This window comes from Eubalaena glacialis, chromosome 15 (assembly GCF_028564815.1).
Source record: "Eubalaena glacialis isolate mEubGla1 chromosome 15, mEubGla1.1.hap2.+ XY, whole genome shotgun sequence".
In the NCBI taxonomy this organism is placed as follows: Eukaryota; Metazoa; Chordata; class Mammalia; order Artiodactyla; family Balaenidae; genus Eubalaena; species Eubalaena glacialis.
This window is the reverse complement of record NC_083730.1, coordinates 72,266,290-72,554,647: the sequence shown is the minus strand read 5'-3', so window position 1 is coordinate 72,554,647 and position 288,358 is coordinate 72,266,290. Positions and strand designations below refer to the sequence as shown.

At 39.6% G+C, this 288,358-nt stretch overlaps 2 protein-coding genes and 1 long non-coding RNA gene across 15 annotated transcripts; 1 reads left to right on the top strand and 2 right to left on the bottom strand.

Moving 5' to 3' along the window:
* Positions 1 to 13,768: 13,768 nt before the first annotated feature.
* On the bottom strand, positions 13,769 to 82,496 carry HORMAD2 (HORMA domain containing 2). The gene is made up of 11 exons (XM_061170020.1): positions 82,446 to 82,496; positions 78,295 to 78,436; positions 76,322 to 76,385; positions 75,750 to 75,786; positions 72,819 to 72,839; positions 72,063 to 72,089; positions 66,187 to 66,254; positions 63,891 to 63,899; positions 62,827 to 62,975; positions 62,394 to 62,647; positions 13,769 to 13,873 (listed from the first exon to the last, which is right to left on the bottom strand). Exons 1-11 carry the CDS (start codon positions 82,494 to 82,496, stop codon positions 13,769 to 13,771), a joined length of 927 nt encoding a protein of 308 aa, XP_061026003.1.
* Positions 82,497 to 88,290: 5,794 nt separating this feature from the next.
* LOC133075840 (uncharacterized) lies at positions 88,291 to 135,528 on the top strand. The gene is made up of 5 exons (XR_009697410.1): positions 88,291 to 88,558; positions 119,341 to 119,508; positions 123,436 to 123,552; positions 134,940 to 135,100; positions 135,280 to 135,528. It is a non-coding gene; the product is annotated as an uncharacterized LOC133075840 (long non-coding RNA).
* MTMR3 (myotubularin related protein 3) lies at positions 131,718 to 265,244 on the bottom strand. 13 transcript variants are annotated; one of them, XM_061170237.1, is made up of 21 exons: positions 265,060 to 265,244; positions 192,257 to 192,372; positions 182,277 to 182,362; positions 175,044 to 175,133; positions 174,499 to 174,615; positions 166,919 to 167,001; positions 164,737 to 164,903; positions 158,152 to 158,248; positions 155,504 to 155,617; positions 150,644 to 150,849; positions 149,989 to 150,120; positions 148,890 to 149,001; positions 145,683 to 145,878; positions 144,701 to 144,886; positions 141,906 to 142,076; positions 140,543 to 140,688; positions 138,361 to 139,774; positions 137,137 to 137,247; positions 136,575 to 136,663; positions 135,796 to 135,822; positions 131,718 to 133,925 (listed from the first exon to the last, which is right to left on the bottom strand). In XM_061170237.1, exons 3-21 carry the CDS (start codon positions 182,277 to 182,279, stop codon positions 133,754 to 133,756), a joined length of 3,633 nt encoding a protein of 1,210 aa, XP_061026220.1. In that variant the 5' UTR covers positions 182,280 to 182,362; positions 192,257 to 192,372; positions 265,060 to 265,244; the 3' UTR covers positions 131,718 to 133,753. The 13 variants fall into 13 exon arrangements, with proteins under 13 accessions (XP_061026220.1, XP_061026219.1, XP_061026221.1 ...); XM_061170236.1 differs by having other exon boundaries at positions 192,320 to 192,372; XM_061170238.1 differs by lacking the exon at positions 265,060 to 265,244 and adding an exon at positions 264,712 to 264,752 and having other exon boundaries at positions 192,320 to 192,372.
* Between the last annotated feature and the right edge of the window lie 23,114 nt (positions 265,245 to 288,358).

Here is a 288,358-nt window from a genome sequence, read left to right as displayed (position 1 = left end):
GATATTTGTATGAATATGCCATAGAAGTAGTAGTATTATTATTTTTTTGGCTGCGTTGGGTCGTTGTTGCTGTGCGCGGGCTTTCTCAAGTTGCGGTGAGCGGGGGCTACTCTTCGTTGCGGTGTGCGGGCTTCTCATTGCGGTGGCTTCTCTTGTTGCAGAGCACGGGCTCTAGGCTCGTGGGCTCAGTAGTTGTGGCTCACGGGCTCTAGAGTGCAGGCTCAGTAGTTGTGGCGCACGGGCTTAGTTGCTCCGCGGCATGTGGGATCTTCCCAGACCAGGGCTCGAACCCGTGTCCCCTGCATTGGCAGGCGGGTTCTTAACCACTGTGCCACCAGGGAAGCCCCGCCATAGAAGTATTAACACTAATTTATCTTGTAATAGTATTATCATATGAGCCCACCCCCCCTTTTTCATTTAGATTAAAAAATACTATATTCACTGGCTAGACTTAATATTCCAAAGTTACTCTTTTATTTGGGATAAGGCATTGAAGGCTGAGTGGATTTTGAGATGCAAAGAAAAGGGTGGGCATTTTGAAATGCAAATATTTTCAAATAAGAGTAACATACTTAAAATAATTGACCGCCTTATGTATTTCAGGAAAGGTGCCAGGGTGAATATTCACCCCTCTCTTGCTTGCCCAGCCCCAGAGAGTTGCGAGCAAGCAAGGGGTGGGCAGCCAGGCAGTTACAGTGTGCTCTAGGTGCCAGGATGAGAAGAAGGAGAGGACAGGGCCACAGGGGAAGGCATCTGACCCAACTCAGGAAGATTTCCTAGAGGAAATGATGCTTAAACTAAAGAATGAATAGAAATGAGGAGAGGCCACTGGGAGAGAGTGTTGTAGGCAAACAGCCTGCTCAGAGCCCTGGAGGAAGAGGAGAGCGTGGCACATGCCCGCCGGGCACTGAGCACCGGGATGCTGGTGAGGGGGGCAAGGGCTGAGCACGCAGGGCACACGGGCTGCGCTGGGGAGTCTGGACTTGACTCTGAGGCCCTGGGGAGCCGCTGGAGGTTTTAGGTAGGATAAATCTGTTCATACTCATTCTAGGGAAGGATTCTTTTAGCCAGGGTGGAGGGTGTGTGGTGGGGTCATGTCTGGTGGCAGAGAGACTGGTCAAAGGGCCGCTACTGTAAACTGGGTGAGAGAGGACGGTGCCCTGAGATTTGCTTTAGGAGAGAAAGAAGGGTTGAGGGGAAGAGAAGGAATTCAGTTGACTTACATGACATTCCGAATGATTTCACTTGATCCTCACTTGTAAAGAACTGTTATCTGCATTTTACAGGTGACATTCGTGGGTGGGTGCTGAGTTACTTGCCCAAACACACACAGCTAGCAAGTGGTCCCTGGGCGGTTTGGGGTGTTAGAATATTATACCATTGCCAGCGTGTAGTCTCTTAGCACAAATTGCCCCCCTTGTAGGGCTTGGAGAGATGAGATGCAGAGTAAGTGGGTTTAATTGTGGGAGAAAAGGTCTAGGTTCAAGGCCCAAGTGGTTACCCAGGAGGGCAGGCCTGCTGTGGTGTTGCCTCAGGGAGTCCTGGGAGAATGGGAGGCGGCCGGGGTCATAGGAGAGGAGCCTTCAGGATGGGGTAGAGGGTCACCAAGACCAGACGTTGACCGTTTAACAGAGTCATTTAACTGATCAGTGTGCCTTAGAGAAAGACAGCCTTCGACTGCAGTGAAGGCCCTATATTGAGCTGGACAAGGTGTGGACCAAGGAGATGGAGGGTGGGGGAGAGCAAGGCCAGCATGCACGTCTTGCAACCCTCAGACCCAGGTTCTACGTGAGTGGTGTGATCGGGGCAGTCGACACAACCTCTCCGGGCTGTGGGCAGTGGTCGTTACCCACCTCACGAGACAGATATGAAACTTCAAAGAAATGATATACGTTAGAGGCACTCTGTAAATCCTACGTAAAGGTGAGTTCTGTGTTGTCCTGCGTTGTGGTTATTGTCTGCTCAGGTCCTCTCCAGAGACAGGCTGTTAGTCTGGTCCTCACCACTCACTTCTCCCCAGATCAACCCCTCCCTTGAAGGAGGCTCTATGGGATCTGGGAGAAGTGGTGACCCTCCATCCCTAGCAGGTTGTTGGTTAGAAGAGCTGATTAGTTTAGTCCCAATGCCTTGTCATTCCCCCGGGATTAGAAAACTCAGACAGAAAGAAGTTTTCAAAACACTTGCAACGGAAAGAAAAACAGATTTGACCTTAGTTTTAGGGTCAAAGAAAAATTTCTTTTGATCCATCTGGCTGCCCGGTATTGCATCTTAAATTTCAGACAGCTCCTGCCTCAACAGCTCCAAGGGGACCTAGGACCAGTGACTATGGGTAAAAGGTAATTTAAAGGGAAGACGGGGCGGGGTGGGGGGTGGATTTAGGGGCTCAAGTTAGTGAGTTCCAGTTTCCAGAAAAAGCCAAGTTTGACTTAGCAGTCGAGATACTCACCTGATTTTCTGGTAGCACAACTCAAGTTAGAACAGTGGACAGGAAGCTTGGAAGAGTAACTCCGTTGTATGCAAACTCCAGAAGGTACTTATTGTGGAAATTTATGTGCATATGAAAGTAATTCCCAGAGAGGGCCCTCTGAAAAGCTTGGCCCTCGGCCCTGCTCTCCACTGCCTCACCTGCAAATGGGTAAAACAGCTCAAGGAAAGAGTGAGGATTGATGCAGCTGTGTTTCTAATGACTCGATGACTCGTTTTTTTCAGAAACAGGGGTCATTCTTTGACTTCCCCTTTTGTATATGGTTTTCTGTTTCTGCTGCTTTAATTAGTGCTAGAAATTCAATTAACAAGGAGGAAAAAAAAGAGAAACAGTCTTTTCAAGCCAATTTCCTTGTGCTCCCCAGAGGTTTTGAGGTTAGGTCGGCAGGCACATAGCTGTGCTGTTTACCTCCCTGGCTGTTGACGGGATGGCATGTGACTTGGCCCAAAGCTGTCACCAGTCATAGCAATGACCACTACTGTCTTGGCTTCAGAGACTGTTCTTCAGTGTCTTGGCGTATAATACCAGTTTTTAATAACAGTTTTGTTTACCAGGTAAATGGTTCTTTCGAACATTTATTATTATTTTTGCAACACCTGTCAAAGAGAAAGCAGCCCTGCCAGGGTGTGATTAGTGGCCACTGTGCTGTTTCAGGGACTTCAGGTTTCCTGTTGACTAGCCTACATTTTTCTTTGCACCCAGACTCACTCCCCCTGCCCCGCCCCTAAGGAAACTGAACAATATGAAGTGGACATAACATGAAATGCTTTGAAGGGGAAAAGTCACGCTATGTTTCTAGACACAACACATTTTTTCAGGTCACTTAAAAGAAACCAATCTGCGCCCATTTTCAGGGAAGCTCTTTGAGTTTAGGGAAATAAGGCCTCTAGTAAATCAGCAGCCCCCTACTCCACCCCACAAATCATAAATAAGTGCTTCCAAACTTGGCTGGGCTGTTATTTACAAAGTAGACTAAGACAATTGTTTGTGCAATCAAAGTAATATCTTTCTATGGAAGAATGTTCGTAAGGGATAGCTAATTGAAAGAGAGAGGGGGGTAGATCAGAAATTCCACTAAATTAAATGCTTTTGTACACACACACAAACATAAATACACATACACAAAGAAAATACACAAAAATGGGTAGTGGGACTATGGGTAATTTTTTTTCTTCTTTATGTTTTTCTTATTTTTCTAAACTTTTTACCATAAGCAGGTATTTATACTCATTGTACAGCATGGTTATTGAAAGCACAGACTTTGGAGCCAGGCTGCCTGGTTCAAGTCCTGGCCCTACCACTTCCTGTGGTGACATTAAGCAAATGACTTGATTTCTCTGTGCTTCATTTTCCTGATGTGTAAAATGGGGATAAGGATTGTACCTATTTCATTGGGTTGTTATAAGAATTAAAGAGTTTATGTGTGTAAAGTGCTTAGAAAATGTCTAGCACATGGTAAGCACTTTTGTTAAATGAAGAAAACAATAATTTTTAATTTACTCAAATCGTGGTTAATTTTCTCTGGAATGCTCTTGGCCATACTTCTATGGCATTCATATTTTATGATACGTGTTGCTGAAGAGAGGATACATACATCCCTATGCCCATGTTTTGTGCTCAACTAATGCAGTTAGGGTGGACGCATGGCATTTGTTGGGTGGCTAAAATTCTTAATTTGCCAGGTCATGACAAAGAGCAGGGCTTTCTCAAGGGTATACTGTGACCTCCCTCCACCCCCCACCCCCAATTTGGTCATAGCTGAATTACAGCAAGACTAATTCTCTTCTAAACCACAAGTTATACTATCACAGTCTGGTTGGTGACGTTCACAGAACTGGAAGGATCCTTGACCTTTGGTAAATTATGCCCCCTTGCCCAGGTTGAAATGCCCTGGATAAACCTGTGTGCAGTGATGCGTGCTTCACTTCCTCACGTAGGCCTGGGAGGAGAAGAGGGAAATGAGAGCCGGCTTTGTGGTAGATAGTCAAATAATTGTGAAATTGTTAATGAGTGATAGAAGGTGAAGGATCTAATGACGAGGCAGGATGAGCTCAGAAGGATCTTTTCCCAACGCTGTGAGAGTATCTACACAAAAGCAGGTCCATGAACATATACTTGATGTTGTCTTGCAGACCAAAGTACTGAGTGGTGGAGCTCGTTTTTCATTCCATAATTAAAAAAAAAAAAAAATGTGTTTGTGAGGTGTAGCCCAATAACTGACAGAAAGAAAGAAATGGAAAAAAAAATGCATAAAAGAGGGGATGCCTCCTGCTCGAGGGAGGGAGGACAGGATGGCACTGAAAACCATATAAAACCACGCTGATGCTGTTTCCTTTCAGCCAAGGGAAAAATATTCTAGAACAAGGAAACTCCAAATCTCTTGTTTACCCAGCTGTCTGTACAAAGTGAATTATTCATGATTAAATGTGAATAATAAACCTATGCAAATATTTGTTGTATTCTCAATTTTGAGGAGGTTGGGGGAGCAGCAGGAAATAAAATCACTTTAAAGAGATTTAGTTAACTATTTTCTTTAGAAATATATCAAGAATATAGATTTTGATTGTTATTTATATACAGCCTTCTCCAAAAAAAAAAAAAAAAGTTTTTTTCTTTAGGAGGTCATGTCCTATTGGAAATGACAGTCTAAAACTTTTCTCTTAGTTATTATGACTTTTATATAATTTCCTTAGAAACTAATTGTGAAAGTTCTTTTTTCTTTTTTCTGACTTTAGAGGGTTAAAAAGCTTACAGCAGAAGTTCTCTAATGGGAAACCTTAACTGACAAGTTTCCAAGTACCTGCTGCTTACTGTAAATTCTTACCTATAAATTTCAGTTATAAGTTTTTGATAAAGGGAATATTACAATAATACTGATACCTGGCAGTTTTAAGCCGTTTGTCTTTTGGTTGCAGAATTGGTTTAACAGTTTCCATCAGAACTGTTAGACTTTTAGCTAGAAGTAGGTTAGATTTTATGTCACTTGCCCATTCTAAGAAACGCTTAAAATCCAAACAATAGCAAGAGAGTGAAAGGTGTTTAATCATCTTGCAACCTCTAACTTTTCAAAGTCAGTTTACATAGTGTGTCACCACCATAGTCTCCTAAAGAGTTTATAGCATGTAAATGACTGTTCTATGTATACCGTAATTGTAAATGAGTTTCGTTAATAATAATAATTTTAAAAAACCTTTCCCCTGGGCCCCAACCTTAAGGCTGAGCTCATTCCAAGTGAAGCCCATGTTATAGCTGACCGTAGACTAGGTTCAGATAAGTTTCACTTTTGCTCAACAGTAACCTTAATGTCTGGAGGAGGGGCCAGAGGACTGGTATGGTCTCCCCTGGCTCCTGGGGATCAGGCTTTCTCTAGAACCAGTGGTGAATGGGCTGGGCCCCCAAGGGAGCTCTCCTTTCCTCCTCCAAACTACCCCAGAGCCCAGGCAGAGGGATTCCAGGCACAAGGCCAGATTTAACGTGGGCTGTCACCACCCCTTGCTTCTACCTTCTGGTTGTTAAAAACCCTAGGTGGGTCACCATCTGCATTTTGCAGCTAATGAAACAGAAGAAGAGAGGAGATAAATGACTTGTCCAGAAATAAAGGGAGAACCAAGATTAAGATTAAAACCCAGATTTTGCCAAATTGCTAGCCAGTTCTCCACATTACGCTACCCTCCTCAGTCTACCTAGAAACCAACAAATTGGTGGTTTATCAGTAACTAGCACAATCCCTAGCACTACAGTTAATCTTCTGCCATTATCTTTTTCTTCTGCTATTGTCATTTCTGGAGATTTGGACAGTGTAAAAACAGGCCATACAGAGGAATAAGAGACTAGAAAGTCATCTAATCTACTCCCCAGGCTTTAGGCAGCACTGCATTGAAACCAATCTAGACTTCCAGAAAGGATAATTCTACCACCTTCCCTTGAATTTGAGTGCCACATAATCCATCCTAAGTCCATTATCTTTTATTCTATGTTGACTGGAGAGAACTATTTTCTTATTAAAAAAAAAAAAAACCACATTAAAATTGCGTTTTAAGGTTAATTGGTAGTATTAATAAGTGGCAAACATAGGTCTCATGTAAGAGGCGGTAATAAAGAACTTGAAATTTTTGGAAAAATATGATCTATATTTAATAAAACCCCATCAGTGAGTGAAAATTGGTTTCATTGTTAACATTTTCACTATCCTGTTTCTCCTAGGGTCTGTAGTTACCTGAGCAAACTTGCCTCTCACTTTATACGAACTTGTCTCAGGATTTAGATCGGTGGTTTCTTTCTCAGGCTATTACAGCTGGGGAGCCATTTCATTACGCTGGGAAGTTTTCTGAACCTTCAATGTAATTAATTCCTTTAATAGGCTCCTCTTTAGGGAAGGCCCATTAGTAGACATCACCGTGAATTAACATCTTAGTCCAGGAGGAAAGCTCTTTGGAGGCAACAGCGAAACAGATAAATCTTTGTTGAGAGATGTGACCAGGGGACTTAACCACGTTCCTTGTGGTTTCAGAATGACATGCATATTCTGGGACCCATAGATAGGCAGAGATAGTTGTCTTCTCAGTAATACCCTGACCACACCAGTTCTTTACCATAAAGAGATAGTTCTGAATGTTGTAATTTCTTAGGAGAAAGCGGTGTGGCGGGTGTGCACATTGAAGGCCAGGGAATGAAACTCTGCCCGCTGACTGACTAATGCCCATGAAGAAAGGCTACCAGCCATTTAAAGCACACTTGAAGACTGCTGGACAAATCCATTCTATATTAACCTGCGAAGGATTCTTACCCCCCTCCCTTGCTCTGGTTAAATAGTAATGAAGTCTTTCTGTTGGAGTTTGAGTATTTTCTTGATTAGTTTCACATTGCTTTGGGTTCAAAATTCTGGCTCTACTAGCTGTGTGACCTTGGGCAAGTGATTTCACTTCTCTGTATCTTAGATGTCTCATCAGAAATCGAGATAACAGCAGGACCTGCCTCCTTTGGTGTGGAAAGGATTAAATGGATGAGCACAAGTGGGTGCTTAGTAGAACACCCAGCCCAGAGGAAGTGCCACTGATGTTGACTAATACTATGATTAGCTCTGCTGAGTGGAGGTCCCACCACACCACGTAGGCCTGAAACACAGAAGCTGAAAAACTCTGACAAAGCAGAGGAGTGGGTATGTGGGCCCAGGGAGGGGCACAGCTACAAAGGAACATGAAGGAACTTCTGGGGGTGACAGAAACGCTCTATATCTTGATTGTGGTGGCAGTTACCCTGGTGTAAAACTTAAAAAAAACCCACTCAAACAATTCTTTCCCTGATTACCCCCTTTAATATACTAGCCCAGGCTCTGATCACTTTACATATGGGTTGATGCAAGAGTTGCCTGGTTGATTTTCTGTCTCTGAGCTTTTTCTTCTCTAATTCCTCCTTAGTGCGCCCATGCTCACCCCCACTTCTGTGACCACATCAGTAAACGTACCTGGAACAGTGTATGTGGCTGTTTGTTTAAAAAGGAGGGAAAGAAACCAACGTGCGTATGCTAGTATGTTTACTTATTTATGCCTAAAATAGCTCTAGAAAGACATATGAGAAAGTGGTTACCTTAGTCACCTATGGGGAGGAAAACTGGGGACAGGGCGGGAGGGATGTGTTTCACTATATAGCCATTAGTTCCTTTTGAATTTTAAGTCATGTGAATGAAATTACCAAATCAAAAATAAATAAATAAAATGTAGGAAATAATAAGAACCCTGCCAAGTTCATCTATTCCTTCAACAAGTATTTACTGGGCATCCACCACTTGCCAGGCATGTATCAGGGTTAAGGTGTCCACGGCCGTGATTGAGTTTCATCAGCAGGATCCTTCATAAACTGTGCGTCACAGGCTCTGCCTGCTTGTTTAGCTTTAAAGCTTGCTTACAGGAGATAGACAGTGCACTGGTTAATTACAGTGGCCATGGCTGGCATATGATTTAGGAAAAAACAAGGTCAGGGTCAATTATGGTAGAAGGGACTTCCTTCCACATACTGAAAAGACGTAAAAAGCTGCAGAGTAACAAGGGTATCAGATAATACCTTGTAACTAACGTGTATTGAGCATTAACTCTCTTTGTGCCAGGCATTCTTCAAAGTGCTTTACCTATATTAACTCACTTATTTCTCACGATAACTCTGCGATAGAGACACTATTATGGACCGCATTTTGCAGATGGGGAAACTGAAGTACAGAGAGAGCAAAAAACTTGCCCAGAGTCACACAGCTAGTAAGTAGGATGACCAGGGTTTGAACCCAGGCAATGTCTAACTCCAGAACCCTCAGCTTTAACAACTTCACTCTATTGCCTTTTGGGAAAAGGATTTATAAAATGTTTCTTTGCTCCCAAAATATCTCTGTTGAAATTCTACCTTTAATAACAGTGTCATAGAATTTTACACCTAGAAGAGACCTCAATATTCATTTGATTCAATTCTTATCCATAGAGCAACATCCTGGACAACTCGGCTTGAACACCTCTAGTGATGGGGAACTCATTACAGTCAGAAGCAGTCATGGATAAAAAAGTCAAAGAATAGTGGTTACTTTTATGGGGAAGAGAGGAGTGCTAGAGGTACAAAGGCAATTTCTGAAATGCTGGCAATGATCTTTTTTTTTGGCCATGCGGCTTGTGGGGTCTTATTTCCCCGACCAGGGATTGAACCCGAGCCACAGCTGAAAGCGCCAAGTTCTAACCACTGGACCTCCAGGGAATTCAATGATCTATTTATTGAATGAGTGGTAGATACTCAGGTGTTTGCTCTGTGATAAATCATCAAACTGTAAAAATAAAAATAGAGATTAAAAAGAATTTTTAAAATTTTCCAAAAAAATCAAAATTCCATATAAAACTCATTCAAAAAAAAAAAAGAAGCAGTCATGGGCAGCTCTAATTGCTAACGAAAACATTAAAATCCATGTGCCAGGCACCTTGCATGGGGGAGAAAGTCTTCAATATGTTGAGCCCAAACCTTCCTCCCTGCCACTTCTTCCTCCTGGGTCTGTGTGTTCTGTCTTTGGAACAACACAGATTGTGTCTGTGGTTCCTGCATTTCCAGACAGCCTCACATATATTTGAAGACAGCTATGAAGTTCTGCTTAGACTTTCTTCTTCCCTGTTTATTCACTCTCTTCTCATATCTCATTCTCTATGTGAGATTCAGTTTTCTTATAAACAAGCTTTTGTTTTAAAGTGCAAATGTGGGAGGGCAGCGCATTAAGCTTAATCTGATGCTGCCCTTCCATCAAACTGTCTCAAGGGAAAGGAGTGGGGAGGGTGCTGAGAACAGAAGCAGTTGGGAGCGTGGTTCAGGTGCCAGCCCAGGCTTGGAGAGGGTGTTCATGCAGGATCTCGGGGTAGGCAAAAAGCAGCACAGGAACCCTGAGCTCCGGAGACTAAGGAAGGGGACGTGCCAAGAGCTAAAAAATAGCAAAAGTGATGAACACCTGTTGAGCACCGACTATATGCATGCTGGGCACTTAGCTTGAATTGCCTGGCTTAATCCTCACAACTGTGTCACTAGGTAGGTACCGCTATTATCCACATGTTATAGATTGAGTAATCCGAGGGCTAGAGCAGGGAAATAACCTGTCTAGAAAACGGCAGCCAGGTTCTGCAGCCAGCACCCTAGCCTTTTCCTTAACTACCTTGCTCACAGAAAGATGAAAACCTAAATTTGCCTCCTTACCCTAGAGCTGATTAGTAATTATCCAGATGGAATCCAGATGCCCCAGACTCCTCCAGCCTTCAGGAGTCCTGCGGTACCCAAGTAACAAACCCCACTCTTATACTAGGTCCCTAAGTATTTGAGTCCCCAAGGAATGGTCTGTGCGCCACCAGTCTGTCTTAGATGTTTTTGGCTCTCTGAATCTGCCTGCCTCACCACTCCTGCCACAGGGAAACCCTTGTACTGCTGAACCTCATGGCACAGTTGAGACCAGACGAGACTGTTTAGTGAGACTTGTTCCCAGGGTCCCCTACTGAGCAAATCTCACGGCAATTTCCAGCCAGGTTGCAGTGATCAGTTTATCCTCCACCTTCCCCACTGTGATTCCACCACCTCCAGAGTCAGTCTCAACAACTTCGACACTCCCAGAAGGTAGACCCTATTTGCAGAGATGTAGTCACCCAAGGGGAAGTGATGTGAGCTGATTAGCACCTCATGTCTCTCCATTTCTGGATAGGATCTTGGCTTTACCATTGCAAAACCAAAAGGCCCATTAATTAAGGCCCTCCTCCTCTACAGAAACTTGCAAACTGCATAGCAAGTCTCAGCCAGGGCCTCATTACACAAACACACAATCACATTGAAAATATTACCTTTTAAAAAATATATATAAACTAATAATTTCTAAAGAGGATACATTTGGGACAAAGGCATTTCCTCGCTTGTTCGGAATCTAGACTCATACCGTGGGAGGACCTTGCTTTAACTCTTACAAGCACAGTGTGTTAACTCTCATTTTATCACCTGGGTCTTCCTTCTGACCGATGATGATTACAACTGAGAATTATTTTTACTATAAGAATCTGTGGAAATCTCTCAAGATCCAGTACTGTTGGGTTTGAAACCATGAATTGACAATTTTAAGACACACTGAAAATTGGCTCTAATGGTTAGTGTTATTTTAAAAAACATATACACAACTTTGAACTTGTGTGAATGTAACTGACACTGATGAACATGTCCAGTCTCTTCCTGGTAGAGGTGAGCTGGAGAATGAAAGAACCCAGATACCATAGGGACCTACAAGAAGGGAAATGAAGGTGTGGTTTTGGTGCCTGGCTTCAAAGGCTAGTGGCAATCACGAACCTAACCTGTCTCTTTCCAGCTAGACCAATTTTCTGTAAAGACAGAAAAACCCCAGACAGCCAAACTTCCCCTGCAAAAATGTTAATTTAACAATGTCCCAGTTTCCAAGCTATCTGCAGCTGATTTTTATAAGCACACTGATAACCCAGGCACCAGCAGGGTGAGGGAATGGCTAGTGTGCCAAAGCTTAGGCTCCCCAGCTCGGGGTCTAAGTCTTCCTTCTTTTCTCTGAAGTTCCAGCTCCTTGATGAACTTGTGTTTACTCATTCCATTATTATTAAGGACAGAAATGAATAGACTAGAAAAGAGGTTCTTTTTTTTTTTTCCCCATCCCAATAAATCATCCAGTAAATAGCACTGAACAGCCTCCAATCTTGATAGCTGGTTGCACATATGAACTCTGCTGTGTAAAATCAGCTAGTTCACGTTTTCTTGGTTCTCAGATCCTCTTGATAGCAGATCTCTTTCTTTGTGTGCCCAGCCCAGGGCACAGGCCCAGCAACTTCTCTCTGCTGCCTCACACACACTGCATCAGACATACACATTCCACCTATTAGCATCCATTGCGGGAGGGGGGGTGTTAATAGAGATGGTAAACTCACTAAAAAAGTATCTAGACAGATTCAGATTCTAGACTTTGACTTAAAGGACCTGCCACCTTAGCCTAAGTTTATGAAAATTATAAATATCGATTGAGAGCTAAATTCCTCTTTTAAACAAAATGGTTCTTTCTGAGATCCAGATTGACTAATTACTCCCCACAACTAATTTGCTCTGAGAGTCAAAGCCTCCTAGAGTATTTATGAAGCTTCTTTGTGTTCAAACACTTGGGGGGCGGGTAGGATCACTGCCTCACAAGGCAGGCCGTTTCAAATTTTTGACAACCTGTGGAGTTACAAAGTTCCTCCTTATACTGAGTCCAAATGACCTCCTATAGCTTTCACCAATTTGGTCTTGGATCTACGCTCTGGAGAGACACAAAATAAACCTAATCCTTCTACTAGACAGCTAATCTCTTTATATGATTCTCTTAAAAGAAATTGTGGTGACTCAGGCTACAATTCTCTCAAGGATATAATAAACCCAATACCTTCCCCCTCCTCCTCCTCTTAGTGGCAGAGTGAGCTTATGTGAGTATACTTAACATGCTGGGAGAAGGGAAAATGCTACTCTCTGGCAGGCCCCAGTGCCACAGGCCAATTCAAGACCCCAGTTTGGAGGCTTCCTATGGGCAATCAGAAATGGATGAGAGTCTCACAAAAGGTAGTGCTGGACAGGCAGGATCCCTCAGATTTTTCTCTGTTATAACCCACAGCCTTCTGCTGGCTAAAGTGCATGTCTAGCCCCAGAGATTCTCCTTTTAGCCTGGATCAGGGGTCCTGGGTTCTCAACCTTTTGTGTGCATTAGAACCCAGGGAGTTTTCCATAGGGCCCACCCCTTGAGATTTTGATTAGCAGAAATGAGGCAGGCCTAGTAATCTGTATTTTAACAAGCACTCCAGGTACTGATGTCCTTTCTACACTGATCTGAATGAAGAAAAAAAAGATGAGCCAAAAAATACCTCGTATTTTGGCTTTATTTAACCAGAAAGCACACACACTTATAACATTTAACTTATTGGTTCTATCCATTTAAAAAAAATTATTAAATTTCATGTTATATAAATAATAAAAATAACACTCCATCATTTATTATTCATCTGATACTAATCATTAAGTCTATCAAAATTCTTCCAGAATAAGGAGAGGGCTAGTAGCATCATCTGCAGGTTACAGACTGATAAACTGAAGTTTTGGGGGAAGCATTTAACATGGGCCTTCAGAAGGGAGCCAGGCTCCTGCACTGCAGCCTAGTCCTGTCTCGGGCTGGCCAGCAGAACAGGGTGGAGGACCAGCTTTGAGGAACTCTACAGGGAGAGTACGTTTTGGTCCAACACTTAGCTGATCAACCTCGTGATTGAAGTTAACACAAAAATCACACCTGGATAAGCACCACCACACACATGCTATGCAATTTTGTGGGAATTTTAATAAAGCTAAAGAGGGATTCTAGCACACAGGTTACAACAAGTTGAAACGTTTCACAGTAGTCTAAGTACCTGGGAAGTTTAATTATGCAAAGAAAACCCTCTTTCCTTTGAGAACAACAGCTTATTTCTTTTCAAAATAGCTGCTGTGGTTCTTTTACAAATATAAAGGGTGTCTCATCTCTAACTTAGCCTTGAAGTAATGCTGTCCCAAAGCAGCCCTGGTGACCCTGTTTCCTTGTGGCAAAGTGAACCCATGTCCTACCCAGTAATTTAGCACTTAGTAAACTGACTCAAAAAGTTGAGCAACAAATTTAGTAAAAGGTTTTGGTGATAGGAACTTACTTTCCTACTAAGACACTTCATGCATATTTGTTGCAAAATAAACTTATTTTAGAATAAAAGTAGCAAAGGCATCTAACTTTCATTTTCTGTCAGGGATGAAGACTTTCATTGGTTCGCTGACCTTCCTCTTCTTCCTGGAGCTCTCAGAACTTTGCTGACTGTACACAAAATTCATTCTTTGAATCTGTGAGAATCACCAGAGAGAGGCACAATTCAGCAGAGATTTTGACGTCTGCACAAGGCATATACAAGACAGGTAGACCAAGCATTAATCCCTCTTGCTGCATAACCGATCTAAACCTGCTTTCCTGTGGGCTGGTTTAGCCCTGCACAGAGGCCCTGCTGCCAGTATCAGAGTCTGGAATTCAAAGTTTCAGGAGCTGAGGCCCCTGGAGGCGGCCAGTTTCAGAGACAGTTTCTTGGCTCTCTTTAGTGAATTCAGCACATCCAGCTCTTGAGAGAAGAGTTGTCAAGGTGTGGGGCCAACAAGGGGCAATTAAGGGTCAGGAGAGATCTAGGGCACTGACTGGTTTAGAGGCAAATAGAACTGAAGTCCCTTTTCAGTTAGCAGAAACATACAGCCTTATCTTTTTTTTTTTTTTTTAATCGTAAGTTCAGATTAATGAATTAGGAAGGACCATGGCCCTTCTTTCTGCTTGATGAGACTTATATGTTATTGATTAAAGACAAGTTGATTAGTGAATCATCATATACATATATTTCTCCATTGGGCTCAGCTTTGGTAAAGATTTTAGAATTTATATTTGCTTAACTGAGTGAACAACCAGATGTCAGACGATCCCTAATGCCTGGAATTCCAAGAAACACATGGAGGGCATTTTTATATTTTCCAGCCACTAGATGGGAGGAAAGGGTTTCCATGTTCTCTGTTCTTTCTTTGGAGGAAAATGGAATAAGATATATATTTTTAAGCAAGACTTAGAATATCTAGTAGAGGTTCCAACATTATTCTTTTTTTCTTTTGTTATAGATACAGGTTATTATTATTGACATGTTTTTACTACATAATAGTGGAAATGTCATTAAAGCATTTAAGTACCATTTAGAACCAAAGGTTGGGTCTACAAATGGCTAATTTAATCACTAACTTTTCGTTTTAGAAAGTAGTTGAATTTCTGATCTCAGAAACCACAAATTCCCTTTGGCTTAAACCAAGACATTGACTATACAGAGCAGTAAAACTCTGAGAATATAAGTAGAGCTGCTCTTCAAGTAACTGGTTTGCTTAGATATGCAAAGTTTGAAATGGTCTGCTCTAAAGGAAAGGAAATAGCAACATAAAAACCCAAAGCACAAAAACCAACTTCTTCATCTAGGAGATGAATTTGTTACAGTGTAGCTGTAAGAAAAAGTACTTGGTAAAATTCAGCTTTTTAAAAAATGTTGCTTGGGCATGCTTTCTATTCAAATGAAATTATCCTCACTTCTATCAAGTCTGGATACACTGGGATGAAAACAAGGTGGGTGTACAAGTTGGTCTGATGGTTTAATAGTTTTTTTCTCTTTTTCTTCTTTGCTCAAAAGTAAACCAGAGTTTTATTACAAGTTTCAGAGCTGTAATTTTATTACAGTGAGTTCATCAGAACATCTTTAATAATGTATACAATCTCAAGGCAACCAGTGAGGTCTGGGAAGTCTCACTGGTTTATAGAAAACTAGTGGGTTCGAAAGCAAGTGTGTGATCAGTCAGGGGACACTTCCTAACATAGATCAATAATAGTCCATATTCTGAACTATATAAACCAACAAATTTATCCATAGAAAGCAACATTTGAGAAACATTTTTCAGGTGTGTTCCAACTGGCTGAGTTTGCACCTTTGATGCCAAAGCCACCCAGGCAAGCATTCCCCTGGAGGTGTCCAAGTTAAAAACCTGGGAGTTGAGGGAGACCTTCAAGATGGCGGAGGAGTAAGACGTGGAGATCACCTTCCTCCCCACAAATACATCAGAAATACATCTACATGTGGAACAACTCCTACAGAACACCTACTGAACACTGGCAGAAGAACTCAGACTTCCCAAAAGGCAAGAAACTCTCCACGTACCTGGCCATGTGGCTGACAGGGTCTTGGTACTCCGGCCGGGTGTCAGGCCTGTGCCTCTGAGGTGGGAGAGCCGAGTTCAGGACATTGGTCCACCAGAGACCTCCCAGCTCCATGTAATATCAAACAGCAAAAGCTCTCCCAGAGATCTCCATCTCAATGCTAAGGCCCAGCTCCACTCAACAACCAGCAAGCTACAGTGCTGGATACCCTATGCCAAACAAGTAGCAAAACAGGAACACAACCCCACCCATTAGCAGAGAGGCTGCCTAAAATCATAATAAGGTCACAGACACCCCAAAACACACCACTGGATGCAGTCCTGCCCACCAGAAAGACAAGATCCAGCCTCATCCACCAGAACACAGGCACTAGTCCCCTCCACCAGGAAGCCTACACAACCCACTGAACCAACCTTAGCCACTGGGGGCAGACACCAAAAACAACAGGAACTACAAACCTGTAGCCTGCGAAAAGGAGACCCCAAACACAGTAAGTTAAGCAAAATGAGAAGACAGAGAAACACACAGCAGATGAAGGAGCAAGGTAAAACTGCAGAAATACAAAGAATCATGAGAGATTACTACAAGCAACTATATGCCAATAAAATGGACAACCTGGAAGAAATGGACAAATTCTTAGAAAAGCACAACCTTCCAAGACTGAACCAGGAAGAAACAGAAAATATAAACAGACCAATCACAAGCACTGAAATTGAGACTGTGATTGATTAAAAATCTTCCAACAAACAAAAGCCCAGGACTAGATGGCTTCACAGGCGAATTCTGTCAAACATTTAGAGAAGAGCTAACACCTATCCTTCTTAAACTCTTCCAAAATATAGCAGAGGGAGGAACACTCCCAAACTCATTCTACGAGGCCACCATCACCCTGATACCAAAACCAGACAAAGATGTCACAAAGAAAGAAAACTACAGGCCAATATCACTGATGAACATAGATGCAAAAATCCTCAACAAAACACTAGCAAACAGAATTCAACACACATTAAAAGGATCATACACCATGATCAAGTGGAGTTTATCCCAGGAATGCAAGGATTCTTCAATATACGCAAATCAATCAATGTGATACACCATATTAACAAACTGAAGGAGAAAAACCATATTATCATCTCAATAGATGCAGAAAAAGCTGTTGACAAAATTCAACACCGATTTATGATAAAAACCCTCCAGAAAGTAGGCATAGAGGGAAATTACCTCAACATAATAAAGGGCATATATGACAAACCCACAGCCAACATTGTTCTCAATGGTGAAAAACTGAAACCATTTCCTCTAAGATCAGGAACAAGACAAGGTTGTCCACTCTCACCACTATTATTCAACATAGTTTTGGAAGTTTTAGCCACAGCAATCAGAGAAGAAAAAGAAATAAAAGGAATCCAAATCGGAAAAGAAGTAAAACTGTCACTGTTTGCAGATGACATGATACAATACATAGAGAGTCCTAAAGATGCTACCAGAAAACTACTAGAGCTAATCAATGAATTTGGTAAAGTAGCAGGATACAAAATTAATGCACAGAAATCTCTTGCATTTCTATACACTAATGATGAAAAATCTGAAAGAGAAATTAAGGAAACACTCCCATTTACCATTGCAACAAAAAGAATAAAATACCTAGGAATAAACCTACCTAAGGAGACAAAAGACCTGTATGCAGAAAACTATAAGACACTGATGAAAGAAATTAAAGATGATACAAACAGATGGAGAGATATACCATGTTCTTGGATTGGACGAATCAACATTGTGAAAATGACTATACTACCCAAAGCAATCTACAGATTCAATGCAATCCCTATCAAACTACCAATGGCATTTTTCACAGAACTAGAACAAAAAATTTCACAATTTGTATGGAAACACAAAAGATCCCAAATAGCCAAAGCAACCTTGAGAAAGAAAAACAGAGCTGGAGGAATCAGACTCCCTGACCTCAGACTATGCTACAAAGCTACAGTAATCAAGACAATATGGTACTGGCACAAAAACAGAAATATAGATCAATGGAACAGGATAGAAAGCCCAGAGATAACCCCACGCACATATGGTCACCTTATCTTTGATAAAGGAGGCAAAAATATACAATGGAGAAAAGACAGCCTCTTCAATAAGTGGTGCTGGGAAAACTGGACAGCTACATGTAAAAGAATGAAATTAGAACACTCCCTAACACCATACACAAAAATAAACTCAAAATGGATTAAAGACCTAAATGTAAGGCCAGACACTATCAAACTCTTAGAGGAAAACATAGGCAGAACACTCTATGACATAAATCACAGCAAGATCCTTTTTGACCCACCTCCTAGAGAAATGGAAATAAAAACAAAAATAAACAAATGGGACCTAATGAAACTTAAAAGCTTTTGCAGAGCAAAGGAAACTATAAACAACACGAAAAGACAACCCTCAGAATGGGAGAAAATATTTGCAAATGAAGCAATGACAAAGGATTAATCTCCAAAATATACAAGCAGCTCATGCAGCTCAGTATCAAAAAAACAAACAACCCAATCCAAAAATGGGCAGAAGACCTAAACAGACATTTCTCCAAAGAAGATATACAGATTGCCAACAGACACATGAAAGGATGCTCAACATCACTAATCATTAGAGAAATGCAAATCAAAACTACAATGAGGTATCACCTCACACCGGTCAGAATAGCCATCATCAAAAAATCTACAAACAATAAATGCTGGAGAGGGTGTGGAGAAAAGGGAACCCTCTTGCACTGTTGGTGGGAATGTAAATTGATACAGCCACTATGGAGAACAGTATGCAGATTCCTCAGAAAACTAAAAAATAGAACTACCATACGACCCGGCAATCCTACTACTGGGCATATACCCTGAGAAAACCATAATTCAGAAAGAGTCATGTACCACAATATTCATTGCAGCTCTATTTACAATAGCCAGGACATGGAAGCAACATAAGTGTCCATCGACAGATGAATGGATAAAGAAGATGTGGCACATATATACAATGGAATATTACTCAGCCATAAAAAGAAATGAAATTGAGTTATTTGTAGTCAGGTGGATGGACCTAGAGAGTGTCATACAGAGTGAAGTAAGTCAGAAAGAGAAAAATAAATACCATATGCTAACACATATATATGGAATCTAAAAAAAAAAATGGTTCTGAAGAACCTACGGGCAGGACAGGAATAAAGACGCAGACATAGAGAATGGACTTGAGGACATGGGGAGGGGGAAGGGTAAGCTGGGACGAAGTGAGAGAGTGGCATGGACATATATACACTACCAAATGTAAAATAGATAGCTAGTGGGAAACAGCCACATAGCACAGGGAGATCAGCTTGGTACTTTGTGACCACCTAGAGGGGTGGGATACGGAGGGTGGGAGGGAGACGCAAGAGGGAGGAGATATGGGGATATATGTATATGTATAGCTGATTCACTTTGTTATAAAGCAGGAACTAACACACCATTGTAAAGCAATTATACTCCAATAAAGATGTTAAAAAAAAAAAAACAGAAACCTGGGAGTCGTCCATGGCTACTCCATCATCCTCACCCTAACATCTAACATCTAACTAATCACTAATTCCAGTTGATCCTACCTCCTTAATATCTTTCGAATCCATCCATTTTTATCTATTGCCACTGCCTCTGGTTTAGCCCAGGCCAATATCATCTCTCCCAATTACTGGGTCTCAGACTCCTGCTATTACTGCTTCTCCAATCCATTCTCCAGGCTGGAGCCTAATTAGTCTTTTATTAAATCTGACCACATCGCTCTACTGATTCGCCGTCCACCCATTAATGACTTCCCATTGTTCTCAGGATAAAGTCCAGACTCTTTATGGCCCTGGCCCATCTCTACAGTTTCATCTTGCTCCAGACTTCCTTGGCCACTTGCAGTTCTCAAATGGGCCCTGCTCACTCCCCTCTGGACTTTGCTTTTGGTGCCCACTCCCATGCTCTGCTTCTCCTTCATCACTGGGCGCAGGGTCTGCCCTGGAGTTTCTTCTGTCTCTTGGCCTCTCTGACACCCTGGCTGTGCTCTGTTCTTACCCTTTTTGTAACATTTACTACATGGTATTATCAGGCCTACTTATCAGTCTTCTCATCCAGAGTATAAACTCGTTGAGGTTAATGACAATATCTTAGTCATTTTTGTATTCCCAGTTTCTGGCATCTGGTAGGTGCTCTTAAATTATTGGCTGAATGAATGAATGTGCACTGTGCTGGGCACAAATACCATGTCTCTAGTAATATAAAAATGAATAAGACACAGTTGTTTTCAAGGATTGAGTCTTATAAGGGAGAGACATTAAGCACATGATTGCAATATAATGCAATACAACATAATAGACATTCCTTCATTCAACAATTATTAATGAGTGGCCTGCTCTGTGCATGGTATTGTTCTAGGTGCTTGGGGCACATTAGTGAAAAAACGAGATAAAAATTCCTGCCCTGTAGATTTTACAATCTGGCCATGTTACTTTTTGGCTTAATGATTTCCAGTGGCATCTCACTACTTTTAGGACAAAGTCCAAAGTTCCTGCCTTGGCTTTTCATACACCATCAGTGGTTCTTTACACTTCTAGGGAAGGAGAGGGGTCACAGATTGGCTATAAAACCCTGATGAAAGCTCTGCACTCATTCCTTAGAAAATTGCTCCCACTCCCACTCCCACACTCATCCACTGTGATGGGCCGTTTGAGGGGGCTCCTACCCCCCGAATACCTCCCAACTAGAGCCACACCCCCTCAGGGCCTGGCTGTGCCCAGCAGTACCAGCCTCATCTCCTCTCACTCTCTGCCCTCTCAGTTTTCTCATACCTTGCTTTGTCTTGATTCTGGACCTTTGCACATGATATTCCTTCTGTTGAAAAAGCTCTTTCCCCTACACCAGCCCTCTTTTTGCCTAACTAATTCCTACTCATTCTTCAGATCTCAGCTGAAAAATTATTTCCTTAAAGAAACTTTCCCTACCCCCATTCCAATTAAGTTAGGTACCCCAGTCATATGCTCTTAATAGAGTTCCAAGAGATCAGGGACATGCCTGTATTGGTCACGACTTACATTAGAAGGGGCTTAATACATTTTTTGCAATGAATGAATGAATGAATGAACCTGTCTTCAAAGAGCACTCTGCCTGCTGTATAGAAAGGTATTGGAGGCATCAAGTGGATGCAGGGTGATGAGTCATGCTACTGTAGTAGTCAGGTGATAACTTGGATACCAGTGCAGATGGAGAGAAGTCAAGAGTGAAATATTTAGAAGGTAGAGTCAGAAGGATGATCAACTGGATACAGTGGTAAAGGAGAGGTAGGTAGGTCAATAATGACTCCTAGTTTCTGGTTTAGCTAACTTCATGGATGGAGGGACTGTTTTCTCAGGTAGAGAACAATGAGAGTTTTGAACCTGCTGTGTTTGGAGTACCTGAGAAAACCCAAGTAGACATATTGAATCGGCAGCTATATGTGGAAATCTGGAGCTCAGGACAAAAGTCTGGGTTGGACACGTAAATTTAAGAGTCATCAGCATATGGAGGCTAATTAATGCCATGGGTGTGGAAGAGATTGCTTATTGAGAGATCAGAGCGTGAGAAGGGAAAGGGGCCAGGACGTAGCCGTAAGGAACTCCAACATTTAGAGATCAGGTGGAAGATGAGCCAACAAAGAAGGTTGAGAAAGAGAGAGAGAAAAGAAGTCTAGCAGACTGTCCTACAAAGAAAGCCAAGAGAAGAGAGTTTCAAGAAGAAGGAGTAGAGAAAATAAAAGAGGTGCGGGTGGTGGTCAGTAGTGTCAGGTGTTGCTGAGAGGTCAAGATAAGGACTGAAATATGCCTAATTGATTTAGCCACATGGAGGTTACTAGGGGCATTGGATTGTTCAGGGCACAAGTCACCTTGAAGTCGTTGAAGAATGCATAAAAAATTAAAGAAACTGAGACAGCAAGTATGCAAAGTTTTATAAAAATCAAGAGGGAGTGACCAGCTCAGCCTGGGGAATTTAGAGAAGGCTCCTTAGCAGAAGAGGGACGTTGAGCTGGGTCTTGAAGAATGAGTAGGAGTTCACCGCACTGGAGATGGGGCTGGGTAGGAGAGGTCCTTCTAGGTGGAAGGTTCATTCAGCATGTTTAAAGACACTAAGTCATAAAAAGACACGGAAGGTATATGGGACAGTGAGAAATGTCCCTTCATTAGATTGGCTCTTAGGGTGAGGTGTTATATATCCAAAACACTCCTGTTAAAAATGTAAATTCCCCTGAAATTATTACTCAATATGATGTTAGTGTAAATGAACTTATCAAATGGTCTCTGAGTGGCAGCCTGCTGAAAGCAGGGCCTCACAGGCTTTGGGAAGAAGACAGATAAGTATAAATACAGAAAAAGCAGTTCAGGGCAGTGTGCTTTGCTTGAGGAGGTAGATCTGTGTGGGGGACCAAGGGGTGGGCAGCCCCAGACACCCAGGAAATATCGTGAGTACTTTCTTTGCCTGGGGTGAGAGTGCAGTGAATTTTGCTTACTTCAAAATTGTCAGGTCAGGTATGGCAAAACGTTTTTCTTTAGAAAGAAGTTCCTAGATCAAGGAAATTTATGGTTCAGAGAGGGTCTGTGCCCCTATAAGTAAGTTATAGCAGTGATGTTAGTTTTGAATCCTTTCCCTTAACATTTATCTTTTTTGTATAATGAAAGGTAGACCAACAGCAATTATAAAATAAATGTTATTAGCATAAATGGACCTCGTGTTAACATTGTGATGAATGAGCAGTAAGAAACCAAATACCTAAAGAGAATGCTTACCTCCAACTCCAGTAGAGCTGTGAACTCTCTGATATGTTGGGAAGTGTCTCATGTTTTACTGAGATTTATGAAGAGTTTGCCCATTAACTTACTTTCTTGATTTTCTGTAGTTTATGCCCAGGGTTCTGGACCATGTTTATCTCTATTTGGGAGGTAAATATGTATTCTCCTTAGAGTCATAATCACATATTTCCATTAATCTCTAAAAGTTATTATATCGGTTCTGCCTTCCTCTATATTTTCTAAGGCATCATATGGCTTTAAAGTTCTATAATTAATTCATTTATTCAACAAGTGTTTTTGAGCATCTTCTCTGTGTCAGACATTGTGCTGAGCACTAAAGACACAAAGCTGATCAAGACATACTTCAAGTCCTTAAAGAGATTATGGTAGGGAAACAAACTGGCTACAGATGAAATGATAGAGTCACGTATAGGGTACAGTAAAGGTTCCAAAAAGATCTTATCAGCTCTTCCTGGGGAGGCCTGGCAAGGCTTCAAAGGGGATGTGAAACTTGAACTAAGTACTGCAAGATGAGCAGACATTCACCAGGCAAATGGCATTAGGGACTGATCTTGCAGAGAGAACATTCAAGACAAAAGCACAGGGACGGGGATATAAAGCAGAATACTCCTGGAGAATTGGAAATTGTTCAGTGGACTAACAGGAAGGGCATAGGGTGGTGAGCTGGGTCAGACAATGTCATTCTCCGAAGTTTGGACTTTGTACTATAGTGGAGTGCCGCTGAAGGGTTCTGGAGCAGATTTGTTTTAGAAAAGTCCCTATGGCAGCATTGTGAGGGGTGAGCTGGGGAGGAGTGTGACAAGAAGCAATGAGGCTACTTCAAGCAAGAACAAGAGTAGCAGTGAGGTTAGACAGGAGAGAGCTAATGCGGCAGAGGGCCGAGGAGAGAGAGAATGAAGGCCTGAACCTGAACCCTAACATATCTTTGCCATTCATTGTAATGGGCACAGAGGTGGCAAAAGAAAGAAAGGAGTAAAAAATGACAAGAATTACCCAGGTTTCTGGTAATGCCATTGACAAAGATGGGAAACAGAGGACGCTAAGGGGGTGGGTGGTAGAAACAAGGTGGGGAGGATGGATGGAGAAATAACTGACTCTGTTTTCAAGATTCTGAATTGGAGGTGAGATATCCAAATGACGATGTCCACCAGGGCACTGACTATGTGACCTGGAGCTCAGGATGGAGGACACTGCATCAGGAGCACGTGTAGAAAGTGTATTCACTTTGGATAAAAGATGGGCTATTACTTGAGGTCTGCAGGAGGGTGGTAAAAGTGGATATAGATACAGGTACATCTTTAAATAGGGGGGCAGGAAGTTGAATGATCTATACCTGATGGCCTTAATTATTTCTATGAAGTAGAGTTTAGGTCATCTGTTTAGAAAGGGAGTGAATTGTCATGGGTGGCACTTAAGACACTTATGTGATAAAAGTATGGACAATGGGAAAGGAGCCAATAATGGACTTTCAAAACTAATAGTTATTGCTTAGAATCCAGATAATTTTAAGATATATCACCTTCAAATTAAAATATTTAAGTTTGACATATTAAAATTTTTGCTCTTCTTTTTACAAACATTTGAAGGCTTACAACAGACTGTGCTAAGAACATCACAAATGTTATATCATTTATTCCTGCAATAACTATGTGGACAGGGAGGGGGTTTTTATTCCTCTTCTACAGATTTAGAAACTGAAGCTCAGAGAAGCGAAATGACTTGTCCAGTTCACACATTTAGTAAGTGGAAGTCTTGAACACAGGTCTTCTGACTTCAAATTTAGTGCTCCTTATAATTTGCTTTCAACCCAAACGGGAAAACAAAGGTAGGAAATTGCAGGAGAGGCTGTCAGAACTCTACGTAGGGTTCTTAGGCTTCTATCTGCGGTTGACCATTTTTGGGCATAGCCTACTGGGACCTCAAACTAAAGCCAAAACTGAGTTCATTGATTTTCCTTTGTAACCAATTTTTCCTCATGACTTTTCAATTTCTGTTAATCACCATTTCCCAGTCATCAAAGGTGGAAAACACAGTCACCCTAGATTCCTCTCTCATTTACTAATGCCTACACAGAGTTCTTGTAATGAGTAAATGAAATAGCACAGATAGAGCACCTGGTACATCTCATATGTGCGAGTCATTTAGTGACTGGTGGCTGTTATCATCTCTACTGCCACAGGTATCCCTACTCCAGCCAAACTGGATCCTTGTGGTTTGAAAGGCTGAAAAATGGGCCACCAAAAGATTGTGCATGTCCTAGTCCCTGGAGCCTGTGAATGTTACCTTATTTGGCAAAAAAGGCACAGGGTAGGGGGGTGCAGTCTTTGCAGATGTGATTAAGGATCTTGAGATGAAGAGATTATCCTGGATTATCCAGGCAGACCCTACATATAAGCACATATATTCTTATAAGAGGGAAGCAGAGGGAGATTCGAACACTGACAGAAGAGAAGACAGTGTGACCGCTGAGGCAGAAACTGGAGTGATGTGGCCACAAGCCAAGGAACGCCAGCAGCCACCAGATGCTGGAAGAAGCAAAGAACCGACTCTCCCCTAGAGCTTTTAGAGGGGGTATGGCTTGATTTCAGCCTAGTGACACTGATTTTGGACTTCCGGCCTCTAGTGAGAGAATACGTTCCTGATGTTTTAAGCCACTAAATTTGTGGTAATTTGTTACAGCAGCCCTAGGAAACTAATACAGTTATTCCCCAAACACACCTCATTCTTTTCCCTGTTCTCTATTTCCTCCACATTTCAGAATACAGAAATCTTCTATTACTTGCTCTCTTAAATTTTGAATAATTCCTTCAAGATCAATCTCTAAAAGTATTTCATCCACAGAGCCTTTCCTGTTTCTTTAATCTAATATGAGCTTTCTTTCTTGAGCGAATACCCACAGCCCATGTTTTGTAATTAAGTTTTCCTGACAGCATTAATATTTGTAAACAATTTGTCCTTTACCTGGGACAGGGTTTTCTGTTCTTTAGGAATTCATTTGTATTAATATTATGATCTTTAGACTCTCTGCAATGCTTTATGTGGTGTCTCACATCAGTAATTCTTTTGCTACCTACCTCTACTACCTACAAAAGTATTCAATTACATAGTTATTCACACAGCCTAAAGCTGCACTGTCTAATGTGGTAGCCATTAGCCATACATGACCATTTAAATTTAAATTAATCAAAATTAAATAAAATTTAGAATTCAGTTCCTCAGTTGCTTTAGTCACATTTCAAGTGTTCAAAAGTCATATGTGGGTGCTTTTTCAAGTGTTCAAAAGTCACATGTGGGTTCAAGTGCTGAATAAACAACCATATATCAGACATCACAGATATAGAACATTTTCATCATCACAGAAGCTCTACTGGACAGAACTGCTTTACAGAGGCAATCTATATAATGCAAGCAAACAAGTTTCCTAGGGACCATGGTGATAACAGGAATACAGAAATTAGAAATAAATTTTCCTCAAAATGCAAAGACTTGTTATTGTAAAAATGACACAATTTTCCCAAGATAATTTTATCAAACCAATGCAATCCCCATCAATATCCCAATAATATGTCTTTTGGAACTTATTAAGATGATTCTAGTAGTCGTCTAGAAGTGAAAATACACAGGAAAATCTCTCAAATACTGAAATAGAGGAACTATGAGGGGAAAAAGAGTTGCCCATCCAGACAGCAAAACATAAATGTAGAGTAATTAAAACACAATAGCAGTAATATAGGAATAGACATATGGATCAATACAGTAAAATAGAATAGCAAGTATAAAAACCTATATATCTATGGGTTTTTAATTTATGATAAAAGTGGCATTCAAATTAGCAGGGAAAGGGTAGACAATTCAAGTGGTACCAACACAATGGGAAAACTTTCTCACACCAGGAAAAAAAATACTCTAGCTAGCTTAGGGAGCCAAAAGTAAAAAGCAAAACTACTTCATTAGAAGAAAATGTAGAAAAACTTATCAGAAGAAAATATGGAAAACTTTGTTTACAGCTTTAGCACTGTAAAAACCTTCTTAAGCAAGTATGAAATGATGAAACCATGGAAAGTTACCCTGTGTTCCTAAATTGGAAGACATAATATTGTTAAGATGTCAATACTACCCGAAGCAATCTACAGATTCAATACAATCCCTGTCAAAATCCTAATGAAGTTTTTTTTTTGCAGAAATAGAAAAATCCGTTCTAAAATTCATATGAAATCTCACGGGACCCTGAATTGCCAAAACAACCTTGGAAGAGAAGAACAAAGTTGAAAGCCTCACACTTCCAGATTTCAAAATTTACAACAAAGCTACAGTGATCAAAATGTGGTACTGGCGTAAAGACAGACATGTAGACCAAGGAATAGCATAGAGAGCCCAGAAATAAACCCTCACCTATATGGTCAAATGAGTTTTTTCTTTTTAATGTTTCTCATAGAGTTTTTTAAAAAATAAATTTATTTTATTTATTTATTTTTGGCTGTGTTGGGTCTTCGTTGCTGCATGCGGGCTTTCTCTAGCTGCGGCAAGCGGGGGCTCCTCTTCGTTGCAGTGTGTGGGCTTCTCATTGCGGTGTCTTCTCTTGTTGCAGAGCATGGGCTCTAGGCACGCGGGCTTCAGTAGTTGTGGTGCGCGTTCAGTAGTTGTGGCTCGCGGGCTCTAGAGCACAGGTTCAGTAGTTGTGGCGCATGGGTTTAATTGCTCTGTGGCATGTGGGATCTTCCCGGACCAGGGCTCGAACCTGTCTCCCCTGCATTGGCATGCAGATTCTTAACCACTGCGCCACCAGGGAAGCCCAGGTCAAATGATTTTTGACAAGGATGTCAAGAGGATTCAATGTGGAAACTAAAGTCTTTTCAAAAAATGGTGTTGGGAAACCTGGATATCCACATGCAAAAGAATGAAGATGGACCCTTATACCACCTCAAAATGGATCAAAGACCAAAACATAAGAGCTAAAAACTATAAAACTCGTAGAAGAAAATGTAGGGGGGAGCCTCATGACATTGGATTGGGCAAGACTTTCTTGGATATAACACCAAAAACACAAGCAACAAAAGAAAAAATAGATAAATTTGACTTCATCAAAATTAAAAACTTTTGTGCATCAAAGGACACTACAAATGAGATGGAATAGACAATCCATAGAATAAGAGAAAATATTTGCAAATTGTATATCTTACAAGAGATTAATATCCAGAATATATAAAGTACTACAATTCAACAGCAACAAAACAAACAACCTGATTAAAAAGTGGGCAAAAGACCTCAATAGGCATTTCTCCAAAGAAGATACAGAAGTGGCCAACAACCAAATGAAAAGATTCTCAACATCACTAATCATTAGGGAAATGCAAATCAAAACCGCAGTGAAATAACACTTCACACCCATTAGGATGGCTATTAGTTAAAACAAACGAACAAACAAACAAAAAAACCCAGAAAATAACAAGTATTGGAGATGATGTGGAGAAACTGGAACCCTTGTGCATTGCTGGTGGGAATGTAAAATGGTGCAGCTGCTATGGAAAACAGTATGGCAGTTCCTCATAAAATTAAAAATAGAATTACCATATGATCCAACAATTTCACTTCTAGGTATATACCTGAAAGAACTGAAAGCATAAACTTGAACAGATATTTCTACACTCATGTTAATAGCAGCATAATTCACAATAGCCAAAAAGTGGAAGCAACCTAAATGTCCATAGATAGATGACTGGGTAAACAAAATGTGGTATATACATACAATGGAATATTATCTAGTCTTAAAAAGGAGGGAAATTCTGACACATGCTACAACATGGATGAACCTTGAAGACATTATGCTAAGTGGAATAAGCCAGTCACAAAAGAACAACTAGTGTATGATTCCACTTATATGAAGCACCTAGAGTAGTCAAATTCATAGAGACAGAAAGTAGAATGGTGGTTGCCAGGGGCTGAGGAGAGAGATGGGGAGTTACTGTTTAATTAGTATGGAATTTCAGTTTGGGAAGATGAAAAAAGTTCTGGAGATGCTTACACAACAGTGTGAATGCCACTGAACTGTACACTTAAAAAATAGTTAAAATGATAAATTTTCTGTTATATATATTTTACCTCAGTGAAAAATAAAAAGTGGCACGTGATTTAAAAAAAGATGAAACTGGAAGGAAAACGTCCTTTGAACAGGACAATCTGGAGGATTTACAAAAATTTCAAATGCACATCTATTCTAGTCATCTATTCTAGTCATCTATTCTAGAGAAAAGTCCCCATATGCACACAAAGAGTCATGTTCAAGGACATTCCCTGAAACAATGTTCCTAAGGAAAAGTGAAAACAACTTAAATGTTCCAGTTATAGCAGAAAATTGAAACAAACTAGAGCACTTTACTACTAAGGAATACTATGCAGTATTTAAAAAGAATGGGGTTAATCTAAATATACCAACAAGGAAAAATCTCTAAGACATATGTTAAGTGAAAAAAGCAAGTTTCAGGAAAAGATATTATCCCATTTATGCTTTTAAACTACCCACAAATAGGGACTTCCCTGGTGAGGCAGTGGTTAAGAATCCGCCTGCCAATGCAGGGGACACAGGTTAAAAGCCCTGGTCCGGGAAGATCCCACATGCCGCGGAGCAGCTAAGCCCATGCGCCACAACTACTGAGCCTGCGCTCTAGAGCCTGTGAGCCACAACTACTGAGTCCGCGTGCCACAACTACTGAAGCCTGTGTGCCTAGAGCCCGAGCTCCGCAGCAAGAGAAGCCTCCACAATGAGAAGCCCATGCTCTGCAAAGAAGAGTAGCCCCTGCTCACTGCAACTAGAGAAAGCCCGCTCACAGCAATGAAGACCCAACGCAGCCAAAAATAAATAAATTTTTAAAAATCCACAAATATATGCATATATGTGTGTATATATAATGCATGTATATATGTATGTATGTATACTATATATACATACATACCTATACATGTATATAGTGCTGTCCAATAGAAATAGAATGCACAATTATAAATAAAAATTTTTAGTAGGTACATTTTAAAAAGTAAAGGAAACAGATGAAATTAAATTTTAATAATTATTTAATCCAATATATCAAAAATATTATTTCAATATGTAATCAATATAAAAACTGAGATATTTTACATTTTTTATACTATGTCATTACAATTCAGTATGTATTCTACACTTATAGCACATCTCAACTCAAATTAGCCACATTTCAAGTAGTTAATAGCCACATATAGCTAGTGGCTACCATATTGGTCATTACATCTTGTGTGTGTGTGTGTGTATGTACGTGTGTTTTAAATACAAAATCAGTGGTATAGAATACCCTTATTGGTAGTGTTTGAATTATCTGTGAGAATGTATTCATGTAAAACTTATATAATTAAAGTTATATTAAAAATATAGTTCCGTATGAGTTTGCTTATTCTGTTAAAATTATATCTTTTATGAACTGATGTGTTTATAATCAACATGGTTTATCTCTTTGTTTTCCTTTATTTCAATGTGATGAAAGCTTTATTAAGAAACTATCTTAATTTGTTAACTGGAAAGTTAATAAAAGAACATTAAAAACTTTAAAGTTTGTTTGGCTTACGTTTTACAGTTATAAAATATTCTAAACTATAGTTAGATACTTTTCAATAGAAAAATGTCAGCTACTTTCCTACCTTCAAATGCCTGAGTAATTAACTATTAACTCTGTGGTAGCTAAAGGTAGACATATAAAACACATATAAACACACTCAAGCACATACTTGAAGTAATTATAAAAATGAAAAAGTTGTTTTTGGTTTGTGGCATGTAGGAGGAAACCTACAGGCAATGATATGATGATGTTATTAGATGTACTAAACTTGACATAGGTTTGCTGATTCTTCAAAAAAGAGATGAACAGATAATAGTTACAGAATTGGAAATGTGATACCCTGCTTCTCATAGACTTGCTATGTAGGTCATTTGCTTGAGTCTGAGTCTCTATAAAGTGCTTCAGCAGGTGTTGAAAGGAACATAGTATAACTGTAAGTACAGAAATGACTATAGAGATAGGCCCCATAAAATAGACAGAAAAAGACCACTCTGGTATGAAGACTGTCTGAGATGGAAGATCTCTATGGGTGTGACATCCAGACCTCGGGTCATAACTGCCTACTCTTGCTGGCAGGAAGGAGAGGGCAAAGCAGATGACACTTAAGAACTCTGGCATCCCCTGAACAGTACTTCCATACCAGGTGGAGGCAGAGTGACAAAGATACATTCACTAAGAAGTCAGATTTTCACTTTAAACTGGCCCTAAGTTCACTTGAAGAAAAAAAGAAAAAAAACTAAAAAGAAGTAGTTGAGCGTTTAGAGTGAGGGTAAGTTTTATACGAGGGACAGACACCTAACCTTAATTTTTATTTTACTTTTTCAGCCAACAGTGAAACATTTTCAAAGTTTTTAACAGAAAATGAAAATAATCATACCTCTCCTTCTGATCTACTTTTATTTTTTAATATATTTGAATCCTTTCCTATAATTAACAAAACTTTCCATTCAGTTCACATCTAGTTATTTAATTGCCTGGTTCCCTTTTCTTGATTTTATTTATCTATTTCAATAACTAATACAGTCACATAGTGTGAAATTCAAAATGTAAAATAAAGGTATACAGTGAGATTCTCCCTGCCACTCCAGAGCCACTCAATTCCCTGCCTAGAAGGCAACCACTGTTACCAGTTTCTTGTACATCCCTCCAGAAACTTCTGTTTTCATTTTGAAATCAACTGTACCACTAAAAAACTTAAACTGCTGTAAAATTCACAATATCATCCTCTTCAAATTGTTTTACTAAAGCTGGATCAGGCCTGGCCTGATGAGGAAGTGGAGGGTTGTGACCAAGTAACCGACCTATCTGCAGGGTCATTCCTGGTCTCATATCAGATGGAGGTGGGCTTTCTTCCCATTGTCTCCAGTTATCTTCCCCATCTGGAGACCACATGTTTTCCTCCTGACTAAAGGAAATGAAAGAGAACCAAACTGTAGAAGGGTAAAAATGAGGGTCAGGAAGGCAGATTCAAGGTCCCATGCTAAGTGCTGTGGTGGTGATGGGAACAGCAGGATGACACGGCAGGGATGGGCAGCAGAGTGTCTCAAGGTAGTGAGGAACACAGATGTAGAAACAGTGAACTCTAACCAACATCTAACACAGGTAAGAGGAAGTAAGGGCTAAATAAAGGTACAAGCAGGATGCTGTAGGAATGTAGAGGGAGAAGGCAAATGGGGGGAGGGACTTCAAAAATTAGCCCAGGGCTGGTTGAGCACGTGTGATGAGCTTCTTCTCAAAACAGCACATGTTTTTCCCTGACTCATGAAAACCTAGAGCTGGGAGAATGCCAGACCAGTGTGCTGAAGCTCAGTCAGTAGGGAAGTCTTTTAAAACCAATATGGAGGGACTTCCCTGGTGGCACAGTGGTTAAGAATCCACCTGCCAATGCAGGGGACACGGGTTTGAGCCCTGGTCCAGGAAGATCCCACATGCCACGGAGCAACTAAGCCCGTGCGCCACAACTACTGAGCCCGAGTGCCACAACTACTGAAGCCCGCGTGCCTAGAGCCCATGCTCCACAACAAGAGAAGCCACCGCAATGAGAAGCCCACGCACTGCAACAAAGAGCAGCCCCCGCTTGCCGCAACTAGAGAGAGCCCATGTGCAGCAACGAAGACCCAACGCAGCCAAAAAAAAAAAAAAACCAATATGGAGAGGAAGAAAAGAACCTGCACACACACAAAAACATAAGGATGGATAATAAAAGTCCCGCTGCAGCTTACAACTCGTCTTTGTTGTGAATCTGAGAAAAAACATGAACATTTTCCAAAGCTTTACTAATTAATTAAATCGGAACGGCCAGGCGTTGCTCACCTACAGGGGGCGCCATTCACATTGCTATCTATGTTTTAGGTACCCCCCTGGAATTGTGCACAATCAATACAACCATGCATGGCAACCCTGGTAGGGCAAACATCACTTTTTTTTTACTACCACTTTCTAAGTTTCCGCATCACTAAATTTTTACTTGGGATACAGGATATTCCTTTTGGCTAATATTTACTATGACAAGAAAAAAACAGATATTTAAAATATGGATACATTTTCTTAAAAACCCAAGGTTGTTGAGTATAAACTGCAGTATAGCTATGCTACAGAATATGGCTAGATTATATACCTAAAGTATGACATACTGTACATATTTTCCAACCTATAAAGATTTTCCATAATGGGGTAGGGCTGCTCAGTCTCAAATTAAATACTATTTATTTAGAAATGTAAGGCTATTTCAAATCAAGCTGGGCCAGAGAACAGGGTGGAATAGTAGTATTGTTGCAGGGCATCTGGCACATTTTTACTCTGAGGCTTTCAGATTTAATGATTAAAAGTTGAACGTTTCTCCTTGTTTTAGAAGAAGAGTTTTTCTGTTTTCCCCCAGCATCTCTCTTTTCACTGCCATTATCTAATTCAGCAGCGTAAAGACATCTACCAATTTGGAAAACAATACGACGGTGGGTCACATGAAAGAATAAAAAAATGAGATGTGAAATTGATTTTTTTTTTTTTTTTTAAATTTTTTATTTATTTATTTATTTTTTATTTTTGGCTGTGTTGGGTCTTCGTTTCTGTGCGAGGGCTTTCTCTAGTTGCGGCAAGCGGGGGCCACTCTTCATCGCGGTGCGCGGGCCTCTCACTATCGCGGCCTCTCTTGTTGCGGAGCCCAGGCTCCAGACGCGCAGGCTCAGTAGTTGTGGCTCACGGGCCCAGTTGCTCCGCGGCATGTGGGATCTTCCCAGACCAGGGTTCGAACCCGTGTCCCCTGCATTAGCAGGCGGATTCTCAACCACTGCGCCACCAGGGAAGCCCGAAATTGATTTTTGTGTTTAAAATTATGCCACCATAGTTCATAATTCCTGGTTCGAATATTCCTGATTAGGAAGTGTCTAACCAAGTGAAATCAAGAAATACTTATCATTAGACACTGTTGTGTTTTGTTCTCTTCTCTGTGCTTTGCATTAATTGGTGAATATGCAGAAACCAATCTTTTAAGTTGTTGGGTTTTTTTTTTTTTGGTGGGTATTGAGCTAATTCCTAGTGGTTTTTAGAATTCACCCTCATTTTCCCTTTTTGTGGAAATATTTACGCTGGGGATTTCCACTAAGGGAATTAGAGTTAATTGAACTCTTTGGTTTGGGAGGTGGGAGGGGAGGTTGGAGGCAGGGACATGGCAGCTGAGGCCATACTTCTATTAGTACCTTTTTTTTTCTTGCCCCACTCTGTTTCCATACACATAAGACTTAATCTAACAGGTCCTCATGGGATATCATATATGTAAAATAAGATCATGTATTTGAAAATGTTTGGCACAGTATCTGGTACATGTTAATCACTCAATACAAATTGGTTGTATCTAGTTGAACATTGCCTAATTTTGGTGAGTATGTGGTTGCTATAAATGAAATGTGCCCTAAACTGGCATAGGGATTTTAAAAAATCTAACTTATCCTGGGGTATGAGAAGTATACGGGATCTCTGAGTGATAAGTGAGATTATACATTCAGTAACGGTCTTCTGCTTCAAATTTCAGCTACAAACTTGCACTGAAAACTGAAATGCATACAAACTGAGACATCCTCTCAAATCCCACCCAAGAAGCAATGAATAAGCTTGAAAAATTATTCATCTGGTTATTTTCACGGTATAGTGCAAAGACTGAGAACTAGGGGGCTGGGTTCCATCACTGACTTGCAAGTTTCCATCACAGTAAAAAAAAAAAAAAAAAAAAAGGGAGGGGGATAATATTTGCCATGTACCAAACAGCAATGCTTTGAGGATTAATGACATAATGTCTGTAAAGAGGTTGGAGCTCCTTGGAAAAAAGACACTACATAAATATAAAGTAGTATTAATATTTAGGCTTAGTCCACAATGTGAGACCTGCTTTCTTTGGCTCATGAGGTCATCAGCAGTTTTGTAAGGTGTGCTCAAACACTCACAGAGGAGCCTTGTTAGCTTCCTCGTAAGTGGACTGTAAAGTTAATCTGGACCCACCTGGTGGGAACAGTCACAGAGGCCGTGGTCCCTTTTCATGGTCTCCAAGAGGGTACGGATGGAGCGTGTTTGACTCTCTGAAGGAATGAGACATGGCCAAGAGAGCACTCAGCAGCATTTAGGACTTCCCAGGAATGCAGTGGGAGTTTGGGAACATTTTGGCTTAGAATTAAACAAAAGTCCAGTCTATCATATCTTGATTTAGAAGAAAGGCTAAATTTGCCTTTCTCAGACAAAGAAAGTTGGGAGTAACAGTAGGAATGAGAAAGCTACTTCTTGGAATGGTTAGTTTATATCTTTAAAGGATTTGGAAGCAAACTTGGGTATTTTTGTCCTGGGAAAGTTGTGGTCTCCAGGGGCTGTCTGTAGTCTCTTTGATGGCCATATTCTGACTCCTCATCAGTGCTTCATCTCTGTGAAATGGTTATCAAGGGCGATCTTGCAGAGGTCTAACCGAATGATTATAATGTTATTGTGATGAAATATTTGCATTTCTCAGTTTTAAAAGATAAAATTAATTTTGAGCCTCAGGCATCAGAAACCACCATCTTCAAAAATGTAAGGTTCATGAATTTACCATAATCACTAGCACTTGACAGTGATTCTGAGGCTGTGTCCATAATTCCAAAATATTTGAACAAAAGATGGAAAAATGTGAAGAAATATTTGTTTTTTTATCTGAGTGTTTTGTTTCTACATTGATCTAGGTTGGGTATTCTTTCAGAAATGATTTGGCTTCTTGTCCACTGATTCCTATGGTATTTCAGATTGATATTGACAATATGTGTTTTTTAGGAGAAAGGAAGCAGAAATGTTATCACCTTCTCAACTTGTAGTCAAATCTACACTAACTAGAAAGCTTTTTCTAAATAAAATATTGACTTTAATTCTTCTTCCTCCTCCTGTCCCTCGATGAGCAGTTCAGTCCTAACACCAGTGTCAGGTGTGGCAGAGCCAGAGAGGTGTGTGCACGGAGGGGAGTCAGAACCTGAGCAGCGTGAGGAGAGCCTCCATGTGGAGGACAGGCCTAGCGTGAGAAGTCAGAGGCTGAATGGAGTGGGGAGGGCCTCACAAGTATGGGTGACTCACAGGGGGTGTCAGAGCCTGAGCAGGGTGAGATAGGTATCTATATGTGTGTGCGGAAGGTGGCAAGGATGGGAGCTTGGTTACATTCGAGGGGACAGATAACATAAGTAAATATGTTAAGTATAATGGGGGCCAGGTTTCTCACTGATGGAGAAAGAAATGACAAATACAGAAAGTGAGAAAACTAGAATGATTTCTATAGTATTAGATTGGAATTGGTGGTATAGGTGTGAATTCATGATAGGAAAATAATAATTGTGTATTGGACAGTGGAGTTAGTGGGGGTGAACACCTGATTAAAGTGGGTCAAAGAGAATAGAGAGCAGGGAAGTGGACACAGCAAGCATAGACAATTCTCTTGCAAGATGGATATGATTTAGGTCAATAGAAAGAAGAAAGGCATTCCAAGCAAGAGAAAGTATATTTGTTAAGATATGGAGGCAGAAACAAACTTGGCTTGTTCTTTTGACAGTGAGAAAACAGACTTAAGGAAGGGGGAACAGGTTGGGTAATAGTGGGAAGTAAGACAGGTAACGTGGAGCCAGGTCATGAGTGGCCTGAAAGCCAGGTAGAGGTGTTTAGACTTGATATAGTAGGAAATAGGAATCATGAGAGATTTTGATTAAGGAAGTGATATGATGAAAGTTGTATTTAAAGAAGATTAGCCTGGCAGTGGTATATGGGATAGAGCAGGAGGCTGTGGGAGAGCCTGGAAGCTTTGGCAGCAATTCAAATGCAAGAGGATGAAGGCCTGGACTCCAATTCTGGCAGTAAGAACAGACTGGAAAAGGAAGGCTTGGAGGAATTTTGATACCTGACTGAATAAATAATAATGATTTCAAGATTCTGAACTTAAGACATTGAGAGGATAAAGGAAACTGCTGAGAGGCAGGGAAACTGGGTAAGGAAAAAGTTGTTCTGGGTGTGGAAAGGGGAGGGCAGTGGTGAATAAAAAGATGAGCATACTGGATTTGACATGATAGTGAGATATCAAAGTGGAAATGCCCAACAGAAGATTAAGATATAGAACTGAAGCTGTTCAGTGCTGATGGTCAGGGCACAAGATAAGACATTTGGGAGTCAACAGCACACATGTGATGATTAAAGCCCTGAGAATGGATGAATCCTCCAAAGTATGTAGACATTGAAGATTATATAGTCAGGGCCTTGGAGAGGTTGGGCTTTGCCCACAGTTAGAGGTGGGAGAAGGAACTAAAGTAACAGAGAGAAGCGGATGACAGCACAGACAGATGGAAAGAGAATGAGAACAGTATAATGTCATAGAAATAAAAAGGAACATTTAAAAGAGAGTATAGAGTCAACATCATAAAACAGGCCAAGAAGATTGAAAAAAGGAGTAAAGACAGTGAGATCTCTTAATTAAAAGTCATTGTTAGGAAAAGTGAAGGAAAGTGAAGATGACTGAAGAAGGCAGCTTTGTGATTCAAAGAGCAGGTGAGAAGGGGTACAGTAAATGGAAAGCCTCTTATGAAAAATTTGGTAAGGAAACAGCACAGTAACTAGAGGGATAATCAGGATCACGTGAAGGCTTTTTCTTCCTAATGTTTGGAACAACTTCATTCAAATTTTCCTCCTCACCTTCTACTCAGAATTTCAAAGTCTTACTTTTGAACAAAGTCAGGATTATGACACAAAGCATCCAAAACCAAGTGGAAGAATTTGATCTCTGTGTGTTCTTCTAAGTTAATAGGACAGTATCTTTGTGGACTTTTAAACTCTTATACTAATATTTTTTTCCTAAATTGAAACTATGGATGTTCTAGCAAGCTCTGAAAAGATAGAGTATGCATGAAAAATTCAAAACATGCAAATATTTTCAGATAATATCATTATTATATCCAGTGGCCTTCTACCCATCTGAGATATTTATTTCCAAGTGGAAGACTCTGAGCTAATATTCTATTCTTGAAACCATTTAGACTTAAATTCTTTAAATATGATTTTTGTAGTATCTTTATAGTATTATGAAGTGTTTTTTATGTTAAAATTGTTGAGCAATACTTTACCAATTCTCAGAAATCCTGTCTAAAGCAAGTAATAATACCTTTATTCTTCAGACCAAAATGCTTAAAGAAAAAAATGCATTGCTGGTCCTATAAAGTAATTCTTGACATATTCATTTTTTTAGGAGTATATTTACTGACTTCTGGGTAAAGATGGTAGATGGACACGCCATCAACATTTATTTAGTTTCCTCCCCAAACCTCTTTAGAATGACAGTAAAGAGATTTATTTAAAGAGTAGAAACCCCAAAGGACAGAAAGAATAAGAGAGAAAACAACAGCAATGAAAGTTTGGAAGCTGGAAAGCAAATGGATGAGAGGTAACTAATGTAGCCGGTAACTTAAACCAGCAGTGGGGCAAACCAAGAACCATCCAAATGTACAGCAGTCTAAAGAATTTCCAGCATCAGGTACTTTTGAAATAAGGGATAAAGAGGGTGGGTAGAGGAGCTAAAATAAGACCAACTAAAAGACATTTATGAAGCAGTTGGAATCCTCAGACCCCTTCTTCAATTTTGCAGAACCAAAGAGTTGCCGCTTGCCCACCCAGGCATAAAATCGGAAGTTTATTCTCTGGGGAAGGTGATAGAGGTGTTTGGATAGTGGGATCCAAAGCATAGTTGAGGCAGGGTTATGGTACTGGAAATGGGGGAATTAAGTGAAACTATGCATACTGAACGTGGAGACCCTCAGCCCTCTATCTCTATTTGGCTCCCAAAACACTGGTGGCCAACATAGATTGAAGAAACTGACCAAGAGGAATGATTTAAAAATACAGATATTGAGCATTCCCCCCAAAGGCCTGATCATATCATTCTACAATGAAGGCCACAATCACAATCATCCACAAGGTCAGAGCTTTCTAGTCCTTCCCCTTTTAAGTATAAGCAGACAACCAAGGACTACCAGCCATCTTTGGCCTTCTGAGGAGAGAGAGGTAGGAGAGGTGGATGGGGGTAAAGGAGGAAACAACAAACAAATAGAAGAAACAAACAGACATACAAAGAGAAGAAATGTATCTAGAGATATCAATATCCTCTGAGATAAGAGACAATTCTGTAAGCATTAATGAGAGCAGGATGCCGTAAAAAGGAACACTCAGAGAACAACAACAAAAGGCTCTTGGAAACAAAATACAATAGCACAAATAAAAACTCAACAGAAGAACAGGATTACGTTGAAGAGTTATCCACGAGAGCAGAACAAAAGCACAAGTATATGGAAAATTGTAGAGAAAAGATTTTTAAAAATAGAGTAACTATATACAGGAGGTCTACTATCTAAATATTAGGAGATTCAGAAAGAAAGGATAGAGAGTTTTGAGGGGACATAATTTTTATCAAGGAAATAATTCAAGAAAATTTCCCAGAACTGAAGGATCACCCAAGTTACCAGATTCAAACTGGCAACTGACTGACAAGCATAAATAATTAATGAAAACAGACCTATATCAAGGCACAACATTATGAAATTTCAGAAATCTGAGGAAAAAGCTTCCAGACAGGAAAAAACAGATAATATACAAAAACTCGAAATCAGAATGGCTTGGAAATTCTTAACAGCAACACCAGAAGCGAGAACACAAGGAACAATGCCTCAAAATTCTCATGAAAAATAATTGTCCTCCTAGATTATTTCCAGCCAGACTCTCAATCAAATATAAGGGTAAAATAATAATATTTTTAGGGCTTGTATGATTTCAAAAACTCACCTCCCATCACTCCTCTTCTCAGGAAGTTATCAGAGGATATGCTCCATGGAAATGAGGGAGAAAACCAAGAATAACAAACAAAAGGTCTAACACAGGAGAGGCAAAGAATTCCCCAGAAATTGTTGAAGGTAGATTCCAGGATGAGAGCCAGGCACCAGAGAGCAACAGATTTGGTCAAAGGTGAAAAGTTCCAGGAGAAATTTCTCAGTGAGGACAAAATTATTGCTTCTGAGTATCTTAGAGGAGACTTAGGCCAGCACTGTCATTAGATCTTTCTGTGATGATGGAAATGTTCTATATCTGCACTGTCCAATACAGCAGTCACTAGCCAGAGCACTTGAAATGTGACAAGTGTGACTGAGGAACTAAACTTATCATTTCACTTAATTACAATTAATTTAAATTTTAATAGCCACATGTGGTTAGGGGCTACCATTTTGGATAGTGCAGGTTTAGATAATCAGCAGAAAGTTTGGAATTGAATTAGGAATAAGTAGAGAAAAAACTAAGCAAATGAAGAACAATTATTAACTGCAGAGAAAGCAAAAACTTATGCAAGAAAGGAAAAGCAATCATGACTTACTACATAACTCAGCTCTTTATAGAATTATATAGTTATAAGAATATAATGCAAATTATTGACATAACCCAAATTAAATTATATATTGGGGGAGTATTAGGTGGCTTGTTTTATCTTATCTTCATTTACCAAAAAAGTACAAATATTTTCTCCAGATCGATAATTTTACTTCTCTACTGTGTTCTTAATGGCTACATAGTGCCTCATCTTATTGGTCTACCAAAACTTATTGAACCAAACTTTCACTGAGGGATGCTTAGGTTGTTTCCAATTTGGAACAATTACCAATAGGGCTTTAATGAGTAATACCATGGATTACTGCTTTTTAAAATTTAACTGTAATGAGGCAAAGTTTACATACTATTGTACATACTATTGCATCTATTTTAAGTATACATTTCTATGAGCTTTGATAAACCTATATATCCACCACCACAATCAAGATAGAGAACGTTTCATCGACTTAAAGTTTCCCTATTCCTCTTTGCACTAAATCCCCATCCAACCCCCACCCCTAGGCAAACATCAGTTTGTTTCCTATCATTTTAGATTAGTTTTGCTTCTAGAATTTCATGTAAATGAAATCATATAGTATGTACTCTTGTCTGACTTTTTTTTTTTAATTTATTTATTTTATTTTTTATTTTTGGCTGTGTTGGGTCTTCGTTGCTGTGCGCGGGCTTTCTCTAGTTGCGGTGAGCGGGGGCTACTCTTCGTTGCAGTGCGCGGGCTTCTCATTGCAGTGGCTTCTCTCGTTGCAGAGCACGGGCTCTAGGCGCATGGGCTTCAGTAGTTGTGGCACGCGGGCTCAGTAGTTGTGACTCACGGGCTCTAGAGCACAGGCTCAGTAGTTGTGGCGCACGGGCTTAGTTGCTCCGTGGCATGTGGGATCTTCCCGGACCAGGGCTCGAACCCGTGTCCTCTGCATTGGCAGGCGGATTCTCAACCACTGCGCCACCAGGGAAGCCCTTGTCTGACTTTTTTTGACTTTTAAAAATTCATCCACAGTTTTGCACAGTTTATTCTTTATTATTATTATTGCTAATACTAATTCATTGTACAAATACCACAGTTTGCTGATCCCAGGACCTGTTGATGGGCATTTGGGTTGTTTCCAATAATAGGAGCTATTATGAATATAGCTGCTATGAACATTACTGTTCAAGTATTTTTGTGATTATATGTTTTCATTTCTCTTGGATAAATAACTAGGAGTGAGATTGCTGTACCATATAGTAAGCATATGTTTAACTTTATAGGAAGTTGATAAAATCTTCTCCAAAGTGGTTGTACCATTTAACATACCCACCAGCGATGTATGAAAATTCCAAAAGATTTACATCCTTGACAACACTTGGTATTGTCGATTTTAATTTTAGTCATTCTAGTGAATGTATGCTAGCATCTCATTTTGGTTTTAATTTGTATTTTCCAGATGACTAATAACATGAAGCATCTTTTCATGTGCTTACTTGGCTATGGGTACATATTTTTTGGTGAAATGTCTGTTCAAATCTTGGACATTTTTTAAAATGGGGTTGTTTTCTTGAGTTGAAAATAATCTGTATAAATATCATCTGTACACATAAAAATTATATATCCTGAATAAAAGTTCTTTGTCAGATGTATGTATTAAGAATATATTCACCCAGTTTTTAGCTTGCCTTTTAATTTTCTTAGCAATGTCTTTTTGGAAGAGAAGTTTTAAATTTTGATAAAGTCCAATTTATCAATATTTTTCCTTTTATGGTTAGTATTTTTAGGGAACTGCCTGAAAACTTTTTGCTGAACATTTTGTTTCCTTCTAGAAGTTTTATAGTTTTAGCTCTTACGTTTAGGTCCTTAATCTGTCTTCAGTTAACCTTGTGTGTGGTATGAGGTAAGGATTAAGGTTCACTTAATATGGATATATGGATATCCAATTGTTCCAGCACCATTTGTCAAAAAGACTATCTTTTACCTTGGTACCTTCATAAAAACTCAATTGATTATATATGTGTGGGTATATTTCTGAATTCTGTATTCTGTTCCATTGATTTATATGTCTATCTTTACTACAAGGTCACCCTATCTTGTTTACTGTACTTTTAGTACCTTTACAGTCTTGATATCTGATACAGTAAGTTCTACAACTTTGTTCTTTTTCAAAAGTTCTATGTCTTTTCTAGGTCCTTTGCATTTCCTTTTAAATTTAGAAGCAGCTTATCAATTTCCACAAAAGAGAGGCCTGTGGAGTTTTGACTGGGATTCCACTGAATGTGTAGATCAATTTGGAGAGAAGTGACATCTTAATCATGTCTTCCAATCCATGAACATGGTAGAGCTCTGCATTTATTTTGGTCTTCTCTAATTTATCTCAGCAATGTTTTATAGTTTTAATTGTGTACATTTTGGCAAATGTCTTATTAATTTAGCTTTAAGTATTTCATGAATTTTTATGCCACTGTAAATAGTATTTAAAATTTTCATTTTCCAATTGTTCATTGATAGTATAGAGAAATACAATAGTTTTTTTGTGTATTGACCCTGTATCCTGTGACCTTGCTAATTTCATATATTAATCCTGGTAGTGTCAGGATTTTCTGTGTACACAGTCGTGTCATTTTCAAAGAAATTTAGTTTTACTCCTTCCTTTCCAATCTGTATGCCTTTTATTTTTTATTCTTACTTTAATTCACTGACTAGGACCTCTAGTATAATGTTAAATAGAAGTAGTAAGAGTTGATATCCTATTTTACTCTCTATCTTAGGTACAAAGTGTTTAGTCTTTCACCATTATGTATGATGCTACCTTTAGGTTCTTTGTACATGTCTTTTTTAAAATTGAAGTATAGTTGATTTATGATACTATATTACTTTCAGGTGTACGGCATAGTGATTCAGTATTTTTACAGATTATACTCCATTAAGTGTTATTACAAGATAATGGCTATAATTCCCTGTGCATATAATATATCCTTGTTGCTTATCTATTTTATACATAGCAGTTCGTATCTCTTAATCCCAAATTTGCTCCTCCCCCTTCCCTCTCCCCTTTGGTAACCACTAGTTTGTTTTCTATATCTGTGAGTCTGTTTCTGTTTTGCCTATATATTCATATGTATTTTTTTTTTTTTGGATTTCACATATAAGTGATATCATACAGTATTTGTCTTTTTCAAACTTATTTCACTAAGCATAATATTCTCTAGGTACATCCATGTTGCTGCAAATGGTAGAATTTCATTATTTTCTATGGCTGAGTAATATTCCATCATATATATATACATATGTATGTATATATCTCACATCTTCTTTATCCATTCGTCTGTTGATGGGCACTTGGTTTGCTTCCATATCTTGGCAATTGTAAATAATGCTGCTATGAACATTGGAGTGCATGTATCTTTTTGAATGAGTGTTTTTGTCTTTTCTGAACATACACCCAGGAGAAGAATTGCTGGATCATATGATAGTTCTATTTTTAGTTTTTCAAGGAACCTCCATACAGTTTTCCATAATGGCTGCACCAATTTACGTTCCCACCAACAGTGTACAAGGGTTCTCTTTTCTCCACATCCTCTCCAACATTTGCTATTTGTAGACTTTTTAATGATAATCATTCTGACAGGTGTAAGGTGATATCTCATTGTTGTTTTGATCTGCATTTTTCTAGTAATTAGCAGTGTTGAGCATCTTTTCATGTGCTTGTTGGCCATCTGCATACCATCTTTGGGAAAATGTCTATTCAGTTCCTCTGCCCATTTTTTAGGTCAGGTTGTTTGTTTTTTTGATATTGAGTAGTATGTGCTATTTATATATTTTGTATATTAACCCCTTGCCGGTCATATCATTTGCAAACATTTTCTCCCATTCTGTAGGTTTTCTTTTTGTTTTGTCAATGGTTTCCTTTGCTTTGCAAAAGCTTTTAAGTTTAATTAGGTCCCATTTGTTTATTTTTGCTTTTATCTATTTTGCCTGAGGAGACAGATCTGAAAAAAATATTGCTATAATTTATGTCAAAGAGTGTTCTGCCTATGTTCCCTTCTAGGAATTTTATGGTTTCAGGTCTTACATATAGGTCTTTAATCCATTTTGAGTTTTTGTATATGGTGTGAGGTAACATTCTCAATGTTTTACATGTAGCTGTCCAGTTTTCCCAGCACTAGCTGTTGAAGAGACTCTCTTTTTTAATTATTTATTTATTTAATTATTTATTTAGTTATTTATTTGGCTGTACCGGGTCTTAGTTGCAGCACATGGGATCTGCCTTGTGGCATGAGGAATTTTTAGTTGTGGCATGCAGGATCTTTAGTTGCAGCATGCGGGATTTAGTTCCCTGACCAGGGATGCAGGATCTAGTTCCCTGACCAGGGATCGAACCCGGGCCCCCTGCATTGGGAGTGTGGAGTCTTAACCACTGGACCACCAGGGACGTCCCAGAGAGACCGTCTTTTCTCCATTGTATATTCTTGCTTCCTTTGTCATAGATTAATTGACAAAAGGTGCATGGTGTAAATGTCTTTTATAAGGTTGAGGAAGTTCCCTTCCATTCCTTGTCTTCTAGAAGTTTCTTTTTAAAAAATTACAAATAAATGTTGATTTCATCAAACACTTTTTCTGCATCTATAAAGATGATCATGTGGTTTTTCTCCTTTATTCTGTTAATATGGTGAGTTACATTGATTGATTTTAAAATCGTAAACCAATCTTGCATTTGTGGGATAAACCCCATATAGTCATGATGCATTTTTCTTTCTATATATTGCTGAATTTGATTTGCTAATATTTTGTTAAAGATACTTGCATCTATAGTCAGTCATGAGAGCTATTGGTATTGTTTGGTTCAGAGTTTTCTTTTCTTATAATGTATTTGTCTGGTTTTAGAATCAGATAATGCTGGCTTCATAAAATGAGTTGTGAAGTCTTCAGTATTTTCTTAAAGAGCTTGTTTAAGATCAGCATTATTTCTTTCTTAATTGTTTGAAAGAATTCACCAGTGAAACCATCTAAACTGGAGTTTCCTTTATGTGAAGGGTTTTAGTTACAAATTCAACTCCTTTATACAATATAAGATTATTAAGTTTATCTATTTCTATATGTGTCAGTTTGGTAATCTGTGTCTTTCAAGGAATGTGACTATTTCATCTAAGTTGTCCAATTTATCAGAATACAGTTTTTACAATATTTCTTTATTTTGCTTTTGATATCTGTGAGATTTGTAGCAATATCGATCTCTCATGCCTGTTATTGGAAATTTGTGTCTTCTCTATTTTTTAATCAGTCTAGCTTATAGGTTTATCAATTTTATTGATATTTTCAATATTTTCCAAATTTTTATATATTTCCCAGATATATTGTTATTGATTTCTAATACAGGCATGCCTCATTTTATTGTGCTTTGCAGATATTATGTTTCTTACAAATTGAAGGTTTGTGGCAATGCTGTGTGGAGCAAGTCTGTCAGAGACATTTTTCTAACAGCATTTGCTCACTTCATGTCTCTGTGTCACATTTTGATAATTCTCAAAATATTTCAAATTTTTTCATTATTGTTATATTTGTTATGGTGATCTGTTATCAGTGATTTTTTTTTAAATCACTTTTGTTCTTTTTTTTATAATAATCTTTTATTTATTTATTTTTATATTTATTTTTGGCTGTGTTGGGTCTTCGTTTCTGTGCGAGGGCTTTCTCTAGTTGCGGCAAGTGGGGGCCACTCTTCATCGCGGTGCGCGGGCCTCTTCACTATCGCGGCCTCTCTTGTTGCGGAGCACAGGCTCCAGACGCGCAGGCTCAGTAGTTGTGGCTCACGGGCCTAGCTGCTCCGCGGCATGTGGGATCTTCCCAGACCAGGGCTCGAACCCGTGTCCCCTGCATTAGCAGGCAGATTCCCAACCACTGTGCCACCAGGGAAGCCCTATCAGCGATCTTTTGATTGTTACCATTGTAACTCTTTTGAGGGCACCATGAACTGCACTCATATAAGACAATGAACTTAATCAATAAATGTTTTGTGAGTTCTGGCTGCACCACCGCCTGGCTGTTCCCCATCTCTCTCCCTCTCCTCAGGACTCTCTATTCCCTGAACACAACAATATTGAAATTAGGCCAATTAATAACCCTACAATGGCCTCTAAGTGTTCAAGTGAAAGGAAGAGTTGAATGTCTTTCACTTTAAATCAAAAAGTTTGTTTGTTTTTCTTTTTTAAGATTAAATAAAGGAAGGCATGTCAAAAGCCATACTAGGCCCAAAGCTAGGCCTCTTGTGGCAAACAGTTAGCCAAACTGTGAGAGCAAAGGAAAAATTTTTGAAGGAAATTAAAAATGCTACTCCAATGAACACATGAATGATAAGAAAGCAAAACAGTCTTGCTGATATAGAGAAAGTTTTAGTGGTCTGGAGAGAAGATCAAACCAGCCACAGCATTGCCTTAAACCAAAGCCTAATCCAGAGCAAGGTCCTAATTCTCTTCAATTTTATGAAGGCTTAGAGAGGTGAAGAAGCTGCGGAAGAAAAGTTTGAGGCTAGCAGAGGTTGGTTCATGACGTTTAAGGAAAGAAGCCATCTTCATAACATGAAAGTGGATAAAGCAGCAAGTTCTGATGTAGAAGCTGCAGCAAGTTATCCAGAAGTTCTAGCTAAGATAATTAATGAAGGTAGCTACACTAAATAACAGATTTTCGTGTAAATGAAACAGCCTTATATTGGAAGAAGATGCCATCTAGGACTTTCATAGCTACAGAGGAAACACCAATGCCTGACTTCAAAGCTTCAAAGGACAGGCTGACTCTCTTGTTAGGGGCCAATACTGTTGGTGACTTGAAGTTGAAGCCAGTGTTTACTTACCATTCTGAGAATCCTGGGGCCCTTAAGAATTATTCTAAATCTACTCTGCCTGTGCTCTATAAATGGAATAACAGAGTCTGGATGACAGTATGTCTATTGATAACACTGTTGAGACCTGCTGCTCAGGAAAAAAAAAAATTCCTTTCAAAATATTATTGCTCATTGACAATGTACCTGGTCACTCAAGAGCTCTTATGGAGATGTACAATGAGATTAATGTTGTTTTCATGCCTGCTAATACAACATCCATTCTGCAGCCCACCAACCAAGGACTAATTTTGACTTTCAAGTCTTATTATTTAAGAAATAAATTTCACTACAACAAAGGAAGCAAGAAAATATACAATGGAGAAAAGACAGTCTCTTCAATAAGTGGTTCTGGGAAAACTGGACAGCTACATGTAAAAGAATGAAATTAGAACATTCTCTAACACCATCTACAAAAGTAAACTCAAAATGGATTAAAGACCTAAATGTAAGACTGGATACTATAAAACTCCTAGAGGAAAACAAAGACAGAACACTCTTTGACATAAATCACAGCAATAATTTTTTGGATCTGTCTCCTCAAAGTAAAGGAAATAAAAGCAAAAATAAACAAATGAGGGCTAATTAAACTTAAAAGCTTTTGCACAGCAAAGGAAATCATCGACAAAATGAAAAGACAACCTACAGAATGGGAGAAAATATTTGCAAATGACATGACCGATAAGGGATTAATATCCAACATATATAAACAGCTTACATAACTCAACATCAAAAAAACCAAACAACCCGATTAAAAAATGGGCAGAAGAAATAGGCAATTTTCCAAAGAGGAAATGCAGATGACCAACAGGCACATGAAAAGATGCTCATCAGGGAAATGCAAATCAAAACCACAATGAGATATTACCTCAGACCTGTTAGAAGAGACTCCTGGAGAAATTCAATAGTATGTATTTAATGTATTGTTCAATCTATAACATAAGGAAGTGTAATATATGTGCCAATATGAGCACAAAGGACTTGAGTGGGAACAAAGCTGCATTGGACTAAGAAAATGACTACAGATGGCAGAATAATAATTATGACAATGTATTGCTGGGTGTGTAACATTATAGATGTAATATTTGTAGTAATAATACCACAGAAAAGGGGGAAAGGGAATAGAGCTATATAGGAGTAACACTGCTAAATCTCCCTGGAATTAAACTAGCATAAACCTGAAGCTAATTCTGATGAGTTAAGATGTATATGATAGAGTAACCAATTAAAAAAACAAAAAATTTAGTGAAAAAATGTTTAATTTTAAATGCTTCATTAAAAATATTCACTCAATACAAAAGAAAGCAGTAAAGGAGACTAGAAGAACAAAAAAGACAAACACATAGAAAATGAAAAGTAAAATGGTAGTCATAAATCCTACTTTATCAATAATAACATTAGGGACTTCCCTGGCGGTCCAGTGGTTGAGGCTTCGCCTTCCAGTGTAGGGGGTGCAGGTTCGATCCCTGGTTGGGGAGCTGGGATCCCGTAAGCCTCGCAGCCAAAATACCAAGATGTAAAACAGAAGCAATATTGTAATGAATTCAATAAAGACTTTAAAATAATAATAATAATAACATTAGTGTGAATGGATTAAACAATCCCATCAAAAGGCAGCGATTGTTACTGGAGATAATGAGGGACATTTTATGATGATGAAAGGGCCAATCCATCAAGAAGATAAAATAATTATAAACATATATACACATCTAACAATAGAACACAAAATTACATGAAGCAAAAACTGACAGAAGTGAAGGAAGAAACAGGCAATTCAACAATAACAGTTGGGAACTTCAATACCCCAATTTTAGTAATGAGTAGAACAGCTAGACAGAAGATTAATAAGGAAATAAAAGGACTGAAAAATAGTATAAACTAACTAGACATAACGACATCTATAAAACACTATATCCAATGACAGCAGAATATACATTCTTCCCAAGTGCATGTGGAACATTTCCCAGCAAAGACCATATGTTAAATCATAAAACAAATCTCAAATAAATTTAAAAGGATAAAAATAATTAAAAGTATGTTCTCTGACTAGAGTGGAATAAAGTTAGAAATCAAGAACAGAATAAAATCGAGGAAACACACAAATACATGAAAATTAAACAACACACTCCTAAATAACCAATGTATCGAAAAAGAAATCGAAAGAGAAGTCAGAAAATCATTTGAGATGAATAAAACAGAAGATACAGCAGAACACTGCTAAAACAGCAGTGCTTAGAGGGAATTTAATAGGTGTAAATGCCTATATTAAGAAAGAAGAAAGATCTCAAAGAACCTAAACTTCCTCCTTAAGACAATGGAAAAGTGCAAACTAAATCTAAAACAAGCAGAAGAAAGGTAATACAGACTGTATTGGAAATTTATGAAATGGAGAATACAAAAAACAATAAAGAAAACTGATGAATCCATAAGCTGGTTCTTTGAAAGATCAACAGAATTGACAAACCTGTAGCCAAGAAAACAAGAGAGAAGACTCAAATTACTAGAATCAGAAATAAAACAGCAGGGCTTCCCTGGTGGCACAGTGGTTAAGAATCCGCCTGCCAATGCAGGGGACACGGGTTCGAGCCCTGGTCCAGGAAGATCCCACATGCCTGGAAGCAACTAAGCCCGTGCACCACAACTACTGAGCCTGTGCTCTAGAGCCTGCGAGCCACAACTACTGAGCCCATGTGCCACAACTACTGAAGCCCGTGTGCCTAGAGCCCCTGCTCCGCAACAAGAGACGCCACCGCAATGAGAAGCCCGCGCACCACAATGAAGAGTAGCCCCCCGCTCGCTGCAACTAGAGAAAGCCCACATGCAGCCAAAAATAAATAAATAAAAATACATAAATAAAAAAAAAAAAAAGAAATAAAACAGCAAACATTACTACTGACTTTACAAAAATATAAGAAAGTAGTATAAAGGAGTACTACAACCAGTTATATGTCAATAGAGATAACACAGCTGAAATAATAAATTCCTAGAAAGACACAAACTACTAAAACTGACTCAAGAAGAAATATCAATAGAAAATCTAAATAGATCTATAACAAGTGAAGAGACTGAATTAATAATAAGTTTAAAACTACCCAGAAAGAAAAACCCAGACCCAGCTAACTTATTTTAATTCAAAGAAAAACTAATGCAAACTCTCCACAAACTATAGAAAAGGAGTGAACACTTCCCAACTCATTTTATGAGGCCAATGTTATCCTGATACCAAACCAGACAAAGACATCACAAGAAGAGAAAACTATAGATTAATATCTCTTATATATGTGGACGTAAAAATCCTTAACAAAATTTTAGCAAACTGAATTCAGGAAAAAAATATATATATATTTTATATATATTATTATAATATATTTTATATTATTATTATAATATATTATTTATATATAATAAATATATTATTTATAATATTATAATATATTTAATATATATTATTATAATTTATATATATATATATATATATATATATATATATATATATATATATATATATATATATAATCTCCCATGACCAAATGGGATTTATCCCAGAAATACAAGCTTGGTTTAATATGTAAAAATCAATTAATGTAATACATCATATCAAAATCACTTGATCATCTTAATAGAAAAAAAGCATTTGACAAAATCCAACAGGCTTTCACGATTAAAAAAAAATACACTGAAGAAACTAGGAATAGAAGGAAACTTATTCAACATGTTAGAGGGCACCTACCGAAAAACCATAGTCAATAACATACTTAATGGTGAAACACTGGATGCTTTCCTCCTAAGATCAGGAACAAGACAAGGCTGTCCACTCTCACCGCTTCTATTCAACATTGTAATGGAAGTTCTAGCCAGGGCAATTACAAAAGGAAAAGAAATAAAATGCATCCAGATTGGAAAGGAAGAAGTAAAAGTGTATCTATTTGCAGATGACATGATCTTGTATGTGGAAAATCCTAAAGAATCCACTAAAAAACTATTAGAACTAACAAGTTCAGCAACTGTATTATCTAGGGTTCTGCAGAGAAACAGAACTAACAGGATGTGTGCAACTAACATTGCTGAAAGAAATTAAAGAAAATCTGAATAAATGGATAAATATCCCATGTTCATGGATCAAAACGCTTAATATTATTAAGATGTCATTAATCCCCAAACTGATCTTGAGATTCAGTGCAATCCCTATGTGAATCCTAGCAGACTTCTTTATAGAAATTGATAAGCTGATTCTCAAATTCATATGAAATTGCAAAGAACTCAGAATAACCAAAACAATCCTGAGAAAAAAGAAGGAAGTAGGAGGACTCATACTTGATTCAAAACTTATTACAAAACAATGGTAATCAAGACAGTGTGGTACTGGCATAAGGATAGACACATAGACTAATGGAATAGAATTGAGAGTCCCGAAATAAAACCATCTGTCTATGGTCAACTGATTTTGACAAGAGCACTAGGACCATTTCAGGGAGAAAGAATAGTCTTTTGAACAAATGGTGTTGGAATATCCACATGCAAAAGCATGCTGTCAGATTCTTACCTCACACCATATACTAAAATTGACTCTCAAACTGTATCAAAGATCTAAATGTAAGAGCTAAAACTATAAAACTCCTAGAAGGAAACAAAGGAGTAAATCTTCATGACCTTGGATTTGGCAGAGGATTCTTGGATATCACATACACACATCGCACAAAGCATAAGCAACAAGAGAAAAAATGGATAATTTGGACTTGATCAAAATTAAAAACCATTTGTGCTTCAAAGGACACCATCACAAAAATGAAAAGACAACTCATAGAATGGGAGAAAATATTTCCAAGTCATACATCTGTTAAGAGACTGTACCCAGGAAATATAAAGAATTTTTACACCTCAACAGTTTTTATTGTTGTTTACAAATAACCTAACTTAAAAATGGGCAAAATATCTGAATAAACATTTCTCCATGAAAGATATATAAATGGACAATAAACAATGATATCACTAGTTGCTACAGATATAGAAATCATAACAACGAGATACCAGTTACTTCATACCTACTAGGATGGCTAGAATCAAAAAGTGACATAAGTCTTGTTGTGGATGTGAAGAAAATTAGAACTTGCATACACTGCAGGGGGAAATATAAAATGGTGCAGCCACTTTAGAAGACAGTTTTGGAGTTCTTCAAATGATTAAACAGAGTTAATAGGACCCAGCAATGCCACTCCTAGGTATATACCCAAGAGAATTAAAAATAGGTGTTCCAAAAAACTTGTACATGAACGTTTTTTCATTTTATTGTTGTTGTTGTTGTTGTTGGCATGATGCAGGATCTTAGTTCCCCGACCAGGGATTGAACCCGTGCCCCCTGCAGTGGAAGTACAGAGTCTTAACCACTGGACCGCCAGGGAAGTCCCACATGAATGTTTATAGTAGCATTATTCATAATAGCCAAAAGGTGGAAACAACCTAATTGTCCATCACTGATGAATAGATAAACATGTGGTCTACCCATACAATGGAATATTATTCAGCCATAAAAAGGAATGAAGCACCGATACATGCTACCACATGGGTGAAACTTGAAAACATAATGCTAAGTGAAAGAAGCCAGTCACAAAACACAATATATTGTGTGACTTCACTTATATGAAATATTCAGAATAAGAAAATCTATAGAGACAGAAAATAGATTAATGGTTGCTTAAGACTTGGGGGAGAGACAGAAAGAGGAAATAGGGAGGTGATAGTTAAAGGGTATGGGGTTCCTCTCTGGGGTGATGAAAATGTTCTAAGATTGACTGTGATGATAGTTGCACAACTCTTTGAACATACTAAAAACCATTGAATTGTATACTTTAAGTGGGCAATTTGTATGGTATATGAATTATATCTCAATAAAGCTGTTCAAGAAAAAAATGTTGTATAAATAGAATAATACAGTATGTAGTCTTTTGATTCTGGCTTCTTTCACTTAGCATGATGTATTTGCAACTGATCCATGATGTTGCAGGTACCAGTAGTTTGTTCTTTTTTATTTTAAATTTATCCATTCTCCCATTAAAGAACATCTTGGTTGTTTCCAGTTTGGGGAGATTACAAATAATGTCACTATAAACATTTGTATACATGTTTTTGTGTAAACATAGGTTATCATTGCACTTGGTATAATAGTTGTTTTAAAGTCCTTATCTGCTAATTTTATCATTGCTGGCATTTCTGGGTCTCCTTCTATTGACTAATTTTCCTTGGTTATGGGTCAGTTTTTCTGCTGCTTTACATGTGAATGAATTGTTATCAGATTCTGGACAATAAGAATGTTACTTAGTTGGGTGTTTGGACTTTGTTTTCCTCTAAAAAGTGTTGAATGTTATTTTGGCAGGCAAATAAGCTTGATCCTTTCAAGGCTTGTTTTTAAGCTGTTAGAGTTCAGTTTGGAGGCCTTCACTAAAGGATTGGTTCAGCTTTCATGCTAAGGTGTAACCCTTCTGGAGTCTCTATTGAATGTTCCAGGTGTTCAACAAGGTCTCTCCACATAACTAATCGTTATGTGAATGTCTGTCAGTCTTGTGAGAGTTCTAAGAATCTTTTACAGTTCCCCCAATAGTTTTCTGTGTCCAACCTTGTAGAATTTCAACCCATACCTGAGAAGCTGAATATTCAACAAAAGACTCAAGGGATGCCAGTGATGATCTCTGGAGCTCTTTCTCTCTGTAGATCCCTCCCTTCTGATACTCTGTCCCCAGGCGCTTCAGCTTCCTCAAACTCCAGTCTATTTCTTCAACCCAGCAAGATGCCATGCTCTGCTTGGGTTCCCCCTTCCTGAACAGGTGGTCCAGAAAGGACCCCCTGACGGAAGGTGCAGTTTTAAGGCTCATCTTGTTTTTCTTCTCTCAGGGATCACAGTTTTGCCCTTCCTGTTATCTAATGTATGAAAACAGTTGCTTCATATATTTTACCCAGTTTCCTAATTTTTTATAACAGGAGAGCAAGTCTGTTACATTATTCCTTCATGAATAAAAGTAGAATTTAATCATTCTATAGGATTTTTGCTCTCTTGTGGGATTTTTAACATTCTCTCCTACATGAATGAATGTAAGGTTTAATGGACTGAGGATGAGCTTTGGAGCCAGAGAGACCTAGGTTCTCTGATACCGACTGATGCTTTCTAGTTGGGCAACCTTGAATATACTACTTAATGTCTATGAACTTCTGTTTCTTCAGCTATAAAATGTTATGCAAAGTTGTTGGGATCAATTGAAGCCATGTGTATATAAAGCCCTTTGTAGGCACTTAATAAATGCTGATTATTATTATTTATATAACAGCTACTTGTTCCATTTCTCCTGAGCGATTCTGAATCAGGGATTTGACGTGTTTATCTTTGTGTCTACTACCTTTGTACAGTGAGTCAAGCATGATAGGCTTCAATATAAATTTGCTGACTGAATAAATATTGATAACTTATGGTTGATTAGAATATTTTAGAATATTATTTTAAACTTTCTTCACAATGAGCTAAGTGTAGACTTGTTTTAATGTCAGACCAGTGCCATTAGCTATAAGGTTTCTGTTTGTTCTGAATTTGGTTATCAAAGCAGGAGGAGCCCTCCATCATACAGGAAGAAGCAAATTTGAGGTGGTGGCTCCATAGAGGATATATATATACTTCTGTTTCTAGCTCCTCTTTATCACTGTCTGAAGGACTGATCTGAAGTCTTAAATCTCAATTTTGAGATCCTAATATAAATACCAAAAGAATTACTCTCCTTACAATGCCTGGGTTTGTTACAAACCATAATCTCATCTGTTTACCAACAGGCAATGTAACTTCAAATGGAAAACTAGCAGCACATATAACAAGTATTAGGAAAAGTTGGCCAACTGTATATAGTTCTATATAATTAAGTAACATTATCATTATATTTTTTCCAATACGTAATTGACTAAATCTCAATAAAGTCTTTATTTTTTAAAAAACTCTAAATACGGCCTAATATTACACTGGTTTTAGTATAATGATAACATTGTATTATTTCAGATTATTACAGGCATTTTTTTTAAACCAAAAAGAACATTCTCAGTCTTACTCCTTTTTTAAAAAAACAAAACTTACTTCTTTTAATGCTAGGGTTTAATAATAGTAACATCCAAAGTGTTATTACCTAAGATTACTCACTATGCTTTTCTTCTGTTGTAATATATATATATCAATATACTCTTTTTTTCTTTATGTAAATGAAACATACACAGATCATCAGAGTGGCTCTTCCCACTCACAAAAGAAGGAAATAATTCTCTGATATGTTATAGAGTGATTCATTTAAAAAAAGAGATGACTTATATGACTGATGGAAAAGTCAACCAACTTTCATTCCTCTTTTCATGGTTAACAGAGGATAACAATTATATTCTGTAATGCAGAACAGAAAAATTAATTGAAAAAAATTTCCTATTTGACAAAAAGAAACTTTGTGAAAAGGACTATAGCCCCATGATAAAGAGAGAATGATGTGTGGTTTTTAAGTCTGAATATTTTCTGTAGATAATGTGCTGCTTCCAACGTTTTCAATAATCAACTCTATTTCCAAGAATCTAAGATATTCTTGCCAACACTACATTGTATCAAACAAGGCATATATGCTTCAAGAGATGTAATACTATGAAAATCATCAGACTATACCTCAAAAATGCAAAACTTCAGTTCAGAGTTTAGTGGGAGAAAATAGATTCTGAATGAGAAGGCTCTTGTTTTAATCCACTGACTAGAATACAAAGCAATTCTAAGGAATTGCAGAAAATATCTTTCTAGTCCACACTTAAATGGTACCATTTACTTTGGAACCAATGTACTTTACATTCTGATTTCTCAAAAACAAATCATTTACACTTTAATCAAATGTGTTAGCACAAAAGGTAAGAAATGGCCTTCACACAGGGAAAAAAATGGCCTTCACACAGGGAAAAAAATGCATATATTGTTATAATATATGTATTATTTTGTGGAATTCATCAAAAAGAAAAAGCAACACTTTCTGAGGGTACAAAAACTCATAAAAAGCTCAGAAAATTAGAAAATTACAGCCTATGGATCCCCACTTAAAAACTGATAAAAATACGAATTCCCAAAGAGCTGTAATGGCTTAATAAACTAGGACCATCAGTCTCTACAATAGACATGTGCAACATTAGCCCTCCACCTTTTTATAGCTGTCTGGATGTATCAGTAATTACTAGTCCTTTAAGGAGCCTGGGTTAACTACCTCTATTAGAAAGAAGTACTTTTCCCTCAGCATTTAAACTTAGCATAAAATTTAAATAAGATTCTACAACCAATTCCAGAACATGTGGTTATTGTCACCACATAGGTGAGTTCTTTAAAGAAGCCTGTCCAAGAGTCTCTCTCTAGTGTATATGTCTATTGCTATCCGTCCAGCTGACTGAAACAGAGAAAACAGGTCCAACTTCACAGAGTACTGTGAGGTGCCACTGTGTTTGTGTGTCCTTACTACCTAAGGCCTTAAGCTTAAACCACCCCTACAAGGAAGGAAGACCTGTCCTGAAGGTGTCGCAGAGGTAGATAAAATAAGGACACATTTGGGACAGGGTTTTTCAGACAGTTCTACATAACCCTGTTTTGTCCTGGGATTCCTTGGTCTCTTTACTTGGGTTCTGTGTCCTATTTTCCAAGTGGAGTTAGGTTTTAAGAGTTCTTATCATCTAAGAAATTTTAAATTTCAAGTTTATCTCCTTTAATCATTTCTGAATCCACTGCCAAACTATGATCTCAGTTTTACATTGTTCTTCAGATCTTAAGGATCACACCAGAAAATGAAGAGTATAAATACTGAATAATTTCAACTACTGGTAGAAATCTTTTATATTTGTCTTTCTGTGACTGAGATAAGAAATAACCTGAAAAAGAAAATTGTATTAAAATATTTTTTTCAATCTTACAATAACCTCACAAGATGATTATGTTAAATTACTTCTTTACTATGGATCACTGGTGAAAAAGCAGTATAAGCTGTTTGATCAAGATTTTGTAAACTTTATATTTTAATAGAAAAATTGTATGATTTAAAAAAGCTTTTAAAAATCTTTGAGTTAAAGTTAACGAAAAGTAGAGATTTCAGCAAAGCCAGGTAGGATACAGGGAAAGATGTGGAAGGTTCAGAATTGGAATTCCAAATCATAGAGACAGAAGTTCTGATGCTACTACACTGTACTTTCCAACTTGCCTGGAATGTCCTCTGCCTTAATCTCTGCCAATCAAACTGATGCATCCATAAAATCAACTCAATGAAACCTTCCTACACAGTGCCAGTTTACCTTTATTTCTGTATCCTAAGAGCACAGGCTTTGGAGTCCAACTGCCTTGATTTGAATTCTGGCCCTGCTACTTATTCACTGTATCTGTAGCCTTGGGCTAATTTCTCTAAGTCTCAGTTTTCTCCTTTGTAAAATCAGGATAATAATAGAATCTACCTCATAAAATAGCTGGGAAGATTTAAAGTGATAATACACGTGAAGCCCTGAGTACCATGCTCAGTATTGTTAGTTAATATTATTTCTATCATTCATATACTCTCTAGTATTATTTTTCTTTATATCATGTAGATATTGTCTCTTCAGCTAGAGTTCTCAAATGTAGAAACTATATTTTATATGTCTTAATTTTCCTCACAGTGCTTAGTAGGGCATTATGCTCTTAATAGGAATTCAAAATATAACCCAGGGAATCTTAGCATGGAAGGGACCTCAGAGGTCAGTCTAGTTCAACCTTCCCCCTAAATCATGATTTTCTCTTGCAACACCCTAGAGACAATCATCTATACTCTATCTTGAACATAGTATATACCTGTACTTGAACACAGCTGTTGACAAAACATTCACCCTTCTCAAGACAGTCAGTTTTATCAAGTAGTTGTCATTTTTAGAAAATCCATCCTGAGGAGGTAGAGAAGCTGGAAGCTTCTGGAAAATGATAATACTCATTTGAGAGCTATACAAATTTTCAGGCTCTGTAAATTTCACTCCTGATACTATACCCTTAGAAAATAAGGGAAAATTCTGCCATACATACAAAGGTATTTATTACAACACCATTTATAATAGTAAAATCAGGAATTAACTTAAATGTTTAATGTAGGAAAATGGTATAATACCTAAATGGAAAAAAAAGTTCATTAAAATTAAAAATATGAAGAGTAAGGTGGGACATAGTTATAAAATTAATATTAAGTATAAAATTATCAATAAAACAAATTTATATTTATACCATGATTAAAATCATGTATAAATATGTATATCTGTGGAAAATGACTAGATGGGATGGAACATATAAAAATGAAAACAGGGACTTCCCTGGCAGTCCAGTGGTTAAGACTCTGTGCTTCCACTGCAGGCGGCACAGATTTGATCCCTGGTTGGGGAACTAAGATCCCACATGCCGTGGTGTGGCCAAAAAAAAAAAAAAAAAAAAAGGAAAGAAAACAGTACTGATGGGATGGGATGGTAGGACAGCTGGAAGATTTGCACTGCTTTTTAAATTACTTTAATATCATTATGCTATTGCTTTAAAATTTTTTAAGAGAAAGTTCTTCCTTCTCTTGAGCCAAAATCAACCTCTGCACACCTCACCCAGCCAATGTAATTTTCATTTTCTGGCTCTCATTCTGACCTTTGAAATTACACAAAATAAATCAACTTGAAATATTTGAAAATGATCATCATAGTTTTAGTACCCTCACTCTCTGGCACTCTGGAAGACAAATTAGAGGGGCAATGCTGACATCAGGGAGACTCAGTTAGGAGGCTCAGCTGTCCTTCACCAAGAAAGCAATGATGACAGCCTGAATCAGTACAATGGCAATAGGGCCAGACTGGAGAAGTATTTCAGATACAAAACAGACGGAAATGGTAACCAAAAGGCTGTGAAAAGTGAGAAGAAAATAGGAGTTGAACACATTTCTGGTCAGGCTGCTTGGTAAAGTTTTAATGAAATACAAAGATAAGGAACCTGGGAGGAAGAAGAACGTGTTTGGTAAGAAGTTGAAATTCCATTTGATACTGAATTTGAGGTACTCGTAGAATATATATGTCTATATATTGATGGAGAGATCAGTTTGGAATAAGGGAGACAAAACCAAACCAGAGAAATAGAGGAAGGCAAAGATAAAAACAAAACATGAGCAAAATAGAAAAACAAAGCAACAGAAGAGATCAGCACAACTAAAAGATGACTTTGAAAAGAGTAATAAAAAATACTTGGACTTCCCTGGTGGTGCAGTGGTTAAGAATCCGCCTGCCAATGCAGGGGACACGGGTTCGAGCCCTGGGCCGGGAAGATCCCACATGCCACAGAGCAACTAAGCCCGTGCGCCACAACTACTGAGCCTGCGCTCTGGAGCCCACGAGCCACAACTACTGAGCCCATGTGCCACAACTACTAAAGCCCGTGAGCCTAGAGCCCGTGCTCCGCAACAAGAGAAGCCACCGCAATGAGAAGCCCGCACACCGCAATGAAGAGTAGCCCCTGCTCGCCGCAATTAGAGAAAGCCCGCGCGCAGCAACTAAGACCCAACGCAGCCAAAAATAAAAAATAAATAAAATAAAATAAATTTATTAAAAAAAAAAATACTGATTTGGGGCCAATCTAACCAAGAAAAACAAATGGGGCACAAATAAATACCAGATATAAAAACAGGGAAATAACTACAGAAGCAGAAGCAATTTTTAAAATTATGAGACCTCCATGAATAACGTCATACCAAAATATATAAATACTTGAAGATAGGGGAGAGAAAGGTCAGTTATTTATATTTTTGGTATGATGTTATTCATGGAGGTATCTTATAATTTTAAAAATCACTTCTGTTTCTGCAGCTATTTCTCCTTGTTAGAGAAAAACATAGAGTACATCTCTGTAAATTTTAGAGCGGATAAAATTTTTTAAATAAAAACTGCTAAAGATAGCCGAAAAGATTGATAAGTTGAACTATATTAAAATTAATATTCTGTTCATCACAATACACCGTTAAGAGAGTAAAAAGGCAAGTTAGAAAGTTGAGATATTCACGATATATGTACCTGACAAAGGACTTATATGTGGAATATATATTCAGAACTCCTACAAATCCATAAGAATGAAAGACAAACCCAATAGAACCCAATAGAAAAATGACAAATGACTTGAAAAGACATTTCACAAAAGAGGACATCCAACATGGCCAATAAACATGTGAAAAGGTGCTCATCTTCATTAGTCATCAGGAAACTGCAAATTAAAACCACAATGACCTACCACTACACACCCACCAGAATGGCTAAAATTAAAAAGATGGAAAATGCCAACAGTTGGTGAGGATGTGGAGCAACCAAAACTTGCTGATGGAAGTGTAAATTGGCACAAGCACTTTGGAAATTGTTTTGTAGTATCTATTAAAGCTAAATGTACTCATATCCTGTGACCCAGCAATTCTACTCCTAGTAAATCTATTCCCTCCAGAAATGTGTATATATTTCACTAAAAAACATGTTCGAAATGTTCAAAGCAGTGAAAAAATGTTTCATACTCCATGATTCCACATCTATAAAATGAAAAACAAGAGAAACTAATCTATGCTAATAGAAGCCAGGATAGAGATACTCCTGTTGAGTAGAACAGTGACTGCAAAGTAAGACTGAGTTTTCTCAGGGTGCTGGTAGTATTTTGTTTCTTGATCTGGGTGCTGATTTCACATGTGTATTCAGTAGGGCTGGAATGGAGTGAGGCAAACAAGATACCTAGGAAGTAATATTTAAGGTGGTACTCACTCTTACCTTGTTTGCCTCACTCTCATCCCAGCCCTGGTGTTCAGTTTGTGAATATTTATTGAGCTGTATCACTATGATATATGTATTTTTCTGTATGTATATTACACTTGGATTTTAAAATGTAAAAGGGGTCTGGTCTACCTTACCCCACAAATAAAAATAAACTCCAAGTGGAATAAAAATGTAAAAAGAAAAACCTTAAAATTTTTATAACAAAATAGAGGAGAATATTAAAAATGAACTCAGATAAGGAAGAATTTCTTAATATCCAAAAGCACATATTAGAGGAAAAGAGTTGACTACATTAAAATTAAGAACTTCTCTTTAGCAAAAAACATCTTAAAGAAAGTGAAGAGACAAGCCACAAACCTGAAAAAAAATTGCAACATAAATAATGAAAAATAATTATTATTCAGAACATATTTTTAAATCAATGAGGAAAAGATAAATAATCCAATAGAAAAATGCATGAAAGACTTGAACAGTTACTTTATACATAAGAAAACCAGAACAGTCAATATACATGAAAAGATGCTTAAACTCACTAATAATCAGGGAAATGCAAATCAAAATCAAATCATGAAGCATTACCATTTACATCCAGGAGTTAGGCAGAAAACATAAACTTGGGTAAAATTAAGTATTGACAAGGGGACTTCCCTGGTGGCGCAGTGGTTAAGAATCTGCCTGACAATGCAGGGGACACGGGTTCGAGCCCTGGTCCGGGAAGATCCCACATGCCGCGGAGCAACTAAGCCCATGCGCCACAACTACTAAGCCCGAGCTCTAGAGCTTGCAAGCCACAACTACTGAACCCGCGTGTCTATAGCCTGTGCTCCACAACAAGAGAAGCCACCGCAATGAGAAGCCCGCGCACCAGCAAAGAGTAGCCCCGCTCGCTGCAACTAGAGAAAGCCCGCGTGCAGCAACGAAGATCCAGTGCAGCCGTAAATAAATAAATAAATAAAAGTTGAAGTATTACTTAAAAAAAAAAAGTATTGACAGTAATGTAGAGCACTCCCTCCACTGTTGGTGGAGCATAAACTGGTACAACCATTTTGGAGAACAGTTTTTCATTACCTAATAAAGTTGAAAATGTGCAAGCCCTAGGACTCTTTGGTATATTCCCTGGAGACACTCTTGCATATGTGTACGAGGAAGTGTATACATGAATGTTTATAACAATTGCAGAGGAAGAAAGAATGTCTGTCAAGAGTAGAATAATCTACAGCAGTGAAAATGAATGCACTCTGACTTAGGTTTATCCATAACACTTTTCTACCCCAGTAATCAAGAACTTACTTATACTTGCAGTGAGTATGAATAAACACCTATAATATTTTTAAATATGTTTAACATGCTCTTATAAGTTATAGAAAATCCCAAATTTCCTAAATTCATGGGTACCTTTTATAAAAAAGAAGTATATTAGAAAGTCTTTTTTTCTCCTAGCCATGGACCACTTCATCTAACAGTATATTTCCTTCTTGAAGATAGTGCTTTTTTAGAATAAAGACTCGAGGTTAGGGGCTAGTTTTGTTTCAGTTTTTACACCCGGCACACTCCATTGGATCCTGTTACTATGATATGACCTGTGTATGAACTGAAAAATGTCAACTGGGTTTAACTGAAGCAATGGAGGGTCGCTACAGCTTTGCCTTACGTGATTGTTGCATTCCTCTTCCTCTTCATCACAGTCTAGACCCTGATGGGCGATCTCTGTAGTGCTGCTCTCCTGAAAGAGACTGTTCTCCAAATCAGACACTCTGGTGGCCTCGGTTGTGACTTTTACTTTCATGCTATGAAAGCCAGTGGAGACCAATCCCACTTGCACGTTTACAGGCTCCCCGTCGAACAGCAGGAAGTGTGAGTTTACCCCTTCTTTAAAACCAGGGGGATGGTAATCATGTGGGGTCACTGCAAAATGAAAAGGGCAGAAAACCAAGAAAACTGTTGAGTTTCAGGAGAACAAGTCAGCGTAATCTTTCATGTGTAACAACAGACATCTCTTTCAAATGCTTGCCAAAATCCTTCTATTTATCCAAAATATTTACTTCAGCACTGAAGAAGGAATTTGACTAGAGGTCTCCACCTACCTGCATTATAGTAGTGGAGCTTCATAGTAAGTATAACATCATTAGGAAGGGGTCCAAGGTTCTGCATCAGTATATACAATTTACGCATCAGTAGAGCACTGGCTTTCTTAATATCTTCACTGTTTGTCCCACTTTCGAAGGCTGTGCTACTGCTATAACCACATAGAAAAACAGCATACTTTTCAATCACATATAATATTGAAAATCTATTTTAAAAAGAACAAAACTTTTTACTATATGATCAGATAAATATAAACTAAACTCAGGACACTCTTGAGACTATTTTAGAATGTAAATTAGACGAGTTATTGTACTTTTTGCAATGTATATACAAAGGATTTCTTAAGTAGCAAGTTCCCTTAACACATTTTAAATGTGACCTGATTTTTAAAAAATCTGATTTACAAATAACTGCATACTATAATAGTGAGAACAATGGACTTGACATTTAATATTGGCTCTGCTGCTAACTGGCTGAATGACCCTGGTCAAGTCACTTAGACACTCTATGTCAGTTAGCTCCTATGTGAGATAAGCTTACACACATTTCTATACCTCTCCAAGTTAAATCAATCATCAGCTCTGGGCCTTTGTACCGTCTGGTTATCTCTCAGAGGCATCCCCTTCTCACTTACATGGATTATGACAATGACTGACTATTCTTCCTGCTTTTCTTCTTGTCCACACTGCAAAACATTCTCCACACTACTACCAAAATAATATTCCTAATAGGAAAATCCACTCATGTCATTCTCTTGCTTAAGTTTCTTCTATTATATCCATCACCTTTCAATCAAATTTGAGAACAGTGTGTGTACAATGCCTTTCACAACCAACCACACACTCACCTCCACCTTCATCTGCAACTACTACCCAGTTCCTTCTTACTCCTGTGCATTTGTATGTGCTGTTCACTTTGCTTGTACTGTGCTTTTCCCACTTCTTTTCCTGACTCTACTGAATTTAGCCTTTAATACCTATCTCATGTGTCATCTCTTCAGGGAGGTCTTCCCTGGTAATCCCTATACCTCACCCCTGTTTGTAACTGTATGTCCCCTCTAGACTATGAGTGGCTATATTTTTCATCTCCACTGTACTAAGTTTAGTGCCCAACTATATTAAGTACTCAATAAACATTTGTTGTATTAATGAATGAATGGACAAGTTGGACTAAATCACCTTCCAACTCTAAACGTTTTTTATTTCTCTCCAAAATTTTTACCCCAATTAGTCTCACATTTGAGTAGTTTCCGAGAAGGACTATGAGTGCAATATATTTTTACAATACCTTTCTCAATACTGAAAAATAATCCTTAGTAATTGAACTACTAGAGATAGTGTGAATTCATAAAACAAACATTAAGGAAACACATTTGCTCCTTTTTCAGTTTTGAAAAACTTAAAGTTTTGTCTACCAGGATTTAACCAATTTGAAATAGGTAATGAGAGGGAGGGGCTATAGCCATGTAGCACATGGGATCCTTCAGTGTATACCATATTCATAAAATCATACTCATGTAAAATCATTTTCAAGAGTCCCTTGTACTCTTTTAAAAGGAAAATTTTCTTTACTATAGAAGAGGTGATAAGGTAATTTTGTATGAACAATCACTTGAACAAATGCCCACCTTTGGTCACGTATGCATTACCTTCTCTTCCCCTTAGTAGCAGAAAGATTTGGCCATTTCTTCTTTTTTCTTTTTTAAAATATTTATTTATTTATTTGGCTGTGCCGGGCCTTAGTTGCGGCACGCGGGATCTTCGTTGCGGCATGAGAGAACTTTTAGTTGCGGCATGTGGGATCTAGTTCCCTGACCAGGGATCGAACCCGGTCCCCCTGCATTGGGAGCACGGAGTCTTAACCACTGGACCACCAGGGAAGTCCCAGATTCGGCCATTTCTGTTTTACTGTTCACCTCTAGACATATGTGCCTTCGTAACAAAAGAGATTAATCTGCTTGTCAGTTGTACTTATGTTTGAATTTTAGAGAGTAAAAGACAGCTGTTTTATGTGACAGAATATGTGTGAAAAGTGCTGAACAATCTGTAAAGTGTTATACAAATGTTAGCTAATGATGGTTAGTACCTTAATTCTTGTTCCTAGAACTTACTTCCTCTTCACATCCTAATGCTGTCTGTAAATTTTATAAATGAGAGGATAATTAAGGGTGTGAATCTTGGAGAGAAATCATTAAACTTGTAATAATAAATGATGAGACAGAGCTAATAGTATGGAAAATTGAGAATTAGGCCACATTTCTCTTCAGTGTTATTCCTTTCAGAGAAACTCATCCCCCTGAGGTGCACCTTTCTACCACCCAAGGCTTTTCTCCATCATCCACCCTCCCCACTTCTGTTCCATCTCATCAGCAATACTTAGCTCTGTCTGAATCCAAAAGCTACTGGGAGGGGACTAAATGTTGCTCCTCAACAAAACATCTCCATCTTTACTAAGGACCTTCTGAAGTAAATGTCTTTGTCCTTGCTATTTAACCCATTAGTATATCTAAAACTTGGAATTTCAGACTTGATAGGAAAATGCAGTGCTTTCCAGTCTTTTCCATACAGGGACACATAGATAATTATATTTGTATGACATACTGGGGTAAACAGATGAGAATATTTGTGTCTATAGGTAAATAGCTCAGGGGTTTCATCTACCCCAGTCCTGATCTGGCTCTATTGAGGGTAGAAAGGGTTAATATCTTGGCATAGCAATTGAGAAACTTTGAATTAGTGGCTAGATAGAGCCTCATGGAGTTCTCCAATCAACACCACATAGATAGCCTCATTAATATAATTTCTACTGCTGTGCCACCCACCAACCACCATTGCCTCCAAAGACCACCACCATCCCCACCACTAGGTACAATTTACTGTGTGTTTATTATGTGCCAGGCATGGGTAAAGCTTTGTATATGCATTATAATTTAATAATCACAGCAACCATATGAAGTAGATATTATTAATTCTACTCTGAAGATGAGAATACTAATATTTAGGGAGGTTGATTATTCTGTTCAAAGTTAAATGACCAGTAATAGTCAGAGCTGGGGTTCCAAGCTAGATCTTTCTGCCTTAGGAATTAGAACTCTTAACCACTAAACTGCCTTTAGACCCTACTAATATCACCTATAGGAGAAGAGGGAAAGAAGCAAAGGAAGCCTCTTCTCCTACTGGCTTCATCTACGGATTTCAGAAATTTAAACAATTTTTACAGTCCCTTTTCATAATAGTGTTTTTTTGTGGGATTGTTGGGGAAGTTACAAAGGAAGTATAAGACCTATCTCTGGCCTCAAGAAGCTTATGTTTACCTCAATCCTACATATTTCTCATGTTCACTAAACAATTAGATTCTACCTGTCAAAATCCATAGTGGCTCCTTCTTTTGTGTATTTGAATTTGAACTGGTATATCTCAGTCACTTTCTAGAAATATCAAAGGGAATAGAGAAAGAAATTATTTTCAAAAAATCCAGAATCTTATCTGATAATAGGTAAGGAACACTTTCATTGTATACCTACTATACCTCCTACATACTTGTTTGTTTTATAGCATTACATTATTCAGGAGTAATATTTCCAGATATAAAGATAACACTTTTTCTCCTCCATGCTGAAAATGAGTTAGATGGCATAATCTCTTGTTACCATCTTAAAGCTGGAGAAGCTAAAGCACAGAGTCAAGTGTCTGACCCAGCTTAGGTAAATAACAGTGGAACTAGTTAAGAAACCGTTCATTCATGAAAAGGATATTTATTGAATGTCTACTTTGTGTCAGGCAGTGGAGTCACTATGGTGAACATGACAGAAAAGGTCCCTGTTTTTCTGGAAAACACAGAGTGGTGGGAGAAATGGTCAATAAATAAGTAAACAAATAAAATAATTTCAGGTAGTAATAAGAGCTGTGAACAACATGAAGCAGATGCTGTGACAGAGTACAGAAGGGAGAGGTGGTGATTTGGTTTGGAAGGGCCAAGGAAGGCCTCACTAAAGAGGTGATGTTTGAGCTGAGCCTCATTGACAAGAGAGGTCAGCCATGTGCAGAGCTGGGGGAGAGCGGGGCACCCCAGCAGAAGAAACATCAATGCAAAGGCTCTACAGTAAGAAAGGAAGCCTCTTCTAGGATCACAGAGGAGGCCAAATGCCTGACGATGAATGAGCAAGGGGGAGAGTGTAGGAGATGAGGTTGTAGAGAAAGTTGTGGGGCCTTGTTAACTAAGGGATTTGGACTTTATTCCAAGTAAACCAGAAGTCCATTGAAGGGTTTTAAGCATGGGAGTGATCTGCATTTTTTAAGATCATCTTGGCTATTTTAAGAGTGCAGAGAAGTGGGAACCATGAGAACAATTAAGAGACTCCTGAAAAAAAAAAGAGAGAGAGAACGCAAGAGGGAAGAGATATGGGGATATATGTATATGTATAGCTGATTCGCTTTGTTATAAAGCAGAAACTAACACACCATTGTAAAGCAATTATACTCCAATAAAGATGTTAAAAAAAAAAAGAGAGAGAGAGAGAGAATTCTGTAGTAATTCAGGGAAGACTAGAATGGCAACAGGAAAGCTAGAAAAAATCAGAAAGGAACCAGGGTCTATGGTATCAGGTGTTTTTTTATCTTTGTTCTTTTGATCCTGCACTAAAAACTAGACACCACTGCTGTCTGCTAGCTATAAATATGGACAAATATAAACAGATAAAAATAAGCTAGAAATAAAGGACAGATTTCCTCATGAGAGATATACTCCATTTAAAATAAAGTGATTGCCTAATAGTTGAAGCTAACAGTTGACCCAGATACACGTACAGTTGACTGTTGAACAACATGGGTTTGAACCATGCAGGCCCACTTACACGCAGATTTTTTTCCAATAATAAATACTACAGTTGTACATGATTCGTGGTTGTTGAATCTGAGAATGAGGAACCAAGGATACAGAGGAACCGTGTAAATGGAGGACCTACCATAAATTATACATGGATTTTCCACTGCTTGGGGGTCACCACCCCTAACCCTTGTGTTGTTCAAGGGTCAACAATAGTTTGTACACAGAGCTGGAGAAGGTGCTAAAGACAGGCAAGGGTATGAGTTTAAGTCTGAACACAAAAAATACCCTTCATTCATCTATTTCAGTGTTTGTTCCTTGACAATGTGGGAATGAATGTTAGATTGATCAGAAAAAATCACAATGTTCTTGTTACTTTTGTCTATTCTGAGATTTGGTATCCCATGAATTATAGGTGAGCAGGTCCTAGGGAAACTGGCTATACTCTAAAAAGACTGACTTGTAATGGAGTTATTTTTAAGAGAAAAAAATTTTTTCTAGCAAGACAGTCTACTTGAGAAATCAAACCAAGCTCAGAAGGCTGCTTTGTGAGTACAATACGAGAGATATGTGAGACTAGAGGTGCCTACAGCAAAAGGTTCACTCCAGACAGGCTAGATACACAATATCCTCTCTTCTGTTGATGCGTTGATGCATTGATGCGGTATAGTTGCCTTGTCAAGTAAACAATGCCTGTTCTTCCTGACCTCCCATGTTTCTCAACCAGCTCTAGCTTTTTGATGCTCCGAGCTATCTTTTATTTTTTTTAATTGTATCAAGAGTAGATCCTTTAGTGGCTGATAATTTTATTAACACTTTATTATTTGGTCCCTAGTGCAACTACTAATAAAAGAGTTATGTTTGTAATTGTTTTATAGAAGATGATAATCCTTAATAACTTCCATCCGAGTCTGATTGATCAAGAAAGGTATATTTACAGCAGGCACTAGTCTCTTCTTAACACCTCATAAAACATTCTCCTGCTTTTCAGATTAATGTGTTGCCTAATAAGTATGAGTCTTTAAACTGCTCACCAATGGTTTCTATTAATCATACTGAATGTATCCACATGGACCAAAGCAACAGCAACATACACAGCTTTTCATTCTCCCTCCACACTCCAATCCATTGGTAAGACTTTTCAGGTCTATCTCTAAAGCACATCCCAAGACCATCTGGTTCTCTTCACCTTCATTCTCTTCACCCTATCCAAGCCAACACCATCTCTTTCCATCTGATCTGCTTGCTTCCGAACTACTCCTCCTCCTCCAAATTCATTCTCTGTTCTACAGCCAAAAAAAGTTTTGAAAATGCAAATCAGACCATGTCACTCCTTTGTTAATGGTTTCCCATTGCCCTTAGAATAAAATCCAGAATTTACCTTGGTCCACGGGCCTTACTCATCTGTCCCCTGCCTACCTCTCTGACCTTATCTCCTGCCTCTTTCCCTCCCACTCACTCAGCTCCAGGCTCAGGGCACCCTCTTTGTCCATGAATACACAAGATGCCTTCCTGCCTTTGGGCCTTTACACAACTGTACTCTGGAAAAGGTTGTCTCCAGTTGATGATAATAATCACGATATTTGGGCACTTCCCTAAATGCTCTACATCTATTCATTCTTACATAGCCACACTCAGAGTAGGTATTACATCATTATAGATGAAGCTAGTAAGTAGTAGAGCTGGGATTTGACTCCAGCGCCTGCAATGTTAACTACTGTGTTGTTCTGCCAGTCACATGCTATTACCTCTCACAGGCCTGCATGGGGTGACTCTTCTAGCCATTCAGTTTCAGCTCAACCAGTGGCCCCTCAGGGAGGCCTTCCAGGGACTGCCCTCCAATCTTTCTTCCTCCATTCCCACCTTAGCATTCTCCAGCATACCAACTTTTATTTTCTTCATAGCATTACGATCTATCTGAAACTGTTTTGCTAATTTTTGTTTACTTGTTTATTGTTTATCCTCCCTCATAAGAACGTAAGCTTCCAGACAGCAGGGACCTTGTCTACCCATTAACTCCTGTGTTTCAGGCACATAAGGAGAACCCAATTAATACTTGCTGAATGAGTAAATATTCAGCCAGGATAGAGTTCACATTCAATTAGGATTTCATCCTACAGTATTTTTAAAAAACAAAGTATCTAAAAGTATATTGTGGCTAGAAGCAGGGACCATCTATAGTTCAGTTCCTGAAGCAGTCTATTAAAAGTGGTGTTGACCACCTCTAACAGGCAAAAAGAAAAACAGATGGTGAAACAGTAGGATTTGAATCCTCACAATATTCAAATATAGTAATTCCTTATGGGTCTATCATGCATTAAACTGTGTAAACATTTCCTTAACATATTTACATTTTGGCTTACACATCTTATTAATACCCTCCACCCACTCTGTAGTGTGTATCTGCAGAAAAGCCACGCTAGCCCTCTTCACTATTTTAGTTACTTTCGTCAGTTCATCTCTTTCTTAAGATGGAGCAACCAGAACAAAGCCTCAAGTGCAGAAGCACCACAGCTTTGTGCAATGCCCAAAACTCTGTTGGTCTCTGGACTGGATAAGCACACTTATTTAAGACAGAGGTTCTCAACTGGTGTACCATGACAGACTCTTCACAAGAGTGCTGCAAATTTTAGTCCATGTGTAAAATGCATTTTTGCTTCAGGTAAATATTAATGTTGTTACTGTTTGTGCAGTTTTGCTTAGGGGACAATATATATTTCTACCAGTATGAGTCAAGAAACATGGCACCATATCAGATAAATGCCAAAGAAAGACTTTATATGAGAATGCTGTTTTGCGAGTATATAGAAGAAAGAGATCAAAGAGGTAAATAGTTCTATCAGTGACTTGGTGCTAAACAACAACCATAAAACAGTGCAACCCCATGGATACTTTCAGGCACTATGAACATTGCTGTGCCATAGTTATACCATAATTATTGCTGACACATTTGGTGTCCTTTTAAGTCTTTTAATACCCTTAAACATGCCACCAAATTTTCTAGTAATCAAGAGTGTGCCATGAACACAGAGGTTAGGGATGACTGCTATATGAAACAATATGTAAGAGTTCAAAATATTTTTTTCTGGGTCATAAATGATAGCTCAGAACTTATATAATAAGCTTTTGCTTTCTAACTTTGTTATTATGTATATTGCCTGCATCAAAACTCATTTAACAGTTTTCTTCCCACTCTGTAATATTTTTCTGTAGATAGCCCAATTTCCTCAGCATTTCACTACCTCAAAACCATTAGTTTCAGATGAGTTTTACATGCATAAGAAAACATAATAATTTATTGCACTAAGGAAATGACCAATTTATTAACAATTTATCAGGAGATCTTACTTTGGGAAACCTCCCCTCAAACCTACTGAAAACAAAAAAAATTGAAACTAAACTAGAGACAAAGATAAAAATAGGTTTAGCTTGGGCATTGAGGAATTGTTACCCACCTCATGCACCAGTTTTCTTCTGCCTTGCTCAAACAGCTGTTTATAATCTTGCCAAAGAAGAAAGGATATTAAAGGCTAAAAAACATTTAACTTAGTTGTGAAGGTCACCAGTTAGGCTAAATCCATAGGTTTAGGGAAGGAAAACTGAAAGCAAGCAAAAGGGAAAGGGAAGAGGAAGGAAAGCTGGGAGGAAAATAGAGGATAGAATGAGAAGAAAGAACTAAGGGCTTCTCCCTCCATTTGTGCCACTGCCACAGCTGTCATTCAAAGTAGCACAAGTAACTATTACGTATCCAGGACTATGAATTCACACTGGGAGATCAAAAAGAAGACAAGACTTGTCCTCAGGAATCACAATCTGGTTAGGGAGATAAAGTAATCTTTATGAATTAATTAAGAGTGTTAAACTGTGAGGTCCTGCTGGAGAAAGGAATTTAGAGAAGGGAGAAATTAGTGTGAACAAAACAGCCAAAGAGGTTTTCATGAAAGCTTTAAACATAAGTTGGTGTTGAGGATGAGTAGGATTCAATAAGCAGAGGGGAGAAATTTAGAGAGAGAAGTAAAGAGGTAAAGCTTAAAAATCTATGAAAATGTCAGAAGGGAGAGAATTAAGTTAGCCATAAAAAAAAAAAGTTTAGCATTATGCCAAAAAGGTCAGAAATAGAAAGGATTCAGCATCATTTAAAATAAAAATAAAAGGTAGTTTTCATACAGACTCTTACTGTTAACGTGTTAGGGAATACGCTCAGTTCTACTCAATGCTTTTTCCCCAATACCCCTAGGTAGTTTTTAAAATCTCATAATAAAGAATTGGTGACATTTATAATAAAACACACTGAAAAAGGTCACTACGAGTTACTTTGCTCATATGGTAGTCTAGTGATATAATTTATGGCCTCAACTCAGGTAAACATATTTAAATATAATATACTGCCCATCTCTTTATGTGTTCTTACCTCAGGTTCCTTCGGATTTGTGTAAAGCTATTTAAGGAAAAATAAACAGCATTTAATTTCTGAAACTAGATTACTCCTCACAGAATACATTTTCTATGTGAAGAGTTCAATTTGTGCTGTATTAATTGAGTACTGAAATATATATATATATATGTATCTTGAGATATATATTTCAAGCTAGAGATAGAATAAGCTCTTATTTTGTGAACATAGAGAGTCTTTAGAGCATTCTGTGAACCCTGATTATAAGGAAATTGATAACCATATATTTATGATGACTGCGACCGCGCTACAGTCACAGTAATTTGTTACGGTTTAAAATTTTTAAAATAACTAATATATCTAAGACTCTCAATAGTATCTTCTCATTTTCCTTCTATTCTTAACTACATATACCGTGTTATACCAGGAAGTATACAAAGCTTCAAAAAAGTCTGCAAAACTTCAAAAACTTCAAAAAACTTCAAAAAAGAGCTTTGAGTCTGTAAATTAAGTCAGAAAATGAAATTCTGATAGCCAATAGATGAAGCAGATAGTATAGCCTATATATTTCCTCATGTATTATAATATGCCAAAGAAATATGTAGATTGTGATCTTTTATTAAAACTTCTGATAGAGTTTTTTTTTTTCTTCCAAAATGTCATAGGACAGACAATGAAATTCAAGGAGAATGGGGGAGAGTACTGTTTTAATATTTCACTTGCCAAAAGACAATGAAGCAGAGACAGAGGCTTGGTCTTTAAATGTGTACTTACTGTAAGTACTGCCATGTGTAGCTTCAAGAGAAAAGAAAACTATTGTTACTATACACTTGCACCTATATTATTATTATTTTCAATAAAGTCTAATTAAAATATGACTTTCAAATTGAAAGATCTGGGTAGGAAAATAATACTATTCAGAAGGTCAGAGAAATGCATACTAATTATTCATCCATTCATGTGAGTCTCTATTACATGCCCAAGGTTCTGCTGGGGAGGGGAGAGATGGAAAAAAAAAAAAAAAGAAGATAACTATCCTTAGTCTCTATAAGTTACATTCTAGTCTGGGAGGCAAAAGATATACAAAATAATTCATTATTACTAAAAGTTAATTATGCCATAAGCATCTCTAAAACAGTTTGCATTTTGAAAGTAATCTACTAAAATAAAAAATTTTAAGTCTGATTTAAGTCTACAAAACCCCTGCCCTCCCTACATCTACATTACTATAAACAGATTCTGTTTGGAAGAATAATGGAATATATAGATACAGAGATAGAGATATAAGCAAGCCTATTAAAAACTAGGATACAAATGAGAAAATTTCAGGACCATAATTTTGTATCAAATTATTCACCTATTTCACCCAAAAGACTAAAACTTTAGTGACACTGTGTGGCCATTTTGGTTACTGCATACAATTGATTTTAAGACTACACAGTAAAACTCTAATTTATATTAATTATTTAATTAATACTTCATTAATTCATTCATTCATTCAAAAATAGAAATGGCCCCTGATCTCAGGGAACATGCAGACCAGCAGAAGAGAACAAAAAAAGCACACAGATAGGTACATCATTACAATTGTGTTAATTGCTATGAAGTAGCAGCACTGAGTGCTTGTGACCATTAAACAGATGGACAGTCTAGGCTGGGAGAGGGGTAGCGGGGGGTGGGGGGGGTTGTCAGGGAATGCCTCCCTGAGGAAGTAAATATTTAGGCTGGGACCTGAAGGATAAATTGGAATTAGCCAGATAAAGGGTGTGGGGTAGCGAAGAAAATTTTGCAGGCAAAAGTAACAATATGTACAAAGGTAAAAGGCACTTGGCATGTTCTCGAATCCTTGTGTGCTTGAACATGGTGAGCAATGGTGAGAGTGATGCCTTGGAAAGTATGGTCCCTAGACCAGCAGTCTCAGCATCACTTGGAATTTGTCTGAAATGAAAATTCTCACACCAGAAATTTTGGGGTGGAACCTGGCAATGTGTGTTTTAACAGGCCCTCCAGGTGATTCTAATGCAAGCTAATGTTTGAAAACTACTGCTTTAGATTATTAACTCATTTAATTCTCAGACAACCCTAAGAGGTTCATTCTATTATTATTGTAAAGCAACTAAGTTACCAAGAGGTAGGTTATATGCGAAGATCACACAGGTATTAAGTGGCAGAACTAGGATTCACTTCAGACTGACTTTTTCTAAACCTTGAGCTCTTAACTATATTTCACTGCCCCTCAAAGATGGACACTCAAGAAATGTTGCTAAATGAACGGACAAAGGAGAATGAATGAGTGCTGTTCAGTGTACTGGTGAGGACCTTCTTCCCCTCTCAACCTGTCTAAATACTAAGGGCCTTCAAAGTCATTTTCTCCCAAAGATTTCCCTCATGTCCCTCACTGGATATAACCCCTCCTTTTCCATACTTCCTTTGTACATGATCAATATCTTGCCTTTGGTATGCATCACTTTCTAATGAATATTATGGTTATTTATACTTGTGATAAAGGTGATATTTTTTATAAAAATATCAAACTGATATGAAAAAATCAAAATTTAACAGCCCAACATGGCACAGGTACTGACCAATCAGAAAAGATGCCAACTTAGCCCTGGTGCTGGGTTCCTGGAAGCTCCCCCCTGGGCCAGGTGTCAACCCTTTAGTTGCTAGATTGTGGAACAGTCTAGGGACATCCCAGAAGAGACACTGGTGGGGTGAAGGGGAGGACATGGTGGGAGTCATTTGGGATCTCAGAGAAGCAACCATTTACCACTGGATATAGAGTACTTCAACATTTTAACAACAGGTACAGCTATGCCAGTGTGCAATAGCTGATCATCAGCTGTGCATATGAATGTCATCTATCTTCTGCCATGGTCTATAAGCTCTTTGTGTGCACAATCTCATATCTGTTTTATTTTTGTATCCCTCAACCCCCCAGTCAGTGTTGAATAAATCATAAGTAATAACTGTTCAATGAAAAAGGAAATATATCAGTGCAACTAAATAATCCAATGTAAGGCTTACTCACCTTAAGGTTTTTTAAAGGAATAGGAATTGAGAAGTAAAAAGAAGACAGAGATGGGGAAAGGAGGAGAAAGCAGTGGTGGAAAGGTCATTTATATATTATCTCTTCAACTAGGACTAGAGCCTCTAATTTTTACACTCTGCATAGCTGTCTTGGGCAGCAAGAAAAATCTAATGCACTTAAAATTCAAGCTGCATTTAAAAAAATTCAAGCTACAATACTAGCTATTTTGAGGGAACAGGTTATATACATGTGCCAAACATAGCTAGCAAAATAACTAACATAGAATAAAAACTGATTATTCAAGTCCATTTTTTCCTTTCATATCTGCAAATTGAATCGCCACTATTTTGAACATGTTCAATGTGCTAAATGCCAGATTCTTGTCTGCCCTTTCCCACATCCTGTGGATCTCTTCCAGTGACTTCAGAGGAAATTCTGTGGTCAAAAAGATATGAGTATGTAAAAGAGAAAAATGAGGGTTTCATTTCTAATTGATGTAAATGAGACATCAACAGGACAACAAAGACACAAAATAAAAAGAAACTGGTTCATGAATGCAAACGTAGGAACTGGTATGCTGTTAAAACACAACAACAAAATAAAGGCTAAATTTTTCTTTTAAAGGGATAAAGGATGAGTCTTTGATCCTGGTGTAAATTTAAAAACATTCTTACGTATCTCTTTTCCAAAGCATCAAAACAACCTTGAATCCTGTCAAGAAATAAATGTTTGGTGTCAATTTGGACTAGATGCAAAGCCAAAAAGAATCCCAAGTACAAAACTGATTTGTTTTTTGCTTTGAAATACATTAAATTGATAACCATTTCACCTTTCCCATTTAATCATTTTTTAGAAATTCCTGTATCTTTTAATATGTTGATAGTACTTTATAAATAATACGTAAGCAATTTTGAGGTAGGGAATCACATCTTATTTTTCTTTTGGCCTCCCATAATGTTTAGGACACTGACATGCATATGATGAGTAATCAAATTTTGATTGATATTTTTCTTTCTTATATAAAGTCCATTTTCTTCAAAAACAAAACTAAATCAGTATCTTAAAATAATATTGAATAATTGTTACACATTTCTAGGAAATTAAAAAAAAAAAAAGAAGATGAAAAGAAAGAAAGGAAGAAGGCAATAGTTTTAAGGAAATGATCTTACCAAATAAAGTCTTATGGGTAATTTCAGCTATGATAAAAATAATGTTGTTCAACTTTGGTGGAATTTCAATTACTTACCACTTGATAATATGCAGTGACCCAGGACATTTTTTATCTTCTCGTAGGATTTTTAAACTGAGGTCTACAAAAATAGAAACAGTCTGTTATACTAAAATTGTCCATACTAAATAAGGGTATTTCCTTTCATGATTTTATTTATATAACTTACTTAGTTTATAGCTTATAAAAACATTTTGAATCACTAAATATCTAATTTAAAAATAAATCCTATGTTGATAATTGACTTAGTTCCCATTTTTATTATAGATTAGCAGCCTTCCCTTCTACAGTGTAGCACAACTGAGTTGTTTGCAAAATCAATTTGTGTCACTTCTTTGCTTCTGCTGAATTCTAAGTTATCATAAGGTAGTACTGAGACCATCTCCATCAACCAATTTAAAACGTATACCTCAGTCTCAAATCACTTCTCTGGTATTTCTCTCTCTCTCTCAATGAAAGAAAAAAAGGATGCAAAATGTTTCCATGGATTATTCTCAAATATTAATTTCCATCTGAAATTCAACTACCTTACTATAGGAAGGAAGAATAAGAAAATCACATTAAAAGTTTTGGTTTAGATCAGTCTAAAATCAATTACTGATTCACGTATGACTTTGTATAAATCACTTCACCTTTTCATATTGTTTTCCTATCCTAAAACTGATGTTACCTCTATTGCTATTGAGAGATATGAAAATTATTCCATATTGGTATAACATTTAGAGATTGCCAAAAAGAGAGCAACTTAGGAGTACTGGGCATTTTTATGATATATGCTACTTTAAGTACAAACACTGAGAGGGAGATATATAACTTCCATTAAAACTGTCACAAAAAATAAAGCTATAAACAATGGTATTGCCCTCCATGCACAGGTTAGTGATTGGCACACAATAAGTGCTTAATTAATTACTCCAAACATGTCTTTTTCCAATTCTATATTCCAAACACGAGGAGAAACTGCAACTATGTGCTACATATAAACATTTTCACTATTACAGATTTATATCCTATAGACCAAAAGAGGACATAACACAAATGAGGCTGTCACAGTTGCAAATATAATGCTTTTGTGTTTATAGCACACATGCATTTCATTGATGCTCATGTAGAGAATCAAATGTTTAAGAAAATTAAATTGGAATAAGGCCTAAGTATATCATTAAATACAGATGTGAGAAATTTAAAGTAAAGTTAGATTTTGAAAAATAACATCTTAGAAGGAAACTTGTAGCCCTCTATATTTATTTTCCAAATGATACTTTCCCACTTTCATGACAAATCAGCAAAATTTTCTGAATTGTTATCACAATCCATCTTTTTAAACAAATAAAAAGATTTTTGAAAAATTGAAGAGTCCTAGGTATATTCTTTTTAATACAAGAGAAGGAAAGGAGACAGAAACAGCTTGTAATACAAGGAAATGAGATCATGAGTTTAAGGACATAAGAAATAAAAGGAAGAAAAGTAGAAAAGACAGAAAATTAAGAAAAGAACAGAGCTGATTAGAATAATAATTGTCTACATATCCATGTTAATCAACAAATGGGTTTGGCATGGGTATGCATATTTTCCACATATTTGTATATGTTAACAGAAAGAATTAAACTTCTCAATTAAAATTCCTCAAGGCCAAAGTCTACCTCAAAGAAAAAAATTCAGTTGAGACACAAAATAGTGCAAAGGTACAGCACCCAAGTAGATTTCGATCTGGCTGCTGCTTTTGTAGGTACAGTTTAGAATTACTGGGCTTGTCCATACATATTTCTTGTCTCTTCATTCGGTGATTTGGTATGTAGCCAGGAACTAATGGTTCCTGTAAGTAAAACCACTAAACATAGTGAAATTAAAATGGAAAATGAATTAGCAAATTGATCTTAAAGAACCCATGACTTGGAATTAGCACACTCTGTGAGAAAGTAAAGTTTTACTCCTGCCAAATAGAGGAAAAGGGCTCCACCAGCCAAAGTAACCATTTAGTTAAACTTTACCATCCAAATGGCGTTCTCCGTAAGAGCTCTCTGGAAACAGTCCCCTTAGATATGTTATACATGAGATAGAAGTAGCAAAAAGTTTCTTCACCATTATCAATGACTCATGCTCATTAGTTATTTGAGATGGGAAAACTGTTTCCTGGGAGGGGGGGAAAATGAAAAAGATTAGTATTCTTTCATATATTCAGCCCATCATGCCATTACCACAAGTAAAATGGAAAGATTTTTCAAGACCTCAAATCTGATACCTTTATAGATAATCAAAAGGAAACTGGGCTTTGAATATTGCATCAGATTAGATCTTCACTGGCAAGGCAAAGAAGAAAGGCAGAGACGGTTATCCAAGTAATTCAAGACTGATATAATTTATTTTACAATGACCCATAGATTTAGGCAAAACGGGGAGTTTTACTATGATTATATAATCTTCCCTTTCATACACTCTTCAGAACCCACTGCAATCTGTCTTCCACCCCCTCTGTTCTATACTATTCTCTCCAAAGTCACCAAGTACATCCTATCATTGACCTCATCTCGGTCCTCTACTATGTAAACTCCTCTGCAGTGCTTAACACTTTTGCCCACACTCTCCTCTCTCTCAGCTGCCATAACACTATTTTCTTTTTTTTTTCCCACCTATCCTCCATATCTATCTCAATCTCTTTAATTTTTTTCCAGTTTTTCTGCCCTTTAAATGTTGCTCCCACCCCAGAATTCTGTCTTCAGTCTTTTCTCTTTTCATAGCTCTCTCTTCTTGGGTAATTTCATCTAGTCTCACTGCTTCAGCTACAGCCTATACAGAGAAAATTTGAAGTCCTTATTTCTGTTCTGAGCCCTACTTCCATTTGTCTATTTTCTAAACATCTGTACCTAGACCACTTTGTAGACCCCTCAAACTCAGTTTATCTCTATCACCCTGACTGAAACCTGATCCCAAGTTTCATTCTCAGACAAACGGATCAGCATCCACTCCAATCATCCAAGCTAGAAGTAAAGTCATCTTCGGCTTCTCTCTCTCCTCCATTCCCCATATCCAATCACAAAGTCTTATTAATCCTCTCTAGGAGAGTTCTCAAATCTGTTTTCTCCTTTCTCTTCTCACTGCCACTGCCTTGGCTCAGGACATGGTCACTTCTCCCCTTTATTACTGTAGTTGCCTCTGACCTCCCTGCTAACGGTTCCTTTCATTCAATCTGTCCTTCATACTGCCAACATTATTAACTTTAAAGAATACAAATCTTATCATGACACTCCCAGTGTTCATACAGGATAGAGTTCAAGTGTAGCATTTGAGAACTGTCAAAATCTTATCTTTGCCTAGCTTTCCTCTCTCATCTCCCACCCCTCCCTTCTGCCCCTCATCCCTTATCCCCTCCTATGCACCCTACTCTCTAGCCATGTGGAACTACTATTCATCTACTATTCTGCTACCATGTATTTCCACATCTTTGTGCTTTGCTTAAGCAAAAGTTCTGCAGTATAAGTGACTCTCACAGATAAAGCTGAGTTCAAGAAACCTGATACAATTGAGTACTAAAGTATGATTTCATTTATATAAAGTACAAAAGCAGGTGAAACTAATCTATGCTATTAGAAGTCAGAATGGTAAATCTCTGATTACCTCATTCAAATTCAGAGGTGTTTTTTACTATACTGCACAGTTTCAACTCTTGAAGTTTTAATAATTCTGTTACTTAGAGGCAGGTACTACCCACAAATATGCATTTAGATGAAAGAGAACGCCCCAAAAGCTTTTCTATATCTATATCTGGTTCTAGAATGTCTTCAGGACATTCTAGACATGAGTTTGCAATGTAAGCTTGCTTCCTCTTTGGTACACTACATAGCGAAAATGAATTATCATTTCATCATTTTGTCAAACCATATTATATTCAGTTGTTAAAAAGATACATAAAATTATTCTTGCATGTATGATAGGATCTTTGGGGACAAATTAATATGGATCTTAAAAGTCAGGCTAAGGAATTTATGCTTTATTCTGTAACCAGTGGAAAGGCAGCAGGTTTGATTAGGAGAGTGAGTAGAATAATTGTTTTACGAATATTAAGCTATAGCAGAAGTAGGAAAGATTAACGTTGAAGGAGAATTAGGTATGTAATGTGCATGTGTGTGTATGTGTATGTGTGTAAAATTTTACAGAAAATTGCTTTTTGTACCCATAGATCCTGAGAAATTAAGGTTCTTTGGGGGTAATTGGGTAATAGCTGGCATGGCATGCATGTATAATAACTTATTGAAAACATGCCAAAATTTAGAGGCAATACTTGAGTAATAACCACTTGTAAAATTAAATAACCTAAAAATATAAAGATGTTTACTTTAAATATAGAATCTAAAAGGCCATTTGTAATAATGAAGATCAATGATTGGAAAAGGCCTCTAGAATTCTGTTACTTTTCTATACTCCAGGGACTTTTTTCTCAGCTCAGTTGATCTAATACTTTAAGGGTTATCATTCACGTTTTTATAAATGTCTAATACATGAAAATACTGTGGCTTGATAATAGAAAACACTATTATAAATTATTTTAATAAGAAATTGTGCTAATGATATAAGTAATGTTTGACAGCTCAGCTGTCAAGCTACATGACCTACGGCAAGTTACTTTACTTCTCTGAGCTTCAGTTTTCCCCTTATTTCAAGGTTTAAGTGAAATAATAATATAAAGCCCTTGGCACAGTGCCCAGCACATGGTAAGTGCTGAATAAATGTTAGCTTCTATAGTTTTATTATTGTTGTTTTAAGTATTAAATAGCAAAATCATACAGTCACTTACAATTTACTGGGAGAAGTAGCTCATGCAGTCCAAACTACAAAGATCTGTTTATATCAAAAGGTCAATTTGTTAATTTACAGTGAGAAAAATAACTGCCAAGCTGATTGCAATTCATATACCCAGCTCAGCATTTTCACCCCAGGAAGTGTTTCCTAAGTGGAAACGCAATGAGATCAGGAGTTGGCTTGGTGAGTATATTGAATTTGAGCCAGAAAGACGACTGCTTTCTCTCTGCCCTAATTCTCTTTCAACTTCAATCTTCCCTGCCTCTGCTACAGCTTAATATTCCTAAAACATTATTTTACTCACTGTCCTGGTGAAACCACTGACTTTCCATTGATTACAGAATAAAGCATAAATTCCTTAGCCTGGCTTTTAAGATCCACATTAATTTGTCCCCAAAGTTCCTATTCAATTTTATTTCCTAGTTCTGTCCAACATGATGACACTCCACTCCAGTAAGGATGGATTCTTTGTTATTCTCTGAAACATGCCATGCTCATTTCTTATTCTGAGCCAAGGCATATGCTACTTTTTCCTCATGGAATTCTCTTCTCTCTCCTCTCTCCTAATCCTTTTCATTATTTAAGGTCCACCTTAAGTCCTACCTCCTTCGTGAGGAATATACAAACCATTCCAGTCTATATAAAATCTCTAAATTCCTATAATTGGTATTGCTTTACTCTTTTCACATACATTTAATGCATATACTGCTTTGTATATTGACTTACCTCCTGTAAATCTTATTTCCCTAACCAGATTATAAACTTCTAGAATGTGAAGATTCTTTTTTTTTATTCTCTCAGAGAATAACACAGCATTACATATATATTATATAATATTAAGCGCTCAATGAATCAATGAATGATTCATTAATGAATGTCATGGGACAAGATAAACTTGCCCAGGTGAACCCAGCAAGGTTGCCTGGCCCTGGCATGCTTCCCCAGGGCCCCAGGATCCTAGTTTCTCTAAGTGCTCTCTCCTTCAGTTCTTATAATTACATCACAGTGTGCATTAGAAGCGTCCTAATTGTGTCAGGAAGTGAACGTCTAACAAAGAACCATTCTCTTTAAACATCTTTTTTTCTTTCTGATTTCTTTTCCTCTACAAAGTCTAAATATATAAACATGAAACAAGCACCCAGTAAGTTATTTTGTGGAAATCTATTCTAATTTCCTGAACATCCTCAGTCCATTAGCCAGTTAAAATGTAGACATACTCTGCCAGAATATTATATGCCAATTAACTGATAAAACTGCTGTTTAAAAAAACACCAAAGATTAAAGTCATGATTGTGAACTAACTCACTAAATAGTCATTGATTTTCTTTTAATTCTTAATAAATACCTTAGGTGCCTTGTGAATTCTGATAGAGTGAGAGAGCTGAGCAGTGGCCATTATAGCAATCTATCAAGGATTCTTTTAACAAGTCTAACCTGTAAAAAAAAAAAAATTAGAGACCTTGCCTAACGTAATCCTTATTGTGAATTTTCTGAAGAACTATATAATTAGCATTTGATTGTATTCTTTTGAAAATTAGTTTAATAAACATTTTTATCTCCACTACCAATTTTCTATAAAGTAAGATCTCTGGATTAGTTTTTCCAACCACCCGATAAAAATTTAAGTTGACTTACTTGTTCCCAAATACATTTGGAGGGGAAAAATAAATTGTAAATCCCCTAAAGATTCAACAGTATATTTTACTCATCCTTGTTATTCCCTCAGAGTGTAACAGTGCTCTCTATATAACAGGGGCTCAAAAATACTTCTTGAATTAACTTCATGTGTAACTGATTTTCAAAGTAAACTCAAAAGTTAAAGTTTACACTTCATACTCATTAGGATGGCTATTCAAAAAAGTGGAAAATAACAAGTGGAGGTGAAGATGTGAAAAATCGGAATCCTTGTACACTGCTGGTAGGAATGTAAAATGGTGCAGCTGCTGTGGAAAACAGTATGGCAGTTCTTCAAAAAGTTCAATAGATTTACCATATTACCCAGCAATTCCACTTCTAGGTCTAAACTCAAAAGAATTGAAAGGAGGGATTCAAACAGATTACACACCAATGTTCACAGCAATATTATTTACAATAGCCAAAAGGTGGAAACAACCCAAATGTCCAACAACAGTTGAATGGATTTTTAAAATGTGGTATATACGATGGAATATTATTCAGCCTTAGAAAGTAATGAAATTCTGATACATGTTGCAACATGGATAAACTTGAAAACATTATGCTAAGTGAAATAAACCAGACACAAATGGACACATATTGCACAATTCCACTTATATGAGGTAGAGATACCTAAAGTAGTCAAATTCATAGCAACAGAGAATAGAATAGAGGTCACCAGGGGCTGGAGGGTAGAAAGAATGGGGAGTTCAATGGGTACAGAGTTTCTGTTCAGGATGATGAAAAATTTTTAGAAATGGGTAGTGGTGATGGTTGTACAACACTGAATGCACTTAGTGCCACTGAATTATACACTTAAGAATGGCTGAGATGATGAATTTTATGTAATGTATATTTTGCCACAATAAAAAGCATTAATGTTTAAAATACATACAGTTTTCAATTCTGTTGCTTCACTAACATAAAAAAGAAGTAAATTTCCCTTTTTCTTTTCAAAGGACTTAATTTATATTGTAGTTTCTTGTCAAGGTTTTATGGAGTTCTGACCAAAATATCTGTAAATAACCCACTTAAAGAAATTCCATTCTGGAACACTCAGGATAGCCTGTGACTTGTTTTTGTGTACAAATTAATGTAAGATTCTGGAAGATTTTGCAAATAAAAGAGGGCAGAATTATTTAAGGACACTGCCACAAGGTGGTGATAGAGATGATAAACAGGTAATACTTAATTTCTCTCAATTTACTTCTTCAGAGCAGCACTAGGGGACACTCTTTTACAAGATTTTATATGAGCCTGAAACCACCTAATAGTCCTTTGGTCCTTAATGAATCCAAGGTATCTTTTGTTGACTTCAGATTATAACCTTCATTTCTGAGTGTAACCTGACCCTTTCTTAGCTTTTGGTGCTCTTCAAGGGTCTGTCCTAGGAGCTTTTTTTTCTTTTTTTAACTTCTAAACACACTCCCTGGATGAACAAATACTTTCCCGTTGTTTCAATTACTATTTCTATTCTAACGACTCTTAGATGTATACCCCCAACCTAGGTTTCGCTGGGGAGTTGCAGATCTATACCTCTGACTATGAGCCAGTTCCAATTTGATGTTCCCAGCATATCCAAATGTGAATTCTTTTGCCCGAAACCTATTTCTGTACCTTAGCTAAGTGAATGACAACATCAAATACCTAGATGCTCAAGCCTAAAAGCTATGACTCAACCCTGTTCCCTCCCTCATTCCCACATCCAGTCTCCTAATATTTCTCAAGCGTCCACTCCTCACTTTATACACATTGTTGTCATCTATGCTTCAGATCAGATCAGCCTCATCTTTTGCCTGGATTTCTTCAACCACCAGTCTGCCTGTCACTGGTCTTACCCTTCTCCAGTCTGCTCTTTGTATTGCAGCCAGAGTATTCTTTTTCGAGTACAAACTTGACTGTGTAACTTCCTCGACTGAAATACTTCAGTGGCTCCCCACTGTCCTCAGGATGAAATCCAAACTCCTTACCATAGCCTCAAGATCTGGCTCATGCCTCTTTAGCCACATCTCTAACCATTTTCCCTTACACTTTTATGCATCAGCTATTCTTATCTACTTTAATTAACCTATATTCTCTCTAGCTTTCAGGCTTTGGTAATGTTCCTTCTGCCTGAAACATCCTCCTCCCTTTCCAATTCCTACTCGTCTTCTAGACATGGCTTAGTATAAGTTTCTCAAGGAATTATTCCCTGGTTCACCACCAAGTCTGGGTTATGTGGCCATTGTAATATATTCCATATCATTTTGCATTTATGTATCCACCCCACCCTGCTGTGAGATAATGTGAGGGCAAAGTTGTATCTGCCTAGTTCATTCTATATTTTTTAAGGTTTTTTTTAAGGTACAATTCAGTAGGTTTTAGTATATTCACGAAGTTTTGCAACCATCACTACCATCTAATTTCAGAAGATTTTCATTACCCTAAAAGAAACCCCATACCCACTAGCAATCACACCTCATTTTCCCCTCACCTGACTCCTTGCAACCATTCATCTACTTTTCATCTCCATGGATTTGCTTATTCCAGACATTTCATATAAATGGAATCATATATCAACTTTTGTGTCTAGTTTAGCTCATTCTTGAATCCTTAGCACCATGACAGTACTGGAATAAAGTAGGTAGGTGCTCAAAAAATATCTGCTGAATCAATAGAGAAGTACTACATGAACAAGGAAAAAGTAAGGGTCTAGAATAGAATTACAGAATTTTAGAAGTAGAAGGAACTTTAAATGTCATCTAGTCCAAACATCTAATTTTCTAGATGAGAAAATCAAGGTCCAAAGAAGTCAATTGACTTACTCAAGGTCAATCAGAACTGAGAATAAAAATCAAGAAAATTTGACTCACAATTTAGGGGGTTTTCTACAATGACTCTGCGTAATGAAATTCCCCTTGCTTTCATTCCATCTAAAATACTGCATTACCAGCACCTTCTTAGTTGCTGGGCTTGCTTGCTTATTTCTAAACATGGTAGGGTCTCTTTTTTGGTGTCCTGAAATAAACTGGCTTCAGGAAGGCAAAAAAGATCTAAATAATTATTTTAAATAGCCAGGCTCCTTTCAACCTCTAACTATTGCTACTGTTTTTATCCCTTTGAGCAGGTATTTTGTGGAGGTCTCCTATTCAAGTACAAACTCTGCTTAATTTTGAAAGCTCACAAGCTGACAGCCCCAGGAGGTATGACTCTACAGATCATGTACTCTCAGAGAATTACTCTGATATTTTTTTTTATCATCTTGTTCTGACTCATTATCTAAAACCTAAGAGAGATTTCATAACTATGGGTTTTAAGAACAGAACTTTAACTTCCAAATGTCTTTGACTTATATATTTGCTTGTATATTGGATCCACAAACATCTGAAACTTCACAGGGCATCAATACATTCACTCTTATGATTGATATGTCTACTCTGTGACAAGGATTATGATCTTCTTGAGAAAAACAAAATTTCTGTGTTTTCTCAGATAAGACTCACTCTGGGCTTACTTCTTGACCTACATCACAATTGCCCTATTTAAAATGGTGGCACAATTACTCTTTTACCCTTTTATGTGTGAATCCAAGATTCAGATAAAAATTAACCAGCTGTTGTTTAGTTTCTGAAGGCCTAAGCCACCTTTTTTTGGGGGGGGCTGGGGGTAGGTGGCATTCTGAGTGACACACACAAAAAAGTTTCATTACATTTGCCCAAAAACAATAATAGTTGATTTCCTAATGCTCTTCACCCATCTTTCCCATCTTCCAAAACCATTTTTAAACAAGAAAATCCCTTTTCTATCAAATGTATAATATCCAACAGCTAGATTCTAAAATGCAGCTAGATGACCTTCCATACATGTGTATGGTATGAAGGATGGCTTTACTCAAAGGAAGTACATGCCGACATAAATGGGCTCAAATCAGAGTTGGAAGGGGGAGGAGACATCCTCTAAAACTAATCCAATCCTTTCATTTTAAAGAAAAGGAAAGTCAATTCAGTGGAGGAAGGATAGTCTTTTTAACAAACAGTGCTGGAACAACAGGACATCCATAGACCAAAAAACCCCGAAAACCTTCAACCTAAATCTGACACCATATACAAATATTAATTCAAAATAGATCATAGATTTAAATGTAAAATATAAAACTATCAGTACAAAGAAGAGGAAAGTGAAGTCCAGCAAGGGAACATGGTTTGCCAATGGTCACCCTGTGACTCAGAGGTTTCACAGAGTTTGCTCCCATAAATTATTATTCTCCATTTTAACAAATCCCATTTGGTCCTGTTAATTCCCCTACTCCGTGCTCACTCAGAGTAAATGGTTTCCACTATATTAACTGGGTATTTATTCATGCTCTTTTGGTTTTTTAATATCTTCTTCAGGCTACTTCAATTATTCATTCTATTCAACATTTACTGGGCGACCACCACGTGCTAGTCTTCGTGTAGGCTTACAAAGATGTAAAATACTGTTCCTATCTCAAGAGATTTATGGCCCAATGGGGGAGAAATTAGATTATTATCCTAATCAGATTAAAACTCCTTTATGGGCAAGAACCGTACTTTTTCTTCATTTTCACCAGCCAAGTAACATGATGTACTGCACGCCGAGTCCAGTGCTCTGCACAATTGAACACATTTTGGTGATTGGTTAATCTTGAGTTTCAAGACACTCTCTCCCCTGCACTGTTTGGGGAACTAAAGTCCATGAGATTAAACGGCAAATCCTGGATAAGGCGAAAGAGGAGCTGAGGTCATTCCGTGGGGACTCACACCTCTTGGTCTGCGCCAGCCATTGATTCTCACAGAACACCTCAATGGCTGGAGAAAACCTGACCTGGAAGATAGACAGCCCTCCCCACAAAGTTCCCGATCCGACTGGTTGCAACACGCAGGTGTCGGCCGGAATAAGAGCTTGGCTGCCGATTGCCCGCTGCTGCGTCCTCACCAGGACTGATTCCTTCTTTTCCACCACCATCTCAATTTAAAAGCTACCTTGATAGTGGGAATGTGAGTGTTCCCAGTACAATTCTCTCCACCCCCCCACCCCCAGTAAATGTGAAATTTTTCATCATCAAGCGTTGGGGAGGGGGGTGGGGAATGCTACCTAGGGGTTCCCCTTTGTCCTTCCCCTCAGCCCCGGCCTTCCCGCTACTCCTCAGAATACTTCGGGCCTCACAGAAATACTTTCAAATCACACTTAAAGCCTCGAGGAAAAAGAAACGAAAAGGGGAAAAAAATAACCTAAGAGAACTAACGACGCTCAAGCGCCCTTTTTCTCCGTATGCCTCGCATCTGGACAGCCCTCACCTCAGCGGGTCGACGCCTCCCCGTGAGGGGGACTTAACGGCCTTTTCCGGCTCAAACTCTCCCTCGGGCTTATGAATAATCAACGAGGCCTTCCTGGGCGGGGCGAGACGCTTCATGAATAATTCATTACTTCTGCTCGCCTGAGCGGCCCGCCTCGCTCGGTCTCATGAATATGCAAAAACAGGCGAGCGACGGCTAACGCGCCCCCAGCAAGCCCCGCCCTCCACGCCTGGCCTCCTGGCGCCCGCGGGGAGGTGGTTCCCAGCCCACCTGCCCTCAGGCCGCCGGCCCCAAGTCTCTCCTCCGGCGTTTCCCGCCCTTCCGAGGGCTCGCTGGGCGCTCCCGGGCCTGAGGGACCCGCGCCGAACTCGAGGCGCCGCACACGGACCCCGACGGGGCCTTCGGCTCGGGGCTCCTCCGCCTGGGCAACCCTTACGTCGAGGACAGCCTGCTGCCGGCCTTCCTGAGGAGACACCTGCCCGCCGAGGTGAGGGGGGGCGAGGAGGACTTCGTGGGCCCGGAGGGGCCTGGGTTAGAGCCTGCGGGGCCGTGGGGTTAATGCGGGCCAAGGGCCTGGCCGGTGGTGGGGTTGGGGTGGGGGAGGGGAGGCTAGAGCCTGGAGGGAGCGGGTCAACGCAGAAGGGCGGTAGAGGCCCAGAGGACAGAGGTTTCGCGCGGGAGGGCATCTCCACTTCTTCCCTGTATGGACCCCCACTTTGCATTATTTTTAATATGCATTGGTAATTATGGAAATAAAACACGAATATGTGCTTCTCTTACACTGCCTCCTAACCTGGTCCCCTGCGCAGAGGTAACCCCAGTGAGCAGTTGGGTGTGGGTCTCCGCAGGTCCCTTTCCAGCGGGTTCAGCTACACATCTAGTATCTTGTGGGGCTTCTTAGCGGTTCGTGGAGCCCCTGGATCCTCTGCAGTGGGGTTTCCTGAGAGAGTGGATGAAGCAGTGGGTCACTTGAAACCTGTTTTTACTTTGTTTCCACAGTAAAGGAAAACAAAAAAAAAGATTCAAGTTTGTAAAAAACATGAGTTTATAACCTAACGACTAAAACCAAACTTTGGGCAGTAAATTCCTTTAGTGCAGGCTCTCTCAATCTCAGTAGTAGTACCCTCCCCACCTCAAATCGTTTGACAACCCAAAATGTCTCCAGACGTTGTCAGATGCCCCCTGGGGGACAAGATGGCCCTTAGTCAAGAACTACAGCTGACCCTTGAACAACTGGGGGGTTGGGGGTGCTGGCAGTCCACACAGTCAAAAATCCGCCTGTAAATTTGTAGTCAGCCCTCCTTATCTGAGGTTCGGCATCCAAGATTTAAACCAGCTGTGGATTGTGTAGTATTTATTGAAAACAATCCACGTGTAGGTGGACCCGTGCAGTTCAACCCCGTGTTGTTCAAGGGTCATCTGTACTGCTTTAATTCTGTACTTTCCAGAAGTAACTGCTCTTTAAACCAACCATGCAGATGATCTGTCTGCTCCAGCCCTTTCCAGCCTTGGCATTTTCCTGCTTCCCTCTAGCTGAACCACTAGCCCCTGTGTGCTGGCTGTGCTCACTTGAGGTCCCAGTCAGCTAACCACTACCATCTCCAAAGAGCCTTCCCTATGCTGAAGTCCACCCCCCTACCACACCACACCACACACACACACACACACACACACACACACACACACACACACACACACACAGAGTTATTCTCTCATTATCACTCTGTTTTCTTCCTAGAACTAATCACAATCTGGAGTTCATTTATTTGTTAACCTGTTTTTCTTTCTTCACCACCTAGAATGCAAGTAGGCTTCATTAGAGGCCTGATCTCTTCAGGTCACCCCAGGATCCCCAGTGCCCAGCACAGTAATCACTTAATAAACTTGGTGGACTGAGACAGTAAATTACCCTCTCTTCCTCCCAAGAGTTTCTGTGGGGTTTCTCCTACTCCTTTCCATCCACATTCCCTTCTGGGCTCCTCTGTGACCTTTGTTTAGAACTTAAATGGATGAATGAGCACCTAGGAACTGCGGGTGAAGCCTTCACTTTTCCCACTGACTTACCCACTCTTTGAGGGCAGAAACTGTCCTTTACTATGTTCATTGTAAACAATGGGGTCTAGTTAGACCCTTGCTTTTTGAGAACTATTGTTGAATGAACTAATTGATGACTTAAGGAAAAATATTAGACAATTAAAAATTGATCATGCTAAAAGGGGCTTTAGAAATTATCAAAGAACTTTACAGGTAAGAGTTTAGGTAATTTGCTCAAGGTCCCCAGGCTTGTTGAGAGGCCAAGTCACAGGTACAACCCATGGTATCACACCTCTCATTTCAAGGCTCTTTCTTATCTCCAGCCAGTCTAGTTTCTGATTACTCTTCTGTGAACCTGACTTACAGCTCAGACACAAAAATCCCAAGCCCAAGACTTCTTTTTTTTTTTTTTTGGCTGCTTTGCGTCTTCGTTGCTGAGCATGGGCTTTCTCTAGTTGTGGTGAGCGGGGGCTACTCTTCGTTGCAGTGCACAGGCTTCTCATTGTGGTGGCTTCTCTTACAGAGAAGCCTGCACACCGTAACGAAGAGGTGGCTTCATTTGCGGAGCATGGGCTCTAGGCGTGCGGGCTTCAGTAGTTGTGGCACACGGGCTTAGTTGCTCCGCAGCATGTGGGATCTTCCCGGACCAGGGCTCGAACCCATGTCCCCTGCTTTGGCAGGCTGATTCTTAACCACTGTGCCACCAGGGAAGTTCCAAGACTTACTTCTTGTCAACTAAAAGCTTTTGCACTTGTGTTCTTCATCTTTTGATTAAATCCAGCCCTGGGGATAATGGCCTAATAAACTCAAAAGTGCTATATGGTATTCAAACAATTTTCCATTTTCTTTTATGCGTTTCAGTGCTAAGAGATTGGAAGTTGTCCCTGTCAAAACAAAGTATCTTGTTTGTTTTGGAATGGAAAAATGTACATTGTAGGAGAAAGTGATCATTGTTTAGAAATTTCCAAATAACCAGTTGTTAAAGTTTTGCCAAATCCTGTATCCAGTAGTAAAATAACATGTGAAACAGATGAAAATGGGGGGGGGGAGGATCTTTTTTGAGAAGACTTTTCATTGCCTAAAGTTGACCTTTCTCTCTTTAGACACGTGTGTTTCCTTTTTACTCTGTGTACCTGAAACAGTTGTCATTCATTAGTTTCTAGTTAGACCCTTGCTTTTTGAGAACTAAAGACCATTCAGGGTTCCTTCTTTTCTCTTCTTGATCATTTTATATAGGTAGCACCTGGTTAATAGAGTCTTGTGGAGTCATGCTCTCAGCTTTTAGAATTTTGCAGTTTTTTTCTGAGGTGTGTGACAGCACACTGCATCACAGGAAGCAGAGATAGCTTTTGTCTGACTCATTGAAACTTTCCCCCATCGAATTCAGTTTAACCCTGGAAATCTCTTCCAAAAGATGGGTTACTTGAGGGTTATCAAAATAGACATATCGAATATAAAATGTATTCTCAGGAAGACATCTCTAAATCTTTCTCCCTCTTCAGTGCACATAGTCATGATACCAAATACAGAGAAAAGAGATTGAGGTTTGGGGAGCAACTACTCTTAACATCATCAAAACTTCTAGTCATCATAAAGCTGACACCACCGTATTTATTCATTCATCAAACATTTATTTTGCACCTACCATTTATAAAGCACTCTGCTTGGCCTTGTGGGGACCAGAGAGATAATGACTTGGTCCCTGAGCTGTGGAAGTTTACAGTTTAGTAAGAGAGGGAGACCTGTAAACACATTACTCACATAGAAAATAATTTGCAAATATTAATGGAGGTATAAATTATATGATAGAGTGTAGAGAAGGAAGGTATGCATTGTGAATGGGGAATCAAGACAGCTTCACAAAGGAGGTGGCATTTTAGGAGGAGAATGTGTATATATAATTTCCTTTGCACATTTTTTGGCAGTGATTTAGGCCACTTCAAACCAATAAAAGCAGACATTTTGCTCACCGCTTTAGAACTAGGGAAGAAAAGAAGATGTAAGATCCTTTCTTTCCACTCTTGTCAGCAACAAGCTTCTGAAAGCTAAATGTTGCCTTTGCAAGCCCAGGTGCCTCACTCATGGTTAAGAGGAGAGCTCCAGATGCATTATTTTGAGCCCTCTCATTTCTGCATTAGGGTGTTATTTTCATTGGGGCATACAGTATACAGTAGCCATGTGATTTTTTTTTTTTTTTTTTTTTGGATCAGTGGTGTTTATAGGCGTTTGTGAATGTGACTCTGAAATCCTAGAATTTTAAGTATTACAGGGAAGGAAAGAGAGGCAAATGATTGAAGTTTTTAATCAAGCCTCTGTGTGTAAATTGGCTATGCTGCCTTACTAATTTAGGTATTTTTTAGAGAGAAGGGCAAAGATAAAGAATTGCCAACTTGGCTTTAGCTTCTGAACTTGATCTATTCTTTGGCAGCCAAAGAGAAGCCAGTCAATAGGAAATAAGCCCCGACTATAAAGTCTAAACATATGCTCCTGCTGCTTCTGCCCATACACTGTCAACCTAGAAAATATAATTCCATGTGTAGGTAGCAGTTTATTATGGCATTCATGCCCACTCAAGAGTTGCATATCAATTTCTGCATCCTTTGAATTGATCTTTTCTGACTGGCAGAAGAATCTCCATGTGGATTGTGTGTCTCTGGGGAAAGCCTAGGGTTTAACGAATTGGAACAGGAAATGACAGAGGCTGTAAGTGACAGGCTGCTGCCTGCTTGAGTGCCCCGACTAAAAAATAATATCAAGGAAGATATTGAATGCTCAAACATTATAGAAATGTTCTATTTGGCTACTTAGTTCTGTTTTCTGCTGACTATGATGTTTTGTTGACATGTAAGATTATGTTATTCCTCTTAATGTTTATCATTTAATAGAAAAGGTTTCAAATGAAGTAGATTTTTAAACTGCCTTTCTGTGATTGCAACTTGGTATCTCTGTACAGAGATCTGAGATGAGGTGATGTTCAAAATTTGCCACACTACTGACAGCCCATATTTTGAGGCCCTTTACTTTCTACATATTTTGATGCTTGGAAAATGACAGTTACCAAAAATGGTTTAGAACTCCTATGAGAACACAGTCCAACCTCAGCCCCATGAGGGGCTTTTTTCTCCTTCCTTTAGTTTATACTAACCTAATGATAAATGTGTAAGTACTAACAACCTCTGACTGAGATGGTGCCTAATTTAAGATTCAGAATACTTATGATCTTAGCATGAACTGAATATAACGATACAAGACATCTGAGGCAGGCGTTTCTAACAACTCTCCTCATTAAACAAACAAAAACCAATTCCCTCCTACCAAGAGAAAGGTTAAACAACGGGAAAGTGAGACATTACACAGAAATTACCAACATAGCTTTAAAAATGAAAGGGAGAAAGAATTGCAAGAAGGTATCATTTAGAGGTTTGCTATAACTTACACCTAGGAAAGCTATACCAGAAAACCAGATTTCTTTGAAGGTCACATTCTCAAATGTGCCAGGGGCTATGTTAACCTCAGTCATGTCAGTGCATAGCACAGAAGATTTACCGTAGATAGAGGCATTGGGAGAATTTAAAGTATGACCTCATCAATAACCTGTGGATATACCCCCCACCAACCTTTATTTGTTGGAAAGTGACTAGGCATAAGACTTACTCAATAAATACATTGAGTGAATGCACATATGTTACTGGAAGAATCCCAAATACCCAAGCAATTAACTGGAATATGTTCAAATTATGCATAATGGATTGATCTTTGAAAAGATGCATTGAAAACTTCCTATTTCTGTTGATAATATTATTTTTCCATTTATCTAATTTGAAACCATTATCTGTGTGTTAACTTTTTGTATATTTATTTTTATTTATTTATATTTATTTTGGCTGCACCAGGTCTTAGTTGCGGCTTGTGGGATGGGATGGATCTTCGTTGTGGCATGCGGGCTCTTAGTTGTGGCATGCATGCTGCGGGATCTAGTTCCCCGACCAGGGATTGAACCTGGGCCCCCTGCATTGGGAGCGCAGAGTCTTACCCAGTGGACCACCGGGAAGTCCCTGTGTGTTAACTTTTTATTCAAGTATAGTGTACATACAGAAAACCATCCTCTTTTTTCTTTTTATTGAGGTATAGTTGATTTATAGTATTATATTAGTTTCAGGTGTACAACATGGTGATGCAGAGTTTTAGATTATACTCAATTTAATTATTATAAAATATTGGCCGTATTCCCAGTGCTGTACAACATGTCCTTGTAGTTTATTTTGTATATAGTAGTTTGTACCTCTTAATCTCCTACCCCTATGTTGCCCCTCCCTCCTTCTCTCTCCCCTCTGGTAACCACTAGTTCTCTATATCTGTGAGTCTTTTTCTATTTTGTTATATTCATTTGTTTGTTTTATTTTTTAGATTCCATATATGAGTGCTAACATATATTTGTCTTTCTCTGACTTACTTCACTAAGCATAATACTCTTCAGGCCCATCCATGTTGTTACAAAGGGCAAAATTTTATTCTTTTTTATGCTGAGTAGTATTCCAGTAGTATTATGTGTATATGTGTGTGTATCACATCTTCTTTATCCATTCCTCTGTTGATGGACACTTAGGTTGCTTCCATGTCTTGGCTATTGTAAATAATGCTGCTATGAACATTGGGGTGCATTTATCTTTTTGAATTAGTGTTTTCGTTTTCTTCAGATATATACCCAGGAATGGAATTGCTAGATCACATGATAGTTCTATTTTTAGTTTTTCAAGGGACCTCTATACTGTTCTATACTGTTTTCTATAGTGGCTGCACCAATTTACATTCCCACCAGGAGTGTACAAGGGTTCTCTTTTCTCCATATCCTTGCCAACATCTGTTACCTGTGGTCTTTTTGATCATAGCCTTTCTGATAGGTGTGAGGCAATATCTCATTGTGACTTTGATTTGCATTTCTCTGATTAGTGATGTTGAATGTCTTTTCATGTGCCTGTTGTTCACCTGTATGTCTTCTTTGGGAAAATGTCTATTCAAGTCTTTTGCCCATGTTTTAATCAGGTTTTTTTTTAAATTGAGTTGTATGAGCTGTTTATATATTTTGGATATTAACTTATTGGTCATGTCATGTGCAAATATTTTCTCCTATTCAATAGGTTGTCTTTTTGTTTTGTCTTTGGTTTCCTTTGCTGAGCAAAAGCTTTTAAGTTTAATTAAGTCCCATTTGCTTATTTTTGCTTTTGTTTCCTTTGCCTTAGGAAACAGATCCAAAAAAATGGTGCTACAATTTATGTCAAAGAGTGTTCTGCCTATGTTTGCTTTTAGGAGTTTTATGGTTTCAGGTCTTACCTTTAGGTCTTTAATCCATTTTGAGTGTATTTTTCTGTATGGTATGAGAAAATGTTCTAATTTCATTCTTTTACATGTAGCTGTACAGTTTTCCCAGCACCACTTATTGAAGAGACTGTTTTTTTCTCATTGTATATTCTTGCCTCCTTTGTCATAGATTAATTGACCATAAGTGTGTGAGTTTATTTCTGGGCTCTGTTCTGTTCCATTGATCTATGTGTTTGTTTTTGTGCTAGTACCATACTGTTTTGATTACTGTAGCTTTGTAGTATAGTCTGAGGTCAGGGACTGTGATACCTCCAGCTCTGTTCTTTCTCAAGATTGCTTTGGCTATTCAGGGTCTTTGTGTTTCCATACAAATTTTAGAATTATTTGTTCTAGTTCTGTGAAAAATGCCATTGGTATTTTGATAGGGATTGCACTGAATCTTTAGATTGCCTTGGGTACTATGGTCATTTTAATGATATTAATTCTTCCAGTCCATGAACATGTTATATCTTTCCATCTGTTTGTGTCATCTTCAGTTTCTTTCATCAGAGTCTTATAATTTTCCAAGTACAGGCGTTTTACTTCCTTAGTTAGATTTATTCCTAGGTATTTTATTCCTAGATATTTTATTCTTTTTAATGCAATGGCAAATGGGATTCTTTTTTTACATTCTTAAAAAAATTTTATTTATTTTTGGCTGTGTTGGGTCTTTGTTGCTGCATGCAGGCTTTCTCTAGTTGCGGCGAGCAGGGGCTACTCTTTGTTGCTGTGCAAAGGCTTCTCACTGCTATGGCTTCTCTTATTGCGGAGCATGGGCTCTAGGTGCATGGGCTTCAGTAGTTGCAGCACGTGGGCTCAGTAGTTGCGACATGTGGGCTCTAGGGTGCATGGGCTTCAGTAGTTGTGGTGCACGGGCTCAGTAGTTTTGACTCGTGGGCTCTAGAGTGCAGGCTCAGTAGTTGTGGTGCATGGGCTTAGTTGCCCTGCGGCATGCGGGATCTTCCCGGACCAGGGATCGAACCCGTGTCCCCTGCATTGGCAGGCAGATTCTTAACCCCTACGCCACCAGAGAAGTCCTGGGATTCTTTTCTTAATTTCCTTTTCTGATCATTCATTGTTAGTGTATAGCAGTGCAACAGATTTCTGTATATTAATTTTGTATCCTGCAACTTTACCAAATTCATTGATGAGCTCTAGTAGTTTTTTGCTGGTGTTTTTAGGATTTTCTATGTATAGTATCATGTCATCTGCAAACAGTGACAGTTGTACTTCTTACTTACCAATTTAGATTCATTTTATTTCTTTTTCTTGTCTAATCATGTGGCTAGGACTTCCAATACTATGTTGAATAAAAGTGGCAAGAGTGGGCATTCTCGTCTTGCTCCTGATCTTAGAGGAAATGCTTTCAGCTTTTCACCATTGAGTATGATGTTAGCTGTGGGCTTATATATGGCCTTTATCATGTTGAGGTATGTTCCCTCTATACCCACTTTGTGGAGAGAGTTTATCATAAATGGATGTTGAATTTTGTCCAAAGCTTTTTCTGTATCTATTGGGATGATTGTATGATTTTTATTCTTCAACTTGTTAATGTGGTGTATCACATTGATTGATTTGTGGGTATTGAACCATCCTTGCATCCCTGGGCTAAATCCCACTTGATCATGGGATATGATCCTATCAGTGTGTTGTTGAATTTCGTTTACTGATATTTTGTTGAGGATTTTTTGCATTTATGTTCATGAGTGATATTGCCTGAAATTTTCTTTTTGTGTGATATCTTTGTCTGGTTTTGGTATCAGAAGGATGCTGGCCTTGTAGAATGAGTTTGGAAGCGTTCCCTCCTCTGCAGTTTTTTTGAATAGTTTGAGAAGACTTGGTATTAATGCTTCTCTAAATATTTGGTAGAATTCACCTGTGAAGCCATCTAGTCCTGGACTTTTGTTTGTTGGGATTTTTTTAAATTACCTATTCAATTTAATTACTGGTAATTGGTCTGTTCATGTTTTCTGTTTCTTCCTGGTTGAGTCTTGGGAGATTGTACATTTCTAGAAATTTGTTCATTTCTTCTGGGTTGTCCATTTTATTGACATATAGTTGTTTGTAGTAATCTTATCCTTTGTATTTCTGTGGTGTTGGTTGTAACTTCTCCTTTTTCATTACTGAGTTTATTGATTTCAGCCCTCTTTCTTTTTTTCCTGAGTCTAGCTAAAGGTTTATCCATTTTATTTATCTTATCAAAGAACCAGTTCTTAGTTTCATTGATCGTTTCTATTGTTTTTTTAAGTCTCTATTTCATTTATTTCTGCTCTGATCTTTATGATTTCTTTCCTTCTACTAACGTTGGGTTTTGTTTATTGTTCTTTTTCTATTTCCATTATGTGTAAGGTTCAGTTGCTTATTTGAGTTTTTTCTTGTTTCCTGAAGTAGGCTTGTATAACTATAAACTTCCTTCTCAGAACTACTTTTGCTGCATCCCATAGATTTTGGACTGTTGTATTTTCATTTTCATTTGTCTCCAGGTATTTTTTAATTTTTTCTTTGATTTCTTCAGTGGTTGTTTAGTAGCATATTGTTTAGCCTCCACATGTTTGTGTTTTTTTGCAGTTTTTTCTTGTAGTTGATTTGTGGTTGGAAAAAGCACTGTGGTTGGAAAAAGATGCTTGATATGATTTAAGTTTTCTTAAATTTACTAAGACTTGTGGCCTAGCATGTGATCTATCCTGGAGAATGTTTCATGTGCACTTGAAAAGAATGTGTATTCTGCTGCTTTTGGATGGAATGTTTCATATATATTCCATTTGGTCTATGTCTCTAAGGCAGTGTTTTCATATTGATTTTCTGTCTGGATGATCTGTCCATTGATGTAAGTGGGGTGTTAAAGTCCCCTACTATTATTGTGTTACTGTCAATTTCTCTCTTTATGTTGGTTAATAATTTGCTTTATGTATTTAGGTGCTCCTGTGTTGGGTGCATATATATTTACAATCGTTATATTTTCTTCTTGGATTGATTCTTTCTTTGTCTCTTATTACAGTCTTTGAAAGGCTATTTTGGCTGCTATAAGTATTGCTACCCTGGCTTTCTTTTGATTTCCATTTGCTTGGAGTACCTTTTTCCATCCCCTCACTTTCAGTCTATGTCTGTCTTTAGATCTGAAGTGAGTCTCTTGTAGGCAGCATATATATATGGGTCTTGTTTTTGTATCCATTCAGCTACCCTATGTCTTTTTATTGGAGCATTTAGTCCATTTACATTTAAAGTAATTATTGATAGGTATGTACTTAGTGCCATTGTTAATTGTTTTGGAGTTGTTTTTGTAGTTCTTTTTTTTGTTTCCTTTCTTCTTTTGTTCTCTTCCCTTGTGATTTGATGACTATCTTTTATATTTGATGTTGGGATTCCTTTTTTTTTTCTGTGCATATATCTATTACAGATTTTTGGTTTGTGGCTACCATGAGATTTATATATAGCAACTTATATGTATATGTGATCATTTTAAGTTGCTGATCTCTTAATTTCAAATGCATTTTAATGACCCTGAATTTACACTCCCCTCCCCTACAATTTACTGGTTTTGACATCATATTTTACACCTTTTTGTTTTGTGTATCCGTTAAATACTTATTGTGGATATAGATGATTTTACTACTTTTGTCTTTTAACCTTCCTGTTAGCTTTGTACATGGTTGATTTACTACCTTTACTGTATATTTCCCTTTACCAATGAGCTTTTTCCTTCTGTAATTTTCATGTTTCTAGTTATGGCCTTTTCTTTTTTGCTTAGATAAGTCCCTTTAACATTGCTTGTAAAGCAGGTTTGGTGGTGAACTCTTTTAGCTTTTGCTTGTCTGTAAAACTTTTGCCCTCTCTATCAAATCTGAATGAAAACCTTGCTGAATAGAGTATTCTTGGTTGTAGGTTTTTCTCTTTCATCACTTTAACTATATCATGCCACGCTGAAATTTCTGCTGAAAATTCAGCTGATAGACTTATCCCTTGTACATAACTTGTTGTTTTTCCCTTGCTGCTTTTGATAGTCTCTTTATCTTTCATTTTCGCCATTTTGATTACAGTGTGTCTTGTTGTGGTCCTCTTTGGGTTGATCCTGTTTGGGACTCTCTGTACTTCCTGGACCTGGATGTCTTTCCTTTCCCAGGTTATGGAAGTTTTCAGCTCTTATGTCTTCAAATATGTTCTCTGCCCCTTTCTGTCTTTCTTCTCCTTCTGGGATCCCTATAATGCAAATGTTAGTATGCTTGATGTTGTCCCAGAGGTCTCTTAAACTGTCCTCATTTCTTTTTGTTCTTTTCTCTGTTCAGCTTCAGTGATTTCCACTGATCCATTCTTCTGTATCTTCTAATCTACTGTTGATTCCTTTTAGTGTATTTTTAATTTCAATTATTGTATTCTTCAGCTCTATTTTGTTCTTCTTTGTATCTTCTAACTCTTTGTTCATTTTCTTACTGTGTTCATCCATTCTTCTTCTGAATTCTTTATGATCATTACCTTGAACTCTTTATGAGGTAGATTGCCTATCTCTATTTCAGTTAGTTCTTCTGGGTTTTATCATGTTCCTTTGTTTGGAACATGTTCCTCTGTTGCCTCATTTTTCCTAATTTGCTGTTTTTATTTCTATGTCTTCTGGTAAGTTGGTTATGTTTCCCAAGTTTGGAAAAGTGGCCTTTTGTAGGAGACGTCCTATATGTCCCAGCAGTGCACTCCCTTCTGGTCACCAGACCTATGTGCTCTAGGGGTGCCCCCATGTGGGCTGCATAGGTCCTTCTGTTATGGTGGGCTGACTGCTGTGGGCAGTCTGGTAGGTGTGGCTTGTCCCTGGTCCAGCTGGGTTGCTAGGCCCTGCCCAGTGAGGAGGCTGCTGGTCACTGGTTGGCAGGACCGGGTCATGAGGCAGCTGGCTGCAGAGCCCTGGGGGGTCCTGGGGCTAGTGCTGGCCCACTGGTGGACAGAGCCATGTTCTGGGATGGTTAGTTGTGGGGCCAGGGTTCCTGGATCTAGTGTTGGCCTACTGGTAGGTGGAGTCAGTTCCTGCATGGCTGGCTGTGGGTTTGAGGTGTCCCAAAGCTGGTTCTGGTGCAGTGGTGAGTGGGGCTAGATCCTGGGGTAGCTAGCTGATGAGACCAAGCTATCTTGGAGTTGGTGTTGGCCTGCTGGTGGGTGGGGATGGATTCCAGGGCTGATGGCTGAGGGACCCTAGGTGTCCCAGAGCTGGGGTTGACCTGCCAGTGGGCAGGGCAGCGTGCAGGGGGTCCCAGAGCATGGGGTGTCCTGGGGCTGGTGCTGGCCTGCTGGTGTGTTGGCTGGGTCCTGACAAGGCAGGCTGTGGAGGTATGGTGGTCCTGGGGCTGGTGTCTACCTGCTGGTGGGCGAGGTCAGGGCCCAGGGTATCCAAGTGCTGGTGCCTGCCCATCAGTGTGTGAAGCTGGGTCCTGGGCCTAGTGCCTGCCCACTGGCAGGCAGAGCCAGGTCCTGTGGTCTCTGGCTGCAGAGCCCAGGGGTCCCAGAGCTGGTGTTGAACTGCTGGTGGGTGTGGCCAAGGCCCAGCGGTTACTGGGGCTAGTGCTGGCTCACTGGTAGGCAGAGCCAGTTCCCAGGATCTCTGGATGCAGGGCCCTGGGGATCCTGGAGCTGGTGTTGGTCTGCTGGTAGACATGGGCCATTTCCTGACACAGCTGGCTTCAGGATCTGGGGTGTCCCAAGCCTTGTATTGGCCCACTGGTGGGTGGGACCAGATCCCAGGGTGGCTGGCTAAGGGGCCCAAGGTGTCTCAGAGCTGGTGTTGGCCTGCTAGTGGACAGGGCTGGGGCTCACGGGGTCCCAGGGCTGGTGCTGGCCTGCTGGAAGGTGGGCTGGGTCCTGCCATGGCAGGCTGCAGGGCTGTGGTGGTCCTGAGGCTGGTGTCCACCCACTCGTAGTATGGCAGGGGCCCAGGGGCGTCCTAGGGCTGGTGCCTGCCCACTGTTGTGTGAGGCTGCTCCCAGGCTAGTGCCAATCCTCTGGTGGTCAGGGCTGAGGATACTGGGGCTGGTGCCTACCTGCTGGTGGGCAGAGCTAGGTACCAGGGTCTCTGGCTGCAGGATCCTGGGGGCCCTGGAGTTGGTATGTTGGCCTGCTGGTGGGTGGGGCCAGGGCCCAGAGGGTCCTGGGGCTGGTGCCTGCCCACTAGTGGGTGGAGCTGGGTCCTGGGGTCTCTGACTGCAGGACTCTGGGGGTCCCATGGTTAGTGCCTGTGCACTGGTGTCGGGGGCTGGGCCTTGGGCCCTCTGGTGGACAGGGCCTTATCCTGGGGCAGTTTTGGGTTCAGGAGGTCTTAAGGCAGCCTGCCTGCTGGTGAGTGGAACTGTGTCCCTGCCTGGCTAGTTGCTTGGCCTGAGGGTGCTGGTGCCAACAGGCTGGTGGGGCAGGACTGGGTTCCAGTGCTAATAGGCTAGAGGAAGGATTCCAGAATGGCACTTGCCAGCACCAGTGTCCACATGGAAGAATGAGCTCCCAGAAGTGGCTACCACCAGTGTCTGTGTCCCCAGGGTGAGCTCCATTTGCCTCCTGCCTGTCCAGGAGACTCTCCAAGATCAGCAGGTGGGTCTGACCCAGGCTCCTCTTAAATCACTGCCTCTGCCCTGGGTCCTGGAGCATGTGAGATTTTGTGTGCGCTCTTTAAGAGTGGAGTCTGTTTCCCACAGTCCTCTGGGTCTCCCAAAAGTAAGCCTTGCAGGTCTTCAAAGCCAAATGTTCTGGGGACTCATCTTCCTGGTGCAGGACCCCAGGACTGGGGAGCCCAGTGTAGGGCTCAGACTCATTGCTCCTTGTTGAGAACCTCTGCAATTGTAATTATCCTCCAGTTTGTGGGTCCCCCACTCAGAGGTGTGGGGCTTGACTGTACCGCTCCACCCCTCCTACCCGTCTTGCTGTGTTTCCTTCTTTATATCTTTAGTTGAAGATCTTTTCTGCTAGATTCTGGTCTTCCTCAACAATCGTTGCTCTGTAAATAGTTGTAATTTTGGTGTGCCCATGAGAGGAGGTAAGCTCAGGGTCTTCCTACTCTACCGTCTTGGCCTGAACTCCCACCATCCTCTTTTTTAAATATACTTTTTATTTATATATACATAAAATTCACCACTTTAAAGCATACAAATCGGTGGTTTTTAGTATATTCATAAAGTCGTGCAACCATCACCACTAATTCCAGAACATTTTCATCACCCCAAAAAGAAACCACATGCTTATTAGCAGTCACTCCCTATTTCTCCCTCTCCTATCCCCTGTCAACCATTAATCTACTGCCTCCATGGATGACTGTTCTGGATATTTCACATAAATGGAATCATACAATATATAGCCTTTTGTGTCTGGCATCTTTCATTTAGTAAAACAAAAGTATGATATTCATCCATGTGGTACCATGTATCAGTACCTCATTCCTTTTTATGGCCAAATAACATTCCACTGTGTGGGTATACCACATTTTGTTTATCCATTCATCAGTCAATGGACATTTGGGTCACCACCTTTTTGCTATTAAAAATAATCCTGATATGAACACCTGTGTATACAAGTTTTTGTGTGGATATATGTTTTCATTTCTCTTGGGCATATACCTAAGAGTGGAATTACTGGATCATATGGTAACTGTATGTTTAACTTTTGAGAACCTGCCAAACTGTTTCCATACCAGCTGCACCATTTTATATTCCCAGCAACAGTGTGTGAGGGTTCTGATTTCTCCACATCCTTGCCTTGTCCTTTCCATCTCCCCAACCCTTTTTTGTTTGTTTCAAGCTATCCTAGTGGATGTGAAATGATATCTCATTGTGGTTTTGATTTGCATTTCCCTATTGACTAATGATGGTGAGCATCTATTTGGCCATTTGTATTTCTTTGGGGAAATGTCTATTCTAATCCTATGTCCATTTAAAAATTGTTTTTTTTAAATTGTGGTTGTAAGCCTTTACATATTCTGGATACAAGTCCTTTAAAAGATATATGATTTTCAAATATTTTCTCCCATTCTGTGGGTTGTCTTCACTTTCTTGATGGTGTCCTTCAAGTCACAAAAGGTTTTAATTTTGATGAAATCTAATTTATTTTTTCTCTTGTTGCTTGTGCTTTTGCCCTCCTATCTAAGAAATCATTGCCAATCCAAGGTCACAACGATTTATGCCTGTGGTTTTTTACTAAGAATTTTATACTTACATTTAGATTTTCAGTCCATTTTGAGTTAATTTTCATATATTATGTGAGGTAGGGATCCAATTTCATTCTTTTGCATATGACTATTCACTTATCCAAGCACAAATTTGTTGAAAAGACTATTCTTTCTCCCGTTGAATTGTCTTGTTACCTTTGTTAAAAATCAATTGACCATCAATTGTGAGGGTTTATTTACATACTCATATTTCTATTCTATTTATATATATGTCTGTCCTTTTGTCACTACCACACTGTCTTGATTACTGTAACCTTCTATTAAGTTTTGAGATCAGAGAAGTGTGAATCTTCCAATTTTGTTCTTTTTCAAGATTGTTTTGGCTATTCTGGGTCCCTTGCATTAATTTTAGGATCAGCTTGTCAATTCCTGCAAAAAAGGCAACTGGGGTTTTGATAGGGATTGTACTGAATCTGTAGATTGGGGAGTATTGCCATTTTAATAACATTAAAAATTTTGATTCATGAACACGGATATCATTCCATTTATTTAGATCTTTAATTTCTTTCAATGACATGAGTAGTTTTTGTTGTACAAGTCTTGTACTTCTTTGGTTAAATTTATTCCTAAGTTTTTTATTCTTTTTCATGCTTCTATTAGTTTGCTTGGGCCACCATAACAGAAAAACCACGGACTAGTTGACTTAAACAACATAAATTAATTTTTTCACAGTTCTGGAGACTGAAATCCCAAGGTCAAGGTGCCAGCAGGGGTGCTTACTGGTGATACCTCTTTTTGGCTTGCAGATAGCCACCTTCTCCCTGTGTCTTCACATGCATTTTCCTCTGTGCATATGTGGAGAGATTGAGATCTCTGGTGTCTCTTCTTCTTCTTATAAGTACACTAGTCCTGTCAGATTAGAGCCTCATTCTTATGACCTCGTTTAACCTTAATTACTTCCTTAAAGGCCCTACTTCCAAATAAAGTCACATTGGGCATTAGGGCTTCAATATATAGCTTTTGGGGGACACAGTTCAATCCATAACAATGCTAATGTAAATGGAGATGTTTTCTTAATTTCATTTTCAGATTGTTCATTTCTAGTGTATAGAAAGATAGTTTTTATGTATTGATCTTGTATCCTTTAGCATTGCTGAACTAGCTTATTAATTGTCATAGTTTGTGTGTGTGTGTGTGTGTGGATTTTCTACATGTCATTGCAAATAGAGCTGGTTTTACTTCTTCCTTTCTAATCTGGGTATCTTTTATTTCTTTTTCTTGCCTGATTGCCTGGCTAGAATCTCCAGTACTATGTTGACTAGAACTGGGAGGAGTGGATATCTTTGTCTTGTTCCTGATCTTAGGGGAAAGCATCCACTCTTTCACCATCAGTTATGATGTTCACTGGGGTTTTTTCATAGATGCCCTTTATCAGGTTGATGGAATTTCCTTCTATTCCTAATTAGTTGAATGTTTTTAGCATGAAAGGGTGTTCGATTTTATACACATATTGTATTCATGCTTTTTATACATATATTAAGACAATCATGTGGTTTTGTCCTTTATTCTTTTAATATGTATTAAATTGATTTTCAAATATTGAACCAAACTTGAAATCTCAGGATAAATTCCATTTGGTCATGGTGCATAATCCTTTGTATCTATTGCTGGATTCAGTTTGCTAGTATGTTTTAAGGATTTTTGCATCTAAATTCATGAGGAATATTGATCTGTAGTTTTCTTGTGATATTTTTATTTTTTTATTTTTTAAATATCTATTTATTTATGCATGCTGCTCAGGGTCTTAGTTGCAGCACACGGACTCTTAGTTGTGGCATGCATGCGGGATCTAGTTCCCCAACCAGGGATCGAACTCGGGACCCCTGCTTTGGGAGTGTGGAGTCTTACCCACTGGACCACCAGGGAAGTACCCCTTGTGGTATTTTTAAATTTGGTTTTGGTATCAGGGTGGTACGGGCCTCATAGAATGAGTTGGGCAATATTCTCTTTCCTTTTATTATTTTTTTTAAGAAGAGTTTGTAAGGGACTTCCCTGGTGGACCAGTGGCTAAGACTCCATGCTACCAATACAGAGGGCATAGGTTTGATCCCTGGTCAGGGAACTAGATCCCACATGCTGCAACTAAGAGTTCGCGTGCTGCAACTAAAGATCCTGCATGTGCAACGAAGATCCACATGCTGCAGCTAAGACCCTGCACAGCCAAAAATAAATAAATAAATGTTTAAAAAAAAAAAAGTTTGTGAATTCTTGTTTATGTGTTTGGTAGAATTCAACAGTGAAGCTATCTGGTTCTGGGCTTTTCTTTGTGGGAAGTTTTGATTACTGATTCAATCCTTTTGCTTGTTATAGACCTATTCGGACTTTCTTTTTCTTCTTGAGTCCATTTCAGTAGTTTGTGTCTTTATAGAAATATTTCCATTTCATCTAGGTTATCTAATTTGTTGGCATACATTTGTTCATAAAATTCCCTTATAATCCTTTTTATTGATGTAAGAGTAATTATAACATCCCTCTTTCATTCCAGATTTTAATAATTTGAGTCTTTTCTCTTTTTTTCTTGGCCTTTCCAGCTAATGGTTTGTCAAGTTTGTTGATCTTTTCAAAGAATCTACTTTTTATTTCATTGTTTTTCTATTGTTTTTCTGTTCTCTACTTCATTTATTTCTGCTTGAATCTGTATTGTTTCCTTCCTTCTGCTTCCTATAGGTTTAGTTTGCACGTCTTTTTTTTTTTTTTTTTTTAGTTTCTTAAGGTGTGCAGTTAGGTAATTAATTTGAGGTCTTTCTTTTTTAATATAGCATTTATAGCTATAAATTTCCCTCTAAGCTTTAGCTGCATCGTAACTTTTGATACATTGTGTTCTTGTTTTCATTTATCTCAAAGTATTTCCTAATTTTCCTTGTGATTTCTTCTTTGACCTATTGGTTATTTTGGAGTGTGTTGTGTGATTTCCACGTATATGTGAATTTCCCACATTGCTTTCTGTTATTTATTACTTTAAAAAAAATTTTATTGAAGTATAGTTGATTTACAATGTTAATTTCTGCTGTACAGCAAAGTAACTCAGTTATACATATACTTTTTCATATTCTTTTCCATTATGCTTTATTACAGGATATTGAATATAGTTCCCTGTGCTATACAGTAGGACCTTGTTGTTTATCCATCCTATATATAATAGTTTGCATCTGCTAATCCCAAACTCCCAATACTTCTCTCCCTCATCCCCCGCTCAAAAACCACAAGTAATCTGTTCTGTATGTCTGTGAGTCTGTTTCTGTTTCATAGATATGTTCATTTGTGTTGTATTTTAGATTCCACATATAAGTGATATCATATGGTATTTGTCTTTGTCTGACTTACTTCACTTAGTATGATAATCTCTAGGTCCATCCATGTTGCTGCAAATGGCTTTATTTCATTCTTTTTTTATGGCTGAGTAGTATTCCATTATACATATATACCACATCTTCTTTATCCATTCATCTGTCGATGGACATTTAGGTTGTTTCTGTGTCTTGGCTATTGTAAATAGTGCTGCTGTGAACATAGGGGTACATGTATCTTTTTGAATTATAGTTTTGTCTGGGTATATGCCCAAGAGTGGAATTGCTAGATCATATGGCAACTCTATTTTTAGTTTTTTAAGGATCCTCCATACTGTTCTCCATAGTGGCTGCACCAGTTTACATTCCCACCAACAGGGTAAGAGAGTTCCCTTTTCTCTACACCCTCTCCAGCATTTCTTTTTTGTAGACTTTTTAATGATGGCCATGACCAGTGTGAGGTGGTACCTCATTGTAGTTTTGATGTGCATTTCTCTAATAATTAGTGATGATGAGCATTTTTTCCTGTGCCTGTTGGCCATCTGTATGTCTTCTTTGGAGAAATGTCTATTTAGGTCTTCTGCCCATTTTTTTGATTGGGTTGTTTTTTTGTTATTGAATTGTATGAGCTGTTTGTGTATTTTGGAAATTAAGCCCTTATCGGTCACATCATTTGCAAATATTTCTCCCAATTCGTAGGTTGTCTTTTCATTTTGTTTATGGTTTCCTTTGCTGTGCAAAAGCTTATAAATTTGATTAGGTCCCATTTGTTTATAGTTTTGCTTTTATTTCTATTGCCTTGGGAGACTGACCTAAGAAAACATTTATATGATTTATGTCAGAGAGTATTTTGCCTTTGTTCTCTTCTAGAAGTTTTATGGTGTCTTGTCTTATATTTAAGTCTTTAAGACATTTTGAGTTTATTTTTGTGCATGGTGTGAGGGTGTGTTCTAACTTCATTGATTTACATGTGGCTTTCCAGCTAGCCCAACACCACTTGCTGAAGAGATTGTCTTTTCTCCATTGTATATTCTTGCCTCGTTTGTCGAAGATCAATTGACCATAGGTGTGTGCATTTATTTCTGGGCTCTCTATTCTGTTCCATTGATCCGTGTGTCTGTTTTTGTGCCAGTACCATGCAGTTTTGATTACTGTAGCTTTGTAGTATTGTCTGAAGTCTGGGAGGGTTATGCCTTCGCTTTGTTCTGTTTCCTCAGGACTGCTTTGGCAATTCTGGGTCTTTTAGGGTTCCATATAAATTTTAGGATTTTCACATTCTGTGAAGAATGTCATGGGTAATTTGATAGGGATCATGTTAAATCTGTAGATTGTTTTTGATAGTATGGCCATTTTAACAATATTAATTCTTCCAGTCCAAGAGCATGGGATATCTTTCCATTTATTTGAATCATCTTCAGTTTCCATTATCAGTGTTTTATAGTTCTTGGCATATAAGTGTTTCACCTCCTTGATCAGGTTTATTCCTAAGTTTTTTGTTTTTTGGGGTTTTTTTGATGCTATTTTAAATGTGATTTTTTTTTTTTACTTTCTCTTTCTGATATTGCATTGTTAGTGTAAAGAAATGCAACAGGTTTCTGTATGTTAATCTTGTATTCTGCTACCTTGCTGAATTTTTTTTAAATCAGTTCTAGTAGTTTTTGTGTGGAGTCTGTATGGTTTCCTATATACAGTATCATGTCATCTGCATATAAGGACAATTTTACCTCTTCTCTTCCAATTCGGATACCTTTTATTTCTTTTTCTTGTCTGGTTGCTGTGGCTAGGACTTCCAATACTATGTTGAAAAGAAGTGGTGAGAGTGGGCATCCTTGTCTTGTTCCAGATTTTAGTGGGAAGGCTTTCTTTCAGCTTTTTACTATTGAGTTTTATGTTGGCTGTGGTTTTGTCATAAATAGCTTTTATCATGTTGAGATATGTTCCCTCTATACCCACTTTGGTAAGAGTTTTTATCATAATGGATGTTAAATTTTATCAAATGCTTTTCCTGTATCTGTTGAGATCACCATGTGGTTTTTGTCTTCTCTTTTGTTGATGTGGTGTATCACATTGATTTGTGTATATTTTACCATCCTTGTGACCCTGGGATGAATCCAACTTGATTGTGGTGTATGATCCTTTTTCATGTGTTGTTAGATTCCGTTTACTAATATTTTGTTGAGAATTTTTGCATCTATATTTATCAAATATAGATATAGATATCGGTATATAGCTATAGATCAATATATTCATAGATAATAGATTAATATAGTCATCAGTACAGATACAGATTTGCTGATATTGGCCTGTAATTTTCTTTTTTGGTATTTGTCTGGTTTTGGTATCAGGGTGATAGTGGCTTCATAGAATGACTTTGGGAGTATTCCCTCCTCTTCAGTCTTTTGGAAGAGTTTGAGAAGGATCAGTATAAGTCTTATTTGTATGTTTGGAAGAATTCCCCAGTGAAGCCATCTGGTCCTGGACTTTTGTTTGTAGGGAGTTTGTTTTTTTGTTTTTGTTTTTTATAATTACATATTCTATTTCACTTCTAGTGATCAGTCTGTTCAAATTTTCTGTTTCTTCTTGATTCAGTTTTGGTGGGCTGTATGTGTCTAGAAACTTGTCCATTTCTTCTAGGTTGTCCAATTTGTTGGCATATAATTGTTCATAGTATTCTCTTATGTTTTTTTTTTTTATGTCTATGGTATTCTTTATTATTTCTCCTCTTTCATTTCTTATTTTATTTGGGTCCTCTCTTTTCTTCTTGGTGAGCCTGCCCAGAGGTCTGTCAATTTTGTTTACCCTTTCGAAGAACCAGATCTTGGTTTTATTGATTTTTCTGTTGCTTTTTAATCTTTTTATTTATTTCCTCTCTGATCTTTATTATTTCCTTTCTTCTGCTGACTTTAGGTTTTGTTTGTTCTTCTTTTTCTAATTCTTTCAGGTGGTAGGTTAGGTTGTTTATTTGAGATTTTTCTTGGTTTTTTTGAGGAAGGCCTGTATCACTATGAACTTACCTCTAAGAACTGCTTTTGCTGCATCCCATAGATTTTGTACAGTTGTGTTGTATATTTTTATTTTTATATGAAGCTGATACAACTGGATTCTAACTAAGTACCCTGAGACTGTCAAAAGGTTACATATTTCCTTCTGATTCTTTAGGTTTTGTTTTTCTTTGACTTCATACTCCTTTTTTAAAAAAAAAATTCAGTGTACCTGCCCCATTTATTTTAACAAACACAAAAACATTCACATGTTTAACATTTGATGGACACAACCCTATAGTATAGATACTATTGTTGTCCCAACTTACAGATGAGGAAACAGAGACATGGAAAAATTAAATTCTTTGCCAAGTTCCCACAACTAATAGATGGCAAAAACTGAGATTTGATCCTGGGCTTCCAGCATTTGAGCCCATACTTTCAGTTAGCAGCTCTCAGAGTTTTGGGTCTCAGGACCCCTTTAGATTCTGAAAAAATGACTGAGCCAAAATGTATATGGACATACAAAGGACCTAGAATATCTAAGAAATCTTGATAAAAAAATTTTTAATAAAAAAATTACTGTTTCTCAAAGTTGGAAGACTTAACCAGCATATTTCAACATTTACTACAAAACTATTGTAATTAACACAGAGTACTTTTGGAGCAAGGATAGATAAATATACCACTGGGACAGAACAAAGAATCTGTAAATAGACCCACAGATGTATGTTTTCTTGATTTACATCAGAGGTGCCACTGTAATTACATGGGGGAATGATTTTGGAACAACTAATTGTGTGTATGGAGAAAAGTAAAGCCTGACCCTCAACTCAAACACAAAAATTTGTTAAGTATATCATAGACCTAAAATCAAAAGCTAAAACAATCAAACTTCCAAATAAAAGCATAGGAGAATATTTTCCTGGTATTGTGGTAAATAAAGTTTTTAATCAGATCACAAAATACACTAAACCAAATAAGAAAGATTGATAAATTTGACTTAAGTTAGAACATCTGATCATCAAAACACATCATTAAGAAAGTAAATAGGCCAGCTATAGAATGATAAAGAACTCATATACAGAATATACAAAGAACTTCTACAAATCAATAAGCAAAAGATAATTTTTTTTCCTATGCATCTTTTTTTTTTTTCTTTAGGGTTTGAGGTAGAGGGTTTTTTTTAAGCTTTTTTTAAAATTGAAGTATAGTTAATTTACATTGTTGTATTAATTTCAGGTATACAGTAAAGTGATTCAGTTATCTGTGTGTGTGTGTATGTACATACATATATACATATACACACATATATCCTTTTTTAGATTCTTTCCCATTGTAGGTTATTTTAAGATATTGATTATACTTCCCTATGCTGTATAGTAGGTCCTTGTTGTTTATCTATTTTATATATAGTAATGTGTATCTGTTAATCCCAAACTCCTAATTTATCTCTCCCCACCCCTTGCTATCCCCTTTGGTAACTGTAAGTTTGTTTTCTATGTCTGCGAGTCTATTTCTGTTTTGTAAATAAGTTCATTTGTATCATTTTTTGGATTCCACATATAAGTGATATAGTATTTGTCTTTTTAAAATGAACAAAAGATTTGAACAAGCATTTCATGAAAGAGGATATTCAAATGACCAATTAACATATTAAAAGGAACTCAGAATAATATCAAAGAAATGCAAATTAAAACCATAATAACACATTTAGCAGAATGGATAAAAAATTTTTAAACTTTCATTATCAAGTGTTGCTGAGGATGTGGAGTAACTGGAATTCTCATCCATTATGATTTGGCAGCTTCTAATAAAGCCAAACATAGACCTACTGTGGAACCCAACAATTCCACATCCAGGCATATGCTCAAGAAAAATTAATTCATATGGCCATCAAAGACTTGTACAAGAATGTTCATAGCAGCTTTATTCATAATAGTCAAAAACTGGACAAAATCCAAATGTCTGTCAACAGAAAAAGAAAACAATATGTGATATAGTTGTACAATGGAATATTACTGGCAATAATAAAAATGAACAGACTATTAATACACAGAATGACATGTATGAATCTCAAGAACACTATGCTGAGAGAAAAAAGCCAGACACAAAAGTATACATATTATGATTCCATTCATATGAAGTTAAGAACAAGCAAAACTAATCTATGATGACAGAAATCAGAATAATGGTGACCTCTGGTGGATTGGTGAGTCCTTCCATGATGATGGAAATGGCCTATAAATTAAATGTGGTGGAGGTTACATGGCGTATACATATGTAAAAATGAATTGAGCTGAATGTTTAAGATTTGTGTACTGTATGTAAATTATACATCAGTAAAACTTTAAATAAAAGGACCTCCAAAGAGCCTTTGTTTATGTGAGTTATATCTATCAAATTTTATATTAGAAATTGAAATTGTGAAACTTTAAAGTATTAACTCATTTTAAAATAAAAAATAAAAAACTTACTACACATTAACATATATAATGTCTTTATGAAAAATAACTATTTTCTAAAACAAAAAATTAGAGGAGTGGCATTGTTTTACATTTTTGCAAATTTCTTTGTCTGATTAAAATAAGACAGCTGGAAAAAAGACAGCTGGATTCTCAAACCTGCTTCTGCATTTAATGTGTTAAAATATCATGTTATGCAGCCTTTGGAAACTCTACTGTACACTTACAGGAGAAGGCAAGTGAAAAGACAAATGAAACTTATAAAAATAGTTTTGACCTCATGATTCTCTGAAAGTCTCAGAGACCCTAGAGTACCCCATACTATACTTTGGGAACTGCTGCTCTGACCCACCTTCCTTTGCTGCCTTTTTAGCATGTTGCTAGAAGAGAAATGTAATATCCAAGTTTAGAATGGGGTTCATGTTAGCTATTTATTACACAGATTCCTTAGTATCTTTCTCATTTTCCACAGTTCTACCCCTGCCTCCCCTACATTTTCCAGGTCCAATAAGTTTGGAGATGAGGACTTCTCTGCCTCTTGGCCCTGGTCCTCTCTGTAGTGGAGGCTATATTCCAACAAGCAGGTAGATGTTAACAATAGGACACATGAGCATGGCAGGGGCTGACTGATCATTATCCACCCTCTTAGCATAATTATCATCGTAAGTTGCTGCTAGAATTAGTTTTTGTTTCATCGCTCAACTCACAGGTCACCCCTATGACTGTATAGGAAGCACCTTGGTTAGTGACTTAGTAACCTCAGCTGTCTCACACCAGTTCATATCACTGTCCTTTCCAGAGGCAGGACTGACTTAAGGACCTTGACTTGGCACTCTTTTGCCTTCTTAGTGTGTCTTTAGTTATAGTTTAGAGCTGCTGGGTACAGCCAGATGACTGTAGGTACTGGTTGACTTTCTGAGATGCATCTAATATGAGAGTAAGACATATGCTTCAGAATAATTTTTTCCAACATTTTTTAATGAAAAATTTCAAACATACAAGAGAGTTGAAAGAATTTTATGGTAAAAACAAATATACTCATCATCTAGATTTTACAATTTACATTTTACTATATTGCTTTATCATATATCTGTCTACCTATCCATCCCTCTATCCATCCATAAATGATTTTTTTATGCATTTCAAAGTAAGTTGCAGACATAAATACACTACACTCCTTAATGCTTCAGCATGCATACGTTTGACTAGAATTTAATGTTTGTGTAGAGGGTTGTTTTTTTTTTTTTCAGGTAAACTTCATATATGGTTTACCCAAAGGAGTCGAAAACTATGTCCACATAAAAACCTACACATGGATGTTTATAGCAGCTTTATTCATAATTGCCAAAACTTGGAAGCAACCAAGATGCCCTTCAATAGATGAATGGATAAATGAACTGTGGTACCTACAGACAATGGATTATTTTTCAGCACTAAAAAGAAATGCATTTCAAGCCATGAAAAAAAAATGAAGGAACCTTAAATGCATATTACTAAGTGAAAGAAGCCAATCTGAAAAGGCTACATACCGTATGATTCCAACAGTATGACATTCTGGAAAACGTAAAGCTATGGAGATAGTAAAAAGATTAGTGGTTGCCAGAGGTTAGAGGGGAGGGAAGGATGAATAGGCAGAGCACAGAGGATTTTTAGCGCGGTGAAACTGTTCTGTATGATACTACAATCCTGGTATGTCATTATATATTTGCCCAAACCCATAGAATATACAAAACCAAAAGTAAACCCTAGTGTAAACCATAGACTTTGGGCAATTATGATATGTCAATGTAGGTTCATCAGTTATAACAAATGTACTACTCTAGTGAGTGATGTTGATAATGGGGCAGGCTGAGCATATGTGGGGGTAGGGAATATATGGGAAATCTCTGTCAGTTCTTTTCAATTTTGCTGTGAACCTAAAACTGCTCTAGGGACTTCCCTGGTGGCGCAGTGGTTAAGAATCCGCCTGCCAATGCAGGGGACGTGGGTTCGATCCCTGGTCCAGGAAGATCCCACAGGCTGCAGAGCAGCTAAACCTGTATGCCACAACTATTGAGCCTGTGCTCTAGAGCCCACGAGCCACAACTACTGAGCCCGTGCGCCCTGGAGCCTGCGCACCGCAACTACTGAGCCAACGCGTCACAACTACTGAAGCCCGCGCACCTAGAGCCTGTGCTCCACAACAAGAGAAGCCACCGCAATGAGAAGCCCGTGCACTGCAACGAAGAGTCACCCCCGCTCACCGCAACTAGAGAAAGCCCGCACGCAGCAACGAAGACCCAATGCAGCCAAAAATAAATAAATAAATTAATTAATTAATTAAAAAACAAAAAAACTGCTCTAAAAAAAATAAGTCCTGTCAGGAGAATGAGCTCTCTAGAAGACAAGGGCTGCTTTCATTTAAAAAATTCATGTACAGTGAAGTAGACAAATTGTAAGTACACCGTTTGGTGAATTTTGACAAATATGTTCACATGTGTATCCCATATAGAATTGTAAAATATGACTATCACTCCAGAGTTTTTCTCGTGGTCCTTCTCAGTGAATCCCTGACCCCACCACACTCCCGGAGACAGGTACCTGTTTTCAGAATAATTTTTAACTTATACCCAGTGAAATTCTTTTTTAAATTAAATGCAGAAGTCTCTGGATTACTTAGGCTTACTGTTCTTGGTTATAGACTCTATAGAAGTCACAGAAAATTTCCAGCCTTTCCTTAGATGATAAGATATTTTGTGTAAATGACTTTATGTTATTTTTTTAATTTTATTTTATATTAGAGTATAGCTGATTTACAATGTTGTGTTAGTTTCAGGTGTACAAAGTGATTCAGCTATGCATATGCATATATCCATTCTTTTTCAGATTCTTTTCCCATATAGGTTATTACACATTGAGGAGAGTTCCCTGTGCTATACAATAGGTCCTTGTTGATTATTTTACATATACTAGTGTGTATATGTTAATCCCAAACTCCTAATTTATTCTTCTCCCCATCTTTCCCCTTTGGTAACCATAAGTTTGTTTTCGAAGTCTGTGAATCTGTTTCTGTTTTGTAAATAAGTTCATTTGTATCATTTTTTTAGATCCCACATATAAGTGATATCATAGGATATTTGTCTTTCTGTGTCTGACTTCACTTAGTATGATAATCTCTAAGTCCATCCATGTTGCTGCAAATGGCATTTCACTCTTTCTTATGGCTGAGTAATATTACATTGTATATATGTACATCTTCTTTATCCATTCCTCTGTTGATGGACATTTAGGTTGCTTCCATGTATTGGTTATTGTAAATAGTGCTGCAGTGAACATTGGGATGCATGTATCTTTTCGAATTACGTTTTTCTCCAGATATATGCCCAGGAGTGGGATTGCTAGATCATACGGCAACTCTATTTTCAATTTTTTAAGGAACCGGCATACTGTTCTCCAGAGTGGCTGTACCAGTTTACATTCCCACCAACAGTGTAAGAGAGTTCCCTTTTCTCTACACCCTCTCCAGCATTTCTTATTTGTAGACTTTTTAATCATGGCCATTCTGACCAGTGTGAGGTGGTACCGCATTGTAGTTTTGATTTGCATTTCTCTAATAATTAGCGATGTTGAGCATCTTTTCGTGTGCCTCTTGCCCATCTGTATGTCTTCTTTGGAGAAATGTCTATTTAGATCTTCTGCCCATTTTTTGATTGGGTGGTTTGTTTTTTTTGATATTGAGCTGCATGAGCTGTTTGTATATTTTGGAGATTAATCCCTTGTTGGTCGCTTCATTTGCAAATATTTTCTTCCATTCTTTGGGTTGTCTTTTCGTTTTGTTTATGGTTTCCTTTGGTGTGCAAAAGCTTGTAAGTTTGATTAGGTCCTTTTTGTTTATTTCTGTTTTTATACTGAGTTATTTTAAATTATGAAACAGAAGAACTGATCGTCAAGCACAGAATAGGTGTTCAATATAAGCTTTTTATTTCCATAATTCTAAACTGCATGGATCTAAGAAAAATGTATTTAATGGGCAAAACTTTCAAAAGAAAAGAAAAAGCAAGTCACTGTCACTCATTCCTATATAGCAATAGTCCAGTGAAGGCAAAGCTCTCAATGTATTGTGCAAGGTGAAAAGGAAGCTCTCAGGCTTCAGAGTTGCAGGATATTATTAAAGCCCTGTGACAATAAACCAGGCTGGCCTTAGTGCCTCTTTCCCAGACAGTCTTATTCAACGTCAGCACTCCAGGTGGGGCAGGTCAGAACCTTTCAGAGCCAGGAAAATACCTCCTGCAGTGCTTAATCATACACATCTTGAGGCTTGTGGATAAACTCCTTATCAAACGAAGGCTTGAGTCCCAAACAAGTATTGTGTGGCTCATTTATTCCTTCTTTTGTCTCACCAAAATGATTTTTTTAGTGCATGGACAATTCTGCAAACATTTATTAAGTCCTCATATAGACCTATTCCTGTGGAGCATGTGAGGATGAAAAATATGATTCTCAATTTCAAGGGGTTTTATGTTTTAGGGGGAGAACCAGGTAGAGGAGAATTCCAATTAAGAGGTAGGGCATGATGGAGAGGGAACTTCTGGAAGAGGGAAAATTTGAACTAGGCCTTGAAAGATTGGTAAGATTTTTTTTAAAATATGGATGAGAAGAAAGAGAAGTAATTTTTCATACTGCAGCCCGAGTGATCTTTCTGAAGCACAAATCTGATCATTACATTCCTCTACCTAAAGCCCTTCATCGATGAGAAATATTAACACTCGTGTTTTATGAGATAATAGTGCCTGGCACACAGTGGATGAGGAAACTGAGGCCCAGTAGGGGCCGTGTCCTCCCCAGAGCCAGGTACTTAATGGCAGAACCAGACTGGGACTTAGTGCCCCTAGGGAATACTCCTCTCCTTAGGCACCTCAGTAGCCATTTTAGGTTCAAGAAAATAAATCAGCATCCTAGGATACAAGTATATCTGGGCTGTGGAGGACTGTACAGCCATTCAAACCGGTGGGCACATCTGCGTGTAACCACCCAGAAGGAAACTCAAGATTACTGCTAATTCAGTAAGGGAAGTTGCAGAAATTATAGGCAGCATAATCCTGTTTTCACAAAACTAACGAAGTTTGTGAGTGGCAGGAAGAGGTCTGGAATGATAACACCAAAGTGCTAGCTGAGGAGGGGGGATTTGGCAGAGGAACTTTCACTTGTTAACATATACATTTCTTTGTTGCTAGAGTTTGTTTTGGTGGCGGGTGGTCGTCTTGTTTTATTTACAAGGAGCATGCATTTTGTTTCTAATTAAAAAGACAGGCAAAACCAAACTCTCCGCTGACCCTCAGGATTGTGTCCAAACTCCTTACTGAGGCCCCTCTTGATCCACCTGCCTTCACGCCTCCTCTCCCCCTTCCAGTTCCGCCTACATCCGAGCTCCAGCTCCCAGAACTCAGGGCGCTCTGTTTTCTGGATTGTGACCTTCTTCTCTCTGCCCTTCTTTTCCCCTTCTCTCTGTGGGGCTGGCTTTTATTTATCCTTCAGGGCTGGTGCTTCCTGAAATACTTTCTTCCCTATTGTTTGGCACCATATTGCCTTCGTTTTCCTTTTTCTTTTCCTTCCTGCCCCCTTTGGCAGCTCATTTCTTCTCCCTGGCCTTTAGCTCAGTCCTTGGCCGCCTGTTCTCTCTCGGACGGAGCTCCTTCCCATCCACTGCTTCCGTTCCATCACTCTGCCTCGACTCTCACACGTCCAACCCCAGCCCACACTTCCCTCTGAGCACGACATTTGGAGAGCCTTCTTCAGAACTAACCCCCCGACTTCCCCGGGACACACACACCCTCAGCAGGTGACACTGTTGTCCTTCCTGTGTGCTTCTCCCCTCTCTGCAGCCCAGACACTTTTCTTTCTTTATTGCACTGCTGCTCCCTTCTCACCCGGAGCACGATGGCCCTGTACCTCCTCCACAAGGCTCTTAAAAACACAGCTCTGGTGTTCCCCCTACTGAAAATCCTTCAGAGGCTTCCCGCGGCTCTGGGGACAAAGACCTCACTCTTCAGCCTCAGGCTCAGCTTATCTGACCCGAACTCACATCCCCCTGTGCCCCCTGCACGCCAGCCCCACTGGCCTTTCAATGCTTCCCTCTAAAGGGCCTTGCTTCCAGGACCACTGCCCTGCCGACCTGGCCTTGAGTGTGCCCTCCTCACAGCCTCCCCTGCACCCTGGTTGGTGCCTAGTTACCACCTCTCTCTTTCCACAGAAATCACACTGCTCAAGGAAACCTTTCCTGATGCCCAAACTAGACCAAACCCCTGATGGGGGCGCTCAGAGCCCCACCACTTTCCTTCACAGTCCTCCTCACCGTTTGCCATGAAGGTTTGCATAATTCATGGATTCACTAGACTGAAAGCCCAGGCTAGGGACTGTGCCTGTTTTCCTCCTTTTGTGTCCCCCAGACCTAGCAAGGACAGGCACTCAATAATAGAAATGTGAAAGTTGAGGGAGAGGAAACAGATGAGAAGAGTTAAGGGGAGAAAGTCCATGGGGTCAAGAATAGCTGAATATACCTGGGAGGCCAGCTGATGTCAGTCAGACCAAGGAATCTGGGTTGTATTTTGTGAATCAAAGGAGGTCAGCCAAGCTTCCAGGGCAGGACAGCTGAATTATATGATCAGCTCAACAGTGTAAATGGGATGACCTAGTACATTCCAAAAAGCCTTCAACAGTCAGTTTGGATTGATATTGGCTATGTCTCTGAGAAAAGGAATTGGGGGTGGATTTTATTTTCTGTGTGCTGTGCTTGTCCAGTCTTTGGTGGTACTACTGTAGGTGAACGACACTGGAGGACTTCTCACTCAGTGGTCTGAGTGCTTCATCCATTAGCTCGTTAGGACGGGAAAGCCTATGACGATAGCTGGCGGAGCATTTCTGCACCTTTCTTTAGCAAGGAGTCCAAACATTTTTTGAGTTCAATTTTTTTTTTAAAACAGGTGTTTACTAAAGTGAGCAAGGATCTTCTGCAGCTGTTTGGAGCCTGAGTGGCAGATGACGCCAACTAACTGGGGACAAGTATGAGTTACACCCCAAAGGCTGCTGCAGCAGGATGCCCAGACAGCACGTAGACCACCTCCACACCTGCAGAGCTGAGAGGATCTCAGGTAAGGGGTCCATAGTTGCTCAGTAATGAGGCTTGTGAGAGAAATACTTTAACTGGAGGTGAGGCCTTGATGGCAGTTTTGGCTTCGGAAGCAAGGCTGGGGTCATCACTCAGCTGCCTCTCCCTCCACCTCCTGAGGGGCCCTAGGTTTTATTTATTTATTTATTTATTTATTTTTGGCTGTGTTGGGTCTTAGTTGCGGCGTGCAGGCTTTTCTCTAGTTGTGGCACACAGGCTCTATAGTTGTGGCTCATGGGCCTCTCTAGTTGTGGCTCACGTGCTCAGTAGTTGCGGCACACGGGCTTAGTTGCCCCGCAGCATGTGGGATATTAGTTCCCCGACCAGGGATCGAACCTATGTCCCCTGCATTGGAAGGCAGATTCTTAACCACTGGACCACCAGGGAAGTCCCCCTAGGTTATATTTAAGTAGACCGCCTTCCCTACCTGTAACTGTGAGTGCCAAAGCAACCCAAATGTGCCTCCACTCTAAGCTATAAAGAAACAATTAACCACACACACGGTTAATGGCCCATAATTTGTTACTTTTGTATTCTATTCCCAAGGTTCCCTCCTAAGTTATTACCCATGAAGAAACATAAAGCTGCACATAAAACTGTATTTCATAGAAACAAAGGAAGTGAGCTCTTTTTTGCTTTATTTCCCTCTGATTTAAAACAGTGGGTCTTCCTAGCTGGAAAAGAAGATCATCCCCACAGATGGGAAAGGCTACCACTCAGTGTCTTGCATCACTACAATGCAGACACATGGACAGGACCAGCTACAGAATTTGCAGGGCCCAGTCCAAAATGAAAATATGGGGCCTCTTGTTAAATATAGTAGGAATTTCAAAACTGCAACAGAAGTGCATTAAACCGAGGGCAAGGTCCTTCTGAGTGTGGGGCCCCGTGTGACTGCAGAGGCTGTGCACACACCAGATGTTCTAGGTACTAGGAGGATGCGGGGGTGGGGGGGAACTCCACCCCGAGGAGCTCAGGCATAGGAACAGCTCCTCCCCTGGCAGAGAGCCTCTGCAGAGGAGGGAGCGTCAGGAGACCTGGACAAAGCATGGGGTGGCCAGAGGGCCACTGCTGAGGGAGCAGATGGTGTGGCCAAGGACAGCGTTCTCTTGGTGGTCCTCCCAGTTCTGATCTGCTTGGGGTTTGGTTATTACAGGGCCCACGGATCAGAAAAGAATTGGGGTGCTTTAGAAAACTAGAAGGAAGGGGCAACAAATGAGTGTAGAAAACACTGGGATTGAGGAGGCATGAAGAGAGGGAGTGTCTAGAATGGAATTATCCCTGTTTTATTTTCATTTAATCAATCTTTTTTTTTTTTTTTTAACTGAAGTAGAATATCAAATTTAATGATTTTTCCCCCTAAACCTACTCCTCCCCATTCTCCATCTTAGTAAATGATCCAACTGGATGGATCACTGTCCATCCAGTTGATCCAGGCAGAAACCTGGAGTCTGGTTCCTCCTCCTCCTTTGCCTCAACAGTGCTCACTGAGTCCTGTTAGTTCTCTCTTCAGGGTCCCTCTTGGGCCTGCACATCTACCTCTGTATCCAATGATGCCACCACCACTTCTTGCCATGACTGACAGCAGCCTTCTCACTGCCTGGCTTTTGAATCATGCAGACTAGAGTTCAAGTCCTCATTCTGCCACATGTTAGCTGAGTGACCTTGGATAGGGCTCTTCACCTTTCTGAGCCTCAGTTTCTTCATTTGTAAAACGGGAATAATAATACAAAGGGTTGTTGTCCAGACTAAATGAAATGACGAAAGTGGCTTAGCACACAGTACATGCTCAATGAATTAGCTTCTTGTCTCTTTCCCTCTTCATTCCTCAGGCCTTAGTTTATACATTACTTCCCTAGGAACCCCTCTGCTGACTTGCTGCAAGTTCCCACAGATCCCCAGACTGCTCTGCAGCATTCATCACACTTACCTGTCTTTTGTCGACAGTCTTCTCCATGAGCACAGGATTCTGGCTTTCTCTGCCTACTGAGGTGCCTGACATGAAGTAGGAATTCATATTTTGTTATTTGACTGGTATCCCTGTATATAATCAAAGGTTCCCAGCCATGGGGTCTCTGTAATGTCCCACCACCAACTCTAGGTAAGTGGGCAGATGACCACATTATATAAACAAACAGTGGAAACCAAGAGCATCCTACCCAATATAAGTTAAACCTAGGGCGCTGGGGCAACTCATCATAGCAGATCCCGTTCATGAGACGCAGACCTAGGTCAGTTAAGGCCCATTCAAGGCCAGCCTGACCAAGCCAGGAAGCCAGTGCTCCAGATCAACACAAACTTCCCTGGGAATGCAGTGAGGCTGGGGCAAGGAAGGGACAGCACTACAGGCAGGACCACCCCCCTGGAGAAGGAATGAAGGTGGCCCCCATTCACTGACCCAGGGCCACCTGAGTAGTTGGGCCAACCCCTTTCTCCTCAGGCCGTGACAGCTCCCCACTAGATATTCCCCACTGAGGCCAATCAATTGCATGTGAGGTATGCACACCAAGGGGCTGATGCCCTGAGAAGCCCAAGGTGGAGGGGCTGGGTTTTTTGTTTTTTGAACTTTGTGAAATAACATATACATAGAAAAGTACATTAAAAATCTGTAGTTTATACTCCAATAAAGATGTTAAAAAAAAAATTAAAAAAAAATCTGTAGAGACTGATGAGTTATCAGATGAGCATTCATGAAACCCACCACTCTGATCAGTACCTAAAGCATCTCCAGCACTCTGGAAGCCCACTTACCCTCCCCAACCTGCTCGCTCCAACCCCTAGAGATGACCAGGGCCCTGGCTTTCATAGTTACCATACCTTGGCACCTGAAATAATACTTCTGCCTGGTTTTGAACTTTTAAAGAATGGAATCATACAGCACATAATTTTGTTCTTTTTTCTATTCAGTATTATGTGAGATTCATCTGTGTTTGTATGTGTAACTAGTTTATTCATTCATTGCTGTGTTAGATCTTGTAGATGAATGTTTCACAAACTGTTTATCCCTTGCCCTGTTGATGGACATTTGTGCTGTTTCTGGCTTGTGTATTTTCATTGCCTTAGTGTGAGGCTGTCCTGGATGACTTGCAGAGGCAAGGGGAGTTTGGAGCAGAAGGGAAAGGAGGGGGAGAGGCAGGAGGAGCTCTGGGCATGGGGGCAGGGCAAGTAGGAGGGACTCTCAGGTCAGATAGGGCTGTGGAAGTACAGAGTGGGGCTGACGGCACCATGGAGGAAAGGGTGCCAGAGGGCTCCTTTGAAAGTTTGCTCCTACTCAGAGACTAGAGGAGTGCAATTCCCCTCTGAGGGCAAGTGTTCTGCCTGCTGAAGGCCATGGTCATGTGGTTTAGCAGGCAGGAGTTCAACTCCTCCACCTTCTGGACCTGCTGCCTGAGCCCACTTCTCTGCTCCCCATGGGGTGCAGGGCCGGCTCTGCATGCCTAGAGAGAAAGCCAGGCAGGGAAGCTGATAGCAAAATATTGCCCTAGGGGGACAGAGGCAACACCACAGACTGGCCAGGGAGTCACCTCTGGTGCCTCTCCTTTCTCAGGATGGGCAGACATCAAGAGATTTGTGTTTGGGAAGTTCAGGGATCACCACTGCCCATCCAGACACTGACCAGAATGGAGGTAAGGCGGCAGAGCCCCGAAGGGAAGGGGCCAGCACGGCTGACTGCTTGCCCAGCCCTCATCTGCCCTGGAAGCGAGGCCACCCCGTGGAGCCCATCTCTCGGAGACTCCCAGCAGCCCCGGGCAGAGCTCCCACCCCAGCCAGAGAACCTGTCCCTGGTAACACTCCACCCACTTAAGTGGCTGGATCTTAAGTATTTCACCTTGGGGACCATCTTGGCTGGAGATGGCCGGGAGTCCCTATCACCCCTGGAAGACCTGACATGTTTCCCTCCTCCCTCCAGCTGAGCAGGTACAGGTACAGGTGAGAAGAGAAGTTCTGTTGCCTTGGAGCAGTACGGCTGCCTAGGAAACAAGAAGGGCTCCTGCCGCTTCCAACTCTGGACGACGTGTGAAAGCAGGTAAGGTGGGGGCCTCAGGCAGAGCAGAAGTTCAAGTACGGGCTTTGCAGGGTGCTACCCCTCACGCTGCAGGGCAACTAGACTTTGTAAAACATGATCTATTTCCTCATTGGATCCTCAACAGCTTTGTGGGTTGACTGGACAAACTTCCCCACAGAGGAGAAATTAAAGCAGAGTAGAGTGGTCAAGGCTACACCCTAAATCATCAATGAAGGGGCTAGAACACAGGTCCCACAGTCTCCGGGTCAGGGCAGCACAGAGCTACGCACACACAGGCATGTGCCTAGGCAGACACCCAGCTCTGGCTTCTTGGGCTAAGAGTTGCCTTGCCACCTGATGGAGTGTCTGCTGCCACTTATCAAATGAATATAGTCCCTGGCAAATGAGGACTGAGAATGAGGTCCACTAACAAGTGAGGAGAAGAGCTGCACAGGGGGGAGTTTAACTATCAGAAGGCTAAGGGGTTAAGAGAAGCCCTCTGGAAAACTGGTGAAGGCCCTTGACTAACTTTTGCAAAAACAACCCTGTCGATTGCACTATGGAAATCAAACATGAAATGATGTCCTGTTGTACAATCGGGTAACTTTAGGAGGGAAATATATGTAAAATATTCTTTTTCTAAGAATTAGCCCATAGTTGCAACTACGTTTTGCTAACAAATACTTGTTCCAATCAAGCCATTTTCACTATTCACTGTGTGAAACTCTGGACTCCGTTTACAGTGGGTTAACTGTAAAAGGGCTTTTCAGGTCTCAATTATTTCTGGATAATGAGAGTCCTTTATTTATCTGCCCAATCTTCCCTAACAGACAACACATTCTTGAGGGCAAACAGTGCTAGAGACAGAAATGCCATGTCTTCTCATGGGACTTGGGGTAGGGATGCATCTAAGTCACCAAAGAAGCCTGTGCAGAACCATGGGTCTCATTAGTTGTTAAATGACTGTGTCACCTGGTATATCTAGAGCTGTTAGAAGCAAAGACTCTATGGCTGAGGCCTCAGTTAGGGTCCCCAGAAATGAGGGGTAACCAGGTGACTTCAGACACCCAGGCCGTTGTCCTCAGCTTTTCAGGCATTGTTAGTGATCTCCAAAAGTCCGGAGGGCTTTGGAGGGCAGGGCTACGTGGAGGACATGAGGGGCAAGGGTGATACGGGGCGTCCGGGTAAGGAGAGGCAAGGGCCTCTGCCGCTGTCCCTCTCCCTCCCCGCTATCCCCTTCCTACTCCCATCTAACAGCACACAGGAGCCCTGTGCAGCGGCTTTAGCTGCCGGGGTTCATTCCTGCCTGGTGTGGCTCAGAACTTCCTATGACTGAGCTTCCTAAACAGACAGTTCCAGGGAAGGCGGGTGGGGGTTTGGGCGAGGAATTCAACTACAGTCTGGAAAGAGGAGGTTAACTTCCTAGCTGGGCTTGGGGGAGAGGATGGCAAAGTGACATCAGTGTTCACACCTGCTCCAGGCTGACTGGGAAGGAAATGCTGACATCCTAGCACTTTAGATCCTGCACACAGAGGACAAAAGGCAAAGCCCATGCTGCAGGCCTTTTGGTTCAGCCCTCCTTTCGACTGACAAGACTGGGCAAGCAGTCCTCAGGCCCATGAGAACCAGTCCCCAAGTTAATGCCTCAGAGCTGCACAGGGCGGGTGGAAGGGTGTTCATGTGAGGTGGCCTTGCACACTGGCTCAGGTGGGCACACCTGATGCCTTAGCAGTTTCTCCAAGCCCCTGGGGAAGGATGACTTCGCTGCATTTCTGGCAGAGACTCATATGGAACTGTTGTTAATAAAGTGTCTCCATTTTAAGTACCCTGATGTATAAATTTCCAGGGAAGCATGTGTGGAAGGAGGGCAGAGAACTGAACCTCAGGAACACCAATGCCAACATAGGCTCAGGGAAAGGATGGTCTGGCGCAGCCTCGAAGGCCAACTGCAGAGGCAGAAGAGCCAGCAGGTGTGGATAGTCCTTGGAGACACCCAAGAACGTGTTGGGGGGCAGCAGTTGGCTGGTTTATCAACTCAAATGAAAGAATAGAAAGAGTTATGCTACCCAGGTCAGGTCCCAAGGGCCGACAGGGACTTCAAAATTGGGAGCCACCCCAGTAGAGTATGTGCCAGCAAGTACCAGCATCTTCTGGGTGACTTGAAAGAACCTCTAGTTCTAGGGACTGATTTTCCAATGGGCAAAATACAGTAGGGGAACCATTTATAATTAACTCACATCTGTTTTAATTTGGATGACGAAGCCTTAAATATGTTCAGCCACCGTGGGCTCCTTTGGCATTGGAGATGAAAGGAGGACGAGCTGAAGGCAAGGTCTTCACTCCTTTTCCAGCCTTGGGCTCGCCTGCCAGGTAGTGAACACAACCTGGCCCAGGCCCGTGCCTTAGACATCCATGCTGTGCAGAGGTAAGGCCCACCTCGCTCTACCTCCCCTGCTCCTCAGCCTGGAGAGCTGGCTGGTCTGCATATCTTATGGCTTGGTCAGTCTTCAGTCAGGAACCTAAAACTCATCACCTGTTCAGCAAAGTGAGGCCACATCAGTCTCCACAGGACTCAGAGTTCTTAGATGCCACCCCAACCCCAACAAGCAATTTCTTTCTCTTGGCCCCCTTTCCCATTGCTTTTGTAGGATTTTAAAGCAGCAGTGCACCTGCAGACTTGCATCCATTAAAAAAATATATTTTAAGTTCATATATGAACTTTAAAGTCTTTGAGTAGTGATAAACTTGCAATTTATTTTAACTCAGATCAGAATGTTACCTCTGTAAGGTGGAAGACCCAGGGCAGGGCCAGTCGTCTTCTAGTTTTAATACATGGTGGGACAAAAGCCCTGTCTGGCTCTGACCATTCAGAACGTCCACCAGCAGCCAGACAGAAATGTCACCTCATTTTATGGACGGTGGAAAGGGGAGCACTTTCTAGGCACTCACCGTCAACCCCCTCTTTGTGGCCAGTGCTCTGCTCTAGATAAGGAAATGCTCAGTTCCTCACCACCCACGGGCAACACAGCTGGCGCTGCGGGGCTGGATTCCAGCCCAAGTTTGTGGGCTCAGAAACCCCAGGTTCTTTCCACCAAACGAGTGGTTTTGAAACTGGCTCTTGTGGCAGTGCTTCAGAGGTTCCCTGCAAACATTCGCTTCAAGTGTCATCTTAAATATTAAAAGAAGTCGTCCGTAACACGTACACTCAGATGTAAAACATGCGTTGCTTAGGCTGCCTGAGACCTCAGGTAAGGCCTCCATTATTGTGCTTGTGTGGGCTTCTCAGGGGTCACTGATGCAGAAGGTGCAAGCCTGGTGCTGGGATTGCCACACCCAGCTGCAACTCAGTGCTATGGCTCTCACCATAGTACAATTTTAGTGATTATAACCTTTGTGTGTTTCTTACCTGATATATGGAGGATAAGGGCTGAAAGCAGGTATTGGATATTCCTCTTTTGATCTTTTTTCAAGTATCTAGTTTTGTCCATAACTAGAGATTGCAGACAACCTATGACTATTTCCACTTATACAGATAAAAATCAGGATTTTTTTTCCTCCATACCATACCAAACAAAATCGGATATAAATTGGACACTGAGATAGCTCACAACTAACCCATTTGCACTAGTCAAAAATGCTCCCCCCCCCACCCTTGCCACCCCACTAGTTTTAAGACATGACTTGAACTTAGTTCATGCTATTAACACTTTTTATGTACATGAAAGGTTTAAAAGAAAAACAAAAATACTGCATTACAATATCAAAGCCTTTTGATTTTGGTTACCAGGGAGAGGAGGGCTCACAGTTTAAGCCTTCTGGTAGTGACTACTAAGCTCTTCTCCAAGATTTCTGGTTTGGCTAACTCAAAGAGAACCAGGTTAGAGTAACTATTTATCTAAGGCTGCTTTCTGGAAACCCAAGAGCACTGAGGGGAAGGGGGCAGGAGAGACTGTTTCTTATTCAAATTCTTCCGTTTATTCACTGGTAACTGTGGATGAATCTTTGCTGCTCCCTGAAACTTGGTTTTCTCAACAAAATATCACAAACTCAAAATGGATTAAAGACCTACATGTACGACCGGATACTATAAAACTCTTAGAGGAAAACATAAGTAGAATACACTGACATAAATTGCATCAATATCTTTTTCAGTCTGTCTCCCAGAGTAATGGAAATAAAAACAAAAATAAACAAACAGGACCTAATTAAACTCAAAAGCTTTTACACAACAAAGGAAACCACAAAGAAAACAAAAAGACAACCCAAAGAATGGGAGAAAATAGTCGCAAACAGTGCGACTGACAAGGGATTAGTCTCCAAAATATACAAACAGCTCATGCAGCTCAATGTCAAAAAAAAAGCAAACAACCCAATCAAAAAATAGGCAGAAGACCTAAATAGACATTTCTCCAAAGAAGACATACAGATGGCCAAAAGGCATATGGAAGGATGCTCAACATGGCTAATTATTAGAGAAATGCAAATCAAAACTACAATGAGATATCACCTCACACTGGACAGAATGGCCATCATCAAAAAATCTACAAACAATAAATGATGGAGAGGGTGTGGAGAAAAGGGAACCCTCCTATACTGTTGGTGGGAATATACATTGGTACAGCCACTATGGAGAACAGTATGGAGGTTCCTTAAACTAATAACAGCTACCACATGATCTAGCAATCCCACTCCTGGGCTTATATCCAGAGAAAAACATGGTTCAAAAGGATACAAGCACCCCAGTGTTCGTTGCAGCACTGTTTACGATAGCCAAGACATGGAAGCAACCTGAATGTCCATCAACTGATGAGTGGATAAAGAAGATGTGGTACAATGGAATGTTAGTCAATTAAAAAGAATGAAATGATGCCATTTGCAGCAACATAGATGGGCCTGGAGATTATCATACTAGGTGAAGTAAGTCAGAGAAAGACAAATATCATATATATGTGGAATCTAAAAGATACAAATGAACTTATTTACAAAACAAACAGTCTCACAGACTTAGAGAATGAACTTCGGGGAGGGTGGGGGGGAGGATAGATTGGGAGTTTGGGATTCAAATGTACACACCGCTATATTTAAAACAGATAACCAACAAGGACCTACTGTAAAAAATAATTAAATTTAAAAAACTCAGGAGGTTGGATTAAATCAGTGATTTCAGACTTTCATTTTAATCATCGAAACCTTTCTTCAAATCACATCTTACTTGGAAGCCTAATACTGAATGGGACTGAAGGCTCGCTCCCCACAGAACAGCATGAAAACCACAAAACTACACTATCTAAGGTCCCTCCTCCCTACCTCTAATATCAGGATTTCAAGTCCCAGGCCTCTGAAACACAGATGCTGACTCCTGCTGCCCCCTCCTGGCCAGGCCCTTCCCTGTCTCTTGAACAGACTAAGGGGTGGAGCTGATTTATCCCATGCACCTAAAACACTGGTCACAAGACTGACTAGAGAACCACAGTGGCAAGGGGCTGAACAACCGTTTGTGGGTGAAAACGACATTTACTTAGTTTACATGGTCACGGAGGCTATAGCAGAATCAGTGCTGTTACAATAGTGGGCACTACTGTCAGCAGCAACACGGTGTTTTTAACCAGAATCCAAGCCTCATGGGTTCAGTTTGCATTTAAAAAAAAAAAATCTTAAACCAGTCAGGAAGCAGTGAAAGGTCAATTTTGAATGCCAATGTAAAACAAATTTCACTGAAAATACAACTGAAATGCAACTGCTATGAGCACTATAAGAGACGCTAAGAACGTCGATATGATAGAAAAGACAGTAAGTGGTAAATAAAATACAACAGCAGCATTAAAAAACTTTGTAATTCCTACTTCAGAGGGTACCCCTTCCCTTTCCTCCTCATGCCTCCAACAACTGCCTAGTCTGGAAGAGCCCTGTTCAACCAGGGAGGCAGCTGGTTATCTGCACAAATATGCAGCAGATGAACTCCACACAAGGGAGAGGACCAAAGTGTCAGTGTGGTTGTGTACTGGGGGCAGGGAGACTCCTACTCCTGCTAGATGTCTCTCACACATTCTGGTCCTGCCCTCCAGACATCTCATCAGTAACCTCGACTTCGAACAAATGTTCTTAGAAAATGTGACTAGAAATTAAACAGCTGGGACTCCTGCCATATTTTCCAAACTCCAAATGGAGAGTCAAGTCATTTTGCTCCACAGTCCAGGCCCATTTTCACTCACTGTTAACCCTACCCTCAGCTAGTGCAGTCGGGTGGGTACAGCTGCAGCCCTGGAGACAGATCACTTGAACAGGTACCAGCAAAATGAAAAGTCCTGCAACAGCACCTTCAAAGCAGCCCTTGTTCTTAAGACATCAGTAGAGGTCATGGCTACAGTTAACGATCTCCCAGCCTCATGTGCAGCGGCCAAGTATATCAGGTGTCTCAAGGACAGTGGCCTGAAACCATATTCTAGGGTTTATCCTCAATTCCCATTTTGATATTTTTTAATAGCTGGAAATTAACAAATGCTCTGGGGCAGCATTTTGTTCATTCCCCTTTAAATCTGCCACAGTACCTTTTTAATTCTTAGAATATTATTCTCTAACATAGAAATGAACAATGAGCATATTAGCAAAATAAAGAAAAAATTTTCTGTACACCTTTACTAGAAAGTCTCAGTGGATTAAGGCAGTCCTATCATTTTTTGGACTGGCATTAAGGACACCAAAGTATAGAAAAAAGGGAAGAATTCAGAGATGAAGAGGACATCCTGGCATCTCAAGGTCACCATTAGTACTCCACTGCTTAGACCAAATATCTCCATGTGACAGCCTGAAGAAATCTGGCTGTGTCCTCGGATAACAGCTTTTCTTCACATACCGCCCTCTTCCACAGGGCAGTTCCTTGCCTTGACTCGCACTGTGCAGGTCTCACCAGCACCTGGCTCTTCATCTTCCCTAACGCCAGTAACTCCCCCTCTATGGACCCAACAGCCTTGCTAGATTCTACAAGTGTTTTTAACTTGCCAAGGGCTAAGCATTAGCCCCCAGGCACAACAGGAGCTCTGTGTAGACACACATTGGCTGTGACACAACTCAGGTTTTTACAAATTGGTCTGAGCACAGACTTGGCTCCCAGATGGACTGAAGGCAGCTGAAGTGGCACCTTCTCCTCCCAGAGGACAAGTTAGTTCTCAAACACCTGCCAGATGGCACACACAGCTCTCAGACTGGAACCAGCTGAGCTGTTTTTAAGTGCGTTTGTACTTTAGGAAGTGAGTACATCCAGAAAGTGACCTTGGAAGGCTCTCCGGTAGCTCAGAGCAGGTCACTCACCAGAGCCCCCAACTCACCACAGATGTGAGGCTGGCAACCCCCGAGCTGGGCGTTACTCAGTACCTACCTTCCCTCAGGAAGAACTGCATAACGTTACGTCCCCCACAGGCCCATGGGATGGGAAGGGTGCCCAAGAGTGACACGGGAAAGAAAATCCACCTCCACGAAGAACAAGAACTAGTCCGGAAGTGACTAGAAACTACGGCCTCCTCGGCTGGTTGCAGATCTAAGGAGCAGAGGTTCCTCCCTCTGTGTGGGAGGAGGAAGGAGACCTCTAGTTAGGCACACAATCCACTCACATCCAATTCAGTTTCTGCCCCAAGGTCTCTTTGCCCACCTGTAATTCTCTCATCCAAGACAGGCAGAACAGAGGCACTTTCTAGCCACCCTCCCCGCAAAACCTCCTTTCAGTCTCCACTGCACGCATGCCTCAGTGCTTACCTGCTGCTACAGGTGCAGCTGTTGCTCCCTGCGTGGGGTTAAGGGGCCAGAGCACTGGCTAAAATCAAAGCAACAGCAAAAAAAAAAAAAAAAAAAAAAAGCGAGCCTGGAGGACAGAGGTAGTTTTAATTACTGTTGACGCTCAGTTCTTCAGATAAGGAAGAACGGCTGATTGTTAAGATGTCAGACTGCTTTGCCTTTTTAGCTTTGGAGATGTTAGTAGCAAAAACCATCGAGGAAATGTGTTGCAGTGTGTGGGTATTGTGGTGCGGCTCCTTGCCAAGGTCCAGAGTTGAAAAGAAATCAGTTTTCCTTTGCCAAAGTTAACTTTCTCAGCAGCACCTCAAATTGCTTCTGTGTAAGAGGGAAATGGGGTGAAGGGGAATAAACCACAGGGAAAAGAATTAGAACGTGTTAGCAAATGCTACCATGCGGAACACTAAACTTTATTCACTTTATTTATATATTTAACAGTTCTAAAGTATTTACTTCTTGCTTTGACAAAAAATGAAAAATATAGGAGCACTGACCAACTCCTCTTTAGGAGAAAAGGGTTATATATACAGCTACGGAGAGTTACGGTTCCTCCTTTACATACAAAGAAAAATATTAATAAAAAAGTGCTTCATTGATCAAAAAAGGGCTAAGAGCTGCAAGCATTTATTCACACTGTACATCAGACCCAAGAAACCCGTATCGTAACCTCTTGGCACCCGTCACTAGGACCTGCACAATCTTCAGTTAGACTGACTTCTCCCTACCTGCAAGGCCAGACCACACAGAGTGCGAAGAACTTACACCCTGTTTCACTAAATTCAGATTCTGAGCAACCTCCTGCCACTGGGAAGTCAGAGACGCACTCAGATGCTCTTGGCTTTGCCTGGACTGACAGCTCCAGGGAAGGCTTCTGGGCCACGTCTTATCTACACCCAGGCACACACAGGAGCCACCTTCCTGAGAGACAACTTGCCCTTAGCTAGGGAATTGCTTCCAAAGGGTCAGGAGAGTTCTCAGGCCTCACCCCCACTGCCCACCACAATCCGCCCTGTTACCAGTTAGCAGCTTTTAGCAGAGCCAAGCATGGCCCTTCCCCCGAGAGGGAGGGCAGGCACAAAACATGGATGCCAAGATCACAAAGCACAAACCTAAACTCCTCTCCAATCTTCTCCATACCCACCTCCACCACAAATAGTCTTGATTTAAATAAGGCTCTTTTTGGACCCCATCAAAGCTTACTAAGGAAAGGTGCCTTGCATCTCCTACGGGCTTTGTCACTTCTCTAAGGAGCCCTGCAGAGTCACCAAGTGGCCCCTCACTGCTGACCGGCAGCACAGGAGCAGGGCAGTGGGACCGCTGGGCCCTTCCCACTGCTCCAAGAAGGGGAGGCGGAGGAAGGCTGAGTCTATGGGACATGCTCCCTTCTCCAGACACTGCACTCTGAAAGGCTGATTCTACCCCTAAAGGGGGAGATCCATGATTGGTTTGGGAGTGGGGAATTTTTGGAACCCTGAGTCTGGATTTCCCTGTGCTAGCCGAGGAAGAGAGATTGTTCGGGGGACCAGGCCCCGGAAGGGGCTTCCAGGCTCAGGGCATACTTTGGCCTTGACCACGGCAGCAGGATACTGCACTCTGGCCAGTCTGCACCCTATGCCTGAGAGTGGGAAGCGCCACACAGCCTGGCTGAGGGGGGCAGACCGTTGACAGTGAGGGGAGCCCTAGACAATCTGGGTCAAGTTAAAAAGAGAATCCCATGGGGGAGAATATGCCAGCCACCCATTCCCAGCCCTCTCCCTGCCTCACGAGTGTACCCCTTCTTTCCCCAAAAGGGGTGGGGGCACCTAAGGGGCCCCACTTACTATGTGCCTGTGCCCCTCCCTCCAAACCCCAATCCCGTTTATCTGCCTGTGGGGTGGGACTAGCCCAGTCCCTCTCGGAAGGGAGAGGGCACCTGGGGCACTGCTCTTAGAGCAGATGCTTTCAGCGTCCTCAGCAGCAAAGGTTTTTCCAATCCAATCAGCTCTGATGTGGCAGTGATACAAGGAAAGGTCACAAACGTCAGCACTGGCTTTATTCCCTGCTCTCTATCTCAGGCCTCCACTCCTGACTCAACCAGCCTCCTCCCAGCCTGAGGAACTAAGCCACCCCTCAGCATCGCCTGACAGCAGGCAGCTCAACAGTTACAGGGGGCCTGGCAACCTCTGGTCTTCCATCCAAAAAAAAAAAAGACAAACAGGGTACTTGTCTCATTTTTGGAGGCAGAGGGAGGATAGAAAATGGAGAGGAAAAAAAAGGGTGGGTTGGGGAGGGAGAGATCAATCTACAATCCAGTGGTACATCCCAAATTTCCATCACTCTGCACAGTTGGTTCCATGTCCCCATTCCAAAGTGCATGGGCCTCTCAGTCTGCCCAGGCTGTTGTGGGCCTGTCAGAGGAACAGCAGCTTGGCCTCTGCCCGCCCCAGGTCACTGAGCTTCAGTTTGAAGTGGCAGCAATGGGCTTATCCAGTTCAAGGTCAATGCTGGAGCTTGTGGGATGCAGGCTGCTATAGCAAGACTTGCACACTCGACTAGGTTCAAAGAGCTGTTGGCTGGGAACTGGAACCTTCTGGTTACAACAACTGGAGCAGAATACGTTCCCACAATTCCTTGAGATGAGCAGAAACAAAAACAGCATTAGTGTCAGCAGACACGGGGTGGAGAAACCAACTTCAGAAGACAGCGCTTCTCTGTACACAATTCAGATGTGCTGGAGACTCCTCTAATATCAAACACTCTCATTTGTCTAAACCCAGGAAGAAGCCAGGAAGGGAGGGGACCGCTCCCTAGCACAATTGCACACCACTTTCACTTTAGGGCCAAGGACACCTGGCTGCCTCACCACTATGGCTCAAGGTTACAAGGTGTCAGGCAGATGCTGCTCAAGAGAGATCCAAAACAAATGAGCCCAGGGCAGAAGGCCACTGAGCTAGCAGCCAAGTCTTGGCCCAGGAAAACTCCGTGGCCACACCCACCTGGGCAATGGCCTCTCTGTAGCTTATGATCATAGAGAGGCCGGAGTCCAATGGAACTGCCTCTGAGCTAATCAGATGAGAGAAACTCCCAGCCCAGCTGGGAAGTGAGGAGCCTTGCCCAAAGGCTCAGAGGCAACAACACGAAGAATTGACTGCTGCCACCTAGGACTGCTTTTGCTGCCAGCATGCGAAGCCAGGAGACAAGCAACCAGTGACACATGCTCAGGGTGAAAAGACAAGAGCACAGGTGAACACAGGTGCACACACACCCCCTATTAGACAAGGATGAGTTGACAATGGGTCACTCCCCTGCCCCCATGCATCTCCAGGGAATATCCGCTCTACCTGAAGGCCTGACTGCACCCAGGCCCCCGGCCTCTCTCCACTCCTCCATTTGAAAGCCCAGCTCTGATGCGCCTGTGCAGCAAAGGTCTGCACACCCAAACTGATGCCCTTCACACTACCAGGAAAGGGAACTGGCAGAGGATGAGTTTCTGCTCACCTTACAACCCCACCCCACTCTGGGGAGGCCCTAGAATAGGAGACTCCGAAGAGTCTGATGCAGCCCGCCAAAGACTTGGGGCAAGCATCTAAAAGGAAATCCTCCTCCTTAGCATCACTCACTACTTTTTCATTTATGCTCCTCAGAAAGGAAACCCACTGCTGGATTAAGGACCACTTAAGCACAGAAGAGAGAATACTGAATACCCTTTGGCAACAAAACACCACCGGCAAAAGGAAAAGGCTAGACAAGGAGCAATGGAAAGACAGAATTAAAACAAACACAAGACTTCATCTTCTAGAATGCAGTGAGTACTTCACAACTCTGTTTCTGAAAAGCATGAGTCAGCAACAACTGTGGTTACAGAGAAAAATTACCTAAATCTATTTCTAGATGTGTACATTTATTTAACATACCTTCTGGAATTCACCTTAAAGGCCTGACATGAATTTGATGAGTTAAGCTTTTCTATCTGACTTCTTTCAGGGGATCCTGATAGACCCTAAGTGGAGTCTTCCCTTAAGTCTTCAATGCTAACAGTTCTCTGGAAAGACCACCTCTGTTCAGTCCTGGGCTCTTTTTCTTTTTTTTTTTTAAAAAAAAAAAAAAAAGCAGTCATGCTGTTTGACTTGAAAGTCACAAGCATCATTCTGGCATCTAAGTGAATGACTGACCCAAACAAAATAGCTCTAAAACCCCTCAACTGGCTATTCCACAAGACCAGCCCCTGCTGAAGCACCGCTTCTTGCCATAGGCAAAATGGCTCGGCTGACCTATGCAGTCAGCAGGGGCAACCACGGCTGGAACCTGACTCAGCTGTAATGGTCTCCTCAGCCAGCTGCTGTGATCCCCCCACCCCACCCAAGCCCACCTGCTTGCCTGCCTGCACTCCTGCCCCAAGCTTCATCCCAATGAGTGCAGAGAGGGGGAAATGGTAGCGTTAGTGTGGAGAAGTTACTGTAGTTGTGCAGAAATCACAGACAGGTTGTTGCAAATGCTCACCACGTTTGATCAACACGGTCAATGTCCCTGCAAGGAGGGGAGAAAGAGCTCAGAGAAGAAGCCAACTAAAGACATTTGGGCTTGGGGTGAGGGTGGGGAGATATACAGTCCTAGAAGCATCATCACTAGACGAAGAGGTGGTTCCATTTTCAATCCAGGTCCATTCATGTGGGTGGGCTATGTCACAGTTCAGATAAAAGTCCTACCCCAAGAACACTGAACATCCTCCAGTCACCACCCCAGCTGGGGCAAAGCATCCCTAGCCACTCACTACCCCAACCCAGAAGGAAGAAAGAAGTCAGGAGCCTTATGGATTGAAGACTATACCCTAAGCTATTCCCACCAGTCCTCCAACCAATAAGTATGTGGTCAGGGAGCGGGGGTAAGGAGTAGGAAAACGAAGTTCCCTGCCCACAGCAGGAAAAATGTCTTTGCTCACAGCAGCTGTGATGAATGGGAAGAAATTGTATTCTAGGAATAAGAAATGGCGGTGTGGGTGGTGGCGGCAGTTGCTCCACCAATCCAGGAAGCAAAATAAAAAAGGGACATCATTTTCAAAACTTACTCACGATCACTCTAAAATGGAAGAAAGACACCCAGTGCAGTTCTGCAAACACCAATTTCAGAGGCACAAAAGGTGAGTCAGGGTCCTGTAGACCCTGGGGTCTGCCTCAGAACACTGCCAGCCAGCTGCCTGCATCTTTCAAATCTGCAGGCTCTGTGGACCAAACCTCAGCCTCTACACCCCCACCCACCCCACCACACCCTCCCAGTGGCACCTGCAGTGGTGCTTCCTGCTGGCAAGCCAGAAGGCGCTGTCGCATGCATAGCAGTGGGCGGCCAGATGGTCAGGGAGCCAACGGGTCATCTGTAAAACGGATGAGGCCAGGTTAGTGACAGGAGATGGGCCATCCAGCCGGAGCCAACAGAGCCATGCTGGGGGCAGCAAGAGTCACAAGGACCACACTGGCTCCAGTGGCACCAGCCCATCAGGTCTGATGTCAGCAGTACAAGAAAGGCGTCCAAATCATTTCCCTGGAGGGGACTCCAAACTCCCCTGAGATCAAGTGGCAGGCAATAGCACCCTGGGTCGCTATGAGAGCTGGCAAGGCTCCAGTTCATAGAGGCAATGAGGAGAGAGGGCTGGCCTGCTGCATCTCCCTTGCTGAGAAATTCTAGGCTTGATGGGAATTCATAGGTGCTGAGATTCAGAGAGGCTCAAGGCTAAGTGTGCTGTGTGGTCATTCCTTAGCCAGGGGCAGGGGGAATGGATGATGGGGGTAGAGAAGAACTGCAAAACAGTTGCATGGGTGGCACTCAGAACAGGGGCTGAGCCTGTACCTCCGTGTCCTGTTTATCCACCTGCTCCCAGCTGGCTTCAGAGAAAATCTCTGTGCTGCAGCGAGACAAACAGTTCTGATCCAGAATGCTTTCCGAGTCAGGAATTGAAGTCTGTTGGCAAACAAACACAGCTGAACAGAATGAACCTGGTCTCCTCCCAGAAGAAGAAAGGGCTTGGCAAAGAAGGGAGCACTGGGGACTTTGGGCAGGCCTGGGTGTTAGGGCTGCTGAATCTCTAGGTGCCTCAGCCATCAAGAATTGGGTTGAGCAGGTTCAGAGACAGAGCTGAGCTCAGCTGGAAGAGAGATACACAGATCTAAGGTTATGTGCAGGGATTCTGGCGTGGAAAGATAGGCCTCGGGTTCCAGGAAGTGAGTAGGGCAGAAATGACCAGGATGAAGTGGGAACTCAGTGTCAGCTGCTCCAGGGGGCCTGTCAATCCAACCCTGCCACTTACATGTGTGTGTTGAAACTGAGTGCTTTGGGCATGTCCTCCTTTCTCTGAAGGACTCTTTGGGAAAATGAGAAACCATCATTAGTATAAAGGAAAAAACAAGTCAGTTTGAATTGAAAGTCATTGGACAAGCCCGCCTTTAATGTACGCTGACTGCTTCAGAGCCAGACTCACACTTGTCCTTAATCACGTCGAGACTGCCTCCTTGAGAACCTCCCCTCAGGTACCACCACTCCGGTCACCAGGCTCCATCAGTGCTAACTCCCAACAGTGCTACCTCTCCCCATTTCTACTGCCATCACCTGCCGCAGGGTAGGTACAAATATCTGTTTAAAAAGAACTAAACCTTCACAGCTACAGCCCATGTTATGTTTGGGGGTTGGGGGGTAGGGTGCAGCGGCTAATTGTTCCCTAGCTACTGGGGTAGTATAGGCACTATGATTTCACAGGAATATTTGACATTGCCCTACAAATGTTATTCTGCCCAGAAGTTCACGCTTTTCTCAAGGCATGATCCTCTCTCCAAAGAGAACTGACCAACCACATAGTGAGTGCTAACTCTCTTCCTTATTCTGTCTAGACAGGATACTTGTGGAAAGTAAGCAAGACAGGAAAGAAAAAGAACACTGCCAATCACCTGGCTGAGGCTGATCTCCAGCCTCTCTCAATTCTGGAACTTTCCAGTTCTTTCAGAAATCTGTACAAAGGGCGCCCCGGCTCAGTGTGCCCTGTCTCCTTGTGCAGCTATGGAGGCACCATGGTGTACTTACCACTTCATCCCCAAAGTCCCCATTGAAGCGTAGGGAGCTGGTCAGGTACTGGCTCTCCAGGCGACTCCTCAGCTCCTGGACTTGTTTCTTCAAGGTCTCCACTTCCTGCTGGTGGCCCGACTCAATCTGACGGAGGCGCTGTTGGATAGTGTCCGTGTACACAGGCATGCCGTCGTCGTCCAGGTGGCTGCGGGAAGGCTGGTCAGGGCTGCCAGTTGCAGACGCCCTCCCCGAGTGGCTGTGCAGCCACTTGTGGTGCAAGTTCCTCGAGTGTAAGTGGGCAGAGCTGCAGCTTGTGGCAGACAGCTGGCGGCTCAGTGAGTCCTTGCTCCTACCAGTCTCCCCATTGGCGCAGTGCCCATTGGGGGTAGGGTACTTCTGGAGGGTACTATGCCCTGGGGGCTGCTCTGAGGCCTTATTTTCAGTCTCTGGAGCACCATTGCACACAAGCCCCTCTTTACATTCGGCTAAAGGCAAGGCACAAGGAGAATGCGCTGGGCTCTGGGTGCTGCTGGGGGAAGTCCTATACACCAGAGATCCCACTTGGGGCCTCTCAGCCAGGCTCCTCTCTGAAGGCCTGGGCTCCATGGCTTGAGGAAGCTCCTCCTTGCCACTGAACCTGCCACTGCTTACCCTGGCAGGTAAGCAAGGTTTATCATGGCCTTGGGGACCACTTTCTGACTTCACTTTATCTTCCACTAACATGTCCATGGAACTATCCGCGTTTGGTCCTCTGGTCTCAAATGAAACTTGGGAGGACAGAGAACTTGACTGTGAGGTACCAGAGCCAACTTTTACATCTACTGAGATTGGAAGGACTGCTTCCTCCCTGTCCTGTGTGATAGGTCCTATTCGAGACTGTTCCACAGGGACCTCCTGGGCATCCTCTCCCCGGGGGGGCTCCTGGAGAGAACTGGGGAGAATACTGTGCCCACCCTGCTGCTCAGGAATACCCTGTGAGAGCACAAGAAGGCTGGTGCCTGGATGGCTCCTTAGAGCAGCATCACCCAGTTCTGGCTCTTGATGAAGCACAATGGCTGGGAGCTCAGGGGTCTTCCCCCTGCTCCCCTCTTCTAAAAGAGCCTCCTCTTTGACCTCCTGCATCCCCCTGTGGGCAGGCTCCTCTACCCCACTCTCCTCTTTGGTGGCCTCTTGCAGGATATTCTCCATCTGCCCCTCAGCTACTCCAGCTGCAACAGACAGCTCGGCGCCACCCAGCACTTTGGCTGGCTTCCCCAGGCTGTCAGGATCCAGAAGCTCCTCTCCAGGACCAGCCAGAGTGCTCAGTTCCAGCGAGCGACGGTGCTCCTGCCACTTCTCATTCAGGCTTGGGTCACTGCTGCGCCGGCTGGCTAGAGGCACTGTGTTCTCGCAGGCTGTGGTCAGATTGTCAAATGATCTAGTCTTTGGTAGCCTAAAGGAAGGAGTTTGGGGGAAATGAGAATATGAGGTTGTTCACAGGGAAGTAGGAGACAACAGGTTTTAAGAGGCAGTCATTTCATAAACGGCTCCATTACGGCTACTCAAGGAGCCATGGCGCATCTGGAGTAAGGCTCAGACTGCAGGAAGGCAGAGCTCCAGGACGAGTACTTCTATTCCTCTGGCACCATCCCTACCTCATGCCCAACACATACAAATAAGCCAATAGCAAATGCTATTTTAAAAAGATATTCTTCATGATACTGCTGTGTTTCTCAATTAGTGGCAGAGGAAAGTAGCACTGCTGATCTTCTGATATTACAATATTTTAAATTATTATTCATCAGTCTGCATTCAGTAAAGCTAATTCATAGGTCTCAAAGCCAGACTGTCTATCATCTGACGGCATCTGCCTTTCAAGCCCAGGACAGCAAGTCACAGCAGGGAGGCAGGAGCACAGAGCAGTGGCTGAAACTCAAGCCAGAGGGTCACAAGGAACCCAGAGGATATGCTCCATCACTGAGAAACTGCTTGGTGCATGCAAGAGAGTGATGTAGCAACAGGGCCCAGTACTCTTCAGGAAACAAGGCTCTTACAGCCTCATAGCCCAAAACCCTTATACCTTCCCTAAGAAAACTTCAGAGATCTAAGAAAGATGTGTGGAACCAGACAATGTCATGATCTCCAACCATCCCTGGATGCATCCCAACACGGGAGTACACCCACAAAGGACCTGCAGTCTTGGCATCAGCCCCAGGCTCACCGACTCAGAGGTGGATCATCAGGGCTGGTGCCAGGGGCTGGGTACAGTGCACAGCTGTCGTCCACGGGGGTGGACGGGGATGGGCAGGGCAGGTACACTGCACTCCACAGCATCAGGTTACGCACGTGGCACACAGGGTACAGCACCTGAAGAGAGAGCGGTGGACACAGGTTTAAACAACTTCCAACAAGTCTGTTAGAAATGTCTAGAAATGAGAGTGAAGAAGCAAGCACCAAGCAGGAACGCCCAGCAGTCCTGCACAATCTCCAAGGGGCATTAGCATGAGTGGATGCAGCTCTATCACGGGGGGTGGTGGGTAGACGGGACATTTTTCACCTGACAGCCTCCGTGGGAATGAAGATCTAAAAAAAATTCTTTAAATCCATTTCTCATTAGTTGTTTCTTAGGTCACCTTTATTGAATGACTGGCTTTTCTCAACCTAATTTGTTGCTTTTACTGCGCAAGAAAATGAGTCATTCTGCTAGATGGTGATAGTTCCCTAGTACAAAAGCTTGGCTTCAGAACACACTGTCAAACCTGTTTTATAGGATCATCTAAATTAATCAAGTTAAAAGGAGGGAATTTTCTTCTGTACTGTTACTTCCCCAGCAGGCACAGGAGACAGAGAAGCAGCTAGCTTCAATCTTTCCTTGGACTACTTAACTGTAGTAAGAGGTTTATTAATTAATAGTCCAGCAAATCAATAAAACCTCTGATTAGCCTCCTTGTGACTTTAGAATTTAAGATGCATTCTGACAAAAGGAACATTACTGTGTACATTACTGTGTACCAATGCACAGATATAAGTGCCTCCTTTTCTCTGCTTAACAGAAAGTGTTCCTTTGAGGAACAAAGTCTTAAGGGGCCTGCCAGTTCTCCATGTGAGCAGAGGATCACACAGACACACTGCTGGTGTCACACACAGTTTTCTGCTGAGACAGATGCTGCAATGGGTATCATTGCCTGTTGACACTGGAAGGGTGCTGGGGGCCTGCACCTCCTTCTGAGCTATCAGGGGCGTCCAGGGAACAACTTAAGTGCCTCCTCCACTTGTTAGACAGAACATGCTAGAAATAAGTTAAGCTCTGGCAGAGGTGCCAGAAAAGATTCATGTCTAGAGTGGCAAAGTAGAGATGTTTGTTAAATCAAACCACCCTGAACAAAGAGCAGTCAGAAGCAGGGCAGAATAACCAGAAAACAGGCCTTTCTTAGGACAGAGTGGTTGGGAAAAAATGCAACTACTCCATCCAGAGACAACTGAGATGCCTTCGAGAAAACAGTCACTTCTCAAAAAAGATCCCATATGTCCCCATCCCCAAATTCATTCTGCTGATGAGGGAGAAAAGACTAAAGAATACATACGGCTTCTGACTGAGAGGAATACAGTAGGTTTTTGAAAGCCTTGTTGCCCGCCCGAAGCAGCGACCACACAGAACATGTCCGTTCCTGAGTATGTTTTTCCCCTCTCTCCTTGGCGTTGTTGCACAGGAATGTTCCAAAGAGGCAGGAATAGGTATGCTGCACCAGTTTCACCTATGGGAGTCCAATATGAGGCAAAATCAAGCAATGGGTACACCATTTTCTGGGGGAAGGTCAGCCCAGCTAAGCCACCTTCCCCGACACCCCTGATGTGCACTTCAGTTCACGCTTGGTAAGGATGGGGGGGGGACCCAAGCAAGCCACCCAATCGCAGACTCCTCATAACCCCAGCCACCATCACTCCTAAGTCAAAACAACAAAGACAGGGTGTTGGCACCCCCATCCTCTTGGTCTCCCTTGTAAACAGTCTCCAAGGTCCCAAGTTAACAGCTACCCATATAAACTGGACATAGGAGCAGGTCAGTGTGCAACCCAAGTCTGAACTTCTAAACAGCTTTTCATTCAGCAAGTTGCTACTGAGCATCTCACATACCCCCAAATGTTTCTGTGGGTGCTGGACAGGCAACAGTGAGAAGACGGCTCTCCTGCCCTGGTAGAGCTCGCTCTGGCTGTGGGGGGAGGGGTGACCAGTGCTATGGACAACAATAAGGCAGGGTAAGAGGGCCAGAGCACATGCAGGGCAGCGTGAGAAGGCTCACTGGCCTCTAGAGACCTGATGGAAGTGAGAGAGCAGATCATACCAGCTGGGAGAGGAGGCTGCTCCAGGCAGAGGCAACCGCCAGCACAATGGCCTTGAGGTGAGCACAGGATTGCAACTTCTGAGGAACTGACAGACATTGCATGAGGCGGAGGATGGGAGGAAATGAGCCTGGACAGGCTTGCAGGCCATTTTAAGGACTGTGGAGAGAGCCTTGGAGGACTTGCAGGAGGGCCTTGCAGGCCATTTTAAGGACTGTGACTTTTATTCTGTGTGAAAAGCAGAGTCATTGGAAGTTTCTTGACAGAGGAATGATACGGTCTGTATCACGTTTTAGAAGGATCCCTCAGGCTGCTAGACTGACTCGGGAATTGGGACAGCAGATGTGGTGGCTTAGACTAGTGCTGGGAACAGCACAGGTAGCAATAAGTTATCAGGTTTTAGATATATTTTTAAAGCAGAGCTGCAGAATCTGCTGACAGACTGAATATGGAATATGAAAGAAAGGAGAGTTGAGGATGACATAAAAGTTTCTGCCCTAAATGAATCGAAGGTTTGAGTTGCCATTTGGTGAGATGGAAGACTTCTGGAAGATCAGTTTTGGGGTGGAGACACATGGAAATCAACAACTAAGTTCTGAACATGTTAAGTCTGAAATACCATTAAGACATCCAAGTGGAGATACTGAGTAGTCACAAGTGGATGAGAGCCTGGAGCCTGGAGTTAAGTGGAGAGAGAGATCTGAGCTGAAGACGTATACATGTGGGAATCAGAGAGAGCAATTAAAGCCAACAAACTGGATGAAATCCCTAGAGAAGGAGGCTGAGCCCTGGGGCACTCCCAGCATTCACAAGTTAGGAGGGAAGGAGGAACCAGCAAAGGAGACAGAAAGGACCAGCTGGTGAAACGGAGGAGAACTAAGAGTGTGTGCTGGAAGTCAACTGAAGAAAGTGTTTGAAGAAAGGAGTGATTAAATTGTGCCAAATTTTAATGATGGATCAAAGAAGATGAAGGCAGTCAAAAGGTACAAACTTCCAGTTATAAAATAAGTAAGTCGTGGGATGTGATGTACAGCAGGGTGACTGTAAGTTAGTAATACTGTACTGTATATTTGAAGGTTGCCAGGAGAGGACATCTTAAAAGTTCTCATCACAAGAAAAAAACTTTGTAACTATGTATGGTAACAGATGTTAACTAGAATTTTGTGGTAATCTTTTAGCAATATATACAAATATCAAATCACTGTTGTACACCTGAAACTAATATAATGTTATCTATCACTTATACTGCAATTAAAAAAAAGAAGGGTGATTGAAAACTGATCACTGGATTAGAAATGTGAAGGTCACTGGTGACCTTAACAAGAGCAGCTCTGGTAAAGTGGTGGAGTGAACACCTGACTGGGCCAGGTTTAAAAGAGAATGGGAGGAGAAGCGTTTGAGAGAGTAAGTGTCAAGACTTGAGGAGCTCTGCTGTGAAGAAATGAGGTATGAAAAATGAGATAATAGCCAGAGGGGGATGCAGGACCCAGAAACGATTTTGATGAAATAGGAGGCACTATACCATGCTTGTATGCTGATGGCAATGATCTGGTAAAAAGGAAAATAGGCTGACGCAGAGGGCAGGGAGGAGAAATGCTGAAGCCATGAAGCTGAGCAAAGGAGGGGGGTGGAAGCTGGTGCACAAGTGGAGGAGGGGCTGGAAGAGGGCAAGGATAGTACATCCTCCTTCAAAGGACAGGGAGCAGAGAGTGTGGAACAGACGCAGGGGGGTTGGTAGATGGACTGGAGGGAGCAGATGAAAATCTATTGTTTCTATTTCTAACTACTGTTTAGTGCTTCTGTCCATTTTAAAAGTTATGTTTAGAAGAACTCAAAGTTTATGTAAACTTAGTACACATGGATTCACTAAATAAACACCTGTTTATTACTATTGTTTTTTAATTAAAAATGGAAGAATGGCCCCTCAAATTCTAGAAAAGATGCAGTTTCATGTGAAAACTGGCCCACTAACATTTGCATTGATACCCCCTATGAATTTAGAAGGTCCCCAAAACGAAGAATCACAAGCCCAAACTCACAAGGAATGCTTCATTGAACTCAAAAGAGCACGGAAATTGCCTCTGAAGCTGATGAACACAGTCAAGCCACTGTAAAAACACTGGACAACGCTCGTTCAGATCATCCGAGTTCTCCCCATGACCACACCGGTCAGCAAACTTGTGGCCAAAATCCAGCCACTCCATCTCCACGAGGACCTGGAAACCCTGCGGGGAAGCACCCACGAGAGACCCATTTGTGCTTGTCTATCCAAACTATAACTGTCCTGAGCCTAATGTCACCAACAGTGATCCCTTTTAACACCCTCCCACTAAGCCCACCAGGAGCCCCTAACCCAGCCCCACGGCCAAAGGATGGGACACAGGCTTAGGGCAGTTTCCCAATTCCCTCAACTCCATTCCATAATCATCAAAAGGGTGGTAACTAAGCATTTATCTAAGTCTTTGTTGAGACTATTTATATTTTTAGCCCTTCATTCACTATAAAAAAGTCATACTTTTTTCCCACTTAATTTCTTTTTTATTTTTTAATTTCTATCTTTCATGGTATCCTTACAAAGTCATGTTTGTAAAATCTTTCCCCATCCCAGATTTACATATATTTTAGGGGACCTTTATGGTTTTTCTTATATCTTTAACCCAATAGGTGATTATTTCACAATAGGGTTCTTTCTCCACAGAACATTGTGGTGATATACAGACCCATTACCATAATAAGCATGTCAAGATCCTTCTATAGAAGCCCCACTTTCCTGGGGTATCCAAGTAGATACTCTGCAAAGGAAAACATGTCTGTATTCTCAATACCTTGTTATCCACAATCTACCCCCTTTTAAGAGGCACAAGCACTGTGGTACGTACCACAACAATTTAGCTCAAGATAAAGGAGCAATGATTCAAAACTAAAGAAATTTCACTTTCACTGGACCTAGCCACCTCAATCAAAACTGATCATAAAACCCTCCAAGGTTTCCCCCACTCATCCTAAAGTGTCAAATCCTACCTCTATGGTTCGGTAATAAGGGTCCAGCAAGAGCTTAGCCAATGCCACAATCTGGGGGGTGCGGTCCCAGCCATCCGAGCAGTGTGCTAGCACTGGTCGTTGATCACGATCCACAGCATGCACTACCAGAAGTGCTGACTTCAGAAGCACAGACAGGTGATGGAGCCATTTTGTACTTTCAAGAGCTGAGAGCCAACTACAAAAATAAAACAGAAGGGGATAGGAAATGCTGATTTTTATGATATACTGGGTCATGCCAAATACCAGTCATATTAAAAAGCAATTCCCAAAGACTTTTCCTTCCAAATAAAACACTGCCAAAACAAACAGAAAATCTCTGTTTACAAAGCATGTACAAGGATGAGACCCAAGCCCTACCATGCAATAGAGGAGAGCCTTAGAAATAGGACAGTAATTAACAGGGCCACCTTTTGTTCCAAAAATCTTATAGCTGATTTCCCAGAGAGAATTAATATTTAATATTTTTTAGTCCATAATAGGTATATCTACCCAGTATAAGAAAAGTAGCTCTTCCTGGAATCTTCTCCAAAAAAAAACAAAAAACAAAAAACACAGCCACTCTGAGATAGAAAAGAGAAAATATTTATATTTAATGATCAGCAACTCTGCCCAGCAAGTTCTCAAAAAAAAAGGTAAAGAAAACTCAAATATAAGTATGTCTGTAATAAGATACAAGCTAGATGCCACATCCAACAGTGCAGACAACATTGCTTACTACCCACACCCCAACACCTACCACTGATCAAGTCTTGAATGTCTATGGATTAAAACTGGATGGGCCCGCACTAATGATTTAGACTCACACAAATTAGTACGCCTGTGGCTACACAGTTTCTGGGCTTAGTACTGACTGGATTCAGCAGGGATCTAAAAGAACCTTTTTTTGAAAGGCCTTCAGGAAGTATCAGATCCCAAGAATGGCCCCTTGGGAATAATCACAAGCTGATAACAAATGGTTTTTTAACTGTGTTGACATTTTATTTCTTGTGCCCAGTCATGAATACTACTCCCCAACCCCCCCAAAAAGCTCCAATTTCTCCAAAATGTGATCAGATTTGTAGTTAAGACCACAGTCTAATCCTTCAAACTCTGAGTTTGAGGAGAGAATAAATACTTCTGTCAGGGGACTATGAGAAGGCTTTTGCCAAGACTAGCCTATAAAGGCTTATTAAACCTTGGGGAATGAGTATGAATTTTTGGAATAGTCCAAAGAGAGGGTCTTTCCAGGCAAACACACACCAGAATGTACTGCATAAGCATTGGCTTCACATGGATTTGCTTGTTCTACCAACCAGACTCTGACTCCTCAGTGGGCAGACACTGTGTCTCAGGCACAGCTATACCCTCCTTGTGCAGTGCCTAGCACACACTGAAGGTTCCTACTTCTTAAATCGTGGATAAAAATTCTATCTCAAGACCTTCTATGTCCTACTAAATACCTGAGAAACATTTTTTGCTGGTGGATTGATTATTTATTCTCATTCCTCACACAGTCTTGAAAAAAAATAAAAGATGAGGCTTAGGAGAACAAATACTAACCTATCTCCTGGCCCCTGGAGAAACAGTAAATGAGAACCTGGTTCTCTTGAACCTGACTGAATCATTCTTACATACCACTTGGTGTCTTCCGTCCATGCCTAACACAGAAGCTGCACTCCAAAATCTGCCAACGGAGGAGGTGCGCTGAGACTCCAGGCTCCCTTGTCCTATTCTCAAAAGTTGAGGTAGCAACCTAAGCATGCTGTAGCCCTCTACGGCCACAAACAAGTGTCAGGAGGCTCACTTATAAGCTGGTCCCGCCTCTGCCATAGCTTCTTTTTATCCACAAGGGAAGCTTCAGTACTGCATTATGATTTGCTGCCAAATACAGACAAAGCATTTCCTTCTTCCTTTACAACCTCCCTCCTCCCTGACATTCATTTGGACCAAGCAAGGGCTAATTACATCTTCTTGACTCAGAGTTTAAAAAAACAGCTTTTTAAGAAAGAATTTTAACTTATGGAAGATATTAGAGATCAGGTAGTACTGACTCTATCCCTTTTATTTTATAGACAGGAAAAACTGATAACCACAGGAATTAAGCCACTGGCCTAAGTCACACAGTCAATTAGTGGCAGATCTCCTGAATCCTCAGCCAGGCTCTTTCTATGCCCTCCCTTTAGGAAAGAGTACTGCTAGCTAAGTTTTGAATATGTATAGCAGATGCAAGTTGCTAATCCCCAAAGCAGAGCAGCGATCTCATTTCTTCGGTCAGGCTTTTCCCCAAGGACAACTGCTTTACCCTCTGGACTGATTGCAACTGCGATGAATTGAATCATTTGCTACCAGGAGTTAGTACAAGTGGTTCAGGCAGCCATTTGATTTAATAAATCAAACAATGCTGCAAAATTGATGCAATCATGAGATCTACTGAACAGAACCCAGGGCAACAGCTATGGGATCTAGCACAAACACCAGAACAGAGAAAATTCTGTCTTCTCTGGCACCATTGCTGGCTTCCTGAAACAGTAAAACAGGGGCTTTTAAATATTTATCTGTCCATATTTGTTTTACAGAGCATTCCTCCTAATTTATCTTGTATTCAAACAGTTCCCTTGGGGGGAGGAGTGTTATTTCACCTTCCTCACAGCAAATGCCAGCCATTTCATTAGTCATTTCATTAAATTCATTTTTAATAAGCAATAAAAATCACGGTAATGTTCTTAGTAAGTAAGATGGTAGTTTAGAAATCAGAAGCAAATGTAAAAGGAACTGACCTACTGGCAAGTTTAAAGAATGTTTAACCCTTTTCAGAACATAATGAATAAATTTTTACTCTTCATGGTAAAACATTCCAGTTCATAGCAAGTTAAGTGTCACTACAGGATGTCAGAAAACAAAGAATTAAGTTACTCTGAGTCAAAAACATGTGGAAGAAAAGGAAGAGGGCCCAGGAAAAATAAGAAGGCAATGTTTCCATTCTGAGGGCTGAGATCTGTTCTTTGCTGCACATTTTAAACCTTTCAAAGTGCTAGATTTTTCTTCCAGCTCCTCCTTTGTGCTGCATGCTCCTAACACAGGAATGAGAATAACCATGGACTCTGAAAGTTAAACTGAAATTTACCTAAAAATAGAAAGACACCTTCAAACTCATTAAAAAAAAAAAAAAAAATCAGTGCAAACTTAAAGCCAAAGCCAAGGTCTTACTTTCCCGGATCTGGCATCTGTGTGCACAGCAATCGCAGAGACTGAAAACTCCTCCGAATTGAATGAATATTTGCCATCCCCATAAAAACAACTTCACAGTTCGGGTAATACTCTGGAGAGAATAATAACAAAGAGAACACAAATATGTTGAATTTAAAGTCCAAATGGCCAAATTTAAAAGGAGCAAACTGGCTATAAAACAAACCCACTGTAGCTGCTGACTAATGAAATGCCAATGTTTTGATGCCTATTAGCCCAGTCCTTTATTATGAGAGGAAAACAGTGCTTGATTTTTAGCTGTCTTTTCAAAAAGGAAGGTTAGATTTGTGAAGAAGATACTGATATAAAATAGAAGCTGTTATTTTTTTTAAAGAAAGATCTGTATACTTCCATCTTACCCCAGGTTTACTTCTTGGGCCTCTACTAACTTGCATCTCTGGAATCTCTTTGAAAAGAACCTAGCAGAACCATGCATTTCTGCATTCAAATTTCACCTTGGTACAACTGCTTTTAGATTCCAGCTTAGCTCTCATCTGAATAAGGAGCTCAGTGCCTCTACCTGCTCCAACAGCACACAACTGACACCTAACAGGTCCCTCCTTGGAGAAAGCCAGCGTTCAAACAGTAGGGGTGTTATAGGTCAGCACTGAGGCACTTTGCTAGAGTTTTGTATTTGCTGCTTCAATTTCTACCCCATGTTTTCTAAGTAAAAGTCATGTGAGGAGTTTTCTGTGAGGCTAGTAATGAGCATACCCACTGTCAAACACAAAAAAAGCTTTTAGAAGGCTGAGAAATTGAGCTGCTAAAGAAGAAGCTTCCAAACATAACAGGCCTTATTATGGGAGAGGATTTACTTTCCTTATCACCTAAAAGTTGGCACAGGGAAGGAAGATTCTTTAGTTTCACTGCACCCCCTCCTCCATTTCTCCCTTAAAAAGAGCATACAGTATTAAGAATCCAAGAAGGAGCTCTGGCTGTCTCAAGACAGGTTGAGGAACATGGCTTTCCATTCACTTCAAATTGAGAACTAAGACCCAGCTGGGCATGGGGTGGACTCACAGGGACAGAGGGTCAGGGACGAAAGCACTGTGCACCTCACCTGGGCATTCACAGCCTCCTCCTTTGGCTCGGTTCGCCACAGCTGCTGCATAGGAGCGTGCATCCAAGATCAAAAGCTTCTGTGGTTGGACAGCTAAACTCTCTGCTCCTGAAGCATTTGACAGAGAAGAATCTAGGGACATCAGGAGCAGGAAGGAAAAACTAAATGAACCTGTCTCTCCCAGAATTGTTGCAAAATAAGAACCACAGGCACTTATTACAGTACCCAAAAAACTGAAATCCACCTAACCCAAACTACATTAATACAATAGGACTTCTCTCTCTAGTTTGTTTTCTATTTTGCCTACAATCTCCTATACCACATTTCTACATCTGTAGTCCTAGAATGACTACAACATAATCCTGGTGTTTCCCCCCATGGTCTGGAGACACTGCAGGTCCCCTATCACATATATATTCCATCTTGTCACGATGGCAAGAAAGACAACAAACACTCTAGTCCACTTAAACCAAGTCTGAAACAGAGGGTCTTCTGGATTTTGCCAAGATCCATGACTCCTCAAACAATCCCATCAACTGACGCTTCACTCTCTCTCTTCTATGAAACAAATTCTGTGTCTTATAAGAAGGCCATTTCAAGAAAAGGTTCTCAGATGCTATAAAAACTGCTGCCAGAGGCCCAGGGAGCACCTTACCAAACTCCACATCAGAAAGGTCTCCTGCACTGGGGAAGTCTCGGGGACTGTTCCTAGTTGACAGCTTGCTGCCACTGGATCGGGAGTCGGAGGCACAAGCTTTGGCTACTGACTGCACCAGGTGCTCATCATCAGCATTTCGCCAGCCCCACCAGCTGACCTCCGGCTGTCCACAGCGGGCAATGACAGCTCCATTGCTCTGGTGCCTGTGCGGGGAGCAAGACAACAACTGTACCCATCCCAGTGGCCCCATTCAGATGCTCTGTGCTCATACAGAAAGTGACATAGTAGATTTTAAATGCCTTAATGAACAGCTTGATTGCAGGTAAGTGATGGTTTAGCTTCAAGTCCTCTCAGGGCAGAAGTCTTATACAGCAACAATAATAACAAAACCCCAGGACTTCCCTGGCGGTCCAGTGGTTGAGACTCCACACTTCCACTACAAGGGACACGGATTCGATCCCTGGTCAGGGAACTAAGATCCCACATGCTGTGCAGTGCGGACAAAATCTAAATAAGTAATAATAAGGGACTTCCCTGGTGGTCCAGTGGTTAAGACTCCATGCTCCCAATGCAGGGGGCCCGGGATCGATCCCTGGTCAGGGAACTAGATCCCACATGCCGCAACTAAAAGAGCCTGCATGCCACAAACAAGACCCGGCACAGCCAAATAAATAAATATTTAAAATATTAATAATAATAATTAAAAATACAAAATAACAAAACCTATCTGCATCTTTCTTGATTATCAAACCATTTTAGAGACCTTTGTAGAATAACCAACAAAATGATAAAAGTGTATTTAAAAGTGTATTGTCAGAGAAAAATATTCATAAAGAAAATACCTGAATATTTAAATTTATTTTTGGAAAATCAGGTAAAAAATAAACTACAAATACCACACTTAATAATGAAGCATTAATCTCTCCTTTTTAATACTACACCTGAATATCCTAGCATAATAGATGCTGACAAACATTTGTTTCCTCACTGACTTCTGAGGGCCCACTGTAGCAACTGTACACTTAGGGCTGGCTTGAGGATTCTTTTCAAAACAAGATCCCACACGTGGGACTGAAATACTTACCTGGCCTGTAGTGGACTGCTTTACAAAACCTCCTGACATTTCATGAATCACAACTGCTCTTACTATAGGCAGATAGCTCAATGAGCCAGCCACCCTTCTGTAAACTATTAGAAGGAAATGAATAGCATAAACATCAATAAGCCATACTCTGATAAGATCCTTTATCAAGAAATAAGACCAGAAATCATACTCATAGTCTACCTTAAGATGCTCTTAAAACCCAAGCTTTTCCTAATTAGGAATTTTAGTTAGGCAATTTTAGCAACTAAAAAGTTATAAAGGTAATATTATTTGGTGATGAAAAGGAATCAAGTTCTAATACATGTTACAACACGGATGAACCTTGAGTATGTTATTGCTCCTAAGTGAAAGAAGTGAGTCATGAAAGACCACATACTATGATTCCATTTATATAGTGTCCAGAATAGGTAAATCTATAGAGACAGAATGTAGATTTACTGATAATCCAAAGCTAAGGAGCTTGGGGAGGGAATGGGGAGTGACTACTAATGGATCTGGCGTTTCTTTTTGTGGTGGTGAGAATGTACTAAAACAATTGTAGTGATGGTTGCACAACATTGTGAATACACTAAAAAAAAAAACCACTGAGCTATACACATTAAAAGGGTGGGGCTTCCCTGGTGGCGCAGTGGTTGAGGGTCTGCCTGCCAATGCAGGGGACACGGGTTCGAGCCCTGGTCTGGGAAGATCCCACATGCCGCGGGGCGACTAGGCCTGTGAGCCACAACTACTGAGCCTGCGCGTCTGGAGCCTGTGCTCCGCAACAAGAGAGGCCGCGATAGTGAGAGGCCCGCGCACCGTGATGAAGAGTGGCCCCCACTTGCCACAACTAGAGAAAGCCCTTGCAAAAAAAAAAAAAAAGGGTGAATTGTATGCGACATCTCAATAAAGCTGTTTTTAGAAGTTATAGAGGTAATCAGTTCACTTTAAAAATAAATGAGTAGAAAAGCTAGTAAGCAAAAAATTTTAATGTCTCCCAATTCTATATCCTAGAGAGAACTGTCAATGTCTTTTCCTCCCATCAAAATTGTTTCTAAACACATATTCATACACACATATAACACATGTAGGGCACAGATGGATTTTTAAAAAACAGACTATTGAATCTATTTATCTTGTTCAAGGAACAACGTGAGAAAGATTTTTGTTTTTAATCCTAAAACTCGTAAGCAATAAATTAAATTTGGCAATAATCAAATTCCACTGGAACCATCAGTTTGCTTGTAGTTTTTAAATCCTCCCTCATTAGGAGACAAATAATGGAAAGTACTTGTGTATTGCCAACACATTCAATTGGGTCACCTGCTGAATGGAGCCAAACTATAAATAAAACCTCACCAAACTATAAATAAACCCTGATTCTTAAAATGCCTCCTAGCATATAATAATAGGTGCTGAGTAACCAATGAGCTGATTGACAGCAAACCCTTTACAGGATAGGCTGGCAGGGCCTTTCCTGCACATCCTTTTCTTCTGAAATCTTTCCCAGCAATGCTCGAGAGGAACAGTAGATGGCACTCGTCAGCCTGGGTCTTGGGCTTTAAGGGCCACATTATTTTTTTTTTTTTGGCCACACCACACGGCATGCAGGATCTTACTTCCTCCACCAGGGATCGAACCTGTGTCCCCTGCAGTGGAAGCAGGAGTCCTACCTAACCGCTGGACCGCCAGGGAATTCCCTAAGGGCCATAGTATTATAATAGCTAGATTGTAACTGAACTGCTGCAATAAGCAGTGAAGTTTTCTGCAGTCTTCTAAATGCTTTAGATTGCATGAAAGAGAATGAAAACACTACAGCTAAAAATCACTAAAGAGCATTTCCATCATTTTACAAATAGAACAAGGAAAAATAAAAATTAAGATGTCCAATGTATGAGTCCCCTACTAAACACTAAATGCTTCAATTTTATATAGAAAGATACAAATGTTTAAACTATCCCTAAGTTAGTATTAATCAACTCCCTAAATGACTAGAAGTTTCTAACACTCAATGCACAAAGGGGGAGAGCTGTGAATTGCACTACAGATGGGCGCCCTTCGTACCATCTTTCTGTGTTAAAGCAATCTCTGTCTTCAATAATAAATCCAATTAAGCACTCTCTCATCACCATAGGAGAAAGCACTAATCAGGTGCTGGTTCAGCATGGTGCTGTCAAGTAACTGCTGCTAGCAACCTCAGGAGTCATTACTGCAATTTATAGACAACTACATTCAGTAAACACATGTTGGATTCAGAAGCATCCTGCCACCTGAGCTAGGGAAACTTATGCCCTCTGGAAAAAACTTTGGAAGGGGAAAGAAGCTTCCCATGTTTACTTTAAGTTTTTCTTCAGCCTACACTTTCAGGCCTCTCTACCAACAGGGAGAATTCACCAAAAGACCCTTACTTTGAGAATGAGAATCCTTTCCCCTTATGCTCAAAGTCAGCAAACCTCACAAATGCCAGGGCTGCTGATCTAACACAGCTGCTGTCTGCAGAGCAGCAGCTGGCTGCTTTCCCTGTTTGAGCTGGGCCAATCACTGATAAGACTCATTAATCCTTTCAGCTTTCCTGTGTCATCCTTACCACTTGAGTGATAGGTAAATTTGGTGACCTACTTTTCTAGGAGTGTCTGAAAACAACGGTGATGAAAATTGAGATTGAAAACTTAATGGGTTCCACTGGGACAGAAGCAAATACGTACTTTTCCATCTCTCCCTCTTCAGGGTGGGCATCAGAATCTGCCTTCCATGGACTAAACAAGCTGGTTACCTCAGTGGGAATTCCACAAGGAAATAAACCCCTTCTTACAACCTCAGTATTTCAATGGACTGCCTCCTGGCATGAGTTTCTAACTAAACCTCACTGGTTTGGCCCGAATTCAAGGAGAGTCCATAATGTCTGCAAACTGGAAAAATGAAATGGAGAATGTGATATTACAAGGACATCTGAAACTGTTCCAAAATAAGAGGGAATGACTTCTTAAAAATTTAACATGATTCTGTGAGAACTGAGCTAGCTATTCACTGAATTATAAAAGCAGCCCTCAGGAATACAACCTACTCCAGACATTGCTTAGGAAGCCCAGTGCTCCATTCAGATGTCGCAGCATACCTGTGAAGTAAGAACATCATTCCCATTTTACTAATTGGGAACGGGCTGAGGTCAGTTAGGGGACTTACTCAAGGTGCCACAGCAAGGCGTGTCAGAGAGAAGACCTGAATTCTAAAACCTGTGCTCGTCACCACACCACCACCCCCTTCTAGAACTTGCCTCCCTTGACTCTCCTGCCTTTGATCTCTGATAGCATCTATCCAGCCAAGCCCTAGCCTTCTTCCCTAAATGCTCCCTCTCAAAGCAGACCTCTTCCATGTGTCAAAGTTTCAACCACAAAGACAATCACAAATGACTCAAATCTACACTCCCAATTCTTACTTTCTAGGATTCATCTCTCTCAATCCAAGGGCCAACATCTGAAGCTAAATGCAATGAGCACATTATCTTCCCACAGAATGTCAGAAGGATCTTAAAATAGCAAGTCCAGCCACTTTTCTATTAAAATTTTCTTTTCAGTGTCAACTGAATCATCAGGTAGTGTTCCAGATGAATTACTGGTATATGACTGGACAAGCAGCTTCAGCAATAAGGAAGTACAGAATAACCTGGAAAGTTCCCTGAACCACCACCCCCAGGTTAGCAGCAACAGAAGCAGCAGACCATATGCAGTGGGCAGCAGCACCAAACCAAGCTGGGTCTGGCCAGGCTTACTTACCTGTAGACGACGGCGGGGATGCGCTTCCAGGACCTGAAGCTTGCGACACTTTCTAGTTCTTTGTCAGTGATCCAAGCAGGCACTATGAGCTCCTGTGGATAGCTACCACACAGCCTAACAGGGAAGGTGAGGAAGAGGGAGAAGGGAAGAAGACAGAGAGGGAGGGGAGAAGAGGGAGAGACATGAGTGAGCCAGCAGAAGGATGTCGATCAAGCTACCCCAGAGCCAGTTAAAAGGCAATGAGAAGCATTATCTGAGTCTTGGCCTGCTCAGCAGAATGGGTTGCCTTAAGTGTTTACTTATGTATATGTCAAATGATACTATCTTGGATTGTTCCACTTGATGCTGCCTTTTGGAAATCTGGCGATCTTAACTATCAATGTAAAAAGGGGAGTTGAGAGGCAGTTACTCCACTGTAACTGTTGTAACCAATATGTGGGTCATTTCTAACTGCACAAATGCCCAGTCCAACTGCAGAGGTGGAAGTCTGTGTTACCTCTACCAGACCCTCAGTCTTTCAGGGAAACATGAGAAGAAGGGCAAGAGCCCACAATTTCAAGTTTCCAGAGACCTCATAGGATTACTAACATATTCTTTAATGTGAACCAAATAGGGTGTCCTAATTATAGGTAACAGGTGCAGCCGTTGGTATATAGAGCACTACGGGGTCAGCCCCATCTGCATACATAATCGTAGCTCCATTAAGCCAAGTTAGTAATGTGAATATGCTATTAATCATAATTTCTATAAAACATACTTCAGAATAAACTACACTCAAGGGGAAAAAAAGCTGTTTTTCTCTTTTTTAAATTTAACTTTTATTTTATATTATAGTTGATTTACCATGTTGCATAAGAAAAGCTGTTTTCATTAGGGAAAATACTAGTAGGCACATACTAGTCAAGCTGGTGCCCTAGAAAGCATTATTTCTGATAGGTTTTTTACTTACAAGACATGTCTCTCTCTGGGAAACCCAATATTCCTTCTCAATAGTGAAGGCAGTAAGACATTTAATCCAAATCCAAAAATATACAAACTGCTCCTCCTCCTCCACTACCATCATCCCTACCACCATGCCCTAGCCTACTCTATGCATTAGGGGAAGAGGCAGAAAAATACAAACTGCTTAGTAATTGAGGGTTCTGATCATTCTGGACTAAATCTCTCTCTCTTATTCTCAATTTCCAGATTAAGTATCAGAAATTCAAAAGCCTAACCAGGAGAATGGAGACTGACCAAAAGTAGCTCCACAAACTTCCTAATACCTATCTACAAACTCCTAAAAATAACCTAGGACACAGATTATAAATTAACACTCTAACCATGAGTCTTGTTCCTTTTATCTTCTTTTAAACTTAAGAGTAAATTTGGCTCTTATTCTTCCTTTGTAGTATGAAGAACTTTTCAATGTCCTGAAGGCTGGTTCTGAAGTGGAAATAGTGGACTCAAAGAAGTTAATTTTTTAAATCCATATTAAAAAGAGATTTCTGAAAACCACTAGCTTTTGAACTCAAAAATTTTTTCTCAACAAGCTTAGCTTAATTCAGGTTTTGTTTTACTTCACCCAATATTCTGATCACTGTATTCCTTGTTCTCTAAGGATTACATTACCTAGTAGTCAGCTCTTCAGCAAGTATGAGCTGCTCACTTATAGATAAGCAGTTTCCAGTATAGGAAAGGTGGGTTACATGTGAGCAAAGCCTGTGCCAGCCTCAGGCTCCCTGAGGACCCCCCTCCTCTCTCCACCTCAATTCTCTAATTTGACTTGTCACTGAGAACAGGCAAAGGTATGACACGTCTGTAGCTCCTGATTCTTCACACCACCTCCTTGGCCAAGGTCCATGTTAAGAGCTGTGCGTAGTAATTAGCTGTCGTTTTTCCAACAAAAAATGAAATGCTCCGGTGGCTACCCACAAACAGTCCAGGAAAATACCTATCATAATTTGAGGCAGCTGGAAGGACAACAGAGTGATTAAGGCCTCCAATTGCTGCAGGGAAACTTAAGAGGAGGATATGTTAATTTTAAAATTCTGGACAATTTTCTTTTGTTTTATAGAAATTTGGATCACCAAAATCACAGTAGTTAACTGCCCTCCCCTACCAAAGTTCTTATACCTTTTAGGGAAATAGGTAATGGGAAATATTTAATAATGGTTACATTAATATTTAATGGTTAAGCGATCATAGCTGTGACATTAGTTTTAGATCAACAAATTAGAGAATAATACGGTAGCCTATTTCATAGGATCTGGAGTAAAATTACAGTAAAAACCAAGTGTTTTATCACTGCTTCTGAGATCACTAATCTTATCTCTAATGTGATGCCAAGCAGTGATGAGAACAACAGAAACTCCCTGTCTACAGGTAAGCACAATATTATCTAGACATGCATGTGCCAGGAAGAATAGGAGGGGATAGAAAGGAAGGTTCCAGGATCCTACTAAGTAAGGATCTCTTTCCACTCCAGTGATAGCAATGGGAACAGAAGGCTCAAGAAGTACGCTGAAGATGAGGCATTTAGATTTAATAAATAAAACTCCATTTCAAAGAAAAAGTCTAAATTCAAATGTTCTGCCACATGAGAATTGGGGTTTCTTGCAAAGGCAGTGGCCATGAAACACAGTCCACAGGGATCAAATACAACTCACCTGTACTTTTCATTGATGTTGGAAATCCTCCAGGCATTGTTCATATCAAAACCCATCCGCTCCACTTCGTTTTTAAACCTTGATGTTACGTGCTCCCCTAGGAACCACAGACAGATAGGAGAAAGGACGAAGTGAATACGATTTTCCACATCAGGTGGAATGAAAGCACTGCTACCCTGCTCAGTTATTTTTAAAAAGGTATTGTATAAATAACATATTTAGTTAAAAAAATCTCCTGCCAGTATAAGACTATAAGAAGAAATGAGGAAATTAATTTTGATTTTAATTAAGAATTAGTGTTATCTCTTCAATTAAAAATAAACTAAAAAACAAAAAAATATTATCTAATCACTACTATCAAATTTGAGAGTAGTATCACTGGGCTCATTTTACAGAGGACAAAACTGAGACTGAGGTGATTATTATGGCAGGTCTGTCTCATCTCAAAACCCATGTTCTTATCCCTATACTGGCTACTTTCCCATTTCCACACTGAGACTGATGGTATACATAAGAAATAAAATCAACAAGTTCATCAAGAAGAGTAGTACAGACCTATAACTCCTCATGAGAAACCCTTTGGGCCAGATTTCAGAACCTGAATTTTCTGGATTTTAAGGTGTGCATGTATAATAATACTGGGTTAATGATATGAACAGCATTAACCAAACATTAACATCTTTACAGTGAAATGCATGGATAATTCACACTAAATGGGATAAATAAAGCAACAAATAGTTAGTTCAGATCAAGTCAAACTACCAAATAAAATAAAAATCTTTTGATTTTCAGAACCTTACAGATTACAGAATTGCAATTAAAAGATCATGGGACTTTTAACTGCCAGTACCCAGGAATCTCAAGAAACACCACACTAGTAACTACAGTGCTGAGCATTTGTAAGAACATCCACCCAAACAAGTATAACCTGCCTACATTTGCCCTAATGAATTTGGCTGCTTCTACAAGACAGCGAGCAACAAAGGCAGAAATGAACCGAACATAAAAGTCATTAAATCTGAAATAACTTCCTTCCTTGAAAACAGTCCTAGAGCAGTAATTTTATAAAAAACAAATAAACAACAACAACGAACCAAACCATTAAGCAGTACCTCTAACATATAGTATTATAGGTTGTAAAATAAATACTGGTGGGGGCTGGGAGAAACTACAGTAACAAAAGCACAAAACAGCCAGCACTGGTGATCAAAGCTTTGCTCTCCCTGGGAGAAGAGCTTCAGAATACGAAATAGCAATTACTTGAAGGAAGGACAAGTCTATAAAACTACTTCCCATTTAAACTGGTCTTCTTGAGCTTAAACTAAGTATTATATGTTTCCTGAAGGAGAGCTATAAAAAGGTGAGGTTCAGAGATGCAGGAAGAAATAATCAACTGAATCTATCTCATTTTGGAAAAGTTTTAAAAGCAATATAATCTTCCAAATAGGAAAAAGCTATCTGAATTGGAGTGCTGTCTACAAATTGCAAGGAATGGTGACCATCACTAATTCTACACAGGGAACTTTTCACTTTTAATCCCAATATAAAAGCCGTAAGAACTATGGCAACTTCCAAGTTCATTAATTAATGCCAAGATTTTCCCCAACCTGGGATACAGCTCCAAGTCTTTGCAAAAGGTAAAGGTATTTTAATTAATGGTCATTTACATTAGTACCTCTATCTTAAACACACAGATACTCTAAATAGGATCTTCTATAACTTTAAAATAATCACTGGGCAAAATAACAACAAGAACCCCCACCCCCACCCCACCCCCCACCCCCCCCCCCCCCCCCGCTCCTCTCCCACCTCCTTCTCTTCCACCTCCTTCCCCTCCTCCTCAGGCAGTTTTCTACATAGAACAATTGCCCAAGAAAGGGCTTAGAATTACCATCCCCGGCATGAAATTCTGAGCCACACACAAAGAAATACATACTGAGTAGTGAGCACAGAAAATCTGTTATTTCAAGTTCCTTGAGAAGAGTTTTAATTAATTATCTTTGTATCCTCTAAAGCAGTGACTTCATCAACTTTGAAACTGACCATCACAACCACAATAAGAATGTTTTACATCACAATTCAATATGACATATTTATTTTTAAAAGTTTCACAAAATACCCACCCTTACTATGTGTGTGATACATTGATATTTTCTATCCTGAATTTTCATTTCATATTTCATTTCTTAAAACTTTGATTTCATGACCTACTGGTGGATCACAACCTAGTTTGAAAACCACTGCTTGAAAAAAAAATTTAGCAGCAGACCTTACATACATGAGTAATTCAACTGGCTTTTGCTAAATTGTGTTAGAAGTTCACTTGTGTTTATTCTGCCAGAAAAGTGCATGCCAAGCACATATATTGCTGGATTTCCCTTAAGAACTCCCCTCTTAGGATTCTCGTGTCTCCACTGATTCAACATTAGATATGCTGTAATACCCCAATTTATTTGTTTAGCTTTGTATTTCCATTTCAACCCTTCCTGTGTGCCTCCCCCATCCCCAAATGAGGATCTGTCCCTTTTTAACATTTTGTATTTCTTATACTACAAACAGTCCAGCAATTCTTATTTTAATGGGAATGAAAAAATTTTAAAGCAGTAAGTCCCTCTATCATAACCACAGTGTAAACCAGCAGTCTAAAAAAAATTTCCCCCAAAAGTCTAGCTTCCCGGTGATTCTGAGCATTCAAGCCTACAATTATACACAATTTAAAGGCCTGGGATAGAAGGGCCAGGCCCTTACTGTGAGGAAGAACAGTATCAGAGTCAGAGAAGGTGAGAACTAGCCCTCCCAGATTTTCAAATACAGAGGGAAGAATCCTTCTTTTCTATGAACAAAGGTCCCAGTACAGTCGTCTAGATGTACACTTACTGGACTGCATTTAAACTCAGAAAACGGACTCTGCTGACAAGGGCTTTTACTTTATACGAAACAGGCAGCAGCACAACAGTATATGACCCAGAGTCATGCTGTTCATAGTTAATCAAAATGTGCTTAATGGGTATATCATAGAAGAGAGGTCAGAGATGTGGGTCTGATGCTACTTAAATAGCAACTGAATTGCCCAGTCATCTGTCAGGACTCCAGATTAATGCTGAAGTAGAGAACAGTCACCAAGAAGGCAGCTAAAATGAGAAGGAGGCTGAGCATATGGGAGAGAAGCTTTAAGCTTTAGTCCATTCTTTTTTTTTTTTTTTAATTTTCTCCTGTTCATTTTTTATTTATTTTTTATTTTTGGCTGCATTGGGTCTTCGGTGCTGTGCGCAGGCTTTCTCTAGTTGTGGCGAGCGGGAGCTACTCTTTGTTGCGGTGCACGGGCTTCTCACTGCAGTGGCTTCTCTATTTGTGGAGCATGGGCTGTAGGTACGCGGGCTTCAGTAGTTGTGGCTCGCAGGCTCTAGAGCACAGGCTCAGTAGCTGTGGTGCACAGGCTGAGTTGCTCTGCGGCACGTGGGATCTTCCGGACCAGGGCTCAAACCCATGTCCCCTGCATTGGCAGGCAGATTCTTAACCACTGTACCACCAGGGAAGTCCAGTCCATTCTTATTTAGAGTTTGAAATGGGGCTAAGAGCAGAGTCAAGAGTTTTACAATGAACTCCAACAGCAATGTGGTGACTTCCTCCAAAGCAGATTAAGACCTAGAGCTGTGGCCACAGTATGGCTGGCTTAACTATGACAGGTTCAACAGTCAGAAACTACGATTTATATGAATACAGGGTAATGATGTAATTTTCCCATTTCCCCCCTCTCTGACACATTCTACTCTTAACAGGCTAGGCAGAGAAGAATCCATAAAAGGTTTTATTAACTTCTGAAAGACTAAACTAACTTCCACTCTTCAGAGTCTATGCTTGTGGTCTCATGTGTTGGGGCAGATTACAGAATGGCATGACTCTGAAATATCTCAAGTGCTGTCTCACATAAAGATGACTTATAAGAATGTGGTTGTCTGGTCTGCTCGTAATTGGTAAGTAATGCTGTAGCCACCACCAACACTCAATGACATTGGGTGGAGACGAAAGAACTAGGTTGACTGGCTTTAAAAATGCCACCAGAGTATTTTTTAAAAGCAGGTTTTCCTCTATACTCCACAGTGAAAATATATAAAAGGAAAAAGCCATACACATATACACACACGCAAACCAAGTCACTGAAGTACAGTAAGACTGCATGTGAGTTGTAGCAGGTTGACTTCAGTGTGGAATGTATATATTGAAAAGAAAATACAACCTTTACTCAGAGTAGGTTCCAATCAGTTACAATGGCACCGTCTTGTATATTCATAATTTCCAAAATGTATTCACAAGCATGGCACATAGGAGGCACTCAAACATTTACTGAATTGAACTCTCCAGCATTAACAGATTTGATCTTCAGAATATCCAGATCAGCTTGGGCAGGAAGAAGAAAAATGTCTCACTTTGAAGAACAAAAGAAACTAAAGTACAGAGAGGATAAATGGCTTGCCCAGTATTATTTTTAAAATTAAATGGTAGCGTACAGGTTTGAATTCAGGTTTTCTAGCTGCTAAATCAGTATTCTAACCCCCAAATGCCTCCATCCATCACAAACCCATGAAAAGAAAGGAAATTGGATGTCCTGGTGGCCAACGAATACCAAATATCTTCAAGAAGGGAAAGACCTGGGGACCAAAGTCATCTCAGCTCAGGACAAAGCCATCTATAATTAATAGACAGGAGTGAAGTTTTGATCTGACACATCTTAGGAATATTCTAAGAGTTGACTCAAATCCTAAAGAAACTAAATTATCAAGGGAATAAGGAATCATCTAAAGATGAGGAATTTTCAGTCTGTGCTTGTGAGAGAAACAGGTTAGGAGAAATTCAAGCCTTGTTAACTAAACACTGGCAACCCAAAACTAGGGAATGCCTTTTGGAGTTAAGAGCCTTAAACAAATCAAAGTTCTTATATAACATAATACAGCAAGATACACTCAATAACTTCATTATCCTAGGAGATGGTAGAGATTAAAAATCTAATAAATAATATATAATGGCTAAAAACTTAGCAAATATACATGTAAGATTTGTGCATTTCATTGCATGTAAACGTTACTTTTTTAAAAACTAAAAAAACTTGAAAAGAGCCATAAACAAAAAAAATTAAAATACAATGGCATCTCATATAAAGAAGGAAAAAGAAAGATGCAATGGATAAGGGAGTGAAGTGAGAGACAGCTAAGGCACGTTCTCATCACCTTCCAAGGTTGGTGTGGGTGACTCTTGTGAACGACTTTGGGTTCCACTGGCTGACCAGGCTTATGGGAAGCTTGGATTCCTGGGGCTTTCCCTGAGGCTCCACAAGGGCAGGTGCCTCTGTTTTTCGTCTCTGTATCCACAGCACCCCATACAGTCAGCTCCCAATAGCTGAGAACTGGGTTCAAGTCCTGGCTCTGTCACTGCCTAGCAGTGGGACTTGGCAACAGGTTTTACCTCTGAGTCTCCATTTCTTTGGCTCCCAAAACAGAAACACCAGCCTATCCTGCCTGTTTGACAAGGTCATGAGGGTCAAACAGAAGTACATATTAAAGCATCTTTAAAAATATGTTTGTGTTTGCTATAATTTAATTAAATATATGAACCAAAAGCTTTAACCAGTGAATGAGCCAGGAAACAAAGGGATCCAAGCATTGCTAGATTAGCCTCCAATGTTTAAAACAACCCAGGGCAGAATTGTTAATACTGAAGGTTCAGGACTGAAAATTGAGGTTTAAAGGAAAAAGTCTCTACAGTAAACTTTATTGGAAGGAAGCTCACAACGTTTCACTGCTTAGGAATTCAAGACGTTGCTTCCAAGCTGGACACATTAAAGATTCAGTGCTGGACCAGCAAAGTTCTATTTACGGCAACATACAATTTATAGAAAACTACACACAGAGAAACAGCATGAACTTGGTCAACGCCATTTTTGAGGGAGAAAGACAGTGAGTGTGACAAAGATTTCATGAGGAGTCAGGAAGCCTGGGTTCCAGTATAGGCCCAACTTCTTTATTTGTCCTGAGAAAAGTCACCTGGCCTCTCTGGACCTCTGTTTCATCATCTGTGAGATGGAAGGGGTGACAAAAGGTAATCTATGACTTGAAATTCAAAGACAGCAAAAAGCCATTTTGTAATCCATTATTCTGTGGCCTAACCTCACACTTCTGTACCTTTGTTCATGCTACTTGCTCTGTCTAAAGTTCTTTTCCCCAGTCTGTTATCAATGAACTCTTATTCAACCTTCAAAGCCTACTCAAAAGCCACTTCTAACGTGAAGTCTTTGCAAACATGTATATTACGCTCGTGGCTCCCTTCCACTGGGCTTCCCTAACACCCATACCCTATGTGTTTTTAGTCAGGCTCAGTAAATTGTGATGCCAAGTCTAGTGTTCTTTCCTTCCCCCTGAAAGGTAGGAAACATCTTCCGTTGAGCTTAGAAGAATGATGGGCAAATGCTACGTGCTCCATGAAAAGTACACTGATTAAATACACGAATGCTTAGGAGTCCCATTTCATGTTACGGATATCTCAAGCAGGAATTCAATAAAGCCACCATCTGCACGTTTTAGAAAGGCCTACCTGGCCTGCACAGGTCTCCATGTTGCTCTTTTTCACTGGCGTATACCTCCATGCACCAAGCATGGTATGCAAATGAGAAGAGATCTTCTATTTTAGCAGGTGGTCGGATTGCATTGTTCAGTCTCTTCAGCCACTCTTGACACTGCTCAAAGGTTGAGAACTGACACCTTTGTAAAGCCAAACAAGTACAAATGTAATCAGAAGACAGCTGACAATGAAACCTAAGGGTAGCCACCATTTCAAGAGTGCCTACTCACAGTGAAATGATAACAACAGTCAAAAAAGCATTAGAAGTGGTCTAATGTTTATGATTTATAATAACAAAACATGTCCAACAAATTTTAGCCAATGGTGCAAAATGTCAAGAAGAAGAAAGCTGGACATGTGGAAAACCTATTTTTTTTAGACTAATAAAATCTCTTCTGAGATTGACAATTATTAAAGTAAAATGATAGTCATTCTCTTCCAGGAATGGGGTTTTATTCCACTTCTTCCACCAAAGCTTTATGCTTGCCCTTCTCAAAGAATATGTTTAAAGAAGTTCTTTTTGTTTTGTTATGACATATTACAGCAAGCTCAAAAATAGTTCACAGTACTTTTAGCCAATCAGGGAATAATTTCAAAATTTATCTATTTAGCAATTAGAATAAGTCAGCAACTTTAGATCAAAAATAAGATACATTACACTGAAACTTTCAGATGTTACCATGTAGAGAACAAAACAATTCTATTATCAAGTGCAATTTTCAGTATATATAACTAGGAAGTTAAAATAATTAGTGTAAAAAATACTTTATCTTTTCAAATGCAGTATCTAAAATTGAGTAATTAATAAGCAACCTTTTAAAACTGTGAGTTATAACCAGTATCTATCAAAAGCAAGCCAAATCTCAATGGCTAAAAAGCAACTTAAATATTTACCTTAAAACCAAGGAGGAATCAACTATACTCCAACAAAAGTTTAAAAAAAAAACAAAAAACCAAGGAGGTCACTTAAACCTCTCCCTTGTCCCAATCAGTGTGGCTCATCAATATGTCCACACAAAATGTTTACTGGCACTCCAGAATAGGTCAAAGAAATAAAGCAAAAAACTTGGGGAATTAAAAACTGGTAGAGCTACTAAATTTAAAATGCATTTTAGGCATCACTTTTCAACCATTATAGTAAAGATTAGATCAGATAAAGCCAACACTGGAGAAATGTGATGAGAAGCAGGACATTTCTAGTGTCTTAAAGTGCCTCCCAGACTGTTGATTAGTTGCAAGGGAGAAAATATAGAAATTACACAGAAAGCGGGTGACTCCTTGACGAGAGTGATCACAACTAACATCACCAGCAAGGGACAGATGAACACTGTTTGCCTCCAGCTGTAATACAATCTCCTGAAAAGGACACAACCTCATACATACAGTATTCCAGCTGAGAACGCACAACCTCAATTTAATCACAAGGAAACACCGGACACAAAATAAGAAACTTTCTATTATAAATAAAAGATTTTTTCTTCAAAACGTTAATGTCATAAAAGACAAAGAAAGGTGGTGGAAAACATTTCAGATTAAAGAAAGCTATAGAATCACGGCAACTAAATGTAATATGTGACCTTGACTGGATCCTATTCTGAACGAGGTGGGGGAATGCTATAAAGGGCATTATTAGGTCAACTGACAAAACTGGAACATGGAGAATAGATTGGATAAAAAGTATTATGAGTGTAAAATTGTGAAGTTGACAATGATACTGTGGGTTATGTAAGAAAATACCCCTATTCTTAAGAAAGCACACAAGTATTTCAGGGCAAAGAGCCATGATTATGTAACTTACTTTCAAATGGTTCAGAACAAGAATTTCACACACTAGCGCATGCGCGCGCGCGCACACACACACACACCCCCTGCAAACGATGAAGCAAATAGGGTAAAATGTTAACAATACTAGTGCTCTTTACTATTTTTATGTTTGTACCTGTTTTGTAAATTTAAAATCATGTCCAAATAAAAAATAAAAAACACCTTTCCAATAGCAAAGTAGGCTAAAGATAAAATATTTCAGGGACTAACTACTCCGAAAAAACTCCTAACTAGGCTGACCCTCAAAAGCTGTTTTTCTGTTATCAAATCATGAATCCATCCTTTAAGAAGTATTTTCCACACTAAACAACAGCATAAACTCATCACATACCTGATAACTTTGCAGTCTTTGCAAGTCAAATGAAGCTGAAATATATCTCGGCATTCAACACTTTCTATAAGCTGTAATGGAACCTGCAATTAAAAAAAGATGAAGTTCCCTTAGTCAAAAAGGTATTGACCCTGCAGTTCTTCAGTGTGTCCAGCAAGAGTGATTAGAAAGCTCTGCAGGAGAAAGAAGCACAGAACTGCATATTCATCTAAATCAATAGCACTCAAGTGATTTCCTGGCTGATTGAGGGTTTCCCTTTCTCAATCGCTAATCAGTGCCCTCAAGTCATGTCATAGCACAAAGATAACAAAGAGGAGGCACCACATCTGGAAGAACAGGGAAATACGCCATCTCTCTGGTAACAAACTTTCAAACTCATCTCTCAAAGTACTACTTTACAAGGTTAGAGCTAGCTGTGATTTGTGATGACACAGAAGCTAAAGGGAACCAGAATAGTTATCCTGTCTTGTTGACAGAAAAGAGCTGCAGATCAAGAGGCTAGTGGGACTACACTTGTCACTTGCCCCAAATGACAAGGTGGGCTTGTGGCTTTGTGTCAGCAAAGGAGAATCTTGAAAAAGACTGGAGGTCTGAACTGCCTGCAGGTTGGACAAAAAAGACAAGAGAGTAGACAGAGCTGCGGGTCAGGCTCTCTGCTCAGTAGGCTAGGTATCGAGGAGAAGGGAGCAGGTCTCACAGTGGCTTAATTAGCTAGGTCTAATTTGCTTCAAAAGACAAGCTGAGGGGACTTCCCTGGTGGCACAGTGGTTAAGAATCCACCTGCCAATGCAGGGGACACAGGTTCAAGCCCTGGTCCAGGAAGATCCCACATGCCATGGAGCAACTAAGCCCATGCACCACAACTACTGAGCCTGCACTCTAGAGCCCACGAGCCACAACTACTGAACCAGCGTGCCACAACTACTGAAGCCCGTGCACCTAGAGCCCGTGCTCTGCAACAAGAGAAGTCACCGCAATGAGAAGCCCACGCACTGCAACGAAGAGTAGCCCCCGCTCTCCACGACTTGAGAAAAGAAAGCCCACATGCAGCAACGAAGACCCAACGCAGCCAAAAAAGACAAGCTGAGGAGCCCTGTTTGCCAAGTGGGGCTCAAGGTATGAGTAAGCTGGGATGGTTCTTTCCCTGCCAATCTGGTCAGCAGACTACTGAACACAGGATAAGTATGACAGTGGAGAGGGATCAAAGAAGGCAGGCAGACAGGAGGGAACGCATCTGAACAGGGTGACAAATCCTTAAGCGGTTGTTAGAATCCTCCCTCTGTCCCTCATCTTATCCTGATTCAACCCCTGGCTTCAAAAAGCAATTTCCAAAACATCTAAAGAGAGCCTGGTAAAAATAACAGTAGATACTCTCACTCATTGGAAAAGGGGCTTTTTACACTGTATCAAGCCCAACCAAAATGTGGCTCTGGGAGTTGCAAGGAGCATTCCAACAATTCATGTTTTGCATGAGAAGGAGGCAGTCTCTTCCAACAGACAGAAACAAGAGAGTGCTGCCTGCACAGGGTGGCCCTCCTGTTAGCTGAGCCAGTTTCAGAAACAGGCTTCCAGCAAACGCTGCCCCATCATGCAGTTGCCAGAGTCAGCTGAGAACTCTCAGAACAAGGATGTGGAGATCAAAAAGAAGCCCAATGCCGGACATCTTAGACAAACAAACAAATAAACAAACAAACTGGGGCAGGGATTAAAAAGGGTAAGAAAGCAAAATAATATTACTCAGGTAATGGCTGGGAGTTCTACCTCAGGACTAGAGCCTTCTTGATCAATCAACAAAATTCCCTTACACTTATAATAGGACCAGAAGTAAGAGAAAGGCTAAGAATTCTTGCCTGTGTTCTGAGAGAAAAAAAAGGAGCTTTGGCCCTCTGTTTTTGTTTAAGTCCTTAACCCCAAGGTGCTGTGAGAAACTGGAGTTGATGCAGCTAAAAATTCTTTCAAGACCTGTACATCTAAGAAGGAAAAAAACCCCAACAACGTATCAGTGGGGATAAATTGTGAAGAAGTAATAGGAGATTAAGAGATCAGAAGAGGACACTGATTTGTTCTCAGGCCAGTCCTCTGGGTATCCTATAACAGATTCATGTTGGGTTTCTTTGTTTTTAAACCTACAACCCCCTTCTCCCTCCCCACACACGCACAAAAAACAAACAAACAAACAAAAAAGAGCTGCCAGACTGGCAATTAAGAGGCCTGAGTTCTTATCTCAATTTTCTAAAATTTTACCAGCCAAATTTTGCATGCTTCCTGACTTCCTTGGACAACCTTCCAACCTTCCTACATGACACAAGCCTTTGCTTTCTCAACCTCGGAAGGTCACAACTTAGGAAGTCCCAGGGACAGGGAATGGGAAGAGCCTGGGGTAGAGTGAGAGTGAGCTTTACAAATCCACGTGCTCTCTCAGCAGTCACCCGCATCCCAGGTCCCCTTCTATCACCTTTCCTTATAGCTAGAAAACTTGAAAACCAACTAACGCTATTAGCAGCTGCTGGAGGGAGTGGACCAGTCTGTGCTATTTTGCTACAAAGAACAGGTAAGTTTTACATCCCTACTATTGGACTAGAGCCCAAGAGCCTATGTCCAGACTTCCAAAATACAAATATGCAACACCTCAGAGCGTGCAAAACATCTGCTACCTAAATGCTTTCAATATACAAATTTTCATGTATTTTAACACTGCAAATTTAAGGAATAAGGATAAAAATGTTGGTTGCTAGTATACAGATACTAGCAAGTCACCAGAAACAACCATGTGTACTCAAGTCACAGACACAGAAAACAGATTTTAATAATCATGCAGATTGTCACATGCAAGGAAGTTTAATATGCAGCAAGAACAAGGACCTAAAAGAGAAATACGTGATTTTATATCAAATGAGTATCTCCCTTTTTTCTTCCCCTTTCACCTCAATGTTACTTCTTCAATGCACCCCTGCCCCCAGACTGCCTCCTCTTCTAAAAAGCCAGAGATAGGCTTCTTTTCCTCTTCATACATCCAACCAAAACATAATAAGGTTCTGTACTTTTTTAAAGGCAAGTCCACTGATTTAGGTTTCTCAACTTTCATCACATATTAGGAGGATCTCTTACCATTTCCGTAACTAGACATACCCAATATTCAACCTCATAACAAAGAATTACAAGCACAAGAGCCAGACCATTTTATAGCCCAGGAAGGTTAAGCCACTACACTAAAGCTAGTGGCAAGTCAGGACCAGAATCCATGGCTGTCCTCTAGCTCAGGGTCCTTCCATTACATATGGTACTCCTTTCTTTCTTCCTCTAAGATGCCCTTCCCTTCTGTGTGAGCTCTACTTTAGTTGTTCTTTCACAGTTAAGTAGTAGCCTCTTCACCAGGGATCTTCAAGAGGAAAACAGAATGTAAACCAAGATTCCTCAGAGGCAATTCGAAGAAATCTAAAGTCACATTCAAATCCTCTCTTACCCACTGATTCAGTGTTTTGTAGCAACTCATTTTCTTTTTGCTCCTTTCTCCTCTGCCTTCTACCTCCCAGGCAATTCTATCTCCCATTACAGTGTTTTTCCTCTTATAAAACCCACCAAACTCATGCTCAAAATACATCAAACACACTCAGTGCTGTTAATCAATTCCTCAAAAGGTCAAAAGTTATATCATGTACACCAAAACTCATAAGAGCATCAATCCAAAAAAGCAGAAGAGCGGCAGTTTAAAAATTTAATAGACATGCACAAGTATAAAAGACCCACAGTACTGTGTCATTCCAGAGGGAATTTTATATCATCATATCCTACTATATTTATCATAATTCATTCTGGGTGGGTGGGGGTGTGTGTGTGAATTATTTTTTAAGCACCAGAATTTAAAAGTGGGATAATGTATACCTTTTAAAAACAAATGCCCTTTTTATAGCATGAATGGGAAGTACTAATCTTGCATACACATGTGAAGTAAAACTGGCAGTACAGAGTAAAAAATAATGTAATGAGTCTTAACCTAAAATCTGTAACACACTGGAATATCTGGGCTCTAACTCTTATGACTTAAAAACCAGTCAGAGGAAGAAGACTGTCACAGGTTAAAGACCCAAACTATTGCTCACCTGTGGTATTTCAAGATACTCTTCCAGCACTGGTTTCAGAAGCCTCTTCTGATTTATGAATGCTAAGGCCAAAGTGCATTGTTAACAATAACCTCCTTTTGATGCTTGGGGAATGAAGATTTTTGATGTACAATAGTTAGGCAATGGAAAGAATCTAGGAAAATGCTAAGGAAAGTGTTTCCAAGTATACTTCCAGCTTGTTCCTAAGAAGCATTAACAGAGCAGTCTGGAAATGGAGTTTTAATATCCTTTTAAATACTCATGTTGACTTTACAAATTATTTCTGGTTGAAATTCAGTTTACATTTTTTGAAGGTCACAATTCCACCCGCTTAATAAGTTTAAACTGTGTGGCTTTATCCCCACCGCACAAATTGTCCTCATATAGGAAACCACTAGAACTTTGTCTAATATGAGGGAAGGGACTCATGCAGAGATGACACACTTTGCTGATTTGCAAGGTGAGCATCTGACACTCAAAACCAGTTTGTTCCAAGCACAGGTGCAACAACCGCCTAGAATTCTCATGCTACTTACTGGGATTGCAGAAGCAGCAGATTGAGAGGCGGTCTATTGAATTACACAACAAGAATTGTTTAAAAATTTCATGAACTCCACTTGAACACTTACTTGTTTATAAATTAGTTGAGCAAATACCTGTACATATGTAAAAATACAGTTTGGGAAAAGCACAGAATGGGAGCAATTCGTACCTTAAATACAACTGAACTGTACTACAGAGGTTCTTTACCCTAGAAACTGGAAACTTGATACCCAGTGAATGTGTGTGCATTAAAGTAATGATGTATCTTAGTGCTGCTGTGAAATTAACAGAGAATATATGATTATCAGGTAGCTATTTAAAGCTTGATAGTAAGTCATTTTCTAAAGTGCTAAATGTGTTGATTCAAAAGCATACAAAATGATGTGTGTTGATTTAAAAGCATACAAAATGATGCGAACTGGAGCATGCCACAATATATACTGGCACATCTGGGTGATGGTTGATTTATGTTTGATTTAGATATAATAACCTTTAAAGGGGTCTCTTAATCTCACAGATTTTACTGAAATACTCATCTGCTGAGGGAGGACCTAGTGTAGGAGGAGCCATTGTTTCCTGGAGTAACCACAGGTTTTAGGAACCTTAGCACTAACTGCGATGTGATTAACTTATTTGTATGAAGAAGTCCTAGTCGCTCTCAACCTGAAATGTTTAAAGTCACTGCAACGCCAAAATACTTTTGCACAACCATTTTTCTGTGCAAAACCATTATCTTGGGCTTTTTAAAACGTGACATGCAGGCTCTATGCCTTAGAGGGTTATAATGCTAAATGGAAAGCACTTTTAGGTGAAGAAATGGGTCAAAAGTAAGAACAGGGGTAAGTTTTCTTAAGCACTGTATCTCAATCACAATGGGGGACCAACAATTCCAGTAAACAACCTACTCATACAGCTACTGTTAAGAGACAAGATGACACAGGCGTATTTACACAGAAGTATGTTTTAAAATGAACTTTAAACCCAAAGGGTGTTTAAAAATGGTCTAATATCAATTTCAAACCCCTATTAACTTCAATTCACTTTAGTATTTACTGAATACCATGGCACCAGTAAACATGTTGGATTCTGAAGATACAAAGATGAATAAACAAAAAATTACAGCATATCTGGTAAATGTTGTAAAGGTATGTTCAAGATACAGAAGAAGCCAGAAGAGAGGGTAATAAACTGTCAGGGAGGGAACTGGGATTGAGAAAGGCTTCACAGAAGAATTTATCACCTGAACTGGGTTTTGACAGATGAAGAGAAGTTCCCTGGGTAGGAGAAGAGAGAACTCAGAGGTGTAAAGTATGTCTGAGATTCCAAGGAGGGTGGTTTTACCAATACAAAGGGAAGAAGGGGGAAAAGAGGGATACAGAAAAGCTGTCAGGGACCAAGGATCATACCATGCTAAGTAATTTCATCTTAGAAGTAGTTAAGAAACACTGAAGGGTTTCAGGCTGGTGAATGACATGATCAAATCCATGCTTTCTCTCCAACAGACCATATTCCCAAATAGATCTAAAAGTAGTCTCTGAAACACTTCGCCATAAACCAAAAAGCTGAGAGACAGAGGACTGTATGGAAAAATGCAATGATATGAAACTAAATTATCTCCACATGCAATTTAATTACAATTCCATCAATTCTAGACATTTAAACACAGTTTAAACACAAAATTAAATTGGGCAATTCTACTAATTATTACTGTCATTATTTCCACAGTAGCTGGTAGGAAACGTCTGGTTGCTGGAATGTTATAGGAGATTCAATCCTGTCCCCTCCTATCACGGCCACCCAATTCCAAATGGGCCCTTCTGAATACAGTGCTATATGGTAAGAAAGCACAACATGCCTCTTTCCTTGATGAATCCAGTGTGTATTTTTAGCTGATAGGCAGAAAACTAACATAACAGATATGATCATAGCCCAAATCTAGAAACCAGGAGGAACTCAGGCCACAATGATTCCTGGATGTAAATGCTTAACTACAAAGAATAATAATAAATACTAAAATAATAAATGCCAACCACAAAGAAAATGTCAGCCATTTGAGTCTTGACAAGGGAAAAATATGATGAAGGAATTGGGTAACTTCTGGATGGCTGAGTAAACTTTTTCTAAGAATCCCCAAATGAACCCCAAAACACACAATCTGAATGAAAGTACAGTCCTGAGCTTTTACAAGATGTCATAATACACTTCTTTGTGCTAGAACCAAAGTGCAGAAAGCCACAATACGGTCCAGTGAGGAAGGAAGAAGGCATTCATTTGGTTGAAATACATGAACCTTCACATTTTTGTGGTGAAAGGCACGTTTACTGAAAACTATTAATGATGGCAAGTGTGCTGGAAGAACCAGTTCACTGAGAATACCCTCATAATTGAAAAGGGTAAATGCACTCGAAAATTGAGAGCCTTCCTTCTCTTCAGCAATATATAGTCCATTATACAAATACACACTGTACTTGACATCTATACTTATACCACTAAGGAGCCATTAGAATAACTTCATCCTATAACAGAAGTCTGCACTGAGCTCAAAGTACAACTCAACATTTGACATTAAGGTCCAGGAAATTCTCTCAACTGAGGCAGTCAGCAACTACTAAAAACTGAGGAATAAAAGCCTGCACAACCTTTGCAACCTTACAAATCTTAATGGTACAGCATTACCTACTGCGAATCATGCAGTGTTACCAGACAATGGACATCTTAGCTGACAACTACATGTATCATTTTAAATCAAGCACAAGAGTTGCTTGCTAACCTAGTGTCCCTGAGTGCTTAAATTAAGTGAGAGAAAAGCAGAGCACACAAGGTTTTCAAACCAAACCCCATATAACACTCCTCTCTTTGAGAACATTAACAAGTTTTTTTATTGAATATTTCCTTTCTCCATCTACTTTAGTGGGAGAACAGTTGAGAAACACTTACATTAACAAGAGACTCCTTGAACTTGATGTGAAGTCTGTAATTAGAAAGGGCAATGATGGCATCCTCAGCACGGCCCACGTACTCTGTGCTTTCTCCATGAAGTTCAAGGAAAGGAACCTTCAAAATGGAAGAAGAAACCCTTCAGAGTTTTGAAGCAGTAAAGCAAAGTGTTCAAACATGGGTCAGGTGAATGGATGATAAACACTGTCACTCAAAAACAGTACATAAATGGGTAAGGGACCTAAAGAGGATGGGTTTATACCTACAAGATTCAAGATTCATAAAACCTAGTTATTCATATTCTAGACTACAGAAGGAATGACACAGAGATGATCATCTCAGTGAATTCTCAGGAAAAAAAGTCTTTCTAAAAGGAGAGATGTTTTCCAGCTTACATTTCTATTATGTGTATGGCTGAGGAAAAAATATATTTTTCTAATACATATTTTCCTATATATAGTACATTACTTCAATCCATTAGCTCTGCTACATTGTTACTATGATGCTTAATACTCATTTCACAATCAAAAGTGGCCTGAAATTACCTGAAGATTCTCATCCTCCCGGATCAGCTGCTTCCTGGGAAAGATCTGATTGGCCTGGATGCACTCAAGGCTGTGCTGAGTCTCTTCATCCTGGAAAAACCCAAATGTTTAAATAATTTCAAAGCTCCTACTCATCCATATTGGGTTTTTCTGCCATGTCTAGGAGCATAATAACAGTGAGAGTCCAGTGACCAAGGTGAACTGGCAGAAAGCTCAATGAAAAAATATTCACCCCCAAAAGTGTTCCATCTAATACATTCGGCGCCTTTAGACGGAGAACACACCAATGCCAAAAAAAAAAAAGTCAAAGAAGTTAAGAACATTTCTATTAAGCACTAATAAGTTGTTAGTATATTACTTTTAGGAGAAACCAAGATACAGTGGCTTTTTTCTCTTAAGTTATAACCTTTAATTCTTATTTTTGAAAGATACATTGTGCATTATATAAAAATGAAATGATGTGACTCACGTCTGGAATTTGCTTCAAAATAACTGGAGAGGGAAGGGAATGGGGCATAAATGAAACAGAACTGTCCATGAGGGATAATTCATGCAACTTTTAAGTGAGAGTTCACTATACCACTGTGTCTACTTTGGTTATATGTGAACTTTCCAAAACAGAAAGTTTTTTTCTTTTTAATGTAAACTTGAGAAGTGAATTCTCAAACTGAAAACATGTGTGAACCACTACCCCTAGCATAATCTGCTTTATATTACAAATTAGATTTATTTCCATTAAGGCAATTTCAAAGAAGCAATAAATTATAATCTGAATGGCACCTGAATTGAACTAATTATAATTTATATTAAAAAGTAGTCTTTTACATTATGAATTTTTATGGTATAGGAAGACCAGGGGGAAAAAGCAATCTGTTGGAAAGTCTGACTGTAAATTATGATGGAATCTGTTTACACAGCAAATTTTATATGAGCAAAACCGTATCATGTTAAACTGACAGCACCAGTAAGAAATACAACCACTAGTTATTGGACATTTCCACACATGCTACTTATCACACTTCTAACAATTTTTTAATCTCAAAGAAAGAAAAATCCTATCTATAAACAAACAATACTCAAGGTTTTTTGTTTGTTTTCGTCTGCGTTGCTGCATGCAGGCTTTCTCTCTAGTTGCGGAGAGTGGGGGCTACTCTTTGTTGCGGTGCGCGGGCTTCTCATTGTGGTGGCTTCTCCTGTTGTGGAGCATGGGCTCTAGGCGCATGGGCTTCAGTAGTCGTGGCACCCGGGCTCAGTAGTTGTGGCTCACGGGCTCTAGAGCACAGGCTCAGCAGTTGTGACACACAGGCTTAATTGCTCTGCGGCATGTGGGATCTTCCCAGACCAGGGATCGAACCCGTATCCCCTGCATTGGCAGGCGGATTTTTAACCACTGCTCCACCAGGGAAGTCCCCAAGGGTGATTTTTTAAAGAAATTTTATCGCGAAATATGTCTACATTTGGAAGATCTGCATTACTCATTATTTTCTCATTCCTCATTATTTTCAAAATGACCTATTCTTGATGTTACAAAATTATGCATGGATAAAAGATTAATTTAAAGTGCAAGACAGACCTATGGTTTTAACATAATACAAAAAGTTCACTGATATGGCTTCAGATTCCACACTGCAACTAACCTTCAAAGAACTGATACTTGTCGGGGCTTCCCTGGTGGCGCAGTGGTTAAGAATCCGCCTGCCAAGGCAGGAGACACGGGTTCGAGCCCTGGTCTGGGAAGATTCCACATGCCGTGGAGCAACTAAGCCCATGGGCCACAACTACTGAGCCTGCGCTCTAGAGCCGGCGAGCCACAGCTACTGAAGCCCGCACGCCTAGAGCCGGTGCTCCGCAACAAGAGAAGCCACCGCGATGATAAGCCCATGCACCGCAACGAAGAGTAGCCCCCGCTCGCCACAACTAGAGAAAGCCCGTGCACAGCAAAGACCCAATGCAGCTAAAAATAAATAAATAAATAAATAAATTTATAAAAAAGAACTGATACTTGTCAAGTTTTGATGTAGCGTAATAGAAGAATACACACAACTACCTGGAAAAACTATTAAAATACTCTTCCTTTTTCTAACTGTATCTCTGTGAGGCTGGATTTACTTCATTTATTTCAAAAACACATACTGTAACAAATTGGATGTAGAAGTAGGTATGAGAATCCAGCTATCATCTATTAAGCCAAACATTTTTAAAAAACTAAAAATCAATGCTACTCTTTTACATTAATTATTGTCGGATGAGGAAAAAGTTAATTTTCATAAAAAATGTTATGGTAACATTTAATTGGTTATTGTTATTTTTAAATGAATTTATGAACATTTTAAAGATTTCTCAGCTTTAACTTCTAATACAGTAAATACAGACAGACACACCCTACATAAACAAAAGCTCTTTGGGGCCCTCAATAAGTCAAGAATGTAAAAAGAGGTCCTCAGACCAAAGACTTTGAGAATTGCTGCTCTACTATAATCCACTACTAAATACATTCGTCCTTCAGTATCTGAGGGGGATAGGTTCCAGGACACACAGCCCTCCCATGGATACTCAAATCCCTTATATAAAAAAGGTATACAGTATTTGCATATAACCTATGCTCATCCTCCAGTATACTTTAAATCACCTCTAGATTACTTATAAAACCTAATATAAAGTAAATGCTATGTAAACAGTTGCTGGTACACAGCACATTCAGGTGTTGCTTTTTGGAACTTTCTGTAATTTTCCCCGATTAATCTGGGAATCCATGGATGTGGTACCACTGACTGTACCAATTAAAGCTGTTTAATCTGAAGTCAGGCTTTCTATAAAACCAGTCTCCTAGTGATGAAACGAACAGCCATACAGAGACTTCAACAACACTCACTCACTCAGCTACTACCCATAAAACCGTATCTTTGCTACTCTAGCTGACTGGGCCCATTCCAACCCCTCTAAGGGGCCATTTTATCTTGAGGCACAGGTTTTATCTTGAGGCACAAACTTTTAAAAAGTTTGATACTTAAAATGTATAAAGAAATTAGCGGCTTCAAATTCTAAAAATAAAACTAACAACTTTATAAATGGTTCATAAAATGCTACCAAAAAATATAAAACTTGTCATATACTTAGCAGTCCTAGGGAAGTGACACTGCTAAGTATTCACCATGACTGTCAAGAAATCGTAGCTGATAATCAAATAATTTCAAAAGCAAAAGTATAAAAATCTATTCAGTTATTTATACCAATAAATAAATAAAAGTTTAATGAAGTTGGTGTGTTTTAGTAAGGTTGATATGACATGGCTTGGAGCCTCCAGAAATATAATTACCTAGGGTGTACGAAGAATGACTCCACTTCTATAAACACCAAAATAACTTGTTATATGAAGAGTTTTGTGTCAATCTGTTCCATTTTATTCCTTTCCACTCATTTCCTCTGAGGTCAATGATTGGGTGAAGGAATAAGGGACACAGTCATATTTGAAAGGAACTCAATTTTTCTATAAATGTTACCTTTTTTTCTTTTAACCAAATTCTATTTCCATTCTTAAGAGGTAGTTCTTGACTTAAAGAACACTGAGTATTTACACTCAGCACTAAAGAGAAAAGATATGAGTAAACTTGAATTTAGGAAGTTTTTCTCATAAACCAACAGGGGATAGGCAGGAAAAGCTATGAAATATGGGGGGGGTGGCTTTTAAAAATTATTACATAAAAGTACACTGTAAACATGCTTTCTCAACATCACATTAACTTTTTAAACTCACCTAAATATATAAGGCCTAAACTTTTATTCTCTTCAAGATCATCTGACAGATCATTATTTAAGTGATTCCCAGACTAGATTTTTACTGACCTCTAAATAGCATAGAACTGAAATAATATAGCAGGCTTAAAAAAAAAACAAACTAGAGAAGCCATTTATCAATTCATTCTTGCTGGCACATTTACTTGGGGGCTAATCCAGGCCAATGTATATAACCAAAGCAGTTACCGAAAACTGAAAATGGAACAAATGATTTTCAGCATAAGAGAATTGAGAATTTGGCAAACAAGATGAGCATAAAGAAATAATATTTCACAGTCAAATAAAATAAATGCTTTTTTAATAAGACTGTCTCAGTTCACGTTACCTGTACGGCTTCTGGACTGATTTTCCCCCTTACATTGGGCTGGCCAAAAAGTTCGTTCGGATTTTTCCACAAGATCTTACAGAAAAATCCGAATGAACTTTATGGCCAACACAATACATAAAAATGCATTTAATCCCCAAGGATTAGGATAAACTATTCACAGACTTTCCAAGAAGAATGGTAAAAACATTACTTGGCTAAGCATAAGCTGAATCAACTGCCTAATTTATTACAGTTTCTGAGTTTCATATGTAAAAGGGAGGACAAACTTGAGATGGCTGATGGAGGAAGAGCTGGAAGGAGACAAAAGGCAAGGAAGAAAAAGTCTGGGGACTTCCCTGGTGGCACAGTGGTTAAGAATCCGCCTGCCAATGCAGGGGACACGGGCTCAAACCCTGGTCCGGGAAGATCCCACATGCCGCGGAGCAACTAAGCCCGTGCGCCACAACTACTGAGCCTGCGCTCTAGAGCCCACAAGCCACAACTACTGAGCCCGCGTGCCACAACTACTGAAGCCCGCGCCTAGAGCCCATGCTCTGCAACAAGAGAAGCCACCACAATGAAGAGTAGCCTCCGCTCACTGCAACTAGAGAAAGCTCGTGCGCAGCAACGAAGACCCAACACAGCCATAAATAAATAAATAAATAAATGTACTAAAAAAAAAAAAAAAGAAAAAGTCTGTCAAGTGTTAGCCTGATAAGAGGCTTGAAAACAAATTTCTCCTAGGCTAGCTTATTAAGCAGTAGTTTATTAGTAGAAGAATGTATTCCACATGGTCAACTTCCTGCTATTGCTGAGGAACACCAGGCATTGTGGAATCTGGTGGTACTTAATCTCCACCAGCGCCATATAGGGTCACCTATAAAATCTTGAAAAGGGATCAGTCACCACAGTTCCAGGCTAATTTCTGCTATTCACTAAACTATGCAGGTAAGAGACTTAAGTCTATATCTCAGAAGTCAACATTAGAGATAAATATTTAAAGAACATGGCGAGTAGAGGCTGACCAGTGGAAATGCCTATAAACTAAATTTATATACAGCCTTCCAGGATAAAAAAAAAAACTATACTTAAGAGTGAAATATCTGTAGGAACATTTGACAAATGTAAAAATTAAAGTGATTGTCAGTCTGTCAATTCATCATTCTTAAGACTGGTATTAAAGGCCATCAAAAATAAATTTCCCTTGATATAATGTTTGTGATCTGTTTCAAAATAATCCAAAGAGGTGGGGGTGAGGGAGTCAGAAGAAACAAGTGTGGCCATGAACTGATGATTATTGCAGCTGGTTGATGCATATATGAGGGTTCATCATACTATTCTCGATTTGCACAGGCTTGAGATTTTCCATAATGAAACATGAAAACATCTTCCTAATGCTTAACCTCCCCCAAAAAACCTCAATCTCATTTAAGAACTTTTAAAAGTATGAGGATGTTACTCAAATTAGTATAGAAGTATACACTAAAAAAAGAAAGAAAAACCAGTACTTCTGAATTCTCTATACAAAAAATAAGGATTAAGGACACAGAACCAAAATTCTAAAACAAAATATTAATTAATATTACTTAAATCAATGATTCAACAACTTGCAAAATGATATGTAGCTAGTAAAAAATCATTAGGAATCCAATGAGTCAACAAGGGAAAATGTTTAATTCATTTAGTGAAATAAGCAAAATAATTACGTTTTAATTCCAACTACATAAAATATACATATGGACATAAACTAGTTAGAAAGGAACACAACCATGGGTTTTGGTGGAAGAGTTGTAAATAAGTACTTGTAAAAACTTGTTGTAATGCTACTTTATGACAGATTTTTAAAAAAAGACCCACGGTCATACTGCTCCCCAAATACTGCACACAGAAGTATCTCCAGAGCGCACCAGGAAGACTGTCTGCAGGGCACCAGAGACCCCAGCAGCACCAGAATGAGGACCACACCGTTGTAGCTATGTGGTACACAATGAAGGACAACCCCTCAGTACAGAACAGAGCTGCTTTCATAAGCCCACCATTTGCTATTCATTAGCATTGGCATACATACCATAAAATATTAGGCAAACACTTTTTCAGTTCATTAAAAACTCGTGAAAACCAATAAAATAAAATATAGTCTAAAGAAAAGCTCATCAGTGTTTGGGTATAGGATACATCAGAAAGTTGTTATGCCCACAAACTAAGAAAAAACTGGCAAAGATTTAAGATGAGAGCAGTTACCTTTGTCGTCGTTTTAACATGACACTTCTATACAACTAGTTTTTCTGTTTTGTTTTAGTTTGTTTTTAATTTTGAAAAGCATTTTCCACCCATGTTCCTAATGAAGCTTGAAATTAACATGGCCTTTTCAATTCCTTCTTTGTGCACCAGCATGAGACAGAGTTTGGTTCTAGAAAACATCACCAAGATAGAAGCGGGACAATATTATAGAGGACCATTTCTTTTTTAAGCCTTGGAGCACGGTTTACGTGTTCTTAGGATTGACAGAAATGTGGTTGGCTCATTGCTCCATCATCTCTGCCTGAACTGAGTCCTAAATGGCCCACAAGTCACTGAAGTACACTCATTTTAGTCAAAGACATACGTAGGGAGTGTGCAGAGAGCTACTTCATCTTTTCTGGGATAAAAATAATGTCTTAAAGAGACAGGACAGGGAAGACAGGGAATTGCTTCTATCCAGAAAGGTAAATTCATAAAGAATATGTGTATGACCACATAATTCTCCTACACACAACAAAACACACACACACACACACAGAGAAAAGCTTTTCACGATACCTTCCTTCCTAGAAAAGGAATAAGAACCCTGAAGTAGTCCAAGAAACATGGGTTTTAGTCTTGACTCCATTTACTATCTGACTGAAAAAAGACAATATCTAACTCACAGGATTAAAGTTAATAGAAGCAAAACTGCTCTAAGACACTAGAATATTCTAAAATTATTACTACTAAGTAAACAATAAAAGAAAATAGACAAGAGAGTTCTGGGAAAGAAAAAGTGAAATGATTTCTCACAATAACAAAAATGGGTAACTATGAACTTATTAGTATTCACTTAATTGTCAGGACAGAGTTCAAGTTCAATTTTCTTGTTATTTCTTAGTACTTACCATGACAGGAGGCCCAGATTAGGAGGAGAGATCCCCGTCCTTTCTTTGGTATCTTGGCAAGGCTTTTCTTTCCTTTATGCCTGGATCTTGAAAAAGAAAAAAAAAAAGAAGGACAAAATTGCCAATTCCCACACACACACCCCCCCCAATCCCATTTGGCCATACCCTAATTAAAGAAACTGCATATACAAGGACCTAAAGACCTGACCAGGGGCTTCCCTGGTGGCGCAGTGGTTGAGAATCTGCCTGCCAATGCAGGGGACACAGGTTCGCGCCCTGGTCTGGGAAGATCCCACATGCCGCGGAGCAACTAGGCCCGTGAGCCACAACTACTGAGCCTGCGTGTCTGGAGCCTGTGCTCCGCAACAAGAGAGGCCACGATAGTGAGAGGCCCGCGCACCGCGATGAAGAGTGGCCCCCGCTTGCCGCAACTACAGAAAGCCCTAGCACAGAAACGAAGACCCAACATAGCAATCAATCAATCAATCAATCAATCAATAAATCTTTAAAAAAAAAAAAAGACCTGACCAGAGTCAGCCAAGGAAAAGCTGAATATCACCCAGCCAATCCCCACTAGTCAAATCCAAACTCCTTAACTCCCTTGTGAAAATCCTCCTGTCGTAAACTATTTGAGCAAAAAAGTAGCAAAGGCTCATGTTCTTAATGTTGATAGCAATACAAAAAATATTATAAACCTTAGATGAAAATAATAAAGCAATAACTAAAACTGACCTGCAAATGCAAAAACAATATTCTTGTAATATTACAGTATGTTTTTGTGGTTATCTGTAAATTCAAAATGGATCTCCCCATCTGTGGGAACCAAACTGGCTTAGTAAAAAAATATGAAAAAACTGCATTTTGCCCCAATATCCTATGCTCACTGAAAACTCACATAAACTGCACTAATACGTTTACCTGGTTTTCAGAAACAACTATAAGAGTGGGGGAGGAATACCTAACAAGAAACTCAAAGACAGGCTAGTAAGAACACGATCATCTCTAATAAGTAGTTTTTTATAAAAAAAAATAGATACATTTCATGCAAAGCCACCATTTCTAGTTCACTAAACTTCCATGAATATAGGATATTTTAGGCAGTCTGGGATTCAATATTCAAAGTAAACTCTTTGTGAGCAGTGAAAGTGAGGGAACAGAGGACATCAAAGAAGTAGCAGGGCCCAGAACATGTGGAGCCTTGTGCAGTTATGAACAGAGGAGTGACATGAGGTGACTTAAAGGATGGCTCTGGCTATAGGGTGGGAACAGACTAGATTGTTGGGGGAGCTGAGGGAGCACAGGAGGAAACAGGAAGACCTGTCAGAAGGAAATAATCACCATAAGAAGTAGTGATGGAAATGATGAGACACTGCTGGATTCTGGATATATTTTGAAATTACCACCCACAGGATTTGAGCTAATTCATTAAATAAAAGAAGTCACACTTTCTGGCTTCAGCATCTAGAAGCAAGGATTTCCCATTTACTGATGAGGGAAAACATCAGAAAAATGGATTACCTACTCTGTGCAGAGGTACAGGAGGGGGAACAGGGAATCAAAGGTTCCGTTTTAGACACGTTATATTTGAGATGTCTAACAGATATCCCGTTGAAGACACCAAGTAAAAGCTGAACAAACTAGCTTGGAGATGAAGAAGATGGAAGCTAGAGATAGTAACATAAATGTGGGAGCCATAAGTGTGTGGATGGCATTAAAGCTAGTAAATTCTGGGGCAAGTACAGATGGAGAAACTAAGAGGACCAAGTGATGGTTTGGGGTACTCCATTGTTCAGAGGCTAGAAGGATGAGGAAGAACCAAGTGGTTTAGTAACAAATCAACTCAGAGTCATCATTCTTACCATTATTCAAACCTAAAACAAGTCTTTGTGATATAACCTAGCTCAAGAACACAGATTAGCATAAAATTCTCATTTATTCATTCATTTCAATAAATATTTATTCAACACCTAATATATCCCAGGCACTGCTCTAGATCTAGGGGAGACAACTGTAACCAAAAAGTCATGGAGCTTAATTTTAATGCCTGGGACTTCCCTGGTGGCGCAGTGGTTGAGAGTCCGCCTGCCACTGCAGGGGACACGGGTTCGATCCCTGGTCTGGGAAGCTCCCACGTGCCTTGGGGCAGCTGGGCCCTTGTGCCACAGCTACTGAGCCCGTGTGCTGCAGCTGCTGAGGCCCATGCGCCTAGAGCCCGCGCTCCGCGGCAAGAGAGACCACCGCAGTGAGAAGCCCGCACACCGCGGCGCGGGGTGGCCCCTGCTCGCCACGGCTGGAGGGGGCCCGCGCGCAGCAAAGAAGACCCAATGCAGCCAAAATAAATAAATAAATAAATAAATAAAAGAATCCGCCTGCCAATGCAGGGGACACGGGTTCGATCCCTAGTCCAGGAAGATCCCACATGCCACGGAGCAACTAAGCCCGTGCGCCACAACCACTGAGCCCACGTGCTGCAACTACTGAAGCCCGCATGCCTAGAGCCTGTGCTCCGCAACAAGAGAAGCCACCACGATGAGAAGCCTGTGCACCGCAAAAAGAGTAGCGCCGCTCATCTCAACTAGAGAAAGCCTGCGCACAGCAACGAAGGCCCAACGCAGCCAAAAAATAAATTTAAAAAATGAAATAAAATAAAAATTTTACTGCCTGCCTTCCCCACTAGAAACAAATAAATAGACATGTTTATATTAGGTAGCTGGTAAGTGTTACAAAGAAAATAAAGCAGGGTTTAGGGATAAGGAGTAACAAAGAAGTGCTGTTTTAGATGAGGTGGCAAGGGTATGTAAAGAGGCCACCTGTTGGAATTAATTAAAAAGGAAAGGAGGAAAAAAAAAAAGGAAAGGAGGAAAGGCAAAGAAATTATTCCTGAGGGTATGAACTTATTAGAAAAAAATCTCTTAAAGATCACTTTAAAAAGAAACACCTACTGGATGAATTTTATTTTTAAACTGTCCTAATGTGCAAAAGATATTTGTGTTTTAGAATTAAATGTCTAATGACAGTATCATATATATATTCAAACTGCTATATTTTAAATAACTCAAATAGAAGTGGATTTGAAGTTTTGCAAAACAGATAACAAAGCGCAACTCCAGTGATGAAGATATTAACATAAAAAAGGTAGTGGAATATGGAGAACTTAAAACCTTCATGCACTGCTGTAGAAAATGGTTTAGCAGTTCCTTTAAAAGTCACCATATGAGTCATTAACTCCATTCCTGGGTATATACCCAAGAGAACTGAAAACATATCCACACAAAAACTTGTGTGTTAATGTTCACAGCAGCATTCTTCATAATAGCCAAGAAGCAGAAACAACCCAAATGTCCATCAAATGATGAAAGAATAAAATGTGGTATATCCACACAATGGAATATCATCCAGCAATAAAAAAAGACTAAAATACTGACACATGATACAATACGGATGAACTCTGAAAACATAATACTAACTGAAAGAAGCCAAGCACAAAAGACCATATTGTACGATTTCATTTATATGAATTGCCCAGAATTTTAAATCTAGGTAGAGACAGAAAACAGATTAGTGGTGGTTTAGCACAACATACTAAAAACTCCTGAACTGTATGCTTTTAAAGGGTAAGTTTTATGTGATGTGTAGGTGAGGAATATGAATATAATCAAACTCTTCATGAAATACTAAAAATAATCTTACTGCAAAAAAGTTATGGAACTGACCCAGCAGCAATGAGCATTCTAAGCATCTAGACCATGGTATCTAAATACTAATTCTCACTTCAAAAGGAGCCAACAAGGCTCCTGAGAAATAGCCAATTACAGGTCTAGAACAGAAAATGTGTAAGTTGATCCTGGAACATTAAATTGGAAAGCAAGGAAACTATCAAAGACTACTAAGGGTATATCAAAAGGACTCCAGAGCCAATCTAAACAGAATCACTGGTGAAAATGGAATAATTTGAGCAAAAATAATAAGCGCCATGTATTGAATTTCAATATGTTTAATTATAAGTTCATAATATTTCTCTCTCTCCCTCTCATTGGTCACCACTGGAGCAATGCTAAGTAAGCAACTTCTTATTTTTGAAACTGGTAAATAAAGGCAAAGAATTAGTATTTATCTTGCTTTTCCTATATAAACTGAACCTCTGTACAACCAAGTAGTTGATGGGGGTAGTATTTCACCTAATACACAAACGAGGAAAGACACAAATAAGTATCACCATTTTACAACTGCTAATGAAATATAGGATGAACATAATGATCTAGTCTAGAGAAAGCTATAAAAATATAAAAATAACCCAAATTCTTTAAACTGCAAGACAGAAGAGATCAAAGGAAAATTCAGATTAAAAAAGAGATGTGACATGTCAACCAACTGCAATATATGGACTTTGCTTGGATCCTAATTCAAAGTATGAAAATAATTTGAGACATTTAGGGAAATCTGCCCATATAATATTTGATGTTATTTATTAATTTTCTGTATAACTGACAATGTCACAGTGGTTAGGAGGTTTCTGTGGTTATGGCTTTTTAGAAGTTTCTTTTAGATATACAATTGAAATATGTACACATGAAGTAATATATCATGGAATAGGCAAAATGAGTAGGAGTATATATCTATGAAACAGGATGGGCCCATGAGTTGATAGCTTTTGAAGCCCAATGAGATAAGTAAATGGAGATTAACCTATTTTCTCTACTTTTATACATTTGAAATTTTCACAAAGTTTTTATTTTTCTTTTCTTTTATTTTTTTGATGCGGACCATTCTTAAAGTCTTTATTGAATTTATTACAATATTGCTCGTTTTATGTTTTGGTTTTTTGGCCGCGAGGCATGTGGGATCTTAGCTCCCCGACCAGGGGTCGAACCCGGGCCCCCTGTACTGGGAGTGCAGAATCTTATTTAGCCACTGGACCACCAGGGAAGTCCCTGATGTCTTCCATTTATACACCAAATAAAGACTGTAAAATGGTGTGCTGCACTTTGGTCAATCAACAATTACCTGAGAACTAACTACGTGTCAAACACTATGACACTGTGCTGGTTCCTGCACTAAGGAGCTCATATCCCAGTGTGGAAGACAGAAACAAATAATTATAATTACAAATTGTGCTCAATGTGATAAAGGAAACAAACAGGATGCTGAGACAGAGACTGAGAGGGTGGGGGTATGGGAGTCCTACTTTAGATAAGGTGGTCAGAAAAGGCCTCTCTGTGCAGCAAGGCCAGTTTCTGGTACAGAAAACAGCATGTGTTCCTGACAAGGAAAAGACTTTGGCATTTCTGAAGGATTAAAAAGAGGAAGCCAGTATAGCTAAAATGTACTGAGGCAGAAAGAAGAGTGGCCCAACTTGAAGATGGAGAAATGTACAAGAGGATAATGTAGATAGTAAGGAGTATAAATTATATTCCAAGTGCAACAGATTATATTCCAAGTGTCAAAAGTTCATTGACAGATTTTAAACAGCCGAGTCATATGATTTGATTTTAAAATAATTCTGATTACTGTGTGGTGAATGGATTAGAGAACAAAAAGAATAAAGAGGATCAGGAGACAATTACAGGGAGGAAAATGGTAGCTTGATTTAGAATGGAGGCAGTGCAGATGGAATAAAAGCATAAGGATATAAGTTATTTTAGAGTATAATTGACAGTAATAGGTAAAGGCCTAGATGTGGGGGCTAAGGAAGATTAAAGAATTTATGGTGCAAGAGGGGAGATAAGAAAACAGATAACATAGTTCAAAGTAAGAGGTGCTGCTTTAAACATCTGAGGAAAGGTAAAACTTTCTATAGGAATTCCAAGTTCATAAGAAAAAGCCAAGATCATGGGTACTCTGCAACCAATATGAATCACGAAGCTGCTGGAGGTCCTTATAATATTAATACTACAAAGAGCAGATATAGCCAATCATTAAAAAGTAGTCAACAACTGACTTACAAAACTTGGGTTCCAGAATGGTAATTATACTATCACCAAAAGGAAGAAATTGAGTCATTACTGTTAGCCTAAGAAAAGTAGTTCAACACTTCTTAATTTTTTAGTTGTAATAGTAATGCATGCTCCTTCTAAGAAAATTTAAAATACAGGTGTCAAAAGCAAGCAACTGTCCCCAGATACTGCTTGTGGGAGTGTAAAATGGTTCAGCCTCCTTGGAAAACAGCCTAGCAGTTCCTCAAACAATTAAACATAGAGCTACCACCTGACCCAGAAATTCCACTCCTAAAGAGAGTGGAATTTTGTCTGAGAGACAAAAACATATCTACAGAAAAACTCGTATACACATGTTTATAGCAGCATTATTCAAGTTAGTCAAAAGACAGAAACAACCCAAATGTCCACTGACGGATGAATGGATAAACAAAATGTTGTATATCCCAAAATGGAGTATTAATCAGCCAATTAAAAGGAACAAAGTACTAATACATGCTTCAATATAGATGAACCTTGAATACATTATACCAAGTAAAAGAAGCCGTCACAAAAGTCCACATATCATACTTCACAGAAATGGAATAGGGAAATTAATAGAGATAGGAAGTGCATTAGTAGCTGCTTAGATCTGGGGGAGGTGGAAGGTAAGGGGGGTGATAGCTAAAGGGTATGGAGAGCTTCTTTCTGAAGTAATAAAATGTTCTAAAATTGACTGCAGTGATGGTTGCACAGCACAATGAATATACTGAGCCACTGAACTGTATATGTTAATGGGTCAAATGTATAGTACAATATATGAATTATATCTCAAATCTGTTATTTTTTAAGGAAATAAGTAGAACTTCCCTTCTCATTCTTTGCTGCCCTTTGCTTCAACTACACATAATTACAACTACTGTTAATATTTTATAATTCTGTCCAGGACACTTCTTTGTTTATATACAAAGACATACATAATCTACCCCCAAAAAATGAGGGGGGAGGATCATACTGTATTCATTGTTCTGCACATTTTCCCTCAATGTACCAAATCCTTCCTGCGTCACTACATACTTTCAACATGGCAGTTCAGTACTCCATTATATTCCGATACACCATAACCTAACAATTCATCAATTACTGAGATATTTAGATTATTTTCACTTTTCTATTACAATCAAAATAGCCACAATAACCATCCTTGCCCATATCTCTGCACAAGTCACTATTTCTGCAGCCCTGATTCTTAAAAATAAATTTACTAGGTGAAAAGATACACACTTGGTGGGGGGGATCATTATTGCCAAAGACTATACATACTAATTCCATTTATGAAACTATAATTCACTAACTCATAGTTATCAACTTGGTAGAAGTTCTAATGTTCTGTAATTTGAAAGGTTAAAATAAAAATACGCATAAGCATTATTTGTATTAATCCAGAAACATGTTTGTACATGTACAGAAAAATGATTAACAATGGTTACCACTCTAAGGAAGAAAGTGGGAATAGGGACTTTGTTTTTATACTTTTAGAATTACTTTACCCTTGTAATTAGGAAAATAAACTTTTCTACAAAGACATTTTTAAAAAGGAAATTCAAAATAATATTGCATAAAAGCTTTTCACTTGACCTAAGACAGAGTGTGAAGATAAAGCCATCAAAAAAAATAATCAGGGATGTAAAGCAATGGTTCTGAGGGCAGAAGAGACAGGAGTCCTGAGTCTGCCACTCACTAAACTCTATGACCTTTGGGACCTTTAAGGCAAGTCATGCTACTTCTTTACCCCTTACTACTTCAATATATACTTTATAAGAACAAAAATAATCTCTTACATAACCACAGAACTAGTTTTCAAATTCAGGAAACTTGACACTGATATAGTACTTTAATCTACTTTTTATATTCCAATTTGGTCAACCAATTACATCCTTTACAGAGATTTCCCCGCCCCCCCATAAAAGGATCCAGTCTAGGATCACATTGGATCTAGTTGTCATCTCTCTTTAGTCTTTTAATTTGGAACCCACATTATATTAATTCCAATAATATGTTTCCTGGTATCAAAATTAATTTAATAATCTAACATCAGGCTTCCCTGGTGGCGCGGTGGTTAAGAATCCGCCTGCCAATGCAAGGGACACGGGTTCGAGCCCTGGTCCGGGAAGATCCCACATGCCGCGGAGCAACTAAGCCCATGCGCCACAACTACTGAGCCCGGGCGCCTAGAGCAACAAGAGAAGCCACCGCAATGAGAAGCCTGCACACTGCAATGAAGAGTAGCCCCCGCCTAACAGAACTAAAGAAAGCCTGTGCACAGCAACGAAGACCCACCCAACGCAGCCAAAAATAAATAAATAAATATTTTTAAAAAAATTAAACACTGAAGAGTCAAGTAATACATTAGGATTACATTTCCTCTCCAAAGGTCTAATATGCACCCTGCTAGGCCAAATGAAGAGTAAAATTCTTATTTGAAGCAAAGTCAAATGATTTCTCTTTTCTTAATGTATGTATGAGAATTTGACAGTTGGGATCTGCAGGCTTCACTGGTCTCCAGTGTCAGTCTCAGAAATGTGACTTCTGAGAAATCTTTACCGAAGTAAGACATTTATCTTCCTACTTAACATGGAATCTCATTCTTTCAGGCACCTGTTAACAAGAAATTACTCAATTCCTTAATCAGTAACTAAAACTCACACTTGCCAACAATAACTCAGCCAAGTGAGATACTGAGCAACTTGGACTACAAAGACACATTATATGTACTATATAAATCCTTCCTATATAGAAAGGAAAAAAACAGTATCCTGAATCAACAAGATGATAACTAATCTCTACTAGAACAAAAGAATCTAATTCTTCTCTACTAGAACAAAAGAATCTAATTCTTCTCCCTTACTCTTAACCAAACACACACAACAAAAACAAAAATCCTAATTAAAATGAAATTATACTGAGAAGACACTAGTATCCCAGGACTCAGGGAACGTTTGGTGTGATCTGAAAATTCAAACATGAAGATAGTTCTTGCCTTCAAGATGTTCACAATCCTGTGGGGTGACAAACATAACTAATAAGGCAGAGTGTGATAAGAGATGTAGAAATATAATTCCATGGGGATGCAAAAGACAGAGAAATGGATTCTGAACTGGGCACTCAAGTAAGGCTTCGTGGAACACTCGCACTTTTAATGGCTGAACCAGACAGATTTTGAGACAAAGGGGGGACAGGAACAGCACAAGCAAAGAATGAGACCCAAAAAAAGGCAAGATATTGGACAGTATTTGAGGGACAGTAAGTAGGTCAAGGGTGGCTACAGCAAAAGATGTTCTAGATGTATGGGGGAAATGAGTGCCTAGTTGCAGTAGATGTGCTTAAAGCTCACTTATAAAGAGCCTAAAATGCCATGCTAAGGAGCTTGATCCTTAATCTGGAGGCAATGCCAAGCTAAAGATTCTGGAACAAGGGAATGATTTGGATCCAGAAACTTAAAACCAAAACAGCAACTTCTCTTTTCAATAAAGTTAGATAATAATTTCCTCCATTAGACAGATGGCAGAAAAAAGAGGCAGTAATAAAGATTTAGGTAATAACAGATCCACACAGGTCTATGAAAAAAAGGACAGGACAGGGATTAACATCCACACTGGGGACAGGACTAACAAATTTTTTAGAAGTTATTTTCTAGTTGAACATCACATTAGTACCACTAACGCTAGTAATGAGGCCTCGATTTTCACACAGATTTAACAATTTAAGAAAATTCAAAATAAGAATCAAGTTTCAATTTAAAAGAACATCATGTTAAGAACTATTTTAAACAAAAGATTAGGGCCACAACTCATTTAATCTCAACTTAAATACAAGTTTCTAGGCACAGTATATTATACTATGGCACAATTATATATGGGAAAAGTAATCTGGCTTGAGTCCTAATGGGGAAAAAAAAAAACAAACCACCAAATATTGAGATTTAACATTAAAGTGAACATACAAGGGTTCACCTAAATAATTATGTCCACAGACAAAACAGGCCCCCAAAACTCATCTGTAAATTACCTTTTGCTGCCTCAGAACAGCAGAGAGTATAGTAGGGGGCAGGAGGTAGTGGGACAAACTTACCAAATGAAGTTTGTCCCAAGAACTTTTTCTACTGGAACGTTTCACAAGAAAATCTGCAAAAGAAAAAACAGTAGTTTTACAATGACAAATATCCTAAGTATCAAGTTAAGCCACTTAGATATCCCACAAGTCTTTTCTCTACAAGTTGGAATGCCATGACAATACATTATTTTTTAAATTGTTACAATGTTAACTATTTAGTCAACCACAGGTTTTAGAATGTTTAATTGTGCAAAATGGGCCAAGTCCGGCCTTAGCATGCTTTTAGAAACTACAAAACTGCACAGATAGAACTTTCCAAGAACCTATAGATACTCCTCTTTAAGAGTTTTTCTCTATCAATCTAGCATCATTTCTGATGGCTTCTCAGGTAAACCTTTGCCGCTAAACGAACAAGTACTTTAAAAAACTAAGAAGATCACCGGAGACCTAGGTTTGGACTTGGTAGTTTAATTTGTACACATAATTGGCTTCTATCAAGGGGTCTTTTTTGTGTAAGAAAAAAATCAGAGAGGCAGGAGTACTGTCTAAACACAAAGAATTCTTGTCACCACTAGGCAACAATCTGACCTTTAGAGATAAAAGACCTAATCAACCTGATTCCTTTGTAAAGACTTCTCAGTATTTGCAGGCAACTCATCCTTTTGAGCTGTTTATGTGACATAAAGTCACATATATGAACAGGACTGTACAAAATATCAAAGTCCTAAAGTTAAAGAGTCAGTCAACATATCACATTATTGCCATAACCTCTGGAACCATTTTTTAAACAAGTAAGAACCATATAAGAGGCGGCTAAATATGTAATAATAAAGTGTTTTAACCACTTTACAAGTAGTCCTTTTGTCTCCCAGTAACTTTTAATTTAAATTTTGTAAAATTTAATTTTAGTTTAATACAGGCTGGGCTGTATTGACCACATGCTGTATGGGAAAGGAACTAAGGCTATTCATAACTTGCAACTTCAGATACAAATCGTATTAGTATCAAGATTGGGCCTGTTAAGTTGTTTAAGGCGGTACAACACAGTACAGCAGGAAAGTTCAGGGGTTTTAAATCTGTAGGAACTTTTCTTTCTAGAGTCTAATTTTTGCTGAGTATTTGAAAACTGAAATACAAGTTACAAATTTTTTTCATTTTTCCTTTATACTACAGTAAGGTTATTGTTGATTTTTTTAAAAACTACGTCTGTAGGTACATTATATCATCTATGAATTTTATTTAGGATAATAAGAAAACAGTTGTTAAAAAGAACAGATACTGGGTCTCTTTGTCCTTAGCTGTTAAAAAAAAGAACCAGATAAAACAATATATATGAAGGCACATTCCACTTAAGTATTAAACGCAAAAAATGATGAGACATAGTTCACTGTAACCCAAGAAGTATCAGAGTACTACAAGGTTAACTGTCCAATGACATGCAAGTACTCAGAGTTCAGAGGAGAGACAACCCAGGGGAAGCTTCACAGGAGGTGGAGAACTTCAACTTGAGTCTTACAGATTGGTGGAATTTAAATAAAGAGAAAGAGGGGATGGAAGCCAAGTAAGGATGGCTGTTAATACCACAGTGGGAAGAAAGCACATTTTTGAGAAATAAAGAATAGGTCAGAATACCAATCATGTTCAGGAAAATAAGACTAAAAAGATAGGACACACTGTGGGCCTTGAATGCCAGGCTAAGGAATCTAGATTTCATTCGATGGCACTAAACCAAAAGCTTTATGAGCAGGAGAATAACAACATGAAAATGGTGGTATTAAAAAGCAGCAAGTAGGATGGTTTGGAGGGGAAAAGTCACTTAGGATGTTCCTAGACTAGTAATGCAGATATGAACTGCTAAGGGCCCAATGTCTCAACCATAGTAAAAATGCAGAAGAAGACACCAAAATGAGTGAAAGCATTAATTGCTTAAGCTTGGTAGTTGATTAGGAATGGAAAAAAGAGGGCAGAGCAAGTTGTCAAAGATAACTGCAAAATTCTAAGGCCTGTGGTGAGTAGAAAAACAACGGTATTGTTGAGAAATGAAGGGTAGATTCCAAGGAAGCAACACCAGATATGATACACTGACTTTAAAGGTGGCCTCCCAAGTAGATGTATGTCCAGCCAGTAATTAGGGGTGAAATGGGATTAAATTCAAGAGACAGGTTAAGTCTAGGGGTAAGAATGAATTGATGGTGTTACATTTACTTCAAAGAAATCACTACCTCTACTACAAGGATCATCTGACATGTTTTAGAAATTACTTGGTAATTTATTCTGTCAAAGATATGATAAGTCTATTAATACAAAAGTGTTTGTGTATAGTTTCCACAGGTGTAAAGCTCCAAGACATAGACCAAACAACAGGAAGATTCAACAAAAAGGTTCAGGCAGGTCTGCTTCAATGCCAGCAATGACTCCTCTTAACCACAACCAAACATCTACTTAGTTGGAAACAAGTATGCCATTGTGAAACACTGCCAACAAAATTTTAAAAACTGCCCATGCCTCTTAGGACTATTTGCCAGATAAAGGCCATGTAGAAGTAAGTCTGAAAGAAGCTCTTTGGTGCCACAAGCTACCTTCTCATGAAGCCAGATGATATCCTGTGATACCAGTCATGTACACCTCGGAGTAGGAACAGTTATGTTTGGGTGACCTTGAACCGTCATATATTTGAAGAGGTAGAACGTAAAGTGGTTATGTTAAATCTAAGCAATTACCTAAAGTGTCTAATAACATGGGATTCTTAAACACATAAAGCACTAATGAACAGCCAGCCAGGGCAGCAGTGTGGGGCAAGGGTTAACTATGGTCACCCTTAAGTTCCATCTGGGGGATAGTGTTAAAAGAAAAAAAAAAAAGAATTTGCAGTTATCCGAAAAAAGTAAATTTTTTTACAATCATGTATTATACTATGGATAGAATTTTATCTATTTCAAGAGGAAACCCTAAGGAAAATAAAAACATACTTGATTATTAAATACTAAAATACTAGATATTACTGTGCAGCTGCAAAGCACAGTCAATGTCTTTCTGGAAGACAATGAGATACTGATTAAGAGGAAGGGCATGGAGGCCCTGAGAAGGCTAATAAGGAATGGACACCTACATGGAATAGTTTGTTATCATGTATATGCCACCTACTAGATCAGCTTCAACAAAGAGGCACACCAATTTGGGCCATTTATATAATAAGTGAATCCAAACTACAAAAACTAATTAGGTCAAACCAAATTCACAAGGAAAAACTTAAGAGACTCAGGCCAGGCCTCCTAAAATGTGTGTGTGTGGGGCGGGGGGGGGGGGGCTGGGGTGTCCAGGGCAAGGGAGGGTGGCTAAAGCAGCACTTTTTTGCCTAGGGTACATTTTAACTTCAAAAGAACAATGAAGGTTTTTTTTTTTTTTTAACATCTTTATTGGAGTATAATTGCTTTACAATGGTGTGTTAGTTTCTGCTTTATAACAAAGTGAATCAGCTATACATATACATATATCCCCATATCTCCTCCCTCTTGTGTCTCCCTCCCACACTCCCTATCCCACCCCATGAAGTATTTTTTTACAGCCCTGTCTCACTTTCAAATGCAGGAATGATTGAGGGTTCAAAACTTTAAGAAGGCAACACTGAGTAATTTTAAAGGAATCTTTTATTTTCACTGTATGTGAAAGAAATGGCTTTTCTTGCACATGCACTGCATAGTAAGAAACACTGACAGCAAAACTTGAGTGTGGAGGTCATAAAGTAATTCAGAGATGTTAAATTTTAAGAAGTGACTTTACAACTGCTACTACTTTGGGCAAGTTTTTCAGCTTCTTAGTGTTTCCCTCATTTATACCTAGTAACTTTTCGGATATCTGATGGATGATATGACCTTCCCAAACTAGGATTCTATGGCAATGTTGGGGAGATTATTCCATGGTGGGGAGATGATTTAATCACTAGTATTACCCCAAACCCAAGCATTTAGCAACTGAGTAAAACTACTGTGGTTTGGTCTTACTCCCTGTACAGGAGCCCAAACCTCAAGTTTTCTAAACTTTTGCTGCTGAAGCCAACTATAAATGAAAATAAAAACCAAGAGACAGTTCAAAAAGTATGGCTGTATAGCTGATTCACTTTGTTATAAAGCAGAAACACACCACTGTAAAGCAATTATACTCCAATAAAGATGTTAAAAAATAAAATAAAATAAAAAGTATGGCTGAATGCTCTCAGTTGGACTTTTCCCCCCTACTTATTAGGACCATGTTTCAAAAAAAAAAGTAAAAAGAAACTAAATACAAAATTGAGTCAGTGTCCTGGAAAACTCACTGAGTTTTCCAAACAAGGTAATTTATTTTAAAAAAAACTTTTAAAAAGATGCCACATGTCTTTTCTACCTCTTTTGAAAACACTAAGTAAGGTCTGTGTGTTTTCAGGGATCCAGACGCAAATTCATGGTCAGAGTACTGCATTCCTCTGCCAGCTGTAGGACACAGATAAGCAGCTAAAATATTATCATTTCCTAAGCAAAAAACAACCATCTTCTTAAAAAACAAAAATCCAGTAAGTTGTCAGAAACGGTCAGATGAACTCCATGTTATAATCAAATTTCTGTATCAAAGAGCCTTTTACTAGCAGTAAGCCTCTTGAACCAGCAACATTAATGATAATGTTCACTCTAACAAGTACAATTCTATTTCAATAGATAATGACCGAAGATCAATCTTGAATAATTCTGTGACTACATTAGTGGTACAGAGCGTGGTTCATTCTATGAGGAGTTTGTTTTGTTTTGTTTTGTTTTAATGTGGGAGAAGTTCTGAATACATTCCTCAAAGGAGTATCTGCAATAGACAGAATTGCAAACAGTTGGTTAGCGACCAATACTTAAGATCATTTGTCTTCATATAAGTGGCTGAAATACTGACAGCTGCTTTTCCAAATGGGACCCAAAAATGTGAGAAGTCAAAAGCAAAGAAACTGTGCTCTAGCATTTTTAGACATTAAGATCTGACTGTATTTCAGATACACCTTTTTCCTTTTCACATCTCACGTAGGCAAAAGGAAGCCCTGACCATGTTCTCAGAAAAGATCAGCTGTGGTCAAACCAACTTTATCAAATTTGATTTGTACCTTTTAAAATCACTTATTTTACAAGTGTTTCCCTTTTAAACTTAATCCTTATACAAAAGGGGGGCGGGGGAGCATACATGATGTCTTGGTGAAGACATTTTCTGGTGGTGACCAGAAAAGATTAAAACCGAAGATATAATACAATCTGCTAAAGAGGGTAAAAATAATTTCAAAAAAGGTTTTTTTAATGTTTTGACTTGCTCTTTATAATCACTTCTATAAAGAAAACATTCACGGGACTTCCCTGCTGGCGCAGTGGACAAGACTCCGCACTCCCAAAGCAAGGGGCCTGGGTTCAATCCCTGGTCAGGGAACTAGATCCCACATGCATGGCACAACAAAGAGTTCACATGCCCCAACTAAGGAGCCCGCCTGCCACAACTAAGGAGCCCATGTGCTGCAACTAAGGAGCCAGCAAGCCGCAACTAAGACCCGGTGCAACCAAATAAATAAATAAATACTATTTTTTTAAAAAAGAAGAAAACATTCACTTCATACTACTAACTCAGATATATTAAATCATTAATAGGATTATAAGGAATTTCTATGAGTAATTTGCAACGTTATTTTCTGACTCTGTATCCTCCATGAAAAGTCACAAGACAGGTATCATTTTACTACTGAAATTAAGGATTTTAAATCTAATTTTATAAGGCAGCATTTAGATTCACCATGGTAAATGAAGAAATGTTCCCTATCTCCTAAGAAAAAAAACTCTAACAGAAACCAAATACTTAAGTCTCGGTTATCGAGATAGAAAATCCAGGCATTCAAAGCATTAGAAATTAATTAAATTAAAAGCCAAGCAGGATCATTTCATCTAAGTGCCAGGGGTAGTTCAGTATTTATAACTGCTATGGAAAGATCAGAAAGACTAGCCCCAGTGCTGGAAAAATGTTTCCTGACTTTTGTTTCTTTGACTAATTCCAAGGTCTACTGTTGGGAAATTGAGAAGGCAAATTTTTGCATGCTCATTAATGTCCTGCCACTTGCTCTCAGTTAACCTCTGATAAAGAGGAAAGAAGTAGTTTTGTTTCCCCCTCCTTTCTCCCCTACACTGTCCTAAATCAAAGTTCTCATGGGCAATGCATAGGTCAAATGTTCTATTTTTAAAAAAAGAAAGATTCCTAATCAGAAAGTGCATACCTCTTCATGGAAACTTAAATTTTCCTAATTATAATCCTGTAATGACTTCTGCCCCTCTTAAAATATCACGATTATCTCAACATGAGACTGCAAACTCTGTCCATGCCTCCTACTGTTCAAAGAATAAAATTATAACTGCATTTTCTTGGACAAAACACTTAAATGACCAATCCCTATGAAGATGAGCAGTTTTATAACAGGTTCTCAAAAGGTTTTTTTAATAAGGCTTAAATTATGAGCTATTTCTTATGTACTCAGAAAAAGAAATCAGTAAGGTAGCAAAGACCAAAAAACTTATTTTTGTTAAAGACAACTAAAAAATTATGCAGAATTCAATATACCAATGTCATTTTGAAATCTGCAAATTTACACTGTTTATTCTAATATGCTTTGCTTCTGCACCCTGCCCTAGAGGGGCAAAAACAGACTCTCCAAACCCCACCCTTTTTACACCAACCCTCCGCCCTCACTGCTGGAAAAGAGGTTTCTTTTCTAGAAAGACGAGCAACTTAGTTTGAAGGTCTACTTACCATAGGAAGTCAAGAGTATGCCCATGTATAAATGACATGGTTTTCCTATTATGCCTAGGTACTTGGGATATTCAACACCAATTCTAGGAAAAATTTGGAATTAAACTACACTCAAAAAATAGCTATCAGTATTCCAAACCTAGCTAATCTGCATACTGCTTATCAGTTTATTAATAATATATAGGAATGTTAATGTTTCTCTCCCCATCTGTAAACAGATTCTTCAGAAAAATTCTGGTTCACTCCACTTAGTTTTATGCAGAGTAACTGGCATCAAAATGGACAAGGAGGGCTTCCCTGGTGGCGCAGTGGTTGAGGGTCTGCCTGCCAATGCAGGGGACACGGGTTCGAGCCCTGGTCTGGGAAGATCCCACGTGCCGCGGAGCGACTGGGCCCGTGGGCCACAATTGCTGAGCCTGCGCATCTGGAGCCTGTGCTCTGCAACAGGAGAGGCCGCGATGGTGAGAGGCCCGCGCACCGCGATGAAGAGTGGCCCCCGCTTGCCGCAACTGGAGAGGGCCCTCGCACAGAAGCGAAGACCCAACACAGCCATAAATAAATAAATAAATAAAAAAAAAAAAAAAAAAAAAAAATGGACAAGGACCAGAAAGCTGAATGAAAATGCAAAACCATCCTTTAAGCATAAAATTTAACAATGAAGAGAAAAAACGGATTTAAATTTTTAACTGCTGTCATCTCAATTATAAACTGTCCAACTCCAACTAGCCAATAGGTACATTCGGAAAAGAGAAACAAAATTCCAATAGTAGAGGCTATATGTGCAACAAAAAGAATCCACTCTTCCTGCTGGCCTAGTTAAAATTTATATTCTGGCAATTAGGTAGGGAGCTACTCATATTTTTGAAAACAAGCCAATAAAAACCCAATAACCTCCTCAATTCTCCTCAATTATTAAATAGCCAAAAGACCAGAAATCATCTTGACCAGAACACCACCTTCTTAAGAATCCTTTTAAGACCAATACAATTCAACAGATCCCCAGAAAAAGACCCACCCTTTTAAACTAGTAATATTTATCTCATGTAAACAGAGGGAAACATGTAACTGCCATCAAAATATACAGGAAGAAAAAATTTTCAGCTTAAAGTCAAAAAGTAGAATTCACAAACATGCTTTACTTAAGAAAAGGAGGGCAAAAGTCCTAAGCTAATAAGAAATAAAGCTGTCTTATTAAGTAAAGAGGGTTCTCCTTTGTCCTTAAATAACTGCACTTAAATTAACCACTCAGAAAACCTCAAGACAAGTCATAGGTTCAAACTGAAGACAAAAACCAAATCTTGAATTTTAAAAATTCTTAAGCTATCAATTTGCTTAATCCATTAATCAGAAAAGGAAGGGGGCGGAAGCTTTTTTAAAAAACATGCTGGCTAAATTACTTATATTCATAGTAAGCACATTAAAATATAGGTAAGGGACTTCCCTGGTGGCGCAGTGGTTAAGAATCTGCCTACCAATGCAGGGAACACGGGTTCGAGCCCTGGTCCGGGAAGATCCCACCTGCCGCGGAGCAACAAAGCCCATGCGCCACAACTACTGAGCCTGCGCTCTAGAGCCCGTGCTCCGCAACAAGAGACGCCACCGCAATGAGAAGCCTGCGCACCACAACAAAGAGTAGCCCCCGCTCGCCGCAACTAGAGAAAAGCCCACATGCAGCAACAAAGACCCAACACAGCCAAATAAATAAATAAATAAATTTATTTATTTAAAAAATAAATACATAAATAAAAATAAAATATAGGTAAAATATTCTCTAAAACAAGATGAAAAACTGCTCAAACATACAGCCTAATATCAACCTATTCTAAACATATTGAGTATTCTAAATATATTGTTTATACATCAAAAAACTTAAGTACTAGGACTTCCCTGGTGGTCCAGTGGTTAGGACTCCAAGCTTCCACTGCAGGGGACAGGAGTTCGATCCCTGGTCAGGAACTAAGATCCTGCAGGCGGCGCGGTGCAGCCAAAAAAAAAAAAAAAAAAAAAAAAAAAAAAAAAAAAAATCCACACAGACAAGTAACCGGAATTCTCAAGTTTCCAATAAGCATGTGAACATAACTACTAAGAACAGTAACACACTTTCAAGGTCAATCTGAGCCACTCATGTTTCTTGCATTTTCCAACATGAAAATAGTTTGTCAAAGAAACTGAAGTCTAAAACAGGTGTAAGAAATAATGCATTTACCCAAGCTCTCTGGTAAACATCAGGCCTATGAATGGACAACATTCTGTATTCTGTTTTTAGTCAGGACACACATATGCTAAAATGCAAAGAAATATAAAAACCTTGGGAAGAGTTTACATTTTCTACTGATTTACTCTTCAACATCTAACCTAAAACCTATATTCTACAACATATAGGTATTTTTTCAATTGTTTCCATGGTATGGTATACATACCATTGGTGATATTTGAGAGGACGTAAATGTAACACAAAGGCCTTTAAAAAACAAAACTATATACTTATGCTAATGAGCACTGGAAAAAACATTCTGCATTCTATTGACTCTGAGATGCTACCGAAGTCAAGGCACACCATTAAATTTACACATCACCAAGAAAGAAAAAAACTTGATTTTAAGATGCATTATCATTTGGTATACAGATACTACAAAAAATCATGTAGGTAATATATTAATGAGAGATTTGGGTTATACTGCACTATATGCTAATACAAATCCTTCATAAGACAAACTGCTACCTGTCTTTCCTCGGGCTGCTTTATTCTCTCATTTTGCTTCATAAGACCTATTTTTCCAATTCATTAAAAGTCTGAAACCATTCAAAGCAGGCCTGAGCAGGGCCATAAACAACAACATCCAGTCCTCCCCCATACAAATGATAGCCTCTCTCAACGTTTCTGCTACTACTACGTGAGAGCTCCCACAGCTTCCCCAATCCTGACTGCTATTGCTGGCACAGGAGCAGAATACCAGATCTCCTCTGGACTGTCAATGAAGCACCTCCAACTCTACATATTCCAAACAGAAGCCATCACTGGCCTCCCTTCCCTTCCCCCACCATATCTTCTTTCTTAATATTCCATTGGGAATCTTCGTCAGCCTAGGTCTTCAAGACTGGAAACCATCTGACACTTTCCAATAACAAAATCTGACACCATCTCCCACTGCTCTCTTTGAAATGCTCAATTTCCATCTTTCCATTCCATGCCACCAGGGCCACCACCACTGGTCTAGCAAACTGGTTCTCAAACATTTGCTGAATTAAATTTATTTAGACCTTATTACCTATGAAACAAAATAACCAGTTACAACTGAACTTAGAACTGATTCTGGTCAATTCCTCTTTGAACATCACCTGGCATATCGATCCTGTCAACAGACATTTCCATAAAACGTCCCTGCTCAAAAAAGATATGCCCTGTGGCGTACATGTCCAGAATGAACGACTTGAGGCTTCTTTAAAATTTTTCATGCATGAGCTTTTGTCACTGCTACTACCTCTGCCTGATTTACTCATACCACCTAATCCATTTGGATAAATCCAACATATCCTTCAATACTTGGCTTGAAAACATTAATTTCACCATGAAAACTTTCCCTTCAGAGTTCACTGTGCAGTTTCAATACAGCTCTATTTTATAACACTTACTACATGTCATTATAATTATTTACATTTCTGTCTAGACCGTGATTATCTAGATAGGTCATTTTCCCACTCAACACTCAACATCTGAACCCAAGGGCCTTACCACTACCGCTTAACAAGAGGCATTACAATATAGCTTACTAGGTAAGAGCACAGGTTCTGCAACAATCAGACTGTTTTGGATGTGAATTTTGGCTCCAAACTGAGTGAACTTCCCAAAGTGATACAGTCTTCTCATCTGTAAAATGGAGATAACATTAATAGTTTTCTAATCAATGTTCAATGAATACTAATTCTGATGAGGACAAGAAACATGCTCAATAACTGTTCCCTAGATTTAAAAAACAAGCATAATTTAGGTCAATACAAGAAATTAACCAGAGCCTCCTATTACCTACCCACTGAATAAATGTTTCAAGCACACCCATTCCCATTTAAACCTCTATATTCTAGTTCTTACCATAAATCCAACATTTCTACCTGCCTTTCTTCATACAGAATAAACCCTTGGGACTGAAAGATGTATAAGTTTCCATTACTCATTAAAAACTTTCAAAGTCCAAAATAAAAAAAGTAATGTGATTTTGCTGAAGCAAAAATTTTAGTCGTAGGCATTTGAGGCTAACCAAGAAGAAATCACTTAACTGACTGAGCCAAGCAATGTTAACCATTATTCTCTACACATTCTCAATTGTCAGGATACTATCATAGTACTTGTCAAGATCTAAACATACCTCTCAACAAGACCTCCCCAAAATGAGGACCTTCTTTCTTAATGACAAGGTCTCCCCGACATGAAAATCTTATTCTTCCCTCTAGGACATTCTGTGTCCATTCCAAATTCCTTGCCATTGCTTATGTTATTTCCTATACCCAGACTGGCCCTTTCTCCACCAACCAGATCCCTAGAGCTCCTCTAGTATTCCAAACCACTAAACTTTCACTACATTTTTGCAAGTACACATGATTTAACATTTATTCTCTTTTACCTAGGTCTACTTCTCTCCCTCCCCCAACTCTCTCACCCTCCTCCTTCTCCGTTTTTTTCTTCTCTCTCTCTCTCAAACACACAGAGGCAAGTTCCCTCAAGAGGTACTCAAAATGTTTTGATCAATGAAATTTCTCTCCTTAAGAAGTTTTTTTGAGGTATAATTTATAATATTATGTAAGTTTCAGATGTACAACATAGTGATTCACAATTTTTAAAGGTTATACTCCATTTATAATTATAAAATATTGGCTATATTCCCTGTCTTGTAAAACATATCCTTGTATCTTATTTATTTTATGCTTAGTAGTTTCTCCCTCTTCGTCCCCTACCCCTAACTTGCCCCTCTCCCCACTGGTAACCGCTAGTTTGTTCTCTGTATCTGTGAGTCTGTTTCTTTTTTGTTATATTCACTAGTATGTTTTATTTTTTAGATTCCACACATAAATGACATCATACAGTATTTGTCTGACATTTCACTAAGAACAACACCCTCCAAGCCTATCCATGTTGCTGCAAATGGCAAGATTTCATTCTTTTATATGGCTGAGTAGTATTCCATTGTGTATATATACATCATCTTTATCCATTCATCTGTTGATGGGTGCTTAGGTTGCTTCCGTATCTTGGCTATGGTAAATAATGCTGTTATGAACACTGGGGTGCATATATCTTTTCGAATTAATGTCTTCATTTTCTTCAGATATGTACCCAAGCTTAAGAGTTTTGAGATACCATAAAAGTTTTTCTCATAAGCAATTAAAGATAACTATAGGTGATAATTCTCATTACAATCATGGGAAAACTGGAGTGCTTTCTACTTTCACGTTCCAGTATTACACTAAAAATAGATAATATGTAACCAGAAAACTGTAACTATAGTTTCACTAACATGTAAAAACTTCTTGAAGCAAACAGGAACTTGATAACAACTGTAATATCAGTCCTGAACTGCTATTAACAGAATGCTGCTTTTGTGTAAAATGAGGGTCATTTCTGTCAAGCTAGAAATACTGCTTCAAAACAAAGATATGGAACACAAAAGTGACAGCAAGAAAGAGGTGGTCTTAATCCTCTTTGATCTCTTTGAGGCCATCATATGAAAGCAGGAATCCTTGATCAAGCCACTTCTAAAGCATCCTTTTTATGTCCCATTCTTTGTGTAATATATTTGCTTCTACCCCCAAAACTGGACTCCTCCTCTTTCCTTTTCTCAACCTTTCTTGAATTGACAAAGGTGAAATAAAGCAGTTTCTTCCAATTTGAAGCCAAGATAATTTTTCAGTCATATACATTTAATGCTTTTTGATAATTGGCAAAGAACCTGAATAGTACTGCATCCACATGAATAGCTGACTCTACAGCATCAAAAAATATGGAAATACTATTTGGCATGCTGCGTAGGAAGAACAAGTCCAAATTATTTTTAATAATTTTTTAAGTAACAGCAAGAACAGGGAGAGAAAACAGTCAAACGAAACAAGTATAATCTCCTATTAATGAGTCAACTGTGGCCAGCTGTCAAGCTTGTTTTATTAGCAGTTAACTTTTATTGAGCATTTCCCTCTGTCAGGCACTGTTTTAAAAGTATTATGTATACTAACTCAATTAACCCCACAATAATTTTATAAAGTAGTAACCATTATTGTTACCATTTACAGTTGAAAAAACAGATATACAAACAAGTAACTTTCCTAAACTTATACCAGCTAAGTGGAGAAGCCAGAATTCAAACCTAGGCATTCTGGCTAAACAGTTTACATTATAAGTATCTATACCACACTGCCTCTCCATTAAATAAGTTCGCTACTACAGTAAAACTTGATGCTAACTTTACTGCTCATAAAGAGTATCCAAGTAAGGAACCCCTGTAATATTGAGCATGTTTATTTCTTACATACTTACTACACGTTCAACGATATTTTTCAAAGAACAGTATAGGTTTTATTCAGTTTCATTCTCCCACAAAACTAGAGATTTTCATCAGTGTTTTATTATCCACTGTCTCAAGTATACTATTTGACACGTTCCTCAAAATCTTTACTCTTTACAACATCTTCTCAATTGTCAAGATAATTCTGAACTCTAATTCTATTCTCCAAGGAGCTTACAAGTCATCTGTGAACTTAATAGGCATACTCTCCATTTCATCTCTATCACTAGTAAGAACCCTATATGGTAAGTAGAGAGCCCAATCCTAACCCCGTTGTAGAAAAAGAAATTTGTTCTCTCTCTCTTCTGACAGCAAACCACCAGTAACAATAAATATGACCCTCTAAAATATGACCCTCCAAATCTGTTTGCACCATTTAGCAATAAGACATATTTTCATCCCATATGGATGAAGGTGCCACCAGGGATAATTAAAAGTTTTCCTAAAGTTAAAATATGTCGGGACTTCCCTGGTGGCGCAGTGGTTAAGAATCTGCCTGCCAATGCAGGGGACACGGGTTTGAGCCCCGGTCCAGGAAGATCCCACATGCCACGGAGCAACTAAGCCTGTGCACCACAACTATTGAGCCTGCGCTCTAGAGTCTGCGAGCCACAACTACTGAGCCCGTGAGCCACAGCTACTGAAGCCCGCACGCCTAGAGCCCGTGCTCCACAACAAAGAAAAGCCACCACAATGAGAAGCCCGTGCACCGCAACAAAGAGTAGCCCCCGATCGCTGCAACTAGAGAAAGCCCGCGCGCAGGGCAATGAAGACCCAACGCAGCCAAAAATAAATTAATAAATTTTTTTTTAAAGTTAAAATATATCAGTTGCTTGCCTGTTCCACAGACCTGCCTCCATAAGAATATTACTTTGTAGAACAAATTGTCTTTCAAAACTATGCAGTTTATTATTTCATCATCTTTAAAGTCTTCACAAATTTTTTAGATTATTCCAAGATTTTGTTTAGCTTTATTAAGGTATAGTTGAAATATAACAAAGTACAAATCTAAGGTGGTTTTTTCAGGGTTTTTTTTTTACTGTGGTAAGATACATATAATATTTACAATTTTAACCATTTTAAGTGTACAATCCAACAGCCTTAAGTATATCACACTGTTGTGCAATCACCACCACTATCCATTTCCAGAACTTTTTCATCATCCCTAACTTCCTTTTTAAGGCCAAATATACTTCATTGTATGTACAGTAGGTCCTACATATCCTCAAGTTCCCCATCAGCAGATTCAACAAACTGCAGATCAAAAATATTCAGGTGGAAAAAAATCCAGGAAGTTCCAGAAAGCAAAAAAATTTGCGCCTGTCAGCAACTATTTATACAACATTTACATTGTATTTACATAGCATTTACATTATATATATTAGGTGTTACAAGTAATCGAGAAGCAATTTAAACCATTCCAGAGGATGTGTGTATGTTATATACAAATACTATGCCATTTTATACAAGGGACTTCAGCATCCTTGGATTTTTGTATTCACCACAGGGTCCTGGAACCAATCCCCCATGGATACCGAGGGATGACTGTACGTACCACATTTTGTTTATACATTCATCCACTGATGGACATTTAGGTTGTTGCTACCTTTTGGCTACTGTGAATAGTGCTGCTATGAACAATGATGTACAAATCTGTTAAGAGTTCCTGATTTCACTTCTTTTGGCTAGATACCTAAGGAATGGAATTGTTGGATCACATGGTAATTCTATGTTTAATTTTTTAAGGAACCACCACATGGTTTTCCACAGCAGCTGTACCATTTTACATTCCTGTCAGCAATACACCAGGATTCTCATTTCTCCATATCCTCATCAACACTGTTCCGCTTTTTGACAATAGCCATCCTAATGGGTGTGAAGTGGTATCCCGTGGTTTTGATTTGCATTTCCCTCACTATCAGTGATACTGATCCTCTTTTCACGTGCTTACTGGCCATCTGTATAACTTGTTTGAAGAAATGTCTATTCAAGTCCTTTGCCCATTTTTAGTTGGGTTGTTTTTTGGTGTTGCATTGTGGTTCTTTATATATTCTAGATATTAATCCTTTATCAGACATGACTCGCAAATATTTTGTCATTCTTTGGGTTGCCTTTCACTCTCTTGACGGTGTATTCTATTTCTTTCTTTAATTGCCTGTGTTTTTGATGTCATATCCAATAAATCAGTGCCAAATGCAACGTCATGAAATTTTTCCCCTATATTTTCTTCTAAGAGTGTTACAGTTTTAGCTCTTAGGTTTAGGTCGCTGATCCTCAATTACCCAGATAATTTCAAAGCACAAATAATCATGTTTTCAAATCCATAAAACTTTTTTCAAGTGTTAAGTCTTAGGTGAGACTTAATAGAATCTATATGCTATAGAAACAGTCACAGATATACAAGATGTTAATTTACACCCTGTTTACAATTTTTAAACAACTGGAAATAGGTAAACTGATATACCCATACAATGGAATATTATGCCCTTCTAAGCACAGGAATTGGGTGAGTAACCCAGGTTAACCAAGTCATAGCCTATTCCCTCAACCACATGAACCAAGGGGGAACCAATGAGAATCCTTCTCTTCTACTAGACTCAGTCCCCTCACTGTGCACCGAGTCACCCTGGGCCTACCACAGTAAGTTCACAGGGGCCCTACAGGACTGTTTTTAGTTTTTAAGGGAAACGACAATAACTGACATCTAGTGGACCACACAAACGACTATCTGAGGTCATTCATAATTTCAACATTAACTCACAAAACATTCCTTTCAGTGACATTTCTTTAAGAAGCAGGAGTTTTAGCAGTTGCTATGATAAAAAGCAAGCAGCACGTAACAATCAGTGTGGAACAGGAAACAGAGGTGTAATGTCTGATCTGATTCTAAGGCTTGAGAATCTGTGCAGTATCCAACATGCATATATATGGAAATTAAAATGTTTTCTTTCAAATTGCATGTATCAATTTTTCAAATAACTAAATCATTAGGAAATAAATACTAAGGATGTTTGGCCCTAACCACTTTATAAATGGAACTGTTATTTTTTTGGCCTATGGGCACCATGGAAAATATTACTGAGACACTAAGAAGAGACTTTGGACTGTGCAGCTATGAACCAGGAGAAACCTGAGAGGATCCCACACCAATGCCCAGAGAGATGCAAAGCTAGAATACTTGAGACACTCTACCCCCACTTCCAGTCCTCAAAATCCCCAAGCTGCCTGCCACAGTTCTTCAATTATGTGAGCCGCTCCAGTGTTCCGCCAGTAAAGCCACCCCTTCTCTTGTTGTTTATTTAAGCTCTAATTCAGTTTCTATCACCAGCAACCCAAAGTCCTGAGTAACAAAATCACGTGATTCAAACATTCGGCCTTATTTCCTTAGTAAAATCATAATTGAATAATGTATATCGGAGTTGTTTTTTGTTTGTTTGTTTGTTTACACAGTTAGGGCATTACTTTAACTCAAATATAAATCATTCTGTTTACTGTTTCTTGTCTCAACTGAACAAAGGATACTATTAGACACTGCATACTAAAATTTAAAGTTTTATAGATTTCTTGACAAAAATACTCATTTGAATTAATTTTTCACATGATAATACAAACCATACCATGTTTTTTCTTTCACACTAATATTAGAAATTAGAAAATTTCTAAGTAATCAAACTCTATTATACTCAAATTACAGCTTTAAAGAAGTAAAACATTCAATTTATGAATATTAAAAGTCAAATATTTTCTTAAATAATAATTAATTCACTTCCAGAAATAAATTAATGTAGAGCTTATATTTACTTTAAGGTGAGATCTGCTTTTAATATAAATCAAAGACAGCAGTGATTTCAGCAATGAGGACAATTTACACTTCATTCATTGTAACTGAGATAAAACTAAACATTTCAAAAGTGAGAAAAGCTTAAATCAGAACTATACCAATTAAAAATAGCAATTACAGCTAATTTTTATGTTCTGTAATAAAGCATTTATATAGACCTACTGCAAATAAAGTTTTATCAAAAAGAAAAATAACTAATCAGCTGACTAACATTCAACAGTTCTACTACTAATGGAGTATTCTGCCTTTGTCACACTAGCTAAAAATCCTAGCAATGAACTTGCTCCTCAATGAACATCACTTTACTACCACCACCTAAAGAAAACAATCTACCATCTTGTTTCCCCAGAGTAACTTGCTAAAACTGAAGACAGACTGAGCTGTACTGTCCCAGCAGCCCCCAAATTTAAAAATCCAACTACAAGGGAATTCCCTGGTGGTCCAGTGGTTAGGACTCGGCACTTTCGCTGTGGTGGCCTGGGTTCAATCCCTGGTTGGGGAACTAAGATCCCTCAAGCCACTCGGCTCGGCCAAACAAACAAAAAATCCAACTACACACTATTAGAAACACACAACTGAAAATTTAAGGAAACAAAAAAATTGGAAAACAGATTATGAAGAAATATGTCAAGCAAGTATTAACAAAGGAAAAACTGGTTTGGCTATACTTATACAAAAAAAAAGGACTTTAAGGCAAGAAGCATTACTAGAAATAGAACCTTTCATAATGATAAAACGTTCAAATTAGGAAAACAATGATTCTGTATTATATAAACCTAATAACATGACATAGAAATATATAAAAGCAAAGGATTACAAAGATTTAGCAAGACTGTAGGTTAGAAAAATTAATACATAAAATGAGGGGGAAAATTAGAGAAAAGAGACAACGTATGTATAACAGCATCAAAAACTATCAAGCACCCAGGACTAAATTCAATGAAGATGGATTAAGACCACCAAAATAAATTACAAAGTCTGTAAATTATCAGTTCTCTCAATTTGAACTGATGATCCAATACAATCCCAATCAAAGTATTAGCAGGTGTTTTTCTTTTCTTTTGTTATGAAGGAGATGATAAAATGATTCTAAAATCATGAAAGTGCAAGAATAGCTAAAATGCCCTTCAGAGGGGGAGAGGAATCAAGATGTGAAGATTCAGTAAGACAAATATGAAGATTAGACCATACTAGCTAAAGATGGTGTGGCACTGTCACAGGGAGAGACCAATGGAACAGAACAGGCAGCCAAGAAACACATCTATATATAATGGACACCTGATTTATGAAAAGAGATAATATAGAACAGTAGGGGAAGGACTGGCCTTTCAATAAAGTATGCTGGGACAATTGATATCCACATGGAAAAAAAATGAAACTGGCCCCTATTTCATACACTATAAGCAACATCAAGTGAGTTACTGACATAACTGTGAAAGGCAAAAGTATAAAGCTTTCAAAAAATGTTTAAGAAAATATTTTCATGATCTCTAGGTATGGAAAGACTTTTATAATAAGACATAAAAAGTAACCATAAAGCAAAAAAACTAAATTTGACTACATTAAAGTTAAGAATTTCTATTAGTCAGATCATAAAGACAGTGAAAACAAAGATAAATAAATGGACAAAAGCATTTGCCCAAGCTTAACCAACTAGGTATCCAGAATATACAAAGAACTATAAATTAGTATTTTTTTAAATAAGACAAATAATCCACTAGAAAAATGGATGAAAGACTTGAATAAGCAATTGCAGAAGAAATCCAAATGGCCAAAAAACATAGGCAAAGATGCTCAAAAACAATCATCAGGGAAATTCAAATTAGAGTCACAAGATACTACTAAACACCTCCCAGGTTTTGAAAACTGAAAACGCTGACAATATCAAGTGTTGATGAGGATATGGAACAAGAACTCTCATTCATTACTAATGGAAATATGAATTGATAAACCACTTAGAAAACAACATGGCATTCAAGTCGAAGATATGCATACCCTGTGGCCTGGAAATTGTGCTCCTAGGTATAAACCCTAGAATGCAGATACTGCACCACAAGAAATGTTTAAGAATATTCACAGCAGCATTGTTCATAGTAGTCCAAACCTAGAAACAACCCACTTGTCCAGCAACAATAAAATGGATAGTTTGTAGCATATCCATACAATATACCAGCAATAAAAATGAACTAGATCAACACACAACACATAGGAATGTGCAAGAGAAGACAGAAAATGTGTACAGTATGATTCCATTCAAAGACAGGCAAAACTATTGTTTACGAATGTATACGTGGGTAACAATACAAATAAAAGCCATACAGTGATTACCATAAAGGCCAGGAGAGTGGTTAGTTATTTCTAAGAAGGAAAGGGATAAGCATTAGAAGGAACAGAGACCTGGACAGGCTTTTGGGGTGCTGGTATTCTATTTCTTAACCTGGATAGTAGTGACATGAGTGTTCACTTTATAATCACTCATTACACTGTACAATTACATCTCATGCACTTTAACTGTCATATTTCAATACAAGAAGTGTTCAAAAAAAAACAAACCAATAACAAAAAAATTTCAATGGCCTAAATAAAGATTTTAATAGAAATCCCACAAAAGATATATAAATGGCCAATAAACACATTAAAAAATGTGCATTGTCAGTCATCAGCAAAAGGCAAGTGAAAACACCACAATAAGATAACCTTTCACACCCAGTAAGTAATTAAAGAGACTGACAATAACAAATGCTGGCTAAGATGTTGAGTAACTGGAACTCATACATGGCTCATGGAAATGTAAACTGGCATTACCACTTTGGAGGACAGTTTGGCAGTTGCTTATTAAGTTAAACATACATCTATCCTATGGCCCAACAATTTCACTCCTTGGTATTAACCCAAGAGAAGGGAAAACACATGATCCCAAAAAGACTTGGACACATATATTCACAGCAACTGTACTCATAATAGCCCCAAACTGGAAAGAACTCATAATGTTCAGTAACAGGTCATCAGATAAACTGTAGTGTATTTCTACAATGGAATACTACTCAGCAATAAATGAACTACTGATATTCGCAGCAACATGGATGAATCACAAAAGTATTATGTTGACTCAAAGCAGCAAGTTACAAAAGAATACTACACGATTCCATTTAAATGAAGTTCAAATACAGATAAAACTAATCTGTAGAGACAGAAACAAGAACAGTAGTTTGGGCAGAAGGAGACAGGGAAATAACCAGAAAGGGGCAAGAGGAAACTTTCTAATGGGATGTATAAGTTCTATATCACGATTGAGGCAGTGGCTTCACAGCTGTAAATACTTAAACAAACCGCACATTTCCATCTGTGTATTTCACTAAATAAATTCTACTTTAACTTAAAAAAAATCCTAAAATAGTATCCTAAAGCAGAGGCTCTAACCCTCATCCAAAAGTAGTATACTGTCTTCAAAAAAGGTTGTACAATGAGATCATATGCATCACCCTCCCAATGTCACCAGACTCTCTCTTTCTGAGGGTATGCATATGAACTCCTGATCTCCCCTATAACCAAAAAGCATACATTTACAGGTGACTAGTGTTTTGGGTAAAGTCCGAGGTCCCTCTAAGGTACTAAAATTTCCATGAAGTAAACTTGTCTCCAAGGAGATCAAGTTCTTGACATGATCGAAAAAGAACTACAACCCTGCAGCCTGTGGAACAAAAACCACATTCACAGAAAGATAAACAAGATGAAAAGGCAGAGGGCTATGTACCAGATGAAGGAACAAGATAAAACCCCAGAAAAACAACTAAATGGAGATAGGCAACCTTCCAGAAAAAGAATTCAGAATAATGATAGTGAAGATGATCCAGGACCCTGGAAAAAGAATGGAGGCAAAGATTGAGAAGATGCAAGAAATATTTAACAAAGACCTAGAAGAATTAAAGAACACCTAGAAAAATTAAAGAACAAACAAACAGAGATGAACAATACAATAACTGAAATGAAAAATACACTAGAAGGAATCAATAGCAGATAACTGAGGCAGAAGAATGGATAAGTGACCTGGAAGACAGAATGGTGGAACTCACTGCCATGGAACAGAATAAAGAAAAAAGAATGAAAAGAAATGAAGACAGCCTAAGAGACCTCTGGGACAACATTAAACGCAACAACGTTCACATTATAGGGATCCCAGAAGGAGAAGAGAGAGAAAGGATGCAGGAAAATACTTGAAGAGATTATAGTCAAAAACTTCCCTAACATGGGAAAGGAAATAGCCACCCAAGTCCAGGAAGCACAGAGAGTCCCAAGCAGTATAAACCCAAGGAGGAACACGCCAAGACACATAGTAATCAAACTGACAAAAATTAAAGACAAAAAGAATTCTTGAAAGCAACAAGGGAAAAATGACAAATAACATACAAGGGAACTCCCATAAGGTTAACAGCTGACTTCTCAGCAGAAACTCTACAAGCCAGAAGAGAGTGGCATGATATACTTAAAGTGATGAAACAGAAGAACCTACAACCAAGATTACTCTACCCAGCAAGGATCTCATTCAGATTCAATGGAGAAATCAAAAGCTTTACAGACAAGCAAAAGCTAAGAGAATTCAGCACCACCAAACCAGCTCTACAACAAATGCTAAAGGAACTTCTCTAAGTGGGAAACACAAGAAAAGAAAAGGACCTACAAAAACAAACCCATAACAATTAAGAAAATGGTAATAGGAACATACATATCAATAATTACCTTAAATGTGAATGGATTAAATGCTCCAACCAAAAGACACAGGCTCACTGAATGGATACAAAAACAAGGCCCATATATATACTGTCTACAAGAGACCCACTTCAGACCTAGGGACACATACAGACTGAAAGGGAGGGGATGGAAAAAGATATTCCATGCAAATGGAAATCAAAAGAAAGCTGGAGTAGCTATACTCATATCAGATAAAATAGACTTTAAAATAAAGAATGTTAACAAGAGACAAGGAAGGACACTACATAATGATCAAGGGATCAATCCAAGAAGAAGATATCACAATTACAAATATATATGCACCCAACATAGGAGCACCTCAATACATAAGGCAACTACTAACAGCTATAAAAGAAGAAATCGACAGTAACACAATAATAGTGGGGGACTTTAACACCTCACCTACACCAATGGACAGATCATCCAGACACAAAAGAAATAAGGAAACACAAGCTTTAAATGACACAATAGACCAGATAGATTTAATTGATATTTATAGGACATTCCATCCAAAAACAGCAGATTACACTTTCTTCTCAAGTGCACACGGAACATTCTCCAGGATAGATCACAACTTGGGTCACAAATCAAGCCTTGGTAAATTTAAGAAAACTGAAATCATATCAAGCATCTTTTCTGACCACAACGCTATGAGATTAGAAATTACAGGGGAAAAAACGTAGAAAACACAAACACATAGAGGGTAAACAATACGTTTCTAAATAACCAAGAGATCACTGAAGAAATCAAAGAGGAAATCAAAAAATACCTAGAGACAAATTACAATGAAAACACAATGATCAAAACCTATGGGATGCAGCAAAAGCAGTTTTAAGAGGGAAGCTTATAGCAATACAAGCCTACCTCAAGAAACAAGAAAAATATCAAATAAACAATCTAATCTTACACCTACAGGAACTAGAGAAAGAAGAACAAACAAAACCCAAAGTTAGTAGAAGGAAAGAAATCATAAAGGTCAGAGCAGAGATAAAGGAAACAGAAACAGAGAAAACAATGGCAAAGATCAATAAAACTAAAAGCTGGTTCTTTGAGAACATAAAAAAAATTGATAAACCATTAGCCAGATTCATCAAGAAAAAGAGGGAGAGGACTCAAATCAATAAAATTAGAAATGAAAAAGGAGAAGTTACAACAGACACGGCAGAAATACAAAGCATCCTAAGGGACTACTACAAGCAACTCTATGCCAATAAAATGGACAACCTGGAAGAAATGGACAAATTCTTAGAAAGGTATAAGCTTCCAAGACTGAACCAGGAAAAAACAGAAAATATGAACAGACCAATCACAAGTAATGAAACTGAAACAGTGATTAAAAATCTTCCAACAAACAACAGTCCAGGACCAGATGGCTTCACAGGTGAATTCTATCAAATATTTAGAGAAGAGCTAACACCCATCCTTCCCAAACTCTTCCAAAAAATTGCAGAAGGAACACTCCCAAACTCATTCTATGAGGCCAGCATCACCCTGATATCAAAACCAGAAAAAAGTACTACAAAAAAAGAAAATTACACACCAATATTACTGATGAATATAGACGCAAAAATCCTCAACAAAATACTAGCAAACAGAATCCAACAACATGGGCTTCCCTGGTGGTGCAGTGGTTAAGAATCTGCCTGCCAATGCAGGGGACATGGGTTCGATCCCTGGTCTGGGAAGATCCCACATGCCACGGAGAAACTAAGCCCGTGTGCCACAACTACTGAGCCTGCACTCTAGAGCCTGTGAGCCACAACTACTGAGCCCGCGTGCCTAGAGCCCATGCTCCACAACAAGAGAAGCCACCGCAAGGAGAAGTCCACGCACCACAACAAAGAGTAGCTCCCGCTCACCACAACTAGAGAAAGCCCATGCGCAGCAATGAAGACCCAACGCGGCCAAAAATAAAAAAGAAATAAAAGAAAAGAAATAAATTAAAAAAAAAAAAAAGAATCCAACAACACATTAAAAGGATCGTACACCATGATGAAGTGGGATTTATCCCAGGGATGCAAGGATTCTTCAATATATGCAAATCAATCAATGTGATACACCATATTAACAAACTGAATAAAAACCATATGATCATCTCAATAGATGCAGAAAATGCTTTTGACAAAATTCAACACTCATTTATGATAAAAACTCTCCAGAAAGTGGGCAGAGAGGGAACCTACCTCAACATAATAAAGGCCATATACGACAAACCCACAGCAAACATCATTCTCAATGGTGAAAAACTGAAAGCATTTTCTCTAAGATCAGAAACAAGACAAGGTTGTCCACTCTCACCACTATTATTCAACATAGTTTTGGAAGTCCTAGCCACGGCAATCAGAGAAGAAAAAGAAATAAAAGGAATACAAATTGGAAAAGAAGAAGTAAAACTATCACTGTTTGCAAATGATATGATACTATACATAGAGAATCCTAAAGATGCCACCACAAAACTACTACAGCTAATCAATGAAATTTGGTAAAGCTTCAGGATACAAAATTAATGCACAGAAATCTCTTGCATTCCTATACACTAATGATGAAAAAGCTGAAAGAAAAATTAAGGAAACACTCCCATTTACCATTGCAACAAAAAGAATAAAATACCTAGGAATAAACCTACCTAAGGAGACAAAAGACCTGTATGCAGAAACCTATAAGACACTGAGAAAAGAAACTGAAGATGATACAAACAGATGGAGAGATATACCATGTTCTTGGATTGGAAGAATCAATATTGTGAAAATGACTATACTGCCCAAAGCAATCTACAGATTCAATGCAATCCCTATCAAATTACCAATGGCATTTTTTACAAAACTAGAACAAAAAATCTTAAAATTTGTATGGAGACACAAAAGACCTCGAATAGCCAAAGCAGTCTTGAGGGAAAAAACCGAGCTGGAGGAATCAGACTCCCTAACTTCAGACTGTACTACAAATCTACAGTAATCAAGACAACATGGTACTGGCACAAAAACAGAAATATAGATCAATGGAACAGGACAGAAAGCCCAGAGATAAACCCACGCACCTATGATCAACTAATCTATGACAAAGGAAGCAAGGATATACAATGGAGAAAAGACAGTCTCTTCAATAAGTGGTGCTGGGAAAACATGTAAAAAAATGAAATTAGAACACTCCCTAACACCATACACAAAAATAAGCTCAAAATGGATTAGAGACCTAAATGTTAAGAGTGGACACTATAAAACTCTTAGAGAAAAACATAGGAAGAACACTCTTTGACATAAATCACAGCAAGATCTTTTTTTGGTCCACCTCCTAGAATAATGGAAATAAAAACAAAAATAAACAAATGGGACCTAATGAACCTTAAAAGCCTTTGCACAGCAAAGGAAACTACAAATAAGACGAAAAGACAACCCTCAGAGTGGGAGAAAATATTTGCAAACGAATCAACGGACAAAGGATTAATCTCCAAAATATATAAACAGCTCATGCAGCTCAATATTAAAAAAACCAACAACCCAATCAAACAATGGGCAGAAGACCTAAAGAGACATTTCTCCAAAGAAGACATAAAGATGGCCAAGAGGCACATGAAAAGCTGCTCAACATCACTAATTATTAGAGAAATGCAAATCAAAACTACAGTGAGGTATCACCTCACACCAGTTAGAATGGGCATCATCAGAAAATCTACAAACAACAAATGCTGGAGAGGGTGTGGAGAAAAGGGAACCCTCTTGCACTGTTGGTGGGAAGATAAATGGATACAGCCATTCTGGAGAACAGTATGGAGATTCCTTAAAAAACTAAAAATAGAACTACCATATAACCCAGCAATCCCACTACTGGGCATATACCCTGAGAAAACCATAATTCAAAAAGAGTCATGTACCACAATGTTCACTGCAGCTCTATTTACAATAGCCAGGACATGGAAGCCACATAAGTGTCCATCGACAGATGAATGGATAAAAAAGATGTGGCACATATATACAAATGGAATATTACTCAGCCATAAAATCGAACGAAATTGGGTCATTTGTAGAGACCTGGATGGATCTAGAGACTGTCATACAGAGTGAAGTAAATCAGAAAGAGGAAAACAAATATCGTACATTAACGCATATATGTGGAATCTAGAAAAATGGTACAGATGAACTTGTTTGCAAGGCAGAAACAGAGACAAAAACAGAGAGAACGAACGTATGGACACCAAGGGGGGGAGTGGCGGGGGGGGCAGGTGTGATGAATTGGGAGATTGGGATTGACATATATACACTAATATGTATAAAATGGATAACTAATAGGAACCTGCTGTATAAAAAAAATAAATAAAATTCAAAAAAAAAAATGTTCATGACATGATCAAAGGCATGTGTTATACGATGGCTTCAGTCAGTTACCTTGCACCTTTTGTCAAAGAAATTGTGTAACCACTCACTAGCCTACTGGCAACAAGGAACAATAAAAGAAAAAAAAAGAAATGTTGGATCTTTGAGAATGTTCCAATTTCCTACTTGGAAGAAAAAGGGGGTTCTAGTTTCAACTCCCATCAAATTTTTCACCTATTAAAATACAATATTATTGGGGCTTCCCTGGTGGCGCAGTGGTTGAGAATCTGCCTGCCGATGCAGGGGACACTGGTTCGCGCCTTCGTCTGGGAAGATCCCACATGCCGCGGAGCAACTAGGCCCGTGAGCCACAACTACTGAGCCTGCACGTCTGGAGCCTGTGCTCCGCAACAAGAGAGACCGCGACAGTGAGAGGCCCGCGCATCGCGATGAAGAGTGGCCCCCACTTGCCGCAACTAGAGAAAGCCCTCGCACAGAAACGAAGACCCAACACAGCCAAAAATAAAATAAAAAGAAAAAAAAATACAATATTATAAATAGTACAGCATCATCTGAAAGTCCACATCAATTGTTATTCTTCTGTATAAAACAGCCAAGTAATAACCTCCATACACATAATCATCCCAGAATAATGTCTACCTTGAAACCTTCAAGTAATTTCATTAAAAAACTGTATCTTTGGATTTTAAGGCTCGATTTAGCTCATTAGGAAAAGCACCATATGGCTTTTGCTAAAAGTAGTTTTAGCTAACCTCAATTAGCATGCCTGAAATGGTTTATAAGGTTATCTCAAGAGTAAGATAAGCACATGACTTCAAGTCACAACTCAGGACCATCAATTTCAAGTCTCTCTCTATAAGATCTCAATGTCTGAATAAACTCTCATCTCCAATAAAGTCCCTTTCCCATCTTTCAGATGCATAGTCTTTTGTGTTTTTTATTTTATTTAAAGCTGTAATAAAAATTTGAGTTGTAACACTCCTCAACCAGATCTTACATTAGAAAATAAAACTAATGTAAACCATTTCAAGATATTTTAAATTCTACTGATAGTACAGACATGTTTTCTTCGAATGAAGACAGTAAAACATACAATTATGCCTCAAAATTAGGAAATGTACAGTTTTCTAAGTCATCTGTTGAAGAACTGAACACGTTAGCCAGGACAGGGCAAGCTTCATGGGTGTGCAACCTGTGCAGTCACATGGGACTCCACACTTGCTTTAATGCTCTGTTGTAGCCACTCTGAAATTCTTAATTTTTGAAAAAGAGACCCTGCCAACTACATACCCAGTCCTGTGCTAGGATTCTATGGGAAAAGCAGAAAAGAATTTACAAACACCAATACTCTAGTGACCAAGAAAAATTTACTAATGGGCTCACAAATCAATAAAAATCTTTTTTCTCATTATGACCAGAAGTGTATATATGGTTCCAAATCAGAGACTCAGATTTCAAAAAGTCTGTACCTACTGAAGCATCATAACTAAAAAAAAACAGGCTTTGGGAAGTTTATTCCATCATTCAATGATTTTAGATCCTTTTATACACATTTACGAAATGCTATTTGATGTGTACTTCATTGGGACCCCAAAATTATATGTAGTGCTATTATTCACCAAACTTTATATTCTAATAAACTGGTATTAAAAAAAAAAAAGTCCTCAAAGTTTTAAGAAAGAAAAGGTAAACAAGCACAAAAAGAAGAGAGAGCAAGCAGCTCCTGAGCCTAAAGACTGCTGTGATCAAAGGTAAACAGTGTGGTTAAGAAAGAAGTCTCCAGAAAAGGATTTCTTGGCATTCAGTAGGCACTCAAACATCTAATTTTTATAACCATTTAAAGTGTCAGCATTCTCCTCAGAAAAAAAAAGATTCAGCCCTGCTGATAAGGGTATTAAAAGTCCCAAGTCCAAATGAGTTAGAAGAGAAAATACAGTGAAGCAGAAAAATTAGTAGAAATGACTAGAAGGGTAACATAGGGAATAAGAAGTTATATAATAAGGAAGCTTAATCCTTACTTAAGATACTTATCCACTAAGATCAGGAACAAGACAAGATTACCCACCCTCACCACTATTATTCAACATAGTTTTGGAAGTGTTAGCCACAGCAATCAGAGAAGAAAAAGAAATAAAAGGAATCCAAATTGGAAAAGAAGAAGTAAAGCTGTCACTGTTTGCAGATGACATGATACTATACATAGAGAATCCTAAAGATGCTACCAGAAAACTACTAGAGCTAATCAATGAATTTGGTAAAGTAGCAGGATACAAAATTAATGCACAGAAATCTCTTGCATTTCTATACACTAATGATGAAAAATCTGAAAGTGAAATTAAGAAAACACTCCCATTTACCACTGCAACAAAAAGAATAAAATATCTAGGAATAAACCTACCTAAGGAGACAAAAGACCTGTATGCAGAAAATTATAAGACACTGATGAAAGAAATTAAAGATGATACAAATAGATGGAGAGATATACCATGTTCTTGGATTGGAAGAATCAACATTGTGAAAATGACTCTACTACCCAAAGCAATCTACAGAGTCAATGCAATCCCTATCAAACTATCACTGCCATTTTTCACAGAACTAGAACAAAAAATTTCACAATTTGTATGGAAACACAAAAGACCCCAAATAGCCAAAGCAATCTTGAGAACGAAAAATGGAGCTGGAGGAATCAGGCTTCCTGACTTCAGACTATATTACAAAGCTACAGTAATCAAGACAGTTTGGTACTGGCACAAAAACAGAAATATAGATCAGTGGAACAGGATAGAAAGCCCAGAGATAAACCCACGCACATATGGTCACCTTATCTTTGATAAAGGAGGCAAGTATATACAGTGGAGAAAAGACAGCCTCTTCAATAAGTGGTGCTGGGAAAATTGGACAGATACATGTAAAAGTATGAAATTAGAACACTCCCTGACACCATACACAAAAATAAACTCAAAATGGATTAAAGACCTAAGTGTAAGGCCAGACACTATCAACCTCTTAGAGGAAAACATAGGCAGAACACTCTATGACATAAATCACAGCAAGATCCTTTTTGACCCAGCTCCTAGAGAAATGGAAATAAAAACACAAATAAACAAATGGGACCTAATGAAACTTAAAAGTTTTTGCACAGCAAAGGAAACCATAAACAAGACCAAAAGACAACCCTCAGAATGGGAGAAAATATTTGCAAATGAAGCAACTGACAAAGGATTAATCTCCAAGATTTACAAGCAGCTCATGCAGCTCAATAACAAAAAAACAAACAACCCAATCCAAAAATGGGCAGAAGACCTAAATAGACATTTCTCCAAAGAAGATATACAGATTGCCAACAGACACATGAAAGAATGCTCAACATCATTAATCATTAGAGAAATGCAAATCAAAACTACAATGAGATATCATCTCACACCGGTCAGAATGGCCATCATCAAAAAATCTAGAAACAATAAATGCTGGAGAGGGTGTGGAGAAAAGGGAACACTCTTGCACTGTTGGTGGGAATGTAAATTGATACAGCCACTATGGAGAACAGTATGGAGGTTCCTTAAAAAACTAAAAATAGAACTACCATACGACCCAGCAATCCCACTACTGGGCATATACCCTGAGAAAACCATAATTCAAAAAGAGTCATGTACCAAAATGTTCATTGCAGCTCTATTTACAATAGCCAGGACATGGAAGCAACCTAAGTGTCCATCATCGGATGAATGGATAAAGAAGATGTGGCACATATATACAATGGAATATTACTCAGCCATAAAAAGAAATGAAATGGAGGTATTTGTAGTGAGGTGGATGGAGTTAGAGTCTGTCATACAGAGTGAAGTAAGTCAGAAAGAGAAAAACAAATACAGTATGCTAACACATATATATGGAATCTAAGGGAAAATAAAGGTCATGAAGAACCTAGTGGCAAGACGGGAATAAAGACACAGACCTACTAGAGAATGGACTTGAGGATAGGGGGAGGGGGAGGGGCAAGATGTGACAGGGTGAGAGAGTGGCATGGACATATATACACTACCAAATGTAAAATAGATAGCTAGTGGGAAGCAGCCGCATAGCACAGGGAGATCAGCTCTGTGCTTTGTGACCACCTAGAGGTGTGGGATAGGGAGGGTGGGAGGCAGGGAGATGCAAGAGGGAAGAGATATGGGAACATATGTATATGTATAACTGATTCACTTTGTTATAAAGCAGAAACTAACACACCATTGTAAAGCAATTATACTCCAATAAAGATGTTAAAAAAAAAAAAAGATACTTATCAAGAAGTATCTTAAGTTTTTTCAGCTGTAGAAGCGGATGCTTGACAAAAGGTTCTGGAAAAGGGGTAAAATATAAGTCTTTAAAATCCAAAAAATCAAATCATCCAGGATGTCTTTTAGCCAAGTCAGTTATATCAAAAAATAAGCATTTAAAAACTCAAATGGAAAGGATGATGGGGGTCATTTTTTATATATTACAATTTTATATTCTATTTAAAGAAATTAACTCAGAAAACTAAAGAGAAGCAAGTTTTGGAGAATATAGGAAAATACAGAGAATTTACCAAGGCAAATAAATGACTATTAAATTGAAAACTTGGTGTCACTAAATAATGTTCCATTACAGATTATTATTCAATAGTATTGGGTTGGCCCAAAAGTTCGTTCAGGTTTTTCCATAACATCTTATGGAAAAACCCAAACCAACTTTTTGGCCAACCCAATAACATTCAAGCCACTGACATTTTCTGAGATGTTAAAGCAACAAATCCATTCACTTTAAAGCTGAACATTTATTAAATATCCTCAAGCCAGGCACTGCTTTCTACACACTTTTTACTTCAGCACTGAGACAATCTAATCTAATGGGAGAAAGTCAGGAAATCAGGTTTTTCCATTAAACTCCCAGGCTCACCATCCTCAGGGCTGGCATCTAGTACAGGAAAAAACTTCAGGGTAGGAAGGAAGTCTACTTGCCCTGCATCACTGGGCTGTAAGCTTGTGTTGTTATGGGCACCAGCACAATAGAGCAAACGTAAGGGCAAGGAAGCAAAAAGCTGACCGGATTAGAGAATTCGGTCCATGTGATCAGTGTATTAATGAGACTACAACTACCTAAAAGTTCCCAAGCACACCCAAATTATCTGATTTTCAAAGAAAATTTATTAGGGTGTTAAGGTCAGTACTATAACAAAACCATAGAAGTTAAAGAATCTTTTATTCTTAAATCTAATCTTGTTCCAAATTATAATTGTAGACTATAGAATAGGAAGAGATGCAAACCCATCTAAGGAGTTTCAGAGTGGACAGGTAGTTTTGTCTACTGCTTCTAAACTTCTCCCTGGAAAGGGTACAGGGGAGAAAAGATTATCAACCAGACAGTAAACCTAACCGGAAAAGCAAATTCTTTTGTAAAAGTCCATATTTAAGACTAAATCTCCTGCTTTCCTTCCTTTGTTCTACTCCCTACAACAGCTTGTGGCAGAGTGAAGGAATATGATTTCCCCTTTTACTGTGTAATATCTCTTCAGTGTCTCCTGTTTTAAACAAAGCCTCCAGGGGGAATGTTAATGTTTAAGAATTAAAAACAGGGACTTCCCTGGTGGCGCAGTGGTGAAGAATCCGCCTGCCAATGCAGGCGACACAGGTTTGAGCCCTGGTCCGCGAAGATCCCACATGCCGCGAGCAACTAAGCCCGTGCACCACAACTACTGAGCCTGTGCTCTAGAGCCCGCGAGCCACAACTACTGAAGCCACCGCAATGAGAAGCCCACACACCTCACCGAAGAGTAGCCCCACTCGCCACAACTAGAGAAAGCCCGCGCACAGCAACGAAGACCCAACACAACCATAAATAAATAAACAAACAAATAAATAGAATTTAAAACATACACTAGCATTACAGTGTTAGTTTTTAGGCATTCTTGCACAGCTTTAGAGTCAGCCTGACCTTGCCTCAAAACCTAATTCAGGCAGTTACTAGTTCTGTAATCTTCAACAGGTCACTCTTCATTAACAAGCTTCTGATGGCAACAATGTATCAGAGTATTAAGGATTACATGATCTAATATACAGAAGCAATTAGAAGTGTACCTGGCACTTAGTAATCACATACATGTTAGCTTTATCACTAATGCCCTGATATGTATCAATAACTAGTTACACCACACACTCTGGTTATCGTTCTTGAGCTCTCAAAAAAATTTAATTACCTCCCCTGACCAAACTCATGAATTATTGGAGAATAAATTAATATACATAAAAAACTCTTAAAAGGTCTTCAATACAGAAGTATCCATTACGCAGTTCACAAGAGAACCACAGTTAAAATACTGCATACAGAGCTCTTTTTTTAAAAAATATTTATTTATTTTATTATTTATTTATTTGGCTACTCCGGGTCTTAGTTGCAGCACGAGGGATCTTCATTGCCACGTGCAGGATCTTTTAGTTGTGGGATCTAGTTCCCTGGCCAGGGATCGAACCCGGGCCCCCTGCATTGGGAGCGCGGAGGCTTAGCCACTGGACCACCAGGGAAGTCCCCAGAGCTCTGTTTTAACACTATAATAGGATAATACAGGCTTAGTAAAACTAGTCTAAAGCGATATTTTATTATTTTGTTAAACAAAACCAAACTCTGAATAAACACCATTATCTTCATATTTAAAAGCTAGTATTTACTGAACTATGTGCCAATGTACTTTTCATACATTACCCCATTTAACCTTCATAGGTTGCTTATCCCTATTTCAGAGAGAGTACTCCAAGTCTCCCAAAGATTAAGTAATTTGCCCAAGGTCAAAGAGCTAGTACATTTCTAGATTCTAAAATACCAGAGTAGACACCTCACCATGATGTGAATGATCACCCGAATCGAGTTTTCCCCTAAAACAATGATAGGATTTTTCAAATTCTACCAATATAACAATGTATAATAAAATACTGAAACTTAGGTACTAAGGGAAAAAATTATATTATAGATTTTATTTTAACATGCAAATAAAACGAGAAAATTCCAGACGTTACATGTATGAAAGAAAAATTATCCAGACTATCCAAACAGGGCATGAGGGAAACCACCACCTTCTTTAAGTACTCCAACACGGATAGTTGCTCAGTTGGTTAGATGTATGCCAAGACCTACAGTGTCCAGAGCTTAATTTTCACAAGCAAATTTACTCACTTCCATAAATTTTATACACAATAGAAATGTCTTTATCCACAAAACAACTGCCCTAAAAGTGTGTACTATTATATAAGGAGAACAAGGAGAATAAATGTGGCTCAGACAAGCGTAAGTACATCACCTCTGTGGGAGGTGGTGGTAAGGGAAAACAAAAAATGCTCTGTTGGGTTTATAGTATCATCTTTGATACTTTATGGTATGAATGTGCAATGGACATTGACAGACTAAAGTCTGATTAGCACCTCTCAGTTCAAAAATTATGTGAAGATACTGGAATACAGTATACCTGGTGACAACAACCCAATGAAATACAAGCGGAAGTCAGCAAGATATATTTTAATTCTCAAATGTCAAAATGTCTTGATCAACAGCAAAACAAACAACAACTGCATTTAGTCATAAGACACTTAAAAACATACTAAAAATTCTGATGATATAGGAACCTGAGGAAACGTGAATATTTTGCCAACTAAGAGGTGTATCCAAGAACTCAGATATAAAATTATCCTCAAAATTAAACTATAAGAACGCATAAAAGATTGCTCTGTGGTTATACAAGAGAATGTTCCTTACCTTATTCTTAAGAAATAAACTCTAAACACACATAGGGGCACAGCACCTCCAACTTACCCTCAAATGGTTAAAAAAAAATGGAGAATGATAAAGCATATGAAACAAAATATAGACAACTGGTGAAGGGCATTGGTAAATTCCTCATATTACTTCTGTAGATTTTATTAAATCTGAAATAATATCAAAGCAAAAAATTTGTTAAGTCTGACATAAATATGATAGAAGATTAATATCATTAAATTAGTCTGTAGGTACATGAACATTCATCATTCTTTATTTTCCTTATTATAAAAAAAATCAAAATGAAAAAGGAGGTTGTAAAGTATATTGACCATGAGGAAGGCTGCATAAGACTACCCCAGAATGATACTATTAATCATCTGAAGCATACAATTCACCTTGCTTACTTCCATGCCTTGCAAGCAATCTCTGACTATAACTTTACTAATAAGTTAGGTATGCCACTCCAGTGTTCTATTAAATTCACAATCAAAAAAAGGAACATTTTAAAAAGAACTTTTACCATGGAACTAAACACAAAAGCAAAGGCACTATAGTAACAGAAGTCAAAATTGTGATTATCTCTTTAGGGTATGTATTGACTGGGAAAGGGTGGGAGGGAGTCTTAATGGAGGAGAGCTGTAAATGTTCATCTTAATCTGGGTATAGTTACATAGGTTAAAAAGTTGTCAAACTTTAAGGTTACTACACTTTATTATATGTATATCATATCTCAATTTTTTTAAATTAAAACAAGAAGTGCTTTCAGAGAACAGAGAAGTTCTCAGCTTAAATACAAACCTACAATGCAACAGACTGACGTATATTGCACTGGCATTCAGATTTATTAACCAGTCCCTGTAATCTTGGTTAACATGAGTGGCGCTCTGAGATGGGTATTTTTTAAAAGAATAACCACTGCAGAACTTTAAGTAGAAGGTGTGCAATGAGATCAAGGCACAAGCAAGGAAGAAAGAAGAGCTGGCTGTCAGGAGTTCCCACCAAATAACATGAAATCTTGATGAATCTGTAACATTAACTGTGTTACAAAAAGGCTAGAAATCAGGTTAGACATCCTCCCCTCTACTGACTTAGTCTGCTTAAAAAAATAAACTTGGAGGTTTTTATCCCCTTTTGGAGGGACTATGGGAATAAAAATTATTTTTTTTAAATATAGCTTTGGCAAAAACTAAAACACTATCACTCTGGATGTTGTCCTTTATCAAAACAACGTCTGCGTGTACAAGACAATATAAACCAAAATCAATGTACGTAATGGTAAGAGTACCATGAAACTAACATTTAAGAGGCAAGTATGGAAACAGATAGGGGTAGATCAGCTACTGCTATCTTCCTTCCACTGGGCTATATCTCATTTCAGAGATTTGAGTACTGTTAACCTTGTTGTGTCAGTGTTTCCACTATAGAATTTAAAACAAAATTTTTTTCTAATTAAACAGTGAAGTAAAGTTCCCAAGTCACTATTCGGAAACCACTCAACTCTAATTCAAAATTTTTTAGCCAACAACTCAATTTTTTAAGTTCCCTTTCTTAATAACAAACTGATTATAATCATAAGCTCAGAAGTCCACATAAAAGGTCTGGGAATGACCATTTATATTAAATTCTGTAAAACTAATCTATGGTAAAAGAAAGATCAGATTGCAATAATCTGAAAGGAATTGAGCATATTCCTTTAAAAACCTCCTATAATCCAAGAGAGAGGAAAAAAATCCCAAATGAAAAAATCTGACAAACGATAATGGGAAATCACAGAAGAAATGCAAACGTTCTACATACATATGAAAGTATGGTAAACCTCAAATAATCAGAAAAATACAAATGAAAACAATGACAATAACTATTTTCCATCTATAAGATTGGCAAAAAGATACTGTTTAATTTCAAATACTGGAATGTGCATAGAAAATGACTACTTGCATACACTTTTGGTAGAAGTAAAATTATTATAGCTACTTTGAAGAGCATTTTGGCAGTGTGTTAAAACTACAGGTATGCATATCATATAACCCAGCAACTCTATTTCTCTTGGTATACTTCAGAGTAGTCACATGTGCACTGAGAGAAATGTAAGAAAAATCTTCACTGCAACAGGTAATAAAAACAAAGCAATGTTCATATTAGGAAATGTTATATAATATTTAAGCAAATGTCTCTAAGACATATTACTGAGAAAAATGTAAGATATAGAGAGAAATGTACAATATATTATAAAATGAGGGAAGAAACTGAGTCTTGACTCGTGCCTCCTCCCTACCTCCTCTGCCCACAGCTTGGTTCCTTCTTGTGCCTGTGAATCTTTCAAGAGCAAGATATGGAAGCTGAGGCATCAGTGAGGTTACCTGGTTTGCCCAGTATCTGCTGAGAGCAGAGCAGAACCCCAATTCCCAGGGAAATTATTATCATCACTGGATAAAGACGCTTATGAAGAAACTGGACTTCAAGGTCATTCACCTCAGTATTCTGGCAGAAAAATCATGAAATTGACTAGGAATTACGCTCGCTCCATCACTTTCTAACAAAAATAATGATTTCATATGAACCTACTGCTGTCCTCAGCCAATGACAGTGGTGGCAAAAGCTGATTTGTGTATACTAATCACTGGCTTCATACTTCCAGAGAAGAAATGCCTCCTCTTGGAACAGCTGTGACACTGCTTTGATGAGCCAAAGTTAAGTAAGCTCTGTGGGTTACACTGTGGTTCAAGGCTTTCCAGGCAGCCCTGTTTCATGGAGAGAAAATGAACATGGTTTTTGAGAAGGAAGAGAACATTTATACAACTTTGTGATTTTTTAATCAAGACTATTGGCCTCAGATGGGCAAATGATTATTGTCTACCATAAAAATTACAAAATTTAAAATAAAATTGAAAAAAAAGAATGGTATATATATTATTTAGGGGTACATATATACACAAAGGCATGAAGGAAAAAGCCTGGAAGAAAAAAACAAAACTAATTATAGTGATTTATGTGTAGAGACAATGAGAAAAAAACAGTATTGAAAAAGATGGTTACGGTCATTTTAGCCTTATCGTTAATGTTCTATTATGTTACAAGAAGAATTTATTCACCTACTTGAGTACTGAAATCTTATTTTGGAAGGCACTGATGCAAACAAGAAATTAATACGTTTCACCCCTTAAATGATCTCATCTGAGAAATATCACTATCATTTCACACGTGTTGCTGTTGCCTACTGCATGCATCATATCGCATGCTGTTTTGGAAAATACAGTGATACTCAAATTTTCTTTCTAATAAACTACCACCACTAAGGATGAACTTTACCCTTTAATACACTTCAAAATCTAGAACAGAAAATGAAAAAAAGAATTTAGGACAAATAACTTCAAAACTACAAAACACCGTTGAAAGACATTAAAGATGACCTAAACAAATAGAAAGACATCCCACCATGTTTATGGATCTAAAGATTTAATTTGTTAAGATGGCAATACTACTCACATACTGATCTACAGATTCAATGAAATCCCTCTGAAAATATCAGTTAGCTTTTTTGCATACAGTAACAAGCTGATCCTAACACTTAATAAGGAAATGCCAGGGACCCAGAATAACTAAAATAATCTTGAAAAATGGAATAAAAGTTGAAGGACTCACACTTCTCAATTTCAAGACTTACTACAAAGCGAGAGTAATCAAAACAATGTGGCACTAACTTGTAAATCAATGTCATAGAAATACAGGTCCACAAATAAACCCAGACACATACAGTCAATTGATTTTTTGACAAAGATGCTATAACATATCAATCGGGAAAGAAGACTGTTTTCAACAAATGGTGGTAGGACAACTGAATATCCACGTACAAAAGAATCGAGCTGGAACCCTACCTCACAACCATACGCAAAAATTAACTCAAAATTGATCACAGACTAAATGTCAGAAATAAAGCTATCAAACTTCCACAACTAAGGAGTAAAACCCTCATGATTTTGGATTTTGCAATGGCTTCTTCGATAAAAAACCAATGCCATACGTAACCAAAAAAAAAAATAATAGGTAAATGGTATTTCATCAAAATTAAGCATATTTGTACTTCAAAGAACACCATCAAGAAAGAGAAAAGACAATCCACAGAATGGGAGAAAATTTTTGCAAATTATATATCTGATTGGGAACTTGTATCCAGAATATATAAAGAATGCTACTCAACAATTTTAAAAATAATAAACTTTAAAAGGGGCAAATGATCTGAATAAACATTTCTCCAAAGAAGATACAAAAATGGCCAATAAGCACATGAAAAGATGCTCAGCATCATTAGTCATTAGAAAAATGCAAATCAAAACCACAATATAGGGGCTTCCCTGGTGGCGCAGTGGTTGAGAGTCTGCCTGCCAATGCAGGGGACACGGGTTTGAGCCCTGGTCCAGGAGGATCCCACATGCCGCGGAGCGGCTGGGCCCGTGAGCCACGGCTGCTGAGCCTGCGCGTCTGGAGCCTGTCCTCCGCAACGAGAGAGGCTGCGACGGTGGGAGGCCCGCGCACCGCGATGAGGAGTGGCCCCCGCTTGCCGCAACTGGAGAAAGCCCTTGCACAGAAACGAAGACCCAACACAGCCAAAAATAAATTAATTAATTAATAAATTCAAAAAAAAAAGGAACACAATATGTTTCCACTCTTACTCCTCGGTTACTTTTTTTTAAAATGGGATCTGTACTAGCTGGAGTTCTCCAGAGAAACAGAACCAATAAATTACATATATGAAGAGATTTATTATGAGGTATTAGCTCACAGGATTAAAGCAGATGAGAAGTCCCATGATCTGCCATCTGCAAGTTGGAGACCCAAGAAAGCCAGTGGTATAATCACAGTCCAAGTCCAAAGGCCAGAGAACCAGGGGAGCTGATGGTATAAATCCCAGTCCAAGGGCAGAAGACCAATGTCCCAGCTCATGCAGACATGCAGGAAGCAAAAACAGGCAAATTCCTTCTTCCTCCACCTTTTTGTTCTAGTTAGGCCCTCAAAGGACTGGATGATGCCCACCCACACTGGGGGTGGGGGGTAGGGCAATCTACTTTACTAAGTCCACCTATTCAAACACTAACTGTATACAGAAACACTCTCACAGATACACCCAGAAAAAATGTTTAATCTGGGCACCCCTGGGCCCAGTCAAATTAACATACAAAACTAACCATCACAAGATATACCCTTTAAGATGTGTCTGGAATTATTCACTACAATTACTCTTAATTTTAATCACTTTATCTCCAAGCCTCAGGCCACTCAAGCTACTACCCTAATATTCAGAACAAAGGGCACACAAATTACTACTGGCATCAAAAGAAATTAAGGAAAAAAATGCTTTCCAAATTATTTCATCCAACCATTTTTTCTTAATTTACTCTATTTATTTACTTTTGGCTGTGTTGGGTCTTTGTTGCTGCGTGCGGGCTTTCTCTAGTTGCGATGAGCCAGGGGCTACTCTTCATTGCGGTGGGCGGGCTTCTCATTGCGGTGGCTTCTCTTGTTGCGGAGCACGGGCTCTAGGTGCGCGGGCTTCAGTAGTTGTGGCACGCGGGCTCAGTAGTTGTGGCTCGCGGGCTCTAGAACTCAGGCTCAGTAGTTGTGGCGCATGGGCTTTGTTGCTCCATGGCATGTGGGATCTCCCCGGACCAGGAATCGAACCCATGTCCCCTGCACTGGCAGGCGGATTCTCAACCACTGCACCATCAGGGAACCCCTCATCCAAACATTTTTAAAAACTGTTAAGACTACCAAATCAATTACGAACATCAGTATGGATAACCAAGTTAGTTACAAGCTAGGAAAGCTAAAAACTTATATTCTTGGTCCAAGACACAAAAATAAAATACAGGGGCTTCCCTGGTGGTGCAGTGGTTGAGAATCTGCCTGTCAATGCAGGGGATATGGGTTTGATCCCTGGTCCAGGAAGACCCCACATGCCGCGGAGCAACTAAGCCCGTGTGCCACAACTACTGAGCCTGCACTCTAGACCCCGCGTGCCACAACGACTGAAGCCCATGCGCCTAGAGCCCGTGCTCCCCAATGAGAAGCCACCGCAGTGAGAAGCCCGCGCACCGCAGGGAAGAGTAGCTCCCGCTCGCTGCAACTAGAGGAAGCCTGCACGCAGCAACGAAGACCCAACGCAGCCAAAAATAAATAAATAAATTTATTAAAAAATAGAATACATAACAATGAACCGACAGATGAAATTAAGAAGACAATTCTACATACAATAGCATCAAAAACAATACTTAATAATAAATGTAACCAAGGAAGCAAAAGACATGTACACTAAAAACTACAATAACAGGGCTAAAAGAAATTAAAGACAATACAAATAAATGAAAGATATCATGTGTTCATGGATTGGAATGCTTAACACTGTGAAGATGTCAATACTACCTAAAGTGATCTACAAATTCAATTCAATCTCTATCAAAATCCCAATGATGTTTTTTGCAGAAATAGGAAAATTCATCCTAAAACTCATGCGGAATTTCAAAGTACCGTGAACAGACAAAACAATCTTGGAAAAAAGATGAACAACACTGGAAAACTCACACTTCCTGGAACACTCACACTTCCTCATTTCAAAATTTACTACCAAGTTATGGTAATCAAAACAGTGTGGTGCTAGCATAAAGACCAATGGACTAGAACAGAAAATTCAGAAATAAAACCTTGCATATATGGGGCACATAAGGTACCAAGACCATTCAATAGGAAACCTAGTCTTTTCAACAAATGGTCCTGGGAAAACTGGATATTCACATGCAGAGGAATAAAGTTGGACCCTTTTCTTATACTAAATACAAAATTTAACTCAAAATGGATCAAAGAGCTAAAACCATAAAAATCTTAGAAGAAAACACAGGAAGAAATTTTTATGACATTACATTTGGCAATGATTTCCTGGATATAACATCAAAGGCACAGGCAACAAGTAAAAAAATTAACAAAGTGCACTTGATCAAAATGAAAATCGTTTGTTGATAATGTCCTTTGATGCAAAGAGTACAAAGGCAACCCACAGAATGAGACAAAATATTTGCAAATAACATATGTGATAAGGGATTAATATCTAGTCTGTGTGTACATATACATATGTATTTTTTAACTCCTACATTCAACAACAACCAAAAATAATTTCTAATGGGCAAAATACTTTGTTATGGACTGAATGTCTGTGTCCCCTCAAAATTAAAATGTTGAAGCCTAATCCCCAAAGTGACTGTATTTGGAGAAAGAACCTTTACAAAAGCAATTAAGGTTAAATGAAGTCATAAGGGGTGGGTGGGGTTCTGATCCAATAGGGTTAATATCCTTATAAGAAAGACACAAGAGAGCTCCCTCCATCCTTCATATGGCTCAGAGGAAAGGCCATATGAAGACAAAGTGCTCTTCTGAAAACAAGGAAGAGAGCCCTCACCAAAAACTGAACCCTGCTATAACCTTGATCTAGGACTTAGCAGCCTCCAGAACTGTGGGAACATAAATTTTTGTTGTTTAAGGCACCCATTCTAAGGTATTTTGTGGCTACTAAAGACTTAGACTTTGTTCCAAACCAAAGAAGACATACAAAGGGCCAGTAAGCACACGAAAAGATGCTCAACATCACTAGTCATTAGGGAAATCCAAATCAAATCCACAATGAGATACTACTTCACACCCATTAAAATGGCTATTGTTTAAAACAAAAAAAGAAATTAATAAAGTATTAGGATGTGTAGAAATTGTGCATTGCTGGTGGGCATGTAAAATGGTGCAGCCACTGTGGAAAACAGTATGGCAATTCCTCAAAAAACTAAACATAAAATTATCATATGATCCAGCAATTCTACCTCTGGGTACATACGCAAAAGAAGTAAAAGCAGGGACTTGAACAGGTATTTGTATACCCATGTCCACAGCAGAATTATTCACAATAGCCAAAAGGTGGAAGCAACCTAAGTATCCACAGATGGATGAATGGATGAACAAAATGTAGTATATACGTACAGTGAAGTACTATTCAGCCTTTAAAAGGAAGGAAATTCTCACATATGCTACCACATGGATAAACCAATGATTTTATGCTAAGTGAAATAAGCCAGTGACAAAAGAACAAATATTGTATGATTCCACTTATGGGGTACTTAAGGTAGTCAAATTCAGGAAGATAATAAGCAGAATGGTGGTTGCTAGGGACTGAAGAGAGGGATGAATGAGAAGTTTGTATTTAATGGGTAGAGTTTCAGCTGAGGAAGATGAAAAAGTTCTGGAAATGAATACAGGTGATAGTTGCACAACAATGTGAATGTACTGTCACAGAACGGTACATCTATAATGGTAAATTTCATGTTATATATATTTTACCACAATAAAATTATATATATGCACATATATAGTAAAAGTAGTAAAGTGAAATAAGAATTTCAGAAAATAAATGAACTATGAATTAAAATATGTCAAAAAAATCCTAAGCTCCCGTAAAAGAAATTCCCCAAAATATTAACAGGATGTTCATTAAGTTATCGTAGCATTACAAGAGGACAACCCACCCCCCCACCTCAGCAAAAAAATCCACACACAAAACCTTGTGGAGTTTTTGTTTTAACTCTGACATATTAAACTTGTAAGCTTTTTTAAGTCTTTAAACAAAATTTAGTAAAAGCTGAAGAAATTAAGTAGTCATTCATATATTTTCAAAGAATAACAAAAAGCAAAAAAAAATTAGAAGAAGCAAAACTCACAAGGTTTAACTTTTGGTCAGCATCAATCTTTAGGCCAAATGCAATTACTATCTGTGCCTTATATCAAAGCTTGAACAATCTCTATGCTAGAGAATTATTTATACATAAGGTTAAAAAAAATCTTTGTTCATAACAGGTGTACAACACTGGTCTTGAAATGATTTCCTTTGCCTCTAAGATTCTTTTCATACCATTCAAAAAGTTTAAATACCAACCACTTCCTTTTTGTTATGCAGATGCAAAAATAAATATTCAAATGAATATAACACAACATTCAAATATTCTAAATACTAGCAGGAACCAAAACTCAATAGACAAATTTAGCAAGAATACTCTTTACTAAATGCCCATATTCAGACTTCAACTTAAGAACCTTGAATTCCTAAAGTCTTAATCTTAGCCATGAATTTACTGATGGCTTAGTTTTACATAGTAAGACTCCAACAAAAAGTTCTTTTCTCTAGCCTATTACAGATGGTTTAATTAGCAGAAATGAGTCAATTAGCATAATATGTGGTCTAATAATTTTTTAAATAAGGAACTAGTGAATTCCTGAGTTGTCTAATTTTTTTAGTGTTCTCATGTATTTTATTTTTTTGAGTGTTTTTATTGGAGTATAGTTGATTTACAACGCTGTGCTAATTACTGCTGTACAGAAAAGTGACTCAGTTATACACGTATATACATTCTTCTTTTATATTCTTTTCCATTACAGTTTATCCCAGGAGATTGGAAATAGTTCCCTGCGCTATACAGTAGGACCTTGTTGTTTATCCATTCTAAATATAATAGTTTGCATCTACTAACCCCAAACTCCCAGTCCATCCCTCTCTCCCTCACCCCCTCCCGAGTTATCTAATTTTTTTAAAGCAAATTACCTAAATCTTAAGAATAAGAAAAGCACAGGTGAAATAAAATGCACACATAAAGTTATCAACCAGTAGCCTAATAAAGCTAGATATCTAAAATAAATTACAAACATAATTATACTAGGCTGAGTTTAATCTAGAAAAATATTTCCTACAGATTAAAACCAGGATTGGAAACATGTCCAAACGTCAATATAAATTAGTAATCCAGAAACACTTATTATATTTCAAGAGCCAAATTTCTTACTGGGCATATATCACTGTTTACAACAACAACTGTATTAACCTCTTGATAAAAACTTCCCTTCCTCCTTTCTTGGCTAGCTTTTGCTGTCAACGTACATAAAATTGGGCAGTTTAAACCACGTGTCAGTGAGAAATCCATAGCATGACAGAATATCATTCACTCTTAAATATGTACACGTTTGGTATAAAGAATAAAAACGTGCCATGCTACAAGAATTGGGGGGCTTCCCTGGTGGCACAGTGGTTGAGAATCTGCCTGACAATGCAGGGGACACGGGTTCGAGCCCTGGTCTGGGAAGATCCCGCATGCCGCGGAGCAACTAGGCCCGTGAGCCACAACTACTGAGCCTGCGCATCTGGAGCTTGTGCTCCGCAACAAGAGAGGCCGCGACAGTGAGAGGCCCGTGCACCGCGATGAAGAGTGGCCCCCGCTCGCCGCAACTAGAGAAAGCCCTCACACAGAAACGAAGACCCAACACAGCCAAGAATAAATATAAATTAATTAATTTAAAAAAAAAAAAAACAAGTACTTATCTTGGGAAAAAGGTACATTTGTGGTGCATGAGAAGACACAAAGTACTTAAGTAAGGAGCCAGCTCTCTGGTACATTTACCTTTAAGAGCTGAATTTTATACGTCAGGCCTTGCCCATGTCCTGGAATTTTCAGGGCTGGATAACAGTTCAACAATAATAAAAAAAAAAAAAAAATTGGGAAGAGGTGGGACCTAGAGAAAACTGTTTCGCCCCCTAGAAAAGAAAAAGGACAGGAACCATAAAATGAGGAAAACTTAATTAATTACCCAGTGACTACTAGCAAAACTACGTAGTCGTATGATACGTTTCCCCAAAACTTTAAGAGCTATAATTTTAGATTTTAGCCTGATACTAAAATGTCTCTTGTGGGAAGGAAAGAAATAAGAAAACTGTACAAACCGACAATCTTTTCTTTGTATTCTTCAAAGCAAATAATATTGTGTACCTCTATCTTTTAGAATCCACGACCAATAGCATCATTTTAGGTAAAGTTCGCTTTACTCTTAACATATGACATGATATAGTCCCTTTAAGTTAACAGTTGATTGAGACAGATTCTGGTGAAACTCCCAGTGTACAAAACAAAGCAGAAGACTATCTTAACCATTCAGCATAGTTTGCCCATTTTATTTAAAAAAAAAAAAAAAAAAAAGACATATACATAAGTAATTCCCCAACTCCTATTCCTTTTCCTTTACAGGCTACAAACTGAATGAGGTCAGACACCAAGTAATCTTGTTCCCCACTGCATCCACAGGCCTAGCGCATAACAGTGTCTAGTAAATAGGGGGCACTTGGTAAATATTTATTATATTAATAAACCTAAGCCAAATCCTGTAGAGGAAATAGGCAAAGATAATAAACAGGAAGATGTTTCAAGACAGAGAAAATGCTTCAGAGAGCTCCTATCTGCTACCAAAATGCAAAACTTTAGTTCAAAATTAACTAGACTACATGGAAGTTATTTTAAATTATATGACCAATTTGAAGATGTTTGCTTAACATCATGGACTTATTTTTCAATACATCAAGAAGTAAGACCTTATTCTGGCATACACTGGGAGATCAGTGTAAGAAAGAACTATGTATGTATCTCTAAAGAAAGTTCTCAACAGCCCAGTACAGATCATGCTCCCAACACTTCCTTCAAGGTCATCTCAAGCCAGATAACACCAGCAGTTACTAATCTTTGCTAAATTAAACACAAACTGTCTGCATTAGCCACATAAGACATTTGATGATTTCAGATGGGAAAAAGTATTACACAATTTCAAGATAAATAAGCAACCTCCCTGTATCAAATGATCCCTTGTCAGTTATTCAAATCCCATTTAATTGTTAGCAAATATTTACTCCATAAGTTGTCTTCAAGCTACACGAGGATCTTACTATCCATATATATCATAGACACAGTATGTCAATTTACCCAAAAAATGACTTTTTACCAAGGCTTTAAAAACTGTAAAAGGAAAGCAAAAACATGTATTAAATAAATGCACAATATTTTTATAACTTTCTATCTTTTACCCAGTAGTAATAACGACAATAAAATGACAGGAAATTATTTGACATCTTTTGTCAATATTTAAAGGCTGCCACTATTCCTTGAGTGGTGCCAAAACTGGCACAAAGACTTGTTCCAGTGAAATAAAGGTTCTGGTGAACAAAGATGGCCCTATTTAGTAGATGAAAATTACACATTATGACTATAAAGTCTACTAGGTATACAATGCAACTTTTAATGCAAATCCCAGTATGATTTTTTAAATCTTATATGAAGGGTCTTCTCTTAGATGATGAGGGAGTAGAGAATAATATTACTAAGAAAACAAAACTGAAGTCTGCAGTCCTAGATAATGACCAAACTATAAAAGATAACCTTTGGCCACATAATTTTTTCCTTAAGCAATAAATATGAAAATGTAATGCCGCCTTCATGTGAAGAAACAGTCACTTAGAATCACCTTTCCTCTTCTAACATTAAAGTGGGTTTTTAAGAGGCTAGTCCTCTTGTTTGAGTTATTTCCATATTCTAATGAATATCAGCTGGTGGAAGCCAATACAAAATCCTTTCTAAAGGTGTTGGGATATTATAAAACAAGAACAGAATAAACTGTCATTCATTAGTGACATTATACCTCAAAGCTCCAACTACTGTGGTTGCAGTGGCCAATGAGACAGTTCCAGCTATCAACTGTAGGCAATAGGAGGCAATTGGTAGATCCACGGTACTATTTACAATCTTATTATAAAGGCCAAACATTTCTTAATTTACATAAAATTCTTTAATGCATAATTACAACATGGATACTGGCTAAGCCAGGAAAGCTGCTGCAAAAGATTGCCTGCAAAATGCAATATATTATTTAAAGGCTATAAGAGCTTTTATCACGCAGAATCTTGCATTTCTAAAATATTAGTCTGGTCATGATGGAGTAAATGGTTTGGGACTAGCCCTCCCACCATAACCAACTAGAACAGTGGACAAAATATATAAACCAAAATTCTTGGGACGATCGACAACAGACAGCACAGAACTTCAATCCCTGAGAGAAGGGAAATAAACTGCCTCAGACCTCTGACTGCCCAAGCTTTTCGCCTCAAAGTACTTTCCACGCCCTGGCCAAAAAGCGGAAATCCAAGCACAGCAGAAACCCAATCAGAAACTCAATTATGAGTTTCAAAAGTCTGAGGCAGCTGTAATTTGAGGTATCCTTTTTTTTTTTTAAAATATAGTTGACTATACATTATATTAGTTTCAGGTGTACAACACAGTGATTCAATATTTTCATACATTATACTCCATATAAAGTTATTATAAAATACTGGCTATATTCGCTGAGCTTCTGTCTTTACTGAACTAAGCTGTACATACATAGAATGAGATTCCACGAGGTTGGGCAAAGAAGAATCACTGGGTAATGAACAACTACGTGGGAACAAGTACTGGAGTTTATTTTACACAGATGTGGGGTTCTAACCAACCTCAACCAGAGTGAAGAGATCTTACTAAATACTCCAGCATTCAGTTGAAACCTTACAGGCAGAGCTAAACTAGCCCTAGGGCAAAGACTTCTCTTGGCCCACCCTAACAAAGCTTTAAATAAAAACAAATTTTGAGAAATTCGGATAAGTATAAATTATCTTTTCTTCTTTAAAAAAACAGTTGACTCTTTAAAGCAAATATAACAGTGAATTATGGGTTTTATAACGTATCTAGAAGCTAAATGTATAACAATAGCACAAAGGACAGAAGGAAGGGAAAATGGAGGTACACTACCAGAGGGCTCTCATATTATACATCAAATGGTATAACATTATTTGAAGGTAGACTGTGGTAAGTTAAAGGGGCTTATTGTAAACCCTAGCTAGGAAGAAAAATAAGCACAGTTAATACACTAAAATAAGAGATAAGTTAAATACTACAAAATACTTAACCCAAAAAATGGCAATAAAAATAAAGAATAGATGGGGTGAATAGTGTCAAGAAGGAAAAACTTCCTCTACTCTTAAGTTTCATACTGGAGGCCAGCAAATTAAACTGAAACTCACAGATTAACAAGGGGAAAAAACTAGGTTTATTCATATGCATATGAAAAATGCACAAAAGAAGTGGCTCTTTAAACAGCTAAAGATGGAGGCTTATATACCTAATTTAATAGAAAAGGTAGGAGATGAAAAGGCTTCTATGGGGAACAACAAATGGATTTCTAGAAGAATAAACAGAAGAAAGTTTGTCATAATGTTTATGCAGGTGTAAGTGGTCTTATCCATTTTTTCTTCATGGCCATAAATTTCTCTGGAGAGGGGATTTATGGGAGCCTCACTCCAGAAGTTTGTGCTTTGAGAAAAGGGAAGCTCCAGGAAGGCTTCTTTCTGAATTGTTGAATATCAAATGCCTTTAGTTTAAAATAATTATATATCAATTCTAGAGGTCCAAGTGGATCCCCACAACAGAAAACAAGGAGCAAGCTGGTAGACTTAAACCTAACCATATCAATACTTAAATGTTAACAGACTTTTTAAAAGATACCATTTAAAAAGCAGAGACTGTCAGACTAAATTTAAAAAATCACGATCTAACTACGTGCTAACTACAAGAAACACACTGTAAATATAAAGACAAAGACAGGTTGAAAGTAAAGGATGGAAAAAGATACACCATTCAAATACCAGTCTAGTCCTAAGAAAGCTACAAGAGCTATCCATATTCATGTCAAAGTTGCCTTGGGAAGAGCAAATATTACCAAGATAAAGTAGGACAAGTCATTATGATAAAAGGGTGAGTTTACTGAGAACACATAACAATCCTAAAATATATATGCACCTAAAAACAGAACTTCAAAAAACATGAGGCAAAAACTGACAGAACTGAATCCATAATTGTAGTTTGAGATTTTAGCACTCCTCTTTCAGTAACTGATAGAACAAGTAGAACAAAACAATATATAAGTGTATACAAGACTAATAATGCTATCAACCAATAACTGATGTCTACCTGCAGGATACACATTCTTCTCAAGGACACATACAATATTTACCATCATGTGCCTCACCACAAAACAAACCTCAAATTCAAAAGACTGAAATCCTATAGAGTATGTTCTCTGATCACAATGGTATTAAATTAGAATTCAGTAACAATAACTAAAACCCCAAATATCTGTTAACTGAACAACATACTTCCAAATAATCCATAGTAAAAAAAAAAGACATTACAAGAGAAATTAGAAAATATTTCAAACTGAATGGCAGTACATAGTATGTCAATTTGTGGGATGCAGCTACAGCATTGCTTAGAGGAAATTTTAGATATCTATATACAAAATGATGAACCTCAACCGTTATCTCATTCATTAAACAGACTTTAACTTGCAGTGTTTCACAGAACTAAATGTAAAACCACAAACTTGCAAAAGGAAAATTTAAAAAAATATTAGTGACCGTAGGCTTACAGAAGATTCCTTAGATGGGATATAAAGAACATTAACTATAAAAGAAATAATAGATCAGTAACTTGGACTTCATAAAAATTAAATTTTTCAATCTTTGAAAGATACCGTTAAGAAAATGAAAAGGCAAAACCCACAAACTATGAGAACATATTTGCAAAACATGATTTGCAAAACCTGTAATAAAGGACTCATATCCAGAAAACATAAAGAACTCTTGCAACTTAAAAAACAACCTGATTTTTCAACTGGGCTAAAGATTTTAAAGAACACTTCAAAGAAGATAAATGAACAGCAAATAAGCATACGAAAAGATGATCAATGTTAATCATCTGAAAATTACAAAGTAAAACTACAGTAATATATCACTACAGACCCACAAGAATGGCTAAATAAAGACTGACTACACCAAGTGTTAACAAGGATGTGGAACACCTGGAATTCTCATACATTGCTGGTAGGAATACAAAACAGTATAGTCACTTTGGAAAATAGCTGGGCAGTTTCTTATAAAGTTATAAACATACATTTACTACATAACTCCCATTTCCACTTCTAGGTATTTAACTGAGAGAAATTAAAACAAATGCCCAAAGACCTGTATACATACATTTATAAGGAACTTTATTCATTACAGCTACAAACTAGAAACCCAAATATCCATCGACTAGTGAATAAAGAAACTATGGAATATCCATATAATGGAATACTACAATTAAATACAACCTACTACTACTTTTAACAACAGGAATGAATCTCAAAGCATTATGTTAAGTCAAAGAGGGCAGGCAAGGACTTCCCTGGTGGCACAGTGGTTAAGAATCCACCTGCCAGGGCACACGGGTTCAAGCCCTGGGCACACGGGTTCAAGCCCTGATCCAGGAAGATCCCACGTGCCGCGGAGCAACTAAGCCCGTACGCCACAGCTACCGAACCTGTGCTCTAGAGCCTGCAAGCCACAACTACTGAAGCCCCCGCACCTAGAGCCCATACTCCGCAACAAGAGAAGCCACCGCGATGAGAAGCCCATGCACCTCAATGAAGAGCAGCCCCGGCTCGTCACAACTAGAGAAAGCTGTCGGGCAGCAATGAAGACCCAACACAGCCAAAAATAAATTGATTAAAAAAAAAAGAGGGCAGACACAAAAGAGTATGTATTGTATGATTCCATTTATATGAGATTTTAGAATAAAGGCAAAACTATGGTTATAGAAAGTTATCAGTAACTGCCACAGGCAGGGATGGGGGAAGGAAAGTGATCCAAACTTTTTGGGGTGATAGAAATAGGAGTATTTATATGACTTTATACAATTTTAAAAACTCAAACTACATAGTTAAAAATGAGTGAATTTGGGGAATTCCCTGGCGGTTCAGTGGTTAAGACTCCAGGCTTCACTGCAGGGGGCGTGGGTTCGATCCCTGGTTGGGGAACTAAGATCCCATACACTGCTTGGCACAGGAAAAAAAAAAAGAGTGAAATTTTGTGCAAATTATACCTCAATGAAGCTTTTTTCCCCCCACACTTAACAGCAAAAAAAGTCAGAGGTATACACATATGCTCCAAGTAAGGCAAGTATTTTTCCTAAATCTTAGTTAGAGTAAGGCTCTAAGAAGTTAATGACTTGCCCCAAAATCATTAGTAACTGGTGGAACCATGTTTAGGGATACAGATCATTTTATTGTAAATCTAAACACAGAATGTATGCTTTAGGAATGACCATGAGAATCTGTATAACTAATACCCTTTTGATGGAGCTCCACGAACTGCATTTAACCCATAGTGAAGCCGTAAAGGAAGTTTCAACTTACTCAGGGCAAGCCAGCTAAAACAGATTAGGCTAAAAGTTGGATGGTGTAGCACAGATACCTCAAATACTTGCCAGTGGTCAAGTTTATTTTGGGAATGGATTAAAGTTCTTCATGTTAACTGAAGTGCCTATGCATTAATCCCAGTATTCAAAGGCTTCCAAAACAAAAATTCTGAAAGAAAGTTTTGAGTACTTTACCTTTCATTCTCCCATTATGTGTTACAATCAAGCAATTAGGGTCAAGTAACGAAAGAACCAGATTTTGCAAGACAACATAATATCAACAGCTTATTTTAAAAGCAAGACAAGAAAGCTGCTCTTAATACTTATTAACCACATCAATCTTAACCTCAGCCTAAAGAAAACAAATTAAAACTTTTCTTCATCTCTATCACCAATTCATTTCACAAGAGTCTAGAATCTAATCCAGAAGTAGGCAATCCATGGAACCTACAGCAAATACTAGTTGTTCACTAATTCTTAGCATACGTAGCTCATCTCTTCACTTCCTCTTGTCTGTTCTACTTTCCAGTTTTTCTCCTCCCTCTTTCTGCCACTTTTATACGGTTACCACAGCCTCTTTTTGAGAAAACAACAGAGGATATTCATGCCTGATGAGTGAGATTATGATTATAATCTAACTTTCTATCGTTGCTCTTCTACTTACGGTGATAATCTCTTTAAAGGAAACTTCTACATCATATAGGTATAAACGGTTAGAAAAGAATACTGATCCATTCTATACCCATCCTGACACTTTTCCCTATAAGCAAAGACCACTGAAAATTGAAAATACTTCATTATTTTCACTGATTCTGAATATTATATATGAACTGAACTTACCTATGCATATTAAATATTTACCCTGAGATTAAAGTCCAAATTATCTTTAAACATTACTAGACTAATATTAGATATATTAGTCAGAACTCTCAATTTTAAGTGAAAGAAAGCCAAGCTAACTTAAAATCAGAACTGCCTGGCTCACAGAAGGATACTAAGGTGGTGCACAGATACGAAAAGAATGCACTTCAGGCAGTAGGGCCTCAAAGTCTCAATGCCACCAGATCCATCTCTTTATCTCATGCTCCTCTTTACTCATTTGGCCTCATTCTCTCCCACTATAGACAAACCTCCTGCCTCCCGCTAGAGGCAGTCTCAGCTTCACAAGCCCAGAAGAAAACTGACAGCTTTCTCCTGTCATCTGTGTATCAATACCAGTGAAGAATACCAACTGGCCCTTTGTGTAGGATGCCAATCAGTACAAGTGAGAGAGACAAAACTGGACAGGCCTAATACACATGTTCAACCCTTAAGGCACCAGAAAATGAGTAATGAGAAATCTTGCTGAATAAACTAAAAGCAATGACTTGCCACTATCTGTAAGTTATCTTGATTCCATGAATTAAATGCAAGGACCTCAAAAACAAACAAAAATCCAATGAAAACCCTATTCCTTTTACTAGTATAATTAAGTGTTGGGGAAGCCCCTAATGTTCAAAAAATCTGCCTTAAGGGCACAATCTAGGAATTAGCAATAATCCTCCAGATATAATCCAAAATGTAAAAAATAAAGAAATCTAACCCCTGGCTCTAAAACCAGTGACCTAAAATTACAGAAAGGTCCAAACACAGGGGGAAAAGGAAAAGGTCAATTTAATGAGCATATATATGATAGTTTAGCAAGAAACAAGCAATCTCATTTAAAAAATTCACTCAGTGATGGCACAAATCTGAAATTAAAGCATAACATGAGACTCATATTTGTTAGTGATCATATAATCAACACAGCAATGGCTAAGAATCATACAACACTCAGGAAGCCAAATATCTCTGGAGAAATGCTTCCTTCCCCCTGCTTCTGGCATGCCTCATGGTTTGCAGGATCCTAGTCCCCTAACCAGGGATGGAACCCGGGCCCTCTGCAGTGGAAGCACAGAGTCTTAACCACTGAACTGCCAGGGAATTCCCACTTCCTTCCTTGAAAGACATTTAAGTGGAAAGGAATCTGAAACTTCCTAGCATATCTAAGTTTTAAATTACTTTGTTTCAAGGCTAATCATTTCAAAACAATTGAGTGTTATAAAGAAAACTCACAACCCAAAATTCTTTGCTGATCCACCACTCAGTTTAAATGACGCAGTTTGCTACCATATACGGTTTTTATCTTTCCGGCACTTCCAGTCCCATGCAAGTTGTTTCTGTTCTCCATAACTGCATGTATACTCAGAATTCAATTCAAACGATGACCTACATTTAGTAGTATCTGAGTACCTATAAGACATAAAAAAGGCTCACTCTCTACTAATTCTTACCTTTCAGGCTCAATCTGAGGGAATAAAATGATACTCTATTTTTAATAAGTAGCAAATTTATAGTTATTTATGATAAAGAATTAAATTCCTTAATACAAAGTTGTTAGTCATACTACTTATGAAAACATTACAAAAACGTAGAGCTGCAAATAGTGTAGGGGAGAAGGTCCTTGTTCGTAACAATTATAATAGCCAACACATATAAAGAACTCTTCTACGTGCTTCACCATTTATTAGTCATTTAATCTTAAAACAACCCTATGAGGTATTATCCCATTTTACAAAGGGGGAAACTAAGGCACAAAAAGATAAGTTAACTTGCCCAAGTCATAGAGCTACCTAATAATTTACAGATCTAAGTTTAAATCATATAAAAACTTAAGTAGGACAAGCATATACAAAGCCAATTCAAAAACAAAAGGGCCAGACACTGCTTTGGGAAAGATTCCTCAGTGTTCTCCCCAGTGCTGCAAGTAATAATAAATCCTTCCTTCTCCAGAGTTAAAAATAAAGAGGGGGGTGGGGGGGGGAATGTCATACTACTCCATTTCAGAAAGGCAAAAAAGAAGAAAAACTAGGATTTTTTTCCTCTCAGTGCACTGAAACCAGGCCCAGATTACTGGGTTGGGGGTGGGGGGAGAGATATCTATATTCTCAAATTATACAAAAATAGCACAAAGTAACATTTCTTCAAGAAAAGCACTTAAAGAGGCACATTCTGGATAAAGCACATATTAAATTACAGCACTCAGAAAACTAAGTTTTTATTTCCTAAACTTTATGCTTGAAAATAATACAGTAAATAGTTAAAAGCAATCTTCCTTAATATTCTATAGGAAAGGACCATCATGTTAACAATTTTTATTGGTAGATAGAAAGTACCACAATAATCAAAAAAGGGTCAATCTATAACTGTGGCATATTCACTTAGCTTTATCTCTGAAAAATACTTTCAGATTATTAAGGTGTTTTCTTATCTCTGAAACAACTTTCAACAACATGAAAGGGCATACTGCTATTTCCACACAGAGTCAGCAATGATCTTCGGTAGTGATTATAGTTTAATTTGCCATGTAGAAAAACTTAAGGCTATAAAATTGGATTTAGAAATGGAGCTGCAATCATTCTAATCCACAAAAACAACCACAGTACTTATTTCATGACTCTGAAGCAAGTCCACCTTCATACTATTTTTACTCCTAAAATATGCAACACTAGTAGGCAAAGGGTCTGTTCCTCAAAACTGAACTGATTCTGGTCTTGCTTTGGTTTCTTCTAGTCTGTTCAAGTAGGAAACAGTAGCTACAGTGTCCGACACGAACATGATACATGTGCTTACTACTGAGCTAAGTATATTCCCCGAGCTCTAGAAAACTGATATGGCATTGAGCTTCTTGAGTTAACCCTTAGTTATTACAAGATTATTCTCATCCAGTCCAAGAGAAGGAAATGGTACTACAGCCTCACAAAGGTCACCACCATTCTGAATCTGCACCTTTTTGCCCATCCCCAAGTTTTACAAGATCATTACGAAAAAAATCTTACTTGCATCCTACTACAGAAGTCTTTCCTATCATTATTCCCACGAGATACAAGTAAGATCACATCTTGATTTCTTGGCTGCCTTTCATTGATGTTATCATAGCATGAAGCTTTGAAATAGGACCCTGGGATAGGCCATTGCCTTCAAAGTGTCTATCATTACTCCTTGGTGAGTCAGCTTCTGGACTGCTGCCAATGTGCTTTTTGTTGTGTTTATCATGAAACCATATTTCTGCAGAGTTGAAATACTGGCCAAAACACTGCATTTCAAAAGACTCCCTCAGGTGTTTATCAAAGAAAGGACACAGATACGTATCCAAGCAAGCCACTCACATGTTTCAGTAAAAGAAGGAATGAATAACCCAAGCACGTTTACATAATATCATGTTAAAAGATTCTCTTATGTCCAAGTGTCCAAAAATGCCCTGTAAAATCTCCTGATAACTTTAAGTATATGTTATGTAAATGGGTACATTTAAAAGTTTTTCATGCTCTTGACAAAGGAAAAGTTATCTTTTTCTGTATCAGGTAAACTAGCTGAAGAATTCTCAAGTTAACAAAAGTTTGAGATACCCAGGAATTCTCTGAAGGCTCATCAAGTATCTCTAAAGGGAAAAATCTATTTTTGTATCTTTTTAGATGAACCCACTAATAAATTTTTGTAATTCTTAGTTTTGAGAAGGTAAAACACAGGGAATGGGGGAAGGGTGTGTGTGGTGCAACTTAAGTAGTTCCATGGAGCAGGAATGCAAAAGCTCCTAGCTCTAAATAAAGTAATGGACAGTTATAACACCTTCAGGGAAAGAAGCAGTGTTATCACTGTAGTAACAGTAGCAACGACCACAACCGGCATATATGGAGTGCTTACTATTGGCTAACTACTGTTATAAGCATTTGCCGAATCCTAACAAAGGCCCCAAGAGTACTGTTATCCCCATTTTAAAATTGAGAAATCTGAGGCAAGGAGAAGTTAAGGAATTTGCTTAGGATCACAGGGTACTAGTGGTAAAACCAAGATTCAAACCCAAGCCTGAGCTCTTCACCATACTAAACTGCAATAGTGGAAAGAACATCCAACTTGTTATTAGAAGACCTGGATTGAAGTTCTAATTTAGCTATTCACTAGCAGTGCAACCTCAGACAAGTTCTGACAGCTTTGAAACACAATTTATTCACCTGTAAAGTGAGAGTAATAGTACAGCCTGCCCTGCCTACTTCACTAGGTAGCAGTGAAAATTAAGTGTGCAACTAATACAGCTAATTAAAATTTTATTTGTAATACTGATCCCATGGTTGCTACCTCCATACTCCCATATTTCTAATTTTGGCAACTCTATCCTGGAATTCTCAACTTGAATCACCAATATTGTAGTCTTCGGAAAAGTAAAGAGCTTAAGTCTTGCCCCTAGCAAACAACCACATACAGAAGACAAACTGTTAATTTGCAATCCCCATTCCTGTCAAGAGTGGGCATCTCCAGATGGATATTTCCATGGGAAATAGCTAGAAACATTATAGCCTACAAGTGAGATATCCCCTTAACCAAATGTTCATATTTGAAGTGTAATGTCTCTTGGTTCTAAACACAACATTCAGTTTTCTAAATATCTTAACTCAGAAGAAATGTACATTGCTGAAAGAAGCTCTGTAGCTCTGTATACCAAGTACCTCAATCATAGTATCCAAAAGGCTTAAACTAATCTAATTCTAAGACTAATCAAAAGAAACACACACATACTATTCTCGAAAATGTCATATACCACCTACAGTCTCTGTAGTCCTCTGCAGGGTCAGAACTGGAACCCTGAAACATTAATTTGCAAAAATTGCCTGCAATTTCTTTCCCAAGATAAAAGGTCCTACACCTCTTTTTCTTGCCCTCATATTGCTAGAAAAAAAAAGTTCACTACACAGAAAAAAAAGAGGATAATTTAATTCAAGTAGCTAATCAACCATAAACTGTAAGTTTTATGACTTGTTTACATGAAACTGGCAACCAATATTAATACTTCCAGCCATCTTGCGGGAACTCTGTAGTGCTAAACCTGTTTTACTTATAGACTTTTCATAACCAATTATATAACCATTCTGCTAGCTAGAGGAACAAAAGAAAGTCAAAGATTCACAGTTCAAGAGCTACTAAAAACAAAATATGACATTATGCACTAAGGAGTTTGATAAGTAAATATATCCACTAAGTACATGTGCCTACTTCCTTAATTTTAAAAAATTCTCATTATTTACAGTTTACACTGTAAGATTATTTGTATAACAAATCATTCTCATTCCAGAGTGAAATTTTTGGGGGGGTGAAGTTTACTAAGCAATTAACAAAATTCTGTGAAAATTACAAGCTTTTTCAGGTTCCATAATAAAGTTAAAAAAGCTCTGGGCACCAGATTTTTTTTAAAACCATAAGAAAACACATACACGGGCATACACACACGTGTGTGAATACTTTTATAGCAGCTTTATTTGTAGTTATCAAAAACTGGACAACCCGGGACTTCCCTGGTGGCACATTGGTTAAGAATCCGCCTGCCAATGCAGGGGACACGGGTTCGAGACCTGGTCCGTGAAGATCGCACATGCCACGGAGCAACTAAGCCCGTGCGCCACAACTACTGAGCCTACACTCTAGAGCCTGCAAGCCACAACTACTGAAGCCCGCAAGCCCTAGAGCCCGTGCTCCGCAACAAAAGAAGCCACCGCAATGAGAAGCCCGTGCGCTGCAACAAAGAGTAGCCCCCGCTCCCTGCAACTAGAGAAAGCCCACGCGCAGAAACGAAGACCCAACACAGCCAAAAATAAATAAATAAATAAATTTAAAAAAAAAAAACTTTGTTCTCTTCAAAATTTCTAGCCCTCTATCAACTCCTTCCCTTCTTATAGACATAGGTACGACATACTCAAAAACAAAAAACAAATGAACAACAAGAACAAAAAACCCTCCAATGTAGTTTTTTTTTTTTTTTTTTGGCCGTGCCACAAGGTATGCGGGATCTTGGTTTCCAGACCAGGGATCGAACCCATGCCCCCTGCAGTGGAAGCAGAGTCTTAACCACTGGACCACCAGAGACGTCCCTCCAATATACTCATTTTAAAAATTCATTAAGCTATACATTTGTTTTATGCACCCTTCTGCATGTTTTAGATCATAATTTTAAAAGACAAAATAGGTTTCATCATTAAGTGTATTCACGTATGAACAGAAGTAGCAGAAAAATTAAAAAGCTAAAGGAAGACAAACTCAGTTAATTACGTTCATTAAAATTTTGTGAGGCACTAAAAGTTTTATAACTGAAATATTACCTACATACAAAAAAGTTTATATAAGTATACAACTCAATGATTCTCATAAAGAAAACCATAAAATTACCACCCAGATCAAGATACAGAACATTAGCAACCCTACAGTCTCCCTTATGCTCACTACCAAAAATAACCATTATTCTGACTTCTGTTGCCATCTATCAGTTTTGTCTTTTTTTTAACTTTATAGAAATGGAATCACACAATTAGCACTGTTTGTGAATGGGTCTTCCATTTACACTTAATTTTTCTTCTTGAAAAGTGCATTTAGGTAAGCCTAGTAAGAAAGGTTCTCTCATGTATTATCAAATATTCAAATTTAAACCATAAATCATTCTCAAAGCAAACCATTTCTCAAGCCATAAAATATCTAAGATATTGATTTGTTTAAAGTATAGCTGGTATTCCCTCTCTCCCCAATGAGATTTCTAAAACAGAAATTTTCAGTTACTTTTAATTGGAGAAAATAGAGATCCAAATGTCTCAACAGATATTCTTTCATCAGTAAAATTTGAATTATAACCTTTAAAAACCAAGACAGAAGAAAAAAAGGGAAGGGACATCATGAAGAAATTTCAGACCATAATTCTCTTAAAATTAATTTTGATCTTCTATATATAAAAAGAGTTATCAATTAATTATAGCCAACACTGAACACAAAAATGCAAAAATCTAGTTTGCACTAAAATATGTAATTCCAACACAATTTTGATAGCACTGCAACAAAATTTTTAAATAACTAAATGCTTCTACTTTATCCTGAGATCTCCTCCTCCTGCTAATCTACATGACTGTTTCATTTTAAGAGTCCATAATCTGTGCCGTCCAACATGTAGCCATTAGCCACATGTGGCTATTTAAATTTAAATTAATTAACATTAAAATTTTTTAATTTATTGGGTTGGCCAAAAGGTTCGTTCAGTTTTTTCTGTAAGATGGCTCTAGTAGCACTTAGTTGTCTTTAACTTCATTGGAAACAATTTTGTTAGACTGTATTGTAACACCTGTCATATCAGGGTACATTAAAAAAAAAAAACTTGGGACTTCCCTGGTGGCGCAATGGTTAAGAATCCGCCTGCCAATGCAGGGGACACTGGTTCGATCCCTGGTCCGGGAAGACTCCATATGCCACAGAGCAACTAAGCCCATGTGCCACTACTACTGAAGCCCGCGCGCCCTAGAGCCCGTGCTCTGCAGCAAGAGAAGTCACCGCAATGAGAAGCCTGCACACTGCAATGAAGCGCAGCCCCAGCTCACCACAACTAAAGCCCGCGCACAGCAACGAAGACCCAACGCAGCTGAAAATACATTTATAAAAAAAAAAAACTTATCAAAATTGAATTTTTGTGTAGCTGTTTTAATATTCAAGATGGAAGAAAAAAGCAATATTTTCGGCATATTATGCTTTATTATTTCAAGAAAAGTAAAAACGCAACTGAAACGCATAAAAAGATTTGTGCAGTGTATGGAGAAGGTGCTGTGACTGATCAAATGTGTCAAAAGTGGTTTGAGAAGTTTCGTGGTGGAGATTTCTCGCTGGGCAATGCTCCATGGTCGGGTAGACCAGTTGAAGTTGATAGTGATCAAATCGAGACATTGAGAACAATAAACATTATACCACATGGGAGATAGCTGACATAGTCAAAATATCCAAATCAAGCGCTGAAAATCATTTGCACCAGCTTGGTTATGTTAATCACTTTGATGTTTGGACTCCACACAAGTTAAGCAAAAAAAACCTTCTTGACCATATTTCTGCATGCGATTCTCTACTTAAATGTGATGAAAACGTTCCGTTTTCAAAACAAATTGTGTCGGGCAAAGTGGATACTGTACAATAATGTGGAAAGGAAGAGATCGTGGGGCAAGTGAAATGAACCACCAACAACCACACCAAAGGCCGGTCTTCATCCAAAGAAGGTGATGTTGTGTATATGGTGGGATTGGAAGGGAGTCCTCTATTATGAGCTCCTCTGGAAAACCAAACGATTCCAACAAGTACTGCTCCCAATTAGACCAACTGAAAGCAGCACTCGACAAAAAGCGTCCAGAATTAGTCAACAGAAAACGCACAATCTTCCATCAGGATTAACGCAAGACTGCATGTTTCTTTGGTGACCAGGCAAAAACTGTTACTGCTTGGCTGGGAAATTCTGATTCATCCGCCGTATTCACCAGACATTGCACCTTTGGATTTCCATTTATTTGTCTTTATAAAATTCTCTTAATGGAAAAAATTTCAATTCCCTCGAAGACTGTAAAAGGCACCTGGAACAGTTCTTTGCTCAAAAATATTAAAAGTTTTGGGAAGATGGAATTATGAAGTTGTCTGAAAAATGGCAGAAGGTAGTGGACCAAAAGGGTGAATATGTTGTTCAATAAAGTTCTCGGTGAAAATGAAAAATGTCTTTTATTTTTACTTAAAAACCGAAGGCTTTTTGGCCACCCCAACAGTTCCTTGGTCAAACTAGCCAAATTTCAAGTGCTCAATATGTACTGAACAGCAGTTATCGAATGTCAGAAGGAATCAGAGAAAGTTCTATTGAACAACACAGGTTCCATACATGCTGTCTCATCTCCCACTCCTCACCCCTTATTATGCTAAAATTAACCTAAGAAAATGATGGATGACTAGTATGGATCACCAAATCCCATTGTTTCCCATCTCACTCAAATTTAATTATCACTCGTTTGGAAATCTCTTCTCCTTGGCCTCCACTATGCCTCATTAACCTAATTTTAAAAGGTTTTCTTAAAATTCAATCTTCTCCCACTCCCCTAAATGTGAGCCTCAATCTCTGGCTCTTCTAGGTTCAAGATCTCATCCAGATAAGGCCTACCTTTCTTCCTGCCTCAAGTTCTCTATCTCCAAGCTCCTGCAGGACATTTTTACTTGTATACCCTGGCCTCAATGTTAAATGTGTGAAGGGTTTCATTTTAGTCCTTTTCCAAAACCAGCTCCCCCTCCCAATTCCACATTTCTATACTATCACTATTCTCTGAGACCCAAAACCCACCAACTCTGAATCCTTGCCACTAACCTCCCATTCAAATTTGTGTATTTCCTTTAGGGTATCAACCAACAATCCTCTACCTTAATCTAGCTACCTAAATTACCACCTTGCCACCACCTTAATTCAGGTCCTTATTACCTAATTCTGAGTACAGTACAGATTCTTCACTGCTTTCTAATCTTTGCCTGCTCCCAATTATGCACACTACCACCAGACACATCTTCACCAAAACTGCCTTTGATCTCAGCCTAAAAGGGCTCAGTACAGCAAGTAAAAGAAATTTCAAGTAATTTAAGGATTTGATTAATTTATAGCACTTTACAAACTTATTTTTGAATCCTCTATTCTGTGCTAGCAAAACTAAAACTATTCCCCGAACACAGCTCTATGTGCCTCACCTATATAAAGCTGGGACTCCTCCTAGTTTCTACTATGCAATTTTAACATGTTGGCTGCTTTATATTACAAAGCAATCCATCTCAGCGCCTCTTACATAGCACCCATTTTGAACAGACCTAAGTGAACAGACCAGGAATAAGAAAGTTACAAATACACATATTGGTTTAGATTTAATATAAAAGCATCAATATTTATTGCATGCAATTCTATTCCCCCAAAATTTACTCTGCTGAATTATTTCTGTGGAAATTATCCTACCGTTGCTCAAAAGTATAAAGTGCGAGAATATCCATGAGAGACAGCACTTTTTGTAATAAGGGAAAAAAATGCCAAAAAAAAAATCCCTAGATGTCCATCAGTAAAGGACTGGATAAATAATTGTAGCGTGCCTATAAAACGTTTTAAAAAACTACAGTCCTTAAAAATGAGGTAAATCTATATTTTGTGATACAGTAAGATGTCTGTAGTACATTACTAAGAAAAAAACAAATTGTAGATAAGCACGTACAGTTTGATCCTATTAAAGGGGAATTTTAAGATCTATATATTAACTGAAAACAACTATTAATAGGGGACTAAAATTGCACTCTATTCATACAACTGAATAGCTATTAAGCTAATAGCTTTTAAGTGAAGTAAATTACATATATCAACACAGATAAATTTCAAGCTTTTCAAATAGAATATATACACTAAGGTACCACATACATTTGAAACACAATACTACTACATGTTAAATACACAGAGACATTTGTTGGAAGAATAAAAGAGCATGGGCTAAGAGAGTAAAACCACCTCTGGATAATGGAAACAGGATCTAAGATGAATGCAAAAGGGACTCCAACTATATATTTTGATTTTTAAAAACAAATATAAATACACCTTTCAGGCAAATCTTACAAGATGTCAACATCTATTAAATCTAAATCAACATCTTTTAAATTAGGTACATGGTGTTTATTAAATTATTCTCCATATTTTTCTAAATTTTGAAATATTTAAATTTTACTTTTAAAAAAAGAAAGCCAAGATTGTGGAATTTGCGAACAAAGGAATATGGTCTTTATCGACTTCTACAGGGTATTTTTTTTTTTTTGACAAGCCTATATATCTTTATTATAAGATTTTTAACTAAAAACCTCTATAAATTTATATTAGCACCTACCTTTATCACCTTGATTGCTCTTCAACTTTAATCTTATTCTTTAAAATAATAAAGGGCAGATAGTTAAAAAAAGTTCTACCCCGGAAATCTAACATTCTGAATCATATATCATCTATTTACACAAGCATTTAAGTCACTATAATACGCAATAAACAGCAAAAGCTGACAGGCTCTACCTAAACTCTATCACTTAAACTTTAAAGGATGTATTACATAGACCTTCCTAAAATATCAACAGATGAATGAGTAAATAAACTTACAGTGGCTCAACTCCCAGCTGTACATTAACACCAAAACCCCAATGAGACTCTACTGTCAAAATAAGTCATTTATCTAAGTATATTCCAGTTCAAATTACATGTACAAAATCAGTATCACATCTGAGTTGCTATAGTCCCACTTGATTTTTTTTTTTAACATCTTCGTTGGAGTATAATTGCTTTACAATGGTGTGTTAGTTTCTGCTTTATAACAAAGTGAATCAGCTATACATATACAGATATCCCCATATCTCTTCCCTCTTGCGTCTCCCTCCCTCCCACCCTCCCTATCCCACCCTCTAGGTGGTCACAAAGCACCGAGCTGATCTCCCTGTGCTATGTGGCTGCTGCCCACTGGTTACCTATTTTACATTTGGTAGTATATATAAGTCCATGCCACTCTCTCACTTCGTCCCAGCTTACCCTCCCCCCTCCCCGTGTCCTCAAGTCCATTCTCTACGTCTGCGTCTTTACTCCTGTCCTGCCCCTAGGTTCTTCATAACCTTTTTTTTTTTTTAGATTCCATATATATGTGTTAGCATATGGTATTTGTTTTTCTCTTTCACTCTGTACGACAGACTCTAGGTCCATCCACCTCACTACAAATAACTCAATTTCATTTCTTTTTATGGCTGAGTAATATTCCATTGTATATATGTGCCACATCTTCTTTACCCATTCATCTATCGTTGGACATTTAGGTTGCTTCCACGCCCTGGCTATTGTAAATAGAGCTGCAATGAAAACTGTGGTACATGACTCTTTTTGAATTATGGTTTTCTCAGGGTATATGCCCAGTAGTGGGATTGCTGGGTTGTATGGTAGTTCTATTTTTAGTTTTTTAAGGAACCTCCATACTGTTCTCCATCCACTTGATATTTTTAAACACACACACACACACACACACAACATACACAGCTACAGTTCTTGCTCCACATGGCAAGTCCATATGGCATGTCAGCAAGCAAACTGGGAATTCAGGCCAAGTCCTGTGTTTACAGTTCATAGAATCTGATTTTTCTTTTTAAGGTTTCATAATTCTCCAACAACTCATTAGGAAGAGAAAAGTTAGATGGAGGTCTTGTGTTTAACTGTGACCAAAGCCCACACTGTCTCAGTCATAGTGGAAATCACAATAAGAAAGTTCAAATCAGCTTGCCTGCCCCATTTTCCCATACCACCTCCTACAGCTGCCACTCTGCTTAGGAACTGGAGTCAGTTAAGGAACCACTTTCTTCCTCTATTTTTTTTGGGGGGGGCACACCCCACAGCATGCAGAACTTCCCCAACCAGGGAGCGAACCCGCACCCCCTGCAGTGGAAGTGCGGAATCTTAACCACTGGACCCCCAGGGAAGACCACAACCCACTTTCTCAATGGTGACTATGACTTAAACCTTCATAAGCCAGCCAATGAAAACTAAGGACAGGGACTTCCCTGGTAGTGCAGTGGTTAAGAATCCACCTACCAATGCAAGGGACACAGGTTCGATCCCTGGTCTGGGAAGATCCCACATGCCACAGAGCAACTACGCCTGTGCACAACAACTACTGAGCCTGAGCTCTAGAGCCCATGAGCCACAACTACTGAAGCCCGTGCACTCTAGCGACCGTGCTCCGCAACAAGAGAAGCCAGAGCAATGAGAAGCCCACGCACTGCAATGAAGAGTAGCCCCCTCTCGCCGCAACTAGAGAAAGCCTGCGCGCAGCAATGAAGACCCAACACAGCCAAAAAAAAGAAAACAAAGGATATTAAAATGTACTTTAAAATAGCAGCTTTTTCCTAATTATAAGAGTAATACATGTTCATTACAGAAAATTGGGAAACTACAGAAGAATATGAAGCAGAAAATGGTCACTATCCCAGTCAGAAATTAATCACTGTTAATATTTCCATTCTTGTATTTACAGGGTCTCTCTTATGTATAAGAGTATATTAGTTCACTTACTAAACATGATTTTAAGTTCAGCAGATCAAAGAGGAAATAAAATACTAGCTTCTTCAGAAGACTAACTTTTTTTTTCAGTGTTTTCAGAGTAAACCAAAGCCACGTGTACAGGGAACTGGAGAGAATAAGACAAGTGAGAGAAATCATACTTGCTCCTTTTCATTCACCCTATGGCAAACCATGAAGTCCATGTTTCAAGAACCACTATATACCCAAAGACTAACTAATGAGTATATTTCCTTTTTAAATAGCAAACTACTATATAAATAAATATACACATACATATATACACACACACAGTCTTGCCAGTAGGAGGGACACACACGGTGAAAAGAATTACATCAAGACTAATTTTTTGGGCTTCCCTGGTGGCGCAGTGGTTAAGAATCCTCCTGCCAATGCAGGGGACACGGGTTCGAGCCCTGGCCTGGGAAGATCCCACATGCCACGGAGCAACTAAGCCCGTGCGCCACAACTACTGAGTTTGTGCTCTAGAGCCCGCGAGCCACAACTACTGAAGCCCGTGCGCCTAGAGCCAGTGCTCCGCAACAAGAGAAGCCACCGCAATGAGAAGCCCGCGCACCGCAAGGAAGAGTAGCCCCTGCTCGCCGCAACTAGAGAAAGCCTGCGTGCAGCAACGCAGCCAAAAATAAATAAAATAAAAAATAAAATTAAAAAAAGACTAATTTTTTTGTCACCATGAATCTATCCTTAAGAGAAAGTAAGAGGATATCTGAAAGGCTGATGTAAAATTAATGACCTCTCCCACAAAAACATTTTCTGTGCACATCAGATGAACGAAAAATCTAACTACAGAAAATGACGTATTGGTTTTACAATGCTATAACTTATTTACACATGTAAATATATATGTACGAGTTCAAACAGTTAGTCCATAAATATTGATAGCTTACTTTGTACCAGGCAGTATATTAAGTGCTGAGGAGTGAAGGAGAATAGCCATCAGTACCTACTTCTGCAGGGATTACAGTCTACCTCTTTAAATATGATGTCAAACACTAGGCATGTGGCCTCAAAGGAGTCACAACATCCCTGATTAAACGATGCTTTCAAATCCTTATGAGGATCTAAGAAAATGTATGTGACAGCACCTTATAAATCATGCCACCTAAGGTAAAAAGGGATACCTGGCCCTTTTCCTAAAATACTGTATATAGCAATCCCCTTCAATATAAATTATCTTTTAACTGGCAAAAAAAATTTCTTTTAACTAGCAAAAAATAATCACCCAGGTTGCTCTTTTCACAATCTCTAAGATTTCAATATTATCTTTCTCTGATATCGACCCATGTAAAATAACTGAAATTAAATTCCCCATGATGGGAAGTGAGAGGGAGACTCGTTTTTGTACTGAAAAAAACACCATTTCCTGATTTCATAACTTACAGGGGGGAGGAAAGGGGCAAATCAAAAGTAACTTATTCAAACCTAAGGAAAAAAGTTACCTTTTAATCTAAGATTCATCAGGGAAAGTTTCAGCCCAAGAAAGCATTTTTTAAAAGTTATTGACTCAGGCTCTTCCAAATGGAGTTAGAGTGAAAGGTTAATTGTGGTATTTTGCAAGCAAAGGAAAGCAAGTACGGAGCAATTTTTTCAGTCTCCAAGACCTAAGCTCTTAGAAAACAAAAATGTTACAACCAAACTGCTTTTCATAAAGCACAGACTTTTAAAAATATACTCTACACAATATCAGTTCTTCATATCTAAGAGAAATAAACAAATTATTTAGACTGTTTCCTATCCTATGATTTGCCCTTTTCAAATTCAGCCACGTCAACAATGACAAAAGGTATCAAACTGATGCTTTATGAGCAAGGTTTATGTTTGCGCTTATTGCGGATGTGACTCTGAACAGCATGGGACACTTTAAAGACTATCATAATCCAACTAGGCTGGACCATCTGCACAATTAGTGGAAAGGCCCAAACACAGTCAACCATAAAAGCCCAACATTAAACCTGAAGCGTCGAAAGCAGTTATGTCCAAAGTAGAGTACAGTACACTTCAAGGAGTACCCAAGATGCTCCACTGGGGTAAAGAAGAAAGATATTTGAACTTTATTTTTAATTCTCATCCTTGTTAATATTTTTGTTTATATTTTATAAGGTATTTTTAATTCTCATCCTTGCTAATTTTTTGTTTATATTTTATAAAGTACACAATAACCAGTTACTATACATATTATTTGTAAATTAAATACTTAAGGATTGAACATTAATGCTCAAAATTTTTTAGTGTTGGGATGAGCAATCAAAAAGTTTAGAGACCACTGGTCTAAAGTAGTCCCTATCACTGCACTTTCATTTTTACCTGCCCCTTCCACAGTTAAGCGGTAGAGGCTAAGATCTCATGCTGAAAAAAGAACAAACGAAAACTATTCCCAAACTATTTTAAACTCCCACCAACAAGCTAAAAGGTAGTAAATCACTAGCAAGAATATACGGAATTACACAGGGAGCTCAGGTCGGTGCTCTGTGTCAACCTAGATGGGTGCGATGGGAGGCTGGAAGGGAGGTCCAAGAGAAAGGGGATATATGCATACATATAGCTGATTCACTTTATTGTACAGCAGAAACTAACACAATATTGTAAAGCAATTTTACCCCAATTAAAAAAAAAAAAGAAAAAGAAAAAAGAATACATGGAATTGGACACTGATATTCTGTTGCTGAGACTTTAAAATAGCATCCTATGTAGAGGGCGCCCTGAGTATATTCAAAGTTAAAAAGCAAAACCCGGGGCTTCCCTGGTGGCTCAGTGGTTAAGAATCCGCCTGCCAATGCAGGAGACACGGGTTCAAGCCCTGGTCCGGGAAGATCCCACATGCCTCAGAGCAACTAAGCCCGTGCGCCACAACTACTGAGCCTGCGCTCTACAGCCTGCAGGCCACAACTACTGAGCCCGTGCTCTACAGCCTGCAGGCCACAACTACTGAGCCCGCGTGCCACAACTACTGAAGCCTGTGCGCCTAGAGCCTGTGCTCCACAACAAGAGAAGCCACTGCAGTGAGAAGCCCGTGCACCGCAATGAAGAGTAGCCCCCGCTCGCCCCAACTAGAGGAAGCCTGCGTGCAGCAACGAAGACCCAACGCAGCCAAAAATAAAAAAAAAAAAAAAAAAAAAAAAAAAAAAAAAAAAAAAACCCTTTGCCAGGTAAGCCCACTTTTAGGAATTTAGCCTAAGAAAACAATAGCACATGTATTTTAAAAGTCCAAACAAGGGAATTCCCTGGCAGTACAGTGGTTAGGGCTCCATGCTTCCACTGCAGGGAGCACAGGTTTGATCCCTGGTCGGGGAAGCAAAATCCCGCAAGACACACAGTGCAGCAAAAAAAAAAAAAAAGAAAGAAAAAATACATTTTATGTTGCAACTCAATACACACATATCAACGTATAAAACAACAAAAGTTTCCCAAATCAATAATTATTTTTACCATTTTTGATGTGCTGATATTTTCTATTTTTTAGAAATCACATTGATTTCATTACCCTATGACGTTGCCAGCTGCCATTTAGAAAACACAGCCCTAAAACTTTACACGGAATGTACTAAACTCCTTGACCCTTCCACTTTCCACCACCGTTCTAACATAACAAAATGTCTACTCCAAGTGCAAACCTGGGCACAAATGTAAGACTCCCAGATCCCTCTGAAGTTTCTCGAAACACTGTGACCATTCCTATTGGCAGACTGGTACAAGTGCTTGCTAAAAGGTTTCTCCAGGCAGAGTACAGACATTCTGTTGTTGCTTTACCAGTGATATTAGTAAATTCTGCACTTGACAGCAGATACCAGATTTTACCACTGCTCCACAAGCCAACTCTTCCAGGAAAATAGGATTCTAATACAATAGGACTCCATTATCATCCCCTTATATTTTTAGATTGCTTTTCATATACACCACTCCATTTGATCCTCACTGACAGGCTGATATAAATAGAGAAGTTGCTCTTCTTCCTTTTACTAATGAGGGAACTGAAGCTCAGAAGGGTTATGTGGTTTGCCAGAAACAATACAGCTAATGAGAAGCACAACCCAGGCTTGAACCCAGGACTTACTGGTCATCCAATGCCATGTTACAATAGTTTTCACTTTGAACATCTGATACAAATATGAATTTAAAAGGTATGTTAAGGTTCTAGGCGCAAAAGTGAAGATAAAAGCATGAAATTAAAATTAAAAATAACAATGAATATTAACAATTTTGGTAGCCTCTAAAATTATTATGAATCCTAGTTCAATTGGATATGTATTTAATCTCATGCTTTGTCTTAAGTTTCACTGATTATAAAATTACATATAAATTCACCACAGAAAATTACAAAATTGGGTGGTCTGTAAGAAACAACTGACCACATAAATTACACAAACTTCCCCCGAACCATTCTTAATCTTGTGGCTTCACACTAAATTATGAAGTTCCCTATGTGAAATCCATTTTGATTTCAACACTAAGTTAATTACAACAGCATAAGCATGTTGTTTCCGCATAATACTTGCAACATGCGCTCAATTTCCAGAGCACTTTTGGACGATGTCTAAAATCCGTAAGTCAAAAGCAGAATTCAAAACAGAACATTCTTTTTTCAGTTTTTTTTTTTAATTAAAAGGTTCATCTACCTATATGAGATTAATACAAAGTAACAATTAGAAATTATTAAAGATTTCCAAATTCAGGCTGGAGAAACTACTTGAGGTCAACAAGTACAGGCCTTTAATTGCAGATTGATAAGAAAACTGAGGTCCAGAGAAGTGACATTCCTAACAGCAGTCACAGAGTCAAATTAATGACACAATCTCTGCCAATCTACAGCTTCCCATTATTCTAAATATCTCTGCATCTAACAAAATGTGCTTTAAAAAAAAACACTAATACCTAAAAAAATTAAGAAACACATACACACACACACACACACACACACACACAAATTAAGGCACATTAAGACCCAAAAACTAGAGGACAGGATAGTGTGCAATGGCAGTCTTCAGAAAACAGAATCTCTTGATGGGATCTCAAAGTTCCAAACCACAAGGACTAAAAAACTGACTCTTTAATCCAATGCAAATGATCAAGTAACTTTTAATAACAAACGTTGTTATTAACCACCAAAACTGTTCTTTTTTCCATCTCAATACTATTCATTTACTCGACAAATATCTGAGAGCACAGCATACGCTGGGAACTATGCTAGCTACTGTAGACACCAAAGAACAAAACAAACATGGCCTCTGGCTCTTGTAGTGGACAACCAGGTGTACTTCTCTAACAATACAACACTATGATTTAACAGGATATTTAGCAAACTCCTTCACTGCTCTATACAACTGTAACATTTTCTTCCAACTCTTCCAAACTTATAACAAACCTCACCACACCCCCTCTGCAATATGACTACTTCCTTTGGTAACTCAGCACTCCACTTTACCACAGAAGGTGTTAACCAAAACTGCAACAGATTTTAAAACTGACTTTACCAGTCCTCAGGGCCTCAGGCATATTTCAAGAACCTTTCACAATCCACAGTAAACCTTCCTGGTTCACAACCCTTGTCTCAAACGACTGCTAATTCACCTGCCCTACCCACACGTTACTAGAAACTGAATCAGATGGTGTAGGAGCAATCATGATGCTGGGAAGCACCTTCAGTGGAGCTCTTTGTGGGCCAGAAGCAGACTTACTGCCTCTCCCTCTCTGCTTCTTTCCTCTGGATTCCTCGTTGTATCTCTGGATATACCTCCAGTCAAGCAGCCTCTAATTTTATCAAGTGTGTTCCTCAGAACCTGCACAAATAATTTTTGGCAACAAATCTGTTTCCCCTACATAAATCCATTATATTTTAAGAGATGCTCAATTTTCAGTTTTGTCTCTCAGGCTTCCCCCTCCTCCATACCTCTGAAATTGTATAAACAATTAAAAACACTCTCAGGAGTCGTAATTAGTGGAAATCTTTTGGAATACCAAAAGTGATCTAAAGCAGAAGTTCACAGACCTGGCTGACCAGAATCACTCAGGGAGTTTTGTAAGGATGGATTCCTAGGCCCCACCCTCAGAGATTTTAATTCACCAGGTCCTGCGTGAGGCCCAGGAATCAGCATTTCAGGCAGTCCATATTATTTCCGACAACTGGTATTTAATTAGGTAAGGACTGAACTAAAAAAACCTGGCCTACAAGCTGGGAAAACCTCGGTTCTCCTATGGCTTGCCATTAACTAACTACAAGTGGGCCTGCACCAGTGTGCTGGTCACTCGAACAGCTCAGGGCCACCTGAAAATGAGGAAAGTAATTAGAGCTGAAAGAAGCCTTTATAGGGAGCCAATCTAAAATTCTAGAACCCTCCAAACTTAGTTAAATGTCACATACTGTACTGGGTTTACTCAAAACAGTGTCATTCTCTAAGCTCTTCTACCCACCCAAGTCACAGGCCTTGGAAAAGAAGACTTTCTGCTTGCCACCAACACACCTTACCTTAGTTGGTCTCTGAGCAAAAAACAACACGCGTCTTGTCTCTTGCCCTACTGAAACAGCCTTGGATCTGAAAGGGGAAGGTCCCCAACACCTCTTCATGTACAAGTCACGACTACTTTACATTAAAAAAAAATCATCTCATCTAATTCAACCCAGGCCTCGATGGCATTGTTGTGGACATTATGAGAAACGAAGGTGAAGCTCAACTGGAAGAGCATGTCAACTTTTTTTCCCTCGTCGTGAAAAAATAGATACTGTCAGATAAAGTGTATGTCAAGATACTAAAACGGTTAAGAATTTAGGCCTCAGTCTGGAGACGACACCTGACCATCATTACCCAACAGTAGTTAATGTGCAAAACTCACAGGTGAGACTATCAGACCCCCGAGGAGTTTATTAAAACGGCCATAAAAGTTACCCCACTATTTTGAAGGAAGTTTTCCAGCCCAAAGTACAACCAACAATATTATCTTAGGGGTCCTAAGCAGCAGGATTCAATACATTTAGTGGCACGATTTTCATCTGAGAAATTACTCTGCAATCTTTCGTAGAGCTGTTTGACCAGTGTTGCTGAGCTCTCTCAACCGCCTCCGAACCATCCTTCCCACCCAAGCACTACCAGGTCAGGGTGATGCCCTGCTGCACAGTAAGGCGGCCACTCCTCCTTCCCACAAGTCCCGGGCCCGCTCCGCTCGCCCCGGGGGCGCCGTGGCCCCCGACCTCCGGCCTCTCGCCATGGAGGACTCCCACAGACCCGGTCGGGGCGAGGGGCGCACACTCACCTCCCGGGGGTCCGCGGACATTTCCCCGGACGCTGCGAGGTAGCGCCTCACACCCCTAGCCCCGTGGGCCCTTCCCCACCAAGTTCGGGAAGGCCGCCCGGGATGGACCCCGCCTCCTCCGCGCCGCGCCGGGCCGCTGAGCTCCCGCTCCCCGCGCCTCCCTCTGGCGGCCGCGGCCGCCGCCCGGGTCACCCTCCCCGGGCCACGCACGCCGTCCCCAGCCCCCCGCGGGCCGCCGCCGCCTCCTCAGAGGGTGACAGCCGCCGCGCCCGAGCCGAGGCCCGCCCCTCCTCCAGCTCCTCCTCACCCCCGGAGGAGACGGGGCGGGGGTGGGGGGGCCTTCCTTACCGGGCGGCAGGACATGGCGAGGCCCGTCACGGCACGGCCTCCTCCGCCACCCCACAAGGCTCCCAGCCAGGGCCGGCGGGGGGCAGGGCCTGGGCCGCTGGAGCGTCTCGACCGGCTGCTCCTCCGCCACCGCCGCTGCCGCCGCCTTCTCACAACCACAACAACATGGCGGCGGCGGCCACACAGAGCACGCTCCCGAGACACAGCCGGGCCGCGAGCGGGAGCGCGCGCGCACGCTCGGGCTCTCAGCCGGCGGTCAGGGGAAAAGGGGGCGGGCCGTCGCGGGGGAGGGGGCGTGGTCTGGGCCGATTACCACGCCCCCGGGGTGAGCGGGGTTGCTGATGAGCCGAGCGCCCCGGGCGAGCGAGGGGCTGGCTGGGAAGCGCAGCTGGAGAAGGAGAGAGAAACGGGTGGGTAATGGGCGAAGAAGAAAAACAAAGGTGGTCCCACAGACTTTTGGGAGGCATCTTTTCCTAGCTCTATAGCCCTGGGCAAGACAACGCTAGAACAATAGTTGTATCTTTCACCTGTAATTGTGCTGAGGATAAAACTAATTTAATGTAATGCAAGTAAGAATAGTGTGCTCAAGGTTCTACTCAATACAATTTCAGACTGCTTGCACCAAAGCACAGCTGGAAGGAGTGAGTTTTCAAACAAGCAAAAAAAACCCTTGTAACTCACACACAATAGCCTGTAGAAGAATTCTACACACCAGGACTGAATTAACCTCAGGCCCTAACAGATTCACCTCCTCAGAGTTATGTTTTAACGTTATACCTTTGACTTTCCTGGAAAATGGCTGCGAGAACCAGTCAAATGAAATCTATCCTTGCATTTGTTGTATTGTTTTTTCCACAGCACTCTGTGCAATTATTTACCTGTTTTTCGTGTTTGTTGTCTTTTTATCCCATTCTGAAGTAAAAGCTACTTGAAGATAAAGATCTTCTTTGTTTGGTTCATCACTTTACCCCCAGCACCTAGAACTGCTCATGACAAGCAGTGGGAAATTTCTTGATTAACTAATAGCTAATATTTATACAACTTATCTAATTGAATCTTCACAGCTTGAATAAGTAGATACTGTTATTATCACCATTTTACAGATGAAGAAACTGCAGCCCAGGATAAGCTGCACTAAAAGTTTTTTAAAAATCAAACCCAGGGGCTTCCCTGGTGGCGCAGTAGTTAAGAATCCACCTGCCAATGCAGGGGACATGGGTTGGATCCCTGGTCCAGGAAGATCCCACATGCCTCAGAGCAACTAAGCCCGTGCACCGCAACTACTGAAGCCCACGCCCTAGAGCCTGTGCTCCGCAACAAGAGAAGCCACCGTAATGAGAAGCCCGTGCACTGCAACGAAGAGTAGCCCCTGCTCGCTGCAACCAGAGAAAAGCCCGCATGCAGCAACAATGACCCAACGCATCCAAAAAATAAAATAATAAAATAAATAAATTTATTAAAATACATATATATATGTCAAACCCAAACCCAACTGACAACAAAAGCTATGCTCTCACCCACCAGGCTGTACTGCCAACTCTATGGCATCGTTGCCTGAAATAAAATCCCAAGTAAGAAACTACATTAGAGTTCAAAGTTAGGAAAGGCTTTGCTCTACTCTGTCAGCTGAAAAAAAATTGCACAACCTAAAAGTTGAGAATATGTTTTATTCTCAGCCTCTCTGATACCTCTGGGGCCTGTTCCAAAGAGGTAAGGAAGGAGCCAGAATATATAGAAATTTTTGCACCAAAAACCAGGTAGTCAGAACGTCAAAAGATTACCGTTAATTAAAGAAAAAACAGACATCTCAAGTTAATGAATTTAGCACTTTACTATGCATGGGAAGATGCAGGAGTCTGGGCTCATTGAAATCATTCCTTTGATATGCACCTTAACGACCTGGGGCTAGTATCCTGTCTTCTCCACCATGAATCCTCTGCAGCACCGTAAAGAAGGTGACTGCAGTGGCTGATGGCTTGATGGCTGCAACATCCTTTATTTACTGATATGGCAGGCAATATTCTCTGCCTACTGCAGTGGCTGATGGCTTGATGGCCGTAACATCCTTTGTTTACTGATATAGCAGGCAATATTCTCTGCCTACGTTGCTCACAGATACAGGTGCACTTCCTTTCTGATAATTAGTGTTAGGCAGCTGATTGTGTATCTTCTCACCTTGGCTTCCAGAAAGCCCAGGGCTAAATCTGAAGCTCAGTGGTGGCCTGCTGTTGGCCCTTCAAATCCACATATTAACGGTGACTTTCCCTCCCACCTCAACTCTGCACCTTTATTTATATTTTGCTATCCAGCTTTCCTTTTACTGTTATACGATTATAGCCTTTAAAGTATGAGAGAGGAAATAGTAAGTGCAAAAGAACAGATGAACAGGTTTTCCCACCTGTTTCTCCTATTGCCCAGTAAAATAAGGTTCCCATCAAGTTCAGTCCCCTCGGGGCACACGTTTTGCTACCTAGGCCTCTGCTCAGGCAATGGGTGAAGGATAGGGGTCCATAGTTGGTGGTCTCTGATTGGATGGAAGCTAGTACCTGACTCCAGGACAGCCCAGCCATAGGCAGGCTAGCTCCCAATGAGTTGGCTCGAGGAAGATATTCAGCCAATATGCTGTTAACATCCACTCAGCCAATCCCACAACTCCCCAGGAATCCGACGGGAGAAGGCAGACTTTTGGCATATCACTTTGACCTCTTTTTAGACAGAGTATCACCGTATTTGCCTTTTAACTTGGGCTAAGGAATCCTCAACTAGCATGTAGGACGTAGGAGGAATTTCTCTGTGCCCATAAGATCACTATTTGCGTGTCCTCATTTGCTTAGATGGGTAGTAATATTAACAAAAGTGAAATATTGATACTGTATAATAAACCATGGCTACTTTTGGAAGAGCCGCATAACCCAATGAACCAATATTTTCTAAATGACCAATTCATGATGTTACCAAATCATGCATGAATAAAAGATCTATTCAAAGTGCAAGATAAACCAATGGAGTTTAGTGTAACTGAGTACAAAAGATTCATTCAAATGAATTTATGCAACTAAACTTTAAGAAACTACCTCTTCTCAAGTTTTAGTGTAGTAGCAAAAAAAGAATATCCACAACCATCTGAATTGTATGAGGCTGGATTGTCTTCATGTATTTCAACGAAAAAAACTGACAGATTGAATGCAGAAGCAGATAGGAGAATGCAGAATTCCTGTATTAAGTCAAACTTTAATAAGACCTGCAAATGTGTAAAACAATGCCATTGGTTTTTTCTTTCTTTTTTTTATAAATTTATTTATTTATTTTTGGCCGCGCTGGGTCTTTGCTGCTGCGCGCGGGCTTTCTCTAGTTGCCATGAGTGGGGTCTACTCTGTTGCAGTGCATGGGCTTCTCATTGTGGTGGCATCTCTTGTTGTGGAGCACAGGCTCTAGGCACTCAGGCTTCAGTAGTTGTGGCGCATGGGCTTAGTTGCTCCGTGGCGTGTGGGATCTTCCCAGACCAGGGCTCGAACCAACCCGTGTCTCCTGCATTGGCAGGTGGATTCTTTTTTTTTTTTTTAACATCTTTATTGGAGTATAATTGCTTTACATTGTTGTGTCAGTTGCTGCTGTATAACAAAGTGAATCAGCTCTATGTATACATATATCCCCATATCCCCTCGCTCTTGTGTCTCCCTCCCACCCTCCCTATCCCACCCCTCTAGGTGGTCACAAAGCACCCAGCTGATCTCCCTGTGCTATGTGGCTGCTTCCCACTAGCTATCTATTTTACATTTGGTAGTGTATATATGTCAGTGCCACTCTCTCACTTCGTCTCAGCTTACCCTTTCCCCTCCCCGTGTCCTCAAGTCCATTCTATATGTCTGCGTCTTTATTCCTGTCCTGGCAGGCGGATTCTTAACCACTGCGCCACCAGGGAAGTCCCCAATGCCATTCTTCTCATTAAATTTTTTGTTCTGGAAAATAGAGTAGTTTTTCACAAAAATATGTTATTTATATTACCATGTCATGGATTTACAATATTATTTTTAAACCATGTTATCTTTTAATAAATTATAAGTAATTTAATATCTTGTCAGTTTTAATTCTTAACAAGGTAAATATCAATTGACATACCCTACATAACAAAAGCTCTTCAGGGTCCTCAATTATTTTATTTTATTTTATTTTATTTTATTTTATTTTATTGGCCTTGCAGCATGGCTTGCAGGGATCCTAGTTCCCCGACCAGGGATTGAACCCACACCCCCTGCAGTGGAAGCTCGGAGTCTTAACCACTGGACCACCAGGGAAGTCCCTTTCTTTATTATTATTTATCAATAATTTTAAAGAAACCAACAAGTTTGAGAACCACTGCCATATTCATTGGAGTTACTCAACCTCAAAGACATTTTTAGTCAGCACATGGATTTTTTAATTTAAATAGTTATGTTTAATATATATTTGGAAAAATATAACCGATCAAACTCAGTATCACAGATATCTTTGCTTAGGATGAGACTACCTTTATTTATGTAAAGTGAGGAATTGATTTAAAGAAAAATGTGACGTAAATATTAGTACAAAGCTGATTATGTCAAAAATTCATGAGGATAGTACTCGAATGACAGGTCTTTGGGAAACACTGAAATAGTGATGGAGTTTTTTAATCGGGCAGACCTGCCACCAAACCTTACTATGTGGGTGACTTCATATGGAAAATGAATTATTGTGGTGATTAAATAAGTTAGCCCCTGTACAGATGTGCTTCCTGTCCTCCTCCCAAGGAGAGGCACCCAGCAGTCCAGTGTCGGGGAAGACCTGCTGCAATAGGAGGTAGGAGGCCTGGATTCCTGACCCAGCTGAACCACTGACCCACTACCTGAACTGACCCCACCTTCCAGGCCTCAGTTTTCTCATCCAGAAAATCACACAGTAGGATGTCATCCTCTCTCTGGAGCCTGCCAGTCCTACCAACCATGCTCTGATTAAAGGATTCAGCTTCACCTTGTTTGACTATTGCATCAGAGAATCACAGAATTGCAGCTGGAAAGGACTCAAGAGCTCCAAATATGTCTCCCTGCCAAGACCTCCCCACTCCCCCCCCCGCATTGATTTCATAAATGAGGGAACTGAGGCCCAGAGAGGTTAAGAAGCTGGGGGCGAGGGGTTCAACAGGTACCACCCCAGGGTCCAGTGGGGAAATGAGAGTGCTTCCTCTACACTCTGATAAATGATTTAGATGTTTGGTGGTTTAGACACCACTCACGCTTTAATAAATACTGCACAGTTCTGCTGGGGATATGAATCCCACTTCAGCCTAAGAAAATCAGTGCTGTTTTTTGGGAACACTGTGTCAACCAGATTGATGGATCGCTTCATGTTGCTAACTAAATCCACCTTGAAAGGCCAGTCACCCCCTCTAAATTCCCCCAGGGAAGGCAGAGGAGATGAAATTGGCAAGGAGAGGATAGAAAGGGATGGCGGGGAGCGAGAACCATAGGAGAGGAGAGGTACATTCCCTCTTTCTCCTTTCCGTCCCCCTTCCCCCTCTCTCTACCATCTCTGATGTAAGACGACACACCCCTCTCAGTTCCCAGCTTGCTCTACCCAAAGCTTCCCTGCAGCCTGGGCCAACTCGCAGCCACAAATAGAACCAGAATCCACTGAAAATAGCTCCTCCTCCCTTCTGCCCAGAGTTTCCAAGTGCTGCCAGGGATGCCCTGCCCCCACTAACCAGGTTCCAAGCAGGGAACTCAGGTCGAGGGACACCAAGACCAGGGTTAGGGACCATCTCAGGAACAGCAGTCCCAATAATAGCTGACTCTTATTAAGTGCTGGTTCCATGACAATACTGCTAGGAGCTTTAGTTCCCAGCAACCCAATGAGGAAGGGCCAGGCAATCGACCCCATCATGCAGATGAGGCTCTGAGAGGTGAGGAACTTGCCCAGAGCCCTAGCCAGTGGGAGGGGGAAGTGGGGTCCACATGGTTAACCACTGTGCTGCCTACACTCCTCTCTGCATGCAACACGGCTGCATCAGCACCCTCCAGATCCCTGAGGCTGTGGGGAGCTCAAGCCATCCAGACCCTCCCTTGCCAGCTGGGGAAACTGAGACCCAGAGAGAGGAAAGTCTTGCCCAAAGGCACTCTGTAAACAAGTAAACAAGCACCCAGGTCTTTCAGCTCAAAAGCCAATGGTTTTTGCAAAGGTTGAAGCAAACAGAGACTCCCTTGTTCCTTTTATGTAAAAGCCCCATCGGTCTTTTCTTTTTTCTTTTTTTTTTTTTTCCTTAACATTTCAACTTCCTCCCATTTCCCACCAGAGCAGAGAGCCTGCCCCAAACACCCATCTGGCAGCCAGGCATCCTGAGATTACCTCTTCTTCCCCCTCTGCTCAGGGTGTTTAATGTTCTAGGGGAAGAGAGCAAACAGCAGGACATAAATCATGGGTGACACAGGCTGGGTTTCTCCTTTGCTAAGTATGAAGCAGACAGGACCCAGCAAGGGAAGAGAATTAGCAAGGATTTGCTGGCTCATTTAAATTCAAGGTCCAAAAGACACACGTTTTTCCTTACCCCTGAGAGTTAGATAAATTTTCTTCTACCCTACGATCCCATTTGTTATAAAATAATTCTCCGAAACAGTCTTAACCTCTAAGGTGATGACAAGAAAGACTAGAATAAGGCTGCAAAAGCTCTGCTGGAAAGCAATTAAGTTATTTAAGAAGTGGTCTAGGAGTATGAAAAAGAATCTTATACCCGGTGTCAGAGGATCTCGGTTCCATTCCCAGACCTGCCACACCTCGACAGTTTCTCCAATGTGTCTGAGAGCCAAGCTGCCTCAGTTTCTCCAATGTGTCTGAGAACCAAGGAGTCCAAAGAGTATACACACTCAATCTTTTGGTTTGTTACCAATGTTTGTGGAGTACCCACTTTGTCCAGCACAATGCCAAGCTCTGCAGATGCAACAGTGAGCAAGACAAAATCGGTCCCTGCCCTCCTGGGACTTATAGTCTAGTTGACAAGGCAAAGTCAACAGAAGGCAGATAAGTGCTCTGATGGAGAAGATACAGGATTTACAGCAGCAGTTATGTAGAGAACCCACCCACACTTATAGTGGTCCAGGTAACATTGATACAGAGACTGGAAAGAAAGCTGGAGTTAATAGGGCAAAAGTCAAGAGAAAGATGACTCTTGAGAGGGAACAGCACGTGCAAAGACCCAGAGGCAAAAGAGAGACTATCCACCAAACCAAACAACTGGAGCAAGTATAGGTTTATTTGGGCATCTTTCTGTGCGGCAGGCTTACCATTTTAAGATTAAAATTGTGCCAAAATTCTATGATTTAATGCTGTGTTAATCATAGATGGCAGGCTAGATTCCATAATGGTTGCATTCTTTTAATATTACAAATTCCTACATCAGCACCTCTAGGAAATAATCAACCCTGTTCTAACAAGTCTCTGGATGTTGACAAATCCTTTTATCGGATGTATGCCATCTGTCTCCCCGAGTCCTACATTCTTGACTTTTTAAGTTTGAGTCTTCTAGAACCTGACCCACTCCACCCTTCTTCATCAGGGCATACATGGCATAAAAGGACAGCTGATGTGATCTGGGGGCCTTGGTCTTTCAGGGAAATTACAGAATTATATCCAACCAGAGAGAAAAAATAATCCTGTACCCCTAGCCCAACAGCGTGAAAGATTGCCAACAAACACCTCTGTGGGAAATGTGGCTCTAAAGGCAGGAAACAGAGGATCAGACATGTAGCTGGAAATAAGTCTTTGCTTTCCACCAATGAGGCTGGAAGAGGCTGAGTGACTTGCTCACGGTCTTACAGCAAAGTGGCCAGGCCAGCTGTCAAACCCAAGTGATTGGCCTATAACTTCCGAATTTCCCAAATGTTTCTGAGGAATGATATTACGTAGCTATCATCAAAATAAACAGAACAAAACAAAATTTTCCCAACTGAATAAATCTGAGACGTGCTGAGTTCAACAAAGGTAACCAGATTATTTTCTTTGCTATAGGACTTCTCAGAACCTTGATATGCTGTTATACATAGTAACCTTTCAAGAAGAGGTTATGGACTTTTCAGTTTCCAGAACTCGTTTGAGCTGAGGACATGTTTCTGGGCAACTCCCAGGATCTGGGCTCCTCAGAACCCACTTTGGGAAATACTGCACTAACTATCCCATGCTTTTGTAGCCTTTTATCCTTACATATAAAGGGAGTCCAATCTATATATTTTGGATGGATGAATGAATGGATAGCTTGACCATTTCCTTGTTGTGTGACCTCAGATATATGACATCCTCCCCTTCTTTGAGCCCCAGTTTTATCCTCTACCACAGGGGCCAGCAAACTTTATCTGTAAAGGGGCAGATAGTAAATATTTTAGGCTTTGCAAGCCACATACATCTCTGTGGCATATTCTGCCCTTTCTTTCTTTCTTTTACCAACACTTTAAAATGTAGAAACCATTCTTAAATCTCAGGCCATACAAAAAGAGGCTGGGGGGTGGTGGGGAGGAAGGGCAGGATTTGGGCCTGAGCCATAGTATAGAACCCCTGCTCAACAATGCTTAACACATGTTAAATATGAGGACATCCACCAGGTATTCTGTATTTTGTTATTTGTTGGTCCTCCTAAGCCACCTTAGGAGGTGAAGACCAAGTTTCATCCCCTTTCTAGGGAAAAGCTGATGTCCAGAGAATGAAAATGATGAACCTCATTTGCAGTGTCAGTGACCAGATGAGGTTGAAATGGAGACCCTTGAATGCCAGTCCTAAGTTCTGATGCTCATGAGAACAGATGCCCAACCTATACTGTGGACCTGTAGCATCTCTGCAATTTCTGTAAGAGAAGGGTTTAAGAGCAGTAGCTTGGTTAAAGGGAGGGACTAGGAAGTCCCTAGCTTTGAGACATCAAAGCTGCCTTTGTAAAACACATTTACAAATCACACACACTTTTCACTTACAGTGGATGTTTACTTTGGTTGCTTGGGAGGGGGCTGAGAGAGAAAATGGGGTAAAACTCCCAAACTATCCCTCAGATCTGTCCTTGCCACAGCTACTGTGGACCAAGTTCGTTGTTGGCCATTTTCAGTTCCCCAGCTCATTGGTTCACAAACTAATCCTGTGAGGCAGGTAATATTATCACTGTTGAACCATGGAGAAGGTAAGGCTCCAGGAGGTTAGTTAACTCACTTACCTGCCCCATGTCTTTCAGGTGATAAATTATGGAATCATAGTTCCAGAGTCAGGGCCTGATTCTTTCTTTTTTTAAAAAAACTTTTTGGTCCACACCGCACAGCGTATGGAAATTTTATTTCCCCAACCAAGGATTGAACCTGCACCCTCAGCATTGGAAGCTTGGAGTCTTAACCACTGGACCACCAGGGAAGTCCCAGGGCCTGTTTCAATACAACCTGCTGCTTTGGACCACTTCCCTGGGCCTATGTTGGAATGATCAGGATACTCACAGTCAATTTCTTACAGTTTCACACTTAATTACGTAGATCATTAGATTGCTTGATAAATACTTCACATGTTGGTCTTCATTCAGTCTTTGTATGGACTGATACCACGTGGTAAATATTTGAGTCAAAATTGCTTTGGGTTCTTGGCTTAGACATAGACCCACACAAATACGCCCAACTGATTTTTGACAAAGGTATAAAAGCAATTCAGTAGAAGAAAAATAGCCTTTTAAACATACGTTGCTGGAGCAATTGGACATCCTTAGGCAAAAAAAATGAACATTGACCTAAACGACACACCATGTACAAAAATTAACTCAACATGGATCAAGGATTTATTTATTTATTTATTTATTATTTATTTATTTATTTTATTTATTTTTGGCTGCATTGGGTCTTCCTTGCTGCGTGCGTGCTTTCTCCAGTTGCGGTGAGCAGGGGCTACTCTTCGTTGCGGTGTGTGGGCTTCTCATTGCGGTGGCTTCTCTTGTTGCGGAGCACGGGCTCTAGGCGCGTGGGCCTCAGTAGTTGGGGCACGAGGACTCAGTAGTTGTGGCTTTTGGGCTCTAGAGCGCAGGCTCAGTAGTTGTGGCGCACGGGCTTCATTGCTCCGCGGCATGTGGGAACTTCCCAGACCAGGGCTTGAACCCTTGTCCCCTGCATTGGCAGGCGGATTCTTAACCACTGCGCCACCAGGGAAGCCCAAGGATTTAAATGTAACATATAAGACCATAAAATTTTTAGAAAAGAAAAAAGGAGATCTAGGGTTAGGCAAAACATTTTTTAGACTTGAAATCAAAAGCATAACTCATGAAAGGAAGTTAATAAGTTGGACCACATCAAAACTAAAACCTTAGGCTCTGCAAAAGGCCCTACGAAGAATACGAAAAGACAAGCTACAGACTGGGAGAAAATGTTTGTAAACTACATATCTGACAAAGAACTCTCAAAACTCAGCAGTAAAAATCAAATAACTCGATTAGAAAATGGGCTAAAGACATGAACAGACGCTTCACTGAAGAGAGTAGACAGATGGCAAATAAGCACATGAAAAGATGTTCAACATCGTTAGTCATTAGGGAAATGCAAATTGAAACCATAGTAAGGTATAACAATAAATCTACCAGAATGGCTAAAATAAAAAATAATAATAACACCAAGGGCTGGTGAGGAAGCAGAGAAACTGGATCACTTATACATTGCAGGTGGGAGTGTAAAATGGTAGAGTCACTCTGGAAAAAAATACGGCAATTTCTTTTCCTTCTTTCTTTCTTTCTTTCTTTTTGGCTGCATTGGGTCTTCATTGCTGCGCATGGGCTTTCTCTAGTTGTGGTGAGCGGGAGCTACTCTTCGATGCGGTGCGCAGCTTCTCATTGCGGTGGCTTCTCTTATTACAGAGCACAGGCTCTAGGTGAGCAGCCTTCAGTAGTTGTGGCACGCGGGCTCAGTAGTTGTGGCTTGTGGGCTATAGAGCACAGGCTCAGTAGTTGTGGCACGTAGGCTTAGTTGCTCTGCGGCATGTGGGATCTTCCCGGACCAGGGCTCAAACCCGCGTCCCCTGCACTGGCAGGCAGATTCTTATCCACTGTGCCACCAGGGAAGTCCAGTACGGCAATTTCTTACAAAACTAAATATACACTTACAAATACCCAGCAGTTGTGTTCTTGGGCATTTATTCCAGAGAAATGAAAACTTATGTTCACACAAAAACCTGTACGTGATTGTCCATAGCCGCTTTATTCATAATAGCCCCAAACTGGAATCAAACCAAATGTCCTTCAATGGCTGAATGTAAAACAAATTTTGGCACTTCCGTACTATGGAATACTATTCAGTAATAAAAAGGAAGTAACTACTGACACCCGCAACAACTTCATGGGATCTCAAGGGAATTATGCTGAACAAAAAAAGCAAACCTTAAAAGGCTACATACAGGATGATTCTATGTATATAACATTCTTGCAGTGACAAAATGGTAGAGATGGAGAATACATTAGTGGTTGCCAGGGGTTAGGGAAGCAAAGACGAAGGGAGAAGGCTATGACTATAAAAGGGTTGCCTGAGGCATGCTTGAAATGAAACTCTTCTGTAACTTGACTGTGGTGGTAGTCAAACAAACCTACACATGTGATAACATTGCATAGAACTACACACACACACACACACACACACACACACACGTAAAACTGGTGAAATCCAAATAAGTGGGTGGATTATATCAATGTCAATTTCCTGGTTGTGATATGGTACTATAGTTATAAAGGGGAAAATTGGTAAAGGGCATAGGGGCGATTTCTTACAATTGCATGTAAATCTACAATTATCTCAAAATAAAAGTGGTGTTTTTTTCTGGCTGTGCCACGCAGGATCCTAGTTCCCCAACCAAGGCTCGAACACGTGCCCCCTGTAGTAGAAGTGTGGAGTCTTAACTACTGGACCACTAGGGAAGTCCTGAAGTGGTGTTTTTTTTTTTTAATTCCTTTGAGTTCTTGGCCCAAGATGGTTCCTTTCAGGGGTAAAGGTGCATTTAGCATTCATTTGCCTAACATGGTCTCACCTGATAACTTTTAACAAAGACTGGATATGTCAAGCACTGGGCTAAGCACTCTCCACAGATGATCTCTTTTAAGAGAACTTAATGAAGACAAACACTATTATTATATCTCCATTTAATAGATGAGGAAACAGGCTCAGCAAAGACAAGTCATTTGCCCCAATCCACATAGTAAGTAAGAGTCAGGAACAAAACCAGAGCCTCTGAGTCCAAGACCCACACCCTTAACCTCTACACTGCTCCTCTTTGATTAGATGCCACATGGCATTGGTCTTTGGCTTAAGCTGGCCTTGAACCTGGGGCAAAAGGCTAGGCCTTTCCTTTGATTAGCTTCCAGGTGTGGCAGTACTACAGTGGAAGGAACACTAGATCTTTCCACTAGATTCCCTTAGACCATTCCAATTCCCAGGACTAAGTTTAAGTCCCAAAACCATCACTTGCAGGCTGTATGGCCTTACAAAAGTCACTTGTGTCTGAGCTTCCTCACCCTCAAATCAGAGCTTGTAATTCCAGCACTGCCAGTGGATCAAATGAAGTAATGCATTTCAAAGAGCTTGGGACACTCCAAAGGGGGCCAGTTATTATTAATAACAGGGCACCGTGAAGTAAATTCTAAATATAGGCCACTTGCTCCTATTTATCTTCTGGCTTGACAGTAAATGTTCTGAGGGCATGGGCTGAGTTTTAACCTTTTATTTTATCCTAACGTCCCTTATAAAGTGTTCACAAAAATAGTAGGTTTCTAAAAGTCCTTGTTAACTGCTATGTTGGTAGAAATGTGATCAGAATGCAAAAAGAAAAAGCAAAGTATTGAGGGTAAAAATAAGGAACCTGTTCTTTAACTGAGCTTTTCTTATAAATTGTGAAGAGAACTGAGAACGGTCTCAGCCAAAAATTGGCCCCTGAATTTCCTGCCTTAAAACCCCAGGTAACTCCTTGTTTTCAGTTTTGGAAGTGTGGGTTCTTTTTAGGGACAGGGAAGAATGTGAAATTTGCAAAGTCCTTTGAGGTTCAGGATGTTCTTGCTATTTATACCAACCAGGATCTGTGGCTGTTTTGGGGGCAAGGTTTTTCCACATAAAATCAACCTTTTTTTTTTCCCCCTTTTCCCAGTTATGACAACCTTGCAAACTCACAAACAAATTCCTCAGCTTTATTACTAATGCCAATAACATGGACTTTTAAAACTGCCTTTCATCTCAACATCTTAAGCAATGTTGCAAACAGTAATTAAATTTCAACACCCTGTTGAGGGAGGCATCAATAATTCAACCCATTTTCCAAACAGGTAAGCCCAGACTTACAAATTAGAGGCCTGGCTGTGGGTCACCAGGAATGGAAACGAAGAGGAGAGCAAAATCAAGAACTCTAGGCCTCCCAGCTCTTGGATTCACCAAGGTGTGGGTAGTAAGAGCCTGTGGAGATGCCCTCTCAGTACCCAGCAGTCACAGAGGTAGGGTGATTCCAAGGGGGGAGAAAAGAATAGGCCAGATTCAATGATACTTAAGAAAAGGAAGGAAAAGAAGGAAGGAAGAAAGGAAGGAAGGAAGGAAGAGAAGAAGGAAGGAAGGAAGGAAAGAAGGGAGGAGTGGAGGAAGGAAGAGCTTAAAACTACTTAGAGAATACATTCATTTGATTCATAAAATCCATAAAACATGAAGGTAAAGAGGAGTGTGGGACTTCCCTGGTGGCACAGTGGTTAAGAATCCGCCTGCCAATGCAGGGAACACGGGTTTGATCCCTAGTCTGGGAAGATCCCACATGCCACGGAACAACTAAGCCCATGCACCACAACTGCTGTGCCTGTGCTCTAGAGCCCGCGAGCCACAACTACTGAACCTGCGTGCTTAGAGCCCGTGCTCCGCAACAAGAGAAGCCACCATAATGAGAAGCCACCACACTAAGAAGTCGGCGCGCCACAAAGAAGAGTAGCCCCCGCTCACTGCAACTAGAGAAAGCCTGTGCACAGCAACAAAGACCCAACGCAGCCAAAAATAATTTAAAAAAAAAAGAGGAGTGCAATTGGAAGAGTAATGTTTAAACTGATTTATTTATTTATTTAAGCTTTGCTTTTATAAAATTAAAAAAAATTTTTTAATTTTTTTGGCCACACCATGCAGCATGTGGGATCTTAGTTCCCTGACCAGAGATCGAACCCGTGCTCCCTGCAGTAGAGGTGCGACGCCTTAACCACTGGACCACCAGGGAAGTCCCTGCTTTTTTTTTTATATTGAAGTATAGGTAATGTACAATATTATGTAAGTTACAGGTGTACAGTAGAGTGATTCACAATTTTTAAAGGTTATACTCCATTTATAGTTATTATAAAATATATTCCCCATGTTGTACGATATATCCTTGTAGCTTATTTTCTACATAATAGAACCAGGATCCCACAAGCCATGCGATGTGGCCCCACCCCCCGCCAAAAAAAAAATGCCGAGGAATGACACAGTCAGATTGGGGCTAATCTGTTACTATTCAGTCCTGTCCCAAATTTCCCTGGTATACCTGATCATAAACTGAGATATTGCCAAGTATGTATAAACTGGGCTGCCTCCGTGCCCTGCCAGCCCGGCTCTGGGTGTCTGTTGGAGAGCTAGAGGATTGTCAAAAGGCAAGACATACTGGGTCTGAGGGCCTTTTTGGCAGCAAGGAGCAAGGTTTGAGCTCAGGAGAGGTGGCCAAGGGCCCTGCCAGGAGGGGCGCACAGTAGGTGTATGGGCTGTGGCCAGAAGGTTGAGAAAATGAGGCATTCATCCCAACAGTGTCAGGGATTGTCAGTGGGCATCGGTGGAGGAAACCGAGCCTAGGGAGCAGGAAGCAGAGACATACTGTGACATGGGTCTATAGCCAGTGGAGGAGAGGCAGGCTGCTACAGAAAAGGAGACAGCCCTTTCTCCAGGCCCCTTTCACTATCTCTGCAAAGACTGCTTTGTGCCTTGTCACAGGCGGGCCACCCCAAGTGAGCACTTGATGCCCAAGTGGAGTTGAGGGCATGTCAGTCAGAATCACAGGGTGCAGCTGGAGGCAGGGCAGCCTTCCCAGTTTGGCTGATGACATCTTGATAAAGTTCTCAAGGCTGCAGTCAGCCCCTGACAGCTTCTCTGGGCAGGGGTTCATCTTGGGACACCCCTGCCGCCCGCCTGGCACACCCTGGGCACAGCAGCTGGCAGACCACTGCCTCCTGCCAAGGAAGGTCTGGGACTCACATGGTCTCAAGAGGCTTGACTTTCAGCGCTGAGAGCAGTTTCCACTGAACATGGTCCCCAATCAACAGGCAGGAGGCCAATTTAAAGGCACAAAACTTTCTTTTATTTTCACATGCTGTCTAAAAAGTATAAAGACTTACATCTAAATCTCAGACTAGCTAAGATCTTTGACTTATCCTGGGTTGCCCCAAAATTATTTTACTTATTTATTTATTTTTATTTTATTTATTTTTGGCTGCGTTGGGTCTTCATTGCTGTGTGCGGGCTTTCTCTAGTTGCCACTAGCGGGGGCTACTCTTCGTTGCAGTGTGTGGGCTTCTCATTGTGGTGGCTTCTCTTGTTGCAGAGCACGGGCTCTAGGTGTGCTGGCTTCAGTAGTTGCGGCACGCGGGCTCAGTAGTTGTGGCGCACGGGCTTAGTTGTTCCGTGGCATGTGGGATCTTCCCAGACCAGGGCTCAAACCTGTGTCCCCTGCATTGGCAGGCGGACTCTTAATCACTGCGCCACCAGGGAAGTCCCCCCCAAAAATTAGAGTCTGAGATAAAGGCTTCTGTGTGAATAGTTTATCTAGGAAGTGGTCCCAGGGAGCAGGAGTGAAGGACAGGCAAGGAGCAAGAGCCAGGACAAGGCGGGCCATGGGTGGACCTGATGTGGGTGACTGGTGGCTCAATACCTTGGGATTGTCTGAGATGCCTTAGGAAACATATCTGGGATGTGTCCACTCTGAGGAATAAAAGGGGAAGCATTTAGCCATCAGCTCCGAATCCCTTTGGTCAAGGGTTGCCTCATGGGCATTAACATCCCACATTTCTAGGTTACACAGGGTGAGTACTGAGCCTGACAGGTGGCATAGGGAGAGGAGGGGCGTTGTCAAGTCGCACCTGAGAGCACCTATCATTAGTTGGAATAAAAGGTGAGCTCCGTGCCGCTGAAGTGGTACACAGAGATGTCTGATCCACTCTATAGATATCCTAACATGCACCCCCCTCCACAGCCCTCTCTTGACCTCATTCAATGGACACCTTTTATTCTTGCCTCCCCAGCATCCATTTCTGCCCTTTCCTGGTAGCTGCATCCCTATTTGGGGATTAGGAAACCAAGCTTCCCCCCCTTTCAGTCCCTCCCATTGGGTGAGGCTGACTTCCCCACCTCCCCATGCCCTCATCTCTAAGGGTTGGCCAAGTCCCAGGTCCAGCCAATCAACTAGTCTATTCCTCCCCTCCACTAGAATGATTGGTTCTAGAACGCTCACTGGATCCTGTTGGTGCTAAGATCTTCATTTCTTCGTTTGAGTATCTACAGAGCCATACCCTGGGAAAGGTGATTCCATCCCAAGTTCCAGGGGTGGGACTTGATGGGCATAAACCACACAGCACACCCATTCCACTCTAATTTCAGAGTGGGCTTGTGACCTAAGTGGCCCAGTCAGGCTGGCTCTCAGGACTCTGGCTTGGAATGCAGGAACAGATGTGTTCTTTCAGACCCTGAAGTGAATAAGAAGGCCCATGGTGCTGACGGCTGCTGAAGATCTTCCTAGGACCCGAAGGTGAACCAATCTCAGTAGAAGCCCTCAATGTATATGGCAGAGCAAAAAGACAGAAAGAACTGGTCCCTGAGGATGAGGACATGGGTGAATTGTGGGATCAACCAAACCTGAAGATCAACTTACTTCTGGGACTCCAGTTATAACCAATCACTCCCCTTCACTGTTCAAGTCAGGTTAAGGTGGTTGTTCTGTTACCTGCAGCTGAACACAATCCTAACTGAGACCTGGACTCAGTAATAAAAGAGAACTGTCAGTTCCTGTAACAGAAATGTCCCAGGATGGGGACGCTCTGAACAAGTGGAGACCTCACATCTGTGATCTTGTTTGACCATCATATTTCGCCTTGGTAAGTACTACCTAGATCCCCACTGAATAGAAAGGAGAAGAAGAAGAAAGAAAAAGACTGAAAGAAGTGAAAGCACTAACCCAGTGGCTCTCAAGTGGGAGCAACTTTGCCCCCGAGGGGACACTTGACAATGTCAAGACTTTTTGGTTGCCACAGCTGGGGGCAGGGGTAGGTATGCTACTGGCGTCTAGTGGGCAGAGGCCAGGAATGCCGCTCCACATCCTACAATGCACAGAACAGTCCCCCAAAAAGAGTTATCTGGGCCAAAATGTCAACAGGGCTATGGTTGAAAAATCCTGCTTGATTAACCCTGAGCCACTTAGATTCTAGGCTCAGAAACAAATCCAACTCACTCCACGGAATGCAGCTGGGCCCACTGTGGACACGCAATACAGCCTAGCACTGGAGCCAGTCAGGATCGAAGACCCAGGAAAGCAAGGTGCCTGAGAGCCAGAGGAGAGTGGAGCCCAGCCACTTCAAGGGGCACCATGATCTTGTACCAACTTCGCCCTCAGTCAAATGCATTCCAGGGCGAGCCCCTTGCAAATTCCTGCATAATTTCTTGGCCCTGGTGGCCTGTGCTTAAGGGGACCTGGGGAGGTCTGTGGCTCCATGCCCAGGGTCCCAAATCCATTTATACCTGTTTGCCTGGCATTTGCTGAACAAAATTAGAAATTAATAATTCATCTCACCGGATGAATAATTCAACAGAGGGGACAAAGGGTTACCGGCGATGGTTGGTATCGCAAAAACAGCCTGTGTTGCCTTCAAAAGGGAGAAGGAAAAAGAGATTCTACAGCCAGGCTGGTGTCTGAACCCAAAAGACTCTGATGCTAGACAGTTTAAACGAGCTCTCCTTTGGGGCATGGGGAGTTGATGAGGACATTGGGGCTCCCAGAAGGGAATTTGGGACCCTATCCCTCTCCCTACATCACTTCTAGCCCCTCAAACCTTCACAGTTCACTACAGCCCAGCTTAATTGGCGCCTATTCCAGGAAGCTTTCCCTGATACCCTCAACCAGCTGAAGCTGAAAATGCATTTCTCTCTGATTGCACGTGTTAGCCACTTAGCCCTGACCTCTGCTAGCCTCGCAGCCTCACACTAAGCCATGTTTCTGCTGCCAGAGATTCTTGGGCCGTGGAGTGGCTTTTCTAGCGAGAAGGAAAGAAGAGATTCAGCAGAGAGCTAGTGTGAGTGATTCTTAGCATTTGGGGATCTTGCTCATTTGAAGTTCGGATAAAACCTGGCAGCCCTTCTACTGAAAAAATCTCCCCAATATACCTGCATACATTTCAGGGGATGCATAGATCCTGGAGCCCCTTCATTGACTCAGGTTTAGAATTCCTGCCTCATGGGGAGCCTTCTGCTAAGGAGGGGACTACAGTTGTCCAGAGTATGGAACACAGCTGAGTCCCTCAGCCTTGCATTGCCTTGAAGTGGCTGTGTCCCACGTGCCAAGGTATTTTAAGGGAGTGAATAATCAGCAAGGACCTATTAGATGCCTGCATGTGACCCTGGGCAAGTCATTGCCCATCTCTGGGCCACAGTTTCTTTACTTGGAATTAGAAGCATTGTTCTTGGGACTACCCTGGTAGCACAGTGAATAAGTCTCCACGCTCCCAATGCAGGGGGCCCGGGTTTGATCCCTGGTCTGGGAACTAGATCCCGCATGCATGCTGCAACTAAGAGTTCACATGCCGCAACTAAGGAGCCTGCCTGCCGCAACTAAGACCTGGTGCAACCAAATAAATAAATAAATAAATATGTTTTAAAAAGAAGTGTCATTCTAGACTATCTTGGCACTTTGATTCAATCATTCATTCAGCAAATATTTATTGCATGCAATTAGGTGCCAGGTACTAAACTGAGAATTGGGAATCAGGTTAGGGAACAAAACAGATGAGGTTCATAACTTGTCAGGACACATAGTCTAATGAGGGAGGCAGTCACTGATGAAATAATCACACAAAAAATACAAGATGATGAGCTGTAAGCGGTGATACATGGGGAAATTCAGGGAGCTAGCTAGGAGTGTATATATCGGGGAAATGATTATAACCTGGGGAAAGAAGAGATGAAGGCTTTACCTTGATAAGGAGAGCATGGGGGGCATTTCAGGCTGAGGAAGCAGCATGGCTAGTGCCCTGAAGTGTGAAGGGACCAGGGCATTTAAGAAATTAGAAGGTCAGAGTGGCTGCATTCTGGAGTCCGCTGGGGACTATGTGGCCCAGGGAGAAAACACCCAGGAACATGAGAAGGCAAGGTTCCTCTGTTTTCATGATAATCAAGGCATATCTTCCAGTAACTTCTTTTCATGCTCTCCAAAGGACAGCTAAAGAGCTGGCACTATTCCACCGTATTGAAACCCCAGGCTTAATGGTTAAAAATATCAAGTACCTACCTTTCCCATCACCAGAGTAGCTGGAGGTGCCTTTTGAAAGCCCTTCGTCTCAGAGCCTACATGAAAAGTCTGAGACGCTACCAAATAAAAAATATTCAATCTTAAAGTGAAGCAAAAATCCCCCTGCCCAGCCCTCGCTGCAATTTAAACCTGGTCGCAGCCCTTGAGGACTTATTTCTACCCCCTGGTTCTGTGGCTCCATCATCCCACACTGATGATTACCGAGAGCCCAGATGTGCCAATTGCCACTGCGATGGGTGGTCTGAGTGCAGTCTCTGAGCAGCATGGGGCAGACAGGGCTACCTTTCATCTCCCTGGGTGGAGCTTTCGGCTGGAGCCAGCACGGAGACTTCAATTCCTGTGCCCCTTTGGCCACCCGCCAGCTGTGGACCTCTCTGGGTAAGTCTCATCCCCTTTCTGGGCCTCAGTTCCCTTACCCACCAAATGAGAGATCTGGACTACATGTTTGATAAGATTCTTTTCTTTGACTTGGGGGTTCTCTGCCCTCTTCTTTCTAAAATGCATTAGCTTGGACTTTTTATTTTTTATTTTTATTTATTTTTTGGCTGCACTGGGTCTTCGTTGCTGCACGCAGTCTTTCTCTAGTTGAGGCAAGTGGGGGTTACTCTTTGTTGCGGTGCACAGGCTTCTCATTGCGGTGGCTTCTCTTGTTGCGGAGCATGGGCTCTAGGTGTGTGGGCTTCAGTAGTTGTGGCTCGTGGGCTCAGTAGTTGTGGCTTGCGGGCTCTAGAGTGCAGGCTCAGTAGTTGTGGTGCACGGGCTTAGTTGCTCCGCGGCATGTGGGATCTTCCCAGACCAGGGCTTGAACCCCTGTCCCTTGCACTGGCAGGTGGATTCTTAACCACTGCGCCACCAGGGAAGTCCAGACATTTTTTTAAATCTTTCCAACTACTGTTTGCAGACCAGTGACAGAAGGCAAGATAACCACTATCTGTAAATTATAATGAGTGGGTAATTAGCTGCCTTCAAATTAAGCCTCCCTTCTTGGAAGCCAGGAGGCTTAGTTTTTAAGTTGTTTATCATTATCTTCATTTAATGCTGCTTTCTCACTAAAACCCAGAGGGAAAGGGAAGAATGGCAAGCAGATGTTTTGTTATTAGGGGCCCTGGGGGATGATTTGAGGCTTTCAATGCAGTGATCATTCTCTAGATTCTTCTTGAGTCAGCAGAAGCTTTGATGAACTCGACAGAGAGCAGGGGGATTGGACAGACACGGCCTATGGAGAGAAAGCCTGGCTTAACAGAAAGCTGCTGGGGACAGCAGTTCCTGGCTGGGGACAGTGTAGATTATGAAATTTGTATTTTTATGTAACACTTTGCAAAGAGATTTCACTGCTGTTGTTTCATTTTCTCCTGAGGATACTTTGCTACTGCCAGAGCTCAAAACACCATTATCTCCCACACAAATCTCTCTCATTGCATAGTCTCCCTAGCTGTTGTAGGTTGCCTGTAAAAACGGCCATCAAAAATCTATAGAGACAGAAAGTAGATGAGTGGTTGCTTGTGGATGGGGCAGGAGGGCTACTTCCTCTCCCCATGAATCAGAGCTGGCCTTATAACTTGCTTTGACCAATAGAATGTGGAGGAAGTAATGTTGTATGAGTATCAGAGCCTAGGCCTCAAAAGATCTGGCAGCTCCCACTGTTACTCTGTGGGGACCCAACCACCATGTAAAGAAGCTTGGGTTGGGGGACTTCCCTGGTGGTCCAGTGGTTAAGATGCTGCGCTTCCACTGCAGGGGGCGCGGGTTCGATCCCTGGTTGGGGGATCAAAGATCCCGCACGCTGCACGGCGCGGCCAAAAGAAAGAAAAAAAGAAAGAGCACTTTTCTTTCTTCTTGACTCCAGTAAAGATCTCAGAATTTGGTATAATTTGGATCATGTATCTATTCTTGAGCCAGTCACTATGGCTGAGGGTTTGGAATATGCTGATTGCCAGACTCAGATGGATGTGGCAGCCACTTTCCAAGATGGCCCCCAATGATCTTGCCTTCTGATATTCATGCCCTTTGTCCCCTCCACGCTGAACAAAGGCTGGCCTTTGTGACCAATAGAAACATGGATGAAGTCATGGCATGTGACTGCTAAGGCTAAATCATAGAGGCATAGCTGCTTCTGCTTTGATCTCTTGGATTGCTCCCTCTGAAAGAAGCCAGGAGCCATGTTGTGGGGATACTCAAACAGCCCTGTGGAGAGGAACTGTGGCCTCTGGCCAACAGTTGTTACCAACTTGCCAGCCACATGAGCGGATCCACCTGGAGGTGGGTTCTTTAGCTCTGATCAAGCCTTCTGAGGAGTGCAGTCCCAACTGACATCTGATTGCATCTTCATGAGAGACCCTGAGCCAGATCCACCCAGCCAAGCCACTTTGGAATCCTTAACCCACAGAAACCATGTGAGATAATAAATAATTATTATTGTTCTAAGCCACTGAATTTTGGGGTGATTTGTTGCACAGCACTAGATAACTAATACAGTTGTACACTCCTCAACTCTGGGTGAAGAGTCAGTCCTATTCCATGTGGACTGAAGCAGGAAGGATGGTTCTCTGAGGAGTAGTCAAGCTGCTGTGAGTGGGAAAACAGGAAATGAACACTGTGTGGGCCACACAACAGCTAACCCCAACAATGGGTGCTCTGCAAATACACAGTTGCTGGAGGATTGAAACACAAAGGCAATACTGATTCATTTTAGGTGACTCAGAGCATCTGGGCCAGGTGGGACTCAGTCCCAGATATTCCTGTTCTGATATTCTAGCTCCAACTCCTGACAGTTTTTCTCTTTAGTTATCCCTAGACTTGACTGATTATGAGCACCACAGACACTCGCCTCCTTTGCCAACCCAAATAATTGCTCTTAAAGTAAGTTAGTTTTTGTTGTGTTTCTTTTAATTTAGAGAATAGAGGCTCCCACATTCCTCCATACTTGTGTGTAACTAATACATGGTTTAAGGTTTCTCCTGTTAAAGTGGGTTTTTTTAAAAAAATTTATTTATTTATTTGGCTGCGTCGGGACTTAGTTGCAGCACACGGGATCTTCGTTGCGGCATGTGGGATCTTTCCTTGTGGTGCGCGGACTCTAGAGTGCACGGGCTTAGTTGCCGCGCAGCATGTGGGATCCCTGGTACCCCAACCAGGGATCGAACCCACGACCCCTGCATTGGAAGGCAGATTTTTAACAACTGGACCACCAGGGAAGTCCCTATAGTGGCTTTTTAATTTCATTTCAGTTGGACATATGATAGCTCAGACAAAGATGCCTCCTTTGGAAGCTCACATTCCTCATTAATCTTTTCAGGCAAAGAAGAGAAAACAAAGATGAAATAAATATAAGGGTTAACACTCCAAATGATAGGGAGTCTCCTTCCTTCCTTCCTCCCTTCTTCCTCTTCTTTCTTCCTTCCTTTCTCTCAACTCAATTTTTTGAGCACCTACTATGTGCTTGCTATTGTCTGTGTTATCTCATTAAGTCTCCTAATGATGATGAAGTGGGTATCAATGACCCCTTTTGACAGATGAGGAAACTGAGACATGTTTAGAGAAGTCAGGTGTCGTATTGGATGTTTTTGTCTTTTTATAGTCATGTTATTTAGCTCTAAAACTTCAGTGATATTAATACCCATCGGGAATGATGAAACCAATCCATACCTTTTTGCCAGAAGTCCTATTTTAAGCTTTCTCTGTACCAAAGGCTGCCACACATTATTTTCTTCCAACCAACCACCAAGATACAAATTATATTTCCTGTGTGCCC

Excerpts from the sequence above, each read along its gene's own strand:
- MTMR3 (XM_061170237.1), bottom strand. Across the intron at positions 158,249-164,736 it reads TGGAGACCTGTGCAGGCCAG|GGGAGCACGTAACATCAAGG; the intron begins GTAGGCCTTTCT and ends TGTGGTTCCTAG. Across the intron at positions 150,850-155,503 it reads ATCCCCGCCGTCGTCTACAG|GCACCAGAGCAATGGAGCTG; the intron begins GTAAGTAAGCCT and ends CTCCCCGCACAG.
- HORMAD2 (XM_061170020.1), bottom strand. The coding sequence starts at position 82,496 with ATGGCCACTGCTCAGCTCTCTCACTCTATCAGAATTCACAAGGCACCT. Across the intron at positions 72,090-72,818 it reads TACACATGGCAGTACTTACA|CTTTACACAAATCCGAAGGA; the intron begins GTAAGTACACAT and ends TTCCTTAAATAG. Across the intron at positions 13,874-62,393 it reads AAGAGGAATGCAACAATCAC|ATTCAAAGAATGAATTTTGT; the intron begins GTAAGGCAAAGC and ends TGATTCTCACAG.